This window comes from Ochotona princeps, chromosome 14 (assembly GCF_030435755.1).
Source record: "Ochotona princeps isolate mOchPri1 chromosome 14, mOchPri1.hap1, whole genome shotgun sequence".
Classification (NCBI taxonomy): domain Eukaryota; kingdom Metazoa; phylum Chordata; class Mammalia; order Lagomorpha; family Ochotonidae; genus Ochotona; species Ochotona princeps.
In genome coordinates this window covers 2,307,887-2,538,742 of record NC_080845.1, presented here as the reverse complement: position 1 = coordinate 2,538,742, position 230,856 = coordinate 2,307,887, and the positions used below count along the sequence as shown (strand labels likewise).

The window sequence follows — 230,856 nt, the reverse complement described above, 5'->3', positions numbered from 1 at the left end:
CCCTCCCCTGCCCAGCTCTGGTGGGTCACCACTCCCCTGAAGGCAAGCTGCCCACAGAGTGCAGGTATGTTTCCAGAACAGCCAGTTGGCCAGTCTGGCCCTCAAGAGGTCTAAAGCAAAACTAAAAATAGATAGATTAATTTCCATCTTGAGCTGTGAATGGCTGCTGGGCGCCAAGTCTCCGGCAACCAAAGTTCCGTCACCCACCCTTATGCTGCCCTCAGCCGGGCCAGCCTTCCAAGCTAGGAAGGACCCGGATATCAAGTCCCGAACCCCAGGCACAGAGGAGCAGGCTGGACTGTAGGGCTGTGATGTGTCGTCTCCCTGGACTGCTCACAATGAGAGATTTTACTGCAGAGACTCAACGATGTTGCTAGTGCCAAAAGCAATTTTTAGAGGGCAAACTCAGCAAGCCAAAGGTGCATCCGGCTCCAAGCCCAGCCACCGAGAGCATTGCTCCTCCGCGCCAACTGATCTCTTACATGGCTCCTCTACACCACAGCAAGGGAAGGCTAGTAGATCCTAAGCCTGCCCCCCACCTGCTCAACACCCCAAAAAACAATGAGGTTCCTCTCTCTCACTCTCTCCTCTAGAGTTCCAGAAAGATCCCATAGTGGACTCTCATTAGCACCATGGGAGTCACATGTTACCCCCAAGCTGGTGACTGCAGGCAAGGCGCTAGAATATGTCAACTGGCCAGGCCTTGGCACTGGGCCAGTTGCAAGGAATTCTGGGAGTGGAAACAGCCGCTGGGAGGGGGAGCAGCAGCTGCACAGAGCAAGCCCAGGCAGCAGGTGCCCATCTGGGCCTCTGGGTGGCCTTGCTGTGTCCTACACCTCTTCGTCTTGGTGCCAGCCTCCAGACAGGTGCCTACTTCTTGTCCACCCTCCCCACCCCCATCCCAGGCACCATGAGCTCTGCGTAGGCTGGGATGACTTGCTTGTACCCATAAGGCATCTTATTGATGTGATTGTGTGACATCCCATGGGGCTGCCAGGCCTTCTCCTAACGTCCCCGGCAAGGCTGAACTGGGTGATGTGTTCAGCAGCTTGCCAGACTGCCCAGGGCCAAGAACCTGTCAGATGGCCAGGAGCCTGCTGATGGAGCCTGGTTTAGAAGGGGCCCTGCCCCCAGAGCTCACCCCTGCTTCACGGCATTCGCTGATAACCCTTGGCCATCTGGACAACAGGAATTGAGACAGACCATGACCAAAAACAGCCAGCATGAGGCTGCCGGCCCCAGGGGTTAGTTCAGCTCTGGTTGTTGGGGTTCAGTGGGCAGGCACCTGTCTGACGCTCAGATGGGGTTGTCAGTTCCCTGGGGACGCAGATGGCTGATGGCTCCGTGGGGTCTTCATTGCAGATCTGAGGAGGCAGGCACGAGAGGAGGCGGTATTGTAGTGTTGTGTAACATTCCCTCACAAGCCCATCGAGGCCCCTGACAGGGAGGGGCTCAATCTCCTGGTCAGTCATGTGCCTCCATCGCTCTGGCACTCCGACTCTTGGCCTCCCCAGCACCTGCCTGCTCTCTGGCTTCCTGAGGACAGGTGTGCCCTGAACGTGGCCCTGTGTGTCTGTTCCTCACTCTCTGTCCACTGCTTGGGCGGGACAGTGAAGACAGCAATGTTAAGATGCTTTAAATTTCTAATATGTGGGCAGAGAAGCCAGGGAAAGGTGACTGTCTGCAGCTTTGGAAGTGTGTCCAGGTTATTCATTGCACGTCTCTTAGGATAACTTATATTGTTGGGGAAGCTGGGACATCGGTCTTCAGCTTAACGGATGGACTTGAGGGTAATGACTGTTTGTTTCTCTTGGGGTTACGATTGACTGGATTGCCATATGGACTTGTGATTTGCTATTTCTAGCTGCTCTGTTATCACCAAGCTTGGTTAATAAAGACTCCTTATAGACCTTAGACATGTCTGGCGTGATCTTGCTCGCACCCCATAACAGGCTGGAACCCCCACAGCCAAGGCCCTGGGCCACACTCCGGCAGGCCCACCCATGGTGTTTCTGGAGTGTGCAGCTCTGTGTCACAGTCAGTTCACACAGACCGTTCCCCACCTCCCACCCAGATGAGCAAGGCCCTGAGCGCCAGCAGCTTCGAGAAGGGTTGGGGAGGGGCCTCCAGTGCCCTGGGTAGGCATCAACCAGCAGATAGAAGATCTCTCTCTCTCTCCTTCTCTTGCTGCAAAATCTGCCTTTTAAATATAAATAAATAGGGTCCAGCTGCTCCACGTGGTCTCCCACGCAGGTAGCTGGTGACCTAGCACTTGGGCCATGTCCCACTGCCTTCCCAGGCACATCAGTAGGGAATGGGCCGGAAGCAGAGTGGCTGAGACTCGACACCACAGTCCAAAGGGGCATGCCAGCGTCCTAAGTGATAATTTAGCTCTTTGCGCCACACTCTGAGCCCCAGATTCTATCAAGTAGCCTCATCCATGTATAGGATATTATTCAGCCTTAAAAAGAAAAAAAAAGAGAGAAGGGCCCGGTGCGATAGTGTAATGGTTAAAGTCCTCGCCTTGAACGCACTGGGATTCCATATGTGCGCCCGTTTTAATCCCGGCAGCCCCGCTTCCCATCCAACTCCCTGTCTATGGCCTGAGAAAGCAGTCGAGGACAGCCCAAAGCTTTTGGACCCTGCATCCACATGGGAGGCCTGGAGGAGGCTCTTGGCTCCTGGCTTCAGATTGACTCAGCTCCAACCCTTGTGGCCACTTGGGGAGTGAACCATCAGATGGAGGATCTTCCTCCCTGGCTCTCCTCCTTTCTGTACATCTGCCTTTGCAATAAAAATAAATAAATCTTTAAAAATAAAAAAAAAAAGAAGAAGAAAATTGGAGATGATTTGGTAGCATTAGACCAATCCTCCACCAGCTAGTGCCAGGATCCCATATGGGCGCCAGTACGTATCCTGGCTACTCCACTTCCCATCCAGCTCCCTGCTTGTGGCCTGGGAAAGCAGCAGAGGACGGCCCAGAGCCTTGCACCCATGTGGGAGTTGCAGAAGAAGCCCCAGGGTTTGGACTGGCCCAACTCTGGCCATTGTGGTCATTTAGGAAGTAAACCCCTGCAGGAAGATTCTCTTTCGTTCTCTGATTTTTGCCTTTCAAATAAAAACAAATCTTTTTTTTTAATGGAGGAAATTCTACCAGCTGCTACAATATGAATAATTCTTAAGGATGCTGTGCAAAGTGAGAGAAATAGCCAGCCACACAGCATCAAGGCCCACGTGAGGGCTTTGCAGGAATGAAACACCCCAGACACCAAGGGCCGGGAGGGCAGAGTGGGGCACCAACGCCTGGCCACAGCGCGGGAGGTGGAGGGCTGCACAGCACTGCGGCTGCCGCTGGTATCACTGTTAAAACGGTAACTTCTGTGTCATGTGTAATTCATCATAATTTTTTTTAATGGAGGAGAATCAAGATGGTGGAATAGCATAAGGACACATTTAAACAGACAGAGAAACATTAGCCGGTGTGAAGCAGAGAGGGCACATTCCAGGAAATAGAAGACAGAACAATGGCAGGGGGGCACCTGGAGACTGAGAGACACAGGAGAGCAGTGGACACAGTGGTGTGGTGTTGCAGTGACCGACACCCCAGCAGCATTCAGCAGGCGGCAATCTGAACTCCACCAGCAACAAGGTAGGAAGGGGGTGAATGCGGACGAAGAACTGCCTGTCCTGCTGGTCCGTTTGATTTGACCAGGAGCAGAGATAGAGCGGCAGGTCCCAGACTGGCAGTGCAGGAACAGGGTAGGTTTCACAGCCTGGTCTGCCTCTGAGAGCCAAATTGGGCATCATTTTGTATAAGGGAGGCAAAGGCTATGGGACAGGACTGCACATGCACTGAGCTGGGAGTGAACTCATTTCTGACTCAGTGAACTGCAACACGTGGCATCCTACAGGTTCCACCCAAGATAGGTCTGCATAGCCCTCAGACCTGCCGGCCAACAGATCAAAAATTCCAGTAGTGGCATATCAGGCACCATTTTGTACAGTATGGCAAAGGCTTTAAGAATGCAGGGACAACGTGAGCTGCATGCACACTGAACTGGCAGCGACCTCCCTAGCTCATTGCATTGTACTGCTCCCACAGGGAAAATAACGCAGACTTTGGCATCATACAGGTCAAAAGAGGTCTGTGTTGCCCTCAGACCTAATAGTCAACAGGTTCCAGCAAGATCAGCACCACTAACAATCTAGTTATATAGGACACCTGGTGTCTTCCTGATCCTGGGACCTGCTCGAACTGGAAGTAGAAGAAAGGTTGTACAGACAACGGTGCAGCCTCAGCATGGTATCACAGGAGGTGGAGAGTGGTGAGCCAGGAGCTGGGGCTACGGAGACCACGGTGGAAATCTAACATAAGAACCCAGACCTGGAACTCGCTGGAGGGAGTGGCACAAATGACTGCAAATAAGTAAAATCGAACTGTAGACCTGTGGGTGACACAGCTCAGAAACCTGTTCCAAGGAGCAGAATCTGATAACCAGAAGTACAATGGCCAACAGCAAAAGAGGAGACAAAAGCACAATGAATACTACTGAAGACATCCCTTCAAAGGAACAAAACCTTTTGCCAGCCTCACAGTTCACTGAGGAAGACATCAAGAAAATGGGGCACACAGAATTCAAAACACTTGTTATATTTATCAGCAACTAGAAGCACGTAAAGCAGGCATTCAAGGAATTCAAGGAATATGTCACGCTGGAAACGAGTCAAATGAAAACTGATCTATCAGAACTGAAGAATACAGTGGAGCAAATTAAAAGTACAGTGGAGAGTCTCCTAAATAGAATGAAGGAGGCAGAAGAAAGAATCTCAGAATTGAAAGATATTTCCTGTCATGAGGAGGAAACAAACACAAAGCTGGAAGAGAGCTGGGTCAGGCCAAAAACAGTATTCAGGAATTGAAAGACACGATTAAAAGGCCAAATATAAGAGTTATGGGAGTCCCAGAAGGTGCAGAAACAGAAGCTGGGATTAAAGGGGCATTCAATGAAATAATGAGGGAAATTTTTCCCTAATCTAGAGAAAGAATTGGGAAGCAATATCCAGGAGGGGCACAGAACTCCCAACAGGGTTGACTCAAAGTGATCTTCACCACCAACACATGATCATCAAGATCCTTAAAAGTGCACGTGAAATAAATCAATCGACATACAAAGGAATGGCAATTAAATTCGCAGCTGACTTCTCACAGGAAACTCTTCAGGACAGAGGAGAATGGAGGGACACATTCCAAATTCTAATAAAAAAAATTATCAGCCCAGGATAATGTACCCAGCAAAGCTTTCCTTTGTCTTGAAAATGAAAGAAAATTCTTCCACAGTAAAGGAAAGTTAAAACAATACGCCTCTTCCAAACCTGCCCTACAAATGACACTTAAACATGTTCTCTTGACAGAGAAGAGGAATAGCACCCACCAAAATCAAAGGCAAATGTGAAGAACATCCCAGTAAAATAACAACAGGAGATTAAATCAATGAACAACCCATTGCTAAAATGACAGGACCAAATTACCACCCATTCATACTATCCCTGAATGAGGATGGGTTAAACACATCAATCAAACATCATAGATTAGTAGACTGAATTAAAAAATAAAATCCATCTTATTTGTTGCCTACAGAAGACGTATCTCACCCACAAAAATCAGCAGAAACTGTATCTCATGGATTTTGATTTTTAATGTAGTTTCATCTCTTCTAAACACTTTTTTTGCATTAAATTCTTCACTGACTCAGAGATTTCTTCAAGAAGGTTTTTTTTTTTTCATTCCTTCAGCAACACATTAGTCATTTAGTACCATGTTATTTAGCTTCATGGCATTTTTAAATTATTTTCTTTCTGTTGATTTTGTTTTGTGGCTTTTCATTTAAGGGGATGTATAGTAACTGTGTGATGGTGACTGTCATATCCAGATGTGAGGATACAATGCAGTATGCATCTCTACTTCCAGATCAAAGATGGACTCCCAATGAAACTGTTAACTATATCTTTTTTTTTAAAAAGATTTATTTTTATTACAAAGTCAGATATACAGAGAGGAGGAGAGACAGAGAGGAAGATCTTCCGTCCGATGATTCACTCCCCAAGTGAGCGCAACGGGCCGATGCGCGCTGATCCGAAGCCGGGAACCAGGAACCTCTTCCGGGTCTCCCATGCGGGTGCAGTGTCCCAATGCATTGGGCCGTCCTCAACTGCTTTCCCAGGCCACAAGCAGGGAGCTGGATGGGAAGTAGAGCTGCCGGGATTAGAACCGGCGCCCATATGTGATCCCGGGGCGTTGAAGGCGAGGACTTTAGCCGCTAGGCCACGCCACAGGGCCCAGTTAACTATATCTTGCCAATAGGATGCTGGACTCTCTGCCATTGTCCATGCCCGCAATGATGGACATATGACTGTGTAAGAAGAACTATACTATAGTAATGATATAGGGGAACTCTTTGAAAGGGAGGAGGAGGGAACTTGGGAAGGGGATAAGGAAAAATCCCAGGACCTATGGAACTGTATCATAAAATGATAATAATAATAATAAATAGGAAAAATAAATGAGGTGCGGGTGAGATGGGTTATTGGACCCATGGCTGACGCCTGCCACCGTGAGAGGTTTACATTCATTTCCTCCCAGACAGTGCTTCATCTTGATGAATGGAGAGATTATGCAAACAGCGTAGTAAACAGAGACTGGCACACCGTGCCTGCACCTGCTGGGCGCTGTGTCTCTCTTCTGCCCCCTAGACAGCAGCTGGCATTCCAGACCCTTTGACAAACCTGGGAACAGGGACATCTGGGAAAGGCAGGCTCACCACTGAAAGAACCAAGCACTCCAGACAAGACAAGTAAGCAAGGGAAGGTTATGCCGCTGTTCCACGACAGCTCACAGCCTTACAGAAGTTTTCCAGTTGCGCACACAGCCACACCTGTGATCGCCCATCCTAGGGCCAGACACACGGCGAGCCCTCAGTCTTTAAAAAGCACAGAAGGGGGCAGGGAGAGGTGGGGCTCAACGGTAGCCTAGTGGCTAGAGTTCTCGCCTTGCATGCACCAGGATACCATATGGGTGCCAGCTAGTGTCCTGGAGGCCCTGCTTCCCATCCAGCTTCCTGCTTCGAGGGCAGTTGAAGACAGCCCAAAGCTTTGGGACTCTGCACCCATGTGGGAGATCTGGAAGAAGCTCCTGGCTCCTGGCTCCTGGCTTTGGATTGGTTCAGCTCTGGCCATTGTGGCCGCTTGGGGAGTAAATCAGCGGATGGAAGATTTTCCTGTCTCTCCCTCCAAGATAGGGTGCAATGGGGTACCACAGACTAACTCACTTCCCACACCAGCATCCCATATTGGAACACTCGTTTGAATCCTGGCTGCTCTGCTTCCCATCCAGCTCCCTCTCCACGTACCTACAAAGGCAGCAGAGGACAGCTCACATGCTTGGGCTCCTGCCCCCACGTGGGAAAGCCGGATGGAGTTCTGGGCTCCTGGCTTGGCTTGGCCCAGACCTGGCTGTTGTGGCCATCTGGAGAGTAAATCACTAGATAGCAGACTTTCTCTCATGTATGTGGCAAAAATGGAGTGCCAGTGCCCAGACTATCCCCCAGGCCTCAAACAACAGTGGCGAACCACACCGAGCAGAAGCTTTCAGGCCGTGAGGGACAGTGGTCCCTGAGGCTGGGCACGAAGGAGGTGTCCCCTCCCATTTCCCAGCCTCGCTGTCTGCATGGGGAAGGCAGCCCAGCAGACCCGGGCAGACTTGTGGAACTGAGGGGCCAGGGAGCTCTCAGGTCAGGGCAACAGGATGAGAGCTGCTTCCAGGGCCACCTGCCCAACAGAGAGGAGATGGGGCTGATTTATTGACTGAAAGGCAGAGTTACACAGAGAGGGCAAGAAACATAGCTTCCACCTGCTGGCTTACTCCCCAAGTGACTGCATCAGGCAAGACTGCGCCAGGCCAAAGCCAGGAACCAGGCGCTCCGTCTGGGTCTCCCCCGTGGGTGCAGGGGCCCAAGCACCTGAGCCGTCTTCTGCTTTTCTTTCCCCAGACACACTAGCAGTGAGTTGAATTGGAAGTGGAGCAGATGGGACCCAAACCAGCACTTAGGAGGGCTACTGACACTGTAGACAACAGCTCAACACACTGTCCCCAACACACTGTCCCACGGCACTGGCTCCCGGGAGCTATGTGCTGCTTGATACTATGATACAATTTTGTAAGCACAATTTTGAAACCAGTGACGTCAGTTTCTGGGTCTGGGTTTTGTTTTCTCGCTTATCTGAGAGACAGACACATTTACAGAAAGAATTCTGTACCCCAGGTTCATCCCCAAGTACCCACAGCGCCTGGGCCTGGGGTCAACGCTGAGAGCTGCTCACCTGTGAGGCTGGGCCACCAACTGCTGCCTTCCAGGGTGGGCATCAAGAGAGTCAGGTGAACAGCTGGAGCAGGGCACTGCCCTTAGGCACGCCCCGTGGGAGGCAGAGGTCCTGGCCACTTGGGTGAACGGGCACCCCGATGCTGACTTTCAAAGCCGGTGCTGCTTTCCACCCCGGGCTGTGCCAGGCCTGATGGGGTGGATTTTACCTTGTTAGATGTTGTGGTTGCTCCCCATCTTGCTGCTTGCAGGTGATCTGTGTGGGTGATAAAACGCACAGGGCGCAGTGTCAAGAATGCTACCAACTGGTCCTCCAGGAAGATGGCTTCCATTTGCATTCTTCCCTGAAGTCTAGGCTCGGGTCTAACTTGAGGCGACCCTTCTTGGTAGTCTGCACTTGGAAAATTGGCAAAGGGCACAGCCAGTAAGCAATTCAGTGTCTCCCCACTGCACCCAGTCCTGGGAGTCAGAAGGGGTGAGGACGCGTGTCTTTGCTGTCTGCCCAGTGCCCAGTCTGACATTAGCCAGTCCAGTTTGGCTTTCTAACTCCCTGGGAACCTTCTGGAAACTTTTCTCTAAGACTTCCTGGAGAGGAGACAGCTGGTAATAAAAGAACCTGAAAGATCAAAGGGAAAAAGGAGAGGTGCGGGACCCCCTACTGTCAAGAAGGGGTGGAGTCCCCCTCCCCGCTGGCACCTCTGAGACACGCACCTGCTGGTCTTGCAGGGTGCCCGGTGGCTTGCTTCCCACGCCTCATCTTCCAACCGCGACTGATCGCAGCACCTGTCTCTAACTGGGTGCAAAACCTGTGGCGCACAGAGTTGAGCGCTCAGTGTGATGAAGATGGGCTCGCTGCCTGCAATCGCATTGATAAGAAGGCTGTTAGTTGCTGGGCAGGCGGGGTGACAGAGGCAGACCCCACCCTTGCTCCCCCCTCGGATAACCGCAGTGTTCTCCAAGTGCGGCCTTTCCACGGAATCCACAAATCAGAATCTGCATTCGCAGCTTTTTTCCTTCTTTAATTGAAATAGCTTTTTACTGCTGCCTTTTTTCATATTCCAAAAGCCATAACACAATCATTGTAAAAGAAGGAAAAAAAAACCATGGATAAGCAAAAAGAAGGTAAGGGAGAAGCCACATAGCTACTTCACAGCTTAAAAAAAGTTAATTTATTTGAAAGGCAGCGTGGCAGAGATGGCGGAATCTTTCATCTGCTGGTTCACTCCCCCAGATGGCCAGCAGTCGGGTGGTCAGACTACAGCCAGGAGCCAGGAGCTCCAGCCAGGTCTCCCATGTGGCTGCAGGGGCCCAGGTACCTGAGCCATCTTCCGCTGCTCTCGCATGCACATTGGCAAGAAGCTGGACCGGAAGTGGATCCAGCTGGGAAGCTGGGACCTGGAGCGGGGCTCCAGTGTGGGATGCCTGGACAGCAAGTGGCAGCATAACCCATAGCACCTTAGCTCCAGATTGTGTTTAAGGATCAACACACAGACAACAAATCAGAGTAATCTTAACTATACAGCTGGACTGATTTTTAATCAACAAGGCTGTAGCCAAAGCAAAATCTAGCAGATTCCCTGCATCTCCCTTCTGTCTCCCACTCAGAGCCCCTGTTCCACCAGAGATGACCCTGCCTGGCTTCTCCCACTGTGGACATATTTACCCTGTTTTGCAGGAAGTTTGGGTCTGACGTCATTTGTCGTGTCCGTGAGGTTTGCTTGGGCTTTCTGCCCATCGTTTGGTATATCTGCGACTTTCTCATCTCGTCCTTCCCGCTACTGATGGCTGCTGGCCTCCAGGCATGACCTGTTCTAAGAAAGCAGCCACGAAGACCCTGGCACCTGTGCCACGGGGTGTAAGAGTGTGTGCGCCCGGACCGCCAGCTGCAAGCAGGGGTTCTCTCTCCCCCCACCTCCACCTGTGCTCTCTGACTTGTGTGTGTGGGCTCTGGGGGCGTGACTTCTCCCACCACCTGTAAATGCTACTCCCTGGCTTTCCGTTTTGTTTCTCTTCCAACCAGGCATTTTACCACCTGGGCTAAAAGTGGTAGCAGCTCTAGGATGCCGAGGAAGAATTCCGCGTGCCTGCGCCTTATTAGCATTAGCTGAGCAGGTGGGAGACCATTTCTGGATTTAAGGCAAGCAGACCGGAAGTCCAGGGGGCTGAGTGAGGCCCCCTGAGATGCCCTGGGTCTGGTAGGCGGGAGGTCAGTGGGGCCAGGTAAGCCTACCTCATGGAGCTGCTGCTGGCTGTGGTCACCAGGTGAGTACTATAGGAGTCTGGACGGAGCCACTACACAATTCCAGTTTCTGGTCAGGCCCTGACTCCAGCATCCAGGACAGCCTGTCAGGGCTTCCAGCACCTGTTCTGGGTGAGGAAGTCACCCTATCGTCCCTCCCATCTATCATAGGGCAGCGTTGGGTCCCCAAGCTAGAGTGTACTTGGGGCGTGGACCAACGGTGACAGTCCAAGCTTGGGCAGCCGGACACAGTCCTGTTGCTGCTGCAGCCACCAGAGGGCAGCACAGGCCCACAGAAGGACATAAGCCCCCCCCCACCACACCCATCACCCTGGGAAAGCTACAGCGAGGCCAGTGGGCAGTCCCGCACCCCCTCCATCAAAGCCTGCGAGACAGCACTGGTAGCCGCATTCTGTTGAGTGTCTGTATGTCTTTGCTGGACACCTCACTGGCACTCCTGCAGCCTCCTCTGGTCCAAGTCCCTGTAACCACTCTGAAGAGCTGTTGGGGGGAATGCAGCCTCAGTGATGTCTTCGCCCCAGGGGCAGCTCCTAATCCTGCCTTTATTCTGCTCGCCACCTCGGCAGGTGAGGCAACGGTTCCCAACACACAGGGGCCCAGGGCCAGGTTACCTGTGCAGCAGTCTTCAAAAAGTACCTGGCTCAGGGAGGAGGCTGTATTGTGGCACAGCAGGCAAATTCACTACCCATGACACCAGCACCCATATGGATGCTGGTTGAAGTCCTGCCTAATCCACTTCCCATCCAGCTCCCTGCTTAATGTGCTTGGAACAGCTTGGAGGATGGCCCAAACGCCTGGGACCCTGCACCCAAGTGCAGACCTGGAAGAAGCTTCCGGCTTTGGCTGGGACTAGTGCTGGCCGGTGTAGCCATCTGGGGAGTGAATCAGCAGATGGAAGATTTTGTTTCTCTGTGTTTCTCTCTGTTTCGTGGTAACTCTGCCTTTTGAAATAAATAACTAAATCACCCTATTTTAAAAGTTCATGAAAGTGTTATATGGAAAAGCTACGTGTGGATTCCAAAACATTTTACACCAAATAAACTTATCTCTCAATTCTGCTTTCCAAGAACTTCAATTTTTTTGAGAGAGAGAGACAGAGGTTTTCCATAGTTTCTCTCCTCAAATGCTCCTCTCCCCCACCCCCAAAGCTGGGCCTGGCTGAGCCAGGAACTCCGTCTGGGGCTTCCATGCAGATAGCCGGGGCTCAAGCACATGGGCCACTCTCTGTGCCTCCTGGGTTGAGTCAGCAGGAAGCTGGATTGGAAGTGGGGGAGCTGGCATTCTGAGATGGCGTAGGAATGCCCCAAGTGGTAGCTTAGCACCCTGCACCCCAAGGTGTGCCTTCTCAGAGGGGAGGTGGGACTGGAATCCAGCCTCCCAGAGGGGGCCTGGGCCTTGTATCCCTGGGAACTTTGGGGTGCATCCTCGTGTGGCCGTCAGGGGCAGAAGGAAGTCGGTATTGTTCCCTGCCCCATGGAGGGACCCCGGGGGGCTTGGGAGTAGACAGGGCTATGGGGGGGGGCAGGGGAGCTGCTTAGCCTGAGCAAGTTTATCTTGGTACACTGTCATATTGCTAAAATTAGCAACAGCAAGCATTGAAAACCACCAGACCAGATAGTTCCCAAGGCCCCTCCCCGTCCTACATATTTTATGAAAAAACGTTTTGTGAACCTGTTTATATTTTTAGGTGGTGCATTCCATTTGCCTTTTGCCTACTGGGTGCTTGGTTCCTCTTCTTTTTTTGTGTCATCTCTTTCTCAGATTTCAGGAACTTGCCAGCCCCCAGCTCCAGCTTGGTGCTCCTGAGTTCACGGCCTCTTTTCCCAGGGGCACCTGTTCTGGCTGACCTCACGGTGCAGTGTCTTTAAGGCTGCGCCCTGATCGCTCCCTCCGGGGCTTCCCACATGACCACCGGCCTTGCAGACAAAGACAGCAGTCTCTGGAAGGCCATGGGGCGTCCTGTGTCCCGGGGACAGGTCACCGGGGGCCAGGAGGAAGCGAATTTGTCATTAACGAGTCCTAGCAAGCAGAGAGAGAGAGAGATTGTGCGTGGCGAGAGAGACGCTCTGGAATAAAGGCGCCCTTTTCCAGCACTTTCCAGCCTGCAGCTTTTGAATGCAGCGATGAATCCATTTGCTCTTAATTCAGTCCTTGGCTCTGAGCGGTTTCCAAGGCGTCTTAGGAAGGGGCGATGCTGACCACCCTGTATCTGAGAGCACGTTCAGTGGTTGCTACGCTGTTGGGGAACAACGCAGTGTGGACAGAGGCAGTGTGGCCTGAGATAAACTCCCTCCCAGGCTGAGCGGCAGTCCAGCCTGGAGGAGAGCATGTCGCAGAACTTTGTCCCCAGCCAGGACAGATCCAGCACCTTCGCCACTGAGTCTGTCCTTCCTCGGCATACCAATGAGATGATCCATCAGCCTCAGCCGGTGGGTAATCAATCAGTCCAGGACCTGGGAGTGTTCCGAGCCCGGTGTCAGGGAGCTGGCGTGCTGGAAGCGCAGTCCTCGGCCCCGGTACAGAGTCAAGACAGCAAGGGCGAGAACAAGGCTTGAGCTGCTGCTGGGTGAGGAGGTGGCGGGCTGTGGGGTTTCCAGCACTGCATGTGCTCAGGGAGCATGGCCTGGGTATTAGTTGTGCTTCTCCCAAATGGCTGTGATGACCTGCACTGGGCTAGGCCAAAGCCACATATGCCACGTAGGTGCAGGGGCTCAAGCATTTGAGTTATCTTTCGCTGCTTTCCCAGGCACATTAGCAGGGAGCAGGATCAGAAGGGGAGCAGCCAACGCTCTGTCCGCAAAATCAAAAACAAGCCAGGTAACACCTCTGCTCCCGGGTGCTCCTCCCCTCTGTGCTCAGGACCCTCCAGCTGCTCAGCTCCTGCACCCTGGGGCTGCGGCTGTAAGCGAAGGCCCTGTCCGAGGGATCGCCTCCTTGCAGCATGAGCTGCTTGTCTGGCTTTTAGCTTCTGCAAATGAAACACAAACAGCCCTGCCACTGCTGTGACTTGGCAATGGCTGGAACAGCACCTGGTGAGGAAAAGAAATTAACAACAAATGCTCTCAGTGACACTTAGGCCTCGGGTGCGAGAAGCCAGACCCAGGACAAGCAGGTCTGGGGCATGTCAGGGCCTCCTACCTGAGCCCACGCTGGGAGTGACAGCGGCTGCTCCATGGCTGGTTCTGTCTCCCACGGGAATGGATTTTCCCGCAGTTCCAGGAGACAGAGATGTTGGCTGGTTCCCTCCGAGGGCTGAGAGAGAGAGGGCAAAGCGGTGGCTTCAGGCCTCACTGGGGGCTGCAGCTGCTGCCTCCACCCCACAGCCTCACTCTGCCTTCCCTCTGCTCGTGACACAGGTCGGGTGGGACTGGTGCCATCCCAACAGCCCGGCTTGTTTCACTTAATCCCTTCTGCTAAGATCCTGTCTTGAAATATTGCCACATTCTGAGGGCCGTGACTCAGCGCCCAGCAGGTGCTGGACAGGGGTGAGGGCCCCTGGCTGTGTGTGGAGTCAAGTCCTACTGTCCTGCACAAGGGATTTGAGATCCATGTGGGTTTGCTACATGCCCTTCAAGTTGTCAGAAAAGCAAGCAGTCAGATTTGTCATGCATCAGGTACGGTTGTGAGCAATGAAGGAAGAGGACTACGTGGTGGGGGGAGGCTGGAGGCTTCCAGCAGTCACAGGGAGGGGGTAGCCCAGGGGAGCTCAGAGAGGAGGCTGGCCCAGGAACATCGCCCAGGGGTGCTCGGCTTGGCCTTGCATGGCGGGGGGTGAGGGGGTAAGGTTGGAGCCAGAAATGTGTAGTGGAGAGTTAATCTTTGGTCCTCTTGTTTCCCGGGTTAAATGACAAGGAAGAAAAGGCGGTAGGGGCTACCTCAGGGCATCCCAAATGCCAGGGATCAAGGCAGCTCATTCAGGTACCACGAATGCCATGACCATGAGTGTTCCCATGGTTGCCGAGGCTCTGCCTGTGGTGGCCAGAAGGAGGAGTGGCATTCACAATACCTGTTTCTCAGAGTCTCTCAGAAGGTACAAACGGGGCCAGGAGCAGAATGAACGAAACTGTTGAGTCCAGGAGTTTCCAGGGGGCAGGGGCCTGGCTTATGGCTCTAGCCCCAGCGTGATTGCTACAAGTGCCCCCCTTTTCCTGTTGGGGAACCCCTGGCCCTGAGGTTGGGGGGAGGGATGCAGTCCTCAGCTCCCACAGCGCCTAGAAGGCCAAAGAATCTTCTTGTTAACCCACACCATCCAAACCAGTCACCAAAGTTAGATTTTTTTCCCCCTCAATTTAAAAAATTCATTTTGTTGATTGTATTCTTTAGCTCCAAACTTGAAGATATCTGTCTCCAGGTTCAGGCACGGGGAGAAGAAGGACGCTGATGATTATAAATCGAAAACATGATTCTGAGCATCATGTCACAGGGAAGGAACTATAAACTGCACGTGGAGGATTGACCGAAAAAAAGAGAGACCAGGAAGAAAATGTAAAGCATGTTTTTGATTTATAGTTTCTTTTTAAAAATTAACATTTGTTGCTTTTTAAAAATTGATCACCTGTTCCGTGCCAGACCCTCTGCTAGGTACTTGAACATCACAGTTAATTCTCTGAAAAGTCATCTGTAGCATGCATTTTTTATCAAAGAGGAGCCCAGCAGGCCCGGAGGAGGAAGCGGGCGAGCTGGGAGTGGAGCCCCTGTTCTCAATGGGCCATGCAGCCGCGGGGTCCTGCGCGACTTTTCCCTTCCCTCAACACTCCAACCCTGGGATCATTTCATCTTCCATCCCTGCGTGGTAAGAGGACCCCCTGAGGAGCACTGGGATCCACAAAGCCCAGGTGCCAGGGCCACACCGCTTCCTGGAGGGCGTGCCCTAGAAGCCAGGTAAGAACAGCCAGGTATGGAGCAGGTCACTGCATGGCGCGTGCTTGAGGAGAGGGGCGGGGGGGGGGGGGGGTGACGTGGATGTTTCCAGAAACAGAGGGAAAGCGGCTGGCTAGAATGCAGAGTGCGAGGATAAAAACAACCAGAAACAGGGCTGAAATGTTGCAGTTAATTATTTGAGAGGCTCAGTGGCTAACGTCCTCATCTTGCAAGCACCAACATCCAAATTGGTGCCGGTTCTAATCCAGGCAGCTCCACTTCCCATCCAGCTCCCTGCCTGTGTCCTGGGAAAGCAGTCAAGGACGACCCAAAGCCTTGGGACTCTGCACCTGCGTGGGAGACCCGGAAGAGGCTCCTGGCTCCTGGCTTCAGATGCGGTCAGCCCTGGCGGTTGTGGCCATTTGAGGAACGAACAAGCGGTTGGAAGATCTTTCTCTCCTTCTTTTCGTAAATCTGATCTGTTTTTCCAATAAAAACGAATAAATCTTAGAAAAGAAAGGGAGAGAGAGATAAGCCCCATGTGTTGGTTCCCTCCTGGATGCCCAGCATGGCCTGGGCTGCACCATGCTGAAGCCTGGAGCCTGGAGCTCAGCCCCAGTCTCCCAGGAGGGTGGCAGAGACCCAAGCATGAGGGCCACCCCTGTGGCTTCCCAGGTGTGCATTAGCAGGGAGCTGGCACGACGAACAGACCATGCCAGGCAAGATCTTTGTCACTGCGCCAAGCCCCCATCCTGACATTGGCTTACTTTATTTATTTTTTTAAGAAGATTTGTGTATTTGAAAGGCAAAGCAACTTGGAGAGAGAGAGAGAGATCTTCTTGGCCTTTGCCTGTGCCATCCTCCGGCCTGGCTTTGGTGGCCTCTGGGAGCCTGCCCAGGCTGTGGCTCACCCCTTGGCGATGGCGTCTGCCCCTCTGTCCTACAGAGCCCCTTCCTGCCTCTGCCGCCTTCAGAAGCCGGCCTGGGACTCTGGTGCAGAGGAAGAAAGACCCCGATCGATTGGGGTCTCCCCAGGCCCTGCCTTCCTCTTCACTGCCTTTGTCTGTAGCTGATAGCCCCCATGGTGGGCTGCAGGAGACTCAAAGGTGACCCCAGGCTGCCTGGCAGGAACTGTGACAAACAAAAGCGTGCAGGCTGGGAATGCAATCCATGCCGCTAGGCCGGGCGCAGCCTGCAGCCGGGGAGCTGCCCCCCACCCCCACGAGGGTTGTACTCAGCCCTGCTGCATGGCCAAGGCTCAACAGTGTCCCAGAGGGCGGGGGGTGGCGGCACAGCTGCCAGGTTGCTGATGTGGAGCGCTCTGGTGTGCTGACCTGGGTGGTCTGCAGGTGAAACATCCTTGGCCAGTCCCCTCTGTCCCTAGGAATCCGAGTGGTACTCTGGGCCTCTGCAATCCCTCGGGTTCTGGCCCCGGTGTGGACAGCTGTGACGATTTGAAAGAGAATCAGTGGATGGAAGATCCCCTCTCTCTGTCACTCTGCCTTTTCAATAAATACATAAATGCATAATGTTTAAGAACAAAAATAGAGTGGGGTGACTCCATGGTGCTGAGAGGGTGGCCCACCTGCCCCTACCCGACTCGGCGCTTGCACACCCGACCCCATCCCAACCTTGGCCACAGCCACCACGGCTCCAGGAGCGCCCGCCTCTGAAAACTTTTCTCACTTTCATGATTGGGTTCTCAGCCAAAAGTTCAGACTGTGTCCTCAGCTGATTTGTTGGTGCAGGCACTTGACCTGAGACAGGCCAGTCAGATTCCCTCTTTCAAGAACTTGGCCAGGCCGCTGGGGGTGGGGAGGGAGACTCAGAATTGGGCAGCAGGCTCACTTAGGCCGACTGGTGACTGGTGGAGGGGACAGAGGGAAGGACAGCCCTTCTCTAGGGCTGCCTGAAGCTCCTGGGGTTCCGGGTGACACCCCAGTACCCCCAGTGCTGCCCTGGCCTGCAGGTGCATGCCTTTTACCCGCACTGCCCTCGCTGTTTTAGACAGTCGCTTGCCCTTAGACACGGGGGTTACATTATGGAGCCTGGGGCCCTCCGGAGAGCCCTGGTGACCCGTGGGGAAGGGGTCCCTGGGGAGGAGTCACAGGGCTGGGGCTGGAGCAGCGCTCTGGTCACACAGCTCAGCTGGGGATAGCGAGTGCAGGACTGCCAACTCAGCCTCCCTGAGCCAGCATTCCGCTGACTGGAGGCCTCAGGGGACCCGGGCAAGAGCACTTCAGCCCCCCAAGCTCCTCGCCTGGGGCCCAGACGGTTTGCTGTGTCACCACAGCCGCCATCTGCGTTTCCTGGACTCCAGGATCCAGAGAGTGGCAGCCTGAAGGAGGCAGTGAGCCTGGGGGGCCCTGCTGGTACGTGGCCAACCTCCCCGGGATGGCAGGGTTCAGTCACTGGGCCAGAGACCCCAGGTGTGAGGCTTCTCACCCACGCCTGTCACGTCCCGGCCTGTACCCCCTTCTTCCTGCCCGTCCCCCCTCCTGCTCCCCACATCCTCCCCTGATACCCGGTCGGAGCAAACACCTTTCAAAGCAGGATCAATGCAGACAGAGGGATTTTTTTTCACAAGTAACGAGGTTCTTTAATTAAACTCCACCTAAGCTCTTAAAGCCAGAGAAAGCTCTCCGCTCACTGAAAGCTGAGCTCTGTCCTTGACCTTGAGTGGAGAAAACCTCTGACCTGGTTGGGCAGGGAATGGCCTTTGTCTTAGAGAATGTGGGGCTTCTCCCCTGCCTTGCTGGAATGCGGTCTTTACCCTGGGGGTGGGGGCGGCGCGGTAGGGGGTGGGGGTGTTCCTGTCTGCTGGGTGGCCAGATGGGAGGCTGGGGGACCATCTTGTGTCGGTCGCAAACTGAGCTTGGAAGGAGTCCAGAGGCCATTCGAACCCCTTCCTTTCCACTTGTTGGAGAACAGGGCTCGAGTGGGCGGGTAGCCGTGGACTGCCTCCGAGTCACACTGCTGAACTGCCTCCGAGTCACACTGCTGAACTGCCTCCGAGTCACACTGCTGGACTGCCTCCGAGTCACACTGCTGGACTGCCTCCGAGTCACACTGCTGCACTGCCTCCGAGTCACACTGCTGGACTGCCTCCGAGTCACACTGCTGGACTGCCTCCGAGTCACACTGCTGGACTGCCTCCGAGTCACACTGCTGGACTGCCTCCGAGTCACACTGCTGAACTGCCGTTGGCTTATTCAGCACTTACAACACGCTGGGCATTCTGTCGGATCCTGCGGTATCTGCCAGCCTTGTTACTGATGGTGCCAAGTGGGTGCCCCTTTGTGCAGGTAGGAAAGACCTTGGCCCTTGGAGGTAATGTCAGTTTCCCAAGGTCACTGGGCAGAGAGAGAAAACCAGCACAGGACTTGAACCCTGGGCTGTTAAACTCAACAGTAAAGCATTCCCAAAGGCTGCTTGAGAAAGAGCCACTGCCCAGTGTGGGGGCCCTGTGGGTCTCCACGCAGGTGCCAGCCCTGGGAGTCCCCAGCCGGCCCCAGCTCCTCTCCACCTACAAGGTCAGAGCATGCCCGCAGTTCCCCATGGAGCAGCAAGATGGCACATCCCAGTGGGGTGCTATGCAGCCTTGGGCCTCAGCCACTGGGCCTGTGCCAGCCCCCCTGCAGGCATCATTTGAGAATGTCGGAGAAGCCCGCACTTCCTCAGGCTGCCTGGCATGCTGTCTGTGCCCATCTTCTTAAGGCGCATCCACTCTGAGCCCCAACAGGCCACGGTGCTGACATCCTAAGAGGCCAGGGCACACCAGGGCCCTCTCAGAACCCAGCAGCCCCACAAGCCCATCTCATCTATGCTACCTGACTTTCACAGCGGGGAGCCCCCTGTGAGGAGCTGGGGTGGCCCAGGGTCACAGGCTCCACCATCCTCCATCCAGGCCCTGTGCAGGATGCTGGACAGCTCCCAGGACCAGGGCACTGCGGCTTGGCCTCCACTTCAGCTGGTGCTCTCCGCTCCTGCCCCTCCCCAGCCCCTCCTGCCCCTGCCCACGGGGCAGGCACCTGTCCTGGTACCCCACACAGTGGCGGAACAACGGGGCTGATGCCCCAAGAGCCTTGCCCCTTTTCCTGGGAGAAGTGGCAGCCATGGCCAGATGGTGGGAGAAGAGCTGGAGCCCCCAGCCCTTCGCAAACTGGACAGAGCCCGAAAGGGAAGCAGTCAGGCCCTCATGGCCTAGACCCAGAAGCAATCAGTGGGTTAAAGGGGGGGTCTTCAGGGGAAGGTCCCTCCCCTCCCTCCCCCACCTCACTTCCTACAGGCGGCGCCTCTTGCTGTCTGGAAAACCCATCATGTGAGGCCGTCTCTCTCCCAGGTGTCCTTTCTACACCTGCCGTGGTGCGATCGTGTGTGTGCTGCTCATGTCTTCCGCTGCACCAGCTGTGTGCCAAGGGCATGGGCACCATCTGCCTCTACATCCCCCAGCTGCCCAGGATGGGTCCTGCCCAGAGGCAGGGCCTGGTGCGTGGGTCGTGCCTGCAAGACATGACTGGCATGGTGTAGCAGCTTGCTGAGGGCTCAGGGGCCGGAAGGCAGCTGTAGTCCTGTTTTGGAAGTCCTTTGAGCCCCAAGCCCCTTGGGACTGGGAAGCCTCCAGCCCAGGGCAGCCATTACAACAGCCCCGAGGGAGGGGCAGGTTCAGGGTGGGGGGCAAAGGCTGATTATGGGACTCAGATGCTAGGGTGACTGTACTTCTGGCCCGGCTGGTTCTGGCTGCTCCCAGGGGTCTGTGGGGCTGCTTGGTAAAGGTTGAGGTTGTCACACAGCCTTCGGCGGTTTGCCGCCTCCTTGGGTCTTTCCACAGGCTCTCGGCAGAGCAGATACACAGACAGAACAGTTGAGATGCCCCCATCAAAGCTGCCCACGTCCTGGCCCTGGGACCTGTGACCGTATTGCCCGGCGTGGCAGAGGAACAGTGTGGGCTGACGTGGTTCCAGCTATGAAGGTGGGTGGATGGCCCTGGGTGGGGGGCTGAGGGCCCAGTGTCATGCCAGTGTAGAAGAGGAGGCAGCGTGGGGGCGGCCTTTAGGCTAGCGGGAGGAGTGGCCATAGCTGCAGGGGTGAGGGGCTCCCAGAGCCTGGGAGACACCCAGCACCAGGCTTGGAAGATGACAGAGGGACCGGAGCCCTGGAATGCAGGTGGCTGTCCCAAAGCCTTTTATCTCCTTGGCACTGGTACACATCTGAGCTGGTTGAAGCCCCCAACTGCCCTCCCCGCCGGCTTGTAGGAGGCAGAGGGAACAACTGGCCACCCTATGTTTGCTGCCAACCCTTTGTTTTATCTGGGAGTCGACACCTGCCCTCAGCCCCGCCCTGTCCCATCCTGGGGTCCTGCCAGGGGCTCCTCCTGCCTCTACCTGGGGGCCTCTGCCCAGCGCTGTCACTGCGCAGCTGTCACCCCTGGGGGTGATGCTTGGTACCTCAGAGCCCCACTTGCTCACAGAGCTGAGGGGAAGGGCACTGGTTACTCCACTTCCTGTCCAGCTCCCTGCTAACACTCCTAGGCAGGCTGCAGAAGATGGCCAGGTGCTCGGCTCACTGCAGTCCCATGGGAAGCCTGGGCGGAGGACCTGGCCCTGGGCGGACGGCCTGGCCCTGGGTGGACGGCCTGGCCCTGGGCGGAGGGCCTGGCCCTGGGCGGAGGGCCTGGCCCTGGGTGTTGCAGCCATTTGGGGAATGAGCCAGCATGTGGGCAATCTCTCGCTCTTGCTCATTCACTCTTTCAAGCAAATAAATAAATATTTGCACAAAATAAGAACTGGTTGTCCATATTGATCTCTGGGAAATCCCATGAAGATCTGACCACGATGGGCCAGTCCGTCCGCTGCAGGCTCCTGGGGCTTGGAGCAGCTACCTTCCCAGACCACGCCTGCGATCTCCAGTTCGCCACAGTCTACACCACGCCCTATTGTGCCCCTCCCTGTTCTCTCCTTTCCAGGACCTGGCTGCCTGCTTTAGGGATGGAGTCTGTGACCAGGATTATATACTTTCAGAGTTTCCAATTCTGGCTCTCGCACCTCTCAGCCCTGCCTGGGGAGTGAAGTGTGGGTGTCTCTGGTCTCTCAGTGATGCTGTTCCGCTTGAGTGCTTTTCTTGATGGCCTGGCTGCCTGCAGGTCCAGTTCACGTCCTGTCCAGTGCCCTGGAGGCCACTGTCGCAGCACACAGGGGATGCTGCAGCCTCTGTTCTCATAGCTTCTTGCCACACGCCCTGCTCCCTGGTGGGCAGCCTCTTGTCAAGCCACGCCCTCTAAGAAACTCGTTTTCCCGTGGTTTCTCCTTCACACGGACCACCAAGTCCAACCATCTGGAGGGAAAGAACAACCCACAGTTTCGTAGGTGCCAGCCTTGGGGCACTGTCCTGTGGGTCGGAGGCAAGGGCTGTGCAGACTTGAAACAGCTCCTAGGCAACACAGTTTCATTTGAATAGTTTATTCCCGCTGCCTCCCAGGGCTTACCTTAACATAGGGTTGGAGTCAGGTGCTGGAACCCAGCCCCTCAACAAGTGCTGTGAGAGTGCCAGGGTGCAGCTCACCCACTGCACCTGACAGCCAAGGCCAACGGACTGATTTGAGATCAGATTTAGTGGAGCGGCAGGTGCAGAGGTATCCACCCACTCCTCCTCTGCCCAGGCACAGCCTTTCTGCTACCCCGTCCTCACCCCCAGGCAGAGCTCACTGAGGGTACTCTCAGGGAATAGATGGGGTGCAGTAGCCTGGGCCCAGTCTTGCAGGACTATGCAGTTGTAGGGGTGGCGTCATCACCCTCAGATGATGCCATTTCTGACTCCTGTCTCGCTCACGCTGGCCGGACAACTGACGCAGAAGCACAACCACCCCCTTCCTCCCTCACAACGCCAGTCTAGCCGTGGCTGGGACAGGTCCCTCCCGCTGCAGCCTGCAGAGGCTCCAGTGGCTGCCAGCCCTCGGATCAAGGGAAGTCTGTCCCTTTAAGCGTAGATTAGCAGCTTGTCTTCCTCAAAAAGAGGACTTGTCAAGGTTCCCATCAATTATGGATCAGGCGCAGCCCAGTGGCGGGTTCCAGCCGGAGGCTGTTTTGATATTTTCTGGAGAATTTGTCAGCAATTGGAGTGAGGGGGTGGGGAGGCGGAGGGCACGCCTTCGTTAATTTTTCCTCATTTGCATTCTTGCTGTTAAATTATGCAAGCATTGCGCTCTGCGTTTTAGCTCTCTCTTCTTTTGGTGCTGGTTCACGGGCTCTGTCAGTCCCACCCCTGCGCTCTGCAGTAACCACCCCTGTTCAGAATAGGAGCTGCTTCTCAGACTCCCTCAAGCTCTGTGACAGCTCTACCAGGCCGGTGCTGCTGGCAAGCCCATTTTACAGATGAGAACACAAAAGTTTGGACATGCTGAGTGCCTCTGAGTCAGGAAGCAATGAGCTGGGATTGGAGCTCGCGTCTGGTTGGCTCCAAAACCAAGGCTGTTGATCCCCAAACCTCCAACCTCTAGGAGGCGCTGGAGAGCAGCTGGGTGTGCAAGCTGATTTTGGGGAGAAGAAGGCTAAAGCCGGGGTGGACATATCGTGGAAAGGACACCAGTGTATGGGTGATTGGAGGGGACAGATTTGGACTTGACCTTGGCAAGGATTCCTAAAATCTAAGCCCACCTAAGCGGCTGTAGCTGCTCTGGGCGTCGTAGGCATCTGCCACCAGCAGCGTTGCCAAGGAACTGGATGTTTGCCTGTCGGACTCACCGGTTTGCATGGCCAGACACATCGATCCATGGTCTCTACCCCAACTGGGGGATGGTTGACTGAATTAGAAGCTACACACTGGATGGTTACACAGACAGTGGTGATGTTGAACATATGTTCAATCTGAAAAGAAGAGAAATAGAACTCTCGTCTTGCTGGTTTACTTCCCAAATATCTGCAACAGCCAGGGCTCGGTCAGGTTGAAGCCAGCAACCAGCAAGCCAACCTGGGCCCCGCCAGGATCCCAAGGTCAAGCCATCACATGCTGCCTCCAGGTGCACAGTAACAAGAGGCTGGAACCAGAGAGGAGCCAGGATAGAAAAATAGGCTTCCTTCCTTTCTTTATAAGATTTAGCCATTTATTCAATTACTTACTTATTTATTTTTGGAAAGGCAGATTTGCAGAGAGGAGAGACAGAAAAATCTTCCATCTGCTGGTTCACTCCCCAAATAACTGCAATGGCTGGAGCTGAGCTGATCCAAAGCTGAGCTGGAGCTTCCTCTGGGTCTCCCACGTGGGTACAAGGTTCCAAGGCTTTGGGCCGTCCTATGTGGCTTTTCCCAGGCCACAAGCAGGGAGCTGGATAGAAAGTAGAGCAGCCAGGACATGAACTGGTGCCCATTTGGGATGCCAGTGCTGCAAGGTGGAGGATTAGCCAATTGAGCCATTGTGCTGGCTCCAACATCCACTGTGCTGCTGTGTGAATAACACTGGGTAGAACCTGACGGGCTAGGAGTGGGATCCTGCATGGCACTGTCTTTGCTCCTAAGGTTTTTAGTTTCCTCTGTGCTACCGTCAGGTAGAGACGAGCAGATGTGTCTGGAGGGAGGGCGCTGGAGAGGGAGGGGGCTTGAAGACCTCCAGGGATGCTGCTCAGGGAGAAGATAGGGATCTTTGTGGTGCTGGGGGAGGAGCAGGCTGGTACCTCCCTCTGCCCAGAGAGGAACTGAGCTGTGAGAAGTTCCAGTGATGCCCTCCAGGCCACACCACCAGGAATGACAGCCAGTCCAGGGACTTGATGCCAGACGGCAACCCCTCTCTGGCCCTCCTCAGCGCCAGGTGGCCAGGGTGCTGGGGCCAGCTGAGAGCAGGACCCCTGGGGAGGTGATGGGTTCTAGGCTGCTGCCCACGTTGGGAGCTGAGCTCTGGGCCCCAAAGGGTTGACCTCCCCTCTGCCCAGGACCACTCCACACCTCCGCAGGTGGCCGCATTCTTCTGAGGTATAGCTTATGTGTGTGGTCTCAGGCCCCCTTGCCCAGGCTGCTCTGGGCCTCACCACTGCATCTCACCACTCTGTTCCACTCAGCTGTGCAGGCAGAGCAGCAGTGCCTACTCTTAACTGACAGTGCTGCTTCCATCCCTGCAGAGGGCGCTGTTTGCATACCCTTGGCTGACACTACCCCTTCTGTCCCTGCAGGGGGCGCTGTTGTACCTAAGCTTGACCGATAGTCCCCTTCTCTCCCTGCAGAGGACGCTGTTGTGCCTACCCTTGACCAACAGTGCCCCTTCTCTCCCTGCAGAGGGCACCCTCTGTAGGGACGGAAGATGCTCACCAGGCAGCTGGCTTGGGCAGCTCTGGGTTGGTGTGGAGGGGTTCACAGTCATGAGTCTCCCACCTTCTTCCCACACTGGAGACCAGAGGTTGTTCCTGGTCTCACGGTTCATCACAGCCTGCCTGGCACCGCCCCAGGGTCTCCCTTCATCCTGGCTTCTGTGTACATGGGACCTCCTGGACTCTAGCACTGTGCAGCACCTGGTGCCTGCAGCTACTGACAGAGAGCTCAGGCCCTGATGCTGAGCCTGGCACACCCATGCTTCTTATCTGGAAACTTCCTGGCCTGGCCCAGGCAGCCCAGAAGCTGACAGTTTGAGAAAAGCAGCAGAGGATGGCCTAAGTGCTTGGGCCCTTGCACCCACCTGAGGATTCTGGAAGGAGCTCCTGGCTCCTGGATTTGGCCTGGTATAGTCCCAACTAGGAGGTGAACCAGTGGGTAGAAGCTCTCTCTCTCTTTCAAACAAATCAGTCTTTAATAAAAGCAGAAAAAGAATCGTTTGGCCCCTGCAACGAGCAAAGAATTTGGCATATGGAAAACATCCAATATACAGGACTCAGTTCAATCCAGTTGGAGGCCCAGCCCAGGGCCTGGAGCTCCTGCTGGCCTCCTCCAGCTTCCAGCTCTGTCCACCTGTTCCCAGAACATTAGCCATCCTGAGACAGCCTTCTGGATGCTGCTAGCCGTGTGACCAGAACCCCTTCTCCTCAATCCAGGGTCCGTGACATGCTGTCCATGGCACTGCAGCCTCTTTAGAGGATGAACAAGAGGGAATGGACAGAGAGGGGGCAGGTTGGTAGCCCTGGGATGGGTGCTGAGGGCCCCTCCACCCCCCCCAAACACACCAAGAGTGAAGTAGAGTTGCTGGCTCAGGCCACACCTGCTGGGCCACTGTACAGTCCAGGGGACCCTGAGAGAGAACACCTCTTGGGAGCAGGAGGCCTGGGGACCCCATGGATGTAGCCAAGTGCACAGTCTCCCGGAGCCGACAGCAAGCAGGTGTGTCCTGGGCCAGATTTGCTGGAAGCAGGAATGGGGACAGCAGAGGGGAGTGGCCCAAGAGGACATGCGGTGGCCGTAGCTGGCAGTGCCCACTTTGCAAGCTCCCTGTCGAGCACGCGGCCCTGATGCAATAGGGAGGCTCTTGTCTGGGGTGTGTTCTGAGATCACTGGAGGAGCAGGTGCTGGTCCAAGACCAAGTCCTCAGACACTGAGGCTGCCCCCGGGAATGGGGGTGGGAGGGCACAGGAGGGAAGTGGGCAGTGGGAGAAGGTGCGTAAGGGAGTGAGTGGCTCTGTGTGCGAAGCACCTCTGGCTAATGAGTGAGAGGCAGGGAGGGACGGGGGAAAGGGCAGAGCCGAAAGAAAGGCAGAGATGAAACGCAGTGCATTAATGGACCGGCTAAGTGGTTCCTATCTCCCAGCTAATGAGGCCCCCTCTGTGGTGGTGGAGGGGGAGGGAGGGGGGTGGGACAAGAAAGCAGCTGGCTCGTGACTCAAGGCTCTGGCGCTAATAAAGTCAACGGAGACTTGGGATCCCTTGGGCACAGTGGACGGGCACCCTAGCAACGCCGTTTTAATTCATTCCGAGGAGGACCGAGGGAAAGTCAGTCGCTTGTTAACACACTGAGTGGGGGATGGGGGCCAGGAATCTGAAGCAGGTTAGGTGTGTGACAGGAGTCGGGTGGGAACGGAGACTGTAACAGAGGACCAGGAAGAACGGTGGGACAGGGAGTGTAATCCAGCCTCCCCGGGACATGGTGAGCACCTCAACTAGACTCATTCAGGGCCAAGCATACATCCCAAATACGAGATCCATCAATCACTGCATCCCCAGACACCAGGTGGGGGTTCTGGGTTCCCGTTGGGCTGGGACTCCCTGCTTGGAGTGGCACCCTCTCAGCAGGAAGTGAGGCTCCTGTGGGGCGGGGCAGGTGCTTCTCGGCCCTGCCCCCCAGGCACCAGCAGTTGGGGCCGGTCCACTTTGTTCAGCTCCTCCTTCCCACCCCAGGACCTCTGCACTGCTGACCCCCTGCCACGGTGCTCTCTGCTGCCCTTGGAGTCTCGGATGTGTGGCTTGACACCTCTTCCAGTGCACCTGTTTCCGGGGGTCGCCACTGGGTAACTCAGAGCAACAGAGGATTCTGTCTGCGCTGGATGACGGAAGTCCACACTCAAGGTGCCGACAGGGCTGGGCCCCTTTGTGGGCCTGGAGCAAGTGGGTTCCAGACCCCCTGCAGACTCCAGGCAGTGTCTGCGGGCCTCAGTGACCTTGGCGTCACCCTAGCCTTTGTCCTCTCAAGGTGTCTGTGTGTCCTCCTTTGCAATCTGAGTTCTTGCTGTGGGTGGCAGGGACGCCAGTACCTGGGGTATGTACTTGAGCTGAAAGCTGGCTGGGTAGTTGAGGGGTCAGGGCTGTAACCCAGGCACTTCGATATGGGATGGGCACAACCAGCAGCTTCTAAACCACCGTGCCAAATGCCCGTTCCTCCTTTGTGCTATCACGGGACTCAAGACCACGCCCACCTGGGATGATGTCATGAAGCTTCTCCCTTGCGAAGGACTCTGTTGCACACGAGGTCATCTTCTGGGAACAAGGTGGACACAGTTCTGGGTGGGCCATTCATCCCCCACCTCAGAGCCGCTCCCTTGTGGCCACTCTGCTTGGGACTGCCTCCTTCAGTGCCAGTCAGAGAGCTGCCAGGAGACTGGTCCTTGACAGTCAGAGCCGGGAGCAACCCCTCGGCAGCTGGGAAGAGTGCAGCCCGCCAGACAAGGCCCTCGTGGAAGGTTCTGGCATGTCCACATCGAAGCCCAGGGTTCTCGCTTCCTGAGCCTTGTCCTGTGTGTCTACCCAGCTATGTGGATCTGAAACTGAAGGTGAGGGCTCAAGGCAGGTGAGGGTGCGGGGGGACCCCTAGTTGCCAGGAAAGCAACTAATGGCTGAAGTCATGCCCACATGCTTACACATGCCACTTACTCCCATAGTTTCAAATCTACCCATTTTCCTGATTTAGCCCCTGGCTGGACAGCCGGAGAGTGGAGGTGAGGGCTGAAAAGGGCCGAGGGGGCTGGAGCTGCGGGCGTGAGACCATGTGAGCAGAGACTGGAGTCATTGCCAACACAGAAAATTCCGTTCTACCGAGCGCCGACATGCACCGAGGGCAGACACAGGGGCTCTGTGTGAGAAAACCAGTTTGCCTGTGCTGTCTGCAAGACCTAGGGCACGACCCTGCCCCCGTCACAGCAAGAGTATCCCCTCCCCTCTGCATGTACTCGCTCAGCCATGGTATCCCCTTCCAAGCTGGGTCATCAGGAAATGGCTACAGTCTGGAATGAGAGAGGCGGGGGAAGTGGGGGTCACTTGGGAAGCTGTGTCCCACAGTCCCCGGGCTGGACCCCGGGTGTCTTTACAGTTCAGTTCATGAAGGCAGGTGACACCCAGGAGACCCACCAGAGGTGTCGGGGAGACCCCTGTGGTCCACCTCTGCGGAGGGACGTAGCACAGACTCAACACACATTTGTGGAATGAAGAGGGCAGGGCACATCAGCTCACCTCTTGGAAGACTGAGAAGCAAGATGGGGTTGCCAACGGGGGTGCAGCAGAGTCACCACCAGCTCCTTGGGGACCCAGAAATCCCCAGGGTTGGGAGAGAGGTCCAGCGCCCTGGGTGCTGTCCGTGGTGCTGAACCAGCATTCATGCTGCCTGGGCCCAGCGGAGGCCTGTCCTTCAGGAATTCCCAGCCCTGTAGGGAATGGAGCAGCAGAGTGGGGGTGTGAGGGTTTCCCCTTGATTGTAGGTTCTCCTGAGCAAGCACCCCCAATGCGTCCTCATGGTCAAAGTCAGACCACCTCGGTGATGTGTGCTCGCACTCCCGCAGCTGGTCCTGCAGCTTTGGCTGTCCCTGCATGCTCTGTTCCTTCTCACGCTCCGTCCTCCCTTCCATCCTTCAAGGTTTGGTCCTGGGCCTCCTACTCCAGGAAGCACATGCCACCTCAGTCCCTCTGCCCTCCTCTGGAGCCAAGGACAGCAAGTGGCACTTCTCCAATATCACCCAGCACCTTTCTTTTTCTTCCCACCCTGCCATTAGCCCTCATGGGACCTGGCTCTCGCTCTCTGTCAGCTCCTCCCAGTTGGGCCGAATCTGAACGCGGACTATTAACAGCAGCAGCGGTGGCAACAACACCGCCTCCCCCAACACCCATGAACGGGCACTACCTACCACAGGTGGCCACGCTCCATGTTTCACATCACCAAAGACACGTAATGACTCTGCTGAACAGGTCCTGCTGTCACATCATAGGTGAGGGGGCACGGAGGGTCTGAGCCACTCGTCCAAAGCCAAACACGCAGGAGAGCCGAGGGGTGAGCCAAGGAGTATCTGACCCTAGTCCTACATGCAGGAGAGCGGGGGTGGGGGTGGGCCTAGTCCTGCTCCGGACGCTAGTCTGTCTGACTTGTGGCAATGGCCCGTGGCTGAGACGCGCACCCAGCAGCCAGGCCAGCTCCACTGTTAACTTACAGTGTTACAACCTCTGACCCTTCACTTAGGGACTCATGCATTTCTGTGAGCACTTATTAAACACCCACTGGATGCCGTGGACTATGCGTAACAGTGAGTCCTGAATAAAGCACATGCCGGCTAGCAGGCTAGCACACCTAGGAGTGTCTGCAGAACCAGGAAAGGACTTCAGGGCACAGCCGGTAGGTGGCGCCAGATTCTCCACTTTCAGAGAGACCCGACACATTCTGGAATTGGCCTGCACTCCGGAAGGGACGCGTGGGGCGTGGAGGGTCCAGGGTTGTGGGATCCTCTGGGGTCAGTGTGTCTTCCACGCCTCTAGCTGGGTGGTGGCTTCGCCTCTTGTAGGGAAAACAAATTAAGTGTAAATGAATGCTCCCTTGGAACTGTGTGCTCAAGTGTGTTTGTACATGTACGCATGTGTGCTCACACATATGTATCCATTTGTTCCTGTACATGCACGTGTTTGTGCAAAACTCCATCGAATGAGAAAACCTTGTTTCCTCCCTGCAGTCCCCGGGAATCATGCCGGGTGGAGCCGGGGGCTGCAGGGAAGTGTTCGTAGCCTCAAGGTTGGGGACAAGGCTGGGACAGGCAAGACGCTTTGAGAAGAATCTACTGAAGCCTGTCTCTGCCGCTGTCCCCCGGGCCATCCCCCTGGGCAGTTCCTTGGTCTCATCTTGGCCTGTGCGGAGAGGCAGCACCCCCTGCTCTGAGATCCCCTGCTGAGCCGTACCCTGCCTCCTCTCCCTGTGTTTCCCAAAGGAGCTGTCATCACATCCAAAAGCCCCTTGATGTTTCAAGAGTCTCATCCTTTGATTCTGCCCCTGTCTCCCCTGGGCCTGCCAGACAACAAAGTACAAGCTGCGTGGGAACATGTCCCCCGTGTCTGCCGTGCTTCCAGGCTCCCACGGCTGGGGGGTGCTGGCTGCTGGCTCCCTCCACTCCCCCCACCCCTGATCTCCTTTCACACACCGAGCAGACACACTGCACCTGCTACACGGCCAGACACCACCAGAGCGCCGGCAGGTGGAGTGGCTGTCAAATCTTTGGGCAAAGCTTGGCCCCTGTTAGGGGTGGGGATGTGTGTGTCCAGGGCTTAGAGAGACACCAGGCAGGTCCAGGCTCTGCTGCAAGGCCTGGAACACATTAGCCAAGTCTCAGTCTTTCCATCTCCAAAATGGCGAGAGCAGGACCGCGGTAGTTAGCTAGTGCTACAATGACACTGTGTAACATGCAACTCTCAGGCCCTGGTGAGTGCGCAACACAAGTGCTCCTTCCTTCCACCTCTGGACTCAACCACTCGAGCAGGGCAGGGTCTTTGCAGGGAGCCCCTTGTCTGGGGCCACGAGCACAGGAGGCCCCCAGGAGGGGCCTGGAGGGAGAGCTTAGGGACACCCAGTCATGCGATGCTTTCTCTCTTTGTTCTTGGTCCGCAACAGGTGCATGGTGGAAAAGGTTGGGGACAAGGCTGGGACAGGCAAGGTTCCAAAGAGTGGGGAGTGGGGAAGGCAGGCTCCTGCCTGCAGTGGCTGCTGTCTGGACCAGTGGCAGGAGGAGGGAGCAGGTGACTAATGACAGCCTTATCCACCTGTCCTGACTACATTCCCCAGCCTGCCTCGCAGTAGGACGGCGCCAATGGGACATGGGTGGAAGGGAGACCCAGAGCTTGCACTGTCCTGGTCTCCTCGTCCCATGGAGAGCAGGGCCTCCAGCCCTCTGCCTGTCTTTATAAATAAAGCTTGGGGCCCTGCGGCGTGGCCTAGCGGCTGGGGTCCTCGCCTTGAAAGCCCCGGGATCCCATGTGGGCGCCGGTTCTAATCCCGGCAGCTCCACTTCCCATCCAGCTCCCTGCTTGTGGCCTGGGAAGGCGGTCGAGGACGGCCCAATGCATTGGGACACTGTACCCACGTGGGAGACCCGGAAGACGTTCCTGGTTCCCGGCTTCGGATCGGCGCGCATCGGCCCGTTGCGGCTCACTTGGGGAGTGAAACATTGGATGGAGGATCTTCCTCTCTGTCTCTCCTCCTCTCTGTATATCTGGCTGTAATAAAATGAATAAATCTTTAAGTAAATAAATAAATAAATAAAGCTTGATTGGAACAGGTGGGTCCTGTCCTATGGGTGTATGTGTGGTTCCTTTTGCATTGCAGAGATGGGAGTGGGTGGTTGCCACAGTCTAGGAAGCAGCTTTTAAAGAAGGAGTTCTTGCTGCCCCCTGCTTGGGCTGGGGACTGTGTGGCCAGGCAGGTGGTCAGGGCGGGGCCGGAAACCGAGGACACCTGCACCCAGGCCACAGACACCACACAATGCCCAAATTCTTCCCTGCCACTCAGCAGGGCTGCAGGCTGGCAGGCTCCTCCCGCCTGTCACATCAGGCCCCTGTTGCCACAGCACCATCCTGGATACTGGCAGGTGCCCTGCAGTGTCACTCGACCGCTTGACCGCTTCCTCCGGGTCTACAGACAGGCTGTGGACGGTGCCTTCTCCCCCACTGTCAGAGGGCTCCCTCCTGGGCACTTCTCCCTGCAGGCAGGCTCAGTGTTAGCTCTCCTCCTCCCCTCTGACCACGCCTCCTGGTGGTGTCCTTTTAAATTTATTTATTGAAAGGTAGAGTTAGACAGAGAGAGAGAGATCTTCCACTTTCTGATTTACTCCCCAAGTAGCTGCAATAGCTAGAGCTGGGCCCGTCCAAAGCCAGGAACCAGGAGCTTCTTCTGGGTCTCCCATGTGGGTGTGGCAGCCCAAACATTTGGGCCATCCTCCACTGCTTTCCAAGTTGCATTAACAGGGAGCTAGATCGAAACTGAGCCAGCTGAGACTTGAACTGGGCCCATAGGGAATGTGAGCACTGTAGGTGAAGGATGGGCTTGCTGAGCCGCTATGCTGGCTCCTCCCAGTGGCCTCCTCGCTCGTGTGATGGCAAGAACCCGAACAAAGTCTAGGCGGGGTTCATAAGCCCCGCGACATAATTAGGGGGTCCCTAGCTTCACTACAGAGCCATTAGTGTGAAGCAGCATGGGGGACCCCACTTTCCAATTGCCTGCTCTGAGCCACAGAGATTGGAGGCTATTCTGGCAGCCACCTCAGGGAACTGGGGTTCTGGAAGGAGCAGAAACTGAGGGGCTCCACCCCCTGCTTCCTTTGCCCTGCGCACTCAGCAGGCAGCGGGAGCTGCAGGCGCAGGCTGGAGAGGACCTTGAGCTGGGCAGTGGGAAGGCTATGAGTGTGGGGCCCAGCCCGCTGGTGCCAGCCCTCTGCTCCTGGGACACCAGGCAGACCCACTCTTGGGCAACCCGAGCTCTGGAACTCGCTGATGACCGGAGCTGGGTCTCTGAACTCTCCTGCCTGGAGCGGCAGCTTCCTTATCTGCGAAATGTAATCGGAGCTCTGGGTTGCCGGAGTTGCTGGGGACAGCAGAGGGGGGACCCCTTCTCCCTCCCTCCAGGGATTGGTGCACACAGCTCACTCCTTTGGCAAAATCACTTCTTTGTTTTCATTTTCACTGAAATGGCGAAGAGACCAAGAGAGAGAAAGCTCTTCCGTTCATGGATTCCCCTCCTTTCTTCCCCAGCCAAGGTCAGGGGTCCAGAAGTCCACTCTGGGTCTCCCTGCGGCTATCAGGGCCCCGACCTGCTGCCGGAAGCAGAGACAAACCTCAACCCCAGGCACTCCGGTGCGAGACACGGCGTCCCTAGGAGCACCTTAACGGTGGCCAAATGTCTGTCCCCACCTTTGGCTCTTGTTCCCCAGCTCTGACCTCCCAGGCACAGCCCTGACATTGCCACAGCCACTGGCACCTGCCATACCCACAGGCTGCTGAGCTGACGAGGCCTTCTGTCTTGAGATTGGGACCCAGGAGGCTGCGACAGCACTGTGCCACCGTGCAGCTCTGGAACAGGTGGCATGGGTGGGGCATGGGCCAGAGGAGGAGACAGCCCAGCGAGGCAGTTCCCCACATTCCTGGGAGGCCTCTGACCCCATGGACACGTGGACTCTGCACTGACGGTCACGTGGGTGGCCATAGCTTACCCATGGGGCTGCTGGACCCTTGAACCTGGAGCTGAGGCTTTATTGAAGATTTGAATTGGATGAACAAATGTCCGCCATGTGGCACAAGGTGGCTGCCTGTCCTTCCACAAGGCCCTCAGTGTACAGGCAAATCAGGATCTTCCTGCTCGTGGGTGTCAGGAGTGTTTTCAACCTTGGCAATACCCACTGCATGGAACTGGAGCTGCCCCGAGGTCAGCTGCAGCTGGGCTGTCTAGGGCCCGGCCAAGCATGTGTTGGTGTGTGGGCATACATGCACGGGTGCCTGCGCGTATCCATGTATAAGTTCAAACTCATGCAGACAGCTGCATACATATGTTCAGGGAGGCATGTAGTTGCATGTACACATGTGTGAAGGATTGAATTAATGTGCATGTGTGTACACAGGGTGGGCCAGAGCTAGGCATGTGAAGGCAGGTCACGACAGAGGGCCAGGCAGGCACAGTGGTGGATGGAGGTGTTCCCTCGTGTCTCAGCCTTCGCAGCAGGATCTGGGAAAGGTGCTGTGGTGGGACTAAGTGTCCCAGGCCACGCATGCCTTCCACAGCGTTATTTACTCCGCTGCTTCTCCTGCCAGTGCTCCGATCTGGTGGCGAGGAGAGAAGGTGCAGGGGTGAGGCTTAACTTGGCTCCTGGCCTTGCACGCTGGTGCTGGCAACACCTGGTGGCCTGGTAAGTGAGCCCCCGCCCGGGCCTCAGTGCAGAGGGAGGTAAGTAGTGAAGAGGCTGGCTGGCGCTTGTATGTTTCCTGTCGCCTCTCCACTGGGTTCATGCTCAGCTGACCGGTGACCTACATGTGCCACACTCCTGGTAAGCAACACAGAGCCCAGCACCTGGGGGGGGGGAGCGCACCCTGTGAAAAGGAGCCTCCCCCCCGCCCACCTGAAGCCAAAGCTGATACAAAAAAGGAGAGAGGCCGTGCGATGTGTGGGGAAGGGGCAGAGGCTCCTGGGCACCTGGGCAGGGGGAACTGAGGCCTAAATCAGGACCTTGAACCAGTGGGGCCTCTGGGAAGAGGACTGGGAGGACAGAGGTCAGCTCTCTCCCCGCCCGAGCACTCCTCACCTCGCATAGCCTCAACCCAGAGAAAAGGATGGCAGGTTTGTGAATCTTGCTTAAGACTTGGTTTTCCCATCTGTGAAACGGGACTGATGACAATAAGTAGTTCACATGTGAGAACTTACCTGCCAAAATCCAGCAGGTGTGCGGCGCTGCCCCTGAGCTGATCCGGAACAGAAGAGACCTGGACGCAGGGCTCTGTGGACCACCCCTGAGCAACGCCCTCGAAGTTGAGAGGGTGTCCCTGGGATCCCGCTGGGCTGGTCCTGAGCTTGGACACCCGTTTGGAGCCAGAGCTCACCTCTGCTGGCAGCCTGTCCGGCCAATGGGAGCTGCCGAGGAGGGCAGAGTGGGCGCAGGAAGATGGGCAGGCAGCCTCTGGCTTGTTTCCACCCAGGCGCGCCTTGGGGTTCCAAGCACCTTGAATTCATTAGCGGCCGAGGCTCTGAGCGTTGATTAAAAACAGACCGATTTCTTTTTTCTCTTTCCCCCTGGTTCTTTTCTCCCTGAACAGTGATTTCAATTTGCAGTAGGCTTGCTACGGGGTGGAGAGGCGGGAGGGGTGGATTAGTTCAGCTCTAACCAGGGCGGCAGTGGGGGGAGGGAGAGCAGGAGGCTGGGTGCAGCCCCTCCCCCTGCTCCTCCCTCCTCCCTTCCTTCCCTCCGCTCCCCTCCCCTTCTCTTACGCTGGCCTCCCTGGGTCACTAGGCAGGACAGGACACGCCTGCCGCAGGCATTGAAGGCTTGATTAGGGCAGGCTGACAGGTCTGCCATTAGCATGAGATTAGCGCTGACCTCTTGGCTTGGCCTGAGTCCCAGCTGAGCCCTTGCCTGGTCTGGCTGTGGGTCCTGCGGGATGGGGTGGTCGGTCATCCAGCCTCTAACCAGGGATCTGGAGACTTCAATTTTCCTGTCTTCCAAGTTGGGGGGACAGGAGGAGAGGCAAGGTGGGAGACCTGCTGCCCCCAGCTTGGAACCCCTTCTGCCCCCTCGGATGGGGATCCATCTAAGCTGAGCTCTCCTTCCGGGAGAGCTGCACCTGCTATGGGACCGGGGCTCGTGCTGGCTGGCCATTTCCCACCTGGAGCCCCTAAGGGTCAAGGTCAAGCATTCCCCTGCTCGCCACCCCCCCACCCCGCCCCAGCCTCCAGCAAACGTTTGGAAGCGTCAGGACAGCAGCCAGCCAGCTCTGAGCCCACAATGAAGCCGTGGTTCCGCTGCCCGGCGGCAGTAAATGGTGCAGTGTTTTCATAGAAAGCAAACTCAAGAACTGCATGTGCTCTAGGAGGGGTTGTGTGGGGGAACCCAGAGCCAGAGGCCCAGCGGAAGGAGCCTTGGGGAGGCTCTCCCATCGCTGTGGGAGCCCCTGGGTAGGACTTGTTGGGAGTCCCAGAGGGGAGCCTCCCGGGGCTTGACCCCCAAGCTCAGGTTGGAGCTGGAATCCCACCTGGTGACTTGGCAGCGGCAGCCCCCGCTCTGGGCGCCTCGCCACCCTCATCTCTTGAATGAGATAGCAGCAACTGCCCGAGAAGACACTAGGAGGCCTCAGTGGGGTGGTCATCCCCGCACGATGCCCACAGCTGCAGCCTGGGAGTCGCCAAAGAGGGGAGGGGAGGCGGATGTGCGGTGTTGCCGCTCCGGCCCTCAGTGGTACCACAGTTGCCTACAGGAAACTCTGACATCCCAAGGAACAGACCCTGTTCAACCCAGCTTCCCCGATGCACCTGTGTGGGGCCTGGGATGGCAGTAGGTGCATAAGACAAGATCAGGTGAGTGGACAGGGCACATCTGTGCAGATGCCCGCCCTGCCTGCCAGGATGCTGGGCCCTCGAGATTGAGAGGATGGCAACCGCTCAGTTACCAAGAAGGCAGATGATTCCCCACCCTACAGGGCCTGATGAGCCTCAAACCTCTGGGCGGCAGTGGGGCCCAGGGGGGAGGGCAGGCCTGGTGAGTGTCATTCGGTCCAGTGGGAAACTGGGGACTGGGCAGATGGAACTCTGGGAGGTGGGCCTCCAGTGGCACTAGCACCCTCCTGGGGGACCAGGCCAAGGGGGGCAGATCGCCCCTGCCCTGTCCTGGCTGTCAGTGGGCAGGCTGTAATGTGCGTAGTGGGGAGGGTGTTCCTGGGCCCCAGGGAACCAAGCAGGGTGGGTCCAGTGCGTGAGTGGGTGTCCAGTTGCGATGCTGGTGACCTCAGGGCAGGGATCTCCAGTAGAACCAGGCAGAGCTGGGCAGTGCCGGGCAGGATGGGGTAGGGGTCCTTCTGGCCATCCTGTGAAGTCGCAGTCCCCTGAGACACTAATAAGGGTTCTCTTTCTAAGTGGAGTGAGTCAGCCGCTGCATATAGGATGCCATCTGTCCGCGCCGCCGCTGCCAGTCGTTTCCAGGCCTCTGGCCAAGGAAGAAACTCGAGCCGTGCCGCACCACCCTGCTCCGTGCCAACTTTAGCTTCACCCAGGGCCAGGGGGTGGGGCGGGAGAGAAGGGGCTCCGGCTTGCCCTTGCTGGCCTCATCTTGATAAGACGCTGGCTGGCATCTGGATTGGCCCCAGGAGGGAGCAGGGATGAGGCAGCAGGAGGCCACTGGCTAAATGAAGACACGTTTGTCACGGGGCCCGTGGGGATCCCGCAGCGCCTTGGGTGCTTGTCCGTATTTGGGAGAACTGTGAGACCCCCCAAGGATGTGGTGTCTCCATGGAGTGGATGTCAGGGTGGGTGGGTGGACGTCATCATTTTACCTGGTCACCGTCACCCAGGGGGTTCCACCTCCCAGGCCGAACTGGCTGCCCCAAGCAGAGGGCAGGGTATGTGCCTGCTGGAGGCCAGGGTCCGGCTGCCTGGGTCCCATGGTGCTTCTGAGGGTGCAGGAGGTCCTGGCCTGCCTCGGGCACAGAGAAAGCTCCCCCCTCAGGGAGTCAGAGGGGTTGGCGTGGGCAGAACTGTACAGTGGAGAACAGGCGGGGAGGAGGCCCGTGTCCAGCCCAGTCTGCAAGTGACTAATGTGAGTTGAGGCACGGCACACATTTGGGGGTCAGTGCAGGGGGGACCCCCAGCGGAACACTTGGTTCCTGATTTGTGTGCTCAGCAGCTGGAGCTTCCCGGTGTCAACTCCTTCTACCCTCTCTGTGTCCATCACAGCCTGGTCTCAATCATGGAGTAAGTGAGCCAGGAAGCTTCTAGACCCCGGCCCTGAGGGTGGCTTGCCTCATGCCCTTACCTGCTTCCTAGCAACCTCAAGCAGGGTGGAGCTCCACCTGCAACCCGGCCTGGGGGCAGGGAAGGGGAGCCCCAGCAGTGTCCCCCACCCCCTGCCCATGCCTGGGCTGCTACTCTGGAACCATCCGCACCAGCAGCTGCCCGAGCTGGCAGGGCGGGCGAGGTCCTGCGGAGCCCTGGCCGGCATTCAGGGCACGGGCTGCAGACCTGGTGGATGGCAGCGGCTCTGTTCCAGGCTGGTGACCTCCGGGAAAGCTGCTTCTGCCCTCCTCTGCTGCCCCGTGTCCTCAGGTTTCAGCATGCTCCGCCTGCCTGTGCCTGCGCTGTCCCCAGGAACCCAGGGCTGTCCTCATCACACCCTGGTGAGACACGACAGAAACAAGCAGCAGTGGGCACAGGGTGGGCAAGGAACGCTGAGCTTGGGGCAGCCGTGTCTGTGGACAAAGCTGAAATGGCTCCCGCCCAAGTGGGAGGTGTTGTGGCAGGAGGGTGAGGAGCCAGCAGCTCTGGGGCCTGAGGCCTCGGCCCAGATGCCCCTCTGCTGACCGCGTGGCCTCTCTGAGTACACTTGTCCATGAAGGGGGCTGCCAGTTCTGCCAGCTGCCCTCTCCCTGGGCTAAGCTCAAGACCACCGTCTTTAGCCCCAGGTCAGGGATGCCAGACTGCCCATTTGTTTGAGGACACGCCCACATGTTGCCCTTGGCTTGGTGGCTGGGCCAGAACCAACCAAAAAGGAGGTGGAGAACACTTGGGCAGGGTGCCCATGTCCTGGAGCCTCTCGTCCCCACTAGCCGAGCTGCCCCTCCACCACCAGGGCTGCCCCCAGGTACCCCTGATTTGGCTGGTGAGACCATGGCTGGAGGACACTGGCCCTGGGGCTCCTTGGTAGCTGAGTATTTCAAGGCCACGGCCAGGGGAAGGTAGGAATTTTCCAGGCAGGACTTGCCTGCAGGAACCATGGCCCTGGCCAACCTGGCGCTCAGCACCTGCCTGGCACTGCCCCAGGGGCAGCTTCTCTTGATCGTGAACCCTGGATCAGCAGGTCTGGGAGGAGCAGTGGGGAGCAGGCCTCCTCCCACAAGCCCAAGAGGCACGCAATGCAGGACCTGAAGCAGGGCTGGGCAGGACTGCCCCTGTGTGCCCAGCTTGGCTGCCTGCAGTGAGGCGGGGAGAAAGAGAGAGAGCCCTGCGGAGGACAAAGGGAGGGAGGAGAGGCTGGCACGCCCAAGGGACCAAGGCTGGCACGCCTGAGGGACCAAGGCAGGGGGCTGTGTTGTGGATGCCATCATACCGTCACGGCCACTGGACAGATCTTCCCTCACAAGGCCTTGGTCTCCTCTCTCCTCCCTCGACACCGTCCCCATGGGGTTTATCCCCATGCTGGTAGAAGTGACCAGGTCCTAAGTATACTCCCCTGACCGTGTCCTAAGTGGGTCCTCCTGTCACCTCCTCTAGGAAGCCTTCTTGGATTGCCCTCATCCTCCACTGAGCTCCCCTAGGGAAATTGGCCAGGGGTATTAATTCCATCCCTCCTGTGTGCGGGGGAAGGGGAAGCATTTGAGCCCACAGACCAGAAGGCACAGGCCAGGGAGTTTCCCCAAATCCTTGTGGAGCAACGTGTAACCAGGGACAAATCTGGGCAAGGCCCCAGTTCCTGAGTTGATACCCAGTACCCCTTCACCTCCTTCTCACCAGCAACATTTTGCTGACCATGTCCTGGCTGGCAGTTGGCCTGGCTCCTGCAGTGATGGGCCTGGCGCCTGCAGCTCTGGACTATGAAGGGTGCAGAGGTCCCAGGAGGGCTGAGTGGGCAGGAGCGAGGTGGTGGGGTGGTGGGCTGCAGGCCCCAGTGCTCTGAGCTGGCAGGTGCTGCACTGCCCCAGCTCTGGCCGGCTGATTGGATTGGCCCTCAGAGCCCATGTGTCCCACAGCTGGAGGCCTGGGGGTTCCCGGAGAGACTCGGTGACTGCGCTCCCAGGCCTGTGGTAGGCAGGATTCTGGAGCTCTCCACCAGACTATGGTGTCGTCTTGGCTGGGAGCTGGTTCCTGGCAGCCAGGAGGGAAGCCCAGGATTCTGAGTCTGGGGCTGGGGGAGGAAGCAAGATTTGAGTACCACTGCAGAGCTGGCTCCGGAGCCAGGTGAGATGCAACTCCAGCTGCTGCCTTGGGCTCCCGAGTCACACACATCCTTGGCTGCCTCTGTGTCTCTCAATTCCCACCTGTGATCCCTGCTCGGGGGTCAGGGTGAGGGGCACTTTGCTCTTTCCGGAAGCATCTGTGGCCCAAGTGGTCACAGTTGTGAGCTGTACGTGGGCGTTGGTTAGTGATAAGGGCTGAGAGTCCATTCCAGGCGGCGGTCAGTCTCCTGTCCTGGACACCTTCTGTGAGTGAGAACAGACAAGCTCATGGACAAGGGCATAAGAAAGACGGTGAGGATGACGATGGTGTTGCCAGGTGCCGAGGCTGGCCAGCTCTGTGCCCAGAGATGCTATCTAACCACCCCATCCATGGGCATCATGGGTCCAGTGCCACTGATGGGAATAGAGAACCATAGAGGGCATGGATTATGTCTGAGGTTGTACGGTCCCGAGCCTGCAGGCCAACTCGGGCCACAGGAAGGCTGGAGGACTCCCAGAGGCGCCACGGCTGGCTGGGGTCTGCCCATCCCTTCCCTCCTGAGTTCTTTCCTTTGCACCAAGCTCAGGCTGTGTGCTTCCCAGCTGTTCCAGCCGACGGTCCATCACAGGGAGGAGCTCGCGGGAACCTTCTACTGACAGACGCACTGGAGCCCCAGATGTGACGTCTGGTGCAGGGCAGCCTGTGGGACCAGGTCCTCAGCCTGTGGGTAGGGGGAGGTCTGTGCTGATTTGGGACAGTTGGCGTCAGATTGAGTGAGATTGTGGGACAGTGTGTCCAACCAGGACTGGAGACTCGGTTGGCGTGGGAGGCGAGCGCTGCAACATCAGGTGTCAAAAGTTGTGAGGGTGTAAGCAACTGTTTCCTTATCCTGACGCACACAGGAAAGTCCTGGGTGAGCTCTGTCTGGAATGATACAATGTGGGCCGTTTGTGTGTCTGGCTTCTAACATGTTTGAGCGACACACCTGTGCTGCTGTGTAGGAGCAGGTGACCGGTTCTCATTGCTGTGTAGTATCACAGTGGGTGAGCAGGCCCCACACGGTATGTTCTGTGGTCACCGTATGTTCTGTGGTTGTCAGCTGCAGGGTCGTGGTAATTGATGCTTCCCTGAGTGTCTGGCATGTGTCATCCCCTCCCCACCCCCAGTGCCCGTGCTGCTAGTTGAAGGGGAATTGCTGGGTCCTGGGTTGGTGTATGCTGAGCTTCCATCCCATCCTCCTGCCACTGGTGACGTGTGGGGGGCAGAGTGGTTCTGTATCCTTGCCAGCATTTGCGACTTTCCCTGCTTTTTATTTGAGCCCTTCTACAGCTGTGTCTTGGGTCGGCCTGTGGCTCTATTTGCAATTCCTGAGGGAGAGTGGAGGTGGGCCTCCCGGTCTGTGTTTTTTGTCCACTGAGAAGCCTGGCTGGTCTTGGGCCAGGTCTCCTACATGGGTGGCTGGAAGCTAAGGCTTGAGCCAACGTGCTGCCTCCCGGGGTCCACACACGCAGGAGGCTGGAGTGTCTGTCCTGAGAAGCACTGCATGTCCACCTCCCGGCGGACACTGTGCTCATGTGTGTTCTGTGAGGTGACCTTCCTCCGTTCCCTGCAGACCTGCACGTGGGGCTCAGGGTCCACTTCCCCGGCTCTCAGTGCTGTTGCTCTGCGGCTCTCCTGCTGTGGTGGGAGTTGCCCACGTCTGGCTCCCATTCCCCCCCCCTTGCTTTTCCGTGGAAGCACGGAATCAGCCTGAGGATTCCCATGGGAAAAGGGAACTGACTGAGATTTTTAAAAAAGGTTTATTCATTTTTATTGGAAAGTCAGATATACAGAGAGGAGGAGAGACAGAGAGGAAGATCTTCCCATCCATTGGTTCATTCCTCAAGTGACCACAGCAACCAGAGCTTAGCCAATCCAAAGCCAGGAGACAGGAGCTTCTTCCGGGTCTCCCATGCAGGTGCAGGGTCCAAGGCTTTGGGCCGTCCTCGACTGCTTTCCCAGGCCACAAGCAGGGAGCTGGATGGGAAGTGGGGCCGCCGGGATTAGAACTGGTGCCCATGAGGATCCTGACACATGCAAGGTGAGGACGTTAGCACTAGGCTACAATGCTCTCGGGGCTATAGTTTGGCTTTTAGCCTGGACTTCAACACAGGGGTGTGAGCCGGATCCCAGGACCCTGGAACTGCCACAGCTGGCTAGAAAGGATGTGGACAGGTGTGGTGTGCCAGTGATGCACACGCAGGGCAAATGCTTTTTTCTGTGCAGTGCCGTCCCCGCACCTACATGGTGAGGGGTAGGAGGGACCAAACCCTACCCAGAGTCGCCCAGCTCCTGGGGTGCAGGACCGTAACCCCAGCATATTCTTTATTTTTTTTAAAGATTTATTTATTTTATTAAGTGGAGCTGCCGGGATTAGAACCGGCGCCCATATGGGTTCCTGGGGTGTTCACGGTGAGGACTTTAGCCGCTAGGCCACGGTGCCGGGCCCGCCCCAGCCTATTCTTTAGGGTGCCTTAGGCCCTACCCTGCAAGGCATCTGGGAGGGTGTACTCAGGCCACACCCCTGAGCTCCAGGCAGGTGGGTGTGTCCTTAAGGGGAGACCCTTGTACAAGCCGGGCATTTGCTGGGGGCAGCTCTGCCCCCCAGTTCTGTGCTACCTGCACCTTCTCTCCGCCTCACCTCTTCAGGGCCTGCTTGGGATTCACAGCTGCTCAGGGGGCTCATGAATTATGTACGGATGCCAGATCAATCCATCAGCACCTTGTCAAGGAAGACTCAGTGGCCGACAGCCTGGGCTTGCCACAGGGACACAGACTCAGGGCCGTGGTGCCGTGGGCTGGCACTGCTGCCCACCCCTCCCATGCCCCACCTCTCCGTTCCCCTGCCAGGGGCACGTCTGACAATGCCTTTAAAGGCAGGGCAGGGCTGACAGCGCCATGGGCTAGGCTGGCCGCAAGGGCCTGTGTGCACCCAGTGCATTCCACGAGGCTGGGCATGAAGAACAGATGCTGCCACCAGGCCAGCCGAGCGGAGGTCACCTTGGAGGTGCACGGACTCAGCCATAGCCTTGGAACTGACAGGGCAACCCCTGCTGAGCCAGGACAGTGGTCTTGGACGGACAATCACCTTGGTTCTTGCAAAGGGAGGCTCTGCTTTGTTCCGCTGGGTCCTGCAGGGCCTGGGAGCAGCCCACCCCGAAGGCTGCTGAGCCTGTCTGCCTGCTGCCCGGATGGCTTCCAGACAAGGCGCTGGCTCATCCATCATCATGTGCATTCGGCCGGCCTCCTAAGAGCTGCGCTAGGAGAAGATGCCAATAGGTGTGCACCCTTCTGCCGGGCGCCAGGGCATCGGCAATGGAACAGCACGCCCAGCCACCCCCGAAACCCTATTCATCGATCGCAGATGGGGTTCAGCACTTGTGGGGTGGTGGGATGCTACGTTTATTTTTTTCTTTTAATTTTCTCTATCAGGTTTGATTAAACCAAGGTGTGCCTGACCCTGTCAAGCCACATCAAAACAGGCCTCTTTCCTGCATGTGGGGGGAAAACATTAGCATACATTATTGATTGATCTTCATTCAAACTAATCTATCAATGACTTTCTCTGGCTGGGTGGACTGGGGAGCCCTTAGATGCTTTGACGCAGACAGTTGGGAAGCCGCGTTTCAAAAGCGATCGGCCGTCAGCAGCCAGCGGGAGCTGCCCCTGGAATTCTGGCCGCTGTTCAAGATGCTTCTGACGCCACATCCGGGCGGTGAGTTCGTCTGCCCAGCTGTTCCTGGAGGCACTCACAGCGCCAGGGGCCAGGAGAAGCTGACACACGGGAAGGGCTGTGAGCTAAGGATGTGACGGGGCAGGGTGTTCGCCTGACTGGGCGGAGGCGTGTTCTTGTGGCACAGACTCTCCCTCCGGTGGATCCCGAAAGGAAGAAAACAACCTCACGTTGGTGGAGTTGAAGATGTGAACATAACAGACCCGGTATTTTTGAAATATGACTTATTAAAACTGGGATTATGGGGTGGGCTGGGGATGGGCTGAGGAGGGGTATATCTATTAAAAAAATGGAGTCCAGAATTAGTCTCTGACAAGGAAAACTCCAGGCCCGCATGGTGGCCCTGCTCAATTCTGCCAAATATTTCAAGATGAAAATAGCCCTGCTTTGCCACAAGTCTTGGCGAGAGCGTGGAGAGAAGGGGCATCCCCCCCAGACATTTCCTGGGGCTGGCACCATCGAAGCGCCACATCCCGAGGCATGACAACTAAGGGATATCGTGGGTCAGCCGTACTCAGGAAAACAGAAGCAAATGTATTCAACGGATTATCAGCAAAGCAAACAATAGTACAGCCATGTGGAATGTAGTTCAGGAATGCAAGGTTGGTTTAACATCCCAAATTCAATCAAAAAGAGAGAAAAAACAAAACAAAATAAAACATGAGGACCTGGCGCAGTAGCCTAGTGGCTAAAGTCCTCACCTTACACATACTGGGATCCCACATGGGTGCTGGTTCTAATCCTGGCAGCCCTGCTTCCCATCCAGCTCCCTGCTTGCGGCCTGGGAAAGCAGCTGAAGATGGTCCAAAGCCTTGGGACCCTACACTTGCGTGGGAGATCTGGAAGAGGCTCCTGGCTCCTGGCTCCTGGCGTCAGTGTTAGTTACTTAAAAAGTTTGAGTTCTTTAAAACAGTTTGAGTTCTAGTTCATGTTCATACGATATTACAATATTATTATGTGCAGCTAATTCCTGCAACCTGGTTCTTTACCGTGAGCTGAAAACACCAGACGCAACGAGGTATCTTAGGAGGTTTGTTCCAGCGGGGCAGGAACAGGGTGGAGGTGGTGGAGAGAAGGGGAAGCGGAAGGGAGGAGGGGAGGAGAGGCTGGAGGAAGAGAGGAAGAGCAAAGAAGAGAGAAGAGAGCCGCACCTGGGGCCTTTTTGTCTGCCAGGTGTGGGGGGCGGGGATTGGCAGGGATTGAGGGCAGGCCCCAGGGGATTGATGCCTAGGGATGATTGGTGAGTGGGCGGGATCGGGGAAGGGGTTGGAAGATTGGGGGTGGGATTCTCAGGTGAAATGCCAGGTTACATCTGATTGGTGGATGGCTGGACTGGCGCGAACTTCTTGAGCTGTGAGGAAGAAATGGCGCCGGTTCAGGGTGGGATATTCGAATAACTCCTTACAGTCGGATCAGCTCAGCTCAGCTCCAGCCGTTGCAGCCACTTGGGGAATGAAGCAATGTTCCTTCTCTGCCTCTCTGTATATCTGACTTTCCAATAAAAATAAACAAACCTTTAAAAAAAATAAATCTTAAACAAAACAAAACGTGAGCTTGTTGACATTGATGGAGAATATGTAATGGCTGAAACTCAACATCATTCATGAAAGAAGAAAAAAAAACACCCAGAAATAGCAGGAAACTTCCTTAACTTGATAATGATAGTTGCTACAATGCTGTAGCAAATACTGCGGCTCACGGCAAGTGAATAAAGTTCTGCCCGTGCTGGTCAACTTTCTGTCATGGCTGGCTAGGAAGAAAATAAACTTGTTTAGCTCGAGGGCTTGATGTGGGTTCTGGTTAAGGCGTCATGGGGCTGTGGGACCGAGAGATGACACCTCAACGGAGGAACTGGCTGGGCTAGCAGCAGGCGTCGTATCCACGCCCCCCCGAGAAGGCCTCAGCTCCTTCTAACGCAGCCTCCTGTCCTCTGAGAACTTTCCACTGTCTTAGTGCACACCATCTCCCCACCCCGCCACCCCGGGGACTCTGCCTCCAACACGCTGGGCGACAAATCTCATCTGACCCGGAAGTGAAACCAGGAAGCAGGGATTTTCCCTGTCTCCATGCATGACATCACCTGTACCACCAATACAATACTGGCCAATGTGATAAGACAAGGGAAAAAAAACAGATGGGAGGCCACTGTTACCCAGAGAGTCCAGAACTGTGCATGTGGGGGGTCCGCTGGAATCTCCAGGCCACAGCTGAAGTCAGTGAGGTTTCTGGGTATGAGTTCCGACTCCTCAGGTTTCCTGTTTCTTCTCTGGAGGCAACAGGGCTGTACTTAGGGCTCCTTATGGGAGCAGTCAGCATTAGGGAAGTGGGTGAGGGGGTCGGAGTCCTCTCTGCGCAGATCCCTTTGCGATTTCAAAATAGCCAGTGCTTTGGGGCCAGCATGATGGCACAGATGCCTAAGCCTCTGTCTGTGTTGCTGGCATCCGACAGGGGCGCCTATCTAACCCAGCCCCCCACCGCTGTGCCTGGGAACGTACGGAGGAGGGTTCAGGTGCACCTAGTCCAGAGACCCGAAGGAGGTTTCTGGCTTCTGATCAGCTCAGCTGCTGGGGCAAACCCCGGCAACAGGGGAAGAAGTTGCTTTCTTCCGGTCTGCATGGCTGCGTGTGAAGATGGAGCTTGGTGGCAGAGCTGGGTCTGTCTCAGGTGCCATGTCCCCATCGACGGCCTGCGCCAGCACTGCCCTAAGCGCCTCTCCTCGCAGGACACCTGTCACTGGGCTAGTGCCCGCCCTGCTGGCCTCCAGGTGGTCCCGGACTTCAGATGACTCAGCTGAGCTAAAATGACACGCTGCGATTCTGCACCCGGGTCTCCTTCAGTCGGGCCTCAACCAGGCAGCCTGCAGTCCCAGGGCGGCAAACAGGGGAGCAAAGAGGGGGCCGGTGTTCCAGAAAGCACTGTGCTGCCAGCATCCTTGGACACAGGTGTGCGACAGCAGGCAAGACATATCTACTGCTTACTCTTCCTGTTAAAGATTTTGTTTATTGGGCCTGGCATGGTAGCCTGGTGGCTAAAATCCTGGCCGTGCTCGTGCTGGGATCCCATACGGGAATTGGTTTGTGTTCCAGCTGCTCCATTTCCCTTCCAGCTCCTTGCTTGTGGCCTGGGAAAGCAGTCGAGGACGGCCCAAGGCCTTGGGTCCTTGCACCTGCATGGGAGACCTGGAGGAAGCTCCTGGCCTCGGACTGGCGCAGCTCCAGCTGTTGCAGGCACTTGGGGAGTGAAGCAGTGGATGGAGGATCTTTCTCTCTGTATGTCTGCCTTCCCAATTAAAATAAATAAATCTAAAAAAAATTTTTTTGTTTATTTGAAAGGCAGAGTTACAGAGAGTCAGAGAATCTTCATTTGCTGGTGCTCCCCCCAAATGGTCACAACTGGGGCTCGGCTGAAGCTTGAAGGGTAGAATTCCCCCCTGGGTCTCCAGGTGGACCGGTGGTGGGACTCAAACCAGCATTCCTGGGATGTCAGTTTCACAGGTGGTGGCTTAACCCACTGTGCCACAGCACTCACTTATGCAATAAGCTTTGTGCCAGATGACTAGGCTGACAGCGCCTGTGGTGGGAGCACGGGTCAGAGGGTGGCTGGGCCAGACCAGGGAGTTCCTGCAGCTCAGAATTCACGCACTTCTGACGTGGCGTTTCCCGCCAATGATGGCTTTATGGGGATGTAGCCGCACTGTGCGTGGGCGAGCATGCGTGAGGTCACAGGGCCAGGACTGCAGCGCTTAGCTCCTGCGAGTGCTTCAGGCCAGCCCAGGTACTGGCTGCGGAGAGCTGAGACCAGCCATGGTGCCGACAGGCCCCGGCAGGCCAAGCTGGGCCAGGGCCATGGTGGAGTGGGAGGCAGCTGCTTGAAGACACGCACGCGTGCTAACTACGCTCGCTGGGAGTGTGACAGGCTGGTGGGAGACGCGTCCACGCGCCTTTGGCGCAATGGCAGGGAGGACACTGTGAGGAATCACGAGACACCGTGCCTGTGGAGACCCCCTCCATGTGTGGGCCGTGTGGCATGGGCGAGTGACCCAGTGTGTGCATGTCGTGTGGACGGTGTGCTCTTGTAGGTGACTTATGTGTTGTGTGTGATTACACGTGTGGTATATGCATGTGCTGGGGGGTTCTGTGAGCACATGTGTGCCGTGTGCTGTGTATATGTGAGTGTATGCATGGTGTGTGTGTGATACGTGAGACGCTGTGCTCCCGTCCCCTAGGGGAGCAGAACTCTGGCCCTGCTGTGTCCATCTCTGGAAGGCTTTGCTCCGGGCGTTACAATGATGACCAATTCTTACTTCCTTTTCTGGCTTCTAGAATTTCTAGCTTTTCAGAATAGCAGACATGCATTGTATCAGTCACATACATCTTTAAATCCCATATTGAAAGGCCTGCCTGGCACATTCCCCTGCCCTGGGAATTCCCTGTGGAGCCCGGGCCTGGCCCCGGCAGCACGGGGGCCCATCGCCCCTCCCTGCTCTCTGTCTCACACTGGGCAAGCGCATTAGCCTGGCTTGTAATGTTTAAATGTGGCTCAAAGGAGAAGAGTGCTCCCTGGGTTGTCCTGCACGGTGCTGCAGTCGACTAGCTGCCAGAGAGACAGAAGCAACCTCCAGTGCCTGACGACACCGACAAGAGCAGCACAGTGGCATGGCCTACTGGGGTGGGGGTACTGGACGCTGCATGGTGCGGCTTTTGCCACCTGCAGCCTGGGGCCTGGAGCCGAGGGGCGCCTCCTGGACATGCACCTTGCCCAGTGGTGGGAGCAACAGCAGCTTCCTGCTTGTGTTTCTTGGGGGCCGGACACCTGCTCACCAAGCCCCTGGAGAGCTTCTGCTGCTGCCAGGACCCACGGATGCTAGAGACGATGCTGTGAGGGATTCCCAATGGGTCCTTGGAAGATGGGAGACTTGTTGGGGCTCAGGACAAGTCTACCTGAGTGCCAGGGCAAGGGACAAGGGAATCAGGGCCTGGGCCCCCCCGAGCTCATCTAAGCCCTTGGCAGGGACAGAGGAGTTCCGAGAGGTAGCACAGCTGGCCCCGACTCCTGGCAGGCTGGGACGCAGAGGGAAGAAAGTAAACCAGGGACCTGGGGTTAAAAAAAATTAAAGTTGTTTGCCACAACTTGATGGCTTAATCAGCCCATCGATCTCATTTCCCAGGGCTGAGAGGGTAGCAGGAGTGCTGAACCGAGATGAAAAATGCATGAGGGGCCCGGGAGGCCGGGGACGGGAGAGGAGCCTGCTGGCCAGCTCCATCTGTCCAAGCCAGGCAGACAGGAGGTGGGAGCCCCGGGCTAGGCTGCAACCTCCAGCACCCAGCAGCCACTGTGTCCCGGGAGGCCGGCCTCATCTCCCGACTGTGGCTGCAGCCCACGGGCTCTATCCGCCGGCGTGTGGGCCTCACGGGAGGCCGGTGGAACATGAGAGAGGAGAGCCGGGGGCAGTCCTCTCCAAGCTCCAGCTGGGAGCTCCCTTAGAAGGTGGCGATGGGCAGGTACCTGGTGGGCAGCTCAGCACCAAGGACACACCCGGGCTGGGCCCAGTGCTGCCTTTGAGAGTGGCAACGGGGAGCAGGCTGGCAGAGGAGGGGTATTAACACTCGGGGGGTCAGTCATGCGAGGCCCTGTGCCACACGGTTCTACCCAGTGGTCAGCCAGCAGGACCCAGCACCTTGGCCAGCCCTGCCCCGCTGCAGGCCTCTAGGCCCTGGCTCCTGGGCTTGGCAGAGACTGGCAGGTTGTCCTGTGGAGTCCCAGTTGCCAGGGAAACCAGCCACACACCATGCTCTATTGTGCGTGCGCGCCTGTTGGCGGCAGCAACCCTGCCAGACGCTCCTGCAACAAACACGTGAGGCGCTTCAGAGAGCCCACTGAAGTACAGACTCTAGAACAGCCTGCAGGGATTCCAAAAACCTTTCTGTGGGCCGGCGCTTTGGTGTGGTGGGTTGAGTCTCCGTGCTGATATCGCACATGGGCACTGGCTTAAGTCTCGGCTGCTCCACTTCCAATGCAGCTCCCCGCTAATGGCCTGGGAAAGAAGTGGAAGATGGCCCATGTGCTTTGGCCCCTGCACCCATGTGGGAGGCCCAAGGACGTTCCTGGCTCCTGGCTTCAGCCTGGCCCAACCCTGGCCATCGTGGCCATCCAGGGAGTGAGCCAGCAGATGGCAAATCTTTCTTTTTCTGCAACTCTGCCTTGCAAATGAATAAGTCCTTGGAAAAGTTTCTGCAGCAAAATTATCTTCCAAGTTTATGTCTATGTGGTCCTCTATGTGGTCCTATGTCTGTGGCGTCCCCACGGGCCCAGCGGGGCGTCCTGGGACGGTCAGGACCCAGGCAGCACTGCGTCCCCACGGGCCCAGCGGGGCGTCCTGAGACGGTCAGGACCCAGGGACACTACCCAGCACTGAGGCGTCATGGTGGGGTGGGGGGATGATTGCATCTTTGGTGCCGGTCCTGGCTGGGTGGCCTGTGACCCAGCTTCGGCCGTGTGTGCCTCACCCTGAGATGGAAGGAACAGGGTGCCCACGTGGAGGGGGAGCAGTGGCTGTGACCGGGTGTGGGAGCACCTTGGTCTCAGGTCGGCAGGAACAAGCAGGTGCACAAACCCTGGACATCGCATCCTCTGCCCCTGGGCCCTCCCTTCCCTGACAGGCCTCGATTGTCCCAAGTGCGCCTAGGTGCAGCGGGATATGGGTGCAGCTGGCCACCCTGCCTGTGCCGTGCGCACCGAACTATGGCTCAGTCTCTCTCAGTCTGTCGCTGATTTCAGACTGGCTCTGAGATGGGCTGAGACTGCTCTGGAGGAACGAATAAGCCCCTTCAGGCTGTACTTGGGATGAGCCGTGACCTTCAAGGGCGAGCTCTTCAAGCGCTAATAATACTCAACTCCCTTTGCCCGACTTAAGGAGCTGGGGTGGGCAGGGGCTGCGGCAGGGGCAAGGAGCAGGCTTGTCAAGGGGAGTGAAGGATAGTTAGACCCCACCCCTGCAGCTGGCAGCTGCACCTGCCTTGTGTGAGCAGGTGAGGCAGGACCGGGCTCTGCTGTCACTCTCGCTGGGCTCCCTGCCCACCCCTGCCCTGCCCCCGATCCAGGCCGGGTATAGTAGGGGCTAGAGCCAGTGGAGAACCCTCATGCCGAAGCTGTCGCCCTCCCCATTGCGGGTGACCTTAAAAGGCTCTCCATTTAGCACCGGGCCCCGCTCTGGCGCTCCAGACGCGATGGTGGACGGTGTGTTCACAGTAAAAGCTCAGCGCTCGGCACTGTGAAAGGCCAAGCCCCCCTCGGCCCCCAAAGGCCAAGCCCCCCTCGGCCCCCAAAGGCCAAGCTCCCCTCGGCCCCCAAAGGCCAGCTCCCATTTTAGCACAAAGAGGGAACAAAACAAAAAAAAAAGACCAGGACAACCTTCGCAGGCCTCCTGGTGCTGGCAGCAAGGATCTGGGATGGGGTTTGCATGCTGCGGCCCAGGGACAGCTGGGTCTATGGTGACTTGGGCCCCAGCATGCCTGTGTGGCCCCTCTGCCAGTTCCCGTGGGAGACCCCCAACCCCTCTACGGGATTAAACTGAGCACGCGCTGCAGGGGTCAGACAGCATCCTGCCATCGGAGCGCCCAACCATGGCCGCGCTCCTGGGGGTGAGTGGTGGTGAGGACAATCCTGGAACACGGCCTCTGTCTTCGGTACCCTCCAGGGGGATGGACGCCAACCCACAGCCAGGGCAGACTCACCCAGTCCCTAGGCAGGCGTACAGTGCTCTCTCTCTTAATGAGCATGTGGGGATTTGGTGAACAAGCCCAGCCCCTCCTACCTCCCTGGATGTCAAACGGACTATTTGCCCCCTGACCTCTGCCCCTGACCTCTGCCCCCTGACTGCAGCAGGAAAGTCTTGAGGGTTAACTGGTTCCCCCAGCATTTATGCTTTCTCCAGCCCCTTTATTAGGGACTGTTGAAGGAACAATGTAACTGCAGGTACCACCCTGTCCCACTGCTGACCCGAGAACCTAAGTCCCCAGCGTCGCCTGACCCTGAGGGGACGTCACCTGTCCGTGACCTGAGGGAAGCCGTGACCTGCCCGTCGCAGCTCCAGGCCTGTTCTCTACCCGACGGGCCGGGCGGGGTGGGAGCCTGGCAATGCCAGCAGGGGGCGCTCTCAGACGTGCCGCATGATTCCCTTGGGGCCAAATATGCAGCGCCCATCCTCGGCAATTTGCTCACACACTTAGACACCTCTGAGGAGTGCGGGGTCATTTGGCGCAACCCTGGTCACGCTGTGGTGGCTGCACCCGAGCCCCGTGGGCCGAGCGGCTCGGAGAGCTGCAGGGGCTGTTACTACCTGCCCAATGTTCTGATCCAGGGTCTTCCAGCAGGGGGGTGGCCTGTCACAGAGGAGCTGTCACCCCATGGAGTGGACAGCGGCAGCTGCCAAGCCAGGACAGACCAACTAAGTGGGGGACTATGTGCCCCCAACTGCACAGTAAGCCTCTCCGTACGCCTCCCGCTGGCGCTCAGCACGCACGCCCGAGCGCCAGGGAACGGCTCGTCCTTGCAAGGGGCAGCCGCGCTGCAGGGTCCCGAAATGCCGGCCGCCCCCAGAAAGCAGGCATGGCCCCCGGAGGGGCTGCTCTTTCGTTGGTTCTTTCAAAAGCTTGACTTTTTCGATTTGAAAGGTAGAGTGACAGGGACAGACAGAGTTGTCTGTAGTCCATCCGCTGGTTTTCTCCCCAAATGGCTGCCAGGGCCAGGAATGGGCCCGGCTGAAGTGAGGAGCAGGGCTCCATTCAGGTCTCCCAAGCGCTGTTGTCCTCCCCAGTACATTCTCAGGGAGCTGGAGGGGAAGTGGAGTAGCCGGGACTCGAACCAGTGCTTCGATATGGGATGCCAGCATTGCACCACAACGCAGACCTCCAGAGGGGCTCTTTAAAATCACACTGAGGGCCCGGCAGCGTGGCCTAGCGGCTAAAGTCCTTGCCTTGAAAGCCCCAGGATCCCATATGGGCGCCGGTTCTAGTCCCGGCAGCTCCACTTCCCATCCAGCTCCCTGCTTGTGGCCTGGGAAAGCAGTCGAGGACGGCCCAATGCATTGGGACCCTGCATCCGTGTGGGAGACCCGGAAGAGGTTCCTGGTCCCGGCATCGGATCGGCGCGTACTGGCCCGTTGTGGCTCACTTGGGGAGTGAAACATTGGATGGAAGATCTTCCTCTCTGTCTCTCCTCCTCTCTGTATATCCGGCTTTCCAATAACAATAAAATCTTTAAAAAAAAAAGTAAATAAAATCACACTGAAAGATATCCTCCTTCAAAAGGCAAACTGACTCCCACAATCCCTGAGCTGAGTGTATAAGGTGCGTTAACAAACAGGAAACAAGGTCTCCTGCTGGGTACAAAAGGTTTATTGCTTACAAAAATAAGTTACAGAGAGGCCCAGCAGGCCCAGGGCAGCTCGAAGGAACACAGGACTCGTTGCAGCGACAGCTCAACATAGATTCCACATGCAGATGGGCAGGGACTTGCCAGCACAGCCCCGCACACGGAGGGAGGACGCCTGGTGTCGGCGGGGCTCACTGTCGGCAGGTGTCATGGAACGCTTCGAGGGTGCGGAAGTCCCTCCAGGTGGGCGGCAGGCCTTCCTGCAGGAACTTCCCGCAGCGCTGGCAGGGCGCCTGGAACAGCTTCACGTAGCTCCTCAGCCAGGTCTGCAAGGGAAGTGAGGGCTGAGTGAGGCTGACACCTCAGTTTGGAGGACCTGGGCTGGGACCCTGGAGGGGCCCTGGGAAGCTGTCTTCTTGCTGACTCTCAGGGCCCAGCTCTCCTCACCCCTGCCACCTGCAGCACAGGGACAGGCTCCCGCTCAGCTGCTCCACTTCCCCTCTAGCTCCCTGCTAACGTGCCTGGAGAGCAGCTGGGTGTGGCACCAGTGCTTGGGCCCTGCACCCATGTGGGAGACCTGGAGGGAGCTCCCGGCTCCTGGTTCTGGCCTGGTTTCCAGGCCATCTGGGGAACCAGCAGAGATGATTTCTCCCTCTGTGGCTTGGCAGTTCAATTAAGCAAAAAACAAAAATCAAAAAAACAATCAAAAAGAAACTGCCCCCAGAGGCAGGGAAGCCGGTGAACTCCTGCAGGCCTGGGCCAGGGGGTCACGGTCACGGCCGGTGAACTCCTGCAGGCCTGGGCCAGGGGGTCATGGTCACGGCCATGTGCTGAGGAAGATGTGAACGAGATGGCAACTGGAGCGACTGGCCATCATGGAGAGCCACATGCCTTGGCACTCTTACAGTCTCTACTTCCTGTCGCCATGTGGCTGGGCACACCAGGGGACAGGCTGGACAGGCCTCCTGCCGCTGGCACACAATTAACAGTGTGCATGCGCAGCGTGGCTCACAGAGCAGCTCAAGGAGACTCGCTCACAAAGGAGACAAACTCCGCTGCTCCGCCTGTAACCCGGCCTGCGAGCGGCAGGCCAGTGAGCAGGGCACAGGGACACTGCCGCTGGATGTCCTCTTGACCTGCGCCCCTGGGGAGGCCGGGACTTGTGGCCGAGTCTATGCAGCACTGAGCACACAGCACCCCTCACGGATGTCTGCGCCATGTCGGGGCTCGGGGACCCCTCCGACAGCTGCTGGGAGATGTTTGGGGTTTGGCCTAAACACAAGCAGGTCCTTCTGTGCTGAGTGAACCAAGTCCTCCCCTGCACCGCAAGGCAGTGGGCAGAGGGCAGCCGGGCGCTGTGCGGGCTAGAGGCGGACTCTCACATTGGCGGCCAAGGCCCCCAGCTGCCCTGAACACAGCAGTGGGGCTCGGGCCCCCGTAAGGGAGCAGGTGCATGGCCATGCCCTGCCTGGCTGGGAACGGGATGTCTTGGTAGAGGGCTCCCACCTGGTGGCCTTTCTCACTTATGGCAAGGCATTTCAGAGGTGGAGCCCTGGGCCGTGAGCCTGGCCTGGGCAGCAAGCAGGGACAGTGGCTGGCCTATTCAGCACGCTCAGGTCCAGCTGTCACTGCTGCCCAGGCCCATGGGGGACCACAAGATGAGCGCTGGTGACCTCATTGGGGTGGGGGAGGACAAGGCCTCCCCTGCAGTGTGTGGACTTCGTGCCACATCTGATGTCCAGCTTCCGGTGGCTGACCCATGACAAGAGCAGGTGGGAACCTGGATGGCCGCCAGGGGGCTGTGCCACCTGAGCTGCACCTGTGATGACCCCAGGATGCGCCATCTGGAGGGTCTGCGCATGCGCAGCACCCGGCTCAGGACAGGCACAGCCATGCATCCAAGGAGCCACCGGATGGCTGAGTCAGCGCTGGCAACTGGGATGATCACTTTCCAAACCTGCGCTGCCCAACAGCAGCTGGCCTCCACACCTGCAGCCCCACCCACTGCTGGGGCGCCCCAACAGCGGGCTCACCCAGGGGCTGTGACTCCGGACGCCACTCACCATGAAGGAGCGCACGACGACGTCCGGCATCTGGGGCAGCTGGTAGTGCAGCAGGGCGGTGGTGGCGTGGTCTGTCACCTGGGGACGAAAGACACCGCTGGCGTCAGCTGATGGCGGGCGGAGAGCGGGGGAGGGGAGGCACGCTCTTCCCCATGCAGATGCAGGCGTGTCCAGACGGCGCCTGGACAATTCTCACACAGGGCTGGGGGCCAAAAGGACACGGGAGTGTGTGTGCGGAGCAACAGCAGCTGGCGGCCTCGACAGGCGGGGGAGGAGACCCTGCGGCACATGGCACGCCTGCGCACTGCATGGCTGCTCCCTCTCATTCCCACTGGGTCCTCCATGGTGGCCATGGGTGTCCCCGCGCTCACCCCGGGGCTTCTCAGGGTCTTTTCCCTGAGGCCTGTGATCACGGAGGAGCAGCCAGTCACTCAGGCAGACCCTCCGACCAGCTCCCCTCCCCTTCCCCTACCGGACGGTGCATCTGTCGTGTGGCAATAGGACCCCTGCCCCTCCAGATCCCCTCTGACAAAGGGCTTGGCCTAGGTCCCTTGCAGCCCTACAGTGCCATGACGCCATGAAGTGCTAACACCTGTTATCAATCAGCCAATTAATAGATTATCCCTAACTAGCCGGTTGTGTTCCCACTAATGCTTTTCTTGATTGGCCTCATTAGGGATTCCTGGTGTTGCAAACGCTGTGGTTGAAGAAGCCAAGGAAAAACCTGACACTGTCATTATCACTGAGAGCACCAAGAAACCCAGACTGGCATGCCCACCAGCCCTCCACCGACACCTGGCCTGAGAATGCCACAGTGGGGGGTGCTGATGGCCAGGGCAGCAGCTGAGCCGGCTGAGCGGGCGGGCGCCACAACGGCCGACACAGCCCGCTGGGCTGGCCCTGGCTCTGGCCTCTGGGGGACTCTCAGCCTAGCTCGCCCCTGGAACAAATGCACCGGGCCAGGGAGGACGGGCGGAGCTGGGAGCGCACCCCCACGGCCCGCCTGCTGGAGCAGTGGCTGGTCAGCTCAGGGGGCAGGGCAGGCGCCCTGCTGGAAGGAGAAAGAGGCCCCCCCATGCCCACAGGCCTCGGCGGTCAGTGACCGGTGGGGCTTTCCTGGAAACGCAGCCTCAGCTCCCGTATCCAATGTCACCAAGAAATCCTTACCCAAGTGACTTTCAAGATAAATGAGACTGACTCCCCCCAGCCGGCCGTTATTTCTGGCATTTCTGACAGACAGCTTTCTAAAACGAGCAAAGCTTTTTTTTTTTCTTCTTCCCTAAACAGTAGTAATGATAACTTTGCAAATGGGTGATGGTGACAGGGGCTGTGGAGGGGAGAGTAGGGGATTGATTGTAAAACATGGGCCAGCCAACGGGGCCCACTCATTTTCCTGCCGAGGAGACTGGCTAGAGCTGCTTCATGGCTAAACACACTCGTCCCCACCTTCTTGCCAAATACAAGGGGGGCACAGCTCCTGGCCAGTCCTTCTCTTCATGCTGGGTTTCATTTTTAAGCTGTCCGGACAGAGCCTGGCCGCCATGGAAAAGAAGGCCGACCGGCCCTTCTGAGCCGGGACTGTCTGTGGGCGCCACCTGAGGCGGACCCGGGGTGGGACCACTGTGCCCATCTCTGAGGCTGGGGCTGGCCTGGGCTCCGCCTCTCAGAGCCATCAGGCAAAGATCAGCTTCATGGTCCTCGTGAGCACTCGGTGCCTCCAGACCCGGCCCCCACACAGCCAGTGCCCCAGGAACTGAGTGCTGGCCCAGGTGCCCACAGGCGACAAGACTGTCCCAACACACCCTGCCCCAGCCCTGCGCCCCCTGGGCCCTCTGCCTCCTCCCTAAATGACCCTGGAACTTGACCTCTTCTGGCTGTACCTGGTGAGACAGGCATAGTGCTGAAATGAAAATCCCCGGTGGCGCCCTGGTGCACAGCTCAGACACCAGCAGCCCTGCACGGTGGGCTCCAGCCACCCCCCAGCACCCTTCCCCAGTTCCTGCACCCCCTTCTGAGCTGGGGCAGAGCTGGACTTGCTCGGTGGGGCTCGCTGCCCTGCCTCAGCTCTTTTCTCGCCACTTGGACTCTGATCTCCCTGACCCAGCCCAGCATGGACATGTGGCGACAACCCAACAGCACGCGAGCTGAAGCTGCCGCCAAGGACAGGAACCTGTGTGCAGTCGGCCCTCTCGGGGCCATGCTAGCCCTGGAGTTGGAAGCTTGGGCAGGGCCAGGAATGCAGCTGGCCTCCTGGGCTGGCCCTGGGGGGTGGAGGTCCTGTTGCACAAAGGTAAGCAGAGGCCAGTGAGGGTGTGTGTGTGTCACACAGCTCAGCATTCTGCTAAAAAAGCAAGCTGTGATGAGGGTGGCCATGCAAGGGCTGGGAGCTGCCCTTGTGGCAAGCCTGGTGGAGCCTGCCAGCCAGTGTCAGCATGCTGGTCACCAACATTGCCACGGGGTCCACATAGCACAGGGAGACCTGCCCCTCCCCCGTAGGGGCCTGCATTTGATTTGTTGGCACGAAACAAAGGAGTGCCACTTGGGACCCTTGTTCTCGCGCACATGAAGCAGCAAGACCTCACAGGGATCCTTTGCAGTGGCTGCAATAGGTTGGAGGGATTATTTCTGGAAGGTTTTTTTTAGGCCCCAGGTGCTTAGGTCCAAGATAGTCCCCCCGACCCTCGTGCCCCTCTGGCCACTCACACTGCCATTTCTGAGGGGACGGCAGCTGACAGAGGATCAGAAGAGGCCCATGGCCACACAGCTGGGCGGGCCAGCTGGCATCAGAGCCAGCAGGGGTCAAGTCCTCCCCCTGCCCGCTACAGGTCGCCGAAAGCTCTCCAATGTGCAGAGAAAGGCGCAGGCCCAGTTGTGCTGCCTGCAGAGCTGGGTCTCTGGCAAGTGCAGGTGCTAAGCAGGTGAATGGCTGCAGAATGACAGAACCAGGGGAATCCATGGGACCCTGTCCCCCTACCATCCCCCACGGGCCCGAGCCCAGCCCAGCCCAACCCCCTCCCCACTGCCTGGCGTACAGCAGTGACCCAGAGCTGCCTGGCAGTGCTGGCACACGCTTCTAGGCTGGGATCCTGTCCTCCTTCCAGCTCTGCCACCGGGGAAGGGGACGCTGCTGGGAGCCAGCACAGCTACCTACCTGCTCATGCCGCCCCCTCCACGGCGGCTGCCAAGGGCAGCTCCACGCACGGCAGCGCGGACACAGAGGAACATACCCACAGCACCGACAAATCTTCCTTTCTGTCAAACTAGCCCACCTTCAATATTGTTTTGTTTTATACTTTTCAACAATAAAGCTGTTCTTTTTGCTCAAAAAACACAGTCCTGGGGCAAAAAAAAAAAAAAAAGAAGAAGAAAGAAACTGGCCTGCCATTAACTAATTTAGTGGCTGCTGCTGAGGTTGGGTCCCGGTGCTAATGAGATTCCACTGGGAGATAAAAGCCCTCCTGGGCAGCAGGTGCAGGGGGACTAATGCTGCCCGGGAGGGAGGGGGCAGGAGACCCTCGCTCTGCCTCGAGAGATGGTTTGAAAAGAAGCTGGAGTGAAGATTAAAGGGGATGGGCCTCAGGAGAGGAAGGGAGGCCAGATGGAAAGTAAGAGGGTGCGACCTAGGCCCAGGAAGGGAGGGTGCTGCTAGGAGACGCTCGGCTGGCCACAGGGGACCTGGCACAGTGGAGTCCTGTCTGGGGCTCAATGACACAGAACTGAACTGAATTTCAGTTCCTCCCAGGCACTGATGGGCAACTTCCTTTCTGGGCTCGGGAGGCCTTCGCACCCCCAAACCCACGCAGTACTGAGTGGGGTGGGGGTTTCTCTTTCAAGGGACCTTGAAACAGCTGCCAGTCAACACGTACCCCAGATTCTCCGGTGGATTGTGAGCACTGGGGGTGCCAACTGCCTCCCCCCTCCTGGAGTCTGGGCGCACAGCTGCTTCAAAGGAGACCGTGAGCTATTTTTGCCCAGCCGGGCGCTGTGCAGCCTGCAAGGTCAGCTGGGACAAAGTGTGCGTCCGGGGAGCAGCACTGCTGGGCATGGGCTCCGGTGGGAGCAGCACTGAGCATGGGCTCCGGCGGGGGCTCAGAGCCTGGGCGAGGCTCAGTATGTCTCCCTGCAGCCACTGCGGGATGTGTGCCCACGGCCGTCAGCTTGCTCAGTGCTGGGGCAGAGATTTACCCAGCACCTTGGGCCCCCGTGGGGCACCGGACTTCAAGCCCTCCGTTGGCGAGCTCCTAGCTCTGAGCAAAAGAGGGCGGGAGCTGCAGGAAGATGCCGCAGCTGGGTCCCCTCCTCCCCTGAGGGAGTGGGACCTACCACTCCTGGCAGAAGTTTCAACTCATGTTATTCTGGTCACGTGGCAGATGCTGGTGGTCCCAAGAAGCCCTCAGAAGTCTGTTCTGCACATTGAAGGGACAGGGCACAGACCAGGTGGCCACAGTGGAGATCCTGCTGCCACCATGTGAATTTGGTGCCTGGCGCCCAACTCTCCCTTGCCCGCCCTTGGCTGTGGGCACACAGAGAATAGGCTCTAGCCCACACGTCACAGGAGGGAAGGGCAAAGGACACGGTGGAGACACAGAAGGCATCGGGGTGACACTACAGAGGCCTGCCAGGGTCCTCAAAGGCGGGATGCGGGCGCAGTGAGGCGGCCAGCTCCCAGCTGGGGACGGGAGGTGCCCCAGAGCGGGACTCCCAGAACCTCTACTCAGTACACACTGCATTTCCTGGGGAGCCAGGAGACTGTCCGCAGGGACTCCTGGGCCCCAAAGCTGTCAGCATGGTGCTGCCTCTCCTTCCTCCTGGGCCCGAGTGGAGAGCTGGCAGAGGAGCACGCAGCGAAGGGCAGGCTCTGGAAGGGAACTGCTGGAACCTTCCCCAGCTTCCAGAAGGACCTCTAGGCTGGGTGCCTGGACAGTGCTACTAGGAAGCTCCCCTGGGGATAATGACTGACATGGCCACAGGTGCACAGCCCACCGTGGGTTTCTGCTTCTCACCACCAGGGAGCCAGGACTACGGCAAGACCGGGGGTGTGGAAATGTGATAACTAGTACCCACCCCTGGCCCACCCCTCCAGGCAGGAAGAGGTGGGGACAGGTTATTAGAAGTGCTCCAACGCCCAGGTCACACCCAGGAAACATGAAGTACCCAAGTGTGAAGCTGCCAATTTGGCAGAGGAGCCCAAGACTGGGTTCCCTCCAGTCACTCCCTGCACCTGTACACGAGGGGCACATCCTCAGGCCTGGATTCAAGTGAACAAAGCAGCAATTCCAAGGGACAGAGGGGCCATCAGAGGACGGTGGGACAGAGGGGTCTGTCGGAGGCCCAAGGGCAGAGGGGGCCATTGGAGGACGGCGGGGCAGAGGGGGCCATCGGAGGTGGGTGGGGCAGAGGGTCCGTCAGAGAACTTCGGGGCAAAGGGGTCCGTCGGTGGCCCGGGGGCAGTGGGGTCCATTGGAGCACGGCAGGTTAGAGGAGGCCATCTGAGGATGGCGGGGCAGATGGGCCGTCGGAGAACAGTGGGACAGATGGGCCGTCGGAGGACGGTGGGACAGATGGGCCGTCAGATGACAGTGGGGCAGAGGGCTGTCGAGGACGCTGGGGCAGAGGGGGCCGTCGGAGAAGGGGTCAGATGTGGCCCAGGCCTCAGACCTCTCGCCAGGACCTATGCCGTCATCTGTGGAGTTTCAGCAGAGACTTTTGAATGGAGCTGTGAATGAGGCTGCAGGAAAAGACTTGAGGGATTTAAACTGAGGGACTGGCACAGAGCACAGGAAGCTAACTCTGCTGTGGCACAGGCATCCCCCGTGGGCACCAGCTGGAGTCCAAGCCACTCCACTTCCCATCCAGCTCCCTGTTTATGGCCTGGGAAAGCAGCAGAGGATGGCCCAAGTGCTTGGGTCCCTGAACTCACGTGGGAGCCCCAGAAGAAGCTCCAGGCTCCCAGTCTGGGATTGGTTCATCCCTGGCCACTGTAACCACCTGGGGAGTAAGCCAGCAGATGGAAATTTTTGTTTTGTTTTTCCCTCTCTAACGTTTTCAAGTAAAGATAATGAAACATTAAAATTATAAGGGGAGCTGCTTTGACAGGCCCCCCCCCACCTGGGTAAGGGGAGCTGCTGTGACAGGCCCCCCCAGCCTGGGTAAGGGGAGGTGCTGTGACAAGCACCCCCCGCCTGGGTAAGGGGAGCTGCTGTGACAGGCCCCCCCTCCGCCTGGGTAAGGGGAGGTGCTGTGACAGGTTACAGGGCTCAGCACGGCGCCTTTCCTCCGGAGCGGGTCCTGGGTGGGGCAGCCCCCAGCCCTTGGACAGCCTACGTTTGCTGACCCCTGCTTGTGTAGGCCCTAAGTTCATTTCAAGGGCTCTGCAGACCCCCCCAGGATCCGACTACGGGCTCTTCCAGGGCTGTCCAATCCCTTGACCGTTGAAGCCCCTGGAGAGAGCCCGACTCCAGACAGGCCCGCCTTTCTGAGCAGAGTGAAGAGGTGAAGCAGGCAGGAAGGAGCACACATAATCCCCCTTAACCCAGAGCAGGGCTGAGTGTGGAGGGAGGAAGGTGCTGGTTTCTCTGCTGCCCGCATCACAATCCCTGTGCCCCCATGCCCGAGAGCTGGGCACCTGCGGCCACCACCACTGCACTTTGTCCTCCTCTGCCCAGTGAAAAACCGCGAAGCTGGTCTCTCTGCCACTCCCCGGGTCCTCCTTGCCTACCTGGAGCCATGCACCAGCCTCCCCACCCCTTTCCACAGCTGCCCGCCAGGGTCCAGCACAGCCGGGGCCACACGCGCAGCTCTGACTGCACTCCCCAAGGTGTCTGCATGACTCTGAAGGAGGGGCGAAGGCTCAGAGCAGCGCCTGCCCCTGCAGAGTCTAAATGTCAGGAGAAGGCGAGCAGTCTCTGTGACTCTGCCCTTTCAGACGGTCCCTTAGTTCTGAGTCCCATTCTCTGAGTGCACTCTGCTGGAAATGTGAGGCTATGAAAAACTGGGACCCGGCGCAAGGCTCCTCCGGGAGCATGGCGGCTCACAAATGATGGGCATCTGGGAGCAGCTGTGGGTCCACAACAAGCTACCTCCAGCCGTGCCACGTCTCCGTCCTCAGGCATGGGGTCTACCAAGGGCCTACCAACAGAGCCAGCGGCGCCTGCAGACAAAAGACAGGCCCAGCTGGATGCGGTGGTTAGGTGGGGGACTTGACATCTCAGCTCCGGAGTGATTTCCCAGCAGTGACATGGCCAGGCAAGCTGGGGTCAGCTACGTGAGGCAGTCCTCCTTACTCCTCCATGGGCCACTCCCAGGAAACAAGGGCTTCCGGCCTTCCTGAAACCCCCTGGTTCTGTGGTGGCCACCACTGCTGCTTGCGGGCAGGACAAAACACCCAGCACGTGGTGACAGCAACCATACAACACACGCCAAGGAAGTGGAGCCCTTGGGACCCTTCCTTGGGGCAGCAAGGGAGTGCCAGCTTCGTGGGGCTGCTGGGAGCAGAGGCAGGAGCAGCTGTGCTGTCTCAGCATTACAGGCTGGGTCTCGTGCAGCCATCTGGGGAGGCCCACGGGCACGGGAGTGGGTGGGCGAGGGTACACTCAGTGGCTGGCAGAGCACTGTTTCAAGCGGCAGGCAGGGAGGACTGGAGACACACAGCGGGTCCTACCAAGCTGCTCTTGCTCTGTATTCCGTGTGCAGCCACACCGTGGCCACCGGGAAAGAAGCCAAGGGCAGACCCTGCCCTGCTGTGTGCTCCCATGCCACCCGACCCTCCAGCTCTCTGCTGCCATCTCGTGTGGCAAGATGCAAGATGACAGGAAAACGGGCTTTCTGAGAGAACTGCAAACCCATTCCACAGACGATGACCCACTGGAGGCTGGACTGAGAGGATGGACGTGGCTTCCCTCTGCTCCATCACAGCCCGACAGAGAGAGAGGGCTCCTGTGTTAGCGGCCCTTAGTCCTAACCAGAGAGCACTACCCCTGTGCCCTAGCTGCTTCATGCAGTGTAGGACAATACGAGCGGTCAAGGCCATTCAGTAACAGAGAATGGCAGAGGGGACGAAGGCCACCTGGGAGGACCCCGCACAGGTCCAAGGGACACGTGAGACGAAGGCCACCTGGGGAGGGCCCCGCACAGGTCCAGGGGACACGCCACTTATCAGGTGAGAGCCTGCTCCTGTACCTCAGCACGTCTGTTTTCATGTTTCAATCACTCCACCAGGCGAGTGTCCAGCTTTACATAAATACAAAGGGTGCCCGGCAGGGTAAATCTGAGGAGGCAGAATTAAAGCAAACGCTGTCTCTCTGAACCGGACTTGGCCCATCTGTGCTGCACACATTCGGTAACTTGCGGTCAGCTTACCATCGGCATCCCAGTCACCTAACGCTACACACAGCATTAATGGGGAAGAAGAGACGCGCACAGGCCAGCAGCTGCAGGCCCCTCCCTTGAGGGGAATGGAAATGCAGCTATTGTTAAACACCAGGGTCTTCACAAGCCTGCCAGGCCCTTTGAGAGCCAGCAGAGGGTAACACAAAGGACGCCCAGATAAGAGCCAGGGACAGGGAGAGGCACAACAGCTCTGAGGGTCCGCACTCTCCTGGCAGAACAGACCAAGACTTGGGGCTGCGTGCCTTAGAATGGCCTAAGGCAGCTGCGGTGGGCCTAAGGCAGGACAGGTGAGCAGGGCGCCCTGGGACCCGGTGCCTGCGCCTGGAGACTTGGCTGAGTCTCACACGGCAACATGGCCGCACACCGGGCCCGCGGAGTCTTTCTCTGCTTGTCCAGGCCCAGGCAGGGGGGCCTGTCCTTGCAGGGCGTGTGTAGGGCACTCTCTCGAGTGTAGCTGGGGTACTCAAGGTGACAACTGCTTCATCTTTGCAACACTTTTAGTTACAGAAAAGTGGCGCAGGTGGCACACAGCTCCCACTTCACCTGGCCAGCACTGTGACCCCCTCATGACCAGGGCTGGTGTGGCCGACTCACCAAGACTCGCCCAGCCTCACGGGGCTTGCTACTCATGCCCCCTGCCTCTGCGGCCTGGCGAGAAGACCCGGCCCCTGGCCGCTTTCCTGGGCAGGCCATGCTGGGTGCTCGGCCCCAGGGCTCTGAGAAAGGCGGAAGGCGGAGCTGCTCCGACACAGCGCTGGTTCTAAGGGAGCCGGAGGCGCAGCGTTCTGTGGCCTTGGGCAATCACACACGCCTGTGCAATCACACACCAGACAGGTTCCTGCACCCCACTGCAGGGTCCCCCCAGCTCCCCTCCATGCAATAGCTGCCCACCACCATCTAAACGGAGCGTTCAATGAGCAGCCCCTGTGCGGGGCCTGGCCATGGTGACAGCAGCCAAGCATCCGAGACCAGGGTACTATTCCCACATGCTCTTTGTCTGGAGCTTATTGGGCAAAAAGAAAAACGGTAAACTTACCTTCTGGAACACCTGGTAGTTGGATTTGGACCATATATCGAGCTGAGGAGGGGAGAAAAAGGGGTAAATCATCAGAATTGATTTCGGGGGCCCAGCGGCATGGCCTAGTGGCTAAAGTCCTCACCCTGAACACACCAGGATCCCATATGCGTGCCGGTTCTAATCCCGGCAGCTCCATTTCCCATCCAGCTCCCTGCTTGTGGCCTGGGAAAGCAGTCGAGGACGGCCCAAAGCTTTGGGACCCTGCACCCGCGTGGGAGACCTGGAGGAAGCTCCTGGCTCCTGGTTTTGGATCGGCACAGCACTGGCCGTTGTGGTCACTTGAGGAATGAATCATTGGATGGAAGATCTTCCTCTTTGTCTCTCCTCCTCTCTGTTTATCTGACTTTGTAATAATAAAAAAATAAAATAAATCTTTAAAATAAAAAAAAAAAAAGAATTGATTTTAGAAAGCTTGGCCCCGGAAACGGAGCTACTTGCCCTTAGTGTGAAAACAACAGAACATTCCAAGTGCAGAATGCTGAAGAGGACCCTAAATGTCCTGGGCACGTTTCCTCTTTGTGTGGGGGGCCTCAGACAAGCGGGGGACGGAGCCCAGAGAAGTCAGCCCAGGCACCCTGGTGCTCCCAGAGGGCCAGTGGCAAGCCTGCCTGCCTGCCCTAGCTACGGCTGCATCAGGGATTTGGAGTGGGTTCAAGAGCCGTGTATTTCTTCTTTTTAGCAGTTACTATGGGATGGCTAGCTGGGCAGAAACCCCAGATCTTGGGCACCCCACCTTCTGTGGACCAAGAGGCTGCAGGGCAAGATGGACCTTGAGCGGGACAAGCCGGTTCACACCCAGGGCGCTAGAGGGCGTCATTCTAACCAACCCCGTGCATGACAGGCCAAATCAGTGTCTTCTCACCGCCTCAAGAACTTAGAAAAAATGGAGGAAGGCAAAAATAGAAATATCCCCAGTACAGCCCTGGCAGCCAGCTCAGGGACATCTCTGATATATGAGGAAACCATAAGTGTGTCCCACAGGTGCTGAAAAGTCGACTTCAATATACGCGGTGGAGCATCGAGCAAATTGAAACATCTGGCCAATGAACCTCCCGGGGCCTGGCCTTGGGGCCAGCGGGGGCCGAGGTGGCCGCCGGGCCGAGAACTGGGTTATTGATTCTGGGGCAGAAGCAGAGAATGGAGGGAGGGAGCCCCCAGGAAGGCAGGGTGTGACGGGCTGCCTTTGACCCGGACACTTCTATTCTGAGGATAACACTTCAACTTGGCTTTCATAGAACAGCTGGGCTGCACACAGGAATACGTTTGGCTCTTGTGGGTGCTTCATCTGATGTCACACAGATGTCCTGAAGGCTTCTGGGAGAGCAGGCAGGGCCAGGAGACTCCCGGGACGGCTGCTCCTGGGCTCTGCAGGGCTCCTAGGGAGGGTGGAGGGGAGCTGACCCAACTCTACCGCTCATCACTTCATCTCCTCCCTGGGTCGCAGCCCCTCTCTCCCACTCTAGCTAAAATGCTAAAAGCTTAGCCTCCGGTCGCCACCCTCTGCCTGACCCAACAGATGGGAGTCAGAAGCTTAAAGCCTCCAGGCCTGGCAGTCTTATCTGACAGATCAACAGCACTTGTGGTTCTCCCTGCAATGCAGGCTCACTCATGGCCACGGCTTCTCACATCCGACGGCAGCAGACCAGACACGCACACACACCCATGGACAACCAGCAGACGACCCTGGGGACTACGCGGCTCCCGTGTTCACACAGGTTGTGCTAAGAAGCCCACATGCAAAATGCTTGGGCGAAAACCACCTACTGGCCCAGGTGTAAGCAGGGCGGAGCCTCCAGCCTGACTGTGGATGGGCAGGACACCTGCTGCTCCTGAGGGCGCGGGAGGCTCAGACACTGTCATGGACCCCGGGGGACAGAGCCGGCCGCGTGCCTGCTCCACATCCCAGGAAAGGGCTCTAGGAACAATGGGCTCCCCTTTTGTTGGGAAGGCATGACAGGTGCTGTGGACTTGATTTTCTGCTAGATTTATGCCAAAGAAAGCCACGTGGCAGAGTGTCTGGGGTCGGTGCCCTGCTGCTGGGGGCCGAGAGCTCAGGGAGCTTCGACTCATCCCGGGGGTGATCAGCTCTGGCTCTCTCACTGTAAAGGCGGCATGGCTACCCAGCTTTCGTCGGCTGCAGTGTTCATTCTGGGAGCTGCGACCTTCAACACAACAGGGAATGACAGAACCACAGTGCCAGGAAGAAGGTGAAGCGCCCCCTGGTGCTCCGGGCAGCATCATGGCAGGTGGGGCTGCAGCTGCTGTCCCTGGATGCAGCCTCTGGAATGGGCGTCCTGGAATACAGTCTGTCCTCAAGTCTCACAGGTGACTGGTACGATGGCGCAGAAGCACGCCTGCTCCCAGGACAGGATGTCACCAGACCTCTCAGTGCATGAGACAAGAGGGGAGGACATGGACTCGCCCATTTAGTCACCGAAAACAACCAGAGGCCCCGTCCTCAGCTCCACCTGAGCCCGGGAGGGTGGGTCCTGCCCTCTGCCTGTCCTTCCCTGCGTTCTTTCTTCACGTCCTGCCAGCAGCAGCACGGTGACGAGGCAGATCGCTTCCGGTGCACAAAGAAATTGGGGGCTGAGAGTGGCTCATGGGCCGCCACGGGGTGGAGTCCTCCGGCCTGGTGCCGCGTGTGCAGGTGCGCCTGCAGCGTTCAAGCCCGCTGTCGGCTTTGACGCTGCTGCTGCGACAATTCACGTGGCGGAAGCGGAAGTGCCGGCAGCTTATCACAAAGTTATCCGTTCTCTACTGCATTTCAAAAAATGGCACGATAAATTTTAGATGATCCCAGTCAAGCTCCTAAGTTCAGTGAGGGCTGAGCTTCTGAAGCCTGCAAGGTCAACAGGTGAGTCGTGTCCAGATCAGCAGTGTCCAGGGACCTCCAGTCACCAAACCGTGAGCCCGCTTCCACCCTCACGGGAGCAGTGTGCAACTCTGGTCCAGGGGGCGGTGCTACAGGTCTATTACTCTTCAACTTTTCACTTTCAATCAGGACATGCATTTGTTACCAAAAAACTGCTGTAAGTGCAATCACAGCGTATCCTCTGCCTGTGGGTGCAGCCCGGCGCCCCTTCCCGGCTCGCCGGTGCCCCTTCCCGGAGCCCCTTCCCGGAGCCCTTTCCCGGAGCCCCTTCCCGGAGCCCGTTCCCGGAGCCCCTTCCCGGCGCCCCTTCCCGGCTTGCCGGTGCCCCTTCCGGGAGCCCTTTCCCGGAGCCCCTTCCCGGTGCCCCTTCCCGGAGCCCCTTCCTGGCGCCCCTTCCCGGCGCCCCTTCCTGGCTCGCCGGCGCCCCTTCCCGGAGCCCCTTCCCGGCTCTCACCCTTCTCCCCAGAAGGAACAAGAGGCCATTTTTCTGAAGGTCGTCTGAACAATTTCAAAGGCTATAACAAATCAAAATGTTCCCTGCATCTAATATCAAACGGGGCTGATGCCAACACTTATTAGAGAAATCAGATTCCAGTTTTCCCCAACCCGCTCGACCCAAACACACACACACACACACACACACACACCCAACTTTGAAGTGGGAGGAATGCAGGGATCAGAAATTACCCTGGAGACAGCTCGGGCTGTCTTTGAAGGTTCCCTTTGATAGCACCATTTCTATTCCTCTCTTACACTGGGAGGCTAAAGGCTGCCTTTCTTATTGATATGGGGTAATTAATGAAGCTATAGCATTAACATAACCCAAATCCCCTAATAAGATAAATTCAACTGAGACATTTAGACTTTTTTCAGCTAAGCCTGACTGGTATAAAACCAGGACAATGGCCAGGTACTCGTGTTGCGTCCCGCTGTTGAGCGTGCTGAGTCACAGCCCCTCTGCTCCTCCAGGCGCTGTCTGGCCAGGAAGAGCCAGGCTACTGGTGCTTGTACCCTGGGTGAGGAATCAGGGAGGTGCTAGCGGCTGTCACTCTAAGTGTGGAGCCTCGTGGGGCAGATTCTGTTGGGAAGTAGCCTGTTGTGTGTGGAGACTGGGCAAGGGTGAGGGGGTGCGGTGCTGGGCCATGACCGCACCCACTGGGACCGTGGAGCCCCTCAGAAGGCCCTGGCTGCAGCGGGCTTGGGAGGAGCTGCCAGCATCTGCGGCTGTGCTCCAGCAGCCTGCAGCCACCTGGGACCCAAGTCAGCAGCGTGTGTCTGCAGAGCACGCCCAGGGCTCCGCGGCAGGCTCCCTGCAGCCCACGGGCGCACTGTGCCCATATGCATGGAAGCACACATGAGCATGCGTGTACACACACACACGCACCCTTGTCAGTCCTCAAAATAGACCACTTAGAGTATCTGTGAGGTTTTATTTTTATCACTAATGAAGTGCTCTGAAAACAAAACCAAACCAAACAAGAAGGATAATACAGCTGGCTTGGTCAAGGCTCTGGCCACAGCAGCCACGTGATGGCAACCCTGCTATTGTTCAGTGTGGGCCACCGGCTTCCTGTCCCACCACGTCCCCGACGTCCACAAGGCCAGCGCGCAGCCAGAGAAGCCACGCCCTTTCCTCATGGGCAGAGTCTGTGTGTCTCCTTGATTCTCTGATCCACTGGCAGCTTTCAGCTCCCCTGCCTCACTCTACTCTTCGGATTTCCCCTCCTGCATGGGCGCTGGGCCGAGCCAAGGGAACACCGTGCCCTCACAGTGCTCTGGGCAGTGCAGGTTACAGATCGGCCCCCTGGCCGTGAGTCACAGCGCCACCTGGAGGCTTCCCGTGAGTGCTCAGCACGTGGGCCGCTAGACCCGCTCAGGTCAGCATGGCGTGTGGTCCTAGCGACTGGAAGACAGACACACGTGTTGCTCCCGGGCCACGCTCCTCAGCCTCGTGCTCCAGTGGGAGTGGCTGCTGGGAACACAGCACCGAGACCGTGCCCGGGGCAGGCCGAAAGGGCACAGGGCAGGTGGTGTGAGGAAGAACGTGGCACCTAGGGCTGGAGTGGCACACGAGGCCAGAGGGGCAGGCAGGGGCCTGGGTTTTATTCCCAAAACCAGAGGCTCAGAAGTGTACTCTGCAAAATGGCAACATCTTAAATGAAGCAAGAAGGAACGACTGGAGAAAGAATGTGATGGGCCAGGGAGCGGGAGGCCCTGCCCGAAGACCCCCGCAGGCCACACCTGGCTGCCTGCCCATGACACCCACATGCTTCCTCCCAGCACGGGAGCGGACTCCGGATCCTTGGGGGCTCCCAGGAACCTGGTGGAGTCCTTGCTAACATGCTTCACCCACGGGCGATGCCATGTGGCCCTGCAGATGCTGGTGCCCTTTTCGAGTGTGAATCTCCTGCCAGTGGCCAACACATCTGGGGCTCAGTGATGCGCCCAGCCTCGCGCATGCCCTTTCTGAAGGCCATACTGACTCCCCTGGGGCTGCTGGGACGGGGTGCCTGTGTTAAGAACTTGTCCATTTCACGAGATTCAGGAGTGGGGGAAAGCTCCTGGGAGTGCTGGGGGGGACGCCTGGCGCTGGGAAGGACCGGAGGTGCCCAGGGGGCCCGGTGCTCATCACCCTCCACGAGCAAACACAAGGGAAGGCTGTCAGCTCTCATCAACGTCCCCGAACGCTCTCTGAGGAGCCATATGGCGAGTGTGCGGTCATAAGAAATCAGGGTTGCTCAGGGGTGGCCCTCCCAGGAAGCCAATGGCCCATGGAAAGCTGTGTCTGCTGCCAACGGCGGCACCCAGCATGCTGCCGGGCACAGTGCCTCCCGGGGCTACTTGCTCCTTTCGTGGGAAACGGGCATCACCAGGCTGTGTCAAACTAACTTAGATTTTCCTCGGGGTCCTTGGGAAAAGCAAAACGCGGCACCCTGGGCTAGCGACGTGCTGGCTGAGTGGGGGCAGAATCCGTCTCCTCACAAGACATGTTTGATGAGGCAACTGGGGTCTATGGCGATAAATCAGAAATTCAACTAGGGGCGTCCGGCTTGGAGGAAAAGCAGGAGCCTGAGGAAAAATGCAAGCAGAGGGAACACAGCGCTTTTGGTAAAGAGTCCGTCTCCACACTGACAAACCTGTCGTCGTTTCAGCTGTGACTGCGCATTGCCGGTGCCCCTCACCGGGGACCCGCGGCACACGGGGGACCCTGCACTGTCCTGGACAGCAAACCGAGGGGCCGGCGCCCGGGAAGACATACCTTGCCGTCCTCCGTGTAGACGTTCTCGTGGTAGCCCTTCACAATGGTGCGGTCAATGAAGAGGCTGCGCATAACCATAACGACCTTCAGTACCTTCCCCAAGGTCACCTGTTAGGGTGGAGCACAGAGACAGGGCGGCTTACTGGTACATGCATATCCCACAGCGCCCAGGGCCGGGAGGACAGAGGGTTCACCTCCCCATGTCCCACAAGGCCCAGGGCTCATCTCTTTACATGGCTTGTCAGTAGAACACGTGAGGATACCCGAGCAGGCACTTGAGGACCCGTGCTGGGCCACTGCTGTCCCCCGAGACCTACCACCCAGCAAGCTCTTCCTGAAGTCCCCTGGGATCCACCTGCCCTGAACCTGCTCACACTTTTGGTTTATAAATTCAGGACAAGTTTCCAGTGTTCGCAACTTGTAGGAGAAAGGAACGCACCACCCCCCACCAACTGAAGGAGACGATCTTTAGTGCCAGGGCTCTATGGTGCTGCATGCTTGGATTTAAGGGGCACGTTTGTTTTCACAGTGCTGTGGCCCCAGGGTGGCCATGGGACAGGCAGGGAGTAGCACAGTAAAGCGGGCGCCACCTCCCCCTCAGTGGAACCTGGCCTCACAGCAGGTGGAGTGGAGAAGCACATCAAATGAAGCCTGGAGGTGAGTGGAAAGGGGCTGAATTCCACCTCACCAAAGCAACACGATCCTGCTAACACATGCAAGTGCTTGAACGCCGTTCGAAGGCGAGTGTGTGGTCCGACACCTAATAAAGGGCACTTGGGGAGACCCCAGGAGGAAGGGGATCTGCTGTGCTTGCCAGAGTCAGCACAGTCAGCACCCACCTTGGCTCTTGGGGGTCCCTGCTGACCTAGTGACCCTGTGGTCACTGCCGCCAGACAGTGACGAAGGACAGCCCCACGGGTCGTGCCCCCAGGACACCCCTCCAACTTTCCCCTGGTTAGTCTGGGCACCATGGCCTGTCCATATCATTTCCCTTCAGTCCCTTCACTGCTAGGCTGGTGTGTGTCACTGTCCATCCAAAATGACACAATGTAACAGGGCAAGCAAGGAACAAGACACATATCCTTATAGGGTCACACCACCTAACACTTGGTAGTTCTCACTTTGTGCAACCACTTAAGGGATGGCAGGCTCGGTACCTCTGCCTTTAGTTTCCACGTAGTGTACCAGAGGGTGGGCAGGCAGAAGAGCGAGTGACGAAGTTATGGTTTTGTAATTATAAGTGCTGAACTCGACAGCCTGTCAGGGGGAGGACGCGCAGGCAGGTGCAGCCTTCCTCCTCCACAGGGCACTACTGTCACTGCTAACAAGCTCAGGGAACCATGGACTCGTTTCCTGAACACCCCACACTCCAGCTGTCTTCAATTAATTGAGAAGTCACTGCCTTGATACTTTTTAAAAAAGATTTATTTATTTTTATTGGAAAGAATAATTACAGAAAGGAGAGACAGAGAGGAATGCCTTCCATCTGCTGGTTCACTCCCCAAGAGGCCACAATGGCTGGAGCTAGAGCTGAAGTGATCCAAAGCCAGGAGCCAGAAGCTTCTTCCAGGTCTCCCACCTGGGTGCAGGGTCCCAAAGGCCTTGGGCCATCCTCTACTGCTTTTCCAGGCCTCAAACAGAGAGCTGGAAGGGAAGTGGGGCAGCCGAGACACAAACTGGCACCCATATGGGATCCCGGCGCATCTAAGGTGAGAATTTACTCATTAGATAATGCTGCCAGGCCCACTTTTTAAGTTTCTTAAGACAGATTTCAGAAATACACTCAAAACACCAGAAATTTTATAGTAACCTTTTTTTTTAAATTTGTTAAAAGTGTTTACTTTGGTGGGACTGCTGCAATAGCTCAGTTGCCTAATTCTCTGCCTGCAAGTGCCAGGATCCCAAATGGGTGCAGGTTTGTGTCCTGGCTGCTCCACTTCCCATCCAGCTCCCTGCTTATAGCCTGGAAAAGAGGCAGAGGACGGCCCAAGGCCTTGGGACCCTGCACCCACATGGGAAATGCAGAGGAGGCTCTTGGCTTCAGATCGGCTCAGCTCTGGCCACTGTGGCTGCCTGCGGAGTGAACCAGTGGATGTAATTCTGCCTTTCCAATAAAAAATAAATAAATCTCTATAAAAATAAAACCTATTTAAAAAAGTTAGGTTTGGTCCTTGGTGTTAACTAATGCTTAAAAAAGCTAAGCAAACGCAGTAACAGCTAGCCTTTTGGTCCAGAGGTGGTCAGGGAACACTTCCTTGAGTTTGACTGACACAGGCTGGCTGGCGGTGTCTGTCCGTGTGTGGCTGCAGCTGTCACCGCGAGGACACCAGGAGCAGTCCACCCTCCACACTTACTCGGCCCGGGGCCAGCGCTGCTGAGTTGCTGAGCTCGCCGCTCGTGGCCCACGACAGACGCAGCTGCAGCGCGCACCTCTGCTCCCCTAGCTTCTCCTTCATCTCAGATGATTTCTTTAGGACAGATTTTCAGGAATGTAATGACTGCGTAAAAAGCGCAGGCTTTGATGGGATTTGCCAAGCTGCTAACCACACGGGTTATGCCAACTGCGAAGCCACACATACACACGGGCTTCATTCTGAGCCCACCTGTCTCACTCTGCTGTTAGCAGCAGCAGTGGAATTTGCTAGATGAAAACAAAATAAACTAGAACCCACTCCCTGGAAGTAGCTGACTTAACTGATTCATGAAGACCTTTCACTATGGGAGACTTCAATAGGAGTGAAATGGGGTGAAGACACCCTGGCCCATTTAGATGGCAGGGGCGACCACCTCCTGGCCTGTCTCGTCACCGGCATCTCCTTCACACGTCATAGGTGACATGAACGAACGGCAGCTCAACGTCCCTTTGCCTGAAACACTGCATCTCTGAGATAAGGACACGGGAAACAACAGAGCCTCAGCTTGAAGCCCCATACCAAGCAATCACGGTCCACAGTAACCCAAACTCCATCCACCGTTTACTGAGGCCACAGCTCCTAGGAGCCACTGTCACCACAGTTGGGTTCAGAATTCACACACGAGCCACACAGAGTGACTGGGTGTGGGGGCTGGTCTCATCACCACCTACTCCTCCCTGCCATGTTGAGGGAACTGCCCACTGTCTGGACTCTGCCCATGGCATGGTGGCACAGGGGGGTGCACTCCTCTCCTCTCTCTGGTCACCTGACGTACCCAGGTCTGCGTTTTTGGCCAGGCTACCTCTGGGGCCGTAGCAGTTTACAGCCAGCCAGGACCTTGTTGTCACTTTCAGATCAGGTCTGTCATGTCTGATAATTTATTTAGGGCCACACATGAACCAGCTGGGAATGATGGTGGTGTCATGCTCACCTGCTAAGCCACAGTTCTACCTCAGCATCCAAGGCTCTGGAGACAGGTGCATCTGGACCAGATGCTCAGCTCTGTGGCTGGGAGGCTTAGCTGCTACCCCCTTCTCACTCGTCTAAATGGAGACAGACACCTACCAGGTGACCGTGATGTGCCCACGAGATGAGGCACTGATGCAGGGGCCAGCAAAGGCCTGGCACACAGGAAGTTCTCAACAGTGGTTACTACCGGAACCAGAACTGCTGCAGCCTGTAGGCTCAACTTTGCACTTGGGCTAATCTCCCCCTGTGGCTGGAGGCACCTGCTCAGAGTGGGTGCCAGTGCTGCGGGGCCCTGAGAGGTGGACACCTGGGGGCTCTTGGGAGTGATTGTGGAGCAGAGCCTGCAAGCCTCGGGGTCAGGTAACTGAGGGCGAACTGTGAGGCTGGCATGTGGTGGAGGAGCCAGACTTGCCAAGTCTAATGCAGGCGAAGGGCGCTGCTGTCACCGGGCTTCAGCCCAGGCAGAGTGGCCGAGGGCAGGGGAATACGTGTAGGGGCCCGCTTCCTCAGGGGCCAGCCGGGGATAGAGACAGGACTGTCCGTGTCAAGGGTGTGGCTGCAGCATGGGCACCCTGAGGTGTTTCTCTCCGGTCACTCTTGGTATCTACAGTCACTGGAGCTTGGACTGAGTTGGTCAAGGTCCCTTCCAGTCCTCCTGTCCCCGCACAGAGGTCTGTGGGCTCCTGTGGTATCTGGAGGCACCAGGCTGCAGCGACCTGGGACTTCTGATGGATACGACAATGTCACATGCAGGCCTCTGGACCTCCTTGCACAAACTAGCCAATGCTGGCCACGGTCAGAGGCAAAACGCCCACTGCCAGGGGCTACAGGCTGGGTTCTTGGCAACTGCTACGGGATGCCACAGATAAAAGCTCATGCCATCTGGTAATGAAGCGGGCTTGCTGTTACCAAGGTAACTCCTTTGTAAGCAGCACTCTCTCCTGGCTCTTCCCACGTGGGTCCAGTAAGTGCTCAAGTGGCACACTGCTAAGATGGGCAGGGAAGCACTGGGCTTCCTGGGCACAGACCAGCGGGCACCGGAGAGGAAGCCCGGGCCGGCCCTGCCCAGCCCAGCCCTCATCAGGGCAAGCTGCGCTCAGGCTGGGTTAGTAGTCTTCCTGTGTGTCTTCCAGTAGGTGCCTGCTAAGCTGTACCGCATGTGGGTCATTTCTAGTTCACGGTGTCAAGTCCAGTCACACAGGAAAAGTGGGAGGAAGGTTGAGGATAAATAGAAAAACTATTAAGTTCAGCTCTGACTAGAGAAAAAAACAAGGGCTCTGGAGGCTGAGGTGTTGTTTCCGCAGACAGCAGGCAGGCTGGGAAGGTGACAGCAGCCGACCACACACAACCTCACTTCTCCGAGGCTGGCGGTGAGAAGCACCGGGTGTCAAGCAGTCGCCGTGTCCAGAGCACGTGGGCTGACGAGGACCAGGCACCCAACCTGGCCTGGGTGCATGTGTGCCCCGCAGGAGCTGGCCCTGAAGCTGTCACTCTGGGGACTGGCCACCCTGCCTTAGGAGACGCTGCTAGCCCCAGGAAGCAGCCGACTCCCTGTAAAGCTCCAACGGGTGCCATCCTGCAGGTCAAAGGCAGAGCCTAGCGTGTAGGTTCCTCATGGAGCAATGTGGGGGCGGGGGCACAAGAGGAGGGAAGAGATGAGGGAGGGGAAGGCAAAGCAAGGAGGCTCAGAAACGGCTTTTCTTCAGCACAGTGCCAAGGATCTTCTCTGTCCTGAGCCCGAGGAAAGAACAGGATAAGACAAGCCATCCTAATTAGCATTTACACGGTGAAGGATTCAGAAACTGCACAGGACACTGACCTGAGAATCAGGAAACTAGAGCTGGAAAGGGTTCAAAAATTCATTTTCTCCAGCTCTCTCATTTAGAAATTAATTAATTGGCACCCTGATGCGATGGCTCAATTGGCTAAAACCTCACCTTGCAAGCACCATGTTCTCATATGGGTGCCAGTTCTAATCCCGGGAGGCCCTGCTTCCCATCCAGCTCCGTGCTTGTGGCCTGGGAAAGCAGTCGAGGATGGCCCAGAGCCTTGGGACCCTGCACCCATGTGGGAGACCCAGGAGAAACTCCTGGCTCCTGGCTTTGGATTGGCTCAGCTCTGGCCTTTGTGGTCACTTGGGGAGTGAACCAGCAGATAGAAGATTTTTCTCTCTCTTCTTCTTCTCTTTAAGTAAATCTCTTCTACCTTTCCAATAAAAATAAATAAATCTATAAAAAAGAATTGAAGAAATTTATTAATTGGCTTTCCATGTTTCTCGCAAGGCAGAGAACGAGGACAGAGAAGGGAAAGGTTGTGGGGGTGAAGTTGGGTATCTTCCATCTATTGCTTCACTCCCAAAATACAACAGCTGGGGCTGGGCCAGACTGAAGCCTGGAGCCAGAATTTCACCCAGCATCCTACGTGGGGAGCAGGGCCTCATCTAGCGCAGCATCACCTGCCACGTGTTAGGAAAGGCATGAGTAGAAAGCCAGGCTAGCAGCAGGGCTGGGACTGGAAGCAGGCATGCTGCTGTGGGATGCCAGACTCTTTTCATTAGAAAGGAGGAAACCGGGCACAGCGTGGTAGCTTAGCGGATAAGGTCCTCACCTTGCATGCACTGGGATCCCAAATGGTCACTGGTTCGTGTTCCAGCTGCTCCACTTCCTATCAACCTCCCTGCTTGTGTCCTGGCAAAGCAGTGGAGAATGGCCCAAAGTCGTGGGACTCTGCACCTGCGTGGGAGACCCAGAAGAAGCTTCTGGAACCTGGCTTTGGATCGGCACAGTTCTGGCCATTGCAGCCGTTAGGGGAGTGAATCAGCAAATGGAGGATTTTCCTCTGTTTCTCTTCCTCCATGAAAAAAAAAAAAAAATCTTAAAAAGAAAGAAAGAAAGAAAGGAGTAAGCTGAGGCCCTGTGAGGTTAGTAAGTGTCAAGCAGGGCTCCTACCTGGAGGGGGCGGCACTGCTGCTCTGTCCTGGGGCTCCATGCAGCCGAGGGGCCTGAGGCAGCAGGCACTGCTTTCCAGGCCAGCACACTCAGGGAGTGCTTGTTTCTGGGCTTCCTCGACTGTGGAGGTCGCAGCCCAGGCCGCTGTTGGGTTTCTCTCCTTTACAGTTTTCTGGCACTGGAGGCCAAGGCCTTCCCTTGCCGTCTTCCTGTCTCCAGCCTGGCCATGAGCCACACCAGCATTGGTGCCCCCAGGGCCTGGCACTCTACCACCCTGCAGTCTCCGCTGGGCAGTCCTCTGCAATGAACTCAAAACCCCTGCTTTCCCAAGACTGTGTGCTTGTCCAGATGAGTCCACACACGTGCTGCTGGCCCCCTGGACGGATGCAGGAAGTCTCCGCTCTGACTCATTTTAGTGTTTTATCAAGATCCACGCTCTGGATCGCACAGCTGCCAGGCACATGCGGTGCTGGTGGAACAGTGCGGGGAGCAGTTCTCCCAACTGCAGGGCACAGGGAGCTGTGGCCTGGAGGGGCTCGGGAGGCTGAGCTGGGTTAGGCTGAGGGTGAGGCTTGGGCGTGTCAGATCAAGCATCTGCCATGCCTAGGAACAGGAAGTGTCGGGGACCACAGGACGCAGGGCAGTCAGTGGCTGCACCATGAAAAGAACACAGGCCCATGTGGCTTGGACACCGAGGACACAGTTGGGGCCACCATGGAAGCTGTGTTCTCCCTGGCTCCAGGACACGGAAGCGGCTGTGCCTTTGATGTGAACTGTAGGGTTATACACCGTGGTTCGAGGGAGAGGGGCGACACAGTCGGCAGCCTCAGGTGAAGCCATTTCCTTCTGACAGACAAGGAGGCGGGGGCCAACCTGAGATGCCGTAAGGCCGGAGCTGCGGGACCGTGGGTGAGTGAGTCACTCGTCTCCTGTTAGCTCAGATGGGGCGGTATTCCCTCCCCGTATGCGTCTGGGCAGCAGGGCCGAGACGGACCAGGGGCGCCATCGGTGGTCACCCGGGGTTGCTTGCCTCAGTGCCCTTATCCAGGGGACAGGCAGAGGGGGGCCTAGGGCCTGAGATCCATGGGGGTTTTGTCACTCTCCTCATCTTTCGTATGGAGCCTTTGACAAGTTCCTCCTTGCAGGTCAGGAGGGGGACCCTCCCTTGCGGTGCCCCCTCCCTGTACCTGTGCTGCAGAGGCTGGCAAGCAGGCTGCCCCACACCCAGCGCACCAGCGGGACTCAGCCCCAAAGGGACCTTCTGGCCTGGCCTGGCACAGCAGCCTTTGCCTCCGGCTGGCTGAGCCCATTACACTGCCACCTTCCAGAATCTGCACAGGAAAACACGGGTCACTCCGGGAACAGAGCACCATCCTGGGAGGAGGTGGTCCAGGAAGGGACCAGGAGGAAGAGGCACACGGCACCTACATGGGCCTGCTGGCAGCTTGCTCCTCCAGATCCTTCCCACCATCCACCCAAGTCTGTGTTCACTGCACATTCTGGTGTGTAGGCTAGGCGTCAGGCCCCAGAGGCAGACACGAGCCAGACGTTTCCAGGCAGGGCTGACAGTCGAGAGGAGAGGGCAGGCGACAAAGACATGCATATAGAAATAGAACTTGCCAAGAGTTGCGAAGGAAATGAGCAATTTGATTCTTCCCATTTAATCTGAAAGGCCAGGGGACATTTAAAAGAGATGATTTAGGTGATGCTTGTGTGTTGAAAATGCCACATAGACCAGATCGTTATTATTCATTTGGTCATTCACCCACTGAAACCTTTAACTAGGCACCACAAGCAAAGCAGTGTTCTGGAAGCTGGAGATGACCCAGGAAACAAAGGAATGCCTGCCTCATGCTGTACTGGTGGTCCCAGGAGGGTGGAGGTAGAGTGCCCCTCTGAGGAAGAGCCGCTGAACGAGAGGCTCGCTCGAGGCTGGCTGGCTAGTCCCTTGTAAGCATGGGGCGAGCAGTCCAGGCCAAGCAAGCAGCAGGGACAGTGGAGGTCAGGTAGGCAGGAGAGGACTGGAGTTGGGCACAGGCAGGCAGACGGGGATGCACCTTGGGCTCACAAGGAGCTTGGCGCAGTGAGGGTGTCCCGGGTGGCCGCTTGGGGCAGCAACTTGGTGGATGTGTGTTTAGAATGCACTCCCCACCTCACTGCCTCGTGGAGGGGTCAAGAGAGGCCAAGGACAGCTTCACAGGATCGTGGCTGAGGGCTGGCTGGAGACAGGTCCCTCTGATGAACGGCCATTGTAGGGCATTTTCTCCTGGGGTGTGTGGGCTCCCTCAGGGCCAGCCATCTCCAGGCCCGGAGGTCCCTAGGGGTGTTGTTGTTTTGATGAGGTGGCCTGAGGACCCCACACAGATCTGCCACTTGCATGGGATGGCACTGCAGTGCCCACTGTGGCAAACACTGCCCGGTGAGGTCTCCACTTCTTCTGTCGATACCCTGTTAGGCAGTCTTGGCTTCCTAATATTTTGTCTGTAAGATGTATGCCAACTTGACCTTGGTGCAGAAAATTTTAATTCAAATCAATACATGGACAAGGTCACTTTAAAAATCCAATTAATATGAATGGGAAAATACACTGCATAGTTCGCCTGCTTGGGCTCCTCTGTGCTTGATAACGCACAAAGAGACAGCCACTCTGCCTGCTTGGGCTCCTCTGTGCTTGATAACGCAGTTACCACGCCTTTAAACACACATGCGGTCGTCGGCAGACCAATGTAGATACATACATACATATATATTTATATATATATTGCTTCTATTTAGGTTAGCTTAAAATTAAACTGGGTTTGGGGAAAAAATAAAACGTACTGAAAACTGTGAATTCTCGTAACCTGATTTTAAATAAACGGAACCCTGGACTTCAACTCACTCAGGAATCCCTAGAGAAATGTATGGTTTAACACCGTGTGAACAGCAGAAGCTTGCTCTGAGAGAAGGCTTGACAAACGCTCAGTGTGGCAACCAGATGCAAGAGCAAACGGACACGCGCCCTCTCCCTTCTCACGTCCACCACCTTGCACCTGCACGCCTTATCTTCATTAAGGAGAACATATTATTTGCAATCCGAATGAGAGCACCAGGCACCAAGAGAAAGGACTGTCCCGTCGCTCTCGTGCCCGTCCCTGCTGGGTCGTTTGGAACCTCAGCTCTTCCACCAGCTTAGAACACAGTACTGATGATTAAGCATCTACTTAATACGAAACTGCTTTGTAACTTCAAGCAACAACCGCACAGTATGTGAAACAGGAATGTGATCTTAGGGGTGCCAATGAAATACCATAAAGCTGCTTCTCAATTTACCTTGCACTGGGATTATTTTTCTCTTGAGGCTGTGTAGGGCACCGCGGCTGGGCTGCCCGAGGCCGGGCGCTGCCCTGGCATGGCCCACAGCGCTCTGGTGGGATCCACAGCTCTGACATGCAGAGGTCTTGCACTGCTGAAAAGGGAGTTTCCCTGTGGGTCTGGCCAGCGGACACCGTGTCCTGTTCGCTTTTGCGGATCACACTGCAGTGGCAAATGCACGGCCAGAGGATGGGCTGTCGCCTGGCCCTTACCCCCTAGCCCCCACCCCTGCCAGCCTTCTCCTTCATCTGAACAGAATCGGAACCAGCAGCTGGCGCCCATGCCCTACTCCCACCAACCCCCAGTCACCTCAGCTGCTGCTGTACGAATGTGCTTCCCACACTCATTATTCTTTAATGATGTCTGCTTGTAAATAGCAAGATGGGATGCAATTAAACCATGAGAGGCTAAATAAACACACAAACTAATTAGCATCTTTACAAGAGATTTTTTTTTCATGTATAGTCTGGAATTTACCTTTCATTAATCTAACTTAATTGCAATAGTGCACCAATAAAGAGTCAACACAAATTAAGTGGTCTAAATGATTTTCCCATATGAAGTGTGGGCAAGGCATCCCTCCTTTGGGTAACAAGGCATGGCTGGCACCAGCAGGGGACGAGCGCGAGATGGCCCCACTGAGCGCGGGAGGCTTTAGGCCTCTGCCCGCATGCTGCACCACTATGAGAACGCTCAGGCTAAACCAGTCAAGGGCACAGTCCACCTGCAGCCTTGCCCTCACCACTGACTGCTGGGTTCCATGGTGGCAGGCAGCAGCTCTCAACACGGGCAGCTTTCTGTCACCAGTCCTAAGATGGGGCAGGGTAAGGGCTTAGATCAATTGCTTCAAGTCCATTTCCACTTCTAGAATAATAATGCCTAGCGACGTTTTCTTTGTAAAAAGGACATGCTATTTGCAGGAAAAGTTCTCAGGTTTTAACCTTTGATTCCAGAAGGTGTGAAACACTAGCTTGAGGCAAAGTGCCATGGTATACAGTCTTACAGAAGGAACTCAGGCTGCCTAACGATTTATTCATTCAACACATGCTGACAGAGCCTTTCCTAGGGAGCAGCATCAGGAAACCACATTTGGGAAAACACCACTCGCTCGAGAACGCTATTCCTTCTCCTATACGCTGCGTGCCTCCCAGTCACTGCTGCTGGCCATGGACCACCTTCCTCTTGTCAAATCGTAATGGGGTGCCGCCATGATGGCACACACCACTTGTCAGGTTAATTGACAGTGAACAGGGCACAGAAACGGAGCTTCCGCACCCAGCCCTTCCTACCTCCTCTCCCACCATTCAAGTTAACTGAAGGCACGAAAAGTGCACCCCCCCTTCCACACCATTCACAATCGAGGGCGGAGACATTACTCCGGAGGTTCCGCTCCTGGCCCCTCCTGCCTCCTGTAGTGCTACCTTAGGCTAGTTAACTACAGGAAAACTTTGGGCTCTGCTAACTCCCCTCCTGCCTGAAGCTTTGTTTATGCTGCATGGCTCTGGATCCGACTGGAGGATGGGAGCTTAAAAACCCCTAAATTTGGCAGCTCGGCACGGTGGTTCCTGCAGTGTAGCTGGAGCTGCTCTCACCAAGCTTGGGAAATGAAGACTCCTAACAACCTACACTTGGGTTCAGTTGATCTGTCTCGCATTCCGCAAAGGAATGCAGACACGTGTGGGTGTGCAGGGGCCCCACTTTCCTCCTCTCTGTCCTTGAGTTGGGGGCAGCAGATCGGGGAAAAGCCAGGTCCAGGGCTGAGCAGAGGCAAGGCGGCCAAGGCCACTGCCCTGCGGAAACGACTCTCCATCAAACTACATGACCCAAGGAGCAATTAATTCTTGAGTTCCTGATTTGAAGGTATGTATTCTGGAAAGTTCTCTGGGACATTTCCCAAATTCTGTTCCTTGATAGAGGGTCTGTGGTCAAGAAAAAAGGGTAAAATGGACACCCAGGCTCCCCTCTTGGAGAGTCAGTGTGTTGTAGGTGTGTGAGAGGCTCTAAACACCACTGCAACAAAGGGGCCCGCTCCGCTTTAATGAGCACTTCCTAAGCTCACGGTGCATACTGACTTCCTTAAGAATTAGTGTTCCAAGAAACCCACTTTGGGAAACACTGTTATGTTATAAGAATTACTAGAAAGAAGTAAGATGTATTCCCAAGTCACTTGCAGCCTGCCTCCTGTCCTCTCAGCCGGAGAGTACAGCTGACCCCACTCATTCCTGCAGGCAGACACGGGCCAGCGACACCCTGACATCCACTGTGTGGGGCCGGGATGCCCAGCACCTGGGTTCTGCAACAGACCAGCAGGGGTTCCCAATGCTGGCAATGGCTCCCTGACAGACCGTAGACAAAAATGGATCAAGTCCCCAACATTCAAGAACTTTCCAAGATTCACTCTCCAATTCATTTTGATGGTTACATTATAAGTCTGAAAAAAAATCTAGCCTTGAACAGCATTACCAACAGCCTTCACTTAATCACCCTGTAGATCATATATAAAAACAAAACAGAGCTAAAAAAAAATAATCACTCCATGCTAGCGAGCAGATGTCTAGCCCATTTGCAATTAATACGACCCACTTCCATACAATCAGACTGCTTAAAATTCCTGGAACAAGATGTAAAAGTTAAGATGCAAATGTTCTGATTTTAATGAGAATGAATGGAAACCATAAAAATGCTTTCTCCCTTTGAGGGTAGGTACAATCTACATGTAAGTCCCAACCGCACACTAAATTTATCAGCAAAACAATCATTTGATGAAGGCTGTGTGAAGGAAGAAAATAGAAGTGGCAAAGTCAGAATATTTTCAGAAAGCATCTTACCAAAATTAAATTTTATCAAAACCATCATTCTTTCTAAAAGCTCAAAAATAAAAATACCCATGAACTCATTTCAATATATTTTCCCCAGTTACCTACATACACTGGGAGTGTCTTACATGTGACCAGATAGTCTATTTTCTTTTTTAAGATTTGTTTACTTTATTTGGAAGTTACAGGGAAAGGGAGAGACAGAGATAGAAAAGAAGATCTTTTCCATCCACTGGTTCATCCCCACATGGCCTGTCAGGGCCGGGCCCGGCCAAAGCCAGGCTTCCCTCAGGCAGCAGTAAGGAGCTGGATTGGAAGCGGAGCAGCAGGCATACAAGCCAGCGGCCGCAACGTGCCAGGCAGTGCCCTGCCCCCGCGCCCACTGCTATGGAACAAGAGAGCAGAGGGGGCAGAACACTTGGGGGTTTGAGCTGGACAGGGGAGGCTCCTGCCCTGCGCGTGGGACTGACCGAGGCCACCTGCCAGCGCCATTTCAGGGACTCCCAGGGAGGCGCTGGGAGGAGGCTGCCTGGGGGCAAGCACCCAGCACCAGCACCCAGGAAAGAGGGATGGCAGGCAGAACCAGAGCTGGGGCAGAGCTGCTGAGAAACAAGTGGATTCTGGACTCATTTCTACAGGAAAGAACTGCAGAACTCACTGGTGGAATGACCGGGAAGTATAAGAAAGAGGCCAGCGCACCTCCCAGAGCTGTCTTTGGGCAACAGGAAGAATGCTCGAGCAGCAAGTGTGGAGGCCAAGAGACAGCACCCACAGGCTGATGAGGGTGAGGCTCAGGTCAGGAGAGCTGGCTAAGGACCAAAGCTGGGTGCCACCAACAAACACAACATAGGTGAAACCCAGCAAAGCCACGGCTCCACGCCTGAGGAGCCCCACACCTCTGAGGAGGACGCACCACAGCTAAGCAAGCTCAGAGAGGGGCGGGAAATGGCACGACCACCCTATCTAGGAACGTAACCCAAGTGGGGCAAGAAGATAAAAGGCCCACACGGTGGTTTACAAAGGAGTTTGGAACAGAAACAAGGTAAGTCTTACATTCAGGGCTTAGGATCAACAGTTGACATGGTGATTGGGCACACTGTCAAGGTCTACAACATGTCAGGCTTGTCAACACCGTGTGCTGCGCTGGGCCCCACTCCCACAGCCCTCCCTTCCCGCTGGCATCCACCAGGCAATCCTCGCAGCCCTCGGGGGAGGCACGGAGGTGGCAGAGACAGCAATGGCCAGAACCGCGACCCCAGCTGTGCAGCTCTCACCACAGATTTTGCTTACCAGTTGGGTTAATTACGATGGTGGTGAAAAGGATGAGTATTCCCATAACTACGAATAGCACAATTAGCCAAATTAACTTTAATTAAAAGTTAATAAATTGATGTAATTAATAATATCACAGTCCATACCAGTATAAATGCACACACATCTTTTAATTCAATTGCCAAGAGAAACGGATTATGCACATCACTTTTATTAAAATGGAACGAACGTTTTATCTCAATGCACAGACACGATGAGAAGATAACTGGAGGAGAAAATCAACTGTGTAGATTGGGATTAAGGACTAAAGTAAAATGCCAAGAGAAACTGCTTTTGAGATCAGTTGAAGATTTAATATGGCCCTGGAAGGTCTTAATTATTTACATGCTTGGTCTATGCAATGTGAATCTGTGCTAATGAGATGCAATCACTGTGTATGAGCCGGAAGCAGGACAACCAGGCTGTCTACGGAGAAGAGCAGCTTGCCCCCGTGCTAATGACTCCGATTCAGGAAGAGTGACATCACCTCTGCTGCGCATTACTGGGTGCAGTGGCTGTTGAGAGAAATGGCTCCATTGGTCAAAGACAAACTTTGAAACAAGTTGTAACAGATCCAAAGAGTCTATGGATCAATACTGTTGTTCACAATAATAATTTACATCGTCTTCTTGTCCTGTGGAAATTATAAAGTCCCAAGAGAACCCTTCTTTGTGAAGCTTCCTGTGTCTGCTACCAAGGGCCATGCAATGCTGCGTAATGAGATGCAATGAAATAGACGTTACTGGGCGACTGGCCAGCTTGCAGCTCCTCCACTTCAGGCTCTCGGGAAAGGCTTGGTGCACAGTGGTCGAGGATGGTACAGCAGTGCCAAATGGTATCATAAAGCAAAGGAAGCCCTTTGCTTTGAAGCCCTCTTCAAGCAGTGCGCCCAGCACTCTCCTTCAACACAAGCATACCCAGGGTCAGGACCATGCAGGAAGGAGGAACTGACTGCCTGGGGAATTAGGAGTGGGGACGTCTAGACCATGCCAGAACCCATCTCAAACAACGTCACGGCAAGGGTAGCCACTGGGCAAGGTGATCAGAAGCTGGCTGAAGTGGCCTGCTGATCTCAACTTCCTGCTAACACACATCGTGGAGGAAGCAGGAGGTGCCTGAAGTAGCATGGTTCCTGCCACCAACCGGGGCGATCTGCATGGAGCTCCTGGCTCCTGGCTGCTATGTGGCCTGGCCCTGGCTGCTGCAGGCACTTGAAGAGGGAGCCACCAGATGGAGAATCTCTGTCTACATTTTGAATAACATACATACAATTTTTAAAAACCATGTATTTATTTTTACTTGAAAGAGTTGCATGGAGAGAGAGGGTAAGGCAGAGAGACTGGCTTTCCACCCTTGGATCACTCCCCAGATGGCTGGTCCCAAGCTGGGAGCCTGGAGCTGCTTTGGAGTTTCTCTGGAGATGCAGAGGCCAAGGGTTTCTGGCCACCCTCCACCCCCCCCCACTATTGCTTTCCCAGGCTATTAACAGGGGACGGAATTCAAAGTGGAGCAGCCAAGAGTTGAACATGTGACCATACGGGATGCTGGTGCCACAGGTAAAGGATTAGCCTGATAGGCCACTATGCTAATCCCAAATAAATACACTTTTTTGTTTTTAAAAGAATGTATAGGGCCCAGCGCAGCTGCCCATTTGTGTCCTGGGAAAGCAGCTGAGGACAGCCCAAAGCCTTGCGACTCTGCACCCACGTGGGAGACCCGGACCAGGCCCCTGGCTCCGGATCATCGGGTCACTGTTTTGGCCACTTGGGGATGAGTCAGCAGATGGAATATCTTTCTGTATCTCTGTCTGTATCTCTTCCTTTCAATAAAATAAATAAATCTTTTTAAAAAATGTATAGTAATTCCACTAGAAAGGCAACAGATGGAGAATACCTGGTACAAAGCACAAAAGCCAGTGGGCGTTGGGAGAAGCTTGTAGCAGCTGCAAGGCCCTGCCAGACCTGCGCCGTGCCCACCGTGTCTCCACTGAGGATGCGCAGCTGGGGGGAGGCAGTGAGGTGGGAAGGCAAACCAAAGCCAAGCTATAAAGGAAGGCGGCTGTTCCAACAGGTAGCAAGGAGCCAGCGGAGCAGGACACCGGCACGGTGGGGGAAGCACAGTGCCCAGAGGCCAGGAGACCCAGCAGGGCCGACTGATGGCACCGGAAAGAGGTGTGGTGCCACCACTGGGGTTATCTTTCACACACACCTTGTCAAGAAGCCTTTGTTGCAAAAAGCAAGGTAAGTAAGGCAACAGGAAGACGGCAAGGTGCAGGCACATGTAAGACAAGGAGCTGGTATGAAAACAGACTGACACTTAGGACTGAACAAAACTGACTTAGCTAATTAAAAAAAAAAAAAGCAGCTAAGGCAATGCACACTTGTCTGACTTTGGACAACACACAGTTGATCCCCAAAGGCAGGCACTGCTGTTTCAGCAAGACATTACTTTCATTTTAGGCATTCAAAATATTTATAAGAAAAATACAAATGAACTCCCGTGGAGTTCATGAGATCTCTATATCACACACACACACACATATATATATGTCTATATCTATATCTACATCACCTCTGACACAGACATGCACTATTTACTGTAATGCCAGTCATCTAGCTATCTAATGCCATAAACCCAATGAGCAAATTTAAATCTCTATTAGGATACATACACATGCGTAACTGCACACACACACGGCTGGAGGAATGGGACAAGTGCAGGGGCATGTACGGGAGGACACTAGAAATGAGAGCAAGGGACTTTAAGGGTGTCACTGAAGACCAATCATTACTGCCATATTAGCGCCGTGGGGGAGGCAGGTAATTACGGCACCCAAGGTATCACCACGCTAATTTACAATTGCTATTAGTTCACTGGGTTGGGGGAGGCGGAGGTGCCATCTACAGGGACCTAAATGCCTGCAATGGCTGGGCCTGGGCCAGGGCCTCAGCTAGCTGAGCTATCTCTCAGGGCTGGAGCTGTGGACTGAACCCAGGCATGGTGACATGGTGCTGGCAGCTCGACTGGTGCCCACCCCGCCATCATTAGCTCAGACGGGAGGCAATGGGGGAGTTTTAGAGAAACCTCCAATCACCATCAAATCCTAAACCGCATTCACTTGACAGGCACAGGTGTACCACTGGTGCTGGGAGTGACTGGCACAGGCAGTTCAGGGAGCAGAGACCACAGTAAGGTAGGGGTGTGTGTGTGTGTGTGTGTGCTTAAAGATTTATTTATTTGGAAAGGCAGATATACTGAGAGAAGGAGAGACAGAGAGAAAGATCTTCTGATCTTCTGTTCACTGGTTCACTCTTCAAGTGGTACAAAGCACAAAAGCCAGTGGGCGTTTGGAGAACGCCAGAGCTGAGCTCACCCAAAGCCAGGAGCCAGGAGCTTCTTCCCATGCGAGTGCAGGGTCCTAAGGCTTTGGGCCGTCCTTTACTGCTGTCCCAGGCCACAAGCAAGGAGCTGGATGGGAAGTGGGGAAGTTGTGATATGAACTGGTGCCCATATGGGATGCTGGCACATGCAAGGCAAGGATTTAGCCACTAGGCTATTATGCCGGGCCCTGTGTGTGTGGTTTTTAAAAGGCACCTGCAAGCCTCCAAAACATGCCCCAAGATACAGTGCCTGTGTCCAGAGAAACTGGATCCAAAACAAGAGGGCAGAGACAGCCACAGTAAGAGCAGGCAGGAGACAGGCAGTGGCGAGCGCAGGCTTTTGTCTGGAAAATGGGGACCGGACCCCCAGCTCCTGGGGCTGAGCGTGGCCACACAGGTGCAGAAGTGGGCGCCTGGCCACAGAAGTCTTGTCCCCGACAGATGTTTCCTGAGGACGCCTTGGAGAGCAGGCCAGCACTGCTGTCCCCAGGGCAGTTGATGGTTGAGAGGAAATCATCTTCTTTACCCATTTTCATACTGCATGACTATAATAAAGAAACCCGAGAGCACAGAAATGTTCTACAGAGAAGCAAGTCCTAAAGCCGCCCCGGCACCCGGCACACGGAGGTCCCTTCCGGCCCGGTGACCCGTGCGCGGGCCAGGGCGGCACACCACCTGGATCCCAGGCTTGCTTCATCTCAGATAATTTTCCCAGTAGCTCATCTCAGTGTGTGACTTGAAAAAAGATTCTAATTTTACTCTCTTTATATGTACAAGGGTTCTTCAAAAAAGTTTACAAAAATGAGTAATAAGAAGGAAAAATGTGTGAAATAAAGCCGTATTCTGCACCAAAACCTTGGCCCTTCTAAACTCCATTTTCACTGAACATTTCCAAGTTCCCCCGGAGATATGCATGAAAATGAATAAACACCAAATCCTCACGAGCAGTGTTTTGGGACTTGGAACACATGAACAAATGAAGCAGGTCAGGTTTCTCCCTGCGGAATACAGGTGTTTCTGGCCAGCACAACTGAGGAGTCCGCTAGGAAGTCCCAGGGACTGTTGATCAGAGAACACCCAAGGGGGTGAGGGGTGGCTGCCCACGGTAGCCAGCACAGCTCTCACCCTTGAAAGCCATGGCAAGTAGGCCAGGCTGGGGATGGCTGGGGCCTGATAGGCAAATAGGGGGCAGTGGGGTGAAGTCAGGGGGCGGGTGGGCCTGGCAGGTGAGAGGTGCAGTGGGGTGAAGTCAGGGGGCGGCTGGGCCTGGCAGGTGAGCGGTGCGGTGGGGTGAAGTCAGGGGGTGGCTGGGCCTGGGTGAGCAGGGGAAGGGGGGTGAAGTCAGGGGGCGGCTGGGCCTGGGTGAGCGGTGCGGTGGGGTGAAGTCAGGGGGTGGCTGGGCCTGGGTGAGCAGGGGAAGGGGGGTGAAGTCAGGGGGCGGCTGGGCCTGGCAGGTGAGCGGCGCGGTGGGGTGAAGTCAGGGGGCGGCTGAGGAAGCGGGTTGAGGTGGTGGCAGTGGGAGAGACAGGCAGCCCCGCCCAGATCCTGGCCATTGGGGTTACGGCTTTCCTGAGGTTAACACTGTGTTACACCGACCCATGTCAGGTCTAACTCCTGCCCCTTTAGTTCACATATTTTATTTATTAAAAATTTTAACAAGGTCCAGTGTGATGGCTTGCCTGGCTAATCCTCACCTCCAAGTGCCAGGATCCCATGTGGGTGCTGGTTTGTGTCCCAGCAGCTCCACTTCCCATCCAGCTCCCTGCTTGTAGCTGGGAAAGCAGCAGAGGACGGCCCAAAGCCTTGGGACCCTGTACTTGGGAGACCCAGAAGAGGCACCTGGCTCCTGGAGCCGCATTGGCTCAGTTCTGGCCGTTGTAGCCATTTGGGGAGTGAACCAGTGGTTGGAAGATCTTCCTCTCTGTATCTCTTTCTCTCTGTACTCTGCCTTTCCAATAAGAATAATCTTTAAAAAGTTTTTTGACATATGAAAAGTTGAATGTATTTGATGCTTTAATATATAAATGTGCAATCACATAAGTAATATATCTCCTCACACATGTTAACATTTCCATATGGGGAATGTCTAAAATCTTGTCCTGCATTTTTTTTCCCCCTGCAAACTTGTATTTAGCTATTTGAATGGTGCAGTGAGAGAGAGAGAGAACTCTTCTATCTGCTAACTTCCTAAATGGCTGCAAGGGCTGGAAGCAGACTGGGCCAAAGCCAGGAGCCAGGAGTTCTTCCCGGTCTCCCCCATGGGTGCGGGGTTCCAAGCTCTTGGCCCATCCTCCACTGCTCTCCCAGGTATATTAGCAGGGCAGTGGACTGGAAATGGTGCAGGTGGGACATAAACCAGCACTCATTCAGAATGCTTAACTCACTATGCCACAGGACTGGCCCCTAGAGCCTTTTATTTATTTTGAAATAGAGAAAAATACTAACCTTTGAAAATTTAACATACAGTCCCCCCACTGTGCCCAATTCTTTAACCCTTCATTTGTGGCCATCAGGATGGACTAATGGGTTACTGTTGCACTCTGGGCTACAATCCATTACTACCATTATTTATTTTGGTGCTCAGTGGTCCGGGGTTTGGCCAGTGGGCGTCCCTCCAAGCACGCCCTGGAGTGCGCATGCTCCCTGCCCTGTTCTCTGAGTACCCTCCCTCACTTCCGGCTACAGCCTGATGCACGTGGCTCATCACCTACATTGTGTGCTTGCCGCAGTTCTAGAATCTGCTATATCTCCAAGGAGTCTGTCGGCAGAACAATACTCAGAGGCTAAAATGTGGACGGCAGACAGATGTCTGGGCACACGCGTGTCCAGACACATGCAGGCTGATGGCCATCTACACACGTGAAGAGCAGCTGCTTCACACGGACATGTTCAACGGTGATACAAGACCAAGGGCTTGTTCAGCTTTCTGTAGCTCCCTCTCCCAAAGGAAGAAACCAGGTTCCTACCATCCATAATTCATTTCTGTATTTGCTCAATCCTAGAACTCATATGAAACATCTTCATAATTACTAACCAAAACCACTGTGAAAACCAGGCAACTAATTAAAGTTTAATATTAGTTCACAGTTATTAGTTCTGAGCCTACGGGTTTGGAGTCAAAAGGTCAGGTTCAAGGCCCGGCGGCGTGGCCTAGCGGCTAAAATCCTCGCCTTGAACGCGCCGGGATATCATATGGGCGCCGGTTCTAATCCTGGCAGCTCCACTTCCCATCCAGCTCCCTGCTTGTGGCCTGGGAAAGCAGTCGAGGATGGCCCAAAGTTTTGGGACCCTGCACTCAAGTGGGAGACCCAGAGGAGGTTCCTGGTTCCTGGCTTCAGATCGGCACAGAACTGGCAGTTGTGGTCACTTGGGGAGTGAATCACCGGACAGATCTTCCTCTCTGTCTCTCCTCCTCTATATATATCTGACTTTGTAATAAAAATAAATAAATCTTTTAAAAAAAAAAGGTCAGGTTCAAAGGTCAGGAGGGCTGATTCTCCATCTCTCTCCCCCTCCCATGCTGCAGACACATTACACAACTGAACTACAGTTAAAATGCTTGTATTCTCCTTAAAGAAACAAAAAACAAAAAACTTGTCATTTATTGTTTAAACTGTGTGAAATATCAATGTGGTTCTAAAAGTCAGAACTCCACAAAAACAGAGTCAGGGCCCTTCACCCTCCCAGTGCACACCTGTCCCGGCCCTTCACCCTCCCAGTGCACACCTGTCCCGGCCCGTCACCCTCCCAGTGCACACCTGTCCCGGCCCGTCACCCTCCCAGTGCACACCTGTCCCGGCCCTTCACCCTCCCAGTGCACACCTGTCCCGGCCCTTCACCCTCCCAGTGCACACCTGTCCCGGCCCGTCACCCTCCCAGTGCACACCTGTCCCGGCCCTTCACCCTCCCAGTGCACACCTGTCCCGGCCCTTCACCCTCCCAGTGCACACCTGTCCCGGCCCTTCACCCTCCCAGTGCACACCTGTCCTGCTCACAGCTTCTCACCTGTGACCTGCCCTCTTCACTGACCTACTTGTAACTAGTGTCATCATTTTACAGAAGGCCGTATTGGACATTTTACATCTCTTTCCTTATTAAAAAACGGAAACCCAGTCCTAGGAATACCCTTGCCCTTCACTGTTTTCATTTCAACGGTTTATCCTGGGAATCCGTGACATGAATGAGTTGGAGGGCTGCTGCTTCTCTCTTCAGATGCAGACGTGCAGTGTGGTCCTACTGTGTGGCCGGACTCACTTCTGCACAGGCATCAGCTCAGTGCAGACTTGCCCTGCGTTTCTCACATTCTAGGTGAGGGCCGACTGTGTGAATATCACGCACATCTACTTTAGTGAATGATCTCCACCCCCCCCCCCCCCATTTTCCATTCTGGCTTTTTACTCCCTTTGTTGTTGAAAGTTTAAAAATAATTCAGAGACGACTAGCTCTGTGTCTGGATTACATCTATTACATGTAATATCTTCCTCCAGAGCACAAGCTGACTCTTGACTTCCTCGTCACATCTTCGGCCACTGCAGGGACTCGAGACGCCACCCGTCTGCACCACGGGTGGATGCCGCACGACTCAGCTCTGTGTCCACTTAGGAACCCACGTCACACTGCCATCATCAGAGAGCCCCATCGTGCCAAATTCCCTGGTGCTTTTCTATTTTTGGCACTTTCATGTGTCTCCATGAATTCTTCTTTTTCTATGTGAACTTTAATATCACCCATTGAAAAATCGTTCCTAAATACATTACATTACTATTTATTGACAGGCTTGATATGTGTGGCCTCAACACGCTAATGTAATCTTAGTGTGTGTTGTTTTCCATTTCTCTAAGCGCTGTTTCCTTGCCTTCCTTTTTTTTTTTTTCTTAAAGACTTATTTATTTTTATTGAAAAGTCAGATCAGATTTACAGAGAGGAGAGACAGATTCACTCCCCAAGTGACCACAACGGCTGGAGAAGAGCCAATCCAAAGCCAGGAGCCAGGCGCCTCTTCCGGGTCTCCCACGCAGGTGCAGTGTCCCAATGCATTGGGCCGTCCTCGACTGCTTTCCCAGGCCACAAGCAGGGAGCTGGATGGGAAGTGGGGCTGCCGGGATTAGAACCGGCGCCCATATGGGAGGACTTTAGCCACTAGGCGAGGACTTTAACCACTAGGCAATTGTGCTGGGCCACACATGTGTATTTCAGAAATTAACAGAAAACAGAATTAAAAAGTAAGTTTATTGTGCTACAAAAGTATCTGAAACCAGGCATGCAAGGGGTCCTAATGGAAAAGATACACTCTGAAAAACTATGCATAGATTTTTACAAGTTTACAAAAAACAGGATAATGCAGGGGTGGGCATTTGGCTCACGGTCACCACCCTGCACAAGATGCCTGTATCCTTCATGGGCTTGTTGGGGTTCAACTACCAGCTCTGGATCCACAGACAAGTCTCCTGCTAAGGCAGACCCAGGGAGGGAGTGGAGCTGGCTCAAGTAACTAGCTTTCTGCTAATCTCACTGGAGGCCTGGCATGCCTTCCCAGCTCCTGGTTTCACTGCAGCTTGGTGGTGGCCCTGTGGGCATTTACTGGGTGAATCAGAAGCAAGGCATCTATGTACACCTGTCTTTAACGCGCGCACACGCATGCATGCACACACACACACGTAGGCTTCTCACGACATTGTGGAGCCCCTTGATACTGCCAATCACTGTATTATGTGCTCATGATCAACCTTTTGGCTGAGGTTCGCTCACCTCTTGGTTAGAAGAAACTCTTTTTCCCAAAGAGTCCTCAACAGGCAAACAGGCACAGAGTTCTCCACGCTTACCTCCTTGAGAGCCAGCCAGCCAGCCACAGTGAGTGCAGTGTCTAGAACACACTCGCCTGGAAAGTTGCTCCGTCACTGCCTGGCATATATACAGCTATCGGGGCAGTCTGATGCCAGTCTGATTCTTCTGCCCTTTCAAGTTAGTTGATTTGAGGAGGGGGGTTGTTTGAAGGCTTTTTTTTTTTAGTAAGTCTAACACTATTACTGGGACATACCTTGGACCTGATCATTTCTGGTTAACAATGCCAACCAGCCAGTAGGCTCTATCAGTGTCAAGATTCAAAACTGTTTTTTAATCTCTAGAGGCTTTCCTTACATTGTTGTTTTTTAAAATTTTATTTTTATTGGAAAGGCAGAACAGATTTAGAGAGAGAATGAGATAGAGAGAAAGATCTTTCATCTGCTGACTCACTCCCCAAGTGGCTGCAATGGCTGGAGCTGAGTTGATCCGAAGCCAGGATCCTCTTCCGGGTCTCCCACACGGGTGCAGGGTACTAAGGCTCTGGGCCGTCCTCAACTGCTTTCCCAGGCCACAAGCAGGGAGCTGGATGGGAAGCAGAGCAGCTGGGACACAAACCAGTACTCATATGGGATCCTGGCACATGTGAGGTAAGGATTTAGCCACTGAGCCATCACACCAGGCCCAGATTGGTTTTCTATATTATTTCTCTTTTGTTATTTTGGCTTTCTTCTTCACTGGACTCCAACTGCACATATGCTGTTTCATTTCTGTGTTTAATTCCATCCACCTTCTCTGACCTCTCCTACTTCTCTTTTCATTTTCATTCTCTTGGTTGTATTACAGTCTTTCTTCAATTCTATTTATTCAATTCTACTTGAACTTATTATTCCTCGAGCATCTTAAAACTTCATCTTAAAAAAAAAAAAAAAACAAAACTTCATCTTAAGTTCCTGAGAAAATTTCATCACAGTCACCTGGTTCTTCTAGGATCTGTTCCAAGGAAGGAATTACTTGGTGATAGTGGTTCTTAACTTTTCTGGCTATTTGCTTTGCCTACCAAAGTGCACTGACCAATGGCTAGAGACGTTCCTAAATGTTATAACTTGGCAGGGGAAGGGGAGGGCTGCTACTACCTGGTAGACAGAGGGTCTGAGATGCTGCTGTACATCTGACAACCAATAGGACCGCCCCAGCAAAGCATTCCCAGAGCCAGGATCCAAGCACCAAGGCCCCAGCAAAGCATTCCCAGAGCCAGGATCCAAGCACCAAGGCCCCAGCAAAGCATTCCCAGAGCCAGGATCCAAGCACCAAGGCCCCAGCAAAGCATTCCCAGAGCCAGGATCCAAGCACCAAGGCCCCAGCAAAGCATTCCCAGAGCCAGGATCCAAGCACCAAGGCCCCAGCAAAGCATTCCCAGAGCCAGGATCCAAGCACCAAGGCCCCAGCAAAGCATTCCCAGAGCCAGGATCCAAGCACCAAGGCCCCAGCAAAGCATTCCCAGAGCCAGGATCCAAGCACCAAGGCCCCAGCAAAGCATTCCCAGATTCAGGATCCAAGCACCAAGGCCCCAGCAAAGCATTCCCAGAGCCAGGATCCAAGCACCAAGGCCCCAGCAAAGCATTCCCAGAGCCAGGATCCAAGCACCAAGGCCCCAGCAAAGCATTCCCAGAGCCAGGATCCAAGCACCAAGGCCCCAGCAAAGCATTCCCAGAGCCAGGATCCAAGCACCAAGGCCCCAGCAAAGCATTCCCAGAGCCAGGATCCAAGCACCAAGGCCCCAGCAAAGCATTCCCAGAGCCAGGATCCAAGCACCAAGGCCCCAGCAAAGCATTCCCAGAGCCAGGATCCAAGCACCAAGGCCCCAGCAAAGCATTCCCAGAGCCAGGATCCAAGCACCAAGGCCCCAGCAAAGCATTCCCAGAGCCAGGATCCAAGCACCAAGGCCCCAGCAAAGCATTCCCAGAGCCAGGATCCAAGCACCAAGGCAAAGAAACCCTAGTGGAAGCATGCAATATTCGACGTCTCACAAAAATACCAAAATGCTTTTCTAAACAGCTGCACTAATTTAAGACCTCTCGCTCTCCAGCAATTTTGAAAAGCAGACTTTTCTCCAACATAGAAAGACTAAGAAAATAACTTGGGTTGTCCTCTTGATATTTCTGAAGGCCATCCAGTGCCAAAGTCTACAATGTGGCAAAAACAATACTTCAGAAATCTAAACTCATATTTTAACATCTTTGTCATTGCATGACATATTATTGGAGTTCCCTGTTAAATGCTCTTGGTAAAAATACCACTTCACAAACTTTATAGGAAAAAAATGGTCTTTATAGTTCTACTTCATTTTAACACTCAGAGAAATTGTAAAAATGCGACCCCAAAGGAAACTTGCTTCTGAAGTTCAGGCCCCTGTCTTTACGGTAGTGAGGCCCCAGCTGTGGCCCAGGGAGGACGCTGACACAGACCCGCTCAAGGGCGCATGCGCTCCAGCGGCCTCCGGGCAGCACCAGGGCACCGCTTCATGCAGGGTCACAGTGGAACGTGCAGAGGCTGATTGCTATGAGATGACATCATGATGCTGAGCCGTCTGTGTATTTTTATGTTTGTTATTTCGCACCTTAATTTCGAATACAGCAAATATGGACGCCTACTTGTACACCACACAGAGACAAGAACTCTCTCAGGTCTTCAAAAAAAATTTAAGAGTAGTGAGAAGTGCTGAAATAAGAACGTTCGAGAACTCTTGCTTTAAGCTGAAGTGCAGTCAGTCATTAAGATGTACAAAATAATAAATCAAACATTTAAAAGTGGTTTCTGAAATGTTGCTGTAATGGCACTGACATGAGTAGAAACTTCTTCATGACTAAGGACTTAAAGTAAAACAAGTCAAAGACCAAGAAATATGGCACATCTTACTGGGCAACTAGCTCAGGCTCTCCAGCCCAGCCGGCGGGGAGGACAGGCTGCCCCAGGCCAACAGGGCAACGGTCGACTTTGAACCCTGATTCTAACAACCCCACTACTGAAGGACGTGACTGAAACCAAATACGCGCAATCTGGATGGCCTAAGGTTTTCAAAAAGGTTTGTTTTCTATGAAGAGAGGGAGAGTTGGGCATCTCGTACCACTTGGTTCTCTCTCCAGATGGCCTCAACCATCGTGGCCAAGCCAGGAGCTTCACTCATGACTCCTGCATGGGAGCCAGGGGACCAAGCCCTTGGCCCATCTTCCCTGGCTTTTCCCAGGCCATCAGCAGGGAGCTGGATTTGAAGTAGAGCAGCTGGGACAGGAACTGACACCCAGATGGGATGCCAGTGTTGTACTATGCCACAATGCTGGTCCCTAAATTTTAAATGTTAACAACGAATTGCTGGTAATTTTGTTTAACAAGGGCCTCTCATCCATGAAACAAATAATTCTATTTTCTAGAGGCAGACAACAAAGTATGTGGATTTTAAATGACAGAGGGGGAACAGACAGACACAGCAAGTGTGGTTAAGTAGTCCATCTAAAAATCTGTGTGGGCATTAACCAATCCCTTTGTGCCTGCCTGACAATGCCAGCAGCTGGACATACCAACGTTCCCCATAGAACCCCAGGGAGGAACAAGCAACACAGCTTAAAAGTTACAGACCAAAAATGCTCAGAAATATTAACAGGTAAAAACAAACCCCCAACTAACAAGCCACTTGTCGTACTTTCACTGTCGAGCTTTGCTGAGTGAGCGGATGCCCCGACCACAGAATGCACGGCCTGATTCCATCTGTATTAAGCTCTGAACTGGCCCGAACTCCTGAGGGGAACAAGCAGACTGCCCCTGGGTCTCGTCTCCCAGGGTGGCCCTGCCCTTCTCTGGCCTGAGCCCCCTGTGCACTCCGGGGCGCTAGCACAAGCTCTGGGGCAGGGCTGTGGCTCCCTCCTGGTGTTCCGAGGGGATTCAGAGAGCAGGTACCTCGGCAGCACAGCCGACAGCAGAATTTGAACTCTTTTTTTTTTTTAAAGATTGATTTATTTTCATTTGAAAGCCAGATAAGCAGAGAGGAGAAGAGACAGAGAGAAAGCTCTTCTGTCCATTGATTCACTCCCCAAGTGGTCGCAATGGCTAGAGCGGAGCCCATTCGAAGCCAGGAGCCAGGAGCTTCTTCTGAGTCTCCTATGAGGGTGCAGGGTCCCAAGGCTTTGGGCCATCCTCGACTGCTTTCCCAGGCCACAAGCAGGGAGCTGGATGGGAAGTGGAGCCGCCGGGATTAGAACCAGCACCCATATGGGATCCCAGTGTGTATGATGTGAGGACTTCAGCTGCTAGGCTCCTGCACCAGGCCTAACTGCTGTTCTTAGAATGCGCCCCAGACAGCTCGAGACTCAGCTGGGCCTGTTATCCTCCAGCCTGCCTCCCGTGGTGAGTGCCAGGCCTGTTCAGGTCTCAGAAACACCGGCCCCAGGGCAGAAAGCACGGCCGCCAACCGTTCGCAGGGCAGCTCTTCATGGACCCTTCCTGCTCCAAAGAAGCTGGCCTAGAAGGCAGTAACGCCTCTAGTTGGTGTGCAAGGCATAAAAGCAGTTAAGCAAGGGGTGGCCAGGTGAAGCCCAGACACTGGCACACCGACACAGGAGCCTCATCCTTCGTAAAGATTCATCAATAAAAGGGAGGTGTGTGACAAGTGTCATGGTTGAAGCTTTTCTGTTTTCTTACATTTTTATACTTAGTGGATTCGTCAAGAATCATAGATCAGTATTTTAAATGGTGAGAAGCCAGCAGCTTGTTCTAGTCTCTGACTCAGTTAAGCTCTTAACAATATTTTGACTGTTTGAAGAAAATTAATAATGGGATGTTAGGCGGTAGATTAGCTGAAACTAAATATCAACAGAGCTAGATTTATTTTTGGATGACTGAGCTCATCTCTTTAAAGAACAGACATAGGATTTATGATATCATGAGTTATTAACTTTCACAACACCGAAACAGCTCCCGGAGCTGAGAGCCGCGATGCATTTCAAGATCATGGAAGAGGCTAGAGATTGGGATTTCATGGAGCTGGGACACCGGAAGCCAGGCCAGCCACTGCCTGCCAGGTCGAGTCCAACTAGTCACAATGTACGCCTCCTCCCCATGCCAGCTGTGGCGCGCACACTGCGAGTGACCCTGCAACCTGCTGTGCGCGCCCTCTGCTCCTCATCTCCTGTGCAGGTGCCACGCTGGACCCGAGCACGCACTTCCAGGCAAGTTACAAAAGGTAGTCAAACTATAGCTCCATCAAAGCAATCCCTATCATTTAAAACAGAAGCCTCAACATGTGCCAACCTGGGGCTGTGTGTTTGGTTTGGCCGTCATGAGGTCTGTGGGTTCGAGTCTCGCTCCGGCTCCTGACTCCAGCACCTCGGTCCCTTCCTTCCCAGGGCCAGCCTTGGGTGGAGCTCCCGGCTCCTTCAGCCTTAGCTCTGGCCAAGCAGAGAATCTGGGCAGCGAACCAGTGGATGGGTGTGTGCTCTCACAAACACATCTGAGGAAACATAAGTGGGAATGTGTGGGCCGTCTGCTCCGCCCTCTCCCTCCCCCAGCTGTGTAGAAACTGCTGAGAACGGCTGCGACCTCCAAGCACGGCTCCGTGCGCAGGCCAGGTGCTCTGCACTGGTCTGCATGGGCTACTGGGTGAGTGAAGACCCAAGACAGCACCACCGCAGGGTGCCTGCTGTGCTGTGTCCTTGTAGAAACCAGCACAAACCCCCTTGCACTTCCAGGTACAGAGGTAACACAACAGAATCTGTGTGACGTGGGACTGCGAGGTCACTGCAAAGGAGACACCTCAGGGACCCTGTTCGACTGTGTGGCACCATGCCACTACTTCAGGATTCCGGTGACTCAGGAGAAAGACACCTGCCCTACTGCTCCCAGCACCCCCTCCCCCGGCCAGGGGTCTGGCCTTTGCTGGCTCCGTGACACATGCACGACAATGCTTGGGGTAACAGGATTTAAAAAGCAATATCAGAAACAATCCCGACATGTTTTGACAAGAAGTGTGGGCGGTCACAGAACGGGCTGTCAGAGAACAATGAAGAGGATGCAGCCCCCCGACCCACGAGACCCAGGTTGCAGCTCACACACCCTGCAGAGAGCACGGGCCCTTTCCAGAGAGCCCCACTCGGTGGCATGACCTTCGGGGACATGTGCACACAGGCTGAGGGCACCGTGGGAAGGAGGGCAGAGTGGAGGGCACCAGGGCGGAGCACAAGCAGCTGCACTTTGCTGCCCGACGGTGCGGCGAGCTCACCGTAATTTACATCTACGTCACAGACATACTTCTATCAAATTATTTAATAACCATTTTAAGGATAAATGGACTGGGTTGGTGCTTGGTCAGCTACCTGACTGCTGCACAAGTCATCCCTGGAGATCAGAGGACCGCGTCCTGCCGGTGGACGCGGGGGTGAAGCCTGGGCTTGGGAGGGACCCAGCTGCTTCCCAGCCGGAAACAACAACTGCTTCCGTTGACTACTTTCCAAACACACACAATGGGTGCTGCCTACCCAGAGGGCACCTGTGGGACAGGATGGGACCAGGGCTGGTGAGCCCCGCCCATGCCCAGGTCATCACACAGACCGCTGCCTCCTGGCCCGCCTCTCCTCCTCTGGGGGGTTACTTCCCCTTTCCCCTCCCTGAAGCCTGACTCCTGCCCCTCCACCAGCACAGCGGGAGAAGCAGTTTCAAGTCTAGGCCAGCCGGAGTGTCCCTGCTCCTAGAACTACTCCTTTTCTGTCCCTCCTGGCATCATGAAACAGCAAAACCCAAACCAAACCAACACTAAGGCTTCTGGAAGTTAGGCATTCCAGGAAGCCTGGCTGAGCTGTGGAAGGGCTGCATCATCAAAGAGCACAGGGGTAAGTCAGGCCAAGGCCAAGGCCAAGGCCGGCCCCAGACAGCCCAGCAGAGGCTGCTCAAGTGTGTCCTGCTTGGCCGCCCCTGCAGGTCTCCATGACAGTTCACATGACATGCAAATCCACCAGTCCCTGGGAACACCTGGGATGCTCACCGCGCCCCACACAGGGCTGCCCTAGTGCCTACTGTCCAGGTCCCAAGTCCTTCCCACCACAGCCTGGGCACGGGGACTGCTGGTAGCAGGGAAAGTGGTATCTGTCGGGCCTGCCCCCTCCCCGGGTGAGGGATGTGGCCACAGTGTAGAAATGTGTAATCAAACAGAACAGTGCTTTCTAGGGGCAGGGGTCCTGCCTGGTGGTCAGGACCGGCATCCCACGAGGGAATGCCCAGGTTTGAGTCCTCACCCTATCTTCCTGTGCATGTGCAGCCTGGGAGCTTGGGTCCTCGTCACCCAAGCAGGAGACCCAGATGGAGTTCCTGCTTCTTGGCTTCAGGCTGACCCAGACCCAGGCTCTGCAGAGAGTGAACAAGCAGTAGGGAGTTCTGTTTCTTTGTACCCTCCCCAGCACAAAAGCATCATTTAAAATAAAGAGCCAAATAAAGCAACAATGTCAGGAGTATGATGACCGCCTGGTAATCTGACTCCGAGCTGGGTCACCCACTACTTGTCCTATATATAACTGCCACCCTCCGTGCATCCCTGTGTCATCCGAGAGCGGCCACAGCTGGCCGCCGGCCACTTGGTTCAATGCAACAGGGCCCCTCACACCCTCGCTGGCAGATCAGCGCGGGCGGGCCGCCAGGAGACAGAGCTTGCCCGCCAATCATCTGTTCACTCCACTCCTTCCCTTCAATGCCAAGTTCCTCCTTGATCATGCAATGGAAGCTCGGTGACCCAGAAATACTCTGAACAAACCCTGCTTCAGCAAGATGCTTCTAGCGGTGGTCTTCATTAACTGTGCTTCCTGCCGAGCAGGCGTAAACAGGATTTCTGTTCCAGCAGCCAGGTCTGGGAGAACCTTAGCCCTGATACAATCTGTGCGTATAACAGAGGCAAGAACAACACATGTTGTGTAGACAGACACACTTGACAGAAAGAAATTTTTTTCCTAGTAAAAGAATATTACTATTTTACTGTTTTAACTAAGAGTTTTAAAGAAAACTAGCAATGTTGCCGGCACGAACTTCACTACTTTTTCTCACAAGTGAAATAATGCACTTTTAGCAAAACCCATATCTGCTCCTTCCTTGAGAGAAAAACACACTGCACAGGCCACGGAGGCTGCTCTAAGACCAGAGGTGCACACACTCAGGGCCCCTCCCGGGTCAGGCCACGGAGGCTGCTCTGGGAGCGGAGGTGCACACACACAGGGCCCCTCCCGGGTCAGGCCACGGAGGCTGCTCTAAGACCAGAGGTGCACACACACAGGGCCCCTCCCGGGTCAGGCCACGGAGGCTGCTCTAAGACCAGAGGTGCACACACTCAGGGCCCCTCCCGGGTCAGGCCACGAGGCTGCTCTAAGACCAGAGGTGCACACACTCAGGGCCCCTCCCGGGTCAGGCCACGAGGCTGCTCTAAGACCAGAGGTGCACACAGGGCCCCTCCCGGGTCAGGCCACGGAGGCTGCTCTAAGACCAGAGGTGCACACACTCAGGGCCCCTCCCGGGTCAGGCCACGGAGGCTGCTCTAAGACCAGAGGTGCACACACTCAGGGCCCCTCCCGGGTCAGGCCACCGAGGCTGCTCTGGGAGCGGAGGTGCACACACACAGGGCCCCTCCCGGGTCAGGCCACGGAGGCTGCTCTAAGACCAGAGGTGCACACACTCAGGGCCCCTCCCGGGTCAGGCCACGAGGCTGCTCTAAGACCAGAGGTGCACACACTCAGGGCCCCTCCCGGGTCAGGCCACGGAGGCTGCTCTAAGACCAGAGGTGCACACACTCAGGGCCCCTCCCGGGTCAGGCCACGAGGCTGCTCTAAGACCAGAGGTGCACACAGGGCCCCTCCCGGGTCAGGCCACGGAGGCTGCTCTAAGACCAGAGGTGCACACACTCAGGGCCCCTCCCGGGTCAGGCCACGAGGCTGCTCTAAGACCAGAGGTGCACACAGGGCCCCTCCCGGGTCAGGCCACGGAGGCTGCTCTAAGACCAGAGGTGCACACACTCAGGGCCCCTCCCGGGTCAGGCCACGAGGCTGCTCTAAGACCAGAGGTGCACACAGGGCCCCTCCCGGGTCAGGCCACGGAGGCTGCTCTAAGACCAGAGGTGCACACACTCAGGGCCCCTCCCGGGTCAGGCCACGGAGGCTGCTCTAAGACCAGAGGTGCACACACTCAGGGCCCCTCCCGGGTCAGGCCACGGAGGCTGCTCTAAGACCAGAGGTGCACACACTCAGGGCCCCTCCCGGGTCAGGCCACGGAGGCTGCTCTAAGACCAGAGGTGCACACACTCAGGGCCCCTCCCGGGTCAGGCCACGGAGGCTGCTCTAAGACCAGAGGTGCACACACTCAGGGCCCCTCCCGGGTCAGGCCACGAGGCTGCTCTAAGACCAGAGGTGCACACAGGGCCCCTCCCGGGTCAGGCCACGGAGGCTGCTCTAAGACCAGAGGTGCACACACTCAGGGCCCCTCCCGGGTCGGGCCACGAGGCTGCTCTAAGACCAGAGGTGCACACAGGGCCCCTCCCGGGTCAGGCCACGGAGGCTGCTCTAAGACCAGAGGTGCACACACTCAGGGCCCCTCCCGGGTCAGGCCACGGAGGCTGCTCTAAGACCAGAGGTGCACACACTCAGGGCCCCTCCCGGGTCAGGCCACGGAGGCTGCTCTAAGACCAGAGGTGCACACACTCAGGGCCCCTCCCGGGTCAGGCCACGGAGGCTGCTCTAAGACCAGAGGTGCACACACTCAGGGCCCCTCCCGGGTCAGGCCACGGAGGCTGCTCTAAGACCAGAGGTGCACACACTCAGGGCCCCTCCCGAGTCAGGCCACGGAGGCTGCTCTAAGACCAGAGGTGCACACACTCAGGGCCCCTCCCGGGTCAGGCCACGAGGCTGCTCTAAGACCAGAGGTGCACACAGGGCCCCTCCCGGGTCAGGCCACGGAGGCTGCTCTAAGACCAGAGGTGCACACACTCAGGGCCCCTCCCGGGTCAGGCCACGAGGCTGCTCTAAGACCAGAGGTGCACACAGGGCCCCTCCCGGGTCAGGCCACGGAGGCTGCTCTAAGACCAGAGGTGCACACACTCAGGGCCCCTCCCGGGTCAGGCCACGGAGGCTGCTCTAAGACCAGAGGTGCACACACTCAGGGCCCCTCCCGGGTCAGGCCACGGAGGCTGCTCTAAGACCAGAGGTGCACACACTCAGGGCCCCTCCCGGGTCAGGCCACGGAGGCTGCTCTAAGACCAGAGGTGCACACACTCAGGGCCCCTCCCGGGTCAGGCCACGGAGGCTGCTCTAAGACCAGAGGTGCACACACTCAGGGCCCCTCCCGGGTCAGGCCACGGAGGCTGCTCTAAGACCAGAGGTGCACACACTCAGGGCCCCTCCCGGGTCAGGCCACGGAGGCTGCTCTAAGACCAGAGGTGCACACACTCAGGGCCCCTCCCGGGTCAGGCCATGCCCAGGCTCTTGCTCCACAAGATGCTGAGATCCAGGGTCTTTACACAGAGCCGAAGCAGCAGTGACCGGCAAGACCCTGGCCTCCTGACGCCCCTCAAAACCAGCACCCTGACTCCCCATAAGCTCTGTTTCCTACCAGGGGAGGCACCTCCCAGGAAGCTTCGTTCAGGAAGCATTTTGAGCTCGTGTCAGCATGCGGTCACCGAGGTCCCAAGCCCATTCTTTCTCATCAGGAAACACTCTGGCCTTCCAGGCACTGACTTCTCCAAACGCTCCCAGTCCTCGGTGGCCATGGATGGACATTAATGCTGTGCCTGTGAGGCCCACGTGCCTGGAGCCAGCTGCCAGCAGCTGCTGGAGCCGTCAGCAGCGAGGGCCCACATAGGAAGGACATACGTCATGCATTTCATAAATGATTCCCAGACAGCGTGTGTTGTTCAGCCTGAACCAAGAGCTAGCTGGGTTTTACAAAAATTCTCTAAAACACCAACTGGTCTTAGGGTATCTTTCCTCTCCTGTCACTCCTCCACAGGGTCAGTGAATATGCTTAAAAACAACGTTTTATAGGACATTCTTTAATCTATAGCATGCCAGCAAAGGAAACTGGCTCTTTGCCAACACACTTGGATTTAAGCTCCATTTCACAGATCCTACAACACGGGACGGCAGAGTTAATTTTGAAGCCAGCTGAGTATCTGTACAAATAGGTCAAGTAGATCTTACCAGAAGCATTGCTGATGTCCCATTGGGTCTGGATAAGTGGATGGACATTTCAGGAAACATCCGGTCAATGCGGCTGATGACATCATCAACATATCTAACAGGAAAAACAAATGAGACGTGTGAGATACAGCCTCAGCCCAAGAGCGCCCAGTCTGCCATGTGCTAAAGGCTTCCATTTAATATTTCATCAGTGTGCTACATGTTTAGAAAGGCAAACAGGATTACAAAGCTTTTTATGAAACATATTATTCCTCTGTTCCTTCTCCTGCCGTCTTGAAAGCTGACCATTTTCCAGTGATTTCTTTGGGTGCTGACCTCCGTATTTCTAAATAATGTGTTTTTAATGGTAGCTCAGGGATTTTCATCTGAAGATGTGGCTGTTAGCTCTCTTCTGCAGGAGCTGAAATGTAGCTGTCCCCTCCCTGGCCAGAGCTCTGACCACACAGCCTGCTCTCGTAGTCCGCCTGGTCCAGGCACCCAGGGCCTTCCTGTCCCTTCTTTACCTTCTCGTCTTAGTCAGCCGAGGAACAGATCCCCTGGGCTGCATTCCACATGGTCTGAAGACCTGACGCCATCCTGGCTTTCCTAGTTGGACTCTCAAATTCCACCGCAACTTTTACTGAACTCACTGTGCTTCTCGGCGAGGCCACACAGAGGCTCACGGGTACTTACAGCCTCACCTACAGCTTTCTCCTCGCCTGGATTGCCTCGGGATGGTTTTTGTGTGCCTGCTGCAGCGTGACCCCTGTACCCTGCACCTCTCACTGCAGCCAACTCTCTCAGGTGAGCTGTGCGCTCCAGCATCTTTCTAAGAGCTGCTCTATGAAAAGGAGTCTTCGAAGAAGGCCTGCAGGTGCCGGCTTCTCTCACAGTTCACTAACAATCGTGACCACTGACACATACGAAGCACTCGGAATCTCTAAGTGCTCTTCCCGGTGCCCCCCAGGCCCCCCAAACGCACGGTGGCCTGTCCTGTGCGCAGCTGCTCTGGCAGGATGGGTCCTCCCTGGCGGTGGAGCCGCGCTGCTGAGGCCCCGGCCCCGCGCACACAGAGCTGGGTCTGGCTCTGCTCCTTGAGAACGGAATCACAGAAATGCTTGTGCTCACTGTCCCATCATGCAAGACGTAATGTGTGATACAGTGACTGAAGATGCAGAAGCAGCTACTAGGCTGTTGCATGGGGGTTTCACATGTACTGGACAAACTGAATTACACATCATTACATCCAGGGTACACACAAGGTATTTTCTTGGAGGAAGTAAGAGACCAGCTCTCCAATGCCAGCATGAGAAGATCTGAGTTCAAACCCTGGGACTCAGCAGACAGGAGACACCGTGAGGCCGGTTGTTACCAAGCGGACATCAGCATGTGGGCCGTCGAGGCCTGTGGCCCTGTTGATTGCACATCTGCGTTGTCCTTAGAGAACGTTCCATGCAGCTTTAAAAGTGGTAAACCGGGAGGTGCAGAAGCAGGGGGAGCCCCAGGAGAGGGCCCAGTGTGACGGCCGGGAGGATGCGAGGCAGGCGCGGGAGGAGAGGTGCAGGTGCAATCAAGGGTATTTGCTTGCAGAGAGACAAAGCTGAAGGAAGCTTGTTATTCCTCGAGTCCACAGCGGCGCCTGAGACTCAGCCCCACACAGCCCTCGCCACCTCCAGAAAGCACTGGCAGATGGGGACGTGCCAGCAAAAGGCGAACTTGCTCAGACAGGCAAGTGGCTGATCCTCAAGGACAGTGCTCAGAGAACAGTGCTGCCTGGGTGGCTAGAAGAAGCTGACCAACGCACCGCACGCCATCTCCCACAGGCCCTTCCAGACTCAAAGCTTCATGACAAGCAACCCGAGAGCTCAGCTTAATTGCTACAAAAGAGGTGAGAAGAGGAAGGAGGAAATGAACTCATTTTTCACCACTGCCTCAAGTTTCCTGCAATGATGGACGACACGGGACAGAATCCTTGTGCTGAATGTTGACGCCAAGTCACGGCCAACAACTTTGCACCAGCATACTTTCCCCCATCCAAGTCTGCGGGTGTAACTTTAAACCCGGTTTCTTCAGACTCAGCAGGAAGTAAGAAGCCAGTGTCCTGCACATTGGAGGTCACTGCGAAGTACATGCTCCTGGGCAGGGGGAGGGCTGTGTCTCCTGAACAGATCCTCAATCAATAGATATCATAGCTCTGGACAGCGGAAAGCAAATGAATATGCACAAGCCAGTCCGAAGGCAACATCATCTTCTGCATTCCCTCCTGTTCACCTTGAAGCTGTCACCACACACCCTGAGACCAGCTTCCTTGGGGCAAGGATCGGTTAGGGGGTGACCCCCAGTGACACGGAACGCCAAGGATCGGTTAGGGGGTGACCCCCAGTGACACGGAACGCCAAGGACCCGAGCTCGTGACAGGTTCCCGGAACTCCACTTTGGCCCCTGACTCGCTGGCTTTGAGTAGGAGATGGAGCCCTAAATGGGCAAAATGCCAAGTCCCTTGATATTTCCAGATTCTGTCTCTGTGAGACCCAGCTCGGTGGGAGAGGAGGGGCAGGAGGACAGTGTTCTTGGGGAAATGCCAGCAGTGGGTACGGCAAGTGCAGCATCCTGCGCTGGGCTTCTTTGTTGTTGGTTCTCTGCAGCCTGGTGACCCATAAGAAAGCTCAGCAAACTCTATTCAAGGAGCTTTTTGGGGGACTCTCTCATTCACACGCCTAACATAAAGGAGATGCAAATTTCTTTGTTGCAGGTGACATTATGCATCCACTAAGAAAAGAAAGACAGCTGCATCTCCAGGAAACAATGTCTGAATTCTAGAAGCAAAAACACTTCATTTTCCAACAGCCCCAGCTTTTGAAACAAATCAAACCCTAACTATTTGATGGAAAAAAGGACAACTCAGAATGTCAAATTCTAGACGGTAATGACTATCTCCCGGCTCCAGGGGGCTGGTGTGGAAGGTGGTCCCTGGAAGTGCCCGAGGGCTCCCCGCTCCTGTGCTCTGCCTCCTTGGAGCCTGCTGGAGAGCAGGGTGGGGGACAGGTGGAAGAGCGCGCTCCCCTCCTACACTCCCTCCATCTGCTCCCTTGGGCTGGAGGCAGAATCAAACGACTTTCCTTTTTACCTTTGGAGTACAGGCAAACAAGCAGTAACACAGCAGTGCTGCCTAGTTTACACTTGAGCAGACGCCGCGCGGAAAGACATTAATTTAGTGCCAAATTGAGCAGTGAGTCACAATTTGCACATATCTGTCAACCTGTTCACAGGGTAATAACTTGGAAAGATTGCTGTTCCTGTTCGCGTTCCAGAGCCTTCTGAAAGCAGAGAGCTGCTCGGCTGAGAGCTGGTGTGGCGCTCCCGGAACCGGGCTAGTGACACGGACTTCTGGAGACCCAGGTCGGGGTCCAGGTGTGACTTGGAAGCTCGGCATTCCCAGGAAGAAAATCCGCCTCCGAGCAAGGAGAGAATGCTGTGCTCCTGGCCTGTGCTCCCAGCGGCCTCTCCGCCAGGGTTCTCCCAGTGCAAGCTTACGGGCTCTGGCTGGGACCTCAGCTCCATCCTCAGCTGCCACAACACCTCTGCTGCCACACTCACCACGCTGCTCACGGTCGCACACTCACCATGCTGCTCACAGCCACACTCACCAGGCTGCTCACGGCCTCACACTCACCACGCTCACTCACTCACAGCCGCCATCAGCCTCTGGAGCCCGGGATGCGGGCTCCCCGGAGTGATCTCCCTCGGAGAAATGGAGAGCACGAAGATCTCAGGGGTCTTCCCAGCCAACACCTCGTCAATCGAGGACTTCGGCCACCACAAAAAGCGACCCCCTGTCCTGTCAGGATGTTTCAAATCTCCTCACCGTCTCTTCCCAGTGCCCCCTGAGCCTCACGCAGTGGCACGCGGCCTTCCTCCGGAACCCACCCTTTCTGCAAACAGGAAGACTCTGGGCTTCAGATTTCTTTCCCGAGTGGCTCTTGGTATCCGGGGCCACAGATCCAGCAGAGAGAGTCTTGAGAGCCCCCGAGTCCGCTCCGGATCCCACGTGTCAACTCTGCTCTAAGACCCACAATCTCGGCTTCGGTTTGTTTTTCTTCTTTCTTTCTTTCTTTCTCTTTCTCCCCCCCCCCCCCCCCATTTCTGCTTCTCTCCTTTTCTCCTTTTAGGAATATATATATATACATATTTTTTTTTCGGCAAAACCCCTCATGATTTGTTGCAGCCCACAAGTGAACACAACTCAAGTGGCACAGGTGGTACAATGATCCAATAACCTTAAAGCTGTTTCTGTTCCTGCACTGCTGAAGATCGCGCAGTGGACGGCATGCCAGAGGCACTGAAGCCTGCAGGGGACACCCAGTGCCATAGCAGAAGGTGGACAGCACAGATCGGACAGCTCTCCCAGCCAGGCTCTGACAGCAAGTATCTGGGTGAATGGAGATTCTAAGGTAGACTGTTAGCCAATGGACCCTGGAGTAACAAAATAAACAGATTTTTAGAACTATCGAAACCATCTGAGCATGCTCAACAGTGGGGACCCTAGGATGACATCGGGTAACCACCTCCCACTCCCAGTACTGATGTGGTTGGGATGCTGGGTACAGCTTCTCCCCTTCCCTGCTCTCCCCCACAACCCCCCAGATGCAGGGAGAAGAAAAAGAAAATTGGAGGAAAAAAAAAAAAAAGAAACAACCAAACTGCTTCTGCGACAGAGCTCTGGGTTAGTTTTGTTTGTTGATGTATTTTTAATTGACACTTGAAAATTGGATGCATTTATCATGCACCGCATGCTGTTCTGAAATTTGTACACCCTGTGGGATGGCCAAATCAAGTCAGCTAGCACACACAGTCCCTCATCCACTCAGGCACCTTGGCGGTGGGGGCCCGACATGCTCCTCTCAGCAATGGTTAAGGACACAACGCATTGTTGCTAACAGAGGTCAGCATGGGCCACAGGTCACTCCCTCTTCCTTCTCCCTCAACTAGAACCCAAACATCTCCCCAACTGCTATTGCTGGAAGGCTGCCCTTCCCAAACCACAGGAGCTTAAGCAAGTAGAAACGGAATCTGATTGTGATGTCCAGAGGCGGGGCCTCGGTGCGTTTACTCCATTATGCAATTCCCGGGGGCTCCCAGGGGAGTTGCAGGGGCAGGCACCATGGGTTCCAGGAGATCAACTGGCCTGGCCCTGCCAAGCAAACCAGAGGCAGGAACTGGGATTCAGCCAATCTACGGCAGGATAACTCAGAGGTTGGTAATTCTGCATGGCCTGTGAATGGTGTTACAAATATCCAAAAGGCCCCTGGCAGAAAGAAGGCTTGCCATCCCCTACGGAAGGGAAGCACACACACAGTGCACACACCCTGGCCAGCTCTTCAATAAACCACGCACACATCCCCACGTGTGCTCCCTGTCCGGGAGATTTCCAACAAGAAGGTCATTGCTGCATGAACTCACTTGCCCCTCCACAGTCCTGGGCCCCAATCATCCCTTTTCCATGACAAAGCAAGCTTCCCTCACGTTGCTATACCAGCAAAAAGCTGACTTGTACACCAATTCACCCCGCCTCCCCTCAAGCCCTGGGGACCGCCATCCCACACTCTTCTCCAAGCTCAGTTCTTTGGGGTCGGCATGTCAGGGAGACCTGTAGCATCCGTGTGTAGCATCTGGGCTTTTACAAATGAGGAGACTTCCCTCCTTTTAAAAGGCTTGACAGCATTCCATTGTATTCTAGATCCTGTCTTTTCCACTGCTCTTTGGATGGACACTCAGGCTTCTTCTGTGCCTTGGCCACCGTGAACGGCAGACACTGTGATGGACAGGGCACTCAGCTGGCTCTTCAACACAATGGCGTTGCTTCCTCCGGAAATATGCCTAGTTACAGGTTTGCTGAGCGGTACGGTAGTTTTATTTTCAGGTTTTTGGGTGGACTGCATCCCATTTTCCGGAGTGGCTGTTTCACCACTGGTGTGCAGAGGCCTCTCTTTTCCCTGCCTCCTCCACAATGCTTCCCCTTGGTGCTTGTTTCTGCATTGCTGCCTCTCACTGCCAAGTCTAGGACTTGCTTCCATGACTTCGGAAGTCACGTGACTGACTGACCACCTTGGCCCTCCAACGTGGCAGCAACCAGGCTGTCCACAGGTTGCTTTCTGCATCGTCATGAGAGCACAGCCTGCAGCTGAACTGGTCTCCAGCCCTGGGAGGACCCTGGAGACTGTTTAGTGCAGCCCTGCCGGGAGGCCAGCTCCATCAGGCCCTCGTCCACACCCCCGAGCAGGCCCGGGCCTGACCCCTGTGCACTGTGCCGGTCCCTCTTCAGCTTCAATGGTCCCTCCTCCAGGGCGCTTTCGCTGACCCCTCCCTTCCGCCCAGAATGCTGAGCGGTCAGGGCACTCTAATTCCTTTCTACAGTCTCTTTAAATTCTCTCTGTGGCTCCTGTCCTATTTGTTGTTAAACATTTTTTCAAGTGGTTATTTGCTTAACACCTTGTTATGCTAAAGGACTCTTCAATGCTGCATCCCAGCACCTTGTCCTAACCACTGGCACACTTCAGGACTCCTTAAGCATTTGCCAACTGGACAGACAGGACAGAAGTAGTCAGCCACGCAGTGGTGGGCATCTGACCTAGCAGTTCACCTGTCGGCTGGGATGTCTGCAGCCTGGAGCTGAAAGGCCTGGGTTCAGGCCCCAGCTCCACGTCTACATCCATTTCCTGTTGGTGCACACATCAAAGACTCAAATATTTAGGATCTTGCTCCTCACAGGGAAGGACAGGATTGAGTTTCCAGTTCATGGCCTTGGCTTGGCTCAGGCCTGGCCCTGGCGGGAATCTATGGGGTGACCCAGCAGATGGAACCAACTCTGACTGGCTGCCTCTCAATTCCAGATGAACACAACACAACACAACACAACACAACACCAAGAACACAGACCCAAACCAGGCCGTTGGGAAGCGACGGCAATGCAGTTCTCCTGGGCAGCAGCAGATCAGAGATGCCGGAGAGTCCGCCGAGAGTCCGCCGTCAAACGTCACAAACAATAGCACGCAAGAGCTGTGCGCAACCGAGCTCAGAGCAAATAGCAGCCTCTTCGGAGTGTCAGAGCTCAACGTGTGCCCACAGCGTCCTGGTACCTGCCTCAGTGGAGCCTTCCACAGGGGTGAGCTGTGGCCAACATACCAGCTCTAAAAGTAGGCTTTTTTTTTTAAAAGATTTATTCATTTTATTACAGCCAGATATACACAGAGGAGGAGAGATAGAGAGGAAGATCTTCCGTCCGATGATTCACTCCCCAAGTGAGCCGCAACGGGCTGATGCGCGCCGATCCGAAGCTGGGAACCTGGAACCTCTTCCGGGTCTCCCATATGGGTGCAGGGTCCCAATGCATTGGGCCGTCCTCAACTGCTTTCCCAGGCCACAAGCAGGGAGCTGGATGGGAAGTGGAGCTGCCGGGATTAGAACCAGCGCCCATATGAGATCCCGGGGCTTTCAAGGAGAGGACTTTAGCCACTAGGCCACGCCGCCAGGCCCTAAAAGTAGGCTTTTACTGAACTAATTAATTCTGCAAAACACTAGTACAAAGATGTGTGTGACCAAATCGGGATTACAATACCAACACAATAACAAAACAGAATGTGGAAGACATCTCTAAAGATAACTGTTCCGCACGTGGAAATGCAGCGTAAACTCTTTGTTATTAAAGGCTTAAAATAATTGGCTGGACAGATGGCTTCACTTCTCCAAAGTCTGACCCTCCTCAAAAGAAAAAAAAAAAAAAAACCACACAACAAGCCTGGCCCGCAGCCATGGGCCCTGCAAGCGCGACGCTCAGCAGCTCTAGCCAGATTTAAATAGCATTTACCCCACACAGTGTGGACGAGCCAGGCTGTTCATTTTCTCCACCCATACAAACTCTCCACGTTAGAGATGTAGATATTAATAAACCACCTTATCAGGGAGAAGGCAATGCCCAGTGGACATCAGGAAGGCACTCATTTGCATGTTATGAAAATGATGCAAGATCCTCCTCCGTCCCTGTGCACAACAATGAGACGCAGAGGCCTTTGATTAGGGTGGGGGAGACGCAGGGGGCCGCTTAATTGCTCTGTGAGGAGGGGGCTGCCTGAACTCACAACTGTCAATCTCAAGGTGCTGATGAAAGCGGCTGCAAGCACGGGCCAGACAGGCTCGCTACTCTCGTCTCCAAGATGCTGGACCACGTCTTCCGAAGAGTATTCTTAAAAGTATCCATCAAAAAACAAGTGCAGGGGGTTGGCATTGTGGGGTAGTGGGTAATGCTGCTGCCGGCAATGCCAGCAATCTATGTGGGTGTTGGTTTGTGTCTGAGCTGCTCTAATTCTTTATATTTCAAACATTTATTATTTTCAGTGGAAAGGCAGATTTTCAGAAACAAGGAGAGGCAAACGGAAAGGTCTCCTGTCCACTGGTTCAATTTTCAAGTGGCCACAACAGCTGGAGCTGAGCCAATTGTGTTCCTCTGGGTCTACTAAACGTGAGCAGGGTCCCAAGGCTTTGGGCCGTCCTCGACTGCTTTCCCAGGCCACAAGCAGGGACCCGGATGGGAAGTGGAGCAGCCAGGACACAAACCGGTGCCCTATGGAATCTCAGCACGTGAAGGGGAGGATTTGAGTTGAGCCATTGTGCTGGGCCCGCTGTTCCGCGACTGACCCAGCTCCCTGTTGCTCACTAAGCCCAGGAAAGTGGTGGAAGATGCTCCCTGCAGCTGATCCCCAGCACTCATGCTGGAGAGTGAAATGAAGCTCCTGCTTGCTGCCTGATCCAGTCCTGGCTGCTGTGCCATTTAGGGGGTGAACCAGCAGGCAGAAGCTCTCTCTCTCACTTCCTGTCTGGAACTCTGCCTTTCAAGTAAGATACTCAACATGTTATGTTATGAATGTTATATGTTGTGTATAAACTAAAATTGAAGTGTAGGTGAGGTGGTCACAGAAGGTGGCTGGGAACTCGCATTTACTTTTAACATATTGGTTACTCATTACTATGTCAATTAATTCCATAATGATGTAAATTTTTGCTGATGGTATGTTGGAGCTTTCAATTGACTGGGATGATACTCTGCTGGCTCTGTCTTCAGACCAGAGAGGGTATACCTAAGAAGCCATTGAACTTGACTGGACAATAAGATGCTGGACTCTATGTTTGGTATATGCTTGCAATGGGGGAATCTCAACTGAACTTGAGCTGTGGTTATGCAACAAGGTGGAGGAATCCACCATGGTGGGAGGGTTTGGGGAGGGGTGGGGAGAACCCAAGTATCTATGTAACTGTGTCACATAATACAATGTAATTAATGAAGTAAAAAACAAAAACAAAAACAAAATAAATAAAGAAAGAAATGAATAACACCAGCTTAGATGGACTGCAGACAGAAACGGGAGTGCCTGCTTGGGTCTCTGCACTATTTCTCACCCTGCTCCCATCCCAGCCCTATACAACTGGTCACCCCCCGATTTTGCTAGGCAACACAGAGGGGAGCAGGCAGGGATGCTCCTTAGCAGTGAGTCTGAAACCTCACCTGACTTTACTTTTCTGCAGCTCATGAATTTGTCGAATAAATTACCTGGCCTGGGTGAGCAGACAGCAGCTCCCCTCCCCATGTGGAGGCTGAGCCGCTCAGGAGCCCCACACTCTCCCAAGCGACTGACCCACTGACCCACTGACCTGGCTGCCTCCTGCCAGCAAGTGCCTTTCCCAGTTTGCATGAACCAGACGTGTAACAAATGGCACCTCGCAAACAGACTTCTCACCACCCAGTGTGACTGAGAGAGGCAAGAAAGGTGCTTTATGGAAGACTCCTGTGTGCCTATCAATATTTACCGAGTGCTCCCAATCCTCCACAAACAAGCAGGGTGTTGGAGGAGAGGCGTGGGACAGGCAGTGAGCGTGAGCAAGCGTGGCAGCAGGCACTGCCGCGGGAGGCCCAGGACACCTGCCCCTCCGCTACTTTGGAAAGCAGTTTCGCATTCTTATCCTCCTGTGATCTCAGCGTGGCTGGGAGGGGAGCCGGTAGCTGGGTAAGCTTAGAACTCCCTGTTTTGTAGACAGAGCAAAGGAGGTTCTGGGGCTTGCCCCAGGCTACAGCACTGCTGCCTGGCAGAGACGAAGCCACAGCCGCCTCTTTCCCACTGCCAGGCTTTCTCACAACTCAGTGCTTCTAACAGCCCTGGAAGAAATGCCGCGGAAAAAGCAGATTTCACTTTTGTCATTCCCCAGACTTCTTAAAAAGGCTCGGTGACCTGATGAGATGGACTCCCAGGTCCGTCCACGTGAGCCCAGGGGCACAGCCATAACGCAGCGCCCTCCAGGGCTGGCTTCAGGGAAACTACTATGTAAAAGTTGCTTAGTAAGTACTCTTGTGGGGGAACTATTTATTATTATTATCATTATTATTATTATTATTAAAAAGATTTATGGGCCCGGCGTGGTAGCCTAGGAGCTAAAGTCCTTGCCTTGTCTGCACCGGGATCCCATACACGTACAGGTTTGTATCCCAGCGGCCCTACTTTCCCAGGCGCATCAGCAGGGAGCTGGATGGGAAGCGGAGCCGGCTTTGCTTCTGTGGTTGAATGCGTAAGGTTGGTAAGCAACGGGAAGGGGTAAACTAGTGAATCCTTGTTTTGCACCTGAGTTTACATTTGTAATGAAAAGGAAAAAGGATTTTTTTTTAAAATTATGTTCTTGCATTACAAATTTGTTCAGTTATCTTGCGGATCTCTGTTTTCCCTAAACAATTTAAGCAATGTACTAAGTTTGGGGAAGAATTACAATTTCACTCAACACCTGCCTCTTCTGCAAGCATCCACCTGGGGGAAAAAAGAAAAAAAATACCCGACCGAAACTCCAAATGACGAAACAGCCATGCTGAGGCTTCCAGCAGCAGTGACGGAGTCCTGCACCTCAGGGAGCGCTGGGCAAGTGAGGAGCCCAGCTGGCCACAGGACAGATGAACACAGCAAATGACCCCAGGGGCTGACTGGAGCAGACAAGGCTGCAGTCTGCCCTCCTCCCCGGGTCCTCTTGCAGGGCTCCAAGGGGTGACTGGGCCAGTGACTCAAGCCTGCGACTACAGCTGGTGGCGTGTAGAACGGCACTGTTTACACGTGCCTTTTCGCTGCCTGGGAATGCACATGGTGTATTTCAAACAGAAGTGCCAATGGAGCGATCACAGTTGCTACACACACAACAGGTCCCAGTCATAACAATACAGTTAGCAAATGCACACTGGGTATCAGGAACAGTTAATGTGTCTCAGGGAACCACGGGACCCCTCCTGGGAAAAATATGCCATCCATGACAGGCACCTTGAGCCTGATTTTCTTTCCTCAGACAATCCACCTCTTGAGGGGAGAGTGGGAGGGCTCACCAGGCCGTGCAACACACAGAATATCCAAGCAACACTCGGGAACCCGAACTGAGTTGAGCAGAATGGAAAAAGGCAGCACAAATGCACCTGCTTTTCAATTGCTTCTTCCAAAATAAGTTAAAAAAAAAGTCAAAACCAGAATATGTGATCACCCGGAGCATACAGCCCCAGTGAAGCTGTCTCCCTTCCAGCCATGCAGGGTGGCACTGAGGGGCCGCACACGCTCCTGCCCGAGGCATCCTGGCTGCGGCTGCAGGGCCTAGCCCACACCAGGCTCAATCTCAGAGAAGCCTTGTGGCACTTTGCTGGGCAGAACCACATAAGGGGGCTCGGTGTGATAGCCTAGTGGCTAAAGTCCTCGCCTTGTATACACCAGGATCCCATATGGGTGCTGGTTCATATCCCAGCTGCTCCTCTTCCCATCCAGCTCCCTGCTTGTGCCCTGGGAAAGCAGTCAAGGACAGCCCAAAGCCTTGGGACCCTGCACCCGCATGGGAGAGCCGGAAATTTCTGACTCCTGGCATCGGATCGGCTCACCTCCCGCCGTTGCAGCCACTTGAGGAGTGAACCAGTAGATGGAAGATCTGTCTGTCTCTCCTCTGTAAATATGACTTTCCAATAATAATAAAAAAAGAACCTCATGAGGGATGTCTTCCTCAAGGCTCCCAAATACAAACCCCACTTGGTCTCTCTCACCAGGCCTTCTGCCCATGAGTCTGTGGACTGGCTGCTCTCTGCTAACCTTGGCCTGTGGAGATGGAGAAGCTTGAGGCAAGACCCAGGCCACCGTGCTCCCTGTGGCCTATCGCTGGCACGCTGTCTAGCACAGAGGCTGCAGACAAGTGATCCGTGCACATGGGCTCCTCATCGCTGTTCACAGCACCAACAGCCTGAGACTGCGACCCCTGTGGCCCCGGGGGCTCTCATTCTGGCTCTGGCCTCGGCCCCTCGGCCCCGGGGGCTCCCGTTCTGGCTCTGCCCTCGGCCCCTGGCCCCGGGGGCTCCCGTTCTGGCTCTGCCCTCGGCCCCTCGGCCCCGGGGGCTCCCGTTCTGGCTCTGCCCTCGGCCCCTCGGCCCCGGGTGCTCCCGTTCTGGCTCTGCCCTCGGCCCCTCGGCCCCGGGGGCTCCCGCTGTGGCTCTGCCCTCGGCCCGGAGGCTCCCGTTCTGGCTCTGCCCTCGGCCCGGGGGCTCCCGTTCTGGCTCTGCCCTCGGCTCAGGCACTCTACACTGGGCTTGGCTTCCTCATCTGCAGCATGAGGATGAAAACATCACCTTCATCTGGCTTTTGGGAGAAGCCGGGGAAGAAATGAGAACATGAGGCACTTGGCACAAGACAAGCCACTGCGGGCACCAGCTGCTCCTTCTTGGGGTGCAAAGAAGGTCGGGAACATGTCCTTTGGCTTCAGGAACTGGGCTTAAGTCAAGCCCACTGGAAATTGCTCGAACAACAAGCATGAACAATTCTTCCAAGGTTTTTGATCATTACAGACTGTTCCTGCTCTCTCATTTCAGCTGTTCCTTGCATTTCATTGGAGAGTGCTCTGCCTGATTTTCTTAAGAAGGTCAAGTGCAGAGAGGGAAGACTCCAGTTGGCATGGTCCTGAAATGTGACTTGGGAGGGAAGTGGGCTGTGCTAAGTAGATCTGGCTTCTCCCATAGCATCCGTGTTGAACACTTCTGCTTGGGCCTCTCCATCCCGCACGGGGTAGGCAGCTGGCCTACACACAGATGCCATTGGTGAGTGTTTCTGATCTCTGCTGTGTGGTTGGGCACTGGGCATCAGCAGACACTGGCCAGCGGTCACTAGTGACCCCAGGACATGGTGGTTTGTGTCATCCTACTATCTAGCAAACACACGTGCAGCAGAGAGTATGGGGGCGACCAAATGGGCAGGGCAGCAGTGGGCCATGCCAGCTGGCTTAGGTGGCTGGAGTGCTGTGGTGTGGGGCCCACTTCTCGACACCCTCTCTCCAACACTACCAAACACAAAGCCCCAGGAGACCACAGCACCCGACGAGCCCTTCCCTCCAGACAGAGCCGCATGGCCAGCGTGCTCAGTGACTCCTCTGCCCTCTGTCCCTGGCTGGGTTTGGACAGAAGTAAACTCTAGCAGGTGTGGAAGATGCCTGTTGCCAGGGCATTTATTCTGCTAGTAGGGTCCCCAGAACATGGCTGCACCCCTCATCCCCTGCACAGCTCTTTCTCTTTCGCCCTGTGTTCTAGTGAACCGACCCTCCTTTTTCCCCGCGGAAGGCGAGGAACAGTTCTGCCCACTGGCACCTGACTGGGGCACCCCGTTGGTCCTGCTGGCTTCCCTCCACCCTGTCCCCACCTTGGGAAGCGGTCCCTTAGCAAGGGACCTCAGTCTGGACAAGGCCTTCCTGCTGACACTTGCTCCCAGGCAGTGAAAGGTCCTGCCCAAGTGAAACGTGCGGTCTTATAAACTAAGCCTGTCACTCCAGAGGCCACAGTGAGAGCCACGGGTGACAGGAAAGCAGTCAGATGGACTGAAGGCAATAGGGAGGTAGACCCTTGACACTGGCAGTGAAATCTAACCACTGGGACTTGCCTCCTGCACATCCAGTTCACCCACTGCTCCCGAGTCAGCCGTTCGTGGCCAGCTTGGAGCCTGTTTTCTCTGCTCTCCTACGTGGCAGCATGCTTCTTGGACCACAACCAAAGGCAAGCTCACTTTTCATTCTAATTCACTGTCAAGTCCACACTGGCCCCAGAGTAACAGTTTCCACATGTAGGACGCACGCTCATACGGCATAGTGTGGGAAGTGAATTGAGGGCTGATGTGGGTCACTTCAATATGCTCACACGCAGGAAGAAGAGCTGAAGAACCAGGGTTGTGGCCAGACCAGGCAGGCAGCTGAGGACTGGCTGTTGAGAAATGCCCTTCTAAAGCCAGACAGGTAACAAGATGGCTGCACTCAAAAAGGCCTGCCTGAATTTGAAAACTGTTATCATTTTATCTGCCTGCATTCTAAATAAATCTTGACTTCCACATTTTTGGGGAACGGTTGGGGAGCCACGCTCATGCTGGGAGGGAGAGTGGGGGGGATGGGTGAGCGCCCTTGAAGGGCTGGGGTATTGAGGTTGGCAGCACCACGAGGTGCGGGCCGAGGGTGATCCATCACCCAGAGCTAACCGCGCCAAGTGTCTGTGCAGCCTGGGCTCAGCAGCAGGCTCCTTCCAGCACAGGCTCCTCAGCCCCCTGCCCTCTGGGCTCAGCAGCAGGCTCCTTCCAGCGCCAGCACAGGCTCCTCAGCCCCTGCCCTCCTTTAGAGGAGTTCAGAACCTGGAGAACCTGTTTCTTTCCAAGGGGCCAAATCCAGGATTCCAACAACAGGTAGCCATGCTTGCAGTGCCCAGCACAAACCCTCAGAGGGCGCCCTCTCGAGGTTCAAGTGGCCTCACCATTCACCACAGTGTCCTGAGCTGACCTCTGTCCCAGTCTTTGAGATCCTCGTGTCAGCTCTTCTACGTTGCATATCAGAGGAGAAATAGGGACAATCGATCCCGGACTCACTGGCTCTCCCCATTCCCGGGGCTCACAGACCCAGTGCCCACCATGCAGATGGGCTCAGTGACCAGGACCAGGAGACCCAGGTCCTGCTGGACCCATCACCCACTATGTTAGAGCATGTGGCTGAGGCCCCAGCGCCCTAAAGCGAGACCCCTCATCCTGAAATGGGGTCAGGAAGTCCCTGCTCTGGGGGGCGGGAGGGGAGTGCGACAGGGAGGGTGTTGAGAAACTAGACATAAAGAATTCAGCACAGTTCCCGCATACCCACTCTTGGTAATGGCTTATGGGATAAGAAGTCAAGTCGTTAAAGTTCACCTGGATCCTGGGAACAGGCTCCTTTAGACACTGTTTACTCTCTCACTGCAAAGCATGCAGAACTAACCCCGATGCTCCAGGAGAGCTGAGGAAAGATCTGGGCCCCTCCTGGCTTTCTGGAATACTCTGGGCTTCACAGCCCCCTCTGTGAACCAGCTGACCTCTGAGGGTCCTTTTGGTGCTAGTTAATCCCACACACCTGGCTGAGAAATGGAACTAGTGCACTATGAAAAGAGCTAGCAAGGGTTACACTTTCTACACCAAAAACAAGCAATCTTTTGATTCTATTTCCCATGAATTTCCAGAAGTAGCCCTGTGTATGCACAGAAAAGCAGTTACATAATTCTAGGGAGTGTCATTCTGAAAAATGCAATTAACCAACATGATTCCTAAACTTTCTGGAATTCATTACATTTGATAGACTTAAGTAAAAGTTAGTAGCTTTGTTTTTTTAAGTTTTTATTTATTTGAGAGGGGGAATTAGAAGGAGAATGAGAGAGTGAGAGAGAGCGAGTGCGCGCTGGCCCAGATTCCAAGTGCCAGCACAGCCCAGGACGGGCCGGGCTTCCAGTGGGCGCTGGGAACTCGCCCAGGTTTCCCTCACGTGCGGCAGGAGCCACTGAGGCACTGTGCTGGCTCCCAGGGCCTGCTTAGCAGGGTGGGGCCGGGGCCAGTGGGAGCAGAATCTCAGGCGTGGATGGCACGTGGCCTCAGCACCAAGCTGCGTGCCTGTCCTCGTGAGTGTCTTTGCAGTACCCACGTCCGGCAGAAGACACACCCAGTGGAGCGCTAGGCAGGAGGGCTCGTTCCTAGAAATCCCGAAGAAACCACACAGAACTCCTGCAGCCTCGTCCTGGCCCTCAAGCTGAGGGTCATCGTGAGAACCCCAGGAAAGAGAATCTGTAATCAAGGAAATTTCCAGGCAGAGCTCCACCCACTGGGGCCCTCAGCTGGGCACTAACCACAGTGGCGTGGGCCGCTCGTGGGCATATGAGGCTGAAGGACACAGGCCTACACTCTCAGAATAGAAGAGATGAAAACAATTATTGACTTAAATGTCAGTGGCTTTGGAAACAGAAGCCAGGACAATAAACATCGAGATCCTCAAACTCGGCTGTTTCAGACTCCCACTCTCGTAAACTGAAGATCAACAATGAACAGATGCAGCCTCACTCAGACTCACTGGTGGCATATCAATCACTTCACTTCAAGTTCCAAATGTCACCATGTGCACCGACTCCAAGGCTCTAGCTTCAGCCCCGACGTGTGCAGTACTGTCTGTGTGTGTGCACGTGAACTGTGCTTCCGTGGGCAGCGCACACGGCTCGAGGCTGAGCGGCACGGCTCATGGAGACCGGCAGAGCACCCTTCTCCGCTCTCAGTGAATCACTGTGAATGAGTCAGCTGCTAATCTGTGGCGATATGGAGGACTCCGTGGGAGACGAGGTGATCCTCCCCTTTGGATAGGAACAGGTGTGCTGCCACAGTGACTGCTAAGACAGGGGTGACGGGGAGGGATGAGAACAGCCAGTCGGCAGTCGCTGCAGAAGAGAGGACGGGCCACTCTGCACACGGGCAAGTGGCAGCTGCTGAGGGAAGCCTGATCAGTCGCTGGGGAGGAGGAAGACGGAGCGACAGCAGGAAAGTGGAGGTTCAGAGGAGGACAAACCTTGAGCCTGGAAGAACGCTGGTAGGGCAGAGAGGCCCTGGGAGGGGCAGGAAAGCGAGTGCCCATGGAACCCTCGGGGATACGGCTGCAGGGCCAACGCTGCGTGCCACAACCCAGGCCTCTGCAACCGAAAGGAGTGTAATAAGGAGGCTGAACATCCACTTAGGGACACCTCCAGCTGCCCCAGCTCTCCGCAGCTCTCTCCCCCAGGCCAAGCCTGCCATTCCAATGCACCAATGTCTGCGGGGATATTGGGAGGGGTTGCACCCCAGCGCAAGCATAGCAGGCAAACCATCAACCTGCCCAAGAAGACTGCTTGAGGCAGGGCACAGGGCAGTCAGGCCCCAGAGTTTCAGCCTGCCTCAGATGCTCTCCTAGGCTTTAGACTTAATTCAAAGGTTTCTCTCTTTGTGGAGTTCAAAATGGTACTGCGCACTGTTTGTTGTTAAACGACACAAAGCCTATAAGCGTCGTTTAGCATCATTCGGACTTTTCATCATTTCCAGGAGGTTCTGAGGGGCTGTCCCCAGCCTGGGAAGCAGGACTTCCTCCAGACTGCCACTGCACATAATGACCAGCTGCAGGCCTTGGCATTTCCAAACCTAATGAAGGCGGCAGGGGCCATGAGGGAAGTTCGATCTTTCTGCTGGTGGGCTCTGTCTGTGCCACTCCGTCACCTGGGGCAGAGGAGCCCAGGGATGGCCCCTGAGGGCCTGAGCACGCCCAGACGCACAGCGGGATGCTCCCTCCCTGCCACATCCCGCTATGCTTTCTACAGGAGCTGGAAGGCGTTGCTTATTCAATCAACTCGTGGGTGGAAACACATTCCAAGAGAACTGTGTGGCCCCTGCGGGATCCTGTGGTTCTAGAGCGGAGGGCAGAGGGGGTCCTGTGGTTCTAGAGAGGAGGGCAGAGGGGGTCCTGTGGTTCTAGAGAGGAGGGCAGAGGGGGTCCTGTGGTTCTACAGAGGAGGGCAGAGGGGGATCCTGGTCCTGATTTCTGCTCTGTGGACAGGAGCAGGGGCTTGATTAGACTTGTAGGGGGCAGGAAACAAAGCCGGGCTAAGTGCAGCCTCTCAAGGTGGTCTTTCTGACCTTTCCAACGTGGCTGCCAAGCAGCATCACAAATCAACAAACTTTCAAGGAGAGGCCAAAGAGGCACTGACAGCCAAGTGTAAAGAAACGCGTTCACTGTCATTTTTTAATATAAGTACTATATTTTTACCCACTCTTTTCTATTTTTTTCTTAAGGACTTACTCATTTATTCGAAAGGCAGTTTAAGAGAAAGAGACTGTCCATGTGCCATTCATTCCCCAAAGGCTGCAAAGGCAGGGGTGGGCCCGACCCAAGCCAGGGGCTCCATCTGGGTCTCCAACATGGGTACAAGAGCCCAAGCACGTGGGCGTCCTCTGCTGCCTTCCCAGGTGCATTGGCAGGGAGCTGGACTGGACACAGAGGCCAGGGCTCAAACCAGCGTTGTGCTGCAACGTCAATCCCCCACAGCCAACTTGCCATCAATACCTTCCGGTCACAGTTTCATAGTCTGACATTACGCCACAGGTTTTGAGAAACCTTCATCGCTCTGGAGCCCGGCCTCTGGCGACCTCACGTCTGTTCACATGTGTGCATGGACACATGCCAATCAACCCAGGCTGGGTGCTGCCCCGTGTTCCTAGTTTCTACTTTGCAGGCTTCTGAGAAACCTGTGCAATAAACAGCCAGTCCAGGCAACGACTCTGACGACTGTCCGAGACCTCTGCTTCCCTGAAAGGGAGCGGCAGGGGAAGTTCACAGTGGGAGGGTTTATTGGACCTGGATCTTGAGTAAGCGGGTAATGACTTCATTCTGCAGATGACATTCTGTGGGTGACAGCTGAGCTCTGGTTCAAAGACTACAGGCTCATCTGTAGCTTGGCCCAATCCAAACCTAAAACTTTAAAAAGCCGAACCTGGGTTGCTGAGGCCGGGGCCGAGGTGAAGCACGCTGGCCAGCTAAAGCCATTTTCAGGCCATGCATTGTGTTGTTTTGGGTCCTAACCAACTGTTTCCAAGTTCATTTTTCCAGAGTGTGGGGATAACCATAACCGTATCATTCACAGGAGCCATGGCTGGTCCATTTCTACAGAGGAAATGGAATTTTTTCAAATAGATTAAGTTTTAAGCGTGAAGAACAGAGACCCCCTGAGGTTAGAATTTCTGAAACAAAAATGGTCACAAATTAAGTCAAGATAATTTCAAGAATTTTTCGACTGTGACTGGCTCAAAATGGGAGACCCACTGCCTCAGACCTGTGGCTGTCCACAGCCCCCAGAGGCAGTGGGCAGGGAAGGACAGGCACCCCCAGGCCTCCCCCACCACGGCGACACAGTTCACTGCCCTCTCATTAGCAAGGCTTCAGAGGCCTCCTCCCTGCTACTGGACGCCTCCAGTGGGCTGCATCTCCTCTAATGAGTATCTTTTTAAAAAAAATGTACCTAACATTCTTTCTAAGAAAACAATTCAATTTTCTCTTGATGCTACGCGCACCAGTGTAAGCCCTGGGCTTTGTAGTTATTGCCCTGCACCCATTACATAAGCACTGGTTCCCAGCTGCTAGGCTGCGGGCTGCAAGTTCCCAAAGGCGTTGCCCTGACAACCCAGAGAGACGGGGCTTTGGCAAGGGTCTCTGATGGTCTGCGAGGCCGGCCTGCCCTCCTTCTCCTTGCTTGTTACACGGCCAAAGTGGACAGGGAGTGAGTATGCCCTCGTATGATGGGTTTCCCCTCTTGCTTCGGGGCTGAGAGCTGCCAAGGACAGCAGAGGAGGCAGCAGGGATGTGGAAGGGGCTAAGACCAGGGATCCCTGGTCCTTGGGCAGAAAGTAAAAACAGGAAATCCCTGGCTTCCTCTCCGAGTTCAGAGTATTGTCGGGATTAGTAACGAGCTCCAAGTCAAGTGCCTGACACAGAGGAGTCACTCAGGAAGTTACAGCTGCTAGCAGCAGTGGGGTCAGTGGCAGCGGTCATGGTGGTGGCAGGGGTGGAGCTGGAGGCGGCAGGGGTGGAGGTGGCAGGGGTGGAGGTGGCAGGGGTGGAGGTGGAGTGGCAGCGGTCATGGTGGTGGCAGGGGTGGAGGTGGAGGTGGCAGCGGTCACGGTGGTGGCAGGGGTGGAGCTGGAGGTGGCAGGGGTGGAGGTGGAGTGGCAGCGGTCATGGTGGTGGCAGGAGTGGAGGTGGAGGTGGCAGCAGTCACGGTGGTGGCAGGGGTGGAGCTGGAGGTGGCAGGGGTGGAGGTGGCGGGGTGGAGGTGGAGGTGGCAGCGGTCATGGTGGTGGCAGGGGTGGAGGTGGCAGGGGTGGAGCTGGAGGTGGCAGGGGTGGAGGTGGCAGGGGTGCAGGCGGTACTATTATGGCTGTGAAGTGATCCCCAGGCTCATCTGTGCCTTTGCTAATTCCTTCACACCAAGATGACCAACGACAATCTCATTCACAGAGACAAGTCACGGTCGCCACACATCACACAGGCCACCAAGACAAACTGCAAAGAGTTTTCAATGACATAAAAACAGGAGGAAGTAGGAATGGAAGCGGGGGGAGCCTGCACGCTGTGACAGCAGCCCCCAACTCTCTTGTTTAAACCTTGAAGCAAGGACGTGTGGTTCTTATAAGATGGTGGTCGGCTTCAGAGAGCAGAAGCGTAATGTTTCAGCACGAGGGATCAAACTCCCTGCTTTGATGGAGTCCTTTTCCACACAAGGACGCAGTACCCACACTCGGAGCTTTCCCATGGCGCTTATGCTAATGCACACTCATGCTACATCTAAAGTCCCACAGCCCTTCCAGCTCTTCCTGGAAGCGTGTACCTACATGCCTACACCTTTCTCAGTAAAGACGTCCGATGAGGAAGGTGTGTGAACTCACACCCACCATCCACGTAGCACGAAGTTCGTTGTTAGCTACACCTGCCGTCACCGCAGGCATTTTCACTCATATTGAAAAGGTTTGGGAAGGGGAGAGTTCAGATCCCTGAATCTTTCTTTTTAAAATAAATTATTCATGAAGCCCTCTCCTTCATTCCCAAGTGGGGAGGTTTAAACAATTGCTTAAACTGCTGCTTTTACCTGAACAGCACATTATTCAAAAAGCCTCCAACTGGGCCACACCGACTTGCTCACTGCACATTTTCTTCCGATCGATGACTTCCCAGTGCTGGGTGCACCGCAGCACCGCGTGCTCCCAGCACCAGGCCAGGGGCTGGAGGTGTGGACCCCTTGTGAAGGGGGCAGGCAGGTTAATGGACATTTTGTGGGCCACACAGCAGCTCGGATACCTGTGAGGGTGCGATGAAGTCAGGATGGGGGGGTATCACACACAGTGGCAACCTTCCCCTTCTACAACAAGTTCATGGTTGATTTGGTCATTTCAGATTTGTTCTGTTAAAGCTGTAAAACCACTGCAGCCATGTGCGCAGTCAGTTCAGTCATCACACGACCAGGCGTGCAGGAACACAGGACTGCCCCATTAGCGCTCTGCTGTCTCGGAGCTGGGGCTCGCCTCTCCGGAGTCAGGGCCACCTGAGTTTCACGTACATCACTCACTTTTTCTTGATGACAAACACCAAGTTGGACAGTTCACACACAAAGGAATAAAGGATTCCATTTGAACAGAAAACCCTAGGCACAGCCACTTTTCAATGTTCTCTTAAACAGAACTGCCCTGCCCTGTGTAAACCTGCACTGGTGTAAAGTGACCGAGCATGGTCAAGTCAGGCGACATGAGAGGTTCAGGAGCTGTCCATCTCCTTTGATGGCCAGGGGCTTCCCACAGGACACCCACTTGGTAACACAGTCCAGATTTAGAGTGCATTCCTGGGCCCAGCACCGTGGCCTAGCAGCTAAAGCCCTCGCCTTAAATACGCCAGGTGCCAGTTCTAATCCCGGCAGCTCCACATCCCATCCAGCTCCCTGCCTGTGGCCTGGGAAAGCAGTCGAGGATGGCCCAAAAGCCTTGGGACCCTGCACCTGCCCGGGAGGCCTGGAAGAAGTTCCTGGCTCCTGGCTTCGGATGGGCACAGCACCGGCTATTGCAGTCACTAGGGGTGTGAATCATTGGACAGATCTTCCTCTCTGTCTCTCCTCCTCTCGTAAATCTAACTTTGTAATAAAAATAAATCAATCTTAAAAAAAGAGTGCGTTTCTGGGGGCGCAGCGTGGTGGCCTAGGGGCTGGGGTCCTCACCTTGCATGTGCCGGGATCCCATATGGGTGCCGGTTCTAATCCTGGAGGCCCTGCTTCCCATCCAGCTCCCTGTTAGTGGCCTGGGAAAAGCATCAGCGCCTGGCTGAGGATTACGGCCCCGCCATGGGCATGGAGACAGATGGAGCTCCTGCCTCAATGCTGCTCGCTGCTCAACAAAAAAACAAAAAAATAAAAAACAAAGTAGGAACAAAAAGGAGATGGGGAGGTAGAGGCGGGGGCAGTGCAGGGGGCTACCCCGGAGCCCAGGAACCAGGCCTGAGCAAGACTTGTTCAATGCAGCCGTCTGTGTGCTCAGAACAAGTTTAAGAGGGCTTCATCTTAAATTAATGCAAACATGTGGTATCTAACCTTTTGGGATTGGCTCATTTCCCCTAGCATTATGGTTTCCAGTTTGGCCCATTTGGCCACAAAGAACTGCATTTTGTTTTTTTTTAATAGCTGAGTAGTATTCCATGGAGTAGATGAACCATAGCTTTCTTATCCAATCCTCTGTTGATGGGCATTTTGGCTGCTTCCATGTTTTTGCAATTACTGATTGTGCTGCTATGTCTCCCCAAGAAGCAGTTGGACTTGACTGGACTATAAGATGTTGGACTCAATGCTTGGCATACGCTTGCAATGGGGGAATCTCAACTGAACTCGAACTGTGGTTATGCAACAAGGTGGAGGAACCCACCATGGGGGGAAGGGTGGGGAGGGGTGGGGAGAATCCCAGTTCCTATGAAATTAGAACACAATGTAATTAATAAATAAATTTAATAAAATTTAAAAAAGAGGGCTTCATCTTAGTATATTTTCTGCTCTTCCGGTATCACTTCTTTTTTAAGTTACTTATCTGAAAGATGTGTGTGCACACACCTGCTTCCTCTAGGTTGAACACGGCAAGCAGGGCCAGGACTGCCAGTGGGGAAGTCCGCTGTGGCTGCGGACACCCCAGCTGTGCTGCGTCCCCCACCCATCCTGAGTTTTCACCCCCGATGAAGCATCTGAAGGTAGAACTCCATCACCTGCTCGTCGCTACTGCAGCCACCTACGCTGCACTCCCCGCTCTGATAGGATCTGAATGAACCACGTGACCTGGGCCAAGCCACTTACCAGACACTAACAGAGCCAACCTCACTAGACTTTTCCAAGGATGAAATGGCTTAAGAAATGCAGAGTGCTCAGCTACCAGCACGCAGGACATACTGTCTGCCAGAGCCCCCTCTGCTCCCCACCAGCTGGGTGATGCTGGTCAACTGGCTCATGGCATCTTGGCTTCCCCATGTGGAATAACACAGGAATAGCGCTGCCTTCCTCCAAGCGTGGCTCAGTTACAGCGAGTGTAATGTGTAGACTACCGGCTCCACACCAGCTGTGTCCACTACACAGTGGCTGCATCAGCAACCAAGTAACATGCTGCACGCATCTTTCCTTTGTGTAAGAATATGCACCTGAATGAGCAATGTGCCGCAGCTGATCAAAACACAAACCCTGGGCCATTCCAATTTGTGGGTGTTAATTTTAAGTTTTCAGAAATGTACGTGCTATTTCCAGATCTGTTTCCCCAAGAAATTTCTGTCAAATGCACCCACCCCACGACACCACCACTGTGAATCAATAACCAAACGCCCGGGGGCTGCCGGGCACCCGTACAATGTGTTCAATTTTTGAAGGAATTACCTCTGCTTTCATTACCAGGGTCAGTCACAGCCGAGATTCCAGCTTGAGAACACACCTGTCTCGGACCCCAGGCCTGGGGCAGGAGCCGCACCCTGAGCCCAGGACCCCACCCTCAGAGCAGGGACTCGTGCCTGACTGAAGCAGGCCTAGTGACACGAATTGGTACAGCCAGGATCGCATCAATCCCGGCGACAGAGATGGGGAAGCAGCTTGCTCTGTTTCTGCTCCCAAGTTCATCCTTCCTCCCTGGACGCTCGGGGCTCCCTGGTGGAAGCACAGTGTCCGTGAACCTGGAGTTCACGCTCATCACGGGCACAAGACACGGACACCAATTGCTGCCGCTCAGAGCCACGGGGCAAGGGCACTCACGCACATTGACACACACACACGTGCACATGCCACGGGGCAAGGGCACTCACACACATTAACGCACACACATGCACATGCCACGGGGCAATGAGGTATGCCTGGAGCCAAGGCACAAGACCACCACAACCTTTGCCTTTTTCCCTGGGTAAGATCAGTCTGAATTTTTAATCTTAATGACATTTAATTCAGTCTATATTTTGTCATTGCTTTAACATCTCAAGTGGAGTCTTCCTTTACATTTTACAGTGAAGACATCTCGCCATGTTATAGAAAAGGTCTCCTGCTTATCCTCGGGGTGACACAATCGAGGCACAGGCGAAAGTTGCTGAGCGATTTGCAGAATGTCTAAGGGGACAAGGGAGGGACATGCCTTGTGCCAGGATTCCTCTACCGCTCCGACCCCGGCAGGACTGGGCCTGCCACATGCCAGAAGACAAAGAGGAAGTTCTGGGGCTGACGTGTGCTGCAGCGAGCTCGGACCGAGACCCAGCATGTCAGGGTGGTCAGGAAGGCGGCACTGAGCATAACGGAGAGAGCATCACATCTCCTCTGGGAAACCAGGTAAAACCACCGTGCCAGGGAGAGACTGACAAACACCCCAGAAGCCTTGGTTTGAAAAATTCTCCCGAACCACAGAACAAAGGTGGACAGCGAGGCCCAGAGTCAGTAACTACAAGCCTGGCTGGTAGGAGGTGAAGAGGACACATGACTGGCCCTGGACCCACTAGAGTTCCAAACTAACAGCAAGTCCACACTCCAGAGACAGCTCTGCATGAGCGGGAGCCTCAACAAACAAGCAGGTAGCAACCCTGGACAAGGTTCTCGGGTGTAACCGCAGATGGCCAAATGGTCAGCGCCACACTGGGAGGCCTCCCTGGACTCGGCAGGTCCTTTTCTGCCATGGGACTATGCGGGGCTTTGACCCCAGCCCACCCAGCTCCAAGAGCAAATGGGCACCTTGAGCAAGCCAGCAGTCGACACCATACTAAAGTGACCACCAACCTGGGAGGGCAAACGGCCAGAAGAGACAAGGGAAGCCACTGACTGATGCTTTGCAAAACCAGCACGGGGCAAAAAGGCAAGTTCTGCAGAGAGAAAGGACCAGTAACAAGAATGAAATGCAGATAGAATTTGGCAAAATGTGAGAAACCAAAAACAAATAGGAGAAACAGCAGAGTGCAGGGGCATGCCGCTGTTACGGGCAGCAAAGCACTCCCAAAAGTCATGTTGGAGCCGGGGAGTGGAGGGGAAGTCGGGCCCCTCCCTCACCCAGCAGCCCGCCTGGAACCTGCACAGGCCAGGGTCTCAGGAGCACCCGCTGCAGGCCCAAGCGAGGGAGAAGGCTGGGCCACCAGGTCGCCTGCTTCCTCTCTGCACCCACCCAGTCCCTGACGGACAAGGTCAAGGACAGCCCTGGCGGATAAGGTCAAGGAGGGGAACAGCATGAGCCTAGAACTATCCACGTTGCCCCAGCAGCAGGTCAGAAAATCACAGATCAGTTAGGCACCAGGAAATAGAACTACGGCACGGTGAGCTTCTACAGGTCACCTCCCTCTCCATGGAAGCCAACCAACAGGTGCTGTGGGACGAAGGCCGGGGCTGAGAGCGGGTGGGACAGGAACTTCTTGCTGATGCAGCAGTGCGGCTCTGCTGGCCACACTGTCCCCACCTTCTATGTGGCAGGGGCAAGCAGTCACAGCAGTGAGAACTCAGAGAACACCTGCTTCTTTTGCATTAGAAATGATCGGTGACACCTGAACGCGTGCAGGGAGGAAGACAAGGGACAGTCACACACCACACAGTCACACATATCCCTTGCAGACATTTGCAAGTAAACTGCATGGCTGAAGTAAAATGGAGAATTTTTCTCAAAATGGAATATCTTTGTGCAGTGTCAAGCATGGAAAGTAATCACTATCACACAACTTATAAGCAAGGGAAACAATTTAACGTAATAATAAAGCTTCAAATAGTCAAACACACAGGAAAGCCAAAGAGCCGACATGAATCACACGCCATCTCCCTGTCACGGCTCCCACCTAGAAAAACCCAAGCTCTGACTGACGGACACCAGTCAGGCCCCCTTACCCCTGGGGAAAACACCCTGAGTGTCACAGGTGCCATCCTGCAGGGCAGGTAACCCTGTCCCCTCCTGACTCCAGCCCCACCAGGTAATTCTGACTTCTTGGCAATGACCGGGTGCTGACGGGCATGACCGAGAGCGTCTAGTCATGAGCAGTACAGAGACTGGCCATGCAGCTGCTGCAAAAGGGCTCCTTGCTCTCCTCGTGAGGTGCCAGGAGGGGCAGAGCCACCTCTGCGAGCTTCCGCTCATCTGCCCGGATGGGCTGCTGCCATGATGCAGCCAGGCGGGGAGCCGAGCCTGGCACGGGGCTGCAGTTTTGAAAGATGACATCTGTTTGCTCCCGAGTTCCTCTACCTTTCTGATGCTGAGCTACATCTCCCCCACGCTTGCTCATCTCTGAAATCAAAGATGTCTTAAAATCAGTGTTAAGCTGGCATTTAATTGGCAGATATTTCTTTTTCTTCTCTCTTAAAGATGTATTTAATTGAAAGGCAGAGCTAGAGATTGATGGATGTTCCATCTGCTGGTTCACTCCCCAACTAGCTGCAATGGCCGAGGCCTGAGGCAGCCCCGGCCTGAAGCCTGGGGCCTGGAACTGCACCTGGGTGGAGACTCGAGCACTCGGGCCCTCCTCCCCTGCTCTCCCAGGTGGACCAGCAGTGAGCTGGATCAGGAGTGAAGCAGCTGGGTCTGCAAGCGGGGTTCCATGGGACGCTGGTGTTCTGGGTGGACAGCTTAGCGCTGCTGATGTGTGCTGCACTCCCAGGAGTGGCCCCTCACAGGACTTGGTGCTGAATAGGCTGTCCTGCTCTGAGTGAACTGTCCAGCTGTGTATTTTAGTGAGGTCAGTTTATCTTGGGCTGCAGGGTGGCTGACACTTCAAGTGGCACCAGCCCCAGCTGATGCACCGGGGCTGGGTCGGGACGCGTGTAACTGAAGGCTCTCTGGCCTGAGCTACCCACGAGCACTCCTGCTGGGCTGACATCTGGCACACTCTGTCTCTGGACACTTTCTGTTCCCCTTGTCAGTGTCCCAGGATGATTCCCGTTGCCTTTCAGCAGTGGGGTCTGCCAAGAAGCCCCCATTGTTCCCCATGAGTTCAGAAGGTATGCCCAGCACAGCTGATGGTGTGGGGATAACTCCACTTCAGGTGTAAAAGCTTGGGTGGCCACAGGTGCAAGAGAATCTCGGTGATTTTCTATCTGGTATGCTCGGCTCTAAGTTTAACTCACATCTATTTTCACAATGACCTTTAAGCCAATGGAAAAAGCCATAAAAGGAAACTTAATTACTCTGCAGGCATTTGTGAGCCTTGTTTAGGCTGCTGCGATTTATTTATTTTCCTTTAAATATGTGATTCAGAGGTCTTGTGCAGAATGCTAAAATTTTTATATCTTGGAGTAGATCCTTTTTTTAAAAAAAGAATTGTACCTTCAACTTATTTATTTATTACCAAATAAGTGGAAGTTTAGCACTGTCCCTCTATTGAGAGGTTTGTCTAATCTTTAAATATTGTCAAGAGTCAACTTTGCTACCAAGAGGACACTAGAATTTGGTTAGTGGCCCAAGCACACCTGCTATTTGCCCTTCAGTATTGATGAACAATTTCATTGCTTACCAATGCCACCAGCAGCCAGCGGGCAGAGGTGGAGCCAGTGGTGTGCCGTGTGCTGGAAAGCCAAGGACCAGGACCAGGACCAGGACCAGGACCAGAGCCAGAGCCAGGGCCGCCTGCGTTCTGTATCGGAGTGCCGGTTCAAGTCCCAGTTACTCCATTTCAATTCCGCTTCCTGCTGATGGAATCTGGGAGGTAGCAGATGGCTCAGGTGCCTGGGTCACTGCCACCCAGGTGGGAGACGCGCATGGAGTTCCTGGTCCCTGGGCCGGTGACTGGCTGGAAGGTATGTCTCTCTCTTTTTCTCCCTTGCTCTGCCCTTCCAGTAGGTGAAAAGAAATAAGCTTAAAAGAGAAAAATAAGGAGTATTACACATTCAGAGAAGAAAGGAGATTAAAACTAATGGTTGTCAGGAACACCTGATCCAGTTTCTGCTTCTAAAAACACATGCTTCATACAATGTAAGCAAAAGGCAGAAGTGGCTCATCGATTGCTCTCCAACCGCTTGCCTGCAGTGTCACCACGCTGGAGAGCGAGGATGAACATGACACCCAAAGAGACCACAGCTGAAGAGGTGCACACACAGTTACCGGATAGGGACAACGGAGGAGCGTGGGCACTGCGAGGATGGAGGTGTGGCTGAGGCAGCAGGAGCCCCCTGAAACACATGCCCCCAATCATTCATTTCTGTCTGATTCTCCAGGAATCTGGTGGCCAGTGGTCGCTCGGACCCAGGCAGGCAACAATGGTCTGAGAGAAAGGAGGTTCCAGGTGGCCCAGATTGAGAGAGGTGTTCTAAGAGCCTTTAGAACTCCGTTAGTCCAACTGCTCATAATTAAAAAGAACATTGAGGTGAGCTGGAGTCAGGTCGCCTCAAGGTCAGCTGGCTAAGTGGCGAGCTGCCCCTGCCTCCCCTCGCTGGAGGACTCTAAGCACACGCCTGCTCTAGAGGTTCAATGATCCTCTCCAGTACCCTAGCCCGCCGATGCTAAGTGATGCCCTGAAGATCAAAGGCCAAGAACAAAAGGAAAAGGGAGGGGGGAGGCAGACACTGGAGAGAGAGTGTGTGTGTGTGAGTGTGTGTATGCGCGCACGCACGCGGGCTGCGAGGGGGTGGGGGTGGCATCAGGCCATCCTGCCCTAAGATGAGTGATGGGATTACTCCCAGGTCTTCAAGTGTGAGTAAACATCAGAACCGCAAACAGCATGTCAACAAATGAAACCCATCCTGCCAGGAAAAGATGGGCATTTAGGGAAGTTAGCAAAGAAATAGCTTCAAAGTCTTCTCTTCCTCCACAAACTAAACTTTTGGTCAATTTGCTTCACCACTTGCTTAAAAAATATCTGTAAACATAAACTGTTTACAGTGACTACAGAAACAGCTACGGAAAGACGTCCAAGCAAGTAACAAGCAAGCACATGCGGTCTGCCTCTAATCCGCAGGGCAGTGATCTAATCAGGAGAGATGGAACAGCAGCTCGTTATGCTTCAAGAGTGCTCCCCTTCCCCTTTCTGCTCTCCAAACCCTGATCACAACACAGTTAATTCAAGATTCAACTTGCGGGGCCCCATTTAAACAGGAAAGCCCTAATTGGGACTCTAGTAGCAGCTGTACGACTTTGATGTCAGTTACAAGAATAAACTTGAGCGGAATTCTTTATGGCCCTGCCAAGCCGGTCAGAATCCAGCTTAACTCTTCAGCCCCTTGCTAGTCCAGCATGGTTCCTGGCTGTTCAGGAACATTCCACTCGTGACTTCTGTGACTTGAGGTGCCTGGCAGAGCAGTGATCACAGGGCAATCAAGTGGTAGTTCTAGGATCAACGCTGGGAATGGTCCTCCACTAAAGGAAAGCTTGGGTTCCAGTTACCCCCGCCATTCTGGAGGCCTTGTTACGGGGTACAGCCAGTGATAGCCAGCACCCATTGACAGTGGGCAAATGAAATGTGGCTGTGTTCTCTACCCTCTGTCCTGAAGGTGAGTCCTAACAGCAATGGAATGTTAATCCCATCCTCAACCACTTCCCCCGCATCCTAAATGAGCCAGGATATTGGAAGTCCAATTAGTCTAGATGTTTTAGCTACAAACCCAGTTCCTGTTCCTGCCATCCCAAGGAGCACTAATCAACTCCTTAGCCCACAACACTTAAGTATTCGCTCCTGCCCACCTGTGACTCACCTATCAACTGAGAGGGGACGGTATTGCATTGTCGTATAACCACTCCCCTCACAAGCCCCTTTAAAAGGCCCATGAAGCAGGAGCTCTCTCTCTCTCTGGCCAGGTGCATCCATTACACTACCTCCTCGACTCTTGGCTGACCCAGGACAGGTAATCCCCTGAGCATGGTCCGTGTGTACAGCTTAGAAGAGGCAATGGTTATAATAATGTTGTTTCTGCTTTGTGTGCTATCTGGAGTTCCAGGAGGGGTGAGGCCTAGCAGTAGTGGAATGTGGGCAGAGAAGCCAGGGAAAGGTGACTGTCTGCAGCTTTGGAAGTGTGTCCAGGTTCTTTGTAAGTGTGTCCCGGTTATTCATTGCATGATTCTTAGAATAACTTATATTGCTGGGGAAGCTGGGACATAGGTCTTCAGCTTAATGGATGGACTTAAGGATGATGACCATTTGTTTCTTTTGGGATTATGATTGGTTGGGTTGACGTATGGACTTGTGATTTGCTATTGTGCTCTATTATCACCAAGCTTGGTTAATAAAGACTCCTTAATAAGCCTTAGACATGTCTGGTGTGATCTTGCTCACACCCCGCAACAGCCTCAGACCCCTCGGGCCTCTCTTTGCTCATCTGTCACGCTAAGATGCTTGCTAAGGAGGCCCTTCCTGTCCCAGTCTCTCCTGAGAGGGTTCTGGAATGCAGGGCATATGTCAGCACCCCAACAGCCAGGCTGCTTAGGGTCCAGTGCAGGGCCTATGCCATTACACAGATGTTCCTCCATGTCCTGTTCTACTCCCACAGGCAAATGTACGCACCGGTCACTACTGAAGGATGCTGGGACCAGACTCTATCGTCGATCATACATTTGCTCTGTCTACCCTCCACATCAGCCCTTGGGGCAACCTCACAGTGACACAGGGCGCTTCTCTCCAAGAGGTGCTGAGGCCGCCTGAACTGCGTCCACATTGGGCACCCGCAAGGAGGTGGCCCCCCAAGAGAAGGGCAGGGGCTGCAACTTCACCTCGCCACCAGCCATTCACAGGGCAGCCGGGCCAGAGGCGTGCAGAAGTTGTGTGGACCAGGTCCGGAATGCAGCAAACGGAAACTGGCCTGCTATCTTCAACAGCAAGATAAGTGAGGAGAAGGGAGATGAGGAAGGGACAAGTTACAGAATGCTGTAGGAAAGGAAAACTAAAGTCTGAGATGTGAAAGACACATCAATCATTTGCAACACATATTCTTATTTGACTCTCATTTCCAAACTGTCCCCAGAATGAGAATTTACGACACTCATGAGATGACCGGAAATTTGAAAACTGGACAGCTGATGTTACAGAACCAGTTTTATTTTAGGAGGGGGCTCACAGCGATGTTTCTTTCAAATGTCCCCCAGGGATCAGCTATGCTTCAAAGCAACACAACAGGCTGCAGGTTCTGGGGTACCTGCCTGGCACCGCGGCAAGTGCCCTGTTGACACCTGTGTACTTCAACTACAAGATAAAGGAAGACAACGTTTCGGGTAGGTGGTTGTCCCACACTCAGTCCCACTCCACCTGTGACCATGCCATTGTGCGCTGCGGCCAGAACAACAGCAGGCCAGAACGAACCGTGGCAAGCCGGCCCCTTACTCCCAGTTTCCAATTACACACAGGAAGAACTTCATTCAGCCAGGAGACACCCTCTGAATCTGTATTAGGGCGAGAGCACCTCCCGCGCCTCCCGCCATCCCTCCCTCCTGCGGAGGCCCAGCCATATATGAAGAAGAGCCCATTACAAAGAACCCTGCCTGGCGGCACAGGGTCCGAGCCGGCTCTGCAAGGCCAAGGGCTGCCTCCTGAATCACCTACCTTTCTTCTTCCCACCAGGTTTGGCAGCTTGGGCATCCCAGGGCATGGCCTGGTTCTCTGAGGAGTGGCCACCCTATCTAGGTCAAACATGGGTTCTAGCATCATGCTTTCTGTCACATCACTTGAAGACACCACTGGGCCCATCGATGAATTCAAAAAGAGAAGACTCAGGAGTACCTTCACAATCTTATTTCAATGCGGAGAAGAGAATGTAACCAATAGTTAATGATGTTCCTCTCTGTGAGAAGCACAGGATAGACTTGCAAACATTCTGTTTTTGTCAAGTAGTATTACTTGCCACTACAGTTCCTAAAAAACCAAAAAAAAAAAAAACCCAAGTTGCAGTCCCGACCCCACAGTGCTGGGCACTCCTGGCCCGACAGGCGTCCCAACCCCACAGCTCTTGGGCACTCCTGGCCCGACGGGCGTCCAGACCCCACAGCGCTTGGGCACTCCTGGCCCGACGGGCGTCCCGACCCCACAGTGCTGGGCACTCCTGGCCCGACGGGCGTCCCGACCCCACAGCGCTTGAGCACTCCTGGCCCGACGGGCGTCCCGACCCCACAGCGCTTGAGCACTCCTGGCCCGACGGGCGTCCTGACCCCACAGCGCTTGGGCACTCCTGGCCCGACGGGCGTCCCGACCCCACAGCTCTTGGGCACTCCTGGCCCGACGGGCGTCCCGACCCCACAGCGCTTGGGCACTCCTGGCCCGACGGGCGTCCTGACCCCACAGCGCTTGGGCACTCCTGGCCTGACGGGCGTCCCGACCCCACAGCGCTTGGGCACTCCTGGCCCGACGGGCGTCCCGACCCCACAGCGCTTGAGCACTCCTGGCCCGACGGGCGTCCCGACCCCACAGCGCTTGGGCACTCCTGGCCCGACGGGCGTCCCGACCCCACAGCGCTTGAGCACTCCTGGCCCGACGGGCGTCCTGACCCCACAGCGCTTGGGCACTCCTGGCCCGACGGGCGTCCCGACCCCACAGCGCTTGGGCACTCCTGGCCTGAGAGACGCTGTCCCTGTTTCTGGAAGTGCTCGATGGCAGGCACCTGCGGGATGAGGACATGAAGGTGCTGATTTCACTGACCCCCCAACCCCACTACAGAGATGGGAAGTCCACAGATAATCCACTGGAATCCCTGCTGGGTGCCAGGGCTGCTTACATGAGATGATTCTTGCATTTGTAACGCCATCTTTCCACTGCACGGTGCTGGCTGCTGGTAGGATTGCACCTGGCCCCAGACAGACAGCAAACACACCCTCTGCAGTCCACAGCACCTCTTCTCACAATCAAGTGCTAATCGGTCTGACCCAAGCAGGACTTTAACTTGTGCTTTCATGAACGATAAAGCTATACAACCCCAACTTAAAATTTCAGCTCAGATCTTACACTGCTTCTGTCAATGGCTGTGGTTTGTGAACTGCCAAAAGGACAGACTCTGCTAACAAAGAAACTAGTGTTCCCTGGTGGGAGAGGTTACCCCGCCAAAACACACACAGGAGGGGAGGACCAAGTGAGCTCTGCTTAGAGGGAGATCTGCTTCCGGGCTCGGAGAGCAAAGCCAGCCGCCCAGCTCATTAACTAGCAAGTGCTGGCCCAGGCAACACTTCTCTTGTTCACGGCACACCTGACTTACACCTCACGCGGGGACCACTGCAATCAGCAAAAGGTTTGAGGAATAAGGAGATGGCAGGATTCGGGAAGGCTGGAAACGGGCTGGCAGGGCCTAGCCCGTGGACACCTCGAGCCGTTTCATGTGTCTGCACACCGTCTCAGGAAAACAAATGGGAGCTTGTGGCGAAAAGGGAAGGGGTACCAATCAGACATGGCTCGTCACTCGCCAGCAAGAGCCTGGCGGCTGACAGCGACGCTCCCCGATTAGCTCTCAAAAATAAAGGCGCCATGTTTCATCATTGGGTGGATTCTGCCCTCCTTGGAAACTCTGAAAAATGTGCTTTGAATGTTTGCTGGGAATATTGGCCTGCATAGACCCATTTAAAACAAAAAGGCACAAATGTGAGGCTTTAACCACCTCGCTGCCACCAGCCGGCACAGACATGATTTAGTTGCTGGTCAGTGCGGATGAGGGGACACACCTGGAGGCTTCAGGCACCCCAGAGTTTTGACAGAATTTGCACATTTTAAAAGCAAGGAGCACATTCCAGCTTCTGTTTTTCGTTTTTTTAAAGAGTGATGAGCACAGCTTTCTGTCAGGAGCTAGACCTGGACAAGGCCATCTTCCCTCCAAGCAGCAGGACTTCCAATTGCAACAAAGAACACCACTGAAACTGTTACTCGAAACACAAACCCGATTTCAGAGCTGCTGGCTGGCATTCACATCTGTGACTGCATGAAACTTAATTTCACACCTTGTGTAAACATTTGCTCATTCACAGCAATTGTTGCAAGTTTTGAGGAAAGCCACAATTTGCCTTGGCTAACGACAGTAACACCCCGTGATTTCTGCATGGGCTGATGCCTGAAGATGCCTTCCTTCAGACTGGCATGGCATGGTTTGGCTCCGAGGAATCTGGGCCCACGCGTGGTACTAAAACCAAAACATACTCTTCGAAAATGAGGCGCGGAATGACGAGCAGAAAGAGCCATGGAGCTGCCGGGCTGCTCCGCCCCCTCAGCCCCGCTGACTCCAACATGTGGCCATTTGGGAGCAGCTATCCTGTCTTCCCTGTCAGTCACCCCCAGAAGGCGGCAAGGAGCAGGGTCCGAGTGGCTCACAGCACAGACAGGCAGAGGGGGCGCAGCTGGTCTACCTGGCTCGCCTGGCTCACTCCTCGCCCAAGGCAGCAGAGGCTTTCAGGGAGCAGCCCGAGCAGGCCTGGCGTCAACAGCTTTGTGATTTTATTTCCTTTGTTCTGCGGTGGCACAGAGGGTGAGAAACGAGGTCCCGAGCACGAGGAAAGCGTCGAAAAAGGGCCGTGTCCCCCCGCGCGCCCGCTGCAGTGACTTGCCGAGCTCTCCCTGGTGCCATGGGGTGAAGTGCCACGTTCATGCTCTGTGCAGGCGCTACCCGTGGGGTCTGGGTGCTCAGGTGAGTTGCTTTTACTAGCAGATGTGCCAGAACTGATGTGGTGGTAGTCTCGGTCAAGGCCTTAGGAAGCTGGCAGTGTTTGCTTCTGCAGGCTTATGAGCTGAGCTGCAGGCAGGCAGCCTGGCCCTGCTGTGGGAAAGCTCACGTGCAGAGTGGCCACCCCAGGCAGGAGAAATGACAAGGAAAGCAAGGGGTCTTAACCAGCCACCTGGGCGAGTGCAGCTCCGGAACTGACCACCGGCAAGAAAGGCAGAAGAACCACCCAGCTGGGCCCCTTCAGGCAGACCCATAGCCAACATGGTGTTTCCCATCACTATGTTTTGGTGCAGCTTGCTATGAAAAGACAAGTGATTCACCGTGCCCTGTGTCTCTGACAACTGCATCCACTCGGGAAGCAGAGGCAGCCCTCACACTTTTCTGGCCAGGGAAACGGCTCTGGACCCGACACTAGAGTTGCTCAGCTCTAGATCCACTTCTGCCTGAGGTCCACTGAGCAGAGCTTTGGCTCTGCTGGTCACATGGGCTCTGATGCAATGATTGACCTCCGTGGGGTTGCAGCCGTGGGTGGTGTGCAAACGCATGGGAACAGCTGTGCTCAAATAAAACTTTATTTCTAGAAACACGGAGTGTGCCAACTTGCCAACCGGTGCTCAAAGTCAACGGAGATGCACAGGTCATCTGAGGCCTGTCACAAGGCAGCTGCTTATTCTGGGCGGGGGTCCGGGCTGGCAGAAGGCACCCCTGCCCGTGACCCACGTTAACTAGTGAGCGCCTCTGGCGCCCCAGGAGTATTCATCCTCACGTCCTCCACTTTCTCCCGCAGTTACAGGAGAGGATTTCATTTTTTATCACTTTACAGACGAGGAAGAGGACGAAGACGTCGCCTAGGCCAGATCCTTCCAGGAAGGAGAGGAAGCCACACAGCCTCTTCTCACTGTGCTCTGACACAGACCACACCTCACCAACAGCACGTCTGCCAAGACCTGCATGGACAGCCAACGTGCCATGCAAATGTTCACATTTCTTAGTCATTTCTTCAAACTTTTCTCTCACAAAGCAGGTTCTGTTAATTGCTCAGGGAGACTCTCCTTTTATTTCAGCAATGGTTCTTATTTCAAAGGCTCCCTGCAATACTTTACAAAATCGGCTTTGACTTTGGTGTGAGACAAATACACGGAGTTTATTACAACATTAAACCTAGATTTGCTTCCTAGTCATTAACAATGAATATTTTTAGCAACTAAAAATGTGCATCTCAGACAGATATGTAAATATTTAGCACCATCCTTTTGAGACTGTTAAGCTTTCATTTTCAATCATACAGAGGTATGTGTTTTCATTAATAGCCTAATTAATTATATCATATATTTTCATTTCACACAGTATTTTGCTTCTATGTTTAAAATAACTGAATTCATTTTGGCTGAAAAATGTGCTAAAAGGACATTTAAATAATTGAAATTAGTACATACTTTACCCTTCTAGAGAGCGCAGCGACCAAGCCCCAGCGGTGGTGTTCCCCCAGCGCCCCCCGCTCCCGAGCAGCTGGGCTCCAGGATGCCGAGCAGGGCAACTCCTGCTGCCGGTCGATTCGCTGAGCCAGGTCAGAGCCCACTTCTGAGCTCCACTCTGCAGAGGAAGTCCTGGGCCTCTGCTGAGTGAGCCAGACCCCAGCTTTTCTTTACGGCAGAACTTCCCTCCCTCTTGTGTCTCCAACCCTCATGTAGCTCTTTCCTTCCCGCCACCTCTGCTCATCTGTCACCAACTCAAGGCAGTCTCCCCAGACCACTGTGCTCACCACGCAGCCACCTGCCCTGCACTGCCCTGCTCTGTCCTGCGCTATCCTGTGCTACCCAGCCCAGTCTTGCCCAGACCAGCTCTGCCCTGCCCAGCCCAGCCCAGCTTTCCCAAGCCTTCACACACTCCACCGACCAAGCACCTGCCTGCTCCTCCAGGTAATGCTGCTTGTCTCCTACACTGCCTTGGCTACAATGCAGGACCACAGGGCAGGGGTGCCCATGCTGCTCACTGGGGTGCTCAGAGTTGGAATACCACACTGGCACAGCAGGCACTCGGCAGACATGTGTGCCAGCCACTAGGGGTATGGCAATAAAAAAGGCACACAGGACACCTGTGCTGTAGCTTCTGGCCAAATAATGAATAGGACAGAAGGTAACAGCCCACAAAAGGACGTGGTGCCACAGGGACTGGGGCAGTCAGGGAAGGCCTCTGGAGGAGGCAACACCTCTGCTAGAAAAAGGAGACATTATTGACATCTCCCACATGCTTGTAGATTTCTAGGGGGGCTCCTAAGGCGGGCAGGGAGCCTGCCTGGTTCTCCTGTGCATGGCCAGTGTTCTAACCCAGACTCAGCAGTCACTGCACCATGGCGCACACCCTACCACCGCAGAACGGCCCCCGCAGCCACTTCTGACGTGGGCTGAACTCGGCCTTACCCACAAAGTAGCCACACAGACCTGTCTCTCATCTCCCTTGCATGCTGTACATCACGGGGCACATCTTGGGGACAATCTGGGTCTTTCTACTGTAACAGGCAGGCACTGCACCGGTCTTCGCTGATATTACAGGAACATGGGTTACGCAGTGACTGGTCTGTCCCCAGGTCTGTCCCCTGGTCTGTCAAGCAGTCTGTTCATCTTGTGCTCTGTGGCCGACTGCACTGCTGTCTTAGGGTGTATGATGCAACAACTTTCTCCTTGAGCTTTCTGTTTTGTTTTGGTTTTTTTCCCCAGTTTCTACAGTAAAACAAAAAACCCCATTTTTTTTATATTCACACACATCTCTTGCTTCCAAATGTGAAATTTCACCAACCTGAAGTCCCAATTCGTTACATCCCTATATTGGATAAAAATGCACTGTTTTTGACCATCACTTAGCCTTGGCTCTCTGAACAGATCAATGGCTCCACTCGACCCACTGGCAGGTCAGCTAAGGGATGGGACAGCCCACGTCTGGGACAGCGCCGGACACCTCCCAGGCAGGTGGCAGGCACGCAGTACTTGCTCAAAGAATGAATGAATGAACAGATTTAAATCATCTTTTTAGTGCCTGCATTTTATCACTAAGGAGCTTTGAAAGGCACAGCCTGTGGGCTTCCTTGAGTCACCGTAGGTCTCTCCTTCCCCTCCGCCCCCTCGCCCCACACACCCCTTCATGCAACAAACCCTGCTGAGCGTACAGATCCCACACTGAGAAGGAGAGGGACACCTGCGCAGGGCAGGCTGCAGGGAGGATAAGCCCCATCCCGGGACGGATGAAGGCTGGGGCTGCCTGGCTCTCAGGGCTGGGGCAGCTCTGCTTCCGGACTCCGCGGTCTCTAGAACACCTGAATTGCATCAAGGTGTCACAGACCCCTTGGTGCACAGTTGGAGAGAAGACCCAGAGGCCTGGCCCAGAACCAAGGCTCCGGCAAGCTTTCCTGAAAGAGGCACTACTCAAAGGACTCAAGATGAGACAAGTGGAAAGAAGCAGGCAGGAGCGAGAGCCAGACCTATTCAGCAGCGCCCCGTCCCGGGGGCCTCAGGAAGTGTGCACAAGTGTGTGGTGCTTGGAAGGCCCTCTCTCAAGAGCCTCGACCTTGGAGAATCGCTTGCTCCCCAGACCACACCTGACAGCCCCACAGATCAAACCACTCTCCTGATGATAGAAGGTCATCAGTCTTTCAGGTATTTCAAAGGCATTTTTGCAAATTTACTCAAATTTTGACTCCTCTTGCTTTCTGTTTACATTGCCCCTAGCTGCCAGGAGCATAGTACTCTGACAGAACAGCAATTAAAACGCGCTGGGCAGTCGTGATGAATTGCGTGTGCAACTAGTCCTCTCTGGAAGGAAGCAGGCGCAGGCAGCTCACACCGGGGTCTGGAATCCACGGAGGTGTAGCAACAGCAGTCAGCGAGGGCTCAGAGTGCCGGGGAGGGCTCTGGCTCCCGCTCCAGTCTGTGCTGCCCCTCGTGGCGCCCAGAGCCCCCAGGGGCCCACGCAGACACGCCAAAGGCCTGTGCAGCCAAGCCAGGGCCTGCGGTTGGCACTCCCAGATCTACAGCTCTGACAACTGGGAGCTGGGAAAGCTTTCTGTAAATGTAACAGCCAGAACAGAATCAAATCATAATATTCATAAAGCAAAATTATGAACTCTTGCCTTTTTCCAAAACCTTCTCCAGCATCCTTATCCAACCTTTTGGACATTGGCCGTGTTCCTTGCTGCCAACTAAGCTGTGCTGGTGCACTCAGGCAGAGCGATAAACAGGAGCCTGCTGAGTGTCACAGCAGGCACTGACTGCGCCAGGCTGAGCGTGGGGCCGTGGAAACAGTGCCAGATCTTCGAGTACTCGGTGGGAACTCTCAGGAGTGGACAGTGGTCGCCGTATTCATGGGTGAAAAACTGAGGGTTTCCACACTCTTGAATCAGAGAAACACCCAGCCAACATCACCAAGTCCACCACCTGCCTGTCACTGCCCAGGACAGAACTCCTCCTGGGAAGCCAAGTGGCCCCGGGGCTGACCTGGTGCTTGGACTCTGCCAGGACGCTGACAGAAGCCCGCCCCTGGCCTGTCCTCTGTCCCAGGAAAATGCCGTTTAAGGGGCAGCAATGTGGTGTAGTGAGCTAAGCCTCTGGCTGCTGCACTGACATCCCATACGGACCTTGTTTTGTGTCCCAGCTGCTCACTTCAGATCCAGTTCCCTGCTCACGCACCTGGCAAAGGGCCGTCCACGGCCCAAGGCCCTGGGTCCTGCACCCACACGGAGGACCTGGAAGAAGCTCGTGGCTCCTGACTTCGGATTGTTGCAGCCATTCGGGGAACAAACCAGAGAGTGGAAGATCTCTGCCTCTCCTTCTCTCTGTAACTCTGCATATCAGATAAAAATAATAAATCCATAGTACTAAAAATGTATCATATATGGCCCTTACAAAGCTGTTTGTTGTGTTTCTATAAGAGGCTTTGCCTTTGGAAGTTGTTCTACTGCTGTAAGAAACTCCTACAATTAAACTCTAGTGTGGTATTCATTTCAGTATACTTTAAAATAAAATAAAAAAATAAAATGTATTTAAGGATCCCCAGCAATGGATTCTGTGCTGCTGGGCAGTCTGATATTACCCCTTGTGTAGGCAAGGTATGTGCTACCTCTAAAATCGATGGTTACATACATATGACCCCAAATTAAACTGTTTTATACTTTTTAAAATTTTTTGAAGATTTTACTTATTTTTATTGGAAAGGCAGATATACAGAGAGGAGCAGAGACAGAGAGAAAGATCTTCCATCTACTGGTTCACTTCCCAAGTGGCTGCAATGGTCGGAGCCAGGCCAAACCAATCCGAACCCAGGAACCAAAAGCTTCTTCCGGGTCTCCCACACGGGTGCAGTGTCCCAAGGCTTTGGGCCGTCCTCAACTGCCTTCCTAGGCCACAGGCAGGGAGCAAGATAGGAAGTGGAACAGCTAGAACATGAACTGGTGCCCAAACGGGATTCTGGCACATTCAAGGTGAGGACTTAACCCTCAGCCATCACGCCAGGCCCAAAAGATACCACTGTTACATGTGGCTCAGAACACTAAGACACCACCGTTAAATGTGGCTCAGAACACTAAGACACCACCGTTAAATGTGGCTCAGAACACTAAGCCTCAAACTCATTCCCGTTGTGCAATCGTCCGTATTCCTTTTTACTGAACTCCTTACTATGGAAACGCTGAACCAAGACTACAAGGGGCTCACCTAATACCTCTGGTCACCTGTTTCATTTGCCCCTGTTCTCCACAGCAGCACACATTCAAATACTAACCCAGAGTAACACCACCTCAGGCATCCCTACAATATGCCCATAAACCCACTTGTGCTAACACAGCCCATGGGAAGTATCTGGGAAGTCATAGGACAGGCAGGCCATGGCTGCAACCCACTAGTCATATCTCTCCGCAGCTACTGTAAGCATGGCTTTTCCAACCCCCCACCAGCCCACCACGCTCCCACCACTGGGCTGGACACTACCTTCCCAGTCCTCGCAGGTGCACTGGCACCACCCCTGATCTTGTTCACATTGTCCTTCCCAGCTCACCCCATCACTTCCTCCTCCTACTCCCTCTGCAGAAAGCTCTGCTTCCTTCAAAGTCCAGCTCTGGTCCGTCTGCCTGCGACCCTTGACAACACATTCCCTTTCATCATGGGTGACTCACAAACACCCATGGCTCATCTCCAACAAGGCATTCACTCTCTGGAACCTTCCAGCATCTTCTGTAGTGTCCATGAACCTGGGTTCCCTCTTCTCGACCAACCTGAAACATCCCGACCTTGCAGGCACTATGGGTGTGTGCATGAGAGCAGGGAGTTCATCTTGTGTATCTACCTGGAGTGGCACCCGCCTCGCTCCTTCCCCAACTATCCCACAGTGCTGCTGCTCAGCCTCTCTGCCAGAGGCCTTTCAGATTCCTTCCTGGTTTGTACCCGCCCACTTGGCCACCGACTGCAATCTCACTCTGGGGGAGGAGGAGGCAGTCTACTTAAAGCATGCTCTGCAGACTGCAAACCAGGGCTGTCCCAGGAGCCCAGGTTCTGATGAGATGCAGGATTCGCACCCAGCACAGATCTGACTAAACTGTGCCTCCCAGGACTGCCGCTCCCAACAGATCAGATATGCAAGTCACTGGGGACAATAACTCTGCAGCTCGCCTCTGAACTCCATTTCACCCTTCAGTTGGTCGAATGCTGTTTGCTGCAGGAACACCTAACACTACACACTAATCAGATCTGGTGTGGGAACTCCATGAGCACTTGGTCAATTCATTCATCCACTTAACTGGTACCACAGTGGCAGGCTACAGTTGAGAAATCCGGGTGTGTGGCAAGGAACACAGAGAAGGGGCTGGTGCCACGGAGCAGTGGGCGAAGCCCTGCCTTGGGACAGCTGCCTCCCACCTGGGAGTGTCTGCTCTGAGTTCAGGTCACCCATTTCCCCCCCCCCCCCCCATTGCTGCCGATGCACACCCTGGGAGGCAGCAATGATGGCTCAAGCACCTTGCTCGCTGCTCCCTGTGGAAGGTCTCCACAATAGATGTCAACAAAAACCAGCGAGGGGTGGGGGGAGAGGACAGTGTTGTGGCGTAGCAGCTAAGCTGCTGCCTGCAGTGCTGGAGTCCCGTATGGACACTGGGCCAAGGTCTGGCTGTTCTCCTTCCCACCCAGCTCCCTGCTACCATGCTTGGGAAAGCAGCCGAGGACGGCCCACGTCCTTGGAGACCTGGATGGCGTCAACCAGGCCCAGCCCTGGGCATTGCCCACCTGTGGAGTGAACCAGAGTGCAACATCTCTTCACTCCAACTCTCCCTCTCTCTTAACTCTACATTTCAAACAAATACAACAAAAAATAAAATTGAAAAGCACAGTGAAATAAGTCTTGTTTCTGAATATATTTGGAAATCTTGTTGAAGAGGCAGAGAGGTCGTGCTCTCCTCTGTAGCTCCCTCCCGAGTGCCCACGTAGCCAGCAGTGAGCAGGTCAGGAGGTCAGGGGGCCAGGGACCCACTTTCCCGAGGCATCAGCTATTTCCAAGAAGCAGCATTAGCAAGAAGCTGGAACCGGAACTTGCGCCAAGACTAAGACCCAGGGCCTCTGATGTGGGATGTGGGACGCGGGGCATCGGAACTACTGGGCTCCGTGCCCAGAGGTCCACTCTCAAGGCCCAGCTTTTAAAATCATATTTCAGAGAACTAAAGAAAACTTGTTTTCCCTTCCAAGACAACTTGTGACAGCTTCCTATAACTGCTGCTTGTACCCAAATATCTCTGAGGCAGCCACACAAAACAACAGATGCTATGCTAAAGTACAGCTGTGCTAAAAAAAAAAATGCAGGTGCCTTCAGAGACCTCAGTCTGCACCTGTTGAGAGAGAAATGCCCTCAGCTACAACTACTCGGGATTGTTCTCCCACATTCTCTAACCTAGCCAGGAACCCCTTACACACGAGACACACACATCTTAATTTTATTATTTGCTGCAGAAACGTAAGGCAGCTGCTTCCTAAATTGGTACCACAAAAACACCTGTAACCGTTATCCCTGCCAGCATCTCACACAGAATCAGGTGAAGCAGAGGCCACAGGGAAAGGCTTGGCCCCTCACAAGGCAAGGGTACCCGCACTCTACCTTTCTGTTTCAAGGCACTACACCTAACAAATGTGAAGTAATAATTTTCTGAATGGAAATACAATAAAATGCAACATAAAATGGAATTTTTCTTTGAGGTTTCAGGAAGGAACACAGAGATATTTCAGTGTGTTAGTGTCTCATCAATTATTAATAGCCAAGACATTTCTCCAGTAAATGCCTATAAGTGGAGCTGCTTCTAAATTCATTTGGTCACCCTGACATGACATGTTGGTTGGTATCTTGTCCACCCAATTCCACCACGTGGGAAGGAAAGAATCCATGCCACACCGAGATTACCCATGTGTGTACAGGAGAAAATACACCCCTCACAGAGACACCGAGTTCATCAGAGAGAAAGAAAAGGAATGCCCTGTGTGTGTCACCCCAACAGGCACCGCCCCTACTGTGTGTGTCACCCCAACAGGCATCGCCCCGACTGTGTGTGTCGCCCCAACAGGCATCGCCCCGACTGTGTGTGTCACCCCAACAGGCACCGCCCCGACTGTGTGTGTCACCCCAACAGGCATCGCCCCGACTGTGTGTGTCACCCCAACAGGCACCGCCCCGAGTGTGTGTCACCCCAACAGGCACTGCCCTGACTCTGTGTGTCACCCCAACAGGCATCTCTGGGAACACAGACGCAGGAAACTCTAGCAGTAACAATCTACAAACCCTGATCAGTAGAAAGGGCATCTCCGTGGCACCTGATTTATCAAAGGAATGCACACGTTCCCAGGAAAGCCTACTCTTCAAAGCCCACCTCTTCCTCCAAGCTTCCTGTCTGGCGCTCGCTGGGACTGTCCAGGCACCCCAGGATATTCTCTCAGGACACCCCACTGTCACTGCAGGTCACAAGGAGCTGCGGGCCACAAATCAGTGACTACTCCCTGGTGGACATGCCGCAGCCATGGCCACTGACAGCCCCACTTGCCAAAGGAGGAACCCCGCATGGCGCCCCGAAGGCACGTACACGTGGATGGAGAGGGCTCAGGCCAAGCAGCCATTGCAGAACCTGTTCATGCAGCCATGCTTGCGTCCCTTTATGCACCGTGTGTGCTAAGTCCTCAGCCTGACTGTGAATTTCTAAGAACAAGGGCTCTCAGTATGCCTCAGTCTCACCTAAATCTGCCGGCGATGAATGCCACAACAGTTTAACATCAGTTGGTACTCATGTTTTTTTTTTTTTTTTCAAAGAAATCCAAGATTTTCTTCCCCTTGCAAATGCTTACTTACCATGCTGAAAGGTTATTGAAGGAAACAGCAAGCGAGGTATTCTGGATCTGAGCTGCATAGGCACACAGCACGGCCCACAGCTGGGCCGTGGGGCTGCAGAGGCTCGTCCAGGTCCCTGCAGGAAGCCCCTGAGGGGAGGCCAGTCAGCACAGCCTTATTGGTGCCACAGCTGCTGCCAAGCCACTTCCTGGAACTGACAGGACTCCTGAAACTGAAAGCTGCATGTCCCCATCCCACCTCAGCAGCAGGGATGCCTGCGGAGCAGGTCTGAAATCTGGTTTCCGAGGGAGCCCCTCCCCCAATCCAGACGCAGCTGATGGAATGGAACTGAGATGGACAGATTTGGCATTTGGCACAACCGCCCGAGAGGGCAGGCAGGTCCAGTACCACACTGATACCATCCTGGCTCTGCCCATCCACCCCGCAGCCCACGGCTGTGGCCGAGGGACTAGTCCAACTGGCAAGAGCTGAAGGATGCAGGGGTGGTGGCCCCCACCGATCCCTGTTCATTTCACCAGCCTGACCCCTACAGAAACCAGACAGATTACAGAAGCTTTCCAGCAGGTTCTACCAGGTAGCCAACCCGATCACAGTCACTGTGCACAGGAGGCACCTGCAAGAGCACAGAGACATGCAGAAAGAGGCTCCAAACAAGTTCATGTCCATGGGACAGACCTGGACTAACCTTCCGCCCACTGTCACAACATATAATGCCAAGAGACGTCCCAGCACCCTTGCTATGGCATGCCTATGGTTGTACGGGGGCATCGTGTATGGGCAACTTGGTGGAAAAGAGCCCACGTGTGGTTACAGATGGTTCACCGTGGCACATGGGCAGATGTCAAAAGCACATGGTAGGTGCACCACAGGCTCCATCGAGGGGCAGGAGACAGCAGGCGGGGGGAAGTGCCCCAGCGGGCAGGCTTGCTGCAGTGCCACAAGGCATCACTTCACATGGGCTGCAAGCTTGGTGGACAGGTAGGCTACTGGCATGGTGAGCAGTACAGTCAGAAGGTAGAGGGCCTCAAGGAAACACTGTGAGGTCAGGAAGTGTGAGGTACTGATGTGTGTGACACAGACAGGAGGTGTGAGGTACAGATGTGTGTGACACACAGGCAGGAGGTGTGAGTACAGATGTGTGTGACACACAGACAGGAGGTGTGAGGTACAGATGTGTGTGACACACAGACAGGAGGTGTGAGGTACAGATGTGTGTGACACTCAGGAAGTGTGAGGTACAGATGTGTGTGACACAGGCAGGAGGTGTGAGGTACAGATGTGTGTGACACAGACAGACAGGAGGTGTGAGGTACAGATGTGTGTGACACACAGGCAGGAAGTGTGAGGTACAGATGTGTGTGACACACAGACAGGAGGTGTGAGGTACAGATGTGTGTGACACAGGCAGGAGGTGTGAGGTACAGATGTGTGTGACACACAGACAGACAGGAGGTGTGAGGTACAGATGTGTGTGACACACAGACAGGAGGTGTGAGGTACAGATGTGTGTGACACTCAGGAAGTGTGAGGTACAGATGTGTGTGACACAGGCAGGAGGCGTGAGTACAGATGTGTGTGACACACAGACAGGAGGTGTGAGGTACAGATGTGTGTGACACACAGACAGGAGGTGTGAGGTACAGATGTGTGTGACACTCAGGAAGTGTGAGGTACAGATGTGTGTGACACAGGCAGGAGGCGTGAGGTACAGATGTGTGTGACACACAGACAGGAGGTGTGAGGTACAGATGTGTGTGACACACAGGCAGGAGGTGTGAGGTACAGATGTGTGTGACACACAGGCAGGAGGCGTGAGGTACAGATGTGTGTGACACACAAACAGGAGGTGTGAGGTACAGATGTGTGTGACACAGACAGGAGGTGTGAGGTACAGATGTGTGTGACACACAGGCAGGAGGCGTGAGGTGCAGATGTGTGTGACACACAGACAGACAGGAGGTGTGAGGTACAGATGTGTGTGACACACAGGCAGGAAGTTTGAGGTACAGATGTGTGTGACACACAGACAGACAGGAGGTGTGAGGTACAGATGTGTGTGACACTCAGGAAGTGTGAGGTACAGATGTGTGTGACACAGGCAGGAGGTGTGAGGTACACATGTGTGTGACACAGGCAGGAAGTGTGAGGTACAGATGTGTGTGACACAGGCAGGAGGTGTGAGGTACACATGTGTGTGACACAGGCAGGAAGTGTGAGGTACAGATGTGTGTGACACAGGCAGGAGGTGTGAGGTACAGATGTGTGTGACACACAGACAGACAGGAGGCGTGAGGTGCAGATGTGTGTGACACAGACAGACAGGAGGCGTGAGGTGCAGATGTGTGTGACACACAGACAGACAGGAGGCGTGAGGTGCAGATGTGTGTGACACACAGGCAGGAGGTGTGAGGTGCAGATGTGTGTGACACTCAGACAGGAAGTGTGAGGTACAGATGTGTGTGACACACAGGCAGGAGGTGTGAGGTACAGATGTGTGTGACACACAGACAGGAAGTGTGAGGTACAGACCTGCGCGCCAAGGAGCAGCTGTGAAGCTCATGCTGTCACCCTAGGAAAGGGCTGAAGCATCAAGGAGACAAGATAAGCTGAAGAGCTGACACTATTCATCCTGTTATCAGCTTGGTGGAGCCATGGACGAAGCAGCCACAGTGGCTGAGACGGGTCTGACAGCTCAGACTCACATGCAAGGAAGCTGATGTGGCTACCGAGGCCAATACCCATGTGCCAGCGACACGGAGCAAGAATGACAGGCTTACCAGAGCTCTTCCACCAGCAGACCGGCTGCCCAGCGGCAGTCACTCCTCTCCTCTGCCCTGGCAGGCAACGTGCTGTTTTCCCAGGATCAGCACGCCGTCCAGCCACAGCGAGTCTGAGGGAGCAGCAAATTCAAGGGCTTCCTGATACTCTTCAGGCATCAGCAGAGGATCCCACACAGAATCATAGCAAACCAAAGAAGCCACATGGCACAGAGACCCATGGGGACACCCCACTCTAGCCCAGCACTTATGCTGCAGCCTGCTGAGGGTAGAGCATGGTACCAGCTAGGAGATGGGGCTCAGCACAGGTGGGGCACCAGCTCCAGGACATGGTGCGTGCACCGAAGCAGAGCTCTGCATCGTCCATACCCCTCAAGGGAAGAATACATGGGGCTGTGGGTGTACGCGTTGTACCCCTACTTCCCATGCCCCACAGAGATCTCTGTAGAGTGAGAAATCTTGGTCCCTAAAGAGATACACTTGCTGTGTCAAGAGTCCCACTAGTCAAAAAGATGACTCAGCACGGCGCAAGAAGACAGCTGCAAGTCCACAATGGCGGCAGAGAAGGGTATATGCGGAGGCTGGCCAGCCCGCCTGGGTACCCCAGGGATGCCCTTGCTCACTCAAGTTTAAGTAGGGGATGGCACCCCCGATTGGAAAAGCACACGGCGATTGGGGGCTATCTGAGATGAAGCTTTGGGTCTTGCCACTGGACGGGCCCTAGAGACAGTAGGGTGAGCAGGGGCCAGGGTGGATATTAGAGCTAAGCTGCAGTGACTAGCAGCCAGGCCCAGGGACCAGCCCCCATGGCAGGGGCTCTGGTGAAGCTCGCTTCCTCAGGCACAGGGCACAGCAGAGCTGAGCTAGGCACACACTGAGATGTGAAGATACACCCATACGGGAGTCTGCTGACAATGCGGAGTCAACACTGCACAGGCAAGATTTAGAAACCGTACCTTCACTGGACATATTCAGACCTTTGCCGCCATTAGTCCCAACGTCATGCGGGGTAAGGACTTCATACATGGCATTTACACTGTATAAGAGGTTAAAAGTCATCTAGAGGTGATTTAAGACGTGTAGGAGATGCGCGGGGCTATTAGGAACCACTATGCTGTTTTATTTAAGGAACTTGAAAGTCCTCTGGTTTGCGTAACAGCAGCTGTTCCGGACCCGATGACCTGTGGGTACTGAGGGACACCTGTATCTGAGTATCAGTTGGTATTCACTGATGAAAAAAAATAAAGCCTGGCTTGTTTTTCTCCGTAAATCGTATTTTATCACACTGAAAAACTAAACAAATATAGGCTGAGATGTGTGGCTGCTGCAGTCCCCGTGCCAAGTCCAAATCCTAGTCCCCTCACTTCCCAGCTGGGAGACTGGGCAGGGCGCGAACCTCAAGGTCACGGTGTGAAGCTGTGCAGAGTGACAACAGCTCTCGGAAGGACATGAGGGCCCTGTGTGGCGACTTTTCATTATTAACCAGCCCCATGCGCGTCTTCCCTCACTGCGCTCTCTGCTCTGCTTGGAGATCTCTCATTCCTTTGAACTCTGTCTATAAACCTGGGCTCATTTGTAGAACAGAAATATCTGTTCTTACTGCCGACAATGTATCCTTCTGTCAAGGAGCAGAGCTCACAGGGCAGTGCTGGGGGGCCTGGGAGTGCACAAAGGCTGACCCCCCCCAAACAGCAGAAGCCATGGCAGGAGGCCTCCCTGGGGCCACAGGAATCAAGCGTGGCCCTCGGGGAAGGTGGACGGCGGCACTTTAAACTAGGTCAAAAACATCACCCAAGAACCAGGGAACACTGTCTACACCCCAGAGAACACTGTCCATACCCCAGGGAACACTGTCTATACCTCATGGAATACTGTCTACACCCCAGGGAACACTGTCTACACCTCAGGGAACACTGTCTACACCCAAGGTTTTGCTCTCTCCTCTTGTCTCCCAGCCTGGGACAGGAGCGAGGAAAGTCAGCCAGGACCTTAGAGAGGACCAGAGCGAGCACAGGCTCCCAGCCAGGCCTCCCAAAGCTTCAGGAATCCCCTGGAGCAAGATCCTCCACCTCCCTGCCCCTGCTGCTCCCTTAACTGAAATGAGGGCAAAAAGGGGGCGCCTCCTGCTCTCCCAGCTCCCCCAGGGTTTCCAGCAGCCTGGGGTCCTCCGGAGGACAATGGCGCAGGCTGTCCAAACGTCTACCAAACCAACTGCACTGAGTTAATTGGTCATAGGGGACCTTCAAATTCTAAATGCTCCTTTGTTTGAACAAAAAAAAAAAAAAAAAAAAAAAGGAGACAGCAGGTTAATTTGTAAACTGTCCTGGCAGGCCCACCCCTGATGCGTGAAGCCGGGCAGTGCTTGCTGCATCTGGTGGACAGGGTGGTTTCCAGACAGGAAGTGATTCTGAAGAGAAGGAAACGGATGGCTTCAATGTGCTTCACAAATCTACTTCACTCCAGTTGTTGCATTTTTCCCAAGGTGTCCAAGTCCAGCAAAGAAATATGTGCTGCTGCTTCATTAGACGAGCACAGGCGACAGGAGTCACGGCCATCAGGAGTCCAGCAGGGGACAGGGCCTCCTGGAGCTGCCGTCCACGCTGGCGGGCTAAGACAACAGATGCAACTCGACACTGGGCTGTGGGATGCTCAGAGGACATTTTTTTAAAAAGATTTATTTATTTTTATTGGAAAGGCAGACGTACAGAGAGGAGGAGAGACAGAGAGGAAAATCTTCTGTCCGCTGGTTGACTCCCCAAGTGAGCATAATGGCTGGAGCTGAGCCAATCCGAAGCAAGAAGCCAGGAGCTCTTCCAGGTCTACCACGAGGGTGCAGGGTCCCAAGGCTTTGGGCCATCCTCAACTGCTTTCCTGGCCACAAGCAGGGAGCTGGATGGGAAGCAGGGCCGCCGGGATTAGAACTGGTACCCATATGGGATGCCGGCGCATGCAAAGCAAGGACTTTAACCACTACACTATCACACTGGGCCTGGACATTTTTTTTTTTAAGATTTATTTATTTTTATTGGAAAGGAGGAGAGACAGAGAGGAAGATCTTCCGTCCGATGGTTCATTCCCCAAGCGACCACAACGGCTGGAGCTGAGCCGATCCGAAGCCAGCAATCAGGAACTCTTCCAGGTCTCCCATCTAGGTGCGGGGTCCCAAGCCTTTGGGCCATTCTCTGCTGCTTTCCCAGGCCACAAGCAGGGAGTTCGGTGGGAAGGGGAGCCATAGCGATTAGAACTGGCACTCATGTGGGATCCTGGTGCATTCAAGGTGGGGACTAACTGCTACACTACTGCGCCGGGCCCCCAGAAGGGATTTTCTTTGCAGCACTGGGAGGCTTTGGGTTTCTTCTCTGGGAAAACAAAGTCCCCAAATCTAAGCCTGTGTGGACTTGTGTAGCTCCCACAAACAGACAGTCCCAGGGCCATCGCTGGCACAGCAGGTTATGCCACCACTGCCATGTGGGCATTCCAAATGCGTGATAGTTCTCTTCTGGATGCTCCACTTTGGATCCAACTCCCTGCTAAAGCACCCAGGAAAGGAGTGAGTACCTGGGCCTCTGCACCCGTGCCAAGCACCCAGAAGAAGCTCAGGGTGCTGGTTTTGGCTTGGCCTGGCCCTGTCCACTGTGACCATCTGGGGAGTCAATCAGCATGGAATGTCATGGAATGTCATGGAATGTCATGGAATGTCATGGAATGTCACTGTCTCTGTAGGCCTGTGTTTCAACTGAATAAACCAGTCCCTACAGTCAACAATAAATTAAAAAAGTCCCTACAGTCATCAGTAAACTTGGAACTTGCTTTCCGAGCCCTAAAACACAGCAAACAAGGGAGCTGGGTAGGCATGAGGAGGTTCCATGCGATCATCCGCCAGGGAGGCCCAGCTGGTCACACCGGCCTCTTGTGGCAGGCCACTGAAGCCTCGTCTGAAACCCAACCCTGGCAAGGCCTCCTGACGTGGACACGGAAGGAAAGAGGGTAAGATTTCCAGGGAACAGACATGGACTGCCACCCCCTGCACTCCGAGGGCCTCTTTCCTGGTGCCCCCAGCACACCCTGAGTCTGGAATACTCAGCTCACTGCGTTGCGGGATCAGAGTTTATCACTAAAGCAGAGTTTAAATCAGTTCCAACATGGGAAAAGAATAGAAGTCTGTATTTCAGTGGTTCAAAGACGAGGACTCTCAGAAAAAAGAAAAAAACACCAGGACAAACTCAGGCATTCACAGTCAGTCACCAGCACCAAGGCGCCGACCCTTTACACTCCACAATTCAGCTCCCACACCTGCATGGCAAAGGCCATGACCAGGCTAGGAAATGGCGGAGCACACCCCAGCCACGTGGGGGTGTGTGCACTGCTGTGTGATACAGACCCTGGCCACTATTTCCTCTGACTTCCCTCTAGTGGGTATTCCATGGATATGCACCAGTCACTATGTGATAATTTATCTAGCACAGGCTCCAGAAGGCATCTGCAAAAGCATCTTTAAAAACTTACATTTTTCAATAGCAAGTTTCTCCTGCGAAAGGTCTGAGGCCTTCATGTGCACTTCACCAAAGCTGACATGACATAGGAGGGCATTTGGCATCACTGACCGCTAAGGAAACGCCCGCTAAAGCCACAGCACTGCACTTCTCTCACCACACCAAGTGTTGGCGAGGACGTGGAGCGATGGGCCCTCCGACCCTCCTCTGCTGCTAAGAAATCCAGAAATGAAACAACTGAAAAGCAGGCCAGCAAGTTCTTACAAAGTCGAAACCCGCAGGTGCCGTATAATCCAGAGGCTGTGCTGCCAGGATTCACCAAGAGAAATGGAAGCACACGGGTTCATAAGGAACTGCAGGCGCATCACGGCCACACCGGCTCTCCCTGCAACAGCACAACCCGATATCCACCAACAGCTAAACAAACCATGGTGTGTAACTGGAAAACTACAGAGCAATGAAAAATGGTTCATTGACATGAGCAACAATATGAGTAAATCTCAAAATATTATGTTGAGTAAAATGATTCCATTACATAAACCTGCAGAAAATGCAAATTCCAATGACAAAAACAGACCGGTGGGTGTCTGGGGAAGGGAAAGAGATCAAGAGACATGAGGAAGCTCGGGCCTTGCTAACTGAGCACTGGCCCGAGTACGGTCAGTAAGCTGGGGACTGCACAGGCACACATGTGCTGCAACTCACACACTTTAAACACTTGCAATTTACTGCATTTCTGCGACCCCCAATAAAGCTGTTAGAAAGCACAGCTGTAAGGAAAAAAGAATTCACAGCAGATAAGGCAATAAACTGAACTGTGTATTTCCAGCTCGCCTAAGAATATTCAAAACAGACCATAATGACAACGCAATATGCTTAGCTATAGATACTGGCTTTAATAGAAGGACTTGATTACTAATTAATGAAATACCATATTGCAAAAGGAAAAAGTAAACCCTCCCCAGATCATTTCTTTCTGTGGGTCTGAGGGTCACAAGGGAAAACTTTGCTGCTCATGACCCTGGAGACGCTGCGGGAACTGGGAGCTCAAGCAACAGGGATGGGCTGTGCCGCCTTCCAGGCTTAACCCCAGCAGCTCCCCATCTGAGGCCCTGGGCAAAGCTGGGCACCACCCTCAGCGGTGCAAAGGACCTGACACCTGCGGGCCCCCCCCCCCCCCCCACCCAGAGCCTTCCACCCCTGGAGCACTCCTAGCTCTCTTTCCAGAACAGGGGTTACTCCAGGGCTCAGGGGCTCTCCCCTACAGCACCAGGAGCGGGCAGGGCTGGCAGGCAGCACTCCATCTAAAGCATCCCTCAGCTCCAGTGCACAGCTGGGCACTGCCTTTCCCCTCCCCTTGCCCACCACCTGGCTGGTTGGTCCCCTCACCTGGTGGCTCCTATGAGTCCACTAGGACCCAGACGTCAACCAGCCCAACTGGCCCTCCCTGGAGACAGCAGGCCCTGGGCTCAGAGGTCCCTCGGGCTGGCTGCACACGCCCACCACCCTCGCTGCCCTTTCCACACTAGAGGACCAGTGCATGGTTCCCAGGCTAACAGTCCCGTGGTGTCTAACAAGGGATGTCTGCATCCTATCCCAAGTACTCTCAGGGAGAACCATTCTGCCCTAAAGGGCTTTTTGTGTGTAAGAGCTCTACTGGAAAGGCGGAGTCAGAGAGAGCCCTCGCATCTGCTGGCTCACTCCCCCGGCGGTCGCAGTGGTCAGGGTTGCCCAGGCTGAAGCTGGGAGCTTGGGACTTGATCTGTCTCCAAAGTGGGCTGTAGACTTGGGCCATTTTGGGCTGATTTCTCAGGCACATGACTAGGGAGCTGGGTCGGAGGTGACAGCAAGGACTCCAACCAGCACTACACTGGGATGTGAGTGTTGCAGGCAGCAGTATAACATGAAATGCCACAACACCGCTGGGCCCTCCTGGAAGACACGGCCATTCCCCACTCCTGCTGTGCCTGTGTCACTGAGGCCACTGCACCTCAAGGAGTTTACAGCTCATGGCTTCAGACCACCTAGGACCCCGAGGCAGCGGTGTGACTATGGCTACGGGGCCAAAGCAGAGCCGCATCAAGGAACCACTATGGTAATTTTCTGTTCCAGGAAAAGAACAGGAAGATTAGAAAACAGTTTCACTTACAACTGGGCTGTGAAACATCAACAATCCTGAGGCTCTCTTTGTTATGCAAAAAGGGAAGTTTACTTTTTCCTTTTTTTTTTTTCAAACAGAATCCAGCTCCATCCTGAGGAGTTGAGCTACACCGCCTCTGCCTTTTCTCCCTTTGCCCAGTGATGGCCGAGGTGATGTAACAACCAGCCCAGACAGCTGTCTTCCTGGATAAAATCGCCTTGTGAAGGGAAAATGCAATGAAATATCATTTTAAACTGATTCTGCCACGTTCAACTCAGTGCTTAATGGCCAGGTTCTTTATTACAGCTTTCTATTTTATGCAATCCATCTCTGATTCTATCTATGGAAGACCCCGATGGGACAGGGAGGCCAGGACGGAGACTAGACGGGCAGGGCCGCGGTGACGCCAACGCCGCTTCCAACTTCGCTCCCTAGTCCCTGGCAGACCTGAGCCACTGCAGTGTGTACCCCCATCCCTGCACGGCTGAGGGCCTGGCCCGTCTCTTCACCACACGCCACGCTCCACAGCCAGGGTTGTTTTTTTTTTCTTTTAAGCATTTTATCATGAACAACTTCAGATATGCCCCCTCCTTCCACATGGTCTCGCTCTGTGCCTCAGCGATCCTGGCACGGTGCAGCAGGGCCTCGGGTCTGCCGGCACCACGCCTGTGCTTACTGGGTCCTCCCTGCCATGCAGAAGTGGCGATGCTGGCAAGCTGGAGCGCCCACACTAAGTCAGGGCAGTGGGAACAATGTCAGCCACGGTCACAATGATCAGTGTTAAGCAGAGGCTACCAAGGGCCAGCACCATGGCACAGCAAGCAGCAGCATCCCATATGGGTGCTGGTTTGAGTCCCCACTGCTCCACTTACGATCCACTTCCCTGCTAATGTGCCTGGGAAAGCAGTGGAAGATGGCCCAAGTCCTTGGGCCCTGCTCCCACATGGGAGGCCTGGAAGACGCTCCTGGCTTTAAACTGGCTCAGTTCTGGCTACTGCAGCCATTTGTTGTAAGACCCAGAGGCTGGGAGATCACTCTCTGGCTTTTCTTCTCTCTCCATAAATTTATCTCTCAAATAGTAAATAAATAAATCTTTAAAAAGAAAAAAGGAGGGCCTGGTGCAGTAGTCTAGCAGCTAAAGTCTTCACTTCACATGCATCGGGATCCCATATGGGCGCCAGTTTGTGTCCCGGGTGTTCCATTCACCATCCAGCTCCCTGCTTGTGGCCTGGGAAAGCAGCAGAGAACAGCCCAAAGCCTTGGGACCCTGCACCCGTGTGGGAGATATGGAAGAAGCTCCTGGTTCCTGGCTTTGGATTGGCTTCAGATCAGCACAGCTCTGGCTATTGCAACTTGAGGAGTGAATCAGCAGACAGAAGATCTTCCTCTGTGTCTCCTCCTCTTTGTATATCTGACTTTTCAATAAAAAGAAAATAGATCTTTAAAAAAAAGCAAAAAAGAGGAAACTTAAGCTTGTGGAATCCTGGAGCGTAAGACACGTGGCTAGCTTCTCTGACTTTGCTGTTCCTCTCTTACTGTGTCTGGCTCATCACAGGTAGGCAGGTGTAGCAGACTCGGCACACACGGGGCCCAGCGCGAGCAGGCTTCAGGCAGGTGAGGCGACTGCTCCACACACAGGAGCGGGTGCACTGTTTTCCCGACCCACAGCACATCCTGGCACGTCATCCAAGGCTCCTGGGTCAGACATACACCTACCCCAGGGATCCCGTCCTAAGCGCTCACAGTGGCACCAGGTCGCGGGAAGAGGGCCCAGGCGGCACGGCAAGGACCGGAGCGCAGGGCTGCCAGGGGTGTGGGCGGGGAGCAGGGCAGCTGGGCACCTTCCTAGCCAGCCTGGGGCAAGTACCTGAACAGAACACACTTCTCTCTTGAGGGGGGAAAAGTAGTTTTTACAACACAAATGCTAATGAGGCACAACGACATAGAGCATTTAAAACAAATGTCCCTATATTTATTCTCCATAGACAGATTTTTACATTAATATTTATGAGGAATCCCTCGTTTATTCTGCCCAGATTTTTCTCCTGCCCAAAGAGAAAGGACATAAGATAAGTAACACGGACCATTATCTTATCAAAAAGCCAGAAAGGGCCATCTTATTCATCTGCATCCTGCCACCTGACCCATCTTCCTCCCCACGCCTCAGCCTCTGCTCACAGCCCTGAGGCCCACTCGTCTGGCTGCGGCAAGCACTGCCCGGCTTTGGGAGCCGACCCAGCCTGGCTCAGCAGGAGGGGCTGCCACAAGGGACAGCAGACCCAGGGCCTCACTCCTCGCCTCTTCCACCTGTGCAAATGGCACTTGGTTCCCAAGAACTGGATAGCCAGCATTCACACGTTCAATTCGCTTTGAGCCTTGAGCAGTGCACACACGTCCTGAATTCCTGGCCTCTTCAGCCAGGGGCGCAACATGGAGTGGGAGCGGTGCTCGCTGAGCCACCAGTGCTGAGTTAGGGCCAAGTAGGAAGGAGGCAGAGTGGAACCCAGTCCCAGTGAGAAGCAGGCAAACCACCAGCCCAGGCAGCAAGGGCCAGGGCCCGGGCAGAGACGCAGGACCACCGCCTCCCAGCAGGGCCAGGAAGACTCCTCCAGGCCCGACAGGAAGCCCCAAGCGTACACAGAACAAAGCAAAGCAGCACTCTACACCTGGGCCTTGGGGCACTCAGCCTGTCTTTTCAAGACAAATAAATGGTGACAACAGGGCAGAGGGAGAACAGCTCAGAACAGCTCAACAACACGCAGGGCAAGGCACTGGTGGCCCTGGTGCCCACAGGGAGGCTGGGGGCACAAGTGACCACAAGGAACCCTGGGGCACAGGGTTTGACCATGAAGGTTTTCTTTCTGTCCAGGCAAGACAGCCTGAGGGCATGCTGGTCCTCCCACCCCTCCACCTGGAAGCAGCCAGGTATGGCTCCCAGCAATATTTTGACTTTGGCTAAAACTGAAAGCAAATTACTCTGTTGCCTAAACAGACGCACACAGGTGAGTCACCACACAGACTGCTCTATGGGTCCCTGCCCAACAGACCCTGCCACACTGCTGGGGCACACGGGCATCCCTCAGCACTCGTGGAGTCAGCCCCAGCTCTGCGGGCAGCGGGCGGAGGCTGGCAGCCTGACGGCTTGCACATGGCTGCTGCTGCACGCGCTTGGCCTCTGTCAGTTATTGGAAATTGATCTCTCCTTATTAATGTGGTCCCACAATGGAGGCAAAGATTTCTTCATGTTCTAGAATGCAAACAATGTTTTAATCTTTAATTATATTCTCCATTTCGGCTCTTCGGGAGAGTTGCAGCCACCTAGGCCTAGGATTACTTCTTTATTACACGGCCTCTCTGTGGTATTTAATGAATATTGTTACTTAATACTTGACCGCAGGGGAATGACTGATTGAGCGAATTTCGGGTAACTTTTTCCAAAACTCCGGAAACATAAGAGCTCCAAGGCTTTCTCTTTGCTGTGTGGACCATCAGCTCCGCTCTCCAGCTGAAGGCCCGGGTAAGTCAGGCTGGGTAACACAGAACTCCGACTGTCAAGGACCCCTGCAGGGTGGGGTATGCTGGAGGGCCCGTGGTGATTAGCAGTGGGCTCCACCTTCACAAAGAGATGCCCTTGAAGTTACAGAAGTCCACATCCACTCATGCCTGCATCACCAAACTCAGTCCACAGCAAGAGCCAGGCTCTCAGCAGCAAGCGAAGCCCCAGCCGAGAAGCAAGGTTCTGGAAGGGCACACCGACGGCCTCCGCACGGACGGCTCTGTGAGGAAGGCGCAGAGACCTGCAGTGTCACATCCGAGGGCTAAGGACAATGAGACAACTTCTTCAAGAAGCTCTCGCAGGTCTGTGGCAGGCCAGGCCAGAGGGTCATGGCCAGCCAACTGCAGCAGAGGCCGGCTCAGCGCACCTCATTGTGGCACGGGCTTGCCTGGCTGCCTGCTGGGAGGAAGAGGCCACACCTGCGTCCTCATCTTACAGACGGGAGAAGCATAGGTCCCTCGGTACCCCGGCTACTGGCCCCTGGCTGCTCTCAGTCCCAGCAGTGTGACCTCCTGGGTGTGACAGAGCGTGTATGTCCTACAGCGGAGTTCTCTGTGAGGGGACCCTTGGGAGTCGGGGGAGTGAGGTGGCTTCCCCAGCGTGCCTGAGGGCCCCACACGGCAAACAAGCCCTCACAGACCTGTCTCACCTTTCACAGTGTTAGAGGAACGGAGAGCTACAGATCACACCCTACGGGAGCTCAGTGGGGACCTGAGCCTTCAGGAACAACCACAGCCATAGCCAACTGCCTCGTGAACACAAGCGTGTCAGCAAACTGCCTGTGTCCTTGCCGCAGCCAAGCACAGCCAGCCAGTGGTTCTGTGCCAGGAGCCTCAGCGTCACCCAGTGACCAACACCAGCTAAGGGTAACGCAGCATGGCAGCAGAGGGCAGAAGGCCCAGCCACTAACCCTAAGCTGGTCTCCTCTCACCCTAAGACCCTGGAAGAAGGCGACGCAGCCTTTGCCCTTCACAAGCAGCGGTGGGGAACCCCTGTGGAGCAGCAGCCCCTGGCCCGAGGCCTGGCCAGGCGCTGCAAGACCACAGCCGGCACCAGGATCTGGCCCACGCCACTCTGACGCTCCCAGCCTCCTGTAGCCAAGGTTCTAGTTGAGCTGCAGCTCTGCAGCACGGTGTATAGACGCAGGCCCCGGGGCTGCAGCACTGAGAGGCAAGCGGGGCTTCTAGGCTTGGCCCTCCTTCCTTTGGGCAATGTCTCTTTCTACAGGCAAATGGCAATTTCCAGAAGCTTTCAACACTTCCTCCTTCAAAAAGGTGCACCTCATTCTCTCCTCTGAAAGTCAGTCATACTTAGTGACTCATTTCTAAAGGACAAAACGGAGTCATAAAACCAACCTCCCAGCTCTCACTCTCAGCTGCCTGGCCCTCGGGAAGCCATGGGCCACAGCACGAGGACACTGAAGCAGTGTGGAGTGGAGACAACAGTCCGCCTGCCAGTTCAGAGTGCCACTTAGGAAGCGCAATTCTTTGTTAGAGAGACAGAGAGGAAGAGGCCTGGCCCAGTCCCCCAATGTCTGACGTGATGGCAGCCAGAACTTAGCCAGGTCAAAGCCAAGCTAAGAACTCAGCCCCTGGCTCCTCCTGCACGCATGTGGCAGGGACCCCACCGCTGGGGTCCGCAGCAGGAGCCAGTCCGTCCCACGTGGGTGCGGGGCTACCTGTTTGCCGTGGGGGAAAGGCATTTAACCCCAGCAGGTGTGGCCCTCGGACCACAAGCTGTGGGAGAAGCGGAACCAAGACCCCCAGACAAGCTCCCCCGAGGCCCGTTCACAGGCCTGTGAGATCCCACTGAGTGTGAGGGCAGCCACAGTCCCGACAGCTGCCTGGGAGGACCTGGATGCCGCGTGAGGACATCTCAGGACTCTCCTTAGAGACAAAGTTAATTTATGGTGAAAAGTATTCCAGAGTCTTCTAGGGAACAGAACCACAGTAGAGCTATTACTATGCAAATACAAATACTAAATTCCATAGATCAAATTACATCAATTTAAATTTTGCAACCTCGTTCATAAAGATGTTGGGGCACAACATAGAACAAGGCTAAGACAGAGCCCTTTTTGGAGACTTTTTCTGGAACTTATCTATTGCATACGCTTAGGGAAAAGTCCAGGGCAGACTCTATCCAAGTCCAAATCATCAATTTAACTTTCTTGCCTGAGTCTTTATTTTTAACTCTATATTAAGCATAAATGTCTAGTGTTCTATTGTGTAACTTCTGGATAACTTGCAGTAACCCGGTGGGGCTGGCAGCCATGCCATGCTTCCCAGAGCCGCACACAGTAGGTTGGGAAGAAGTGTGACGGTGTGGTCCGGCTACCCTCCGTAGGAACTCTGGGATGAGGTACCTCCAGGAAGCCACCCCCACATAAAACGGCGAAGATCAGTCACCCAGGGAGCGGCCCCTGAGTACAGGAAATCATTTCACTGCTGCATTCTAAGGACACAGTAACCACTCTTCTCTTTGAAACTAAGTATTCGGAGTGATTTATTATAAATTTATAATGACAGCTGCGAACACCTCTCTTTTCTTTTTTCCTTTGGCATCACAACAGAGTCTCTTGATTGCCTGGGTGCTTAAAATAGTTCCTGAGTGTCCTCATAATAGCACGTCACCTGTAAACAGGTTCCAAGCCAATGCAAATTAACAAATGCTGAACAGATGGACCCGGAGCTGACTTTTGTCAAGAGAGACTTAGCAACAAACATTTTTTGGCTCTAGTCTTAAGGGACCATTAGAAACCCTTTCACTTCTCGCCAAACACACTGCCTCAGCAGACGATCCACACAGAGAAAATGACAAGTTCCAAGGCCCATTAGACTCAGAGAGCTGAACGTTGAGGTTGCCGCATCAGAGTCCACACACACAGAGGAGATACCAGCACGGGGCCCTGGATAACGGAGGCCATGCAGCTGGCTTGCTGGTGGGAAGGGTCTCCTACGTGTGCACCCGGCACAGAAAGACCACCTGCGGGGGGTGGGGAGGGCAGTCACTCCTCTCTTATCAGGAAGCAGAGGGCCTGGAACCTCCCTCCCGCCACCACGACCGTTGGCCCAGGAGTGTCCACTGGCTACAGGCAGAGCCCCAGGGGAAGTCCTCCCGTGGCCTCCCCAGCTTCCCTGGGCCCTTTCTCCTCCTCAGTCCCAGTCTACTTTCACATCATCTCTGCGGAGAGGCCCTCGCTGGCCATCTGATTGAAGCCGTTTCCCCCACGCCCCCCACTAAATGAAAAATTCCAGGAGCTGGGACAGTGTCTGTGTTGCCCCCTGAGTCTGTGCCTAGGGCCTAGAACAGGGCCTGGCACACAGCAGGCACATTAGCATTGTGGGCAGAGGCAGGCACCTAACTCTCCTGGGAGATACTCCTTTGAACTGGAAAGGGAAAAACACCATCTGAGACAGGATGCGAGGCAGGGAGATGAGACAGGACAAGGCAGCAGGGCAAGGCAAGCCACGCCCAAGCCCAGCCTTGGGCAGGGCAGCCCTGGGGCTGATGGGAAGCTGTTACAGAAGATAACAGGGGGGTGCTCCTGTTTGTATAAAGGTCCAGAACAGGAAAAGCAGCTGCTGAAACCGTCCCAATGGGGAGGAACGTGAGGACAGGGTCTTTGGTGACTCTGGGAGTACAGACACATGTATGAACACACATGAAGAAATCATGTCACCAGGCATCCCATAAGCCTCAGCGCACCTGTCACCCACCCCCTGGGAGAGAGGCAAGCACACATGCTGCCATTCAGAGACAGAAGAGCCGAGCCTGGTTGTGCCCGGTTCCAGCCAGTTCTCCCTGGGCCCGCAGAGGAGCTCTCCACCACTCTGGGCTGTGGAAGGGAAACTAAGCGTTGAGGTCCGCAGACACCTGCACACAGGATGCGCGGAAGCTGAGCAGTGGTACACAGAGGCTTCCCTGGCTCTCCACAAGTTAAACTACAATCCTACTTTGTTTCAAGGCCTAACAGACACCTTCTTTAAAAAAAACCAAAGTTTTAGGGACTGGTACTGCAGTGCAGCAAGTTAAGCTGCTAGCTGCAATGCTGGCATCCCACATGGAGGCCAGTTCAAGTTCTTGTGGCTCCAACTCTGGTCCAGGTTCCTGCTAAGGCCCCAGGGAGAGCGGCAGCAAATGACTCAAGTTCTTGGCCACCTGCACCCACACGAGAGATCTGGGTGGAGGTCTGGGCTGCTGGCTGTAGCCTGACCCGGCCCTGGCCGTTGTAGCCAGTGGGCAATGAACCGGCAGAGCGAAGAGCTTTCTCTCATTCATTCTCCCCCTGTCTCTCTGTGTAACTCTTTCAGGTAAACAAATGCTAACAAAAATTGAAAAAAAAAAAAAAAAAAAAAAAAACTCTACTATCCCAAAGCAAACACAAAAGAGTTCCCCTGAACACAGTGCTTTCCAAGCCATCACTCACTGTGGCGGCAGGACCAGAGTCGTGGGCTGGGCCTTGGGCCGACGCTTGGCAGACACGCCCATCTGGTTGGCTGAGCGCTTCAAGGACTGCTGATTGAGAAGGCCAGAGGCCAGACCGGCGTGGTACTGCAGCTGTGGACAGAGGCAGAATGAGAGAAAACAGTGTTAGTAATGGCAGGGCCAGGGCAGGAAGCCACCAACACACACAGCTTCAAATACAGCTACTTACACTCTGTGTCAACAGAAGTATTCGCATGGAGGAAACCAAACTGCACAAGAAGCATGCATCAAGTGGTTATCACAGAGTTACACAACGATGAGTAACAGGCCAGCGCGACACTCCACAGGGAACTGCGAGGTCACTTGAAATATGGAAAACCTTGGAACACCATTGTGTTCAATGCTTAAAAAGTTACTCCAGAAACAGAGAAACGCTTAAAAAGGTGTTCTCTAAAACACTTATGATGATTCTCTAACTACTAGGATAGTTTGGTAACTTTTTCTTTAATTGTAAGTTTTAAAAAATTATTTGAGAGGGAGACAGCACCTGTCTTGACCAGCCACGACCAGCAGGGCTGAGCCGGGGCTGCCGCTGGGAGCAGAGTCCAGGACCCCCAGGGAGCAGCTCAGCACACTGACCCACGGTCTGCACCAGGTCCTTGGACGCGGCACGTGGCCAAGTAATGTCTCAGCCATTGGGATCACAGAGGAATCGCTTCCTTCCGTTGGTATGCGCAAGGCGAGGACTTGAGCGGCTAGGCTACCATGCTGGGCCCTTCTCTCTTAAATTTTTATTACTATTCATGTACTTCTTATAAATAGCTTCCAAGTCTGTAGTACTTGTTCTCTTCGAGATACAACTCAGGTTTCCTTCGAGATAAAATTAGTTTTGGAACCTCACTATCGTCAGGTCTCATTTTATACCAAGAAACATGTAACTTGGGGTCTACAACAGCAAACCATGATTACAACCTGACCTATCGCATGTGCACTCACGCACACACACACACTGTGTGCAGCCCCCCTCAACCTGGCCTATCTCACACACACACACACACACACGCACACACACACACTGTGTGCAGCCCCCCTCAACCTGGCCTATCTCTCACACACACACACACACACACACACACTGTGTGCAGCCCCCCTCAACCTGGCCTATCTCACACACACACACACACACACACACACACACACACACACACACTGTGTGCAGCCCCCCTCAATCTGGCCTATCTCACACACACACACACACACACACACACACACACATACACACACTGTATGCAGCTCCCCTCAGGCCCACTGGGCTACTGTCTTCGATGGACAACAAGCTCCTGGATGATCTGGCAATGTCTATCAATGGGTTTGGGCTCCCTGAAGGGAGAGGACAGGAAGCCACCTTCTCTTCCACTTAGGGGGGATGGAGCAACCTAACCAGGGCACAAGGCAGCACAGTTTCAACAGGCTTCAAGCAAGCCTCCTTTCTTTATTCCTGGACAAACCGCTGAGCCGCGAGCTTGCCGAAGACAGATCATCTGATTCTCTGTAGTGTTTCAATGTCTTGCCAGAGAAGAGAAATGCTGCTGCCTGCTTCTAACCCAAACAAGCCTTTAAAACAAGACACCTTCCTGAGTCACAATGTACATAACATAGAGAACGGTTGAGGAGCACGCCTGGATGACTGATGGCCAAGGTAAACAGCTGTTGGACTAAGACCTCAATCAGCACAGAAAATCCCTGTCGCTGCACAAAGTTCCCTCATGCCCACCGCCAGGATCTCATGACTTCAAATACAACTCATCGTTCTCACCCGTTGTCAAGGAGGAGATCTAGCCAAGCTGACACATGACAATAATTCCCTCTGTCCTTTCAAAACTCTGAGCTTCTGTATTTCAGATCACAAGAGCTGTCAACAACCTTTCCGCAACAAAGCGATCCTTGAAAGGCACTCCACTTGTGAGCAGATGTAAATAAAACATTCAAGTGTGAAAATGCCAAGCTAAGAATTCGGATTGAAATAATTTCTAACATTCAATATGTTTCTTCCTCTCTCCTCAAATTAAGCAAGGTCTTTTAAACACATATTTAGAATTAACTAAACATATAAACTGTAATTCATTCTGAAGCTCTGACCCAGTTTGTGGCTCTTTCTTTGCCCAGCTAGCCATTCCGGTGAGCAACACGGCTAATGTCGTGCTGAAAACGAAATGGCCTCCCCTAGGAAGCCAGCGGCCTGCACACGGAGCGCAGCGGCAACTGAGCCAACAGAACCAGCCTGCTCCCGCAACACGGCTGCCAGGGGAAGGCACACTTGGACAGGCTCCGGCCAGGCTTCGCCGGCTCGCGGTGGGAGCCTGGCAGCTGCCCAGCGTAACACAAAGATCTATCACGTTCATGGTCAAAGTGGAGGAAGGAGGGGTAATGTGGCTCCAACAGCTCATCTTAAACCAATGAATTTTCCTCAAATTTGGTTTTCTCCTACAGATTTCTTAAATGGGAAATCGATGGAAGCCAGGGACAGTACAAGTTTGAAAGACAATGTTTCAAAATGTCAGCTGCTTGGGTTTCGATCTTCCCCACTAGAATTTGCAATGAGTGCAATATGCATAGGGCTTTACGGAATTAAAGGGAAAGACAGCTTGGCAGGCCCCCTCCTGGCTCGTCTTGGTCTCTGTATCCTATTAGGGCCCATGCAAGCTCAGCCACTCCGGCCCTGCTGACACTCAGAGTGGAGCAGTCCTGCTAACCACGCAGAGTGGCCGGCCGTTCTGCCCACCTGGCAGCAGCGGGGTCATTTGCTCAAACAACAACCAACCAAAACACCCCAGGCAGCAGAAACGCATCCTAACTGCTGTCTGTCTTTTAAAGGGATCCTTTGAAAGCGCTGCCATCTTGGACGTGGTCGGTGTCCAACGAGCCCGGAATAGAGCACGCAGGCGGAAGGAGTCTTCCTCCCCCGCTCACCCCAGAAGCTGGCGCGTAAGGAAGAGGTGACATTTGTTAATCATAGGTACAGATCCCAGTTTCCAGGAACACAGCTCCAACTGTCGGGATCTATAAGGGGCCCATTAAATATTAACGGAACCACCTTTATAATGGTAGAAAAGGTCAAAGTTAATAAAACTGACAGGCAGCTCCTGTTCAACTGGATGTACACATTATTCAAGCATCAGCTACCCCACTCCATGAAACAGTTTAGACTCGTGGAAAATGTTCACTCAGCCAACGGGTCTAAAACGGCAGAAGGGAGTTCAGAGTGAATCCACAAATTAGCATTAAGAACACATCACTCCTCAAAATACTGCCCTAAGTTTCCAATGACAGGTTCTGTAATATTTTCTACAAATGTATCTTTCAATAGACATACTTCTCTCCAAATGTCTGTGGCATGGAAACAGCTCCATTTCAAAGAGCAACTTATCAATGTTCTAACATGATTTTTCTACCCAACACCATTTCTCCACTCGCCAGCAGGAGTAAAATGAAAGATGGAGAGAAATAAAACAGCCCATTATTTTAACTTGTACATTTCACACCTGTGGGGGTGGGCCATTTCTGCGGCACATGGGGGGGCCTTGACTCATTGGTCGCCCTCCTTAGGAGCAGCCATTTGGAACTTGAGTGTTCTCCGGAGCGCTCAGTAACTATTTTGCTATCTATTAATTTCACCCTTTTATTTTCCACCAATGATTTAGGATTGTCCTACCAGTTCTCCACCTAAAACTTTCTATAACTAATTCTTTCTCACCTGGGAAAGCCCCAGGAACTCAGAGGGGTGAGAGCCACACTCAAATCGGGAAGGCCTCACTTGTTCTCTCAGGTGCGCTGGCACCCCGACAGTGGGATCCTGTGCTCCCCAGTCATGTGAGCTGCCTTCCCCAGCAAAGGCCTATCACGTGTGCTGCAAGGACTGAGGCTCTGCAAGAAGGTCCTGCGTGTTTCTGAAGCAGCTAGAGGCGCCCGTGGCTTCACGGGCTGGTGGAGTCATGGCTACAGTCTTTGCAGTGCATACTTAACTGTCTTCCATGGGTAGCTTCGGTCTACACAGAATTGGTTTTTAAAGGGTCCAACAGTTTGGATTTAAAAATAAGCAACATATACTGGAAGGAACTTGTAGGAAGGGAAATTATTCTGAATGCTTCCACCTGCTCCCAAACAGACAAAGGCAATGTTTTACAATGGAACAAAGTTTGGGAAGAACAAGGAAGTGAATCTGTCATGGCCACTGAGTTCAAGGCCCGTCAGGCCAGTGAGGTGCGATGAGGCCCACTACTCAGAAGGCCCTTAGGACACGCTACCGCTGCTGTGGGGCCCTGGGCTACCTGCAGTGTCATACCACCCACACCAGGCGGCCTGAGTCCTGAGCTAAGAGAAGCTGACTTCAAAAATCTAACAGGCGATAAGCCAAATCAATCAATACGATTTTTTTCTTCGCTACAAAAAAAGGCTTCTTTAAGGATGCGGGGACAAAGAGTTTTCCTAATCCAAAAATTAGATTCACTGTATTTTTAAAAAGCGCTTTATATAATAATTATGTATCTAAGACAATGACAAGACATATTAGTATTTTCAGTAACTAAATCCTTTGGACGAAGAGTGGGCTAGAACTCAGTTACAACTGCACCCAGCTGGCAGCCCCAGGATCCACAGGCAGGACGGCAGCCCCCAGGACCCACACAGCTCCTTGCCACACAGCCATGGCACCCAGGAAAGGGGAGGAAGCCGGCCACCCGGGGAGACTCCTCTGGAGGGTTCAGACATGGGCAGAGCCCCTCCCTGGCCGCCCCCCCCCCCGCCCGTGTTCCCCACAATGCCCAGGGTAGCACACGGCATGAGGCGGTGCTAGTGAATTTGCAAGCCACAAGGCAAGGGAGAATGCTTTGGCCCCGCCTCTCAGGAAGGCAAACACCTGGCTTAGCAGGTGCTTGCTGTCAGGACTCAGCCACAAAGGTCAATTTCTTACTCCAACTGCCCTCTAGCCATACACCCGAGCGCTTAGCTCTTGCGCAGCTGGAGCTCAGGAAAGGAAATCCAGGGGCCTTGGAGAGCCACCCCCCGCCCTGCCCAGCCTCACTCGGCAAGGAGGGCGGCACGAGCCTTATACACACGCGAGGAGGGAGGTGGGTCACGCGCTGATGAGGGAGGCACATCTTTGACATTTGTTGCCTGTGCTGTGTCTGGGTGGGGGCGGAGAACAGGCTGAGGAAGTCCCCCCCCCCCCCGTCCCTGCTGCCCCCACCCATTCTCCCAGCCGTGACGGCACGCTTTTCCCTCATGCTGACTCCAGCCATTCCTGTGGTGGGGAGACCTTCACCCCGCATTTGTTTTACGGGTTAAATACTCACTATAAAGAAAGTTTAAAACTACAGACTTCAAAAAAACCCCTAAATCCTGCACTTGTTGGCAACATGCCGCCACCTCCCAGCTACTCATTGCTCTCTCACGGGGCGGCTCTGGGCCCGCCTGACATGCCTTACAAACCCACCGACCACGTCTCTGGGAGATCTCTGTTATCCATAATGACACCAGGCAAGGACATCAAGGCCTCTTGCCCCTCGGAACACCAACCCACTGGTGGTGCAAGGGCGCTGCATGCCCGCTGAGGTGCCATTGAGCGCACCAAAGCCCAGGGCCCCAGGACGCCGTGCAGCTGGGACATGCGCCTGGGGCCTTGGGGGTGGCTGTGGTGCTAGTCTGAGATTCACTCGCAGCCACATGTCTCCAGCCCATTAAGCTCCCAACCAGAACCAAGATGAGGGTGAACCTAGAAACACTTTGTTACCACTTTCAGCTGCGAAGACCTGTGCCCCTCATTACTGTAATACGTTTTGTTTCCAGCTAATGAGAAGGAGTCATATATCAGACTAGCGCTCTGGCTCTTTTGAGCATAACTCTGAGCAAACAACAGGCGAGTTCTCCTGCCATTATCTGTGCCAAGGAAAACAACCACATAAAAATACCGTAAATCTAACTGTTTTCCTGGGGCTTTAATCTAAATACCAGATAATGATATTAGCTTCTTTCTTCCTTTTATCTCCTAATGCTTTTTTTTTCAAATAGCCAATAGTTTGAAAAAAAAAAAATAGCCCTTAGATTTGAGCTTTTATGGTAAATAATCTTTTTACTTGGTCAAAACAGCATCAGTAAATCAGAAGAAGGAAGCCTCCAATTTATTTGCTATTTGTTCTCCACTGGGTGCCACATTCGTGGCCCTTCAACGACAGTGAGCGCAGGACACCAAATCAGGGCCAGGCGTCCTGTCCCGCTGGGCAGTGTTCACATGCTGCCTGCCCTGAGCATGCCTTTTTGTCCTACGTATTAATCCCCACAATGTCCAAACTTCCAAGGCTACCACTGAAGTGGGCCAGGAGGCCAGGTGGCAGCCTCAGTCCTTTTCAACACCTGTAATGCTCAGGGCCGCCCAGGACTGCTCCCCTGGAACCTCCCAGAATTCACACCTTTATTAATAGACCTATCTCCATGATCACACCTCCTGACACCACAGCTGCACACACGTTACCAAGCCTCAAAGATGCCAATCAGCCAACAGAGATGTCAGCCACACATCTGTGCAGACTACAGCCAGCCAACTGTGAGTACTGCTAAAAATGGAGAGACCACCGCACTGCAGGAAAGGAAGGGAGAAAAAAGGACGACAAAAAGCAAAGACAGGCGGCAGACAGGAGGAGCCCAGCCGGGAGGAGCCCCAGGGTGTGCCCCGCTACCTGCCTCTGCGTTCAGCTTTGCTCTCTCCCCACATACCCCACAAGGTCTCAGAGAGCAATGTAGGGAAGAGAAAGGTCAGGGTGTCTCCTGTGCCCTGGGTGGAGTGCTCCTGCGTGCCCTACAGCGTCTCCTGGTGCCCTGGGTGGAGTGCTCCTGCGTGCCCTACAGCGTCTCCTGGTGCCCTGGGTGGAGTGCTCCTGCGTGCCCTACAGCGTCTCCTGGTGCCCTGGGTGGAGTGCTCCTGCGTGCCCTACAGCGTCTCCTAGTGCCCTGGGTGGAGTGCTCCTGCGTGCCCTACAGCGTCTCCTAGTGCCCTGGGTGGAGTGCTCCTGCGTGCCCTACACAACTTCCCCTACATTCTCCTGTCAGAGGCCAAGGCACAGTGCAGCGTTACAGGCAGTAGGGCTTCGAGGGGTAATGAGGTTTAGATGAATTCGGGAGTAGGGGGGCACATCCGAAAGGGGGTGATGCCCTTAGCAGAGGAGAAAGGATGCAGTGGTTAGGCGGCTGTGCGGATTGTTCGCATCTCAGGTCAGAATGCCTGCTGCGAGCCCCGGAAGAAGGTTCCTCTGAATTTCCAGTGTCCTGCTAAAGCGCCCCTGCCTGCCAACTGCGAGAGTCCTGCACAGAGCCCCTCCGTGCCCTGGCTGTGCCTGCCCAGCAGCCATGGGTGGCCAGCCAGCAGGTGGACCATCTCTTCCTTCTGTGTGTCTGTGTCATTCTCAGGGTGTCATGCTGCCTTTCAAATAAAAACTCACGACGAGAAAAAGCAGTAAGGAAAAAGAATTCTCTCTCCACTGTGTCATGACATGGCAAGAAGTCAGCCGCGGGCAAGCCAAGAAGGACCCTCAGCAGACACAGAAGCCACTGGCCCCCAGGCCCTAGAACTCAAACAAGCACCACTGCAGTTGATGACAGCAGCTTGCCCAAGACATGTGGGTCGCTTGTCAGGATACAAGGTGAAAACTGACAGGGCAGTCCTGAGAGCACCACGGCCAGTGGGCAGCAGGAGCAGGGTGGGGGGCGGGGGTGGGATGCTGCCTCAGAGAGCGCCACAGCCAGTGGGGAGCAGGACCGGGGGGGGGGGGCGCTGCCTGAGAGCGCCAAGAGCGCCAGGGCCAGTGGGCAGCAGGACCGGGGGGCGCTGCCTGAGAGCGCCAAGAGCGCCAGGGCCAGTGGGCAGCAGGACCAGGGGGGGGGGCGCTGCCTGAGAGCGCCAAGAGCGTCAGGCCAGTGGGCAGCAGGACCAGGGGGGGCGCTGCCTGAGAGCACCAAGAGCACCACGGCCAGTGGGCAGCAGGACCGGGGGGCACTGCCTGAGAGCACCAAGAGCGCCAGGGCCAGTGGGGAGCAGGACCGGGGGGCGCTGCCTCCTGGGTGTTTTGGGAGGAGGCCCAGGGCAGATGGGCCAATGTGCTCCTGTCACCCACCAAGCCAGAACAACTTCATTTACAATGCACACATCCACACTTGACCGACAGAACGGGTACCTGAGCCTCCAAGGATGATGACATATCCTGGGATTATCTTTACACTTCTATTAAACATGTAGAATACGCATTTTTACACGAATACTTAAGGCCTAAAGTCTACAAAATAACGCAGGAATTCTATCCAAGGTTCCTTCTAACACTGAGATTCTATTTTGCAAACATTTCTCTATGGAAACACAGCCTGAGCTTGACTTGCTAGCATAAAAATCAACTCTGGTGAAATCGGAATATACTTATGAAATGCAGACATTTCACCAATGTCCAATTAAGGCAGTGAGTGAGGAGGCTGGCACGCAGCTCTCGGTGAGTGCCCGGCCTGGTGACAGCTAACCCAGGGTGGGGCTCCGCGGGTGGGCCGGCACTACAGATGCACACTGCGTGGCTCAGTGCCCTTCCCCACGCTCAGAGAGGCAGAGGGGAAGCAAGGGCTCAGGCTTCACAAGCAAGAAGCATCTTGCTGAACATTTCTGTCTTGTCCCCAAAACGATTCTTCAATGGTGAAGTAAAATAGCAACACTAGAAACCCAGCATCCCAACCCCAGACACACAGTCCTAAGCACTAATGCTTGGCCAGGTGATCACAGAAAACATTCCAGCTGAGAACCCTGTAAATGGGCTGTTGTTAAAAATTCTCAATCTGACAAAAAAAAAAAAAAAAAAAAAAAAACAACCCACAGATAAAACGATAATCAGATTTTTCAAGCTTCTTTTACCTGGTCTGAGGAAACACATCTCCTCAGAGAGGGAAGTGTGACCGAGGCGCCTTCTCGCCTCTGCCTGGGGCCTTCACCATCATGTGCAGTCCCATCCTCCCGTGAGGTGTACTGCCGAGGCCCACCGGGGTGCTGCCAGGGTGAGCAGTGGGCACCGGGGCACAGAGGAAAGGCAGCAGCACGGAGAAGACACACGCTTAAGAGGGATGAGCGGTGGCACGGCCAGAAAAACCCAAATCACAGCGCAGCTCCACTCCTGCAGGCAGGAGCAGGGTCGGGAAACACGAGGGGGAACAGGGAGACCACACCTGGTGGCTTAGGGAGTGACGGGGCCCAGGCTTTCCTCCACAGAGTGCTTGGGGGTCTTTCCTCCCTCCTGAGCCCAGGAGGACAGAGGCAGGTGCACTTGTGCATGGCTCAGGCTTAATGGCACCTTCCCCACCTTTCACCCACCCGAGAGGGCGTGGCCAGGCTCCTGTGAGGGGGGAAGCACCCAGGGTTCCTTAAGGGATGGGATGGATCCAGAAGGAGTGGGTGTGGCAGTGCAGAGGGCCAAACTCAAGTTTGGGATGCCAGCACCCCATATTACAGGCCCTGGGACCAAGTTCCACTTCCATTTCCCATCCATTTCCTGCTAATGCACCTGGGAAAGCAGCCGAGGACAGTCCAAGCCCTTGGGCCCTGCCACCCATGCAGGAGACGCAGGTGGAGCTGCTGGCTCCTGGCACCAGCTGCCACAGGCATCTGCAGAGTGAACCAATGGGTAGAAGATGTCTCTCTACCACAAGACCTTTCAAATCAGCAAAATTCTATAAAAAGATTTTTTCGAAGTCATAAAATCTAAGCACAATGCAAATAGGGAAACATTAGAAACATTTTCAGAAATGACCTTACCTAGAAACTCACCTCCCTCCAACAAAACTGATGACAGTGTTCACCTTTTGATCAAATACCACCAAGAGTCAAAGAGCAAACTAGGGAGTGTCCAGAAAAACTGCACTCCCAGCTCCTTTTGTAGGACAGTCGGGGTTCCTCCCTCGTCCGTCCCAGGGGTGCCCTGGCCAGTCCCGAGGAGACCCCCCAATGGGAGCCACACCTGTATGAGCCCTACAGAAGCAGGCCAAGTGTTTTCACAGGGAAGCCCTTCTTACTCACGAAGGGCATGCAGCCTAAAGGCCCACAAAGTGGCCCAGACTTGATGCGTTGAATAATCCCTCGGGGACATTCCTCCAGTGTCAGTAAGGCCGGTCTCTCCCCCACCCCGTGGGGGCTATGGGAAGGTTTGTCTTGGGTGCTCTAGGTCATGGCTGTGCTTGCCTGCACGGGAAGAACAGAAAAGGCAAGGCAGGTACAGCCTAAAGGGCAGGATTTTCTCCTTCAAAGAGAAAAGAGGCAAACGTCATACATACTAAGTAATGACCATGACCTAGGGAGAGGAAGATCTGCACCGTTTAGCCAGGTGGGTGTGCCGGCAGCCGTCTGCACTTGGAGCAGAGGCCCTCTGCTTCCTCAGCTGTGTGACACGGAGCCGGTCTCAGCCGGAAGAACTTAGGCTCCCACACTGGGATAACATTGCTACTCAACGCCACTGGACCACTCCAGAAGCAACCTGGGGCTTCACACTCAGGCCCTGGGTGTTAGTGGGGGTTACACACATGAAAAGTCCAGAGCAGAGCCGGCAGAGTCCACATTCAGAAAACATCAACGAGCTCAGGCTGTCTGGTCAACGACAATCTGACTGAGCCAGCAACTGGAAAACTTTGCTCTGATGCAAGCCTTAGTTGAAACACACAAAAACAGGCCTACTCCTGGTCGCGCCAGGCAAGGAGAGGGGAAGCCAGGCTGTGTCTAAGATGGCTGAGCCCCCGACGTGAGGAGGACACTCTGCAGCCCACACAAACTGTCCGGAATCTGTCAAGCAGCCAGACTGCGGCTCGGCAGCAGCCGGCTGGGAACCAGGAGGCTGCTCGGTCCCAACGCTCCGCCTCCCACCACACCCATCCTAGCAGTCCTCAGCGGGAGCAGCCTTCCTGGGAAGGCTACCAGGCCAGGCACACACTGCCTCTTCCAATGGTCCCTTCAGCTCAGAATGCCCAACAAGACAGCCTGTTCTTCCACTGAAGCACCGGACACGCAGAGAACTGAAACATGTCTTAGAGGGTTGACATTAGAAGACATGAGAACCCAGGTTTTCATTTTTATGTCTTCATTTGTTGATTTCAGTGTATCTATCTTTTCTCTTTTCATAAATGGTATGCCACAAGAGTGTTTAACACAGGGGCTTCTCCTCCCTCCTGGGAGAACAGGTTAGCTTGTCCAACGCAGAACATACTGCTAGACGCGGTAGACACGCAAAGAAATGCCCTCTGCCTTTAGAAGGCCAAGATCTCCCTAGTCGCCTAGCCATGTCCCTGGTGTCTGGAGCAGCGTTTGGATTAGAGATCAGAAAGCAGTACTACTAGGATATAAATGGGCTCCACTGCCAACAAGGCGTCATCCTAACTCCCACCACCAACTAACCTCACAAGCACCCTGCAGGGGCCTGTTCATTTCTGTCTCACACCAGAGGACACTGAGCCGTAGAAGCAGCAGGGCTGGAACTCCAGGTCTGCGCTGTGGACGGCCCTGCTCGCCAGGTGCCCCTCGGGAACTTGGCATGCGGAAGGGAATACTGGACTAGCAGGACACAGCCGGAGAGGTGGGAAGCGAAGAATCTGAATTTTGAGCCAGCTTCATGCAAACACGTCCAATCTCAGGGACCAGAACGGGGACCCATGGGCTCCCTTTCTCCCACTTAGGTCTCTTCAGGTTGCAATGTGTCCAGTTGCAACAGCTACAGAGTTAGCTAGGATTCATTGCAAGGATGAGGAAGTGGAAGACAGGAACGATGGCCCCAACCAGGCCTCTCGGAAATGGGAAGGTAGCCCTGCCCTGGCTGGCAGAGTGCTGGGAGTTCATGGCCACTGTTCCCACTCAGCCCTGCTGCCGGCTCCCTCTGCGCCAGCACCTACGCAGGTCAGACAGCACCCGGCATGCCTGGCTTCGCTCTGTTTCCTCCTAGTCACCATGCATCCAGCTTTCCACCCGTGTGCTGCCAGCCAGTCTCACACCCAGAACCGAAAAGCGGCCCAGAATCAGCCGGGCCGAGTGAGAGCTCCCTCACACAACAGAAAAATGCATCAATTTATGCAAGTCATCAATGTAAGTACCAGAACTGATGTGGCAGAAAATGTGACATGAACTGATGTGAATCTATTTTTAAAATCTTGATTCATCTTACATTAATGTGAAGAATCACATTTTGCTACACGATATTTGATTATGGGGTATTGCCCTCAAGCACACTGTCACAGGTGTAACATGGTATATGAACCACACCTCCTTTCTATAAGATACTCTAAAATCCAAAACATATTCAGATCCCCAAAGCTTTGGGGAAGCCCTCTGAACCCATGACAGCTGCTCTGTTCCCTCGGGATGTCTGCATCCCATGTCAGGATGCCTGGGTTCAAGGCCAGCTCCATCCTGGCTCCAACACAGCCTGGGGGACAGCAGGTGCTGAGGGCTCAGGCATTCCCAACCCTGCCACCCATGCAGGAGACCTGGTTTGAGTTCCAGCCTCCTGCCTTGGCCCAACCTGGCCGCCTGAGCCACTGCAGGTATTTGAATAAATCAGCAAGTGGGAGATCTTTGGACCAACCAATGGATGGGAGTCCTGTGTCTTCATCTCTCAAATAAATTCAATTAGGGCCCAGTGTGGTAGCCTAGTGGCTAAGTCCTTGCCTGGCAGCTCCACTTCCCATCCAGCTCCCTGCTTGTGGCCTGGGAAAGCAGTTGAGGACGGCCCACGTGGGATCCTGCACCCGCATGGGAGACCCAGAAGAAGCTCCTGGCTCCTGGCTTCAGATAGGCTCAGTTTCAACAGAGGCAGCCACTTAGGGAGTGAACCAGCAGACAGAAAATCTCTCTCTCTCTCTCTCTGTATCTCCTCTCTATGTATCTGCCTTTCTTAAAAAAAAAAAAATCCCCCAAATAAATAAATTCAATAAAAATAACTACTAAAAACAGGGGCCAGTGCGGTGGCTTATTAGGCTTATCTTCCGCCTGCAGCACTGGCATCCTGGGTGCCAGCTGGAGTCTCAGCTGCTCTGATGGCCTGGGAAAACAGCCAAGGTGGCGAGAGCGCTTGGGACCTTATGCCCACGTGGGAGACCTGGTCCCTGACCTCGGCTCAGCTCCGGCCACTGCGGACATCTGGGGGTGGACCAACACATGGAGGGTCTCTGTGTGTTTTTGTGTGTCTCCTTTTGTGTCTGTAAGTCTACCTCTCAGAAAAAATGAATAAATCTTTTAAACAAAAACAAAAAGCGCTCTAAACCTGTGCCCTGCAGCAGGGAGTGGCTGTGCTGGGCCCGGTACCCGGGCTGGCCAGGACCTCACCACGGCCTCTGTCCAAGGCACTCACCTCAGCCAGGCGACGGTCCCAGGGCACAAGGGTGGCATCCACACGCCTTGGCGTGCCCCTCACCCATGTGCCAGGCGTTCTCCACCACCCGCTGCAGCGGCCACCCTGGCCAGCTTCCTCTCTGTTCCTGACGTCCCAAGTCCAGATGCGCCTTGGGGCCCCTTTCCATCACTGTGCCTTTTCTGGAACCTTCCTGTCATCCAAGGCTCAATCTGTCCTTCAGCTGCCAAAGCGTCATTCCCAACCACCATTAAAGGCCCCTGTACCACACAACTGTACATTAACCAAAGCAATGAGTTCAACGGGGCATCAGACACACACACACACACACACACACACACACACACACACTGCTGTTTCTTTGCTCCCCCTGCCTCATCCTCTCCCTGCCCCGCCCCCAGGCTGCAGTCTCCCGGCGGGCACCTGCCTTAGTCAGTACTCAGCTGCAGCGCTGACACCAGTTTGGCACACAGTAGTAACTCAATAAATACTTGCTGAATGAATGAATAGACAGATAAGAAAACACTCGGGACCAGAGCTGCGGCACTGCAGGAACTGCACCCACCCACCAGGGGACCTCCTGCTGGTAGGCCTCTCACATGCCCGCTTTGAACTCCATGTGGTAGACAGCCGCAGAAGGGGTGTCAGTCAAGGAGATCAGTTCACAAAACTGGTTCCGAGCCCAGTCGGGGTCACAGACCAGACTTCAGCAACCCTCCAAACGGCTGGGTCAGAATCTCCACTGCAGAGCCCAGCCCAAGTGCCCAGGGGTTCCTCAGACCCACTAAACTCCAAGTGCCAGCACAAAAGCACCTGCTGACTCACTGCCTATGCCAGGGAGCCAGCCCCTAACTGGCACGTGTCAGGCAATCTTGGGCAAGTCACCCTGGCTAACATCAGCCCCCGCCACGGGTTTGAGGGCCCAAACATGCACCGTCCCATTTCCATCAGAGGGCACGCATACATGTGGGTGCTTTGGAAAGTTCATGGACAATGGGATTACAAGAGAAGCTTACACAATGAGAAAGTTCTTGAAACGATGCCCGCTGTTTGCGAATCACAGCGGTGGGGGAGAGCAGCGAGCGCTCCGCGCCCTGACCCCTAGGGGGCACTAGGCTACGCAGGACAACACACATCCACAACACACACCATCAGTCTTGAAACAGTTAAAACTGCAATGTGCATAAAAAACGAAATCCATCAGATTTGATTGATAAGTGTACTTTTTAAAACTAAGGGTAAAAAAGTGAAGATTGGCAACATTTTCACCATATAATTTGCTTTCTTTGCCTTTTTCCACAGCACTGCACATAAATCAAAGAAATGTTAAAGAGGCCCATATATCACCAACTGGCATTTCAAAACTATTTACCAAGTCTTTAACAGACACAGGACACAGTCAGGAAAACTAAGGCCAGGGAAGCTGGAATTAAAGGCAGAAAATTAACTCAAACACTGACACAGAGTTAATTAAGTTTACAAATAACTCTCCAATGAACAAATTATGATATTTAATAAGAAGGGCTTTGGTGAAGCAAGGTTACAAAATATGGAGGGGGCGGGGAGGAAGACAAGCCAACAGAGTTTTCCGAACAAGACTAATGTATATTTGAACAAGCTGCCTTTCTGTGATTAAGCACAGAAATCTGGGAACAAGGCAGGGAATGATGTTTTAACAAGGTCTGAAAGAGACCTGCGAGCTGCATTTTGCATTACCCTTGCAAAAACCAGGGGTGGGGGAGGGTCACAGAGCTGAAGGCAAGGCGGAGTGGGGGGCGTGGCCTGCCCTGAAGGGGTGGAGCACCCAGGTGGGGACTACCAACGGTGGGGGCCGGGGGAATGCCCCCCAGAGATGTCAACCAACTGGGGAAAACAGCAAAGGACTTACCTATCAGTTAGAGGTATCCAGTCTGGCCGGGGCAGGGGTGTTCCAGTTGCTCTACCAGCACTCAACAGGCCAGGCCTTCTGTACTGGCATCAGTTGGCTTGTCTCAGGACGGCCTGCTTGGCCCTCCCCTGCCAAGGGCTCAAGGGCACAGGCCTTTGGCCTTGGACTCAACGTGCTGCTTGGGTTTCCTGCTGATGCATACCCTGTGAGCTAGCTGGCGGGGGGGGGGGGGGGGGGGGGGAGGGGATGGTCAAGGAATCCCTGCATGAGACCTGGACTGAATTCCCAGCTCCAGCCTGGCGCCACCTGGCACGTCTCTGGGGAAGGCACCATGAGAACTCACACTGCTGCTCTCCTCTGCCCCTTGCCATGCGCCTCGCTGGGTCTTTCTACTGCCCAAATGACTTAAAAAAAAAAACAACCTGGCAGGTGAAGGGATGCTGGTGAGGGCTTTCTTCTAGGGAGCTCAGCGTCTGATCATCTTTCCCTCCTGCTACTTAATGTGCGATTAGCATCACACAGATCTTCCCGGACTGAGCAGCCAGCACACAGCAGCATGCAACTGTCTGCACATTCTAGAACCATGTGATGAACAGGTGATCACTTCATAGAAAATGTAGCCCCTTTACATCTAAATTTGCTTTTTAAAAACACAACGGCAAGATGCTCTAAGCCTACTTAGAAAACAGAGCAAAATGCATCAAAGCAGGAGCTGAAGGCCTTCCTTGGGAATGTGGCAGAAACAAGAGTCAAGTCCAGCTGTACAGGAATAAACCCACGGTACACGTCTACAAGGCCCAGAGGGCAGGGGAGGAGATGGCAACAGAGCTCCACTGCCCCTGAGGAGGGGCAACAGGTGGACAGCTCTGGGCTGAGAGCAAACCTCACTGCTCTGCAGATCTTCCAAAGGCTGAGCGAGCAGACGCACCCGGGGCCACAAAAAACAGGGTGCAGTCAAGACTCAAGACCCCTGCTCCCCAGAAGCCTGTGGGGTGTTCTCTAGAGAGACCGGCCTGGAGGGTTTTGCGGTTCAGGGAGAGTGGACAACAGGGAGGTCAGCCTGCCACCACGAGCCCTCACAAGGGAACAAGAAGGTCCCCTACACAGCTCAGCATCCCCACAACCATGCAAGACAGCAGCAAGTGAAGTGAGGCAAAGCAGGCGGCGTGGGAGTGAAACCTGGACCCACCCTAGCTGGGCTCCGCACCCCTGCCTCGACTGTCTCATCAGCCTACTGTAGCCAAAGAACGCATGGTCCTGCCTCCAAACAGCGGCCCGGGCCAGCCAGGCAGGCCCCCTAAGCTTTGGCTACAAATCTCCCAGCGTTCCCTGTCTCCTTTTAACCCATGTCTGTAGAAGGCTTGGAGGGCAGGGGCCCCAGAAGTGGGTGATCGGGTCCTGGAGGTGCGCCCTGCACGCCTGGGGCCCTTCCCTCGTTGCCACAGCACTTGCTCACTCTGCATTTCCAGCCACAGCTGAAGGTTTCTTTAACAGCAGACGCCTTCCCACCCACACATCAATTAATCTGCAAATTCCCTCAGGTTGTAGAGATAATGAGGTGCGGAGAGCCTTCTCCACAGGGGAGCTCGGATGGGGTAGGCAGGGCACTGAGGCGGGCCAGGAGGGCAGCTCTGGCCTGAGCCCACTAGCCCAAGGCCCACCCTGACTGGGCCAGGATGCCAAGCACCAGGGTGCACAGCCTGAAGGTGCTGAAGGTGGGAACCGCGCAGTTAGAGCCAGAAGTTCCAGCTCCCTTCTCACGGGTTCTTTGGTGAACTTGCTTAGAAGACATTGATGTGGCACTGTGAATTCAACTTGTTGGTCTGTCACCTGGCAAAACCACCTATGAAACCCACAGGTTCCATCTGTTTCTCCTTCTAAGAGCTGAACTGAAGTAACCAGGGGTTGAAGATAGTCCTGTGGCTCCTTCTTTACAGGAAAGCTGTCTCCTCGCTTTCACGGGGCCTGCCTTAATGACCTAAACCGTCGGAATAACACGACGTCTCATCGCCTTCAGTGCACACTGACCACCTGCCCCGACCCCCGAGAGCCGCCAGCCTCAGGGGCTGAGCCCCATATGCCTCACCGGCCCCAGCCCCTCCACTGCTTGAGTCAGCACTTCAAAAGGTTGCCCGCTTTGCTGCTGGCTTGCCCAGCCACCCACACAGGTGTCCGCAGAGCCCGACAGGTGGCGGTGCTGTGCTCCTTGGCACGGGTCACCGGTGTTCACGCTCGCCAGCTGAGAGGTGTTCTCACCTGTTAGGGCTGGCTGCCATCGTCTCTGGGCTATGAGGACAATGTTTTCTTTACACAATTATGAAAGCAATCTAAAGTTCCCCTGACATTTTCTGACCTGACATTGTCTGGAAAGGGCACAGGTTAACAATGTTTAAGGAAAGATCACACACAATATATAAATCACGAAGGCCTTTTGGACACTGTCTGGTCTGGGGTTTAGGACTCAATACCACATTACCAGGCAACGAAATGGCTTTTCTTTTCATTCGCACTCCATACTGGGCTCAAGAAACACCATCAAAATGCCAACAAAGGCATTTTTGGATCCACAACCATTTGACATTTTTTCTAAGAAAATTTAAATTTGAAAAACTTTGGTAAATTTAGTCTTGTGAAGTGCCACCGCCTCCCCTTTCACTCCCCTAAAAAGGGCAAGGAAATTCATCATCAAAGGTTACCCCTCCGTCGAATGTCATCAGAGTGAGGCATTTCAGCACAGACTTTCATGTCTATAAATCTCCACGTGGACGAGCCCTCTGCCAGCGCTGCTGGAACCAGAGTAGCCGGTTCCGGCAGGGCCCAAGGCTGGTGCCTATGCTGGTTCGTCCTTTCTGGTCCCTGCAACCCAGACAAAACCCCCCTGGGGCTTCCATGGGGATTGGGGGGGCACAAAAGCCAAAGACACTTTGTTTCCTTCCCCCACCCCGTCCCAGGCCATCTCGAGAACCCAAGGACATTTATAATCAGGTGATTAAAAATACACTATTTTCATTTCAAAAGTTCAACCCTAACACATTCCCTTCTCTAAAAATTTTATAACATCTACACTTCCAATCTGAGGGCTTTCCTTCATGCCAGGTGAGCCGCCCCTGGTCTGTGTTAAATGCCAAGCACGTGTGACTAGCACTATTAATAATACAACAGAACCAATCTCCGGCCCCGAGCGAGTCCCAGCCAATGTCGGGGAGAACGCAAGCACCACTGCGTTCCCATGAAATGCACAGAAGAGGCCAGCGCGCACACGCCAGCCCGCCCCCACACAAAGGAGCCAGGAAGTTTTTCCTCTATGCCCCAAAGACGAACACATCATTAGCTCGCATAAACACAAACATCTCAAGCAGAAAACAAGTGAGCAGCTTTATCATCCCAAAGGAGAAGAGCGAAAGCGTTGCTGGGGACCCAGGGGCTGAAGGCCACCAAGCCACCTGCCAGGTGCTCCCTTCCCCAACAGCCAGCTGCCTGACAGAGGCTGCCCCTGCATGAGGCCTGGCCGTGCTGCTTGCCCAAGCACCAAGGGCAGCCTGGGTAAGGCTCTCTGCAGATGGCAGCAGGAGACTCGCAGACTATACCTTACTGCAGGTCCACAAGACAGCTAAAAACAAGTGCAGTTTGGGGACAGAGCCTCGGAGGGAGCACATGGCCTTGAACATGCTCCCACAGAGCCACCTCAGCAGCCTCTGGTGGGGCTCACACCTGACTGCACTGACTGGGCCTTCACTCTCCAGCAGTGAGCACAGTCGCCAAAAAGAGGCTCAAAGGGGGGGATTTTCACAGCAGTCTTTAGAATCAATTCTCAAGGTGTGAGCTACAGCCAGCGCTGTGGGATGGTGGGTAACCTGGGGCACCAGCGTCCCACACAGGCTGAGTCCCAGCTGCTCCACTTCTGATCCAGCTCCCGGCTAAGGCTCCTGGGAAGACAACGGAGAGTGAGCCAAGCGCATGGGCCCTGCACCCACGTGGGAGGCCCAAATGGAGTTCCTGGCTCCTGGCTCTGGGTTTTGTGTGCTTTGGGGGAGTAAACCAGTGGATGGAAGATCTTGGTCTTTCCCTATCTCTATGTAACTCTACCTTTCAAATGAATAAATCTTAAAAAAAAAAAAAAAAAGTGGGGTTGCTCATGCTTAACATGGCCTAGTTAATTCACAGTGTGATGAGTCCAGAACACACACACACATTTGCACATAAACATGTGCCCCGCACATGTCCAATGAATTCTATGTACACAGGAAAGATAATTCAGGTTCCCGATCTATTTAGTACAAGAAGCAGTAACCAGGCCTCCACCTCCTGCCAGCATTAGGAGGTCAGGCCACAATAAGGAGACGGTATTCCCATAACCCCAACTCACCTGGAAGGAGAGGCCACTGGCCCGGTGCCACAGCTGGCCCGGTGCCACAGCTGGCCCAGTCCCACAGCATGCCTGGTCCCACAGCTGGCCCGGTCCCACAGCGGGCCCAGTCCCACAGCAGGCCCAGTCCCACAGCTGGTCTGGTCCCACAGCAGGCCCGGTCCCACAGCTGGCCCAGTCCCACAGCATGCCTGGTCCCACAGCTGGCCCGGTCCCACAGCTGGCCCAGTCCCACAGCAGGCCCAGTGCCACAGCTGGTCTGGTTCCACAGCAAGCCCAGTGCCACAGCTGGTCTGGTCTCTCAGCAGGACCGGTGCCACAGCTGGTCCATCCCATCGCTGGCCCAGTCCAACAGTTAGCCTGGTCCCACAGCTGGCCTAGTCCCATAGCTGGTATATTCCCACAGCTGGCCCAGTCCCACAGTCGGTCCCATGTCCAGAGGAATCCAACCTTAGCAAGTCTAATTACAGAACGTCTCGCCTCACCAAGTAAAATTTCATTCATTCAATAATGAATGATAATAATAATATGTATTAATAATCACACATGAATAATTAAATGCAATTAATAATAAATAGGTGCTACGAGTCTGACATGCCTGGTGCTGTTCTAAGGACAGCACTGAGCGTAAGAGGCGTACACTCTGGAGGGAGGTGGGACAGGCGATCAAGCAAGACACAAAGTGAAGCAGGGCGGCTCAGCAGCAGCGACGCGCAGCCTGGGGGCGGATGACAGCGGCTGCAGCGCTAACTAGGCTGGCCAAGGCAGGCGTCCCTGCCAAGGCAGTAATTGAGCCAAACCCTGACGGATGCAAGTACATCGGAGAGACAGACGAGGGAAACTTCCAACAGAAATGCGGATGAAGAAGCTGGAACCCCAGCTGCTAACACACCTCGACAGCAGGCAGAAGGGCAGTCCCGTGTGGGACAGGCGCACCGCTTCCCCTGCTCCGGGCCCTGCAGACGGGCAGGGCAGGCCTGCGGCCTCACTGCTACTGTGTGGTGAGCGGCCCCGGCTGGACCTGAGCATGCATACCTTCTCTGATTCAGTTTGCCCAAATCCACTCTCCTCTGGACACTTGTCATTCCACACATATGGAGAAGTGCGTGCACTGTACTTCTGATCACGCTCTGGATTAGCGAAGACCTAAATACTAGGTAAGATACAGCATGAGGTACGGAAAGAAAAACGGGCCCCTGGGCAGGGGTGTCCCATCTAAGTCTCTACTCTCAAGGACACGCAGGCACCGCCATCACAACACTGAGAAGAGCTCCTCCAGGCTGGCAGCCTGCCCTCTGGAGCGGATCCCCGGTCTGGGCAAAGACTTCCACAGCAGGATGAGACAGAGACTGGAAGTGAGAACTGGCCACGGCCCGTCCATTCAGTGGACTGCACGCAGCCGGCCACAAAGGAGGGAGCCGAGAACAGAAGGGATGAAACACTGGTCTTTCAAAGAGTATGGCTGGGCCAGCGCCCGTTCTGCAGCTACAGGGAGAAGGCCTGCCTTTGTTCCCAGGAATACAGGCCTGGGAACAGCTACTTACTCTCCAGCAAGTACTAGGATCAAAGATGAAGCAGGGTGAGGGCAGAGGCCAACAAACCACCCTCACAACTCCTCTAACACCTGGACATACTTCCAAAATACACAGTCTGGGAACCTGCGAGGCCACGCCAACACTTGGCAAGCAGAGTTCCAGCACACCCAGGTCACAGGAAAGGCCCAGGCATTCGACCCCAAGACCCCAGCAAGGCTAGGCAGAGGGCCGGACAGAAGAGCTGCCTGTGTACATGGGAACTGGGGAGGCTGGGGCATCCGTCAGCCAGAGCTCATGCCACTCAGAGGTAAGAAAACAAGCTTGGCCACAGAGCCCTGAGCCAGGGTCCCCGGGACCCACCGTTGTGCCCCAGCCAACCTCCCAGGACAGGTCAGGGCTGGTGACCACAGGTTCCTTAAAAGGGGAAAAAAAAAAAAAAAGACCAGACTGTACTCACATGCTGGGTTGTTTTTAAAGCAGAGAAACAGCCATTTTAGAAGCAATGGAAAAAACTAGAAAACAAAAACATCCTTTGGCAATGAACCTGGGTCTCTGGCTTTAGGATTACAACTTTTAACTGTTCCGGTCAGGAATTCTGTCCCAAAGACCCACACCCCCTGCTGTTCCAGAGGGGATGATGGAACAGGATCGGCTCCACCAGCCCAATGATCTTCGGCGAAAGAATTTTTGTCTCTCCTGGTTTCCTCATGTGCAAAACAAACTATATGATGCAGGTCGCCTGTGAAATGCAGCAGCCCCTGCAAAAGTGCTGTGGGTACCAGTCCAGGCAGAGGGCCAGGACGCAGCTGGCTACGCAGCAGGCTCTACCGGAGGGCACAGCTGTGGGCTTCAGGGAGCCTCCACTCTGTGAGTGTGTACAGACATCGCCAGAGCCGCTCCACTCCACATCACCATCTGTGTGCGACAATTGCCACAAAGGCCAGGCACAGGTGATGGACGCTACATCAGAGGACATGCCAGACAAAGGGAAGAAAAGCAAGGCGTGCAGGCTGGGGGGTGCTTGATGGTTACAGAAAACGAGAGAAGGTGAATAGGAGCCGGTGAGATGCAGCGCTGGGGACAGCAGACAGTGGCGGCCGCAGACACTGGGGGTGCAGTGCCCACTCCTTCGCATCATGCTCCCTTGCAGCCCACTCCCCACCCAAGCAGGCTCAGTGGCACGCAGTCTCACCTCCTGCTCTCAGCTTAAGATATGGGACTGCTACATACTGGTCACTTCCTGAAACACAGTCCCTGCTGGATTGCAAACAGCAACAGCCACAGCTGTGTCAAATACCCAGGTACCAGCTCATCCAGCTACAAGGGTGGCCCCAGGGTGCCCACGCCACACCAGAGTGAGCTAGGTTTCTCAAGCGGTAGTTGTCACAGTTGAAAGACTAGTTACTGGCACACAAAACAAACAGAAAGCCATTGAAACCCTTGGAGCGCTTGGCAATTCCTACTTGAGAATCAAAAGCTTGGATGGCTGGTAGGGGAACAGATGGCTATGCAACCTGCAAACACATCCACAGCTACAATGGGTGCAGGCGGGCTGCGGTGGCACCAAGAGAAAACCAGAGCTGCCATGCTGGTGTCGGGAACATGACAAGAGCACCCCGCAGAACCAAGCGCATGCGGCACACGAGGCGGGGTGCGGCAGCTGTGCGTCTCACACCCAGCTCTGGCCACCACAGAGCACGTGCCCTCCCAGAGGTGACGTGAGGCTGTCACTCCTGAGACCAGCAGCAGTCACGGTCATTTGTACTGCCCTCACCACTAAACCCTACCTACCCCAGAATCCCACAGCCTGGAGCGGGGTGAGAGCGGTGAGCACCACATCATCAAGACCACTATGCAAAAGAACCGGCAGGAGGCACAGCTGGGGGGGGGGTCTGACATTTCATCCAGTTCAAGTTGCTATCTTATTTAAAAATTAACAACCCTCCCACCCCCAAAAAAGGGCCCAAGGAGAAAGCTTCACCAGGGCTACATCTTCATCCTTTTCATTCATTCATTCATTCTTTTATTCAGGCAACAAATGTTTACAGGCCACTCCCTAAAACATGCCAGGTCATCCTTCCAGCATCTGGGAAACACCGCGGAAAAAAATACTATGTAAGAGAAAGACTGACAAGCAGTAAGCTCTACTTTTAAAAGTAAGACACGCAATATATTAGAAGACAAAATGTGTCGCGGGCTTTTATTTGATCTTCAGAGAGAGGGAGAGTCTATGCTGGCTGAATCACTCCAAAAAAACCACCAACAGCCAGAGTTAGATTGGGAGTGGAGCCAGGAGTTAGGAACTTGGCCCAGGTCTCCCGCGGGAACAGCAGGGCCCCAAGTACATGCACCGTCACCGCTGCCTCCCAAGCTGGAGTCAGGAGCCAGAGCTGGGAATCCAACCCAGGTGCTCTGATGTGGGCTAACTGCAGTGCTGTAGACAAGATGGCTGTTGAGAATATAAACACTGAGTTGTGTGGGGACAGTCAGTTCAGAGACCCTGAGGGGAGACCAATGTACACTGGAGATTGGGGCAGGGGCATCAGGGACAGGACTGCCAGCTGAATGGACTCAGCAAGCTGGTCCCCCCCAGACTAAGCCTGGGCTGGGCTATTCTGGCTGGATCAAACCCAAAGCAGGGCAGTCAAGCTCTGGCTTCAAACCAGCCTCATTCTGGTTGCCCTCACCTTGGACTTAAACGCCAAGGATGCCAAACATTAAAATGCCTCCTGGTAGGTTAATGACCCCTGCACGGGTGAGACTCGCTCCAAGGCAGTGATGCATAGAAGGGGAGCTAGGCCGCGTGGTGCAGGCTGAGCTGAAGCAGCTCGCTCCAACACTGCACAAGCAGCGGAGCTCCACTCAGGTGAGTCCACCAGAGACAGAGGGAACACACGCGTTCCAAGGGCCAAGAGGGGCACCAGGAGGCAGGCGGGTGACGGTGCACTGGCCCCACCCTTCCTCCCAGGCCATGCAGGTGCGGGTTCTGCTAAGACAGACATAAGAGATGGCCCCTGCCTCCAGAGACCATCCACAAAGACACCATTCACCCACGACCCCAGGTCCCTCCCTGACAGACAGGGCCTCGGGGTCTCCCCTCTGGCTCTGAAATTTCAGCATTCCATGTTTTGAATCTGTTTCATCTCCTAAGACCACAGATAAGTGAAAATTATCCATTTAAAAAATAATTTTTTCAGGCCCAGCGGCGTGGCCTAGTGGCTAAAGTCCTCGCCTTGAACGCCCCGGGATCCCATATGGGCACCGGTTCTAATCCCGGCAGCTCCACTTCCCATCCAGCTCCCTGCTTGTGGCCTGGGAAAGCAGTCGAGGACGGCCCAAAGCCTTGGGACCCTGCACCCGCGTGGGAGACCCGGAGGAGGTTCCTGGTTCCTGGCATCGGATCGGCGCATACTGGCCCCTTGCGGCTCACTTGGAGAGTGAAACATCGGATGGAAGATCTTCCTCTCTGTCTGTCCTCCTCTCTGTATATCTGGCTTTCCAATAATAATAAATCTTTAAAAAATAATAATAGGGCCCGGCGGCGTGGCCTAGTGGCTAAAGTCCTCGCCTTGAAAGCCCCGGGATCCCATATGGGCGCCGGTTCTAATCCCAGTAGCTCCACTTCCCATCCAGCTCCCTGCCTGTGGCCTGGGAAAGCAGTCGAGGACGGCCCAAAGCCTTGGGACCCTGCACCCGCGTGGGAGACCCGGAGGAGGTTCCTGGTTCCTGGCTTCGGATCGGTGTGCATCGGCCCGTTGCGGCTCACTTGGGGAGTAAAACATCGGATGGAAGATCTTCCTCTCTGTCTCTCCTCCTCTGTGTATATCTGGCTGTAATAAAAAATGAATAAATCTTTAAAAAAATAATAATAATTTTTTCAAAAAAGTTTACTATGGGACCAACACAATGTCTCAACTGGCTAATCCTCCCCTTCAAACACCAGGATCCCACATTAGCACCAGTTCATATCCCAGCTGCTCCACTTCCCATCCAGCTCCCTGCTTATGGTCTGGAAAAGCAGTCGTGGACGGCCCAAGCCCTTGGGACCCTGCACCCATGTGGGAGGCCCGGGAGAAGCTCCTCTTGGGAGCTGGCTTAGGATCAGCTCAGCTGCATCTGTCGCAACCATTTGGGAAGTGAACCAGAAGATGGAAGACCTTTTTCTCTGTCTCTCCTTCTCTTTGTAAATCTGTAAATAGCTGGGATCACCTGACAGGGCCTACCCACCCCAGGTCCCAGAAAAGCCATCAACAGGGCCCCAAGCCTACATCCAGGCCAAAGCATGGTGCAGAAAACAAACCTAAGGCAGCACAGGCCAGTGGCCAGGAGCAGCTGGGGGGCTTGACGACACCCGGACCTTCCGCTCCTGCACCTGCTCCACACCATGAGGAGTGGCTAAGAAGACACCACGCTCTGCTAAGAAGCAGGTCCAACGTGCACATGCTGGCAGCCTGGGGGCCCTGGGCAGGACAGGAACCGGCCCCCTGGGCTCCCAACCCAGCTGCTCCCCTCAGCTGCGCGACAAAGTCACCTGCAGTGCCCACTGGCACTTTGACAAGGCTCTCTCCTTCAGAATATACAGTACAGGGTTTATGACCGAGAGAGATCACTTTCTAAATTTTTAAATATTCAGTGTGGCTTAAAAGCTTGTTCCTTAGGACCCAAGTCCAAATTAGTGGTGTGTGACAAAGAAGGCGAGGACAAAGACCCGTGTGAAGCGAGTCCGCGAGCGCCTTCGCGGGCCTGGTGGACGGTGGCAGCTGCCACACTCTCTTCTTCTCAAGAATGCAAATGATTAAGATAGATTAAATACCTACTTTGCTTAAATACTCTTGATAATGAGTTTCTCTCTTTCTTTTAAGGGTGTTTGATGTTGGCAGCTGATGGATCTTGAGTTAAATTGTTTTAATTCCAAACAGCACCATCTGTTGTTGGGCTCTGCAGAGAAGCAGGGGAGGTGACAAAGTGTGGATCCAGAGCTGCCGCAGACGGGCGCAGGGCAAAGGGCAACCGAGCCAGGCTCATGCTGGCTCTGCATCCCCATGCATCCCCGAGAGCCAGAAGGGCTGGGACTCAGTTTTCAACATGATGGTGCCACCTAAGAGGGCAGTGACGCTGGCAATGGCAGTCAACCCTGGCGGCGGCAACCTGCCGCACAAGTTGTTTGCAGGCACCGAGATAAAACAGAAGCCATCTTGTCCACACGCTGTGCACCTCACTTTGCTCAAGAGTATGAATGCTAATGGTGGCTGCCTCTAGGGACCAGCTGGGCTTGGGGGTGAAATGCCTCACGCCAGGTCACAGGGCTGCTGACAGGAAAGCCAAGATGGGCGAGATGCAGCCAGGCACCAGCTTGCCCACAGCAGCCCTACCAGATCTCTGGTCTAGTGGCCGTGATCGCTGGGGCAGAAAGCAGGCCAAGCCGGGCTCACAGCACCCCTCCTGGGCCGGCAGCTCAGGTCTGGGTGCGGACTCCGCGGCACTCAGCCATGCTGCGGGCGGGTCTGCTTCCACTGAACTCTACCTTTTGCCCACATGTGGGAGGCATGCAGCGAAGCAGGCGGTACAAACAAGACCCAGTGGAAAATCCCCAGCATTTCATTTCTGAAAGGCTAGCTATCTTCCAAGATATGTTTATTCATCTGGAATGCTGCGTATTGATTATGTGAGAGGAACGAGCACTCGCCATTAATCATGTGCACATCACCTTTACCGACCCAGCCCGGCAGCCAACGAGGCCAACACAGACTGCGCGGAGGGCCACTGCACCTTTCCAGGGGCAAGGCCAGCTCTCCAGCCACACCTGCAGTAGCCAAATGTAAAACTCGGGACAGCACAAGTAGGGCTTCCAAACAACTGCAGAGCATCCTTCAGGTCAGAAGGGCTGCCGAGTGAGGAGCAGGGCAGTGCTGCAGGAAGGAGGGTGGCAGCAGCCTGGGGGAGCCACGGCCTGGTACCCTGCCTGCCATAGGGCATGCAGGGCTTCAACTTTCCCATCTTAGAAGAGACCGAGGTGTGGGCCCTCAGGAAGCAGAAACCCAAACCCAGACAGCTCTCCATTGGGGCACTGCAGGAAGCGGGACTTCCGGTCCCAGGGGCAGGAACAGGGCACTGCGGGTACCAGGGGGGTGCTCAGCACGAGGAGCTCCCGGCACCCCTGCTCCAGGTCTGCTGTGTTATGACTCACATATCCCACATAGATGATGTGGGGTTTTCTAAAGGCCTTTTATGATTTGAAAAGCGGTGGGGGGGGGGGCCCTCTTATGCAGAGCAAATGAAAAATACACCCTGGGGCCAACACCTGCAACAATGACATCCCAGAGGGGCTCCGGTCCTCCTTCTGGCAGACCCAGCCCTCTGCTACCAGCCTGTCACCCAGGTGGGAAACCTGAACAGAACTCAGGTCAGGGAGCTCAGCCCTTGCCCTTGTGGCCACATGCAGCTGGTAGACCAATCTCTCTGTCTTTCCCTCCCTCTCTCTATAATTCTAGACTTCAAAGAAATAAGAGTCTTTTTTAAAAACAGACAATTATATGCTATCAGAAAAGAGTAAACAAAGGAGTTTGTTAAATTTTGAATCGACAGATTTAAAAGGAATTATAATGGTCCTCAACATAACTTATGATTTAGGAAAAAGATTCCCAGGGTGAGAATCAACCTTCCACAGAACAGAGTACAGGTAAGAATAAGAAAAGCAATGAACCATCCAACCAAAAATGGCAAAGCATGAACCAGCAGTGTGCCAAAGGTGGCAGGGGGCCCTCTACATCAGGAGACAGTCTACAGCGGGCAGTGGTGCCAGGGCACCATCCTTCCACCAGATTACCCAAGCTACCTAGAAAAGAAGAGACACTCTGACCACTTGAAGACAAAGTGGCTGGGAAAGGAGGCAGGGAGAAGAGGGGAGCAAAGGCATGCAGTGGCCACAGTGCCTGGGGGCCACAAGACCTGGGACAGCCCATCCCCCCCCACACACCTGGCCCCGCTTCAGGCCACCTGCTGCAGGTGGAAGAGGATGACACAGCATCACATTGTGGCTTCTGGCTCAGCCGTGACCGAGGGCACCCAGCACAGTCCTTACGGGTGCACAAGACCCCCACAACTACTCCCTCCATCACTGTGGCAGCGGTTCCAGTGGGGGGAGGCTGTGAGGCACCCGCAGTCCACAGGCTTCCCTGCTTCTCCAGGGGTGTTTCACGGCAGCGCCTGCACACTTCACACCTGAAGAGCACCTCTGCACCTGCTAGGAGTGATCGACAGCTGTGCACAGTCCTCCCCACCCCTCAAATGCCAGCACTGGTAAATGAAAACATTCATGCAGTTTTTCCCATTTCTGGTCAGTTTTCATTTAATGAGAAGCCTACTATTAATGAGGCAAAAATATATTAGACAATTCAATGAAAAGGAATTAAAAACAGAAAAAAGTTACCATTTGGGGTGCTACTTTACACCATATACCAAAAGCAGTTTATTTATTTTTTTTTTTAAGGTTTTATTATTATTGGAAAGCCGGATATACAGAGAGGAGGAGAGACAGAGAGGAAGATCTTCCATCCGATGTTTCACTCCCCAAGTGAGCCGCAACGGGCCGGTACGCGCCGATCCGATGCTGGGACCAGGAACTTCTTCCAGGTCTCCCACGCGGGTGCAGTGTCCCAAAGCTTTGGGCCGTCCTCCACTGCTTCCCAGGCCACAAGCAGGGAGCTGGATGGGAAGTGGAGCTGCCGGCATTAGAACCGGCACCCATATGGGATCCCGGGGCTTCCAAGGCGAGGACTTTAGCCGCTAGGCCACGCCGCCGGGCCCAGCAGTTTATTTTTTTAAAGATTGATTTACTTTTATTGGAAAGGCAGATATACAGAGAGGAGGAGAGACAGAGAGGAAGATCTTCCATCTGTTGATTCACTCTCCAAGCGGCCGCAATGGCCGGAGCTGAGCCAATCCGAAGCCAGGAGCTAGAAGCTTCCTCCGTGTCTCCCATGCGGATGTAGGGTCCCAAAGCTTTGGGCTGTCCTCGACTGCTTTCCCAGGCCACAAGCAGGGAGCTGGACGGAAAGCAAGGCAGCCAGGATTGGAACCGGTGCCCATACGGGATCCTGGAGTATTCAAGGCGAGGATTTTAGCCACTAGGCCACTGCACCAGGCCCCCAAAAGCAATCTGATCTGATGAGAGTTAAAAGTATGAGATTAGGTCACAGAAAAACGTGGGGGTAAGAAGATCTCGGCAGCAGTGTTGTGGCCAGAGGGTTAGATCACCTGCAATGCTGCTAGCTCATATCAGAGCATGGGTTCATGTCCCACATGCTCCACTTCCCATCCAGCTTCCTGCTAATGAGCCTAGGAAGGCAGCAGGACGGTCCAAGTGCTTGCGTCCCAGCATCCACGAGGGAGATCCAGATGGAGTCCAGGCGCCAGGCTTCAGCCTGGCCCAGCCCTGGTTGTTGCAGCCGTTTTGGGATTGAACCAGCAGATGGAACGTATCTCAGTCAGACTTCCTTTAAGATTTATCTATTTGTATTGGAAAGACAGATGTACAAAGAGAAGAAGAGATAGGAATATTTTTCATCTGCTGGTTCACTCCCCAAATGACCACACAGACAGATCTGAGATGATCCGAAGCCAAGAGCTTCTTCTGGGTCTCCCACATGGGTTCAGGGTTCCAAGACCTTGAGCTGTCCTCAGCTGCTTTCCCAGGGCGACTCCGGGACTCCCTAAGAACTCCCAGCGAGCACCCGTGCTCCTTCTTCACCCTTCCAGTTCCTGCTGGGAGTGCAGCTCAAGCAGCCACACAGGATGAACTGAGGAACCAGCCAAGCAACCAGACAAATGGAACTGTGAGCCCTCCTAAAGGACGATCAAATCCACCCCGGGACAGCTGACGGGGTCGGGGGTTCACAGCAAAACCCGATCCTGCCGTCACTATGACTCAGAATTCAGCAAACAAACAGACGACACCCAGAAGAGGTCATGTGAGAGAAGTAAGGAGATACGCTCAGGCAATGGACATGAAGGTGGACGGTTATACTAACACAGTAATCAGATCAACACAGCAACCTGTTATAATAATCTTTCAAATGGATAGTGGCTTTCAAAAATAGTGTCATAACCAGCCCTCCAAATTCATGATTGCATATTCATGGATTCAATAAAATATAGACCAAAAATAATATTAAAAGATAAAAATGAAACAACTTAAGAGCACAACAACTGAACTACGGGATAAATGGCCATCAAGCTGCAGCTTGGACAAATGTGAGACAGATCAGAGCAACTGGGCAGGCAAGGGCTGTGGAAACCAGCTGAGAGCAGAGCCGAGAGCGGCCTGACCGTGACAGGCGCCCAACAGGGCTGGCTGCCGTGACAAGAGGAATGTCCACAGTCACAGCATCTCAGTGTCCAGGGCCTCGGCCACGGCGCTCCGCGCACTGACATGCAAGCTGTGGCAGAGTCAGGAGACTCCGTTCGCGTGGGTAAAGATGACGTTGGGACTTCCCGACAAAGACATTGAAGAGTTTTTATAAAAACGCTCCAGCAAGGAAGGGCAAATTCTCTTAAAACAAGTGGGCAAAGTAGAGCAAGTACATAGAGGTTTAAAGAGAAGCCCACCCAACTGTTACACAACCATCCACCAGGTAAGCTCAGCTGCAGAAGGAGACAGCGAAGGACCAGCTGCAGACTGGTAGGCAGAAATGATTTGATCTGAATTATGAAAAGAAAAAATGGTTGAAAAAAATAACCAACAGAGCCTTTAGGGGCACATGGGACAATATTAAAAAGGCTAACACTTTTGTCACTGGCATATCAGAAGGAGGGGAGAATGACTGAAGTCCAAAAATTGGACAAAATAATGGATGAGATTTCCCCAAATTCAACAAAGACTGCCCGAAATATATATAGAAACACAAGGACCCAGAATAGCCAAAATTGTTTTTGTAAAAGAACAATTTTGGAGATCTTCTACTTGCTGATTTCAAAACATTCTACAAAGCCACAATGATCAAGATGATATGGTACTGGCGCACTGTAGACATACGGATCAATGGGACAGATCTATATGGAACGGAAGAGATCAACAGAATGAAACTGACAATCCAAAAATAGACCCTTGCATTTATGGTCAATCGATTGCAACAGAAGTGCCAATGCAACTCAGCAGGAGACAGAAACTCCACAACAAGCAACGTTGCACCGCAGCAGCCTGCGTCGACGCAAGACACCTTCAGACTTGCACCTCACACCACCCACAAACGAATTCAAACTAGATCACAGATCCACACGTCAAACATACACTGCAACTCTTTTAGAAGGAAATCTATATATGAGAAAATCGTTGTCACTGTTGGGCAGGAGATTCCTTTTGCATAATACAAAAGAACAATCGTACAAAACCTACGTGTCCATACGGGCTCTTCAGCTGCCCCACTTCCCATCCAGCTCCCTGCTTGTGCATCTGGGAAAGCAGCAGAGAATGTCCCAAGGGCTTGGGTCCCTGAACCCATGTGGGAAACCTAGAAGCTCCTGGCTCCTGGATTCAAGCAGACCAAGCTCTGACCACTGCAGCCATTTGTGTAGGAAACCAGTGAATGAAAGCTCTGTGTGCGTGCGTGTGTGTATGTGCGTGTGTGTGTGTCTCCTGGTCCCCTCTTTCCAAATTGCTTGGAAATTTAAAGTTCTTTGTTGTATATGTTTTGGAAATATATGGACATATACACCTTAGCCCATGTGGCACCTCTGAAACAAATTTTTGTCCAATTCTGAAACATAAAATTATATATACATATTTTTTAAAGATTGATTTATTTTTATTGGAAAGGCAGATATACAGAGAGGAGGAGAGACAGAGAGGAAGATCTTCCATCCGATGGTTCACTCCCCAAGTGAGCCGCAACGGCCAGTGCTGTGCCGATCCTAAGCCAGGAACATGGAACTTCTTCTGGGCCTCCCACATGGGTGCAGGGTCCCAAAGCATTGGGCCGTCCTCAACTGCTTTCCCAGGCCACATGCAGGGAGCTGGATGGGAAGCGGAGCTGCCGGCATTAGAACCGGCGCCCATATGGGATCCCGGGGCGTTCAAGGCGAGGACTTTAGCCGCTAGGCCACGCAGCCGGGCCCCTGAAACATAAAATTTTAAAAACCCCAGATCCATAGCATTTGACCCAATAATTCTTTTGAGGCTCTATCTTAGGAAACAGAGATGTGTAACCCAAAGATGATTATTCTATCAATGTTTGTAACAGAGTCAAACTAAACCCAACAATAGGAACAGCCCAGGAAATCACGGCAAATGTCCTGAGAACAGACACTGCACAGCTCTGAAAGTTCCTGGGTCTGCGGATGCACTACGGTGGACTCTGTCAACCAACAGGCCAATGAAAGCAACAACTTGTCAGAACTATTGAAAATACACCAGTAACATCCACGAAACATTCCTCCCCACATCAGGGTCCCTACGCCGCCATCAAATGACCACCCCGTGCCCAGGCACTGCTGCAGTCTGACAGCAAGGAGCAGCTTCTCCCCTCCTCCCCTGCAGACACAGGAGGAAAACAGCTCAGAACCATTGTCCCACACACCTTCCTCCATACCTGACCCTCCCCAGCCTAATCAGAGGCCCACACGGGTGTGCATCCCTCTCAACTAGGTAAACAGGGTTAAAAAGAAAATGAAAAACAAACAAAAATGTAGCTCCTGGGAATGCCGCATAGAAACATTACTGTATAACCAATCAGATAATCAAAAAGGAATCTTAAGACACAGTGGGGGGCCCGGCTGCGTGGCCTAGCGGCTAAAGTCCTCGCCTTGAACGCCCCAGGATCCCATATGGGCACCGGTTCTAATCCCGGCAGCTCCACTTCCCATCCAGCTCCCTGCTTGTGGCCTGGGAAAGCAGTTGAGGACGGGCCAAAGCTTTGGGACCCTACATCCGCATGGGAGACACAGAGGAAGCTTCTAGCTCCTGGCTTAGGATCGGCGCGTACTGGCCCGTGACGGCTACTTGGGGAGTGAAACATCGGATGGAAGATCTTCCTCTCTGTCTCTCCTCCTCTCTGTATATCCAGCTTTCCAATAATAATAATAAATAAATAAAAAAAGACACAGTGGGAAACGAAGTGAGGGTAGTTTTCACTGCACATAAAGAACTAATACAATCAAGTTAAACATAAAAATATTTACCCAGAAAAGAAGATTAGCCAGAAGGAAGTACTACAAGTGTAGCCGTGGGCCAGGCATCATGGTGTAGCCAATGAAGGCGCCACTTGGAGCTGGACTCCCACCAAGAGCCCCTCTCCCTGCCTGTGCACCCTGGGAGGCAGCAAGCGACAAGGTCTCAGGTCTGCGCCACCCACATGTTGAGACCTGGAGAAGTTCTGGCTCCTGCTTCAGTCCCATGCCACCCTTCAAGAACCAGTGGACTGGGCAAGATAAATAACCATTGTTTGTGCTAATATTAGTGGTGTTTAATGGTAAGATTACAAATGACCTTTTGTCTTACAGTTTTCCTGCTTTTTTGTGTGTTGGGAGAATTAGCACACAACACCTTTAAAACACTACCCTCACCCACACCCTCACCCTCACCCACACCCACACCCTCACCCACACCCACTCCAGTATCCCTTGCGATACAAATACGCATCACAGATTTTACAACCAAAATGCTTCTCTGTGGAAGGGAACAAGGCTTTCTGGACGCAGCAGTTATAATGGCTCATTTCCAAGTCCTTCAGCCACCCACCCTGACAAGGAGAAAGACTCCTATGGCCAAGGAGTAATAAATAATGTGAAGTTACTTGGAACTATTCAAATCAGACCAATCCTCCTTATTAGGGGAAAATTAATACGACACATTTGCAAGAACACCATTCCAAAGTAGCGTGGTCTCTGTGGACAATTACTGAATGTCAAGCTGTCACCCAGAACGCCACTAATAACTAAAGCGTTCTTTTGATTCCTCGTAACGTAAAGGTCCCCACCCTCTCAAACTGTCAAGGAGGCCCCGTCCCCTCCATCTGTTCTACGGCACCATGTTTAACATGAAAGGCCACCAGCAGAACCCCCTGGACCTGTCAGCTCAGTTCATCAACTGCTCCGATGAGCCGACCCTCTCCGCGGCCACGGTCCGTCCTTCATCCGACATCCGTGGCAGGGGGTGTTGAGCGGGGCTCTAGCAGCACGCTGTGGTGGCAGCCACTCACACTAGGATGTTCAGAAGCAAAGCAGGCTGCCTCGAAGCCACAGCCAACTAGCTGTGCTAATTCCTACAATAAAAAATGCACACTGGGTCTCTGCCCTTTAAGTCTGGGTGTAAACTGCTCAGCAAATTGGAGATGTGCTGCTAGGAGCAAATAGCAGCAAAGGAGAGTTACAAAGTCAACTACGGAGCCCGGACAGCTTGGTATCTTCTTCAATCTTTGTGAAGTGTGATTAAGCACGACCTTTAAGCGTAGTGGACCCACCAATCAATTCTGGCGCCACAAACTCGCCCGTGACGACAGCGCTCCGTGCAGGGGAGAAGCCCGCCACGGCAGCAAGGCCCGGCCAACTCGCTGTGCGAGCAAAGGTCCCGAGATTCATCCCCATTGATTTTGCTTGCAACAAAAACATGAGAAAACTGCCAGCTCAGCAGGACACTAAAGGTCAGTCTTGGCTTCTCGAGGAATGAACTTGATATTGATAGTTATTAGGACACATTCCTAACAGATACACGGGAGAGACGCCGGAAGATGCTGGTAATCTCCCTTAATCCTGGCGCGGCCCCAAGTCAGGCTCTGCAGACTGTGGGAAAAGCCAAGGAAAAACGTCAATATTCCTGAGACAGTTCCTGTACGCACAGGCTCGTCTTTGGAAGCACGTGAAGAACAAGGACTGGCAGAGTGGTGCCTCTGGAGCCAGGAGGGCAGGCAGCTGCCCGCTCCCACGGGCCTCAGGAAGACCCAACTGACGTCCAGCCGAGAACTAACTAGGTCAGGCTGTGCAACCAGGACAGAGCACACCGGATCCCAGACTGGCTGAGCTCAGTCAGGACCTTCCATCCAGAAGGTGGGAGGTCAAACACACAGCAGCATGAGCCGCTGCAGCTGGCCACCAGCTCTCTGGCCCACCACCAGTCCACACAGCTGGCTCCCAGCACCGAGCAGTCCCCTGTCCACACACTCTGTGAAGGCACAAAGTTGAGAGCACTACCAAAGAGAAACAGAGGACACAAACAGGGACCCAACTGTTCCCTGCGACACCAGCATCCCATAGAGTGCGGGTGCAAGGCCCAGCAGCTCCACTTCAGATCCAGCTCTCTGCTGGTGTACCTGTGAAAGCAACTGCAAGGTGGCCCGAGGGCTTAGGCCCCTGCCTCCCATAGGGCCACCCAAACGGAGTTCCAGGCTCCTGGCTTCAGTTTGGCCTGGCCATCGCTACGATTCAGGGAGTGAACCGGCAGCTGGAAGATCTTGTCTCTCCCTCCCTCTGTGTAACTGTGCCCTTCAAATAAACACACCCTGAAACACAACGACAAAGGGGAAGCATCCAGGATTTGGGGGGGAGGACGGTTCTGTTTTAAAACCAGGTTGTCCTCCCCTCCTAAACCTAATACAAGAGTCTGAGTTCAAGCCCAAGAAACTGGCAAGAAGCAATCTTCTCATGCTGAGGAGCGGACTTGACTCTACTCCTCTCCAGCCCTGTGAGTACCAGGACATCATCTGTGACACGCTACGAGTGAACCTAACTGCCCATGGGCAACACAGGCCCCAGTCTCAGCCAGGTGTCATGGGAAAGTCTCCCGGGAGGTTTGTGAAGGCAAGGCAAACCTCAAGGATGTGAAGAGGGGAATGGTGTCTTGGGATGGGGGCCAGGCATCAACCCAAGCACCATTCGGACAGGACAGAACAGCTGGACTAGGGAAGGCTCCAGGCAGGCATCAGACAGGAGGTGAGAGGCGGTCAGGCTCAGGCTGAGTGGGAGGGCAACGGGGCCACTGCTCCAGCACAGCCAGCAGGTGGCAGCTGACCACCTACTCTGGCTGAAATGCCCACCCAGGCAGCAAGGCGCTCTAGCAGAGCTGGGAGGCGGGCTGTCTCGGCCCGGTACACTCAGAGAACAGAAGACAACGGATCCATGTACACCACAAGCATAAAGAATACATGTGCTGACAAACAGACCAACAGCTACAGCGGCAGAATGCCTTCCAAAAGAGCCCAAGGCTGGACTTCCTGCTCCCTGCTGTCCCCACGCCCTCTCTCCCGCTCTCATCACTGCCCATGGCTGCCCCTGGCTGCTCAAGAGACTTGCTGTCTCCCTCAGAATGGGCACCTGTGAGGCAAGGTGCAGACTTCATAGCCTGGAAGTTGACTTGGGTACCCCCCATTACTATCCTGTTAACACCTGAGCTCATTGCGGACACTCAGCCAACACTGGACAGCTGCAAAGGCCTGGGGATGGCCATGACCATGTCCCTCTGATTCCTGTTCCCTGAAGCATCCTGGCGGCACACACAGCCACACACACCGCTTCTGCAAGCACGCACCAATTGATCTTTCCAACTCAGTGTCCAGACATGGGAGGTTTAGTAATCAATTATAAGGCACGTCCCAAATAACATGTTCCCAATAACAGTTAAGTACATGAGGCTGTCAATTATTTGCTGATAAATTAGATCAGATTCAAGGTTATTCTGCTAAGATTTCCACTGCTCATCTGCATTTCGGTAAGCTCTCCTCAGTGGGAAAGCAGGGCAGATTCAGAGCTGGCTGCCATGTGGATTTCTGCGGGGATTAACGCAAATGCCCAAGGCACCGTGTTCTCAGACCCAGCTCTGCTGGGGAGCTAAGAGGCTGAGCCTGCCTTCCCGGGGCCTCTGTCTGCCCAGCCCGGCCAGGTGCCAGCCCATGCCATGCAGGTGTGCGGAGATGCTGCCCAGCCTAGCCAGGTGCCAGCCCACACCATGCAGGTGCGGAGAGATGCTGCCCAGCCTGGCCAGGTGCCAGCCCATGCCATGCAGGTGCGGGGAGATGCTGCCCAGCCCGGCCAGGTGCCAGCCCATGCCATGAAGGTGCGGGGAGATGCTGCCCAGCCCGGCCAGGTGCCAGCCCATGCCATGAAGGTGTGGGGAGATGCTGCCCAGCCTGGTCAGGCGCCAGCCCTACCACACAGGTGCGAGAGGGGCCCTGCAGCCTAGTCAGGCATCAGCCCACACCACACAGGTGGGGAGAGACACTGCCCAGCCTGCTCAGGCTTCAGCCCGTGCCACACAGCTACGGGGAGATGCTACAGTACCAAGTGCCCACACCTGTTCATCTAATAAAATTGTATGTCAAATTACAAAAACATGATGTGAGAATACAGGGGAAAAAAGCCTGAAAATGCAGTTTTTTGCATCGGGACATCTAGGAATTGAGTATTTGCTTTCTGCCTTCTCTGCCCATTGGAATGTTCTACCCTCTTCCCCACTCTCCAGGCCTGCCTGTTAGAATCACACGCCCCTCAGGGGCAGGCCAGAACCCTCAGCAGAGTGTAAACTTCCACTTATTCCACAGGCACCTGCGTCCTTGTCTGACCCTCCCTGAGCCAGGAGCACTGGGAAGGCAGGGCCTGGTCTCATCCCAGAGTGGAGCACACAGCTGTGGCCCATGCTGGGGCTCCCGACCCCAAGCAGTGACAGGAGCAAAGACCAGGCATTCCCACTCCAGTGACAAACAGCAAGAGGTTGAGAGTAGTCAGGGCCCCAGTTGTCTCTTGAGACAAAGGACTCGAGCAGGACCCACAGGGACTGGAGGTGCTTCCCTGGTGGTGCTGCAAGCTGCAGGCCCTGCCAGAGGGGTGTCTGGGCAGCCAGCACGTCGTGCCCAGCCTCCTGTGAGCGCTTTATGAGCAAAACACAGTAATTAACCTTGGGACCACTGGAAACCACATGCACAAACACACTAAATTAATATTTACAAGATCAAACAGGACAGCAAAGACGATTAGATCAAGAAGGATTTAGATGTGGGTCAACTCATACTCCAAGCACAAGCGAAATCTGCTACTGGGACGGCCCCCTGGCTGGCAGTGTTGGCGAGCTCCTCCGAGACAGAATAGCAGGGAGGGGAATCATTTGGACTATGTCAGACACAGAAGATTCCAACCCATAAATTAACTCATCGTAGAGGTCACTCCCATTACCAGGCACCCCCTTCACTGGAGCCAACACAGCAGCCATGGCCATTCAATCCACAGGTAACAAGCACCCCCTTTCAGTCAAACCTCCACGGCAAGGCCATGGCAATGACTAACAATGGGGCTAGGGCGGCACAGCGGCTTCAGCTGCCTCCTGCAGTATCAGCATCCCACATGGGAAGGCCAGGCTGAGTCCCAGCTGCTCCACTTCCAATCCAGCTTCCTGCTACTGTGCCTCGAAAGCAGAAGACAGCACAGCCACCAGCACAGGCGACACAGGAAGTCCCAGGCTCCTGACCGCAGCCCGGTCCAGCCCCAGCTGTGAAGGCCATGTGGAGAGCACACCAAGAGGTAAGACACCCCCTCGGCCCACCTTCCCAAATAAACAGGTCCTTAAAAAAAAAGTGTTTGCTCTGTGGAGACACCTGCTGAGCGCAGTAGGTGGCCAGCTCCCTGGAAGCCACCCAAAAACCAGAGGGGGCAGCTGAAACTGGTCTACAGGAAGGACCACAGATTAGGCCACCAGGCCACCAGGCCACCAGGCCCTCCGGCCCCCAGGTAGCAAGCAGGAGGACAAGAAGCAGAGCTGGAACCTGCACATCAGACAGAGCTCAAGGCCTACAACCCTCACTATCAGACTGCTGTGCACCACACTCTGCAATGTCACCCACAGACAGTATGGGCAACGCTTGCTCCCTTCCACGGCAGCAAACATGGCCAGTGATTTACTGGGCGCCTTCATGTGGCAGCCTCATTAACCAGGGCAAACACCGGCAGTTTTCACACCTCATTATTAGTTCCACAACAGACACTGCTCCTGGGAGGGACCGGGAGATGAATCTGCAGCCTACAGCTGGGCCGGCTCCTGGCTGTGCAGCCCCAGCAGGGAAGAGGAGGCACACACAAAGCGCAAAGGCCGAGGCTGCTACCAACCTCCCGCCCCGCCTGCAGGCTGCAAATGCACAGACTCAGAGAAGCACTCATCCAGCTCTCCCAGGAGCGGGAAACCCAGACACCACAATGAGGACGTGCTGCCTTGCAGGAAAGCCTGTATGCAGCTGAGCGTGACCGCGCCCGAGAGCTGCCACCCCGGCTGCAGGGACATGTGCAGGGGAGCGGAACACAGAGCTGGCCCAGATTCTGTTGGACAAAGCGGATCCAAAGACTCCTCCTGACCAAGGCCGTCAGTGGCCAGCCACACTTGGAGGACGAGGGGCCATCTCGCTCCCCTAGTGCTCCCTCCACTAAGGATGAGGGACAGGGGCCCTCAAGGACCCAGACTCAGAGGCGTGTCAGGCCCTTGGAAGGCTGCTGGCATTGCCCACTGAGTGCCCTGTAGCTCGCACGGGACTCAACAATCCTTGCCTTGCCATCAAACAGGCCAGATGAAGGCAAAGTGAGCGTGAATTGGCCTCGCCAAGGTGCCCATCAGTGCAGGCGGGACTGCACCACACAGGAGGCCTACAGGCAAGAGAGCCCACGGCTCGGCCAGGTGACAGGCAAGGTGTCTGCTGCCCTGAGCTCAGTGTTCTCCACTCCTCATAGCACCGGACCCCTGGGCCAGTGGGGACCAATGACAGCAGGGTAGAGGCCAAGCTGTGGCCTGCTGTGGGCAATGATTCCTACTGGGGCCACTCCGCAACAGCACCAGGGACCACCCCGCGACAGCACCAGCAAAGTGTCAAAGTGTCTGGTCGAAGCTCCACCACACAGAAAGAGCCCAGGGCAGCACCGCCTGGGCCACCTGCTCCACAGGTCACTCCCAGTGTGGCTGTACTGAAACGCTCCTCCCACCTGCAGCCAGTCGCTCTGCCTGAAACAATGCACAGTAAAACAGGGACCTCACGCCACCTCATTTCCTCGGAGGTAAGGACAAGCCAAAGGGACAGCAACGCTTCAATTCCCCAGATACTAAACGAGCAAGCAACTAGAGAATCGGGCCCACGCCTGGGACCTTCTGGCAGGCAGTCTGCCCCAGATGCGGGTGAGGACCGCTGAGTGACCAGTGCCCCCTCCACTCAGCCTCTTCCCGACCACAGGCACTGCCCTTCATGGGTGGCTGTGTCCCCCAACGACTCAGAAGAACAGAGGGCACCGCTCTGCCCTCCAGGGAAAGTTCTCCAATGACAATCCTACTCTAACACAGGATTCCACGAGTCTTGGCCACCAAAGTTAAAAGGAAAAACTTGATCTTCAGCCGAGTGAGTTCAAGTGGCCAGCAGAAGGCAGAACAAAGAACCGAAGAGCATACACCGGCCATCGCTCCGAGCTTTCCACAGGCGACACGGAGCATCACAGGTCAGGGCAGTGCGTTTTCTTTTTAAGCAGCTTGCAAGGTCATGTGAAGGTCACTGAAAAAAAATGGGCCCTGTGGATTCACACCTGTACATCAGTGGAACTCCAGGGAAAGCTAAGCGTGTCACAGCCAGCACCTTTACCAACACTGTACGTGCTGCCGGCCACGCGGCTGACCAGCACAGGATCCAAAGGCAAGCTCGGGCAGTGTCTTACCGTCCTTGGAGGTGTGAAAGGAAAGGACGCCCCTTCCACTCAGCCGCCTCGTACTCAATGAAACAAGCAACATGGCGAGTGGGCCACACCCCCACCCCACCCCCACTCCCATCTCCTGGCATCCCTGGAAAGGACACACCCCTGCACAGCCTCACTGCAATGCCACACGCCCTGAAGGGAAGCAGCAGCGGCTCAGCCCTGACAATGAGATCCAGCTCCCACAAAGACATCAAAGAGGCCCTTCTCCACACTGAGAGGGACTCACAGGGTCAGAATCCAACAAGTGCTTTCCCTTAAAAGCTTCTAACTGGACCTGGCGCTTCCACTCAAGATGAGGGGTCACGGGGGGGGCGGGGCAGGGAGGACAAGGGGGAAAGAACCCCTCAGGAAGACCTCAATGGCCACCGGGGACTGAGCGGGCAGCCGGGGGCTGAGGGAAGGGAGACAGACCAGCTCCAAGCCTCAACCGTAATCTCTGTCGAGTTTTCCCTGCAGGTTGCTACAAGAAAGCTTACATGAATTAATCAAAGTACAAATTGTGCTAGAAGCTGCAGTGCCCCATTTCTCCTAAGGCCAACCTGCCAACAGCTCCAAGCAGCACCAGACACAGTCCTGCGCCACAGCCAGCAGCAGCTCTGGGAGCGGTGGGCCGTCAAAAGACCCAAGATAGCCACCTGCAGGTCACAGCAGAACAACCACTAATCCGCACCACCCAGCACATAGCTTCCCCACCGGCCGAGACGCACCACCAGGACCAGGACTTGTCCCCTAGGACTGTATTGTCAGAGGACCAGTAGCTCAGCTGATTGTCACTATCCTCAATTTCAGTGCTCACTGGTGGTGGGAGGCGGGCTGCGATCTTCCTCTCCCCAAAGCCTGCAACCCCAAAGATAAGAGGTCTCCCACTTGGCGACAGGGACCCACCTGCCCAGGCCGTCACTGCTGTGCCCATGAGTGCAAGGAGCAGAGAGCTGGAATCAGAAGTGGAACCGGGACTGAAACCCAGGCAGCCACACAGGAATGCGGGCAGCCAACGCAGCATCGCACCCCCTCTTTGTTAACATTCACAGAATCCCAGGATCACTCTTGCCTGTGTTAGCTTGCGGAGTTGGCCTATCACCCCTAGAAGGTAAGAACTGTTTGTTATTCCCAATTAGAGATATGGAGGACCAAGCAACTTGCCCAAGGTCACACAACAGATACATGACAAAGCCTAGATTCTATTAGCTACCTACACTATGGAGAGGAAGGGCTGGGGAGGATTTGCTTCAAGTGAGAAACAGCATTAACAAATTGATGAAAATTCAGTGTTCACCTCTGTGTACAAGGAGAATTGATTCACATAAATACAACCCACGTGCAGAGGCTGGGAGAAGGAGTCAGCCGGATCGGCTGTAACGCGAAGCAGCAACACAAAAGCCATCAGATGTGCAGAGCCCCGGAAGAGGCTGAGCCAGAACAAGGGATAAGAGTTGTTTAAAACAGCTGGACAACAACCCAGCCTGACCTTCCCAGCCACCATGTCCTCTACAGAGGCACAGCTAAGCAAACTCACTGAGTCAACGCTGAGCGCCCAAGGACACTGAAGGTCGCTGCCCGCCCCCACGGGGACTGCTCCCTGCCAGGTCTCCAGGCAGCCTCAGAAGAGCTTCCTCGCAGTCCCCCACGCTCTCCAGCAGCCACTCAGTGCCGCCCAGCGCCACAGCTCGATACTCAAAGGGTTTCGCTTCTTGTGGACTTTTCTGACTCCTGTGAGCCCACAGCTCTTGGTAACATAGGCACCTTCCACGAGGACTGACAGAAAGTCCCAGGTCTGCAACACTGGGAGTATTTCAGGAAAGGGGGTGGGGGTGCAAGATGTCTGAATGAGTCACTGAGGGATGGAGGCTGAACTGCAGCTCTGCAGAGAACTTCTCCCATCAGCTCCTCACAGCACGTGTCTGCTGGTCCTGCCCCCCAGCACACAGGGGAGGAATGGGGGTTTGGGAGTCGATCTAGACTGGCAGATAGAACTACAGGGCATGCTATGAACAATACTTCCAGACCTTTTGATTTGGGCTGTAAGATTTTTTTCTGGGACCAACACCATAGCATAGTAGGTTAAGTCTCTGGTTAAGCACCCCACATGCATACTGGTTTGAATCCCAGCTGCTCCACTTCCAATCCAGCTCCCTATAAATGCCTGGGACAGCAGCAAGAGATGGCCCAAGTCCTCGGGTCCCTTCTCCCATCTGAGAGACCAGGTAAAGCTCCAGGTTCCCTGCTTTGTACCGGCCCAGCTCCAGTCACTGCAGCTATTTGGGGAGTAAACCAACGGAGGGAAGATCTTTCTGTCTCTCCTTCTCTCACTGGAAAATCTGCCTTTCAAATAAAAACATATAGAAATCTTTAAAATAAAAAGGTTTTTTAATTTTAATATTTATGCCAGTAGTAGATAGTTTACAAACAAAATTAACTAAGTAGACTTTAAGATTTATTTATTTTTATTGAAAAGGTAGATTGCATAGAGAAAGAGAGACAGAGAAAAGAAAAAACTTCCAACCACTGGTTCACCCCCCAAGTAGCTGCAATGGACCGGAACCGAGTCAATCCAAAGCCAGGAGTTTCTTCCAGGTTTCACAAGCGGTGCAGGGTCCCAAGGCTTTAGGCCGTCCTCCACTGCTTTCCCAGGCCACAAGCAGGGAGCTGGATGGGAAGTGGAGCAGCTGGGACACAAACTGGCGCTGAAAATGATATCCTGGTGCCTGGAAGTGAAGGATTAGCCAATTGAGCCATTACGCTGGGCCCAACTTGGGATACTTTTAAATCACTTATTTTGGCTTGAAATAAGTTTTTATACAGTATAACATTAATCACCACAAGATTTGGTATGGTTCAAGAGGGCTTAAACATTTAGCAATAAAATGTTTTGCTTACAAATTAATAAAAAAGGAACACTACTTCTGCCTCTTATGGCAGTGGCTCTGAAGTTCCTGGAGCCACGGGTCACCTCAGAGGATGCTGATGAGGGCAACGGGCTGTTTTCCAGGGCAAACACACCGACAGAAGCACAGAACGAGATGTGGTCACAGACCCCGAATGCAAAACCCCACCTGAGGGCTCTGTGACCCCGTGCCACGTGCCGGCAGGGGCACACTAGATGGGACAAGCCCCAGTGACATCCCAAGACCAGGCCCTAAGGTTTGGGGAGCTGAGTTCCACTTTAACAACACACACACCCGACAGACATCTCAGCCCATCTATAGTTAACACAAAAACGTACACCAAGATGGGCACCGGTTCATGTTCCGGCTGCTCCACTTTCCTGCCTGTGGCCTGGGAAGGCAGTCAAGGAGCCCAAAGCCTTGGGACCCTACACCCACACAGGAGACCTGAAAGAATTTCCTGGTTTGGGATTGGTCAGCTTTGGCTACTGTGGCCATTTGGGTAGTGAACCAGAGGATGGAAGATCTCCTTTCTGTGAATCTGCCCTTCCAACAGAAAAATAAATAAACCTTTAAATAAAAAGTGCACAAGCCTCTTTGTGACTGATTCATGGGGTCAGGAACCTCACACTTGCTGCCAAAGTAACAGTTTGAGATGTCAAGTCACAGCACAGTGCTTGCGGGCAGCGTGGCCATCCGCTGGGGCCAGGGCAGGAGCTGACTGTCAGGTCACAGTGCGGCAGCAGCCAGCCAGGGCAGCCCAGCAGCTCAACAGACCCGCCACGGAGTTGGATGCACCCCTCTAAGAATCTGCTTGGTCATTTACATCCAAGCAGATGGCCTGGAGCAGGTCACCCCAGGTTAAATGTCAAGTAAGAGAAGAGGCAGGATTTGAACCCCAGGCCCAAACCACTGACTCCACCCCCACAGAATCCCAGGGGTGAGCTGGTTGGACATCGCTTTCTCACTGCAAAGCCAAGAGAAAGTGCCAGTGCTTCTGAACCATGCCACCCTTCCTCTGTCCTTTCCTGTCTGTCTCAAAATAATCAAGACGATTTGCCTTCTGTTTGTACCCCAAACTAGTACACACACACACACACCCTTTAATGTGCGTTATCCTCCAGCAAGCCAGGCTGTGAGCAGAACGCAGACAGCACCTGGACAGATGTGAGCTCAGCACAACCGTCTCCCACAGAAAGTAGGCCCCGAGGCCGCCTCTCCACCCTTCACCCCCTCCTTCAAGCAACCTGTGTAGTGCAAGTTAGCAGGCCAACTTCAGAGGCAAGTAAACCACTCACTGAACTGACTACAAGTTTAGTCAGTTGGCTTCCTCCCTGAGGGCTTTGCCAGAATCTGGAAATACAAGGGGGCAGAGGCCAGCGGGCTCCTGTCCTCACACCCAGGCAACCAGCACTAACAGGGCAGGTGGACGTGCCTCTGCGTGGATGTCAGCCAGCGTCTCACCTGACTTCAGGGCTTAGAAGAGCCCTTTCCCCCCAAGTATGTGACCAGAAACAAAACCTGGAAACACTGTGAAGGACATGTCAAGCAAAGAGAGGGGTGCACCCACATATGTGGGGCATGGTGGGTGCGGATCGTCTAGGGCACCTCCAGGTGCTGCCTGAGGGCCGGAGCTGGGCACACAGGGACAGCCCGGCCGTCCCCAGCCACACTGTGGTGCTGATTTTAGCCCCAAGCACAAGGAATCATCATCAACACATTTGAAGCAAGACTCGTGACAGAGCTCGCATTTTGAAAGTTCACTCTGACGCTGTGTGTAGGGAGAAGGCTGGAGGTGCTGGGACACGGGGGTCACCCTGCGGGCGGCTGCAAATGTCCTGCTGAGAGGGACAGCCTGCAGCAGGCTGGGCACAGCTCCTCAGTCACTTCACAACACCCACTCTTCTTATCTGAGGCATGAGAGCAGGAGATGGCACGTGCCATCCTGGCAAGAGCTCTCCACACCACCCACTCGCTACCCGGTCCCTCAGAGCCTTAGGGCCAAAGCAGAGGGGGTGCTGCCAGGGGGGCAAACAAGAGGCCACTCCTACCTGGCCGCTTCCACAGCAACACCCTCTGCCAACCAGGGGATTCGGACATCTCCCCCTCCGCCCTGACCCGACGTGACTGAGACAGACAATTCGGAAGGAATCTCATTCCCTCCAAGACAGCTCGGGTCACAGGCTGAGGTCCCCAAGCACAGTGCTTTGGCCGAGGACTCCAACGAGGACTCCAATGAGCCGCCAGCAGGCTATCGGGTGACGTTGCCTGAGGGGCCCTGCACACACACTGAATTTTCAGTGCTGGAGCGCATCCACACGGGCTGCTCCGTTTTAGACTAAGTGGGAAAACAGCAGAGAGGGGAAGAGTTGGCCTCCAGAATCCTCTGTGGATTTTTTTTTTCTAGTATTTTAAAGACATTTAGCGTTGGCCTTTTTGCTTAGTAATCCAGCTAGGCAGGAATGCTCGCACTGCTGCAGGGCAGTGTCGGGGGCAGAGGCCAGAGTGGACAGAAGCCTTGGCCAGCTGGCCAACAAAAAGCAAGCTGAGCTCTCCTTCGGGCCAGCACTGCAGGCACAGAGGGTGGGGCTTAGAGAACTGGGATTCTAGAAGGAAAATACATCCCATCCCGTCACGGGGCACAACCCCCTACGGTCGCCTCTTCATTTTCTGCTAACAGGCCGGGAAGTCAGTCTATTCGGAAACTCCGGTGATTCTAATTCTTGCCACAAACAGCATCTGTTGATGTCCCAGTTTGAATCAATGCGTTCAATTCTAGAAAACACACTGGGTGACCAAGTGAGATTTTCAATTGTCAGACAGATAAATCTCCCTGAAACTGGCTGTTTGGATAAAAAGCAAAGGCAGTCAGACACACGGAGGGGACACAGGGCATCGGGACTCCAGAACTCCCTGGCTGAGGCACTACAGCAGCGGCAGGCCTGGCGTGATGGCCTTGTATCCGCCAGGACCCTGTGTGGGCACCAGTTTGTGTCCCGGCTGCTCCACTTCCCATTCCACTCCCTGCTTGTGGCCTGGGAGAGCAGGGGAGGACGGCCTGAGGCCGTGGGACCCTGCACCCGTGAGGGAAGCCTGGGAGAGGCTCCTGGCTCCTGGCTTTGGATTGGCTCAACTCCAGCCACTGCGGCCACTTGGGGAGTGCACCAGTGGATGGATGATCATTCTCTCTCCTCTCTATAAATCTGTCTTTCCAATAAAAATGAAATAAAATCTTGGGAAAAGAAAAAAGTAGTGGCATCCGGCCAGCCCCTCCCATTGCCAAACCATCCTCCAGGACTCCGGGGACTTAAAACTTCAACAGACTAAGCCACGGTGCAGTAGTCCCCTCCCTGTGTCTCAGCTCGCTGAGGCTGTAGTTACCCACAGTTCACTGCAGACCAAAAAGACTAACTGGACAACTCGAGGAATGATTCCTACAAGTGCCAGTTCCAAGTGGAGCGACGCAGTCCCAGCACGTGACTGACCACGCTGTCCAACACATGTAGGCTGCAGGCACTGCCCGCCCGCAAGTCCCTCAGCAGCTGTCCTGGGCAGCAAATCGACTGTCGGGGTACCACAGTGCTGCTGTTCAGCTGAACCTCAGCATGGGGTAACCCTAAGAACAGGAGCAGCGCCAGCCGTCTGGATATGCCAGAGAGAAATTCCAAATGTTTCAATAAGTGAAAAGATACAAGTTCTTGACTTTAAAAAGAAAAAGCTAAATGGATGCTGAGGCTGCTACAGCCTGCGCTAACAGCAAACCTTTCACCTGAGAAGTGATGCAGGCATGACATGTGCTGGTTTTTGTTGCTGCAGCTCAAACTACAGACTTAGGGCCACAGTCATGGAAGAGGCGCTGGACTGCAAGACTTGGTACTGACTGGGGCTCTGGCGCCCACTGAAGGTTCCAGCTCAGACTCTACCTCTCATGGACAAGGGGGCAGCGGGTGGGCAACTCCTGCTATGGCATGGCACGTTCTCTTCGGACCGAAACAGGCCCCAGGAGAGGCCTGAGGGGGACAGCAGGAGAAGTCAGCACCCGTGGCCGATCTGAGACACAAGGACAAGGTACCTAGCTGGGGTTCTCTGGAATCCATGAGAACTCCTCCCAGCAGGCACAGCCTTGGCCCGCAGCAGCAGGACAAAGCGGCGACTGCCAAGGGCAGGCACACCAGAAAGCTCTATGGCCCTGGCAAGGATTCTGCATTTGCATTAATCATGCGACAGAATTAAAATGCAGCAAGCTATAAAACAGGATGAAATTTAAGATATGGGGACAGCAAGACAAAATTGCCTTTATGTTCAGACATTTTCCTGGAGAAGTTAAACATGCCAATCACGCCGGCCAGCGCTGTGGGTTATATCCCTTCCCAGCGCTGAGGACTGGCAGGCTGGGCACTTCCAGCCACTGGGTAGGGTAAGAAGGGAAGAGAGAAAAGCCTGGCAGGTGGCTCAGGAGCCCACACTGACCTGATCAAGTCAGAGAGCTGAAATGAGACCATGGCCGGGGAAGCTTGGCATGTGTAAGCCTTGTGCCCTGTGTCTAGGACAGGGCCTGGCACAGTGTGGGCACTCGCTATCCATGTTCTGGACAGCAAGCTGAGCATCTGACCACAAGCACAGCCATCTTCTCCCACAGGCATGTGCACACACATGCAGACTCTCACCCGTCAAAGTCCGCCAGTTACACCAACACGGCCATCAAGGAGATGGCTGCGTTCTGAATGCTGCACCGAGGCAAGCGACGGCAAGTGGGGACCAGAGAAGCCCATTGGTGGGCAGTCATGGCACAAGGCAACTCGGCGAGCTAGGAACACAGGGACATAGGAGCGGGAGAGCTGAGGCACCAGTGGCTTGGAACCCCAGCAGAGACCTGAGCACAAGGCCCGCGGAATCAGAAAACCACACAGGGGGGAGGGACTGGCACCTCGAATGCCCACTGCCACAGCAGGAGGCATGGCTGGGTGCCCTGGCCACCCTCCTGCTGCCGATCCCTTGGGACCCCACCCTGTCCTGCCCAGGGTTTTTTTTAAAGATTTATTATTATTGGAAAGCCAGATATACAGAGAGGAGGAGAGACAGAGAGAAGATCTTCCATCCGATGTTTCACTCCCCAAGTGAGCCGCATCCAAAGCCAGGAACATGGAACTTCTTCTGGGTCTCCCACACGGGTGCAGGGTCCCAAAGCTTTGGGCCATCCTCGACTGCTTTCCCAGGCCACAAGCAGGGAGCTGGATGGGAAGTGAAGCTGCCAGGATTAGAACCGGCGCCCATATGGGATCCCGGGGCGTTCAAGGCGAGGACTCTAGCCGCTAGGCCACACAGCCGGGCCCCTGCCCAGGGCTTAAAGCAAACATGCCGTCGGCTCTCCAGAGGCAGAAGGGCCTGCGGCTGCTTCGTTCCCAAAGGCCAAGGCGACTGACCTGAGCCATGTCCACACGGGGCTGGGCCTTGTGAGGCTGCCAGCTGATGTATCATGTGGGCAGACCACTGCTCCTGCCTCGCTCCAGAGAACAGGCCAAGATCTTAGAGTGCCTCCGCAGTGGAAGAAACCCCCCTGTGCTCCCTGACATCCACATGACACCCCTTTACCAAGCTGCCAGGTACCATTGGTCCCCGGGAGAGGCCGAGGCATGGCCTCCGATGAGTCACTCTCTCAGGCAAAGGAGGTGCGATGACCCATCTGCTGGCCAAGGCCCCCCAAGACCTAAGCCTCAGACACAGCAAGTGCCATTTATGTGGAAATATGGGGGGGGGGGGGCATCGTGACTAACAACCTGTGTGAGCCCCCAGCACCCAGCCCAGAGAGAAGGGACAAATAGTGAGAGCCCACCGTGGTCAGCACAGCTGCCCAGAGGCGCAGGGCAGCAACAGAGGAGAGTAGCTCTGCCCACACGCTCCTCAAAGAAATACTTCCTCGGAGCTGGAGGAGGCAGTGGGGTGAGCACCGAAGAGGGTGCTGGCTGGGACAGATGCCCAGCAGCCCTCAGCGGCAGGTGCAACAGCACTGAAGCCAGGCCCGTGGCGCAGCCATCACCAGGGAGACCAAATACACCTCCAGCTGAACCAAGTGTGGCAACTGACAGACACAGGCGCTAGGGGCAAGTGGGTGAGTGATTTGACACCCATGCTAGATGACCCCCAGGCAGGGTGAGGGCCCCTGCTGGCAGGGACTGGCCCCAGCTGCCAGCTCCACACCGAGCCGGAGCCACTGCAGCAAACTGTGCCTCCCCAAACAAGCAGGCGGCTGCGGCAGAGAACAGCCCCGACACAGGCAAGCACAGAGCAAGGACGGCTGCGAGCAAGGCACTGCCCTCCCCACGGACACCCATGGACACCCACGGGCAGCGCCCAGCGGTCAGACACGTCAAGACGCCACCACCCCTGCATTTCTCACAAGCACAAGTCTGAGCGAGGCCAAGGTGAAGCCAACAGGAACAAGTTAAGGAGACAGAAGCCAAGGACAGGGAGGTCTCACCTGCACCCTGTCCCAGCACTGTTCTGTCACAACTGGAAGTGACAACCACTGCTGGTTGAAACACCACGCATCCTGTCCACACACATTCCCACAGTCACTCACAGAGCGAGTCTGTGACATCCATATTACACCCACTCTGTGGTCCAGCAGACTGAGTTCCAAAGTCCAAGGTGTCAGAGGACTTGCAGGAAGTCTCAGTCCTAACACACAGCAGAGCTTAAATTGAGAAGGGAACAGGAGGGTAAACAGAGTCTGGGGTCAAAGCAATGGCCTCAAGGGGAATACCTCAGGGGGCTTCCTGGGGGAGGAAGCAGCCAGGGTGAGTGCTAAATGCACAGGCCTTTCCCCAAGAAGGGACAGCATTGCAAAAGCCCCAAGGGGGAAGATACCACAGTCCCTTAAGGACGGCACTCATTCCCTAGATGAGAACTGGCAAAGAAGCAGAGGCGACTGCCAGGGGAGCAAACTCAGCACAAAGTGCTCACTCCACTCCCTCATCCCGCCTGAAAGCCAGCAGGGGTCGGCGCTGGGGAGTAGGGGGTAAAGCCAATGCCTGCAATGCCAGCATCCCAGATGAGCACTGGTTCGGGTCCTGACTGCCCCACTTACGAGCCGGCAACCTGCCAATGGCCTGAGAAAAGCAGTGGAAGGTGGCCCAAGTGTTTGGGTACCCGTACCCACGTAGAGACCCACATGAAGTTCCTGGCTCCGGAGCCCTGACCATCACAGTTACTGGGGGCATAAACCAGTGGATGAAATACCTCCCGCTGACTTTCAAGCAATTAATCAATCTTTAAGAGAGAGAAAGGGAAAGAATGAAGTAAGGAAAATGTTTGATTTACAGAAGCTGGTATTCAGGGGTGCATGATACAGTACCCTTCCAGCTGTGTGTAACTGAAATTTCCCACAATGAAGAAAAGAAGAAAGAAAAAAATAGGAAAAAAAAGAGAAAGAAATTCTCCACAAGGAAAGCTGCTACCGCCCGCACCACGCGGGAGGAGGGGCGGCCACAGAGGCAGACGGACGCCAGTGCAGATGCTAAGCTGGGAGCGCACACCCAGGCCACACACTCAGGCACAGCGCCCACACCTTCCTCAATTCCCACCAGGTGGCCTAATCCTGCTTGGACAGGTGAGGAGGAAACGGCCCAGATTACCCGGCCAGAGAACAGGCTGCTCCCAGACTCCGAATGCCAGCTGAGCAGTTGGAAGCCATCCCGAGGGAGAGGGGCCCCTTGCTGCCCCACACGGCACACAGATTAGAGAGGGCAGAGTGCAGGCTGCAGACCAGCAGGAACACGGCCAGGGCCCAGGCAGCAGCACCAACGTGGAAGGCGGTTGGGAAAAAGTGGAATAAAAAATGGGTCAGGTAGTGTGAAGGCTGGGCAGCAGCCATGTGTGACACCCAAGGGTGCAGGTACACAGCAGGCACCCACCATGCGGGGCTGGTTTGCCAAGGCCTATGGGAACAGGATTTCAGCTCTCAAGTGCCTCAGTCCAAGTGTGTGGCAGGGCCTTGGACACCTGCCTCTGGAGCTCAGGGGAGACAGCTAAGCTGGCAACAGACTCAATGTCCACGCATACGACTGGCAAGGGAGGCGAGCATGTCCAAATCGAGACAGCCCACCCTGTCCAGGCCGCTCCTTCCCACCAACCTACGACTCGGTGCGAAGCAAAATGCCCAGGACAGTTCCTTTCCACCTGAGATCCTCAACTCAGACTGGAGACAGGAAGCAGGCCAACAGGGACAAGGAATGAGTGCGGCCTCCCGGCACAAGCCATCCCTGCTCCGAGACGGTGGCCAGCAAACTCCGGGTGGCAGCAACAAAGCCACACTTCGCTGAGAAACTGGATGTGAGGAGGTGGCAGTGAGCTGCAGCGTTTAGTGTGCTGGGGACACAGCTGGCCTGCCAGAGGAAGCCACTGCCCTGGGCAGACCTGCAGGGTACATTCCACCCGAGGCCTCCAGGACTGTGGCACTGCCTGGGGTAGTCCACAGCCTCTCAGAAGCACCCACCATGGTTGTGGCCTCCAGAAACGGCCTGGACCGTCGCGGAGGGAGGGCAGGACCTGGACAGGTCAGCCGCCATCCCCACGAGGAGGGCCAGACCTCAGAGGGACTCACAGACAAAATGCCGCTCTCCAGGGTAAACCAGCCAGGTAGCAGCTTTGCCATTAGCACCAATGCAAAGAACATCTATTGCTAACACCCGCTCCTGCCACCCGAGGTGCAGTCCTGGGCACCTGGAGTGACAGAGCTGCAGGCCCTCAGCACACCCCAAGAAGGCACTGCCCTGCCCTGGTCAGGAAGCTGGTGGAATGACCTGGGGCACACAGCCCAGTTCCGCGGGTAACAGGCACCCCATGCACAGGCACCGGCTTCTGAATCCAAGGCCACAGAGCCCTGGCTGGCTGCCCGCAGCTGCCCCCCACCCTCCTGCACATGCAGGCCAACATCAAGTGCAGGTTCTGGGAGGACTGGGTGAGCGCCCAAGGGAGCAGACCAGGAGGAGCAGGCCAGCCCTGCAAAGCACGTGCCCTTCTGCCTGCTCTGCGACCCCTTCACTGCTCCCAGGAAGCTGGCTCTGCCTCCAATGAGCCCTCAATTCTCCCAGCCCTCTCCCACCCCCCACTCACTCACATGGAAACAGCTGATGTCTAGGTCTAGATTGCAGTGGTGGGAAAGGTGGCGTTCCTCACCACTCCCAAGGAACCTGGCATCTGAAGAGCCTGAGAAGAGTCGAGGGTAGGAGAGCCAGGGCAGAGTGGAGCCACCATGGCAGCCTTGGAATCGTCCTATGGTTTCAGGCCATGCTATACTCACATCACCTCACTTGGTTCCAGCCTTCTGAAGTAGGCATGTTGTCATGCCCACCTTACAGAATGGAAAGACTGAGGCCCGTTACAGCTAGGCAAGTACAAGAACTGGGATATGACCTGAGGTGGGCTACACTCATAATCACGAGTAGCACTGCAGCACGGCCACACACCCACCACACTGCACACACGTCACATTGCATACACACACTGCAGCACTGCCACACTGCGCACACACCCACCACACTGCACACACACTGCACACTGCACACACACTGCGGCACTGCCACACTGCGCACACACATGCCACACTGCGGCACTGCCACACTGCACAGACACACATGCCACACTGCGGCACTGCCACACTGCACAGACACACACCACACTGCGGCACTGCCACACTGCACAGACACACATGCCACACTGCGGCACTGCCACACTGCACAGACACACACCACACTGCGGCACTGCCACACTGCACAGACACACACCACACTGCGGCACTGCCACACTGCACAGACACACATGCCACACTGCGGCACTGCCACACTGCACAGACACATGCCACACTGTGGCACTGCCACACTGCACAGACACACACCACACTGCAGCACTGCCACACTGCACAGACACACCCACCACACTGCGGCACTGCCACACTGCACAGACACACACCACACTGTGGCACTGCCACACTACACACACACACACACCACACTGTGGCACTGCCACACTACACACACACCACACTGCAGCACTGCCACACTACACACGCACACACACCACACTGTGGCACTGCCACCCTACAGAGACACACCCACCACACTGCAGCACTGCCACACTGCACAGACACACACCACACTGTGGCACTGCCACACTACACACACACACACACCACACTGTGGCACTGCCACACTACACACACATGCCACACTGCACACACATGTCACATTGCATACACACACTGCAGCACTGCCACACTGCACACACATGCCACACTGTGGCACTGCCACATGCAGACACACATGCCACACTGCAGCACTGCCACACTGCACACACACAGACACCACTCTGCAGCACTGCCACACTGCACACACACACACACCATTGCACACACACACCACACTGCAGCACTGCCACACTGCATATACACATCACACTGCATACACACACTGCAGCACTGCCACACTGCACACACACACACCACTGCACACACACGCCACACTGCAGCACTGCCACACTGCATATACACATGTCACACTGCATACAAACACTGCAGCACTGCCACACTGCACACACACCACGGGTGCCACACCAGGGAACCACCGTCCCCCTAGCTCAACTTTGAAGTGGGAGTTTCCCTGGGGCGGCAGACAGGCATTATCTCACTGATGATGACACACACTGGAGGTGTCCCTGTTTACATACCAGCAGATGGTGGCCCAAAGGTGGATCACAATCCAGATCATCTGACTCCTGAACTTACCCAGAAGTCTTTATGTTTCTGAACCCTACAGAATCCAGCAGACTGGGTTATATGGCTGTGTTTTCTGCTGGGTTGCATTACCTTTTGTTCTTCCCATAACAGTCCCCAAGCTCTCAGGGTTGTGAGTGGGAGGAGGGAGGAAGGGGTTGTGAGTGGGGGAGGGGTCAAGGCTAACAGGGCAGTCAGGCTGCACTCAGATCCTGATGCTGGAGCCTCATTTGGAGTGACTGGGTGAAATGAAGGCTAGAGTCACACGAGGCGCTTGGCACCTTTGCTAAAGCAGGGCCCGATGCAGGGTTGCAAGGTTGGACTCCGGGGACACCGAGGTGCTGTTCTTTCCCGATATTCCAAATGGATCTGTGTTCCCAAAACAGACAGAGGAGTGAGTTGGGCTGGGCCTTGTAGCAAGGGTATAGAATCAGGGACTGGCAACTCACTAGGGAGGCTGAGTGAGGGCTGCCACATCTCTCCCCACACCCCAGCCATCCTAGCATGCATCGGCTCCCCTCCGAGTCCCATCCCCTCGGAGGCACTAGCTGTGATCTGAGCCCATAAGGAGGGTGCAGGGGCACAAGTGGCTAACCCCAGCCCTCCGGGACTTTTTAGCAATTCACCATCTGACCTCGCCTGGCTTTCCAACCTGCAGTCTGCCTCTCTGGAGGTCACAGGATGGTCTCTCAGCTGCAGCTAGCACAGCTGGCCTTCCCCACGTTGGCTGGACACAGAATGTCCTTTTATCACACCCTCACACACACACACAAGCAAGCAAACCACAAAGCGGGGTTGTAAATGAAAAATTCAAGAGAAAAAGCTTTTGCTTAACCTTTTCTTCATTCTGTGCATTCTAATTGGATGCTCACTGTGCACTAGGCGCCTCACAAAGTGTGACAACTCCCAGCATGCCAAGGAGGGATGTAGACAGCGACACGAGTGTGACAGGAGTGCTGCTGACCCAGTTCAGGATGCGGGCATGGCCGGGTACATCAGAACATGCTTGGGATCTAGAGTTGCTGCTTTGGGGCTGGCATGATACACAGCACGTAAAGCTGCCACCTGCAACACCAGCTCATGTCCCAGCTGCTCCACTGCCCAACAAGTTCCCTGCTAACGAGTCCTAGGAAAGCAGTGGAAGATGGCCCAAGTGTCTGGGCCCCTGCCACCTACACCAGCCTCCGCCACTGCAGCCGTCTGGGGAGTAAACAAACAGATGGAAGACTCTCACCCACCCCCTCTGTAATTCTTTCAAATAAATAAATAAATAAATCTTTCCCCCAAAAAAGTTGCTGCTGCTTAGGAACCAATAGGAACATTTTAAAAATGCCGACAGGAACACACCGTAAACACTGTTCACATTGTTCAGCCCAGCTTAAAGCGGCAATGCAGACGGCGCCAGGGACGGAGAGGTGTGGCCCACTCCTCGGGCAGTGGTGGTGGCCTGCCTCCCCATGGGCCTTCCTCTGTGGACTCACTGTGAATGGCAAAGGGGAAACGCCCCTGCACTGCACACGTGCACTTCATGACTCCCTAGAACAAGGAGGGTGTGGACAGGAGAGGCTGGCCACTTGGACACCCTCGGGTTTCAGCGTCCAGAGCTGTACTGGACTTATACCCCATGCACTGTGCCATGGACAGATGGAAGCAGTGCAAGCTGGCATGGAAACCTGGGGCCAGGACGCTGGGCATCCTGCAGCCAGCCTTCGGCACCAGCATGGGTCCAGGCCACAGCTCGGCAGGCCTGTGCACAGCCAGCGACATGAGGGCACACAGACTGCTCCACGGCAAGGACAGTGTAGGCACCAATTATCTCCTGCCGCACCAAGAGGGCCTGTCACCCTCTACAGAGCGATTATGTGCTGGCGCACAAGAATTCAAAGCGGAACTCCTTCCCCAATTCAGCACAGAAAAGTGCTGCCCGCAGCAATCCAGCACCATTTCACTAGACGAGATTAATTGTTATGTGTGTTATTCTAACAATTATGCCAACTACCACATAATTAATATTCCAACTGACTTTACAAAAATTACAAAATCCCCTGAAGAAAATAATTAGTCGTTAGGCAGGAACGAGACTTTTCCGTGGCCAGTAGGACATAAAACACAAAGTTCATCACCCACGGGCGGCATGAGAGCCTTCCCCACACTCCCTGACAGCGCACAGAGCTGACATCGGCAGTTACCCGAACTTCACTTTACTAATGTACTTACCGCTCTCAACGCTTTGAGGGGAAAAAACAACGAATGATAAAAGCTTCAGCAATTAAAAAGCTCTTTTCATTTGTTGAAGGAGTAAGATAAACAAATATAACTGTTTGCTTCTCCCATGTCACCAGCCAGAAAGCAGACGACCACCTTATTTCTTGAGGCTATTTCTCGAGTTTATTAAAGAAACGCAAACATGCACAGGCATTCTAACCCTTGCTTTACTCTCTTCTGTCAAGGTGTCGTGTTCATAGCCAGTTCTTTGCCCAACATGCGGCCCCTGGAATCAGCATTTGGCCTAGCAGTTAAGATGTCAGTTACCAGGCCCAGCGTAATAGCCCAGCAGCTAAATCCTTGCCTTGCATGTGCTGGGATCCCATATGGCCATTGGTTCATGTCCTGGATGCTCCACTTCCCATCCAGAACCCCGCCGTGGCCTGGGAAAGCAGTGGAGGATGACCCAAAGCCTTAGGACCCTGCACCCATATGGGAGACCCGGAAGAAGTTCCTGGCTCCTGGCTTCAGACTGGCTCAGCATTTGGCCATTGCGGCCACTTGGGGAGTGAACCAGCGAACAGAAGATCTTCCTCTTTGTATCTCCTTCTCTCTGTATATCTGACTTTCCAATAAAATAAATCTCTCTCTTTTTTTTTTAAGAAAAGTCAGTTACCAAGCCCACATGGCACACCAGCAGGCACAGAGTTGAGTCCCAGCTCAGTCCTGACTCTGGCTGATGGGCGGCAGTGGATGATGGCTCGCGACTTAGGTCCCTGCCACTCACGTGGCCAACCTGCACCTGCTCCTGGCCTTGGCCTAGGCCAGCCCCGGGCACAGGGCAGTGACCCAGCAGATGGGCGTCTTCTCTGTTCTTCCTTCTTTGCTTTAAAAGGACAGTAGCAAGGACACGTCCTACTGGGGCACAGGACAGCATTCCAACACACACTAACGGCACACGCTCGTCAGACCCGCAAGCAGCTGCTCTGTCTCTCCCTTCTTTACGTCTGCAGCCTACCAGGTCCCCTTTACCTTTTTTTACCTCAAATCCTTGCTGGAGTAAGGCAAAGTAGAAACAGGTGGTATTCACATAGGACACTGCCAAGGCTACCAGAACGCACTGTTCCTGTCTCCCTTCTCTGAACACAAGTGGCCGCCTAGCTCCTGCTCAGAGTGGCAAGCATTCAAAGCCAACACACACAGCCTCAACAGGAAAGGCTGAGCAGCTGAGCAGTGATGTCTGCCTGCAAACAGCCACAGTGTGAAAACCTGTGACCCATCTATGTACTGGCCACCTCCATCCTCTGATAAACTATCAAAATTAGCAGACATATTTGTGAATAACGTTTAGTAGGAATTGTTCCTAAGATGCAGGCTAAGGGGGGAACACTATGAAACCGGACTAAGATACCACTTGTTAGAAGCACACTGAACACACCAGGAGCCCCACATCCCAGCATAGCTGGGGAACCTTCACCACACCAGCTTCCTCACGGCTAAAACAAAGGGTGGACTCCCCTACAGCTACCGAGCAGCCACGGAGAAGTCACCACCCAGGAGCCTGCCCTCACAGGCAGGAGACGCCTAGGACACGGCTCCCACACCAGCACAGCACCTGCAGGCAGGGAGGGCACGGGCAGGTGTCTGCTCCTTGGCACCCCCTCGGCTGCTTCCCACCGTGGCAGGGGCGTCCGTTTGCACAGCTGACAATCAGACTCTATGAGTAAGTCAGCCACCCTGACCTACGTGTTCACGTCTCCCTCAGTCCCAGAGCAGAGCAGCTGTCACTCACACCCCTACATCTCCACCAGCAAAAAGTTCTGCTCCAGAACAATCCAACCCCACACGGTCCGTCAACGTGGCCTCCACATGCATATACGACAGCTTCCACAAGCAGCCCAACCTACAGGAATCACAGCCCTTACCTACTGACCAGACGACCACAAGGATGAAGAATGCCCCGGGCAAACAAGAAGGCCTAAACGGGACAGCCGGGGCCAGGGCTGGGACAGGCCCACGTGTGGCTTAGCAAGTCCCCCAGGTGTCACTCACCATGGTCTGTGCCGTAGGTCCTTCCCACCCTGACCTCTTGAGAACTACTTCTCTTGCCTCAGGAGCCTCCCCCGCCTTGGGGCCTTTCTCCAGCACCAAGGGGGCCACAGGCTGGACTCCCACCTGTGGACTCACTGACCATCTCAGCGGATATGGCCAGGCATGGCCAGAATCCTCTTCCAGGGCCTGACACAGACACAAGGCGCTCATCCAAACACCACGCCAGCCTCCCGCCACTGGGAGGGTCAACAGGAGAACTCGGGCTGAGGACAGCACTGGGCTTTGGCACTGTACTTGGAACTTCAGAATCCAGCCTCCACCTGCCACCCCTTACCCCGGGGAAATGCAAAAAGAACATCCCCTTCCTGATACGCTCTATGGCAAAGAGGCCATGAAGAACAGAGACGGTGACGCCTGTCCTCAGTACCCGTGAACGGTGACACACACTCAGCATCCAAACCAAGACACCCAGGCCGCTCCCAGGCCCGCAGGCCTGACAGTCCAGCAAGTTAGTCCACAGTGCGGCGCCCCTTCTGCACCCATCAGAAGGGCTAGCTGGGGGTCCGCCTGCTGAAGAGACCAGCGGTTTCCAGGAAGCAGACTACAATCCAGCAAACAGCGCAGACATTCTTACAGTCCAGGAACACAAACACCAGGAGCGGGGGACACATAGACCACCGTTTCAGAACCTCCTGGGATCAGGGGGCTTCCCTTGGAACCTGGTGCCAGCTGGCAGGCCTTCCCAGACACAATGCACGTGGTACAACCTGTCTCATACATGACTGCCAGTGGTCCTTACGGCTGCTCCAAACCACCTGACCTGTGACTTTTTTTAAACAATGCAATTGCCCAGGGGACCTTATTCATCCTCCAAGACCTCAAAGAACGACCAGAGAGCTTGTAAGCAAATTCCCAAGACTCACACTTCTGGAACCTCATGGTGAATCAACAAAACAGAAATCAAACCTGGGCCCCGTTCTTGGCAGACAGGAAGCAAGCACAAGTGGCTTTCCCGCTCTGGGCTTCCTGCACGACATGTCCCTCACCTTGTTGGACCATTTGTAGGCCTGAAGGAGCTGGCTGTAGAGCGGGGTTTTGTCCTGTACCGGATCCAGACTCAGCAGCCCGCTGTTGTGCAGAGGGTGGTTCTCAGACGGCTTCCCCACCAGGTTGCTCAGCCGCTCCAGCTCGCTGCACAGGGACCAGAAAGCACGTCAGTGGGCCCACACATATGCCACATGCACCCAACCGGGGCCTGCGCACACACCAGCGGGGACCCACCTGCACACCAGTGAGAAGCCAACCCAGCTGGCATAGGCTGCCTGGCTGGCCAGCCATCAGAGAGCCTTCAGAAGAAAGGCTTTCAAAAGGCAAGAGAGGGCCCAGCGGTGTGACCTAGCAGCTAAAGTCCTCGCCTTGAACGCCCCGGGATCCCATATAGGCGCCGGTTCTAATCCCGGCTGCTCCACTTCCCATCCAGCTCCCTGCTTGTGGCCTGGGAAAGCAGTTGAGGAACGGCCCAATGCTTTGGGACCCTGCACCCGTGTGGGAGACCTGGAGGAAGTTCCTGGTTCCTGGCTTTGGATTGGCGCAGTACCAGCCGTTGCGCTCACTTGGGGAGTGAATCATCGGACGGAAGATCTTCCTCTCTGTCTCTCCTCCTCTCTGTATATCTGACTTTCCAATAAAAATAAATAAATCTTAAAAAAAAAAAAAGGCAAGAGAGACGAGGGCCCATCAAGAAAAGGCCTAAGTGTGAGCTCCCTGTTGCCACTGCAAAAGAGCAGGGACGCTGGGACCCAGATCAGTAAGTCCCCCGGAAGCAGGCTTCCGGGGCTTGTGACATGTGAGGGCGTCAGACGCTGCCTCTCACCCCGCGCAGAACAGCGAGCCCACCTGAGGAAACCCGGATTCCTCATCATCGACCTCGGGAGAGATGTGGACGGGACGCCTCACAGATGGTGAAAGGTGGCAAGGCAAAGACGCGATCAATGAAAGGGAAGGCACCACCCCGCCCCGGCAGCTGCGAGGCACGCTGTTGGGGCTGGCAGGACTCGGGACAGGCCTGAACACTCTGAAGCAGTTCGCAAGACGCTGAAGGGTTCTACATCCCAGCACGACACAGAAGGCCAAGTGTCCCCTCCAGCCAGGAACGTACAGGCTGCAAATACCCCTGGGAGTATGGGGGAGGTGTGGGAGTGATGACTACGAGGTGGGCAGAAAGGCCCCATCCCTGGGCCGCCACCTCCCCGCACTTCTTTCCGCCTGGTTACTAAGGAGACTTGAACCTGTCCAGGAATCACAGGACAACCAGCTCCCCAAATGCCTCCCCCACGAAGACGGACACTCTCTCTCCGTAAGGGAGCCCGCCCAAGCAACCAACAAGTGCTCCCAGGCTTGCAGCGTTTGATAAGCACCTGCTCATTCCCCTCTTACGGCAACCCTTAGGAAAAAAAAAAAAAAACGTGCGGTCTTAAGCCCTACAAAGCATGATGGAGAGCTGTCCCGGGAGGTCTTAAGGGTCCCCGATTCAAGCGTCAGTCTGCGCAGGCACAGGGGCCCTGGTGAGCCCCGCAGGGGCAGCAGCCAGGCTGACCAGGCACGGGGCTCGGGAGCCCACGGGTGACAGCGCTGCCCAGTGCACCTGCGGCAGCATGGAAGGGGACCGGGCGACCACTCGGCGGGCTCGAGGAGCAGGCTCTCCTGGGGGGCTGGCGGGGCTCGCAGAGGACGCGGAGCGCAGCCCCTCCAGAGCAACGCCTCGCGCGGGGGCGTGGCGGGGCCGGTCCCGACCCGGGCCTCCTCAACCGGTACCTACTTGAGGTCCCGGTTGACCGAATGCAAGTTGTCTTGGAAGTGCGCAATGAAGGCCTTCTCCCGGCCCTCCAGTGTCTCCTTGTTCCGCATGCCATCCTTCAGGCAGTCGAACACCCTGCTCACGCTGGAGCGCAGCGCCTGGATGGCACTGATGGCTTGGGCAAAGGCCTCGAGGTTCACCCCGACGCTCAGCACGTCCGCCATGTTGCCGCCGCCACCGCCGGCTCTCCCAAACCGGCTTCCCAAGCCGGCCGCCGCGCTCGCTTATGACGTGCCCGGGGCTGCTGGGAAATGTAGTTCGCAGGAGGCCGACTGCCTCGGGAACCGATCCAGGTTATCAGCGGCGTGAGAATTCTACTTAAGCGAACTCAAAGGTGGCAAGGCAGTGAAGTTCTTGCATTTCCCCAAGCCCACATTCAGGGATCGTGTGGAAGAAAATTACTCCGAACAATAAAGTGTCCATATAATAAATAAGTAGACATTTTCCCCCTGTACCCAGACACCAACAGAGAAATGCAGCAGGAGTAATGGAATTGGAAAATCGCCAATTGACAACCATTAGCAAAAATCGATTCCGGTCAAAATCAGCACTTCCCAGTGAGAAGAACCACAGCGTATTTACCCAGCCTCAAAGTGTCCCCCAAGATGTTTATGAATTACAAAGGGAAAGATAAAGACCCAGGAGTTCCATTCTTGGCCATATACCCAGAGGCAGGAAAGGAAGGCCCTGAGAGATGTGTACCCAGTCTGTGAGATATTCAAGATGGAAGCAGCCAAGTACCAATCAACAGATGAATGGACAAAGGCTATTTTGTTTTGTTTTCTTTTGTTTTGTTTTGTTTTGTTTAAGATTAGTTATTTATACAAAAGGCAGATGCGGCAGGGTGGAGACAGCTCTTCACCTGCTGGCTCCACCCCAAATGGCTGAGCTGTTGAGGCTGGTACATGCCAAGGCCTTGAGCCTGAAACTCCATCCGTGTCTCCCACAGGGTGGACAGGATCCAGTACCTAGACCATCTTCTGCTGCTTTGCCAGGGAGATCTGGGCCCTCACTCATGCGGGATGGAAGGCTTACCCGATGCACCCCAACACCAGCCCCTCCATACCACAACGTTCAGTGTTCAGCCGAAAAGACAGCCTGCCACGTGTAACGATATGGGGGAGCCCTGAAGACTGTGCTGAGTGGAACGTGCCGGTCAGACCAGCACACAACGTTGGAATCCACTTGCAGAGCAACCTTGGGGTATTCAGAGCTGCAGACGCGGAGTGGAGGAGGGTGGCTGCCAGACACTGCTGTCCAGGGAAGTCCACACTTCCAAATAAACCACGCAAGACACTGAGAGTGGGGCAGCAGACAGAGGCTTAGGAACTGTCCCAAACCCCCCAAATCCTGGTAAAACCCGCTTTTACAGATGCTCAAGACAGGATTCTGAAACGCATCATCTTGGTTCCACGTCCTCATACCCTGACTTAGCAGAACTGGGGACTGGGAGCAGGAAGATCAAGGTGGTGACCCTGAACTCACCTTCATGTCCACCCCAGAAAGTCCTGCTGGCTTCTGCAGTGGCAACAAGAGCCAGCTGCCGGGTCACAGCACTGGTCAGTTCACGAGATGGGGCTGGGGCTGAACTGAGCGGGCAGGTACATCCACCATTGTGTGCATTGGCTAGTGCAGGTGACAGACTGCACCTGGCCATGCATTGGCTGGCACACAAAAGAGTCAAATCTGAGGTCATCCCAGATGAGGTCTCTTGGGGGACTACCTGACTGGACCACTGGACTCAAACTCTGGCCCCAGGGACAATCACAGGATGTGTGGTCTGACCTTAAAGTGCATGTATCAGGACTGGGCCGCCTTAATTGCTGCTGCCCTTGCAGTGGGTAGTGTATCCAGACGCACACAGGGGACATGACAGCCAGCTCATCTAGGCCAGCAGGGGACATAGAGTGGCTCTTCAGAGAATGAAAAACTGGACAGGTTGGACAATGCCCCTGGCCAAGCTTTGTAACATGTTCCTGGACCTGTGGATGCACTAAGATGGACTTCGTCTACCAATAGACTTTGGAAAGATTTTCTCAACCCTGATGCAATGAAACCAACAACTTTACAGAACTTCACAGAACTGTCCAAACCACTGAAGTAATGCCCTTGGAACACACCGGGGTCTCTAAAGCATCGTTAAATGACCGACCCCCCCATCCCCGGGTACTGTTTTAGTTTGACAACAAGGAGTGCCCTCTCCCCGCTCCTCCCCTGCAGACACAGGAGAAAAAAAAATAGGAAAGCTGCAATCTGTGTCCCACCTGCCTCCCTCCATACCTGAACTTCCCTACCCTAATCAGAGGCCCACACAGCCATCCCTCTCAACTACGTAAATAATATTTTTAAAAAATTAAAAAGAGCAAGCTGAAGAGCCGCTGTAAGAACGATTTCAAATCATCCTTGCAAAGGCCTTGCGTGGGGACAGCACTGGCGACATTCCGCTCACGGTGAGGATGATGCCCACGCAAATGCGTGACTGTGCGTCCCTCGGGCTGCTGCGCTGAGGGCTCTGAGGTGGCCCAGGCAGAAAGCCTCACATGTTTGACCACAACTTTTTAGTAACTCAGAGATGCTGTGGAAAGGGGTGGGGGGAGAAAAGGGTGGTTAGTGACTTCAGGGAGGAGAAACTGGCCAGGCAATGGTTTAAGCAAGAGGCCAGAGCCAATGCTGCCAGTGACAGGGTGCGCTGTATACCCCCTGGTCCAGGGCACTTAGGACAGCAGGGGCACC

At 54.7% G+C, this 230,856-nt stretch overlaps 1 protein-coding gene across 3 annotated transcripts; it reads right to left on the bottom strand.

Moving 5' to 3' along the window:
* Nucleotides 1-53,082: 53,082 nt before the first annotated feature.
* Nucleotides 53,083-228,324, bottom strand: MED27 (mediator complex subunit 27). 3 transcript variants are annotated; one of them, XM_058672284.1, is made up of 8 exons: nucleotides 228,085-228,324; nucleotides 226,313-226,457; nucleotides 166,471-166,601; nucleotides 104,750-104,843; nucleotides 70,564-70,671; nucleotides 64,388-64,429; nucleotides 54,964-55,041; nucleotides 53,083-53,226 (listed from the first exon to the last, which is right to left on the bottom strand). In XM_058672284.1, exons 1-8 carry the CDS (start codon nucleotides 228,285-228,287, stop codon nucleotides 53,092-53,094), a joined length of 936 nt encoding a protein of 311 aa, XP_058528267.1. In that variant the 5' UTR covers nucleotides 228,288-228,324; the 3' UTR covers nucleotides 53,083-53,091. The 3 variants fall into 3 exon arrangements, with proteins under 3 accessions (XP_058528267.1, XP_058528269.1, XP_058528268.1); XM_058672286.1 differs by lacking the exon at nucleotides 228,085-228,324 and adding an exon at nucleotides 227,223-227,252 and having other exon boundaries at nucleotides 53,091-53,226; XM_058672285.1 differs by lacking the exon at nucleotides 228,085-228,324 and adding an exon at nucleotides 226,548-226,599 and having other exon boundaries at nucleotides 53,091-53,226.
* Between the last annotated feature and the right edge of the window lie 2,532 nt (nucleotides 228,325-230,856).

Bases quoted from the DNA above. Each gene is read 5' to 3' on its own strand.
- MED27 (XM_058672284.1), bottom strand. From the start codon at position 228,287: ATGGCGGACGTGCTGAGCGTCGGGGTGAACCTCGAGGCCTTTGCCCAA. The intron at 104,844-166,470 runs GTGAGTGATGGC...TTTTCCTGTTAG, and splicing joins ACTCTGGTCCTGCCGCCACA to ATATGTTGATGATGTCATCA. The intron at 64,430-70,563 runs GTATGTCTTCCC...TCCCCTCCTCAG, and splicing joins TCTACACGGAGGACGGCAAG to CTCGATATATGGTCCAAATC.